This window comes from Sebastes umbrosus, chromosome 10 (assembly GCF_015220745.1).
Source record: "Sebastes umbrosus isolate fSebUmb1 chromosome 10, fSebUmb1.pri, whole genome shotgun sequence".
Lineage (NCBI taxonomy): Eukaryota > Metazoa > Chordata > Actinopteri > Perciformes > Sebastidae > Sebastes > Sebastes umbrosus.
In genome coordinates, this window is record NC_051278.1 from 14,050,964 (window position 1) to 14,294,756 (window position 243,793).

Consider the following 243,793-nt stretch of genomic DNA (forward strand, 5'->3'; position numbering starts at 1 on the left):
GAGCATGGGGTTGGAAATATGCAGTGTGCTGCAAAGGTGATGAGTGGGGCGACTCTCTCTGTCTCTTTCATCTAAATCCCCTCTCTGCTCTCTCCCAATCTCAGCCACTTTTATTTTAACACATTCACTCTCTCACAGCGTGTCCGCCTTAAAGGAGCCGCACAAACAATCTGCATTGTAGACACATGCCACGCGTCTCCAGGGACTCACTCTGCCTCTAAACAGCACAAATCTGAAGCATACAGATCCCTAAAAAATCCTGCAGCAGCTCCATTTCTGTTGGCAGCACTTCAGCAGAGGAAGGTGGGAACTTCACACGGGATAATGATAGAGCCTCGTGTTTGAGGGCTTACCACAGACACAGCCAGACTGACCCTCTTTACTAATTAAAGTTAGGCTCAAAAGAGGGGGCCTTGTTAAATTTGATTTAGACTTGGTCTCCCTGGGAAAGAAACGAAACAATCCCTTAGAGATTTTCTGTGTAGAATTGTGACCCGCTCGACAAGAACAAAAGATGTTTTATGGCGCATTTAACTGCCAACAAATCTTTCACTGAGATCACAATAAATCAGCCTAGAGAAAAGCCTTCCAGCCAGTCAGTATTTGTCATTACAGCACGTTCAAAACCCAAATAAAATTGATTCTGTGCTATGTCACTATCCTTTCTTCTGTGTAGAAAGACTGGATAGTAACTGGCTTTAACATGGACCTCATGAATTTAACATGATCACTTATCTGAGACACAAATTGCCAAATAGCAAACATCAAACTGGCAACCAGCTGCACTTTTAACTCCTTTTAAATCGGCATCCACTGCCTGCTTAAAAAGCAAAAAAAGAGTTCATCAGATGAAGATATAGCTATAATATCCATAATTGGTTTTGCTTCAGGTCCCAACTCTCCACTGAGCTGCAGCTAAACGATAGAAGTACAGTATACTATGCTGACCCCAATGACAGGGTGCAGGATTTTCCTAGCTACTCGTACAGTATATCTTAACATCTTCCACATTCTGCAGATGTCTCTCTGTGTAACTGGTCATTGTCCGGATCCTGGTGTGTTATTTTTCTTTGGCACTGGAAATGATGTCCAACCATAGACTGTATATAAGAAGTGGACATATTCACCGTGGCGTTACCCATTGGTTTGTGGACTGCCGTTTTGAAGCCTCAAGTTTGGCGTTTTGGCTGTCGCCATCTTAGTATTTTGCAACCAGAAGTGACACAAGAGGGTGGAGCTAAGTAAAACCGAACGCTGAATAAGACATTTTCAGGTGACCAAAATGTTACAGTTAACTTTCATGATCTAAAAACACACTGTGAAAGGGTTAAAGTTCTAAGATAAAAACACGGACAACACCCAGACCGGACAACACCGTGGTAGCAACCTGTCAATCACAAGGTTGCCCCGCCCTAAAGCATCCCCTGCTTTATGGTCAATTTGACTCTAAATGGGACCATAATTTACTAAATGAACTTCATGCTGTATTGAAGAAGACTTGAAACTAGCGGTTGAGACCAAAAATTCATGTTTACAATGTTTACTGAGGTAATAAATCAAGTGAGAAGTAGGCTCATTTTCTCAGAGATTTGATTGGAATTTGATTGGATAGAAATTTAATCAAGTTTACAAAGTCACTTTGTGTTATCACTTTTATGTATTTATGTTTATGTTATTTTTTTTAACCTTTAAGGAGCCACTGAACCACTCAGGAACAGTTTTTTTTTTTAAATACATTTTTTTAAACCAGTCAATACATATTACATTTATTTATTGTACATACTACATTTATTTATTGACGGACTGCACACACTATGTTCAGCCATTCACTCTGTATCTTTTATATCTCTATTATTGTTTTTATAATTTTTGTATACCTTTACCTCTCCTGTGTTTCACTCTGTTTGCTGATGTTGCTGCTTTGACATCTGAATTTCCCTCCGGGGATTAATAAATGTTAATCTTATCTTATTTTATCTTAGGAGCAGGTAGCGGTAACTTGTTGGAGATCCCTGAAATAACCAGTCCACTCAGCCTCTCTGTCCCACTGTGTATCTGCTCAACGTTTATTTTTAACTCTAAGAGCTGAATGAGGCTCTGCAGTCACATCAGTGATTATTGTCACAAACACCTCACTGGGGGAGAAAAGTTCCTCCATGTATGCAGAAGTCACAGCTGGAATATCCTCATGCATGTTAGCATTTAGCATGTTAACTAGATCAAGCATGCACCTGTTGATCATCTTAGGTGTGTTTGATTTGGGTCACTTAGCGTGCTTGCCAGGTGGTACATTAAATGAGTGATTAATTAAGGCAGATGCAACCTTTCTTTTTTTTTAACTATGCCGAGGTACAAGAATAATGCTAACCATATCCCATAATGACATCATCATTAATTTGTTTGCATTGTGCAACCACTGTTCAATACTTCTGATAAAAAGTAGCATACAAAAAAATAAAATGACAAAGTTTTAAAACTACTCAAAAAAAGTACACAAAAAATGACTTTGTTCCAGTAACAAGAATGAATGTAATGCGTTACTTCCACCCCTGAGCCCAGCTTTGCAAATGAAGTCAGTACTAAACATCTTTGCATCAGCTGCTTCAGTGATTCCTGTGATTTTGCAGCTGAAACCACACACCTCTCTTGGGAGTGTCTAACATTTCTGTTGCCATCAAGTACACCACTCAGAACAATGTGTATCATCAGGAACGAGAACGTGACTTTTGGCTGGGCAGGCTTCTCTGAGCCATACAGCCACTCTTCAGCTTTGCCAAAGTATGACCCTGGCGGGCACCGTTGATTTAGGTGATAATAATTAAGTAAAATAAACGACTGGCTGTGAGACTGAGTTAAGTCTGCGACCCTGGACATATCAGTCAGACTGAGCCCATAGCAGAGGCATACATCATCAGCCATCACCACCGCTGTATCCTGCAGCAGCAGACTCGGGGTACAGGAGGTCGATTCACGCATGGGAAATCTACAGTGAATCTTAAACAGTTATTGACAGCCCTCCAGTTGGTAAACCTCTCTCGGAGCCCGGAATTGATTGTAGGTCTTGTGCTGATGCAAATAGCTTCGCAGCTATGAATGTTTGATAAATGTTGGGTCAGTGCTGAATGCAGGGTGAAGAAGAGTTCAGACAGAGGTTTAATTTGCAGCGATCTTCGGGGATCTTGTTGATACGGCAGCCGTGGCCAAAGGGTTTCGTCTGTCTGCGCTCATCGATTGGCAACAACATACTAATGTGTTTATTGATGTGCCAAAGTAGGTAAAGATAGATATAAACAGATGATAAAATAGCCGTCAGTGACTGATAACTCCTTGCTTCCTTTTGATTACAAATAAGATGCCACTTCTGCTGCTCTTATGTGACCATGTTGGAAGCTTAGAGTTAACCATATCTTTTATTTTTGTAATATGTCCATCCACTTCCTTCAACCTGGTATATGATGTATACCATAATATCAATCCTGCATACTTCAATATTGGCAGGGCTTCTAAGCCAAGCGTATTTGATCAAGGAGATAGCCTTTTTAATATTCAAAAAGAGCTTCTGGCACTATGACGGATTGAGAGTAGCCCTCCTAAATCCTCTGCTGTCCAGTTCACTACATGAAGATAAATGCTGTGTGCATGACACTGTTGAGAGGTACAATAAAGAGGAAAAGACAACTCAGATCCGCCCAGGGGTTTGGTTTTTAGTCCCCTGGCTAGAGAAAAAAGTTTGGTGTTTAAGTGGCCTGTCAAATAAGGCTGAAAATGCTAGTTTATCATGAGACTTAAATACAGGAAGCATCCTTCATTTAATATTATTTTTTAAAGATCTGTCCTTAAAGCGAACTTGTCTGTGAATTATTTTTGACTTGCTTTATGTCGCCTGTTTGTTGGTGAAGATGATAGCGGGATGATTCAGCTGCTAAGTGCAATCAGCCGCATTTTAAAACCTGAAGACATGCAAATTACAAGGTTATATTCCCTCTCATTATTCATTTCACTATCCATTGAAGCTCAATTTTCACACTCTTGTACCAAAGCGGATGTGAAGACACTTCATAAATGCTATCATTAATTAATATTTTTACTGACTTCGCTGCTATGATTAATTAGATGTGAAGGAGAATGGAGGTCAACTTAAGACAAATTGTAACCTTTATTAGTGGGAAAAAACAGAGCGTACTTTTCCTGCTCTTCTTTTGCAGCTCATCTGAGGATGCCATGGAAATCAATTAGAGACACATCAGCGCTGTCTGAGCCACCGGAGGGAGCCAGTCGAAACAAATTACAATGCTCCCCCTTCTGTTTCACACTTTCTTTCCCATGCTAAGAGGGGAAATTACAAGCCAATCTACCCATTGATCAACGGGTGAAATGTGCTGTTAACACCAGGACAGGCCATCATTAACGCTTTATCTACTCCAAATTCGGAGAAGTGCCATATTAAAGATGGAGAAGGAAATACTGAGCTACGCAGTGCCAGTTGCCTTTGAGGTAAGTTACAAGTGCAGCGACCCGAGAGAAAGAAATCCTGGTCGTCTAAGTGGGGAATCGTGTTTGCTGTGGAATGAAACCCCAGAAGAGATTAGTGCTAGATGAGAAACTGTGGGCAGAGATGATTGATGTGGACACAAGATGTCAGAGAGTGTGCCTGTGCTCACCTACAGACTGGTTTAATTAACACAAGGTGGGATTACCTGGAAGATTACCAGTATGGTAATAAGTTCATGTGTTCAAAATGTTCATGTGTTAACTCGATTTTAAATCCAAGGCTTGTAGCTAATATTCTTTTAGACACTATTGAGCCCTGAAGAGGAAATGTTCTTACTTCCTTACTGCATGGAGGACAAAGGTGAAGGTCACCTGGAGGTGGAAGAGAATCAGTGTTTTGCTCAAGGTAGTGAGCAAATGCTGTCCACCTGAGAAGCTTAAACCCACATTATAAAGCAACCCTGTCTCCTAGAATCCATCGAAATGGAATTGCTGTCGGTCGGTGAGCATACAGTATGCTTTAGTTACTGAAAGTGTGTTGGAACAGGAGTCTATAAAGCAATGTGAGCAGCTCTGTGAGGCTGTATTAAAGGAACGGTGTGTAACATTTCGGGGATCTATTAGCAGAAATGGAATATAATATTCATAACTATGTTTTCATTAGTGTATAATCACCTGAAACTAAGAATCGTTGTGTTTTCGTTAGTTTAGAATGAGCCCTTCATATCTACAGAGGGAGCGGGTCCTCTTCACGGAGTCCGCCGTGTTTCTACAGTAGCCCAGAACGGACAAACCAAACACTGGCTTTAGAGAGAGCCTTTTGCGTTTTTACGTTACCTGAAGGCCACCGTAGTTCTCCAACACGCTTGTGAAACTGCGGTAACGTGAGCCGCAGAGTGCAAAACTGTGGTACAGCAAGCCGCCGCCTGACTTCCATTGCTCCTAAAGTAGTGCTATTATGGTAAGAAGCGAGGTGAACGGCGTTACCATGGTTTTCCACTTAGTGGCTCACGTTACCGCAGTCTTGGAAAGGGAGGAGTGAGCGGAGGAGTACTCAGTTGGTTGCAATCGGCAACCACACCACTGATGTTTATCAGGTGTAATGTTCACCTGGTGCCTTCAAATGGGGTCGTGTTTACCATGTTTCAGAGAAGAGTCCATATGAACGAAGTGGAAAGTTTATGAAAGCTCTGAGTTCACTAGTTGTGACGTGTTTGTTGACGTTGTCAGAAATGGCGGAGGCCTTGGAAGTTCATTTTTCGGCACATAATAAGTTGATATATTGTAATTTTAGTCGTATATTGTATTGCATATTGTTTTTATTCGTAATTTTATAATATGTCTGAGGAAAGTATTGATATTCCCAACAGCCTCATCTTTTTCCTCTGTCATTATGTCTTTGCATTTCCTACATTATGTTACCCACTGGCTAGTTTGCTAACTTGTTGGCCTCTGTGGCTTCTAGACACCGACAGCAACATTAATATTTCCGTTGCTAGCAGCAGCGTTCTCACGACTTAACCACTTGAACGCCAAGCATATTGTGTACATGACTTCCCGTGTTGTAAACACAAGCTCATGAGCTTCATATGAAGGCACCAACCATCTTTGTTTAGTGTGTTAGTATGCTAACACTTGCTGATTCGTACTAACACAAAGTGCAGCTGAGGCTGATGGGAATGTCATTGGTTTTGTTTTGCAGGTATTTATAATCTCCCCCCATTTTTGACCACCTGCATCATGAAGAAATCTGTGGGATACATTTAGAATATTTACCACACACACATGTCCCCAACGTCGAGAATGAATCTCCATTCTCTTACCACGTTATTTTAAATTATATTGTAGTCCTAATATTTTTGAAGATACAACAATCAGGTTGAGGGTTCACCCGAAGGTGAGGACACAGAGATTGTCAACTGATCCAGTCAAAATTTCTGGCTGAAACTGTGTTAAACTTCCATCTGCAGGCTCTTGACATAAGTTTTCTGTGGGTGTTTTTTTTTTGTCAACCCTTGGTTGTCACATCCAAAACCTGTAGTGGGAGGCTTTATTCTACCGAAGCAGGAAAAAAAGGTGAAAAACTTGCAAATACAATATGTATTGTGTTTGAGCATGCTGGTCGTTGTTTGAAAGGTCACTGATTCTAATGACATTTCTGAGAGGTTTTGTAATGGGGCCAACTGATGCATGGCGAGCGCTCCACCACACTCTATAAAAACACGGCGACACGCAGAGCTGAACATGTCTGCTAATTGATGCCACCCCCCTTTCCATCTGTATCGCGTGTCTGTGTGTGTGTGTGTGTGTGTTTGTTCTGCACCTCACTCACTTTGTTCTTGTCACACACCTCATTTCCCAAACATTTCAGGCAGAATGTAAAAGAGACACTTGTTGACACGCCATCAGGTCTGAACAATGTGTTTTACTCCACTTAATTACTGTCTTTGCTTTTCTCTGCTGTGCAGACAAATTTGGTGAGATTGCAGTCGTAATTGTTTATAATTGATTTAGTTTAGTGGATCTTCTGATCGTGTTTTAATATAACAGGGTCGTAGTTTTGGATAGTGGACTGTAAGCCAATGCTTCCACATTTGTCAGCAGCTGTTACATGGCTCTATTTGCACAGATACTGTTCACATAATCACATCTCTTTCTGTCACAGACTTAAACGGATAGTTTGAGTGTTTTGAAGTGGGGTTGTATGAGGTACTTATCCATAGTCAGTGTATTATACAGTAGATGATGGTCGGCACGCCCCCCAGATTGGAGAAACAAACAGGAGCACTGACACCAGAGCAAAGCAATGTACTGCTTTGGATGGGGAAGGCAGAAAATCGATTTTAGACACCTAAAACAAAGGCTGACCTAAAAAAAAATCAGTGATAAGATACTGAAAGTGAAACTTATCTATTCTATTTTGTCAACGGAGTCTGCTGGCTTTGGAGAGAGCATAGATATGTATATGTATGTATATATATATTTTACTTTCAGTTCAGTTCCCCGTCGGAAAAGGCTTTTTTATGGCAAGATAAAGCTGTGAAAATATTCTAAATAGTGTACAATTAAACTGATATTGAATTTTTTAAGGTGAGCTTTTCTTTTAAGTGGCTAAAACATGTTTTGCTGCCGGCCCCGTCCACAACAGTACATTGCTTCGCTCCGATGTCGGTACTCCTGTCTGTGTCTCCAAACTGGAGGCGTGCCGACCGTCATCTACTGTAGGTAATGCACTGACTATGGATAAGTACCTCATACAACCCCACTTCAAAACACCTGAACTATTCCTTTAACACCAGACATGTACATAGCAAGCCTGACTAAATACACCATGTTCACCATCTTAGCATGTGTCATTAGTTATATGGTCATAAACCAAATTAAAAGTTTGACCTGATGATGATGCTAGATGTTAAGCCACTAGCATGGCTGAAAATCTAAACATTTCAATGATAATGACATGAAAAGTGCCCAAAAAAGGAGCTTTTATAAAATGTCAGACCTAGCTCGGCCATGTAGCATGTAGAGAAATAACATTTTTGTATAAAACATTTAAGGAGAACTATTTAGACAACAGATTCTAAATACTTAATAGAGACATAATAGTTAAGTTGGCATCTTTTGTGTAGAGGAAAGTGATTTATGCACCTGACGCTGCATGTTTTCACAATTACAAAATCATCCCTGTAAAATCAATAAAGACATGAATAAAGATGACCCATCCCCGATGAGCCAGCAATGATCATTAAATGGTCATCCTCATCAGGAGAGCCTCACATTAATGGGAATCCCCAGGTGGTTTTCCGATAAATAACACGTCTTTATGACCCGTGGCATTCAGTTTCATGACTAGACACTTAAAGATAACTCTGGATGGACTTTTGACATGTACGTGTTAGACCGCCGCTTAAGGACGCAGAGGCCGTTTCACCTTACGCATGAATGAACACATCATTATTATCCCATGAGCGGCTGAGCGATGCGCTCCTTGTCACCTAACGGCTCTCTCACCTCGTTTGCATTCCAAGAGCAGGATTTTCCTATTAGGGGAAGTTAATAACTTGCTAATACTCTGAAATTTCAACCTCAGCAAAAGGCCGCTCAGCACTTTAAACGCACCAACATGCCTTGAATGAAGCCAGAGAGCACTTGGAGTGCACTCGTCCCAACGTTTGACCCTTTCCACATTCCTCTATAATCTGCAAAGTTTGATTAACTGTAATTAATACTTGATACTTGCTGCCAAGCGAAGGGGACAGAGTAATTTCATCAACTTTAGCACAGGGCAGGGATAAAATGAACTCTGTATTTCCTTCCTCAATGGAGCTTTTTATAAGTCACTATTGGGTGAGATACGTGAGGTGATTCAAAGCCCTTCCGCTCTGTCCCTCAGGTGGCCTATAAAGTGCTGTGGTTGAACATCCAGAGCATTACAGCCTCCCCACAGGCTGTTATATATGTACGCGGCTCCTAGTGTCCACAGTGTCACTGGAAGCATAAAAAGAGCCGGTGACCTTTCATATGGACAGACATGGCGTAACTGCTGATCGATGGGAGAGGAAAAGACACAGAGCGGCGAGGACTGCTGCACTTCTCGCTCCGGGGAAACACACACATCTTTACCGCCCACTAAAGCTGTCAGTCACAGCCTGCTCTCCTCCAGTAATGGCACTGTGACTGAAAGGCCACAGACACCACAGGGGAGCACAGCCTAGTTTAGATAGATACAGTGTGTGATGTCTAAATTAGGATCACAGGCCGACTTAAATTACATGCACATGAGCATTTTTTCAAAGTTAAATACTTCTAACACAGTGATTTATTGCTTTATTACAATTAGGTAATTGGTCATCACTTCTGCAGAAAAGATTTCAAATATGTTCTTGCTTTTGGTGGTTTTTGTTCAAAGAGAAACCACAAATAACAAGTATTTCCCCCCGTGAAGAATGACCTGAGGATCACAGCTAAAGAGGATATGAGAAGGAAATTATTCAAATGGCGCCTCGCATTGTTATTAGACACATAAATTTCAATTTACATACTCATTTTGACTTCACAAAGGTTTTTTCATAGCAGGGAGCTGGTTTATTATTAGGACAGGATTTATTAGAAACAACGAAGGGGGGGGGGGGAAATAGTCCAGGTTTGAATGATTAAACCTCAAGCTGCTTCTCGCTTCTTGTCGCCCACATCTATGTGGTGAGTAGGAGGGAACGTAGTTCTGGCCAGCGGTGGTCCTCAGATCACAGTTCCTCCATCACCTGCTTCCTCCAGCTTGTCCGTCACTCCTCTCTTGGATGAGGTATTTAAGCACATCTTACTTGGAAGATAAACAATCAGCCCAAAGACCGTAGTAATTATGACAGGAGCAATGGAAGTCATGCGGTTTTCACCCAGGAGGCTGGGATTCGCATTCTGTGTGAAACCATCAACGTGTTGTCTTCGTCTTCACAAGCGTTAAGCTTCGCTTTTACTTTTGAAACGTTATTTTAAGCCAAAATATGATGTTTTCCCCTAAACTTAACTAAGTGGTTTTGTTGCCTAAATCTAAAGAAGCCTTTTTGTGTTCAAAACATAACGTTTCACAACGTAGTAGGCCCCTAATGACCCACATCTATGGCGCTTATTACTTATAGTGAACGATAACGCCTATTTAATGGCCTGATAACAGTCAAATTGGCAATATGTCATCATACACCAAGTTTGACCCTACTTCTAAATTAATTCCCATCAAATAAACTTTAATGAGCAATTCCGGGAATGATTCAATTACATATTTCCATTATAAGCTCATCATAACGTTTTATTTTACAGAAGAAAAGACCTTAATTGATCCCAAGGACCCCAGGAGATCCTGCTCCTCGTAGTGCGAGGAAGGGGAGGAGATCAGGTCTGCTGCAAAGACCTTCGGGTTCTGGTTGTTAGTCATGGTGGAAGATGAATGTTGTTGATTTCTCACACCTGAGAGGAGTATAAAGAAATCATTCATTGTATTCATGTTCCCATCCCTGCTCATCTTCAGACTTGAAATACAGATTTTACAGTTATTAATAAGCTGAAAAAAAGTAACTGGTGACGGATGAGATTCAATTCATTTCTCAAAGTATCTATTCATGCTTATATCTGCTTATCTGTATTATGTCTGTTTTTATTGTAACTCTTTAAAAAACTGCTAATCTACATTAGTTGTGAACCAAATGGAGTCAAGTACGAGGTTAACAAGTGGCTTTTTGGCAAATTGAATCAACTTACCAGACTTCACAAAGGCACTTGAAGTCAGTGATGTTTTGTATTGAATCTCAGTGTGCAATAAATGTTAAGAGCTGAAAAATGTTCAAGGTTGTTTTCGAGTTAACAAGACAAAAAAACAAGTTTGAAATGACTGAAATGAATCAGATCTTTTACATAAAACTAGCTATACTACAGTGTAGAAATACTATGTTACAAGTAAAAGTCCTGTGTTCAAAATCTTTAAATCTTTCTTTAGTAAAAGTACACAAGTATTGGCATCAAAATATATCGAAAGTACTCATCAGGCAGAATAGCCCTTTCCAGGATATATTATATTATATGTTTGGATTATAATTATTGATGCATTAAGGTGGAGCTAATTTAACTAGTTTTTATACCATCAGGTGGCTAAATCCTGAACAATACATCATCATTTATTAGTTGATTTATATTTTGTATTAATAATCTGAATCTGCAAAGTAACCAGTAACTGGTGTATTCAAATAAATGTGGAGTACAATATTTGCTTCCAAAATGTAGTGCAGTTGAAGTATAAAGTAGCAGAAAATGGAAATACTCAAGTAAACCACAAGTACCTGAAAGTGTACTTAAGTACAGTACTTGAATAAATGTCCTTATACTTTCCACTGCTGGTCCTGGTAGTATTGGCAAATATGTGTATCATGATACACAACTTAAAGATTTAGAAATGTATATGTTGGATTTTTAATCAAAATAGTATTGCATTAAAGTAATAAGATGTCCTTTTATATGCTAGAAGTCATACTATCCATGTATATCTTTTATTTTTCTGCATTTTGTTTTTAAAAAACATTATCATCGCAACAATAGCATTTATTATTTCATAGTAAGTGTGCACATGCCTCAAAACATTATATATATAAAACATTCATATAAAGATAATGGAAGGTGCATCGATGTTTAAAACTCAAGATTTAGGGAAAAAATTTGTTTGAGAAAAAAAGAAAAAATGACAGGCTTCTTTGAATGGGGAACATGTACTGTTAAAGGATTTCTCCACCGCTGGTGTGGGAACAATATTTCATGTCTTCTTCATCTCTCAGTCTGTCATGTCCACAGCTCACTGACTCCACTGAGCTCACTTCAGACGGTACAGTGTTTTCATTCTCTGCTGCATGTATCAAATAAACTGCTTTTCCAAAGTAAAAAACAAAACAAAACTGTAGGCTACCAAATACTTGAATGTCGCAGCCATCTACCAGCACATAAGCATAAAATACATTATGGAACAGAGGCAAGGGAAAAAAGATTTTACTGGAAAATGCGACCAAATCCATTCATGTCGGGATGAATTTAAAGTCCTTGGGAGGCAGAAATCACAATTACCGCTTTGGATTCAGCACCTGGACAAGAAAAACGTGCATGTGATTTGCACACTGATCGCAGTCTACACATTAGCCATCATTTGTACAACATTTTAGACAAAAGCATCTTTCAAATCAATAAACATAATGTAAATGTACCATCTAAATATGGGTACAGCAGTTTTTTTCTATTGGAACAGGCCTTTGCAATTCTTGTGAAAGTATGTAGGGACATTATCACACCTATTACATGGCTACTTTCTAAAGAAATCAATAATTTTACAGAAAATATTGATTTAAAAATGATTTGATTGCTTCCGCTAAGAAAAATAGTCCATTATATTATATTAGATTGGGGGCGGGGGGCAAATTTGTATTGATATTCAAGATATGCATTGGAAATTAATAATAAAAATTAGATATGTATAAACAAAATGTCAATTAAAAAATAAAAGAATAATTGTAAAGCAAAATATAATTATAAACAAAACATTAATTTTGATAAATAGAAAAATAATTGTAAAGTTAAATATAATTATAAACAAGACATTCATTTTAAAAAATAATATAATAATGTAAAATAAAATATAATCATAGACAAAATATTGATTTAAAAAAGAAAAAAATAAGTGTAAAGTCAAGTATAATTATAAACAAAGCATTAAAAAAAGAAAGAAATGCTAGGTTAAAATATAATTATAAACAAAACAAAACATTAATTTAAAAAAGGAAAAAATAATTTTAAAGTAAAATATAATTATAAATAAAACATTAATAAGAAATAATCGCAAAGTAAAATATAATTAGAAACAAAATATTTTCTTTGGGAATATTGATGTTCACAATTCTGTCCTCAGTCATCTCTATGTGTCCTTCTTGCCGGGGCTTTGTAGTTGGAAACACAACTGTTACTAATGCAAATGACTAAATGCATTTAACCAATTTACCGCCACCAGGAGTCTGAACTTTAGTGCATATTGGGTGAAAGGTGGCAGGGTTGAATTATTATAAATTGTCACATGGAAAGTCACTGTCTTTGATTGAAACAAAAAGGTGTGATGGATGTAGTGACATGTAGTGTACACGTGGTACATCAAAATATGACATTTAGACGCTTTTAGGGCAACTGTATGATTTCATGTAAAAGTACCAGTCAGAATACTCAATTTGAGTATAAACTGCGAGGTGTTGTACTGAACCGTCCTGACATCCTCCTCCATGTACAGACTCTGGTGAGGAGTCGCGTTCGCAGTGAAGATTAAAACACGAGTGTAACTGTGAGCCGAGCGCTCTCCTGTCCTGTGGGGGCCTCATTAGTGGTGTGAGTCACCGTCGGCACAGAAATCGAGTGAATGCAAATGAGATGTGATGGAAGGCATCTCCCAGGGTGGCACAGCCTGAGCACACTTCCACTGACTACTGTACTATAAATCATCCGTGTGTCAATGCCTCAGCGTTCATCATCATCAAAACTCCCGTTAGACACCCAAACCCGTGCAGCCAGAGTCAGAAAACCTCGGATTAGAACAGGAGAGTAACATTGGGTAAGATACGGGGTAAAATACGTTTACATTACCAAGCAACTGTGAATTAAAAACGAAAATCTGGTCCTCTCTCAAAGTTCCATGGTGGAGAGGAGGTCGTGTTGCTCTGGCCCTATCTATCTGGCGTGGAGAGGAAGTTGTGTTGCTCTGGCTCTTTCTATTTGGCATGGAGAGGAGGTCGTGTTGCTCTGGCCCTATCTATCTGGCGTGGAGAGGAGGTTGTGTTGCTCTGGTTCTGTCTATCTGGCATGGAGAGGAGGTCGTGTTGCTCTGGCCCTATCTATCTGGCGTGGAGAGGAGGTTGTGTTGCTCTGGTTCTGTCTATCTGGCGTGGAGAGGAGGTCGTGTTGTTCTGGCCCTATCTATCTGGCGTGGAGAGGAGGTTGTGTTGCTCTGGCTCTTTCTATTTTGCATGGAGAGGAGGTCGTGTTGCTCTGGCCCTATCTATCTGGCATGGAGAGGAGGTTGTGTTGCTCTGGCCCTATCTATCTGGCGTGGAGAGGAGGTTGTGTTGCTCTGGCTCTTTCTATTTGGCATGGAGAGGAGGTCGTGTTGCTCTGGCCCTATCTATCTGGCATGGAGAGGAGGTCGTGTTGCTCTGGCCCTATCTATCTGACGTGGAGAGGAGGTCGTGTTGCTCTGGCTCTATCTGTTTGGCGACGCCGGGAAGCTGCTTGACATCCTCCTGGATCTACCTTTTCACATACTGTATGTTCACATTATTAGGGTTCAAGTAGGTTCTCAGTTTTTGGCAGGTGAAAACTGTATTTAATGGGTTGCAATGGTCCTTTAAAGAAATTTCAGCAGGTAAAAATGACTAAGTGGGCTATAGTCTGTCAGATATAATCCTCATGAATGAAATCAAACCATTCTGAGGCAGAGAAAACCTTTCAATCACAAGGTAGGAGCTGCAATCAGTTTCTGGTAGGTAAAAATTGTATTTTATGGGTTGTAATGGTCCTTTAAAGGAATTTAAGCAGTTAAAAAGGACTGAGTGGGCTATGATCAGTTAAATATCATCCTCATAATTGAAATCAAACCATTCTGAGACAGAAAAAAAAACTTACAGTCACAAGGTAGGAGCTGCAATCAGTTTTTGGCAGGTGAAAACTGCCGCTTGCGTCCGCTTGTATTAATTTTTGTCATATGGATTGTCTATGTTGTATTTTCATTATGTTGTTACTCTGTACACATGACATCTCTTGCACATCTGTCCATCCTTGAAGGGGGATCCCTCCTCTGTTGCTCTTCCTGAGGTTTCTTCCATTTTTAATTTTTTCGCTGTTAAAAGTTTTTCTTTAGGGGATTTTTTCCTTATCAGATGAGAGGGTCGCACGGTAAAGGACAGAGGGTGTCGTATCCTGTACAGATTGTAAAGCCCCCTGAGGCAAATTTGTGATTTGAGATTTTGGGCTATACAAATAAAATTTACTTGACTTGAGAGTATCATGTGGCAACAAAACACACCGCAGAGTCAAGTTTTGTAGGCCGTGTTGTTCTGGCTCTGGCGCTATGAGTATGTTAAGTAAGTACCCATGAGGAGATCTATTCAATAAAACTAGACCCGCTGAGAGGGCAAAGCTGAACAGGGTTTATTCAATTCAAATCAACTGCTTTCCTGTCCAAAATCCAAAGAGAGCGTGTTTGATTAGCTTTGTGAAATCATTATTGATTTTTGTTTGTTGGAGCACAAAGCCATTTCTGTGTGCGAGTACTGTATGTGTGGCTGCGTGCGCTCTGGGAATGCACAATAAAATATGTGTACAGTAGCAAATCTATGTTCATTTGACTTTGTAATTACATCTTTATTTTCCATTTGGCAGCCAGCCCGAGCTACATTATCATTATGTCTATTTTATTCCAAATAGCCTCTTGTTTCAGCAGTATGGTCTGTATAGTAGGAGGTGTGCATGACCTGAGCACGTGAGGTCCCTGCAAACCAGAGGTCACCAAGATCACAGTCAGCACATTTATCTGAGTGTAAAATGGATAGATTAATGAGCGGGTAATGCCAAATTGTCACCCGGGCAGCGCTGTCTTCAATTATCATCATTAGCGAGGGCTGGAATGAGCTAAATAGTGATCAGCAAAATGGATAGGTCTTGTCTCCTCTTGTCTTTTAAAATGGCTTCTACATATAACATGATTGAGTTACAGTGTGAAATAGAAGATGGATAAAAGGTGCCAATAACAGGGGGAAAGCAAGACAGGATTCACAAATCAGAGGACATATCCCAGCCTCAAGGATGTTTAACTGTGACAGAAACCTCTCAAATCTCGCTTTTTATTAAGATTGTTCCCTATAATCCATACCAATTCCATGCTAATGAGAAGTCAAGAGATGACCTTGATGGTGCAGAAGCAAGAACAATCATGGAAGTCTCTTTTATTCTGTGCAAGGTTTCCAGTTTCTGCATTGTATTATGTGGAATATAATGAACCTGCATGCACATCTGGTCACAGAGGGTTAATAAAAGCATATTCTGTTTATATAATCACAAATAAACTGGTATTATGACATTATTATTATCATTAACGTAAGTGGTGTGGGCACTGTATCATCTCCATGGTAATATTCTGCAATGTTCTTTGTGCTTGCATGCAGGAACACTTGTGACTGCAATAGGAAGATGAAATACCTCCTCATGAATAAATCTTGTTGTACAATGATCTTTTTATCTGGAACACTTTGTACATTTACAAAGGCACTTAGAGTCTGTCATCCACCGCTACCCGGCATGCTTTTCACACAAACAAACATAAAGAAAACAAAGTTAAAACCCCCTTAAGATAACACATGAATGCATGAAGTGTTGCTCAGTGGCGCGCTCTGTTTTTACGCAAAGGTTGAGTGATAAAAAATGAAAGAGTGTCATTGAGGTGTGCTCGGTAGCTGCTCATCTTCTCCACATGGTTCATTTTATTTCTTCATCCTTCAAGCAGCGTCTCGAGATAACCCACACACTGACCCCCGCCGGGCTGAGTATATTTTGCGCAGCAGTGAAACACCTAGAGTTTTGTCTCGTCCCTGGCATTGCTCTGAGTTTTTCTCGGGGTTGGTTTGAATTCAGAAAGTATTAATATCTACACAACACATATGTTAATAATGAGATCCTCCAGGTATCCCGTGGAGAATGTTTTATTCAGAAATGCAGCTGAAATCTTCTTTACTTGACAGTGACTTTCACTCTGCTGCTGATGATGAGGATGTGAAAGACTTTAGAGATTATAAAAAAATCTGAATGTGAGGATCAAACGTTTTTCCTGAGAGTCAAAAGAAAAGATTGAGAGGATTTGAACAATAATGATTAAAAAAAATCCCTTTTAAAATAAGAACAAAGGAGTGGAACATTTGACTTGAATATTGTCTCTGTCATGCACGGGCTGAGGCCTCGTTCCCTCTGAGTGAGTTGCATTGTCAGAATTATCAATGAGGGCTAAACCCAAGTAAACTGAGCGTTGAAAGGGTCTGATGATAGGCTATGTGATGAATTTTAAACAACCATCCACTCGCCCACACACACCCACACACACACACACACACACACACACACACACACACACACTCAGTCACACAGAAGAAGAAAAAAGGCAATATAAATTTACACTCCTGTCAGTCAAGTCATATAAGTCTAGTAACAAAGACTCATAGAATGCTTTGAAACTCAAACCAATGACAGAGATAACAGTCGTATGAAATGTTACAGCAGACTACACAGTGAAAAAAGTGCAAAATAGATGCCATAAAAATTCACTTTTGACGACTTGAAGTTGTGAACATCACATTGACATATAGAGTAGGTGGTGGAGTAGGTGGACCCAAACACAGAAGACTACAGGCAACAGGGAAATGAAGAAATAATGTTATCTCAAGGTTTGGTGCAGGCAAATCAGAACTGAACATCTCATAACAAAATCAGGATTTAAATACAAACTAACCTGACGGGAGGATGAAGAGCAGGTGGAGAGACGGACGGAGCAGCTCAGGTGAGAGGAATGAGGTGATTAGAGAGCACTGGGAACAGGAAGCAGCTGATTGGTTGGGAAGAACTAACAAGGCTGATTCAGAGCAGGTGTGAAGACGGGTAAAGGAGGGAAAGGCAGTACAGAGAAAAAAAACAGAACAGAAAGCCCAAAACACAGGAAACAACTCAGTCCAATCTACAAAGAGTCTGAGGGTGTCTGGACACGGTGCCAGACTGTCTCTGCTTTCCAAATCACATACTTTTTCTTTTTACTTTTAGGAGCCTACGTACTGCAGCTGCCCTTACAAAGTAGGCTATGTCCTGTACCATAGGATAGGATAGGATAGGATAGCACTTAATTTATCCCCGTTGGAAAATTGCAGTTGCACAGCAGCACAGATTCTAACAGAAGAAGTAAATACATAAAATAAGACAGGGCATACAATAAATAAATAAAATACCCAAGTGATAAGCATGCAGTATGCATACAACTGGTACATATTCTATTTCTCATAACATTGCGCCTTGAACTTTGAGCCTCTTCCTCATGTGGGGCCTTCAAATGAAACTCGTGAGCTCGTATTTACAACATGGGGAGTAGTGTTAACAATATGCTTGACGTTCAAATGGTTACAGTTACTGTAGTACTATAAGTCGTGAGAACACCGCTGCTAAGCAACGATAATATTAACGTTACTGTCAGCATATAGAAGGCACAATAATCTAGCAAGCCAGCAAGTGGGTAACATAATGCAGTAAATGCAAAGGCATAATGACAGAGGAAAAAGATTTGGCCGTTGAGAATATCAATAATTTCCTCAGACATATTGTAAAATTATGAAGAAGAACAACATACGACTAAAATTACAATATATTCACTTATTATGCACCGAAAAATGAACTTCCATGGCCTCCGCCATTTCTGACAACGTCAACAAACACGTCACAAGTTGTGAACTCAGAGCTTTCAGAAACTTTCCACTTACGAGGTCGTGAATACGACATGAGGGGGGCGTTCATATGGACTCTTCTCGTGAACACGGTAAACACGACCCCATTTGAAGGCACCAATATATCCGCTACTGCAAAATGCGACCGACTGTAGTAGGACATCTGGTATTTTTGGCATACTGCATTTGACATACTATGTATTGGGACATACTAAATCTTTAATAGCCAACAAAACTTTGTAGCCAGCGTTAACTGACATGTTTAGAGAATTCTTCTTCTTCCACTTACACTCCATTCTTGAATGGATGGTTTGGGGGGCTAAGAGGGACATTTCTTTTTTACAATTAACACTTGAAATTATGAGGGCACTAGCAAATGACATGGTAGTACAAAATGTAAACCATACTTTAGTGTTTAATTTTTACCTCTTTACTTCAAAAAATATTCAGCCATTTATTTTCCAATTAGAAACTGGGTCATCAAATTGATTTAACACATTCCACCATTTAATTAGGTATTAATACCAATTTCTAATTCAGCTATACATCAATTATTTTGTGATTTATGAATCCTTTTTTATTTTATACTATTTCTTGATGAATTAATTTACAATTGCATCTCACTTAATTGCTTTCTAATCATTTCCAAGCCTCTTTGAGCCGTCCACGAGATACAGTCTTGTTTATTAATGTTGGCCCCTGGGATTCTGCCGAAGCGGAGAGATAAACATGTTTACGATGCATGGCCACGTATATATGGACGGTATATATGTAATGCACCCCTGGCTGTACCACCACATGCGGGTAATCACTAGCAATCACTGCCACTTTCATCAATTACTCTAAATACCCGCATTACTCCACGAACAACAGCGGCGCTTGAAAAATCAAACTGTATCTTGCAGAGATCCACCTATGTGCTGCGGTGTATTGGAATTCCTGCACAGAGCATTGATTTTCCTGAATGCTGAGCCTGTGGAGGGTAAATACACACTATATTGAGAGACTTTCCCTCCCGAAAACCAGCAGCAGGCAATTGCATCTAGAGAAAAAAAGAACATAAACCCATGACAATCTGTTTGGGATTGCTGTAAAGCACAATACTACATCCAGGCACGTATTCGAAAGTCTTTAATGGAAATTCTTATAGTTTTTTCAATACACAAGAATTTCCATCAACAAAACATAATGTGTTTAGCAAATCTTGACACAGTGGGAGGCTTATGTCTCCTCTGCGGACAGGTGCTTCGGCGGCAAACTCCTCCCTGAGAGAGAACGGTAGAACATAAATTCATATGTAAGTAGGCTCCGTTGTTATGGCTGTTTGTGTTCTTCCCCCTGGTTGGCCGGCCTTTCTCTCGTGAATATCAAAAGGGATGTGTTGACACTGCATGACTGGGATCCAGTGTTTAAACAGAGCTGTGGTTTCACACATGGCAACAGGAGGAACAGAAGAGGTCCTGAAGGAACAGGCTGCAGTCTATTTTTGTAGTCTTTTTGTTTAACCCAATTACAGTGTCAGCGTGTGCTGACTGAGCCAACACCAGTCAGGTGCCTCCTTTGAAAAGTGGGACATTATACACATAGAAATATGATGCAGCCAAAACAATTGTGGGCCGTCTTATACGTTGAGACAGGGAGGAAATGAATTACACACTGAGCACTGGAGGGTGGACAATGAAAAGGCAGATTCAGGTTAACATACAATAACAGCTCCCTCATGACAGCATGTGACATCTTTCCGTGACCTTGGCGGCTATCGCCTGTGCCAAATCAGCCTGGAGGAAAAATAGACAAATCACATTCTGTCTTTCCACATCTTCGTGTGTTTCAAAACGTATACCCCGAGATAAGCTTTCAATGAAGCCCTCAAGCCCGGTTGCAGTGACAATAAAAGCATAAAGCCGGTAAATAAACGAAGACATGGCAGCGCCACCTGAGGCCCTGCTGTCTGAAATCAGCGCGAGTTTCAATTTGGAGGTTTCTTTTCTTAGCAAGCAAATGAGGTAATCATTCTGTGAGAAGGCACCGGTGAGGCAGGATATGAAAACCCCGGCTGCTTGTGGGAGGCACGGCTTTGAAAAAGAATCTCATCCATGAGCTGCTCTGTTTAACTGCACTGATGCGCTTTTCCCTCAGCATCCGCCCTCCAGCCATCCACCTGAGAAAGCACTTTAGAAGCCACTGAAGTAGGGCGGATGACAGTTTTGCCTGTGTTTCTCTTTTGTCAGTTCTACTGTGTGGTATCATCTTCAGCCCCAGTGCTGCGCTCAGATCCCAGTTATGAATCATCTGAACTGCATTTCATCACTCACTTCTTCCACTGGCAGACTCCTAAAGTTCCTCATTATTCCTGTGAGGCTTAGCTTTTGTTAATTCAATCTATCATCATCTTAATTTAATATCAGGGAGGCAGCTGTCTGTGATATTTTACATCACTGTCACACACAAACAGCCATTAATCTAAATACTATTTTCTTTGATTTCTAAGTCACCTAACACCACCACTTCAACACAGAGCCATGCCTGCTCTAATAATAATCATCCACAGCTACAGAAAACTCTCTTTTGCTGTTCAGTAATGTGTAGAGACGTGGCGTTATTGGGATGGGATGATGCCGGTGAAGTGAAAAGGTGGATTTTTTGCTGTCTCCCTGGTGTGGACAAATGCGTCGATGCCACGGTCTCGGTGTCACCGGTGCCTCTGGGAAATCATTATCATTCCAGGTAACGCTGGAGCGCAGACAGCAGATGTGGGGACTTGTTAGGAACTTTGTCTGTCATTGTACCCTTCAACAGACATCACTCTTAATTAGGTCTCCATGGATAAGACGAGGCATCTGGGCTGTTTGCTCATGAACGGACCGAATGATGTCCTTTGTGCTCTCATGGCCACACACACACACACACACACACACACACACATGCTCCTCCTCCACTTTTTTCAATGCTTTTTAAGTAATATTCCACTAATGGTATGATATCTGTGTTACTGGGAGGCTGTTGGAGCTATCACTCCATCTAGTGGCTGTTTTAACCCGCATGAGACGACCACAGGGGCTCTGCAGTGCACCAGCAGCTCGGCTGTAGTGCCCCCTGTGAGCTTTCTGCTCCACATTGGTGCTTCTCTGGAGCAGCGTCTCTGTTTAATGACGGTGATCCATCAATCACTTCTTTGTCTAACTATTCATTTATGCATTGACTCTGCTCTGACATAATTGATTTCCCCTGTATACAGCTGATATACTCTCATTGGTATGACCAACCACAAGATGTAAAAATCAATGGAGCATTGAACAGCTCAGTTGTTTAGACATCTGCAATGTGATCAGATGAAGAGAGAGTGCTCATAAAAAAATAGTCTTTGTTATGAATAAATGTTCCTACAGGGTGTATAATTAAAGCTGGACTAATCAATATTTCTATATTAACTAATGCTCACGTTATTAAAGGTAGGGTTGGTAAAGATTTTAACAAAATTGTTTGTTAGTTGAAATTATCAATACATCCCGACAGCAATCAAAAAAACAAATGCTCCGACAAAAAAAAGGAACAAATCCGGTATCTGTGGCTGTTGCACGACTGTAACGCGGAATTCACACCAGAGTTGAAGTGTGAAGTGTGGCCTGTGGCAAGCTGCCATGCAATGTCTATGTAAAGCTGCGGCGGACGCTCCCGAGCTCGGCGATTCTCGTTTTCATTTCGTTTGAAATGCGGACAAACAAAAGTTGGGAGTTTAACTTTTAGCGGTGAAGTGAAGACCAGAGAAGACCCACAGCTGATCAGTAAACAGATCCTGTGACTCCTGTTACACTGTTCGATGTTGACCTGTGTTACAAAGAATTTCTTCCCGCCTGAAACACATGGACACGCCTCCCGGCTGCAGGAAAATGTAATTATTGCGGCGAGCCGCACTTTGCCGCTGCCTGGTTTGAATTCGGCATAATAAGCCTGCGAGTCTTCAACAAGCTGCTGTAGCTTGACAGCTGTGAGTATCAACAATAGACATGTTCATCATTCAAGTTCATTATTATATATCTATATGATAACAGTGGGGGAGTGGCTTTGGAGGGAGGTCTGAAGCGACTTTCTCACTAGATTTAGGGACTTTTGGATCTAGTGCTGCTTTCATTGGAAAAGAGTTGGCAACACTGGGCTGGGTCTTTCGGTGGGATCATTTTTAAAATCTAGTGTAAAAGGAGTGGAATGGAGATGGCAAGTATATACTTGCTGGTTTCTCAAGATCACCCACCCTGCTTTTAAGAGTAATGTAAAAGGTGTCTTTCTCCTCAAATCTAAGTAGCTTTTTGGCATCTTTCAGGTTTCATTGTTTTGGTTTTACAGCCTGCAGCTAAAACTGTTTTGGTTCACTATCGCCTCACCAGCATTGTTCCCAGATGTAGCAAATAAACCCACTGTATGCTACCTGCTCACCACCAAACTGCAGACACACAGTTAGTAACTAGCAGGTGAGCTCAGTTTCAGAAAGTGAATATTGATCTTACATTCATCAGGTGGACAGGAATATGCCTCTGAATGAATACTAATATTGCTCCAGATCTGCTGGAGGTGTTAACAGGCAACTGTTTGCTATCATGTTTTCCATAACAACCTTGTAAGGCGGTAGTACTACCTGTTGGTGTGTTTACAACTTGTTGCACCGCCCCCAAGTGGTTAAACAAAACCAGTTAATCCATGTTTAATTCAGGTAGAAAATGTAGCTTGGAGCATAGCTCCAGATTGACCGAATTTCACTCCATTTCTTGGGACTAATGGTATGAAAGTTTAATGGTGTTTTGATTGTGTTTTAAGGTATTAAAGACTCCAATAACAGAGTGGAGAGTCATGTGTATTTGACACATGCAATACGTTTTTGTGGAAGAAGATACGTTGAATACCCTCGTCATCATATCAACAAGACCCAATGCATTTTTCCATTAGTTTTATTTACATTTCAAACATTGCAGGAATAACACAATAACATTGAACATTCAGTACCATGAAAAAAATAAACAAATGTGGAATTAATAAAATTTACTTTAGGATTCACATTGCAGTAAATAAAAACATTTTTAAGACTATTAAGTGAGAGTAAGGAGTCAAAATAAATACAATGAATGAATGAAATTCAGACTTGGAATGTATTTAGATGTACCAATGAGGTAGGTAGGTGTTTAAGTCACAATCATCATTATCTCACTGACTTATTTATTTATTCATAACAGCATGAAAACATGTGCACTGAGGAAAAAAAGACATTTAAGGAGTGGAAATATTATTTTTAGCAGTCTGATAAGTGTCTTCCCTTCATGTTTTTAAGGCACCTAAAAGCAAACATTTACAAATGGCTCTTTGTTATAAGGAATGATTTATGTGTTAAAGCTCATCCAGGTAGCTTTGAAATCTATAATATTCCTTTATATCATCACGCCTTCTCGCTTATAAACTCCTGTGGCAATGACATTGATAAAGTGCTCAATAGTAAACTGTAGTCACTCAGCGTTAGAAGAAAAATAGACCTCCATTTCAGTGTGTAAGTGTAAAGACAAATCTTTTAAAAAAAGTACCTCATATCATAAAATATAAGACGTCAGCGAAACATAAAACCCCGATGACAGCGGTGGTGAGAAATGAAGACAAAGCTGCAGTCTTGAAGAGCAAATGATCTACTTTAGATGCTTTTCTACATTCAGAAATAAGTCATTTGAAGAAACAGTGTCTCAGCAAAGATGTCCTTTAAACGTCTTTGCTCGCATTCGTCTTTGAATCGCCCATATTTGACAATATGTCATACACGTCGTAGTACATTAAGTCACAGACTTATTTCAGTACAGGTTTTCTTCAGCAAGACCATCTGAAAGGAGACAGAAAACAACATTAGTGGACTGTAACTTTAATATCTGTGAATATATGAAAGGAAAATCATTAGATCAGTGTCTGTGTCGTTACCTTGCTGAAGGCCACTCTGCATATAGTGATTGAGTTGATGCAACCCAGTGTTTTGGTGGCGTCCCAACTGCAAACCGAAGGGATCCGTGACAGTGAACTGCTCTGCAGGCAGCGGGTCCTCTACGATGAGACCGAGGGACTCCGGATCCAACTGATGGGGGTCACATAAGCTGCTTTTCCTTGCCACCATGTCCAGGTCTTTCAGGATGCTGTCGAACACGCCGTCGTCGAGGACCAGCTCACGCTTCAGAGGAAGGGCTGATGGGAGAGGAGGCCAGTCGCAGGCTGAGGGCAGGGTGTTGGTGGTTGCATTTTGGGCCACGTTGTGAAGCGGGTTAAAGGTGTGATACATGGAGAAGCTGCTGGCAAGGGAGGAGATCTGCTGAGCCAGAATACTGATCTCTGCCTGCTCCCTCTCGTCGTAATGGTTCGACTCTGTGGATGTGGGAGACTGGTTGGGGGTGAGAAGATGTATGGGCAACAAATGGTGAGGAACGTGATGCACCTGGACGAGACTGCCCCCCTGTGGCTGCTGGAGGAGGCTGAAGTCATCTTGATGCAGAGCACAGTCCACCGGGCTCTCACACGTGTCCGACACAGACAGGCAGTCTGGAACTAATCGAGCATCAGCCGTACAAGCTGGGAAATCATAGGTGGGAGATGAGGAGGAGAGTGGAGAGCGAGCGCTGAGGAAGGCTGCCTGGTCAAATGTTTGTTCGGCGGCGGCTGCAGGGAGGGAGTCGGAGGGTGATTGGTGACAGGTGAGCCCTGCCTCTGGGTAGGAGTAATAGGAGGGAGAGCACTCAGGGGAGGACAGCAGCTGATCGGTGTATCCATGCACATCCATCAGGAGGTCATGGCTGAGCTCCTCCTGCTGCAGAGGGGAGCCGGAGGAGGCCGGGCTGTAGGGAGGGGTGAAGAGAGCGCCGCTGTCGCCCGAGGGAACAGGTGAGCTATCGCCACGGGAGGAGGCGCACGCCACATAGTATACATCTTGCTCCGACTCCCTCCTGGCTTTGGCAACCGGCTCCTCGCTTTGGCTGTTAGACGTCCTCTGTCTTTTACAGCATTTAGTGTTGCTATAGTTCTGAGAGTGATGAGGCGACTGTTGACCTGCAAAGTGGCAGGTATTTGCCAGAGATGATGGCTTGAAAGCATCGCTGCTGATTTTCTTCTGCAGAAATCTGGCCTCTGTTTCACTGCAAGAGCAAAACAATGAATTAAGTTTGTGACTTGAAAAAAACATTTCTTACACCGTCAGCTCAGGAAAAGTGAAGTTGGTTTTACCTGATGATGAAGTTAGTGCAGCTCACGCTCTTGCACTCAGAGTCCTTGTTAGCTCGAATGTAGATCCAGGTCCAGGACAGATCCTTGCACTGGAGTCTGAGCACCATCTCCACCTGGAAGCCCTCATCTGCCTGCACTGGACGGGACAGGGGAGAAACATTCAGGGTTATTATCATGCACACAATAAAACCAGCGCTCCATCACTAAATGTTCTACTTTAAGCCTGCAAATCCAAAACAAAACTAAAGAAACTAAAATGAAGTAAAACGGTCTTTCTTGTTCTCACATTTTAGAGATTAATGATGCAATTTTCAGCATCCCTGAGCTCTTTCAAACCTTCTCAGACTTTGTTTTAGAGTAAGAGAGGAGTTGAAAATTGACCCTTAAAGTTGCACGCGGCTTGCTTGCTGTAGTTGGTGGTATTTAATGTTCTAAAAAATACTTTAAATATGTTTTTAGTTTTGTGTTCGGACCCTTAACTTGTTTCTCATTGCAAAAGGCTGTTGTCGTAAGTATTCAATCAGTGTAAAACAAGTTTTCCTTCAACAGATCGTACACTTACTTAAACTTCTATGAGAATCTGCACTCAGTGAAAGATCTTCAGGGTGAACGAGACTGTACCACGATCGGTCGGTCATTTCTTCTGACGAATACCCCAAAAAATATAAAACACTGAAAAAGAATGAAACATTTGTCAGTAACCAGCGTGAGAACATTTTTGATTACATCTGTTTTAAAGGAGGATTTATGAATTTACCTGTCTGACAGCTGAGTGAAGGTCATATCGAATCTGTGGACACTGCTGAAGCTGAGACAGCAGTTGGAGTCAGAGCTCGGCAGGCTGTTGACCGTGGGGGTGCAGAGAGCCACAAACACAGGCTGGTTGGTGGAATGGACTGAAGAGGAGGAAGACTGGAAGCTCCCTCTGACCAGCATGGAACAGCAGCTGCCGTGTTGCAGTTTGAAGGCCTTGGTGGTTTGCATACAGCATATAAAGCTCCTCTCTGAAGAAAGATAACAGTTTAGTCTGTCAGTAGCACGAATAGGATAGCAATTCTTCAGAAACTATGAATTAAACGATTTTATGGTGATCAATCTCTTAAATTTGTGATAGTAACTAATCACATTTTAAAATGCTTCACAAAGAAGTGATATCTAAGTCTTTAAAGTTACCTGATGATGAGTTCTTTTCAATATCCAGGTTTGATTTAACAATATCAACGTCAGAGCGTTCCACCATGTCGTAGAAAGTGTCTCCTTGAAGCACATCTATCTGGAAAAATTAGGTTTTTACCATTAGATACAACACATGAAAAGCCAATTGAGAACATTAAAGCACCAAAAGATGTCCCGAGTTGACTCACCATGGAAAGGCCGAGATATTCAGCTACATTTTCGGACACGTAGACCAGCTTCCCCTGTGCCGTAGTGACCAGGATGAAGCCGTGCAGGGCTGGAAGAAAGGCCTCGTACGGCAGAGAGCAGTGAGATCTCACCCCAGCTGGGAGTCCTGAGGGAGGAAAGAGGGAGTTCAGCCTTAGTTACACTCGATGCATCTCTGCAGGTTGTCTTTGATATAGTCCCTGTGGTGCTGCAAACTTACTCCCATTTTGTTAAACAGGGACGCAGGCTGAATGTAGATTCGTAGTTCAAAGATATTAAAGAATGACTGTGAGAGGACTCACCCTGGAAGAGAACAGACTTTCTGATGTAGGCACAGATGGCGGCCATGGAGTGCAGGTAGGAGAGACGCTCCTGGTCCTCCTGGGTGATGGGCAACAGAGCACGCATGTCCCTGATCTCATGATTGATGTGGTCCCGTCGGGCTTTGGACGCTCCTTTGGTGGATCTGTGAGAGACCATGGTCACGGAGGTCAGAGGTGGGAAGAAAACTGAGGGAAGTTTGGTCCACTGCCACACTTGCATTTAAAAAAAAACTCTGTCCTCCTCCAAGAGACAAGTGTGGAGGAAAAAAAGAAATCAAATGAAGACAAAAGGAGTAATTGGCCTGAACCAATTTCACAATTCAGCCTGGTGTGCCTCTTCCTCAAGGGTTCCTATGGAAACTGCTGATATGAGAGGCTGTCGTGTCAGCGGCAGACACGAGGGCTCTCAGCAGACTTTGTCTGTGTGATCAGTATCTGTCTGGGCCCATCCACCGAGAGCCGGGGGTTTTTATAGCTGCCAAGGCTTCAGCGTGGGCGTCACACACAAAGGGGAGGCTGGGCTACTGCTGCTCCCTTCATTGCCTTATAAAGTGGGTGTCCTCGGAGCGGGGCGCCCCACGTCACAGGGACACACAAAGTGCCACAAAAGGAGAAATCTATCAGTTTGTATCGCAGCGCCTTAACGACAAAGATCCACTCAAATTATGTAACTGATAGGATGTGTTTGAGGATTATTTTTAGAGATACTCGACCAAGATTTTAAGCCACAATTAAATTCACAAAAACATTATAAATTGCCACTAGTAGACTATTATTCTATTATTTCAAAGTAATTTATTAATGATTCTGCACCAAAGCATCCTGGTATTGACTAATCTGAACCAGCTTGATATGTTTTAATGCAGTAGGGTGAATAAGCCTAATGTGGGACATTTTTTTGCATTTCAGATTTCTGGAATATATTGTGATATGAAGCCAATACATTAAATCCAAACCCCAGTACTACATCAGAAATCCCCAGGATGTGTCCTAATCAGATATCACTCATAAAATAAAGTTTTCTCAGAAAAATGTTGATTTTCTAATGTGGGACAGTCATGTCCAAAATGCGGGACACTGAAAAGTCTGTTAAAAATCACCTTAATTAATGTAGGAAACATTCAAATTAAATGTAGCAAATGTGCAATCCCATGTTCAGTAATTTTAACACTCAATGTTATTGCTGTTACAAAACCGAGGCTTATGCGTGGATGTTACATGGAGAATCGAGCAACATCGAACAAACAATAAGACTATAAATGATAATAAATAAATAAAGAATAATGACTATAATAGCTTTCAAGCATTTAGGCATATAAGAAAGCCATAAAATATCAATAGTTTTGTTGACTTGTATTTGTTTGAGGAAGACCTACACCCACTGGAGCTTATAGGTGTCCCACATAAAGGCAGTGTCCCACTTTAGCAGCACCATTGTGGCTGGATTAGTCCACATCACACATACAGTAACAGGCTGCAGACAGGAGAAAACTGGATTAAGTGCTCCCTGTGGTGCATTCACTGCAGGGTTGCAGAGTTAATTTTCTAAAACAGCCATGTGTTGATTCAGCCACTAGAGGACATGGAGCAGAGAGGAAGAGGAGGAGGAGGAGGAGAAGAGTCACTGACCTGAACCTCCTGCAGAAGGAGCTGCGGTGATCCTCAGGCAGATGATGGGAGGTGCACGGAGCACTCACATGACATCTGCAGGAGTTGCACCAGATAGTCATTTTGATGCTGATGTAGCCACCTAGGAGGTAAAACATACACATTTAATAAGTGTAAAAAATATATATATATATATTAGATTTTCCTTTAAAAACACACATTTTTGAGATATAAACTAATGTTGTCCCTTGGTTAAAGATGTCCTACCTACCAGTCCTCTACTGCTCCTGGCCTGGATGAGGAGTGTCCAGCCTTTGTGAGCGTCCCTCCTTTTATAGCCCCAAAATAACCTCTCCTCCATCTCAACAAGAGGAAAAAACAAAAAAGGGAAAATGTTGCCTGTTGCTTATTGTGACGTGATGACAGATGATCGAGGCGGGTTATATTTAGTGAAGTGAGTCCTATAAATAACTCATCAGATCAGACGCATTCTAGTGGTAAAGATGTGAGATATGATGTCATTATTTCATATAGAAGAAATGTGTGTGCGTGTGTTTAATATGTGATGTTTCACGAGAGTAATCATGCAGTGTGAGCAAATATTGTGTTAATTAGATAATAAGAAAATATTGATTTAGTGGCCAATCAGCAGCACCTGATGCTCAGAATAAAAGATGCTGCGTTTATTGAGGACAGTTGAAGTTCACATATATAGTCACTTTGATTCATATAAAGAGAAAGCTTTAAGTGTTGTGTGACTATTAATTATTAATTAAGAGTTCATTCTCATCGCAACAGCTTAGATTAAAATGTCATTAGCCAACAAACACACACAGTGACACAGAGGGACTATTTCCCAGGCGGAGGGATATTGGTTGACCACGTGTTTAAAAATGGATTTTTCACTCATATAACATCCATATTGGATAAACAGACCAACCTTTCTTACTTTTATATTTGTAATGGTATAGAGACACCAAACCAGTTTTAACTCGTGTAACCCACTGTAAAAAAAATACTCCATTACAAGTGAAAGTTCTGAATGTAAAATCCTAAAGTAAAAGTATAGCAGTATTACCACTTAAATGTACTTAAAGTATCAAAAGTGAAAGTTCTTTTGCATAAAATGCCCCCCTGTGAATGATATGTTATAATAAATTACATTTCAACACTGATGCATCAATGTGTAAGCAGCTCAAGGACTTTATATACAGCTAGGGAGGTTAATGCACTGGTTCCCAACCTAGGGGTCGGGCTCCTCCAAAGGGTCACAAGATAAATCTGAGAGGTTGTGAGATGATTAATGGGAGAGAAAAGAGGAAAAAACTAATTTCTGATACACAAATATGTTTTAATTTTTTTTTAAATATGTATATACAGTATATATGTGTATATTGTATACATACATATGTACACTAGAGCTGTCAAAGTTAACGCGATAATAACGCATTAGAACAAATTTTAATTTGTCGTTTTAACGCCACTATAATTTCTTCATTAACACAATTGATCTTTCAGTTTTAAAGTTAGAGTGAAGATACTGGTATCATATGAAACTAGAAAACCTAAAGAATCCATTGTCATACTAGCTTGTCGGGAACGAGGCTAAATAACGCTCCTTGCGTTAAATGTTGGCGAAGAAAAACTGGCATGGCCATTTTCAAAGAAGTCTCTCGATCTCTGACCTCAAAATATGTGAATGAAAACGGGTTCTATGGGTACCCACGAGTCTCCCCTTTACAGACATGCCCACTTTATGATAATCACATGCAGCTTGGGGTAAGTCATAGTCAAGTCAGCACACTGACACACTGACAGCTGTTGTTGCCTGTTGGGCTGCAGTTTGCCATGTTATGATTTGAGCATATTTTTTATACTAAATGCAGTACCTGTGAGGGTTTCTGGACAATATTTGTCATTGTTTAGTGTTGTTAATTGATTTCCAATAATAAACATATACATACATTTGCATAAAGCAAGCATATTTGTCCACTCACATGTTGATAAGAGTATTAAATACTTGACAAATCTCCCTTTAAGGTACATTTAGAACAGAAAAAAAATTTGATTAATTTGTGATTAATCGCGATTAACTATGTACAATCATGCAATTAATCGCGATAAAATATTTTAATCAATTGACAGCCCTAATATACACACACATATACTGTATATACATACATATGCATACATACAGTATGTGTATGAAGGCATTACCAGAATGGAGGCATATTATAAGAATATAACCGCTGAGTTATTTTTCATGATGCACTTAGAAGTTAAACACAACAGCCTGAGCACAGCATCAGAGTTTGACTGCAATGTCATTATCATTCATATCTCAGCAGAAAACCAGCTTGATGCATCATTGTTTAATTTCTCAACAGATTTCGGAGGCAGTCGGCGATAGCAGTTTGTATTCACAGGGCTTTAACTGCGTGTGTGTTACTCACTCAATTAAACCCCTGTTGGAAGGGAATTAAGCTACAGGTCTGCGAATGTGACGCACTGAGAGGCAGAGCGGCTCGTTCACTCACACAGCATTAGTTCCTTTAGCAGATGAATAGATTATGGGCGTCACAAAACATGACCGAGGCATATTAGAAAACCTCGCATTTTATTAAAGGCTGCAACTCATCTCACAGGAGTTACTACGGATTAAAGTTTCCCTGTGAAATGGTGACTTGTTGCTTTCTTTTACGTCAGTTTTGCAGGACTTTAAGCTACAGCTTTTATCCTCTAAGGGCTCGTCCTCTGTTAATGCCTCTTTTCTCAAATCCCCAATTTAGTGGCCCCAACAACGCCGGGAGGCAGAGAACTAGAACTTGAGTGAGGGAATTGCACAGGGAGAGGGTGGACAAGACAAAACAAATCACTCCGAACAAATCCTCGGTCTGATTCTCAAGGGCCAGAGGGATCGTCTGAGTCCTGAGGGGAAATTAGAGAGTCATTTGGCCGAGTGTCTCCTCGCATTAGCGCCTGCGTAGCTGGCCACGGCTCCGGGGCCAGACAGAGGGACCCGGCGCAGCCCTGCTTCCTGTGTGCGGCGGGGCCAGGCGGGACAGGGTGTCTCTGCTGCTTCACTTTAAGCTGACCCTCCGTCTGTGGCCTGCACTTAACACTGAAGATAACACTGGCTTTATAGCACGGGGCTGGTGACAGACAGGAACAAACTGCCAGGCCGCTGCTGGTAGCAGAGGCAAAGATTGGAGCTGGGGTTCAGGGTGAGACACTTTCTAATGATGGGGACCCCCCAAAGCAGCCGCACGCGTCCCATTAGGTAGTCTGACAGCCAGTGGGGAGGGGGTGTTGGGGGGGGGGGGGGGGGGGGTTGGGTGGCACCATGGCTTCAGAGTACCCACTGAAGTAGACAATGAGGGCTATCAGACAGGCCGGCTGGGGCAGATCCAGCTCTCTGGATTTCAGCAGGAAGCAGAAACTGCAGGGTTCAAAGAACTGGTGACTATTAAACTCCACATACAGTAGCGCCAAGAAGAGACCGAAACCCATAGATTAAGAGGTGGAAATCTGGACGCATCTGGCTTGTTCTTTAAACATCATATTGAGGTCTTCCACTGGGTGGAAATGAAATAACTAACTGCAAGTTTCATTCATGATTTTAGTGGGCCTTTTTATTTTGAATTCCAAAAGTCCAACTGTGTGAATTAAATCAAATTTTTAGGCGTCTGATTTTGCAGCTTTGCTCTAAAATAAAAGAAATTAATTTGCATGCGTCATTTAACAATAAATGCTAAACATGTAGGAGACCATTTAATTGTTTCTTTAGCCAAATCTGACCCAGTTTCACACCCCATGATGTGTAGAGCAGCGATTCTCAAAGTGGGGTCTGTGGCACTCTGTCAGGGGGTCTGCGAAGTAATTTGCTATAAATTATAAAAATGTGCTGTATCATTAAAAAGTACATATCTACAGCGACGGGAGACTAAAATTCGTCATGTGTCTTCGGGTGCTGGCGATCAAAGCCATGAAGCCGGAAAAAGCTAAAGCGACATTTGATAACAAAGCACCCGGAACATAAGAGCAAAACAAACTGGTATTAACATGATTCAAATTGAAATGTGTTTCTGTTTATCACTACCAAACAGGTCTGAAGTATTTAGAATATAAATAGTTCCTATGTCATCTAAGAGGACAAATGGTAGTAAGCATTAGGCTTAATCAGTGTTTCGATTACTAGGGGTCGTTTCTCCCCTTTAGGGGGTCCCTGAGCCCATAAAGTTTGAGAACCCCTGGTGTAGAGAGTCTATTTGCACTGGCGAAATATTATATATTATATATATATATATAAGACTGACATGTTCAGGTCAGTCTTCAGTCCAAATCCGTACAGCTTTTAAAAAATCATCATCCAGTGCAACAAGTTCTGATGACGGAATAAGTAACGAAACCGAATGTAAAATAGATACAAATGTTAGCAACTCAAATTGTCTCAGATTTATTATTGATACAGTAATAAAGTATATTGCACAGGAAGTCCTGACCAACCTCGACAGTCCCCTCTGAAAAATGTGTCAAATATAAAATTAAAATAAAAACAATGAGCATAGGGAGCCTTCACAAAATTTATCCAAATACACTGCATACTTTGTTCTGTTTTTCCTCCAGGCATTCTTTGTTGTTTATGAATTATTCAACCATACTGTACACTACAAGCCCTAAAGATAGAATACACTTCTTGGCATGAAATCAGTTCTGTCACGTACTTCTGCTTGGCAAATAATTACTGCTGAATAACTTAATAATGAGTGTACGCTATAATTTAATGATGCACTTTTTCTTGAGAGAAGCGGGTTTTTCTAGGTTGGCTGTCACCCTGCCAAGTTTGATCAACTATTTGCTCACAGAGTTAAATGAGAAATAACAGGAAACTGTTTTACATCACTGCTTTTTAAAACGTAATGCCAATCACTAACCTGTGAGTGACCATCACTGAGGAAATTTGTTGTGCAGGTATTTTATTTTTTTACCATAGTGTCTATTGTCATTTGCTTAATATTTATTCAATGTGATATTCCTGAAAAGTTCTTGACTGAAAATACCATCACCTCTGATCTTCACACGCAACAAGGACCAACATCCTGAAATAAAAATGACTTCCACACCACACATTAGAAAAAAAAAAAGAAACATCAGTTTGCCATTTGGTGTCACATAAACAGTTTGATTTGTTCACCAGTAGTTTGTTTTTTGTGTGAACACATGATTAGCTTCCCTGTGGTTTCACTGCATTAGCTGTTGTATAGTCCAAGTATAACTGGGGTACTGAGGAATATCAAGAGTGTGATATGTCCATGTGCAGTGTACAGGGCATAAGACTGAGTCACATTGGCACCACCGGTCTAGAAATAAAATTCAGAATTGGTTCGGGCAGACAAAACGTCTCAAACTCTGGAACTCTACGGAGGCAAAAAGCAGCATCGACATGTCTCCTCTCTGTAAGGCCTGACATGCCACGGTTGGCTTTAGTGCAGTTATCTGGTGACTTCGACCTGCGTTTAAGATTGTTTACACTGCTTTACATGACATACACAGATCTGTAAACATTTACCATGTAGGTCAGTGTTATCCAATCCTGATGTTTGGGACCCGGAGCCATGCAGCTAATCAGAGACCGATTGATACAGATTTCAATTTAACTGTCTGGTCGGACAGAAAACAACAGCATTCATAGTACCAAAGACCAGGACTGAAGAGCATTGATGCAGCTCACAAGTGCGTGGTAACACAGTTCCTATTCACATCAAAATAAATAGGCAGTATAAATAAAACTCTTTTGCCTGTATATTCATCCTCACCAAGTCACTCATTTCAATGTCATGCCGTATTACTTATTGTTTATTAAGATTTAAAGGATGTCTGGTGATATTCTGTATTTTTTTTGTCAACAAATCCCATAAAAGACGGGAGACATTTTTCTTCTAGGGCTGCAACTAATGATTGTTTTCACTGTGGATTATTTTTCTTGATTAATCGATTAGTTGTTTGGTCTATAAAGTGTTAAAAACGAACTGGTAAAAAATGACGATCAGTGTTTCCCAAAGCTCAAGATGACGTCCTCAAATGTCCTGTTTTGTCCACAACTCAAAGATATTCAGTTTACCGTCATAGAGGAGTAAATAAACCAGAAAATATTCACATTTAAGAAGCTGGAATCAGAGAATTTTAACTTTTTTTCTTAAAAACTGATTGATCGATTATCTAAATAGTTTATGATTAATATAATAGTTGACAACTAATCGATTCATTGTTGCAGCTCTAGTTTCTTCATAACAATGAACGTGGCCACTTTAGTTTACTTTGAGTCAATCCTAAATACACACAGTTCTGACTGTTCAGACTGAAAAAAGTCCCCAAAAATGTTTAACTGTTGCTACAGTGCCCAGCTGTTTTTGGCAATGATTCAACCTTGGTTGGTACCGTTCAGTAGGAACAAATGTGAGCCACAGACAGCGTAGGGAAGTGCTGAGAGATGGACTAACACACTGTAGGTTTTGGTCTTTTTATGAGATTTGTTGACTATATCAAAACTATAGAATATCACCAACCTTTATCCTTTAACTGAAGTGGATGGAGATGAAAGCTTTACAATAAAAACACGTCCACCACTGCTGTGTTTTCAAAGTTTTGTTCTGAAATTTGTAAATTAGAATAAAAACACACAACCTGAATAAACACCCCCAATTTGAGCTATTCCAAGTCATCTTCCAGCTGTGGTCGGTGTGTATTCTAATAACAGCCCTTATGCGTTAATAACATCTGCTCAGGTTCAGCTTTGCTCGCAGTCGCACACAAACACACTGGTTTCTCACCGATAAGCAGGTCGCGAGGAGAGTCTCTGATCGCTGTAGGATTGTCTATAAGAGGAACAACTACATTATGCATATTAGTGATCATCTCCCCCACAATAACAGGCAAACTGAAGCAGATGGGCTAGGATCATGTGTAGACGGGACCATGAGCTTACACACATACACAGTATATATTTGCATCATGATTCCCTTCTACATTTGGCACTGAAAAACAAACAATGGGGTGAGGGGGTGAGGGGGCGAGGCGGCGTGGCAGGTGAGTCGCAGTCTTCCAGTGACATTTCTTGGAAGAATACGACAGACAACCACAAATACGAACTTCCCTGTGAGGGGAGAGTAGATGTCTAATGTATGGGTAGTCTTATTAAAGACTCGATGATACATGCTATGGAGGGAGGTAGATGGATTTGATTATTTTACAAGGCGGACAAACTGCTCACCTCAGTCGCCCTGCAAATCACCTTTGAGATGGAAAGATGCTCGCCAAGTTATGATGAAGTAGGGTAAAAGGTAAGCATTGAAAGTCAGTCAAACAGAGCCTTTCACAAGCATCACACCACATACCCAATACTCTCTCTCCTTGCATTTAACACCAAAGTAATAAGTTAGCCTCGTCCACGCCATACACGGTGTACATAACTTCATTTCTCGCAACATTTACAAGGTTTTATGACCTAGTTAGAGCTGCAAGATATACAAACTCCATGACCATCTCAGTCTCTTTATATCTGGAACAGAAGGATCAAAATTGTCTCTTAGGGGAGATCTGTTGAGTGAGACATCAGGATGACATCCTCAACAAAGAGGTTAGCTCTCAAGACCTTTGGCTGAAGTTCTTGTCTCTTCCTGTGCTTAAGATTAGAAGTCTATGATTATCATAGGCTGATTGGATTTCTAGAGAAGCTAGAAAGAAGACAAAAAGGTGTCAACAATTTCTGTCGCGTGGAACCAGTTTCTCGAGGTTTAAAATATCCTTAGGCATGAGAGCGCTCATGGTGTCCAAGGAAGTCATACGCAGGATCTTTTGGTCAGTAATGAGTTTTCACTTGAAGAATGTGGGGAAATTAATCCCATACAGATCCAAACTCTACAAAAACAGTCCGTCGGAGCTCAGTTGATTAGAAAGAGAAAGAGCTCAGGGTGCTGAAACAGAGCGAGGAGTCCTGGTTCTGCTTCACATTCAGCGGTGTCAGCCGTGGGAGGAGAAGATGGGCCTGCTGATGTTGCTGTTGGTTGTCATGGCTGCCAGTTCCCACCTGGACGGGAAGAATCAGAGGCAAGCGTCTTAGGATACCTTCACATGTTTGGTCCAGATCATAGACTGTATATAAAGCTGGACGACATGACAGCTCCCCAAAAGTGAAGCCAGATCATCTCGATCGCCCCCTGGTGGAGTATCTCACTGATATCATTGAAAAACGCCATATTGACATGCCAGGCGCGAAAGCTTGACAGGCCTAGCAACAGTAACCAAGGGGGCTTAGCGAAGGGGTGAATTATTAGTCCAGACTGTAACTGGGGGAACTGCTACAATAGACGGGGTACGACACAAACGCATAACACCTCTGGTTTAAGTCCTTTTCACTTTCTGATGGATCAGGGGATAGTCTCGCACTTGTGCTGAAGTGCATACTTGTTACCATGGTTACCAAATGATCCTGCATAAATACAGGCTATATTTATTCAGATTGAGAGACTGCAGGTTAAGTGTGAAAGCACCCCTTAATCTTCAGGAAGACTAAAGGCTCCAGTATACTCCAAACTGACTAAATAAAATCTAATTTTTCCGATATCCATTCAGTATTTATTTCTTTGCACTATTTGTATTGTCTACAGCCAACAGAACACTTAACTTGCATATAGACGTTTTATTTTATTTCTCATTTTGTTGTTGGTCATTGGTGCTCTTTATATATATTTATATATACACCTATCTTACCACCACTTGTGTACATGACAGTTCTATAAATAAAGCTAATTCTGATTCATTGGGATTGCTGTCGAATATGGCACTGTGGGCATATACAGTTTTCATTTTTTTTGGGTAACATACTGCTGTCTGATTTCTTTACCTCACAATCCCGATGCTCTTAATTAACTTCAACTAGAAAACAGACCTTTATGGTTTGAAATATCCAAGATGCTCAAAATCTACTACAATGACAGTCAATCAAGCAATTGCGTGACATTTGCCACCCCTTCCACGCCACCCCCTTTGTCCGAGCGAAGGGCTACGACGTGGACGAGGATGAGGGAAGGCCCCGCTGTAACACGAGAACCAGGAGCAGGGGCTGACAACAGGGTCTAGTGCTGACCTGCTGACAGGTCAGAGGTTGAGCTCCAGATTGTTATCACTGGCTCTGGTTTCACACTCACTCCCTCTCAATCGCTTTGTTCGTTTTTTTGTTTTGTTGTGCGCGTGTGTGTTTAAGAGGGGAGATTGGCACTGGAGCTGGAGATGCCAGTGAGGGGCGAAGGGAGTTAACCACAGTCTTGTGACCCCACCGAAAACCCTCTGAGGGTTAGAAACACAACTGCAAAGTGGGGAGTGTGCAAGGTGGCAGCGACAGTGCGAGAGAGATGAGAGGCTAAGAGGAGTAATTAGTATCAAGTTCCATGGGGTCCATGTTCCTAATGAGTATTCATTAACGCTATTTGAGAAATGGATATATGCTTGGAATGGAATGATTGTGTGAATATTATTCCCTATGAAGCAAATTATTATCTTCTATATTACTGGGAAAAATAAAGGAGGTTGGCAGACAGTAATTGCAGTAACGTATTTTGCCTTTACATGTTTTAAAAATCGAGCTTTAACACAGTTATTATAATTTCCCTACCCTGTGATTACAACGTCACAACAAATGAAAGTGGTGCTCTCAAGCTTTTGAGTCTCTCTTGCAACTTTAAGTGTCAGAAAATGTCCAAACTGTCAATGAGAGGGGAAATAGATGTAGTATTAAATTATCACAATTGTTTCTTTAGGCAGCAATGTTGGCCTTACACTTGCATTACAGTATCTTTAAAAATCTCAAAAGGTGCTACATGTTCATTTCCTACCAGCTTGCAACGGAGAAGGATATTTTTTTGCATTTATTTATTTGATTTAATATTTAATTGTATTATTATTTCACACTATTTCACTAGCTTCATAGAAAGCAAGTTGTTTTGTGGCTGACTGTGTAGGTATTTTATTTGAAGTAGAAGCAAAAAAAGAAATAAAGCAGGTAAAACTGAAATTCATATTTTAGTCATATCTAAGATCTCCATTTTTATCATGACCTTAGAATATTAAGTGTGTCTGTATCTAGCCACAGATAAAGCAGATATCTTCTGCACACTCGCAGCTCAAGCAGCCAATGCGAGGAAGTGCTGAGTAAAGACGGCAGAAAACAATTTCTAAGAGTAAGCTACTGAGCCAGTGACTAAGATTGTTACATCCTGTCTAGCTGAAACAGAACCATTAACTAAACTACAAAACAAGGGTAATAGATAATTCAATAATAAATGTCTCAAGTAGCAGCTTGTCTGAGAAATAAGGATCTACTGGTAGTTTTTCCTCATTGAAAGAATAACAAAGAACGGCACTGAAGGCTTTTCTAGATTGAAAATATGTTTTCGCTCTTATTCCGAGTGGCTTCGGAAAGAGTTTGATTGACAGATGATTCATCCAATCACCTGCCAAGTATTTTTTTGTAAGTGCCTGCACTTTTCCAAACAGTTTCTAATGACGGCTTCTCAGATGGTTCTGTGTAAACAAACCATCTGGCATGTCAGGTTCGTCAAATATTGAGAAGCTGTTAATTCACTTTGTGTGCTACGGTTTGGGAAAGGTGGTTTAGAACCTTTACGGCTTTGTTTAATAATTTTATGAACAAAATCAGGGCATCATAAAGCCGAAACATGCCGAGAGAAATATTTTTTCCAATGACACCAAATGAATCAAGAACCAAATTGAGATGGTACTCAGTGATCCTCACTTGGCTGGTGTTAGGTAAGTTTTTGGCTTTGTTTCATCATTATTGTCTGTATGATATAATTACATACAAATTTTACATGTAGGGACTTCAGGTAAAGTCGGACAAAAGCCTGAGTAAAACCTACCACTGGTTAAATGAAGGATAATGAGTCATAATTTGCCTCTTTGAAAAACAGCCTCATTACTGAGAGAGACATAGCGGCGGCAGCAATGACGAGCACAATACATACAGCATGAACAACAATGTCAATTTTATGACCAAATAGCGCTAATGTTTGAGAAGAGGATGCTTGTCTGACCTGATATCATGTGGGAGTCCTGACGTTTCCAGACTGTACTGAATAACAGCTAGTTTGCATAACGTCTTCAAATTAGGGCCTGAAAAGAAGAGAAAGTGCAATGAGTCATAGACTGATCAGAGACACTAATCATATTCAGAATATCCATTTCAGCTGTGGGAATTCAAAATGGATCCAGATCTAAGAATCTGGAGATGAAAGGGGTTTTTATTTCCTCTCCGTGGTGTGAAAATCACCATGTTCCTGTTTTTACCAGACCCAAGAAAAAACAGCTGAAACAAACAACAGAGGGCATGCAGAACATTATAATGGCAGTGTTAAATCATCTTAGTACACAAATCATCTTATTCCAAACTCCCCTCTCAATTATTATCACCGTCATGGCTGCTCCACCATATGTTCAGTGACAAACAGTGTGAAGGCACACGCGACTGGCACGTGGAGGCGAATGCCCCAGGGGATGCCACCGGGTACTGCCAGTCCCATACGGTCTCTGTGTAAACCCACCTACACAAACTGTGACCTGACAGCATTACAGGCTACCCCAGTGCAGGCAGGAAATGGCTATATTTGGTAGTCCATGAGACGGAAGTATCCCATGTGATAACAAAAAGCAGGGCCAAGGCCAGGCATACTGTACGTACTAGGCCAGGTGAGAGATGAAGCAGTGGTGTAAGGAAGGTATCTAGGTTCTATAAAAATGTATTAAGGAGACCACCGTATAGCTTATTTAACCTTATTTAAAGGGATTGTTTGGGTATTTTGAAGTGGGTTTGTATGAAGTACTTATCCATAGTCAGTGTATTACCTACAGTAGATGTCGGTCGGCATGCCCTCAGCTTGGAGAAGAAGACAGGAGTTACCGCACGAGCCAAAGCAATGTACTGCTGTGGACGGTTCCGGTAGCAAAACTTATTTTATCCACTTAAACAAATCATTAACAGTTTAAGTGTACGCTATATTTAGAATATTTTGGCCGGTTTACCTTGCCGTGAGACAGCTATACAGTCTATGTTTCCGACGGAGAACTGAAGCCGTTATCTTTTGCAACCAGACTCCATTGAAAAAAAATGTAATTTTACCTCACAGAACACAGGGGGTTGCTGGTCTACCGCTGCCTCGATCGGTTAGTTTGTTTGTGTTATTGTGCGACTTTGGTTAGTTCGGATTCACCAAAGTCACACAATAACACAAACAGACTAACCGATCAAGGCAGAGGTAGACCAGCAGCCTCCATGTTCTGCGAGGTAAAATTACAGTTTTTTTCCAATGGAGTCTGGTTGCTTTGGTGAGAGCACAGATGGATCCAACGGCTTCAGTTCCCCATCGGAAAGGACTGTCTGACTGCAAGGTAAAGCGAGAAAATATTCTAAATATAGCATACACTTAAACTGATATTGATTTTTTTTACTGTAGGTGGGCTTTTCTTTTAGGTGGATAAAATACATTTCTCTACCAGCCCCGTCCACAGCAGTACATTGCTTTGCTCCCGGACCGGTAACTCCTGCCTGCTTCTCCAAGCTGGCGGCATGCTGAACGCCATCTACTGTAGGTAATACACCGACTATGGATAAGTACCTTATACAACCGCACATCAAAACACCCGAACAATCCCTTTAAGGTGGCTGAAAATGCTTTCTTATTTACATTTGCAACCTGGGGTGGTATATGGGGATTTATGAATCTGATTGAATATCTGCATTACACACCTTCTTAAGCTAGCAAGAGAGAGAGACACGGATAGTGACAAGGATACTTACTGAAGTCTAAGATATACAGGTCTGAATGATCCATGAGGTTAAATTCATCACCCATTCCTTGCTCTGGACAGGGGCTGTAAAAAGAATAAAAACAGTGTTTTTTAACTTACAAATGATCAAAGCTTCAAACCTATCCAGGAGGACAACAGTAACTCCTTAAACTTCCTGCCTGTTATCATGAGCATGAGCCACACAACTTGCCAAGGTTGTATTCGCTACTCATCTGTTTAATGGGGCAACTTTATTGTTTCATGTCATTCCTAGAATTCCCAACAATTATTGGCCAACAGACTCACAGTTATTGACCTTGTCATGCACCCTCTCACCATCCTTCTTTAATCGCTGAGGGTTCATAATCAGGAAGCCACAGATTATTCTCAAAAAGAGCAGTGCTCTGCTCTGTTTATCATGGGCTGGCATGATTTAAGCCCACAGGAAGTGGAGCGCAGCAGTGAGACGGCAGGCTGGCCCGTGCTGATAGTCTGCCAGACCTGTGCAGCCGTTGATATCACTGCACATCTGTTTCCTGCCACGGCTAAACACACAAACACCTGTGACACACCTGGTGCACCACAGCTTAAAAAAGCCTAGCTGTATCTCTTCAGTCACCATCTTTGTATCAATTAATCAATCAATATAAAATGCATAACACGGCTGCTTGGAAGGATATTGTATAAAACAAACAACTCAAAGTAACAAGTGGGAGTTTAACTATAATCTTAAGGAAGATTTATTCCCACAGACAGTGAGTATATTCCTGTAAATGTACTAGATGCACATCATTGCTTTATGTCCACAGTGCACCAGGAGACCTGTCCAGATTAGTGGATAAAAATGCACTTCACAGTTTTACACTACCCAGAGGACAGTTTCAGCCAGACAGGTACATTCACCAAGCAGTTTAGTGTCTATAAATATCTATCATGGAGAATAAGTGAGGGATTGGGTTGCCAGGTTTGGTCCTTAAGAATAGCTTTGCAAGATGCTTTACGCTACGCATGGACTGGCCAGTGACTGGCAAGTGTCCAAACAAAGACTCCGTCAGACACCACTACAGTACTGTTGAAGCAATCTCACAAAAACACTTGGTTTGAATTGCTTGGAATTACATGTATTATACCTCCCTTTTCCTTCAGTCTCTTTTGCTTTCATTCTTCCCCCAAACCTCCTGCTGAACACAAATACTCTCTCCTCCGCCCATCAATCTCTATTCCTCTTTCCCGCTGTCCTCTCCATCGCGTCTCCCTTTGCTGCGTGTTCAGGATGTTGTAAGGGTTTTACGTTGCTAATCTTCCCTAAACAAACATGGTAGTGGCTTAAAGCGGCCAGGAGAGGTGCAGAGCACGAGCGCAGTCGTCCCAGGGGGCCAGCTGGGGAAGTCATTACGCCCCCCTGCCCCCCAGGAGGTGATCCACCCGGGCTTATAGCACGGGCCTTAATCAGAATACCCTCAACCACCCAAGCCCTCCGTCATCATTAGACTGTCCACTCTACTGGACCTGCCGTTCATTGATGGCTGTAACATTACAGTGGTGATTAAAAATGGTAGTTTTCAATTCTGGCTCATTTCAAAATCAAGAGAATGAACACTAATAGGGACTTTGTAATTTAAAAAAAAGAAAGACGCAACTATGAGACTACTGCTGAAAAGGAGTTGTGCGACAATGAGTCCTAAAACCTGGAAATGAGTTAAAGTTTTAGCACTTCCGGTTCCCTCGTCTGGAAGTCAATGGGTTTTCAGTTAGATGCCTGAAATAAAGTCTGTGATTATCACAAGCTTAAGAGATTTTAACGTTTTGTTCTATGATATAAAATACGTCAGTAAATATCCCACTTGCAAATTTTTAAACTTTTACGTGTCTTAAAAAAGACGGTTTCTAACAAGTGGCTGAGACTACAAAACATCATCACTCCGACTGGTCCGCCTTTACAGCATCGTTGTGTATACTCGCGCTCATGTGACTGTGCTGTAGTTCGTTTACAGTCTAACGTTGGCGTTTGCATTCACACTTCAAAAATCATAGAAGTGTTCATTTGTGAAAATTACCTTGCAGAACAAAACGTGTAAGTATCATAAACGTTTGTTTGCCACAGAGATTATTTTCTGCAATAGTCCAAAACCCAACCGAAAAATCCCATTGGTCCTGGTTGGCCTACAAAAATACGTAATTCCTGGAGCACTCTCTTGATAAATTGCTACAAATGCCACATTTGTATCAAACTTAATTAAACCATATAATAATAAAGCAATCACAAAAGCACCTTATATAAACCGCATGAACACTGGTCAGAGACTTTCATGATGACACTGAACCTTATTTGCGGAGAGGATATTTTCAGTCTGAAATGTCCTGACACACAGTCGGCTGTTGGATGCCAGAGGGCCATCATTAAGCATCCATGGCCAACAATTGCCTGTAGCTTTAGCAAGGTGCCTGCCATTATTGGCTCTAGTTGGTCCTTATCAATTGCTGGTCACGAATTCAGCTTGTTGAATATTACGACCTTTATTATCTTTCATGAAATTGGTTTTACATCCCCTGCGCATGTTTATTATTCACTACCTATGATCATTGTGCAAAGACAAAAACTGCTGTGTCACTTTATGAATAGAAAAAAATTCAAATCTTTATTGGTTGTATTAGATACTGTGTGTGTGCAAGTGACACTACCATCAGTTGTCTGTGTCCATAACAGAAGTAATGAAAAGTAGCAGCTCTATCCAGAGAGCACACTGCAGTAGCTGTCAACTACTGTGCGAGCTCACATGGAGAGAGGCCTTGGATGCTGACGCGTTAAAGGGTGCAGATAAGAGGTTGCTTTAACAGAGAGCAACAAGAGAGATGAAGATTGCATCCCCTGGGACGAGGCTTTCTCGCATGCTCGTGGACTATGTCGGCCTGGGTGTGAAATCCAGCAGAACATTAGGGAATGGTAATGCTTTATTGGTCACCGCAAAAAGGAAGAGCCTGAAGAGGATCATAGAAGCAGGGGAAGAAAAAACAGAGGTGGTTGAGAGGTGTCTGATGGACTGGCAGTAGTTGGAAGCGGGAAAGTCACGGTGTGCGACTTTATGTGGCATCCTGGAGCTTGATGGGTCACTTTGTTACTCGATCAGCAAAGTATCACTATGTGTGAAAGTGCTCCTCCCCCTACAGCAACAGTGGTTCCCAGTCTGAATGAGGCCTGAGTGATGCCGCTCCCCCACTAACAAAAACACTGGTTGCTATTTCAAACAACACTCAATGAGGGTGTCTAATCACCCAATTGCCAGTCCTTTCTAGCAATGCACTGCCTGCTCCACCTCATTATCTTCCAAACCTGGGTCTAAAACCAGAAGAAGAAAGAGCTGAAGTACAGTCCTAAAACTAATGATGGAACAACACAGAGCCTGGGAACACTCCAAATTGTCTTGAGTGTCCAAGGATTTAACTGCAAAGAAAATCTGCAAAAGGACTTTCAGAAACGGCCACATTGCCACAAATGAAGTGACGAGAAAAAGATTGAGCTTTGGAAAAAACTCAAGTAACACCTCTGCTTTCTAAGCACAAACACCAATGTTCACAATATATCAGTGGCTTCATTGACCATATCCTCATTCTTGGAGTGATACGATCTGCATCCTTTTCCTTTCTCCACTTCCTATTGAACTTTGGAACTTCAGAACCATCTCACAGGAACTCATCGTGCACTACAACTTCCTGCAGAGCACCTTATCAGGATGGCCAGACATGAAATCAAATTATTTCAGTACCACTTTGGAGTGAAAACATTGGGAACAGGTAGTGATAACACAACAAACAAAAAACAGACAGCAATTTCTAAATTACTTGTAGATTAATGGGCAACATTATTTAAAAAATAACAATTTAAAGAATACATAAGACTGTGGCTGGACCGTGGCAAGACTATTCAATTGGTTTTGACCATTGTAGGAGGAAAACCTTTCCCCTTTCAGAGGATTATAGCATTCATTTGAGATTTAGCTGCACGCATAATGACACACAGTCAAAAAAAAACATTAAAGGGACTATTTGCAATAATTTTTTTATTGCCAACGTGTGAACAGGTTGTGCCTTTATTTTCAGCTCCGCTACAGGGCTAGCAGTGTGCAACGATAGCTAACATTCGGTTAGAAATGAGGTCCGCTAACGGCAACAGACGACCAGCCCCCACCACAACTCAGACTCCAACACAAACTCCACGGAAGCAAAAAAAACCAAAGTAATATCTAGTGAAGCCCGTCTTGCAAAACAGAAATGTGACCGACGTCGGGGGGGAAACTAGGATCAAAATCATCCGGGCCTTCGATTCATGGAGGGACCTTTGTTTGGTAAGCATGTGAAATATATAGTGATATTGTGCTTTTAGCTGTCCATCACATTCAGTCTTGTGTGTGTCACTTCACTGTTTTGATCGATGCTCGCTCGCATCTACATAGTGCGAGCAACAAGACACTGACTGTTGTTGACTTAACGGCCACGGCTGTCACTGTGCCTTTAAGTAACTTACTGCAAGTAGCCACAATTATTTGATGATAACATTCATTCTTTTGCCCTTTATTTTTACTGTCACTTTTAAGTAAAAACATTTTTATTAAATGACAAAGCCTACAGATAAGATCTGATGGTACAGTTGGTGTGTTTACTAGTCTGTTAAGAATACAGCAACAGTTTTGGAGCTCAACTTTCTTAAACAAATCCAATAGACTTGGTTATCACAGATCGATAGATTCCCGTTCATTTATCTCAACTGTCTCACCTCGTCTTACCGAGCTATCTGTGTCCCCTCCTGGGCAGTGGCTGGACAGTGGATTAAGACCTGTAGTTGCCCAGACCTAAGCCCCATGCAGAGGGTGAGACACAAACTACAGCTGGCTCCCAGAGAGAGACGCCTGGCTTCAGATTAGACAGAGGAGATGCCAGCCTCATGCATCTCAAATTGCAACCCCTGTGGACAAAATGTAGTTGGACTTGGTGGTGGTATTGGAGAGGAAAAATGGTCCTATAAATCTCAAGCATACACAAATTTAGTCCCCTTTATCAGGACAGGTTGTTATCAGCCTAGCCGCCTATAAAAATGAGTTAGAGAACATTAAATAGTGTTTCAGGACCTTGAACACAGCTGGTTAATATACAGGGGAAAGTCTAAAGGGTTGTCAAATGCTCCTCTGTAGCTGGCGGATTCGTGTTGGAAAAATAAGGTACTTCCTCTATAGACCCAATCTTTGCCTGCAGCTGAAGACTAGCGTCAAGGTCAGCCACCAAATAGGAGACACTCACAATAAAAAATACTGACCAACATACAGTACAGTGGCTACAGACTTAAGTTTTAGTAGATGTATGGTTAAGGTTCATGCCTTCTTCTTGCATTTCAACCTTTGTATGTGCGTATAAATTGTACCCTGCACAGATGTTATACATTCCAACTAGAGCTGCAACGATTAATCGATTAGTTGTCAACTACTAAATTAATCGACAACTATTTTTATAATCTATTAATTGGTTTGAGTCATTTTTAAAGAAAGAAAAGTAAAAATTCATTCTCTGATTCCAGCTTCCTAAATGTGAATATTTTCTGCTTTCTTTACTCCTCTATGACAGTAAACTGAATATCTTTGAGTTGTGGACAAAACAAGACATTTGAGGACGTCATCTTGGGCTTTGGGAAACACTGATCGACATTTTTCACCATTTTATAGAACAACTAATCGATTAAATCGAGAAAATAAATCGACAGATTAATCAACAATGAAAATGAAAAAGTCCCAGCAAATACATATGTTCTACTAATAATAGATATTTTTATTTTTATGTATTTGTATTACTGTTTGATATGTGTGAATGCACTGTCAGGATTGCTACTTCATTTCATTGTACTTTGTCTAATGACAATAGAGGAATTCTACTCTATTTCTTCTATCAGAGTAGCTCATTAGTAAAGTAGCCACTTTTGCAGGCCAAGGGATTGTGTCTTCATATCCTGCTCTTTTACTATTGCTACAAGTATTTCCTGTCATGCTAGTTGGATCTAGGGCTGAACAATTAATCAAAACTTTATCAAAATTGCAATATAGCCTACTGCAATTTTCAAATCGCAGGAGGCGCAATATTTGTTAAAGGTGAAATGGCAGTCAAAATATCATTTTAAATGAAATGATGTCATGCTACAGAGATGTCCTGGCCCACACACCACATCTTTGTTTGGTACAGATCCCAGCAAAAAATCCCAGTTTTTCAATGAAATTGAGAATAATGATGTAAAAATGATCATTCCCTCTAGTATTGCAAATCATATCACAATTGCAATACCAGTCAAAATAATTGCAATTACATATTTTTCAAAAACATTCAGCCCTAGTTGGATCATTCTCTCTCACTAACTAATAAAAAACCTTGTTGTGTTTCAGAAAAGCGTATTTCAATGCCAAGAAGGGTTGTTTGAACATGAACGAATAGACTCCTACTCAGTTAAATCAGTAGGCTGGTTTTGGTCTACATAGCGTGGCATTGTTCCACAGACAGCACCTAAAACCACCAAGAGGTGTTTTGTTTGTGATGACTAGTAAATCACAAGTCAAACTACAACTATTTAGACATGTGAATTTATGTGGACAACAGCATCACAAAGCGTCGCCTATGCAGGCTGTTTATTTGAGCTGCTGTGCAACACTCAACCCTGTGACACCTTAATGTATACAGCCTGTTAGTGGGTTAAAGAGGGTTAAGATGCAGATGAAATACTATCATGAGCTTGTCTTTGAAGAGTAAATCACAGTGTCGCTGCGCTGCCCCAAGGTCCTGTCCCGACACGTGCGGGATGCCCCGTATCCTGTTGGGGTCACCTCCACTGTTTGACAGGTTTTATCTCGGGCATACGAAGCGCACACACACACACACGCATACAGACAATTAATAAAGGAAACTTCTGCAGCCTACCCTTTGACACTGAAGGCCAAACGGCAACATGTGTGTGGCATCATAATCTATGGTGTGTTGATAGGCGTGTTTCCATGGAGCCATGTTCCACTGTGGCAGATCTGAAGACATTATAGGGCCCAGGAAGTGCAGCCAGAATGATATTTAGAGTCAAGAATAAATGACAATTAAAACAGAAAGCAGGGGTTTTCGTGCAATGTCTGGCAAGAAAATAAAGTGTAGTTCTGCCTCAGTCCCATGTTGTGTTTAGTCTAACATTTGAACTGTCAGGTTCAACAATGATAACAAGCCACACTTTAACCGGCTGGACTATCATAACAGCAGCCCTTTCAGTCATTGATAAGGTGCAAAATGCCCTTATAGGTGATATCGAGGCACCAGGCTTTTGACCTTCCTGATCTACTAAACAAAATCACTGGACTCTGCAAAAGCTCTCTGGCTCAACAACTTGCTGTTTTGAAATGACCAGTTGAATTCCACACAGATTAAATATCACAGTGAGATTCTGGTGGATTAAACAAGAGGTTTTGGGGGTGGGATGTTTTGGCTACCAGTGAGATTACCTGCTATGTGGTCTCCCTCTTGCTCAGAGTATATAGCAGCCACACACTTTTCCTATCTGAAAACTCTATGGTGGCAGGACAACTGACAAATAAATATATTTACATTCCTTATAAACAAACGCAATGATTCAGAAATAGAAACATTAAAAAAAGAAGGATAAATGTGTCTGCGTCTAATGTTAGAAAATGACGTCAGCATGCTTCCCATCTTCACTAAATGCACCAAGCGACTGTGCATATTGTGTGAGCATATTGCCAATTGGATCACATGCGTTAAGGCTGGCAGAGCCAAGCAGCCATGTGCGTGTGTATGTGCACTGCTCTGACGTCAGCTCAACGAGAGGAGCTCTGAGTCATTAAGTCATGTGAATACATCGAGACACATGCAGAGTAGACAAACACAAATGGCACACTGCACCGGAAGTAAGAAATCTCAGCAGTGACCTACAATTCATCCAATTCATCCAGTGGAAGTGAATGACAGGATATTTTAAGGCTTTAAAAATAAAACAAAGTTTCTTGTTTTGGAAAGACACAGTGCACTGGGACGAACATGAGAGAAAGCAGTCATTTAAGATGATGAGTGCAGCTGTGCCTGAACTGAAAAGATATAAGGACATTAAGTGTTATTGATGAAAAGCACCTAAAAATAGGGCCGGACAATATCGTACAACTGTGGAGCCACAGTGCCTGGGGTCTGAGAAGTGAAGCCAATGCTGAAGTGCCTTAAACTTGCATTCTTTCTAATGGCCAGCAGGGGGCGACTCCTCTGGTTGCAAAAAAAAATCTGATCGTAAAGAAGTCAATGAAAAAATTAGCCTTCTTCTCACTTAATTTTGTCATCTGAGACTGCTGGCTTTGCAGAGAGCATAGATACTGTAAGTTTCACTTTCAGTTCAGTTACTCGTCGGAAAGGATATTGATTTTATTAGATGAGCCTTTCTTTTAGGCGTCTAAAATATGTTTTGCTGCCGGCCCCGTCCACAGCAGTACATTGCTTTGGTTCTGTGTGGTAACTCCTGTCCGCTTCTCCAAGCTGGGGGCGTGCCGGCCGTCATCTACTGTAGGTAACTCGCTGACTACGGATAAGTACCTCATACAACCCCACTTCAAAAACACATATACTATCCCTTTAAGGCCCCTGTGGCATTGTTAGACCTAAACTCACAGCCACTGGTCGCTGCTTCTCACAGTAAAAGGCAATTAAAACCTCTTTGAAGGACACTCATTATCAGCAGTCCACATGAAGGTGCCAAAGGGCTTAAAAGGCACAAAATCTTCTACAGACTGGAATATTTCCAAACATTTACCAAACGACAAAAAAGAAAGCCTTCAATCATAGAGCAACAACTGAACACAAAGAGATGATTTGAATCAGTCATCGGCCATCACAAGGGCATGAATACCTGTCACGGTATAAATATATTAGGAAAATATAATGGAATGAATGCACGTCGTCATGTCCAAGTAGTTCAAGGGGCAGTGCCAGATTCGCCTTCACAGATTCCAAGCTGTCTGCTCCCAGCATGCCAATCTGTCATGTCCTTGTTCACATCCTGCCCCTCATAGGATGCCCTGTTCCCAAGCTTTAAATGCCTCCAGATTTAGCCCAACCTGGGCTTGTCGTAGGCAATCATACACAGAGTGTGACCAATGCCAACAATGACAACATACACTCAGCAGGAGATCCATAATCTCTGTGTCTTCATGTGCAACTCAATTTTAGCCGCGTTCAATTCCTCGGAAGGTGAGAGAAAAGTTAGAAATGTACAGGGTTTAGCAGAGTACACTGCTGTTTGCCTGTGAGCGTAGGTGAAGGTCAGTGCAGGTGGAGTTAGTCATGCACGGGTCGTCCTTCGTGGGGCAGTGAGCAGGTCTCAGTAAATGAGTGTAGCAGAGGTGCTGGGGGTATATCAAATGGCACCCTGTGCGAAAGAATGCTCCCTAAGGTCATAAATCAGTGATGGGGCAGAATTTCGCGCCTTTCTGCAGCTCAGCAGGCCTGTTTACACTGATGTAAGTGGCACTCAATAGACTAATGCCCAGACTGTCATTGACACATGCAAATGCTGCTCATTTACCATAAAAGAAGTGCAAGTGTTTACCTAAAAACACAACAAAACAAAGGACATCATGCATCCCAAATCCTGTTTAATGGCAACCAACTAAACAGCACCAAAATAGAGAAATCCAAAGTAAACATCATCAAGGCTCATTCAATCGAAATCCAAGCAACACTGAACACTTGGAGAGTTGCACTTATATTCTCATGTTTTGCTTTTTTTTCATTATCAAGTTGTTGATGTTTGTCTAACAAATGTATTTAGTGTTAACGCACGTCAGTGTTATGTCCAGTCTAAAATGTAACCCCTTTGAAAGCAGAGGGCTCTTGGACTTAATAGTTTTAGTGTCCTTCACTAAAGTAATAAATTATTCCTGAACAAATTCCTGCAGGTAAAATAAATATCATAAACCGAGAATAAGTATCAACAGAGGGGTTCTGTTTAAGATCAATATGAAAGGACAACTAACCCAGGAAAACAAGATGTGGTCCATAAATTTGAACACAATTTCCTTGGCAGACCAACCAAAATGAGAAGCCCCACAAAAAACACAAGCAAGGTGTCCAGCAAATAATTCATTGTGGCATGTGCAAGCATTTGTCAACATTAGGTCATGCAAAAATAAACACAGGGAGACACGACAATGGCTGGTTTTAAACCCACTAAATTAGAGGTGTATAATGAAAAAATACTTTCTTAGTCTAATCTAAATCATTGCAAATCATGACAGAAATTAAACAACCAAGTGAACCTTAATAGGAGAACTTTCTTAGTAAAGAAAAGAAAACAAACAAAATGACTGGAATCTGTTTGTGTGTTTAGTATGTGTGTGCACGTGCTTATGGGAGTTCCTGTGTGTAAGAGGCTTAAGTGTGCTCATGTAAACAACAAACGTGCGACGCTGGTCAAGAGAACTTGTGTGGCCGGCTTGCTTAGAGCCTGCAAGGATCATGCTCTCATTTGTACAGTAACAGGAAACAACATCTCGGCAGACTTAGAACAACCGAACAACAAAATCCTCCACTTTACAAATAACACAAACAAACCAAAGTTCTCCCTTAATAAAGATACTTGGTGTGCATTCATGAATATATGATAGCAGCTTAAAAGTTGAATTTTCAAGTTTCCTGAGAAAGAAAAAAAAAATCTGCCGTGATCTTTTTAAACAGGATGTTGGATGTGGAGTTTGATTTCTCCCTCTGCTCAGCCAGCAGCACCCTCCATCATTCCAGTGGCCCCAAAGACACTCCCTTCCCAACACCAGCCCTATCTGCTCACAACAGGAAATCATGACTCCTTAAAACCCATCCTGGACTAATCTCAGCAAGAAACCAAACAATGCATAACAATCTTCAAAAATAAGCATCTTCTAAAGCTCTTGATCTCTTATAAACATTTTTTTCCTTCCTCAGTTCCATATCAATAACTGACTTTTAATGATATATATATATACATATATATATATATACACACACAAAACCCGGGACAGCCTTCGCTCCCCACGTGCATCAATGAGCCTCGGGTCTGACCGTCGCCGGTTCACCGGTTTTCCTTCCTTGGACCACTTTTGGTAGGTCCTGACCACTGCAGACCGGGAACATCCCACAAGAACTGCAGTTTTGGAAATGCTCTGACCCAGTCGTCTAGTCATCACGATTTGGCCCTTGTCAAAGTCGCTCACATCCTTACACTTTCCCATTTTTTCTGCTTCCAACACAAAGTTCAAAATGTTCACTTGTTGTCTAATATATCCCACCGACTTCCAGGTGCCATTGTAATGAGATAACACATGTTATTCACTTCACCTGTCAGTGGTCTTAATGTTATGGCTGATCGGTGTATATATACAGTATATGTATGTATATATGGTAACAGTTGAAAAATAATTATTTTAATAAGGACTATAATGCTGTTGCATAATGGATGAATCAAGATTACACTTGTGTATTAGGGTGTGTTGCTCCCCATGACGTGGGGGCCACTGGAGCAGTAGAAAACAAGTCCAGCAGCAGCAGCCAGAGGCCTTCAGGACTTGAGGGCCTGTAGACGTAGTGGGGCTGAGAGGACTCTTATCCACTGCCTCCCGATCCCCACTATCAGGTTATCCCAGTGGGGTTTGCCTGATAACACAGCCTTGCTGATAACAGTAGCCCAGGTCCCGGACTACTCTGGACCATGCTAATGCCGTTAGCTACCTCATTACTCTACTGGCTACTGGCCTATCACAAGCCCGTCACCAGCCCAGCCAGTGGCACCTCATCAGCTACGAACCCCCCGACAATCACTACTGTCTTACGGCCAACAAGGGAATCATCACAGACTACTGCTGTCTACAGCAGCCAGACCCTCCATTTGGCATATGGAAAAGAGAGGCAAGTTTTTCCTCCACAAACACAGAGAGCCTGTGCTTCATAAAGATTATGACAAACAATGAAGAGTCAAGAGTGCAAGAGTTTAAGTGTTAGTAAAAAAAGGAGTTGGTAACATTTCCCATCTTGAGCCAACCTCCACCAGGCCGTTTTTCTTTCTTTATTGCAAACATTTGAGCTATTCCTTTATCTACCAGAGATAGTTTATCTTAATAGAATGACCACTTCACCTTCTTTTAATAATTTTGTACATCTTTGGAAATAGATTGTCACTGAAAAACTAGTAGCTTGGTATTTAATATGGTGGCTCCAGCGTCTATATCATATCTCAGAATCTGTCATTTTCTACGAAGCAGTAAGAGTGTGAATCCATGCAAATCCATCTTGTAAAAAATATGATCATGGCCAGAGGTATTGTCACCAAATATACAGTCAAACAAGTACTGTAAGGGTTAGCAGTAGTTGCTGCAGCTTCAATGCTGATGGAAATGCTGTGTCACCTTAATAAGTGGTTCAAAACATTAGTATTGTTCATATAGTAATTCATTCCAGCTTCGCAACATTAGTTTCCAGCTACTTCTTGAAGAAATAATCTAAAATATATAGATAAATCCTAATTCTAAACCTGCATGTATGTTTTCCTAAAGCATACAATAGGTTTTAATAACGATTAATGTCTTCGTACAAGTACCTGGATGCACCAACAAGCAAAAGTTTTCAATACAGTCCCTATTTCAACTGTGATACCAAGCGCCAATGACTTTGACAAAAATAAATCATACGTTTATGCAAATTGTTTTTCATATCCTTCTGAAAGTAATGAAAACCAATGGTGTCTGGAGCCGATGACAAATACATTCTTCTATCTAAAAAAAAGAAGCATGTTTTAGAAAACAAACGCGCCTTTAAGTCAACATGCCTCCAAACTTTTGATATTTTGGATGTTTTCTACACAAGACTTGTGCAACTAAGAAGCTGAAAGTACATAATGAGTGGTGTCAGCCACATTCATCATTTAGCTGTGTGGCACTGCTCTCTTTATAAGAAAACAATGGCTCAGCTGGCACACAGTGGTTTATTACCATGTGTTGTCAGCTTAAGCTTTTATTATGCACTCCTCTGTGGGAGATGAATACAAGGGGAACAAAAAAACAACAAAAAGAAACAAGTACATATTTCAACAGTGAACAATTCAACAGAGGGATCTATGATTGCTTATCCAAATTAAAGTTGTTTTCCCCTATAAATTATTAGGGAGTATTTGCATGTGTATCTGTATATGCATATTAAAATATACTGTAGTATTTGTAGGTGTGTATGTGCGTGCATGCGTGTCTAGTCAATATTCGTATTTTATTATTTAATTTTTTCTCTACAGTATGTAAAGTGTCTTTGTGAACTTTGAAAAGCCCTACATAAATGTGATGTATTATTAGGATTATTATTATTAAATATGAAGCTAATTTAGAAAGAAGAATTTGACCACTATCCACCTAACAGAGAAAATATTTGGGAGTATCTTGAATTACAGAGTACATATAAACCCTTTAGATACAAAAATATATAAAATAAGTTTTATGGTGTAGCGAAGAATGAAAGTTCAAGTAGTAATATTTTGTGCCTCACCTGGTTCCTCCAAAGAGGATGATTCGATCTCCAACCATACAACAGCACTGTCGTCTCCGCGGACATGGGCCTTTCCCCTTCGGTTCTACCTTCTCCCAGGAAAAGGCTTCTGTAGTGTGTACACACAAGACAACAATAAAGGTGAGATAACAATATTTGGACATAATGATGGAAAAAAGAAGACTGACTCTTTTGAGATGGAAGACTCTCAATAAAACTTCGGGTTACATCTTTGCTCTAAATAGCTCAAAAGAGTGATGATCTGCGTGGGCGACCTCAGCGCATCTATAGAAACCCTCAGCCACTTAAAAGTTACATAAACCTACTAGTGCTTCCCATTGTGCTGGCAGTTCATTCAGCTTCTTTCTATATTTAACCACAAACAAAAGGCCCCAAGGATAAGAGAATGAAAAGCAGTGATTAAAGCAAGAAAACAAAACTTAACCTTCATTTGAACATAAAATTGTACATTTCAGAAATAGAAAGAAATCCCCTCGCCTGCTCTGCAGAAGTGCAATATGAGTGACGATGTTGAAGCTCTCTCAGTGGTTCCATATAAGGATGAAATGTGTAGTCTCCCACTCTCAGACCCAACAGCATCATTGCATCTCTATGGCAACAGGCCATTCAGACTTTGTTGAATAATTAGGACTATTATTGAGGTGCTGCCATCTAGTGGACTGCAAAATACAGGTTTAAATGGTTAATGAGACACTAGCTGGACACAAAAGATCATACCCAGCACTTTCTTTATCCATAAATATCATGTGATGTGCTAAAACTGGAAAGGTTAAAAGGTCATTAGAGCTAGGCTAACTGCTATGATACACATTCCATATATGCTCACTTCTGTGGCTATATCAATGCAAAATCATTGCAAATCATGACAGAAATTAAACCACCAAGTGAACCTTAATAGGAGAACTTTCTTAGTGACTTCAAGCTACTGTCAGGCACTGTATTAAAAAAACTTTCATTTATTCCGTTATACAAAGGTAATCATAAGATAATGCGTGCATAGTGCTACTTAAACACCATATAGATCACAATATTGACACCGAATATACCCCAGATGTGGCGCTTCAACTGTAACAATAATGCTTTGTTTGGAACAAGAGCACAAGGTTTCTTCTGAAAAACTTGAGAATCGATCTGGCAACGTTTGTAAGAGCAAGAAAAGACTTCAGAGACTGAATTATTGTCGATTTTCCATCTGCGTGTTTCTGGCAAAAAGGCATGATATCTGTGTTTCACACTCGGCATAATGGAAAGGGAACAGCCAGCCACTATCACGACACGAGACTGACAATGATGCAATGAGGGAGGAGAGGATTGTCTTTATGACTCTCTACGGAAGGAGGAGGAAAGTGGGTCAACATGAGCTAGCACTGACAGTGCTGCTTTTCCTCTACAGAGGTAAACAGTCATCGATGCAGTTAGAAAACAAATTTACTTTGCACTAAGCAAAGAAATGCTACCAGGAATGACATAATTAACAGCAGTGCTTGACAGCAACTTCACAAGTTTTCCCAATCTGACATAAAAATGGTGAATCACCTGGATTGAATTTCCAGAGGTCGTTGAAGTGCTGGTCCAGACGGGCATTGTATCCACCAAATATATACAGCTCCCCTTTGTAGGAAACTAAACACAGAAAGGAAAACAAAAAAATTACCAATTTGTATGGTCTATCATGCAGGTCAATGACATTTGCAGCAGAGTAAATGGAAGCATGTGAATCAGTTAAATTAGCTGGATTTGTTAAATCAATGTGGGCAAAAAACGCAATCTTATGCTAAATAAATGAAAATGAACTATGAATACTGTTTATACTCTCACTGCACAATCAATAAAAAAAGCAAATCATGCTTGAGAATTAAACAGAGAAAGGTCACACTGGAGAATGACTGCAATTTGTACACAAATTAATCATCACAGGAAGAAAACTTATTCTATAAGTTCCAAGTTCTTCCTCTTAAAAACATATTATTTCAGACTATTCAAACTAACCATATGTTTAATGATGTGTGCCAGATCATTAACCTCGCTAAGTTAAAAGGATGAGAAATTTCCTAATAACTGGAAGTTATTTAGAAAGGGGAAAAACTGAACAAAGATCCTCAATTGGTTTGTTTTGCGATTTTTAGGTTGTAGCGGCAGGGTTGGAAATTAGCACCAACCACCAGCCAACTGCTGGTAAAATATACAAGTGGCTGCTAGAGTTGCTTCACTCACCAGCCAAAAAATAATGGTAATCTATTGAGTGGCAGGTGAACAAAAAAGTCAATTTCCAACCCTGTTTAGTGGGCTCCATTGGAATCAATTGGTATCAACCTTGTCATACTAGTTTGTTGCCAAGGAGGCTAAATAACGCTCCAAACTTGAGCTAAATTTTTTCATGGAAAAACTGGCATGGCCATTTTAAAAGGGGTCCCTTGACCCTTGAATATTTGAATCGATTGACAGCACTACTCTAAATGCCTTATGGGTTAAATCCTTATTTAGAAGACAGAATAAAAGTAATTTAGGATACTGGTCTGCTAAAATATGATGTAAGCAATTACATGATGATGATCATAAATGTGTTCATCATATTGATTTTATGTGTGTTTGTTTGTGTCTTACATGCTGAATGACTCCTGCGGCCGTCTGGCAAAGGCTGTGTTGAAGGGGTGCTCAGCCAGCTGTTGGTGTCTGTGTCAAACACTTTGATCTTGTTGCAGTAGATCTCGTTGTTGGAGTGGAAAGGACCAAAGCGGTCGGCTCGCCCTCCAAACACAAACATCTTTGTCCCGATGATGGTGGCTGAGTGGAAGTCCCTCCAGCGTGCCGGAGTGCCCTGTAAAGAGAAGACCAGCAGATGAAGCCGTGACTGTAATAATTTAACTTTTTTACTTACTGCATTCTGGCATAACCTGACCTTAACCACATAAACCAGCTTTAGTTAAAAACTCTCCGATTGTAAAACTTTCACTGCTCATCATAACCCTGGGTATAAAGCTTCATCTTCACACTGGCAAAGATGAGGCTTCCTGAACAGCAACTTTAGGTAAACAGCGCTATCTAGTGGATCAAGTCACCAACTACAAAGCCGCACTAAAGCCAAACTACTTTTTAGGAACCACCAGCCTTTCAAAAATAATGTACAGTAATAGGGACATTGTATAAGATTTAGTGGAAACTCCAATCTCAGAATAATAATGCAGCTGATACTATCTTTGGTTACTAGAGAACTATGAATAACAAACAAATATACTATCGTGAAATGTGACCTGTTTCCACTGAATGAAACTGCCTAACAAAGGCAAGCCTCTACTCCCTATGCATTTATCTGGCCTATAGATATGGTTAAGCTTTTCACATGCCTTCCTTTCAAGAATGAGCTGCCATTGTTTTCCACAAATGCTGTGCAGGCCAGCAGGCTCTTTAACCTGTTTTACAAATACAGCAGTGGGAGATAATAATAATAAAATCTTGTAAAACAGAATATACAAATAATGTTCAAATTAAAAATGAATAATAATAAAACTGGATGTAGGTAAAACAAGACTCGAGAGAATACCAGGCCTGGTGAATAAATATAAATGAGTGGAAAAACAAACAAAATGTATTTAAAACAGAGTACATTTTAAAGATAACAGGTTAAGTGAGAGCACAGTTTTGTTTTCCAAAAGGAATGCAAGGCTGAGAACATGCGGGAAAAAAATTTATTATTCAGTCACATGCGCAACTAAATCTATAAGCACCAAACTGTAATCTCCTTGATGACAAAATGTTATCAGTTAGGAACTAAAACAAGGGACTGTTGGAGTAAATACCTTCACCAGTTCCTAGCGTACCCTAGGCACTGGTGCTTTTGATGTCTAAAATATAATTTACACAAGTTTATCACATGAGCAGGTTGACTGCATACAAACACAAATGGCATTTCCTAAAAGGGGAGTGTATATAATCCCTCGGGAGGCTTTTTGTACTAGGCCACCTACCAGGGAGCTGCATTACATTTCAGTGCCTTTGTATCCAGCCAATCTGACCACTGAGTGCTTGTGTAGCAGTACTGCCAATGCCTGTAATAACCAATGGTTTGTTGATTTCCACCAGTGCTTTTGAGTGTAACTGAGACAGTCCATTTTAGTTTCTTTGAGTGAGTGCTTTGTGCCCATCTTTATTTGGACTTGAACATTCAATGCATAACAGGAAGAACTAAAAAAATATAATTTTAACTCACTTTGGCATTAATTAATGACCAAAACATGGCAGTGGTGTCCAGCTTGTGAATGTCATTGGAGAAGCAGTCGGCCTAAAAAACAAAGCGGAGGAGATTCATTTAATCGTGTTTTAATGTTCAGATTCAGTGCAAGTTGAAACAGTGAAGAGTGATGAAGACTCACCAGCTGCTCGTATCCACCAAATATATACATTTTCTTCCCCAGGACGCAGGCCGAGTGGCCATCCCTTGCTCCTGGAACAGTCCCCGAAATCTTGGGTGTGAACCATCTGTGGGTGTCTATGAAGCAGGAACAGTTTAAATTAACTCTAAGCACTCTTGCCTGTTATTTTACAATACTGACATAACACTTGAGTCATATGCAAAGGAAAACCATCACACATATATAAGCAGGTGCTATAGCTCCCTGATTCAATAACAGTTTTCTCTCCCTTTTGCTATCACGACCTCCATATCAAACAGGTGCATCTCAAATGCACTCAAACTGTCACTTAACAGTGTGAGTTACATGCTGCAGGTGTACTTACTGACATCGAAGGCATAAAGCACATTGCAGGCCCCCTCTGTGTCGTTACGCCCACCCCAGAGGTAGATAATTTCATCCAGCAGCACAGCTGTGTGGCCATAACGCATATATGGCACTTCACGGGCACATTCATGTCCTCCCGTCCTCACTGGAGGTAACTTCATCCAGCGCAAAGACACTGAAGTACAAAACAGTCAAGAAAGGTATATTCATTGTGGATGTTTTATGAATGACAACCTTAAAATGTAGGAACATTTCGTCAGAAGAAATTCTAAGAAAATATACTGACAATATTAACTCAAGACAAGCCGCAATGCCAAAGTCACTACAATAACATACTGCAGTACAATGGTAACCTAGTTTTCAGATAGCCAAGTTCAAGATACATTTTAAAGGAATTTTAAAAAAAATGTAAAGCAGCAATAACAATCAGTGAAACAATTGAGAGATACATATGCAAGAGTCAAATGAAGGTCAGTAGGTGACGTTTCACCAAGCTCTTACTATGTTACTTTTAACCTTCTGTATAGTATGACAAGATGTAACATAGTGTGAAACATCTTGATATCCAAACTGCTTATTTAACAGTTCACTTTTTACTTATTTTGAGAGAAAAACAGAAGGTGCAAAGTAAAATGTCTTAAAAAACAGACAAGTAAAGAAAAAAAAATCAAAGGACTTTAGAAGACAGCAGGCTCTGCTGTAAAATAGACATCAAAGAAAAGGAGTACAAAGCAAGTGACAAGATAAAATACTGAAACAATAGCTAAGGTGGTCCCGTTTCCATTTCAATCAACCAAAGGCATCTTTATCAAGGTTTGGTGCCACAGATCTTTTCATGGTATAGCAACGGCAGGTGGCTCAAGCTACTTTAGGAAGTTGTAAAACCTTAAAGCAGGTGGCTGACCACACAGAGGAAAAAAAATACTCATAAAATGGGTTACGAAGAAGAAAATGGTGCAGTTTTATAAAAGTTAGAGCAGCACATTTAAAGAAAACACCTGTTTGTGAGATTGCAACGGAAAAACAGCTAACAGAGAAAATGTCACAAACCGCAATGGAAGGCTTGGGTTTTAATTGCCAGCTGTAATGGGTTACCGTTAAAGTGGTGAAAGTTCAACAAACTCTGAAACACTGGTCTATTTCATAATCTGAAAGACAAATATTTTCCTGCTTCATTACAGATAAGAGATAGGGTATTAAAGGAGAATACTTTTTCACCTACTTAGGATACAAACAGAAACCAACAGCAGATAAGTATGAATTTAGACCATTTCACGTAAATATGTATACTGGGGTTCCAGTGTGGTCTTGATGTAATATTCCAACACTTTTCATTAACAGGTCAGAGTGCTCTTTAGACCTTCAAATTGTTTTCTTTTTTGATTTACTGATGTTGTTTTTCAGGTCATAAAACTGCAAAGAGATGGACAACCGAGTTCCCCAAATAGCTGCACTCACTGTCAAGAAAAACAGCTGAAAACATGAGATTATTTTTAAGAATTCATGTGCCTAATTCTAAGATTTTCCCAATGGAAACCCCTAAATATTACTGTATATATGTATCACCACCTACCTGTGTTGAAGACATGCACATCAATCTGACGGAGTGTCTCGTAGTCCTCCCCGGAGCAGTAGCCTCCAAAGGAATACACCTTGTGCCCCACCGCCACAGCAGCATGGTTGACTCTCCGCGGCCCTCCTTCTAGGTGCACCGACCAGCGCAACATTCCCCGCGCAAGCACCTCTGTGACTGCCAGTCCTTAGACCATCACTTTGTCACCCGCTTGGATCCCATCAAGCCAACACCATTGAAACCTGTGACCACAACAACAAGAAAAGTGGCATTCTGCTTAGGAGAACGGTGGGGGAAAACTAGGAGGGTCAATCAAGGAGAACACAAAGGGCAACTGTTTGTCCGCTTGTGCTAAGAGTTGCTCAGCTCTGCTGTTGCTGACAGGCTCACAAGCCCCTGTATTATCTAAACTGGGAGGGTATTTTAAGAAGTGATTAGACCTACACCTACCACTCCTCTTTCTTTCTGTTCACATGCATCCCTGTAACCTCCCACTGCACTACAAATGTTTTAAAAATAGAATCATATCAACAAATATGAAACCCTTTTGGGCTACACCATATCAAGTAAAATTCAATATCATTACACACAAATGGCTTCAGTAATCTTTTAACATTAGTGAGGTTCTATTAGGTTACTGAAGTGTTATAAAGTGTGTTTCTAATCTATTGAAAAGAGAGCAACAATGAAACTGTCATTTGCTACCTGGGCAGTCGTGCAAATCAAAAATGTTTGATGAAGACTAAGGACACCAACGGAAAGCATTTATCTGCAGTTCAATGGCAGCTTGTACTTCCAGAGACACTTTCCAACTCTATTATAACAAAACACATTATCAGCAAAAACGTCTACATTAACAGGTTAATATTCACTCACTACCCGTATGTCTTGCAGAAAGCAAAAGTGAACCCGTCTCTTGCTAAACCCCATGTACCCCCTGCTTATTCTGTCTCAATGACTCACTTACTCACTGACCTCCAACCTTTGTTTGCTCTTATAAATAAACCCCCAGAAGACCATTCAGCATAACATGAGGAGCAACACAGGCCAGATCTAGGCAACAGGCAAGTTTTAGTAGAGTAATTGTTTTGTGTCCCAATTTGTAATTGTTTTGGAGCTGTAAAAGCTGCCATGTAACATGTCCTCACAACATGCAAGGAAATAAAAAACCTTGGTCATTTTCTCACTGATGATTGGAATGATGACAGAGATATCTATCGACAGTGCTGTAAACTATATGCTCTGGCAAATACGTTGCTTCTTAAGTTCAGTATGTGTTCTGTAAATGTAAAATTCTCATTATTTAGAGCTTTCTGCACGCCTTTGTACACAGCTCATCTTTGGTTTAGCTACAAGAAAAGTAGTATGCGAAGGCTCATAGTGGCTTACAATGATACAATGAGGTTGTTGCTTCGGGTTCCCAGAGGGCATAGTGCCAGTCAACTGTTTGTGTCCTCTGGTATTCCTACATGTGAGGCACTTTTAAGACATTTGACGTATAATTTTATTTGTCGTTTGGATGAGACAGAGAACAGCATCATAGAGGCTTTAACCAGCCCGAGCAAGAGCTGCACTCTGTACTCATCCAGGCTCAGAAAACACTGGTGAGATAGCCTACATATGAATTGAATGATGAACTGCTGTGGTCTTCTCTTGTATGGTTTTTGTTTATTTTTCTTTTCTTTTATTGCTATGGACCCTCCTGTGTGTCTGAAATAAAGTTTGAATGAATTAAACTCCCCACATGAGGGTAAAGTGATATCTCAAAATGCAAACAGCGTGAATGCAACATTGCCTCATCTTTAACACAGTTTCCAGTAGTTTTTTTCCTGCACGCATTAAAACAGCATTTGCAGTTCTCATTATGAGAGGGACATGTTTGTGAGGGTGGAAAGCAGTTTCTACACCCTCCTCCTAACCCACTGGACAGGATATAGTTGTGTTGATATCAGATGACTAGCCATGGCACTACATGACAACTTGACCACAGTAGCTTGGCAGAAAAAAATGTGACTAGGTTACACACACAGGAAAAATCGATGTACACCACTTCACAGGTCTGGGTTGTCCATGTATATTGTGGAAGCACAGATAGTTGTTTGATAAAAGGCAACACAGGCAAGATCTAGGCAACAGGCAAGTTTTAGTAGAGTAATTGTTTTGGAGCTGTAAAAAGCTGCCATGTCAACTCAAGACCCCACATGGGGTAAAGTGACATTGTAATTCTCATTATGAGTGTTCATCAAGTAAATCTTGAGAAGAGGGACATGTTTGTGAGGGTGGAAAGCAGTTTCTACACCCTCCTAACCCACTGGACAGGCTATAGTTGTGTTGATATCAGATGACTAGCCATGGCACTACATGACAACTTGACCACAGTGGCTTTGGCAAGAAAATGTGACTAGGGTTAACATACAGGAAAAATGGATGTACACAGGTCTGGGTTGTCAATGTATAATATGGAAGCACAGATAGTTGTTTGATAAAGCTAAACTAGACCTGGTGACATTGAGCTTTTAACACGGTTAACTACAGTCCCAGTCATCGCCTCTATATACACTACAGCTAGCCGACGTTAGCTCGTATAACAGATAATAACAGACACCTGTGAGCCACTGACAAGCGACTGACCACGCTTGTCTCACCAGATCAACTTTAACAACAACCCGTGTATAATAATAGTCTTCCTGTGTGCTGCTCTTTGATTAAGCAACAGTCCAGGAGGAGAAGCTGTTAGCTAGCTAGGCTAAAGCTAAAGCTAACGTGTAGTTAGCTGTTAGCTAGCTAACGTCAACTGCATAGCAACGGTCCGTTAAGAGTTCAACACAACGGCGTTTATGTATAACATTTGCAAAGTTACGAACAGACAACAGAGGGATATGGTTTATCTACCTTCAGGTGGAGTCGGTTGTTGGTTTAGAGGAGCTGTGCTATCCACTGGGAGCCTCTACCGACTCCCTCGTGACGTGTTGGGAACCAGGAGAAGCGTCCGATAGCTTAGCACCCTCTGTCGGCTGCTCTCATACTCCACCAAACCGGTCAGGACTAGAAGGTAACCCGTAAACTCCGAAATCTGGCAACAGCTATCGCGAGATCTGCGACCAGACGACATATTCTCTTTAACTATCTCGCGAGAGTTCCGTAGCTCCAGGGTTACCTTCTAGACACGACCGAGAACACTCTCGCAGAAACCTCTGTATGTGAACTTGTGAATTTTTACAACCACTGTTTACTTGATATACTAATATTTTTAAATCTAAAATGAAGGCTTTAGAAGCAGACTCTATGGCATGCCAATGTTTTACCCTTGTTTGTGCAGCTGACTCCCAGAAAAGTTATTTTTTTTGTTCCCCCCATTTGTCTTTAGATAGTTCTCTTTTAATGCAAATTTCAGTACTTTTAGTGTTTGTGAATTGTATTTTATATCTCTATTTGTGTCTGTGTCTGCAACTTTGTGTTCTTGCTGCCAGGTCTCCCTTGGAAAAGAGGTTCTTAATCTCAATGGGATTAACCTGGTTAAATAAAGGTTAAATAAAATAAAATTAAAAAATATATATATATATATATATATATATACAGGTAAAGTGTTCATGTCCACACATTTTTCGTCGAGGTGAAAACATTGTCCAAGGGGAATGTTAAGTGTTTTCAAGCTGCATGACTGGATTAACCTGTTTTAAAGGGGTTTGGGGTTGGGCCACCTCCCACAATCTGTGTATTTTTATTTTTTTTATTGAAGATAATTCATTTAAAAACATTAAGGCATTGTAATCTAAACTCAATACTTCTAACATACAAGGTACAATTGGATAGGAAATATAACTTAAATTATAAAAAATAATATAATAACAAAAATAAAAGAGGGTGGAAAATGTTTAAAGGAACAACAAAAGAAATGCATAAATAAATAAATAATAATAAGACTGCACTCTTCCATAGTAGCTCTAGGGGTCATCATCATATATGTTCAGTTCTTCATAAGCTCTGAGGAGAGACTTTGCATGTTGTCCTTTAATTAGTCTTAAAGCAATGATGATTGACCACAAGGTCCCTTTGGAAACGGAAAATAGGGGTTTAATTTTCCTCCATTTGGATGCATGGATGAACTATCAGATTGTTCAATATCAAGTCACTCTTAATGAACAATCTGTGTATTGTATATGTAAGCAAACCCCATTGTCTCCAAATCTCCATTAAAGCAGTAGTGGGTATAATTATATGGAGGACCACAAGCGTCACGTAAATAGTAATAGAGCATTTAATTGATTAATAACTAATTGTACAATAAAAATAGGCATTTATAAATGTGTTTACAAATTAATTTATCAATCTATGAATTAATGGACCTAATTACAAAGTCTTTCATTATTTGATATTTTAATGGATAATAAATATGAAAAGAATTTACAAATTAAATATTAATCCCTCAATAAATAGTTCAAATTAAAAAGGGATTTACAAAAACACCATAAAACGCTCAATAAGTACATCATTTAAATATACATTAATGAATTCATAAATAAATAATGGAATTTAAAATTCTATTTGAAAATGCAGTTTAAAAAGATAAATAAATAACTGGATTCACAAATTGAATTAAGAATACAGGTTTGAATCAGGTATTTAAAAGGGCATCTTCTTTTCCCATTTGTATTAGCATCACCCTGCTGCTTTACTAAACGAATTAGCTATTGGATTTATTCGTCATTTAGCTTCAAGCTAGAGCAAATATGATTTAAAAAAAGTTATTTTTATAAAACGGTCACTATATCCTGACAGTAGTGCATGAGACAGGTAATCTGAAAAGAATCCTCCGGCATCTTCAAGATTTCACTGACCGGAGGAAAACAACCAATCAGAGCCGAGCTGGAGACTGCCGTCTCTGAGCAGCTGTCAATCACTTGCAAACTCCGCTCAAACGCTCAAACTAGGCAGCGCTGATCAAATATGAATCAATATTATTTTACTGTAATGCCTATTTCTCACCTTAAATGTTTTCAGAAACATCTTGTAGTGTACTGTTTAACTGTAGGTTTGTGATGTTGAGATAAATTGAGGAATTACCAATCACCGCCCTCCAGCTGAGCAAACTTTACAGCTAAACAGTACATTACAAGATGTTTCTGAAAACATTTGAGGCAAGAAATAGGCATTTATGTAACAATGTAACCTCTAAAAAACATTCAAATGAAACAATATTATATGAATAATTTTTTTTGTTATACTGTTTATAACTCACATCCACATTATGGCCATAATCTGTGGTCACAAGTCCAAAAGGTTGGGAACCACTGTTATAATAGACTAGTAAAGAAAGATGGAGCGAGCTGATGAAACCTCCGTCCCCATTGTTTACTTCTGTCCCACACAATCACATAATTGCAGCAGTAGATGGCGCTGTCACACACACTTTGACCTGCACATGAGGTAGACATAGTAGACTCCTGCACGAAATGTCTTCAAGAATATAATCCATACCCTATATTATTGGTCAATTGGTCTGGTTCAGGTGCACTTCTTGGACAATGCATTTAATAATATGATACTCCGTGTTGGCTGCTTGCATGCCTGCCACTCATGAGGACTTGCATATCAAGCAGCATCCCTGGAGATGTCAGTGTTTTAGTGTCAAGTTGTTCTTCAGCATGGTAAGCATACGGACACAGGCTGGAACACATCTTACCTGGTGCAAGGCCAGTGTATTTCACTATTAAATAAGCCTAACAACCTCAGTTTATTCCAGTGTAAGGTTGAGGTCAAATTCTTAGCTATGAATTTATGTTTGATATAAACAAAAGTCCCCCATCTTGTGAGCACTTCCAGTTCAATGCTGTCAATAAATAAGAATGTGTGCTTGGGCAGCTTGCCTGGGTTGGAGAACAAAACTCATCTGAACTAATCCTACTGTAACTGTGGGATCAATGTGAACAGCTCTGGTGGAACTTGCTATTTTGTAGTATGTGAAGCCTAGTATCCCGTATTTTACTGGAGCCCCTTAAACCGTCCATTTCACACGTCTAGACTGTAAATGTGACACATGATGCAACCGGATTTTGCTCTTTCATTTTTAAAAGCATTGCATTACAAAGGAATGGGTTTAGCGTTGTTCCAAATGGTCGGGCTGAAGTGAAAGTAGAGCCTTGTAAACGGATTATGGCACGAGGAGCCATGTTACAGCTGCCATGGATCTGCTGGTATCACTGCCCAGGTCTGGTGTACTGTAGGAGGGGCTTTGATTGATTAATTGTGTGTGTAGGCATTCCGACACCATGCCAGCTGCATGTCATGCACAATGGTGAGATTGTGGCTGGGGCTGCCCGAACGACAGCTGTCCAGGACTGCCCCCTTGGAGCTCAGATACGTGTTTACAGACCATAGATGGACACACACTGACAAACAGGTTACAGTTTGCAGTAGATTCTAAAATTATAATAATAATTAAAATAATTATAATTAATAATTATAATTAATAATAAATATTAATATATATAATATATATCATAATATTATTTTATTATTATTATTATTAAAAAGGAAAAATAGAGAAATAAAAATTTTAGACAAAACATCAAAATGAATGGACCATGAAACATCATAAGCCAACCCTGCCATGAAAACAATATTTATTCCTCCCTCTCTCTTTTTTTTCTCTTCCTCCCTTTTCTTTCTCCAAAACACTCCCCTCTATTGCTCCTCTACATTAAACACACACACACACACACACACACACAGTAATGCATCAGTAATTATAATATATCTTATTATGAAATGGGTCATAATAAGTACTTTTACTTTTGATACTTTTACTCAAGGAATAGATTTTGAATGCAATACTTTAACTTGTAACAGAGTAATTCTCCACTGTGGTATTACTACTTTTACTTAAGTCAAGATTCTGAGTATTTCTTCCACAACTAGCTAAGGTTCATTAAAACTGCAGTTCTGCAGCTTGTTCTTCTCTTTGGGAGTTGTTAGACATTAGACAGACCCAGGAGCAGTTTGTTTTTAGTGTTTGTGGTGATTTTTGTTTGTTGTTTGTGGCTCTCTCACGTCCACTAATAGACCAAATTAAGGGTAGGAAATGTCCCCTTAAGCCCACAGGGGCTCCTCTACATTAAACACACAAACACACACACACAAACACACACACACACACACACTCACAGGAACCTTACACAACAGACTGCCCTGCACCGTCGCTAATACACATATCCCACACCACAACACCAAACATGTGTTATTTGTCCCTGTTAGCTTTGTCCTGTCGCGTTAACCCAGTCATGTTACCCAATGTATTAAGTTTTGTCTTGTCTAACATCACACGTCATGGTTTCTTGCTTCACTAAATTATATACAGTATATACGGTATATATATAACCACTCAAAAAGTGAAGCTTTGTAGTTTCTTGGTTTTGTATAATCACGTCAGTTCAATAAAAAGACACAAGTCTTGTGTTTCTTCATCTTGACCAGTTAGATGCAGACAAAAAATCTTAAATGAGTTGCGACAGTCTGAACTGTAGACCCCAAAAGCTGTCTACTTAGCAGTCCTTTCTTGCACTATTACACAATTGCAGTTAGATGATGTTATTGTCTGGATGTGGACCCAAGAATTTCTGGAAATGGCTTGGGGAAGTTTATTTAAATGATCACATGTCTGGGACACAGGATGCTATTTGGGGTAATTGTTTTGTTTTGGAGCTTGTATATGCAAACCTCATGTTGTATAATGATATGGGATATAATACACTAATATTATACTGAGGCACACACACCTTCTCCTAGTAGATTTTGTGCCTGGCCTCAGGCATATTCTGCCTATTCACTAACCAGGAGAAAGGACTAGAGCTGGCTTGTTTGTTACACTTACAACCATTATTTAGTTATTCCAGTAGTTGCTATCCTAATAAACATTTGGAGATTTTTCTCTTGCCTCATCTCTTTACAGAGGTGATATTGTGTAAATAGTAGTTGCAAAAAATGAGTTTCTCATCACATACCCAGTGAAAGTAATCTCTTGCAGTGACGCCCAGTCTGTTCGTCAAAAAAAAAAAAAAATCTGGCCTGCCATCCCACCTGTCAGCACTCGCACAGATTGCGTCACCCATCTGACCCCGCTGAGCCACGCTTTGACACATTTGCTTAGTGGTGTGTTTTACACTTTATAGCCAACACATGTGGTGTCTGTCTGTTGTTATGCCCTGACTTAGAGAACAGGAGTTGCCCAACTGCAGCATAGCTCTGCAAGTCAACAACAACTGGTGAAACCAACTGTTGTTCTATATTCTCGGGCAAACCCAGTGATGGAAGAGCTCTGCAATGCTTTGTGGCAGAGAAAAAGCACAGCCTCTACTTAGAAATGGCTCATTTGGTTAACCTTTTTCTTTACCATGGCTCATAAAAATCCTGAGTGTGCTGTTATTATGAACAGTAAAAGAGCAACTCCATGCAAAATAAACCAATAAATGAAAAGAAAGGGAAAGAAATGTTTGCTGATGTTGACATGAAAACAACTGTAATAGCAATTGCAGCATTATTTTCACCTGTTTCCCTTTTATCTTTAAGAAGGCTTACTGTATGGAACTTCCCTGAAAATGTCTGTATCATGTTTTACACTATAATGGACACACTCTTGAGGTTCTTTCATAGTTTCCACTATGTATTTCAATTTCATAAGGTAAAGCAGTGTTGCTGGAAAGCACAGTGTTGTGGCAATTGCCTCAAAAATGGTAAAAATCATAATATAAAATACCACTACAAAAAAGTGCATTTACCAGCTAAGATCAGTGCATTACTACATCATGCAGAGATATTCTCCGGATGTTTAACGTACTGATTTGACTTCCGCTATAGCTGGATTAGGTCAACAGCGTTAAGCGGTCCAGAATGATGTCATAGAGCATGATCTAACTCTGTGGCCAGATGATTGAATCATACATTTTCCTTTAATTTGGGGGTTATTAAACGAACAGAGCTCCTCTCTGTGTGTTTCTAAAGAAGACGCTTGGTATTTGCCTTAGGTCATTTTCTCGCTTATGGTTCATTTGAATTAGGACTTAAATTAGTGCTTTGTAGCAGCTTTTTATTGGTTAGGCCATGTTTCCGATTAGCAATTAACCAACAGGCCGTACTCTATAAACAAATGTGGCCATGCAGGGAGGCCGGTTATTGGACAAAGCTTCAAATCCTAAACAGATGAGTGATTTAATGGAGTATTATCATTTCCACTCTGGTCATAAAAAACATGCAGAGATGCTCAGCAGTTAGGATTGATGAGAGAAGCTACAAACCCTTTTGACAGTTCTATACTTCACCTCTGACCTGTGTTTGCTAAACTCAATGATGTAATGTAAGTATATTTACTCAAGGACTGTACTTAAGTACAATGTTCAGGTACTTATACTTCCATTTTCAGCTACTTTATACTTCTACTCCACTACATCTCAGAGGGAAATGCACTTTTTACTGCACAACATTTATCTGACAGCTTTAGTTACAGATTTATATATTGTATTAATAATCTGAATCAACTAATAAATTATGTTATATTATAGTATATTAAGCGGCCCAAGTATTTAAAATTCGCCACATCATAACCAGCTGAAATATGAATGTGACATTTACAGTAATGCATCAATAATTATAATATTTATTATTCTGAAATGGGCCATTTTGCATAATAATAAGTACTTTTACTTTTGATACTTTAAGCATACTTTGATTTTAATACTTTTACTCAAGTAATAATTTCTTGAATGCACAACTTTTACTTGTAACAGAGTATTTTTCCACTGTGGTATTGCTACTTTTACTTAAACCTGCAGTCATCATTTTGGCATCTTTGGGCAAAAATGTCATAATAACCTTTCAGCTTATTGTAATTCAAGTGTTCTGAGAGATAACTAGACTTCTGAGAGAGAGAGCATTACTATTGGCATTATAGTAACATAATATTGATTCATATTTGATCAGCGCTGCCTAGTTTGACCGTTTGATCGGAGTTCGCCACTGATTGACAGCTGCTCATAGACGGCAGGCTCCAGATCAGCTCTGATTGGTTGTTTTCCTCTGGTCTGTGAAATCTTGCAGATGCCGTTAGGAGCACCGGAGGACACAGAGGTACAAACATTTTTCAGATTATCTGTCTCATGCACTACTGTCAGGATATAGTGACCGTTTTATAAAATAACTTTTTTTAATCACATTTGCTCCATTTCTACCCACTACAGCTTTAAGTAAAGGTTCTGAGTATACTTACACAACTAGCTACGGTTCATTAAAACTGCAGTTCTGTGGCTTGTTTTTCTCTTTGGAAGTTGTTGAGAGTACTCCCAGTAGACAGACCCAGGAGCAGTTTGTTTTTAGTGTTTGTGGTGATTTTTGTTTGTTTGTTTGTGGCTCTCTCGCGTCCACAAATAAACCAAATTAAGGGTAGGAAATGCTCCCCTTAAGCCCATAATCTCACTGTGAGGCTAAAAAGGTTTGTTTTCCCTGCATGTTTGCTGTCTGCATCATTACACAACATTCAACAGTTCCATGCTGTTGGATTTTTGTGATATTGTGTTATTGACGCAGTTTAGCCTCTTTTTTTGTTTGCATGATAGTGATATTTATGTACAGTGGGATATAATAATTACCATTCCACAGGGTCTTTCAGACTGCAACCGGCAGCAACAAATATTTTCATCTGAACCACTTTAATTATGTGGCTCAATTTCTATTTTTGCCCAATGACCTCACCCCTCTTTCCCCCACACAGTTGGGACAGTTGCTTCGTAGATTGCACAGCACCTGTTCTAGACCCAATTGTTATCCCACGCCCTATCTTAAGACACCTGCTCCTATCATCCCCACATGATGCTTGAAAAGTAAAGTGACATACGTGGATGAACACATATTTAACCTGGAATGTGCAAAGCATTGTTTAGTCACTTGTTGTCTCTTTAGAGCAACAGTTTGGCCTAAAAAAATCATGTGCTTTCCACATTCCAGACTAGTGTGTGCAACAATCTAGAGACAGCAGTCTGGGTTATTCTACCACTGAATAGGACTTTGTGAGCACCAATACCCAGCCACGGGAACAGTTTCTGCTTTGTCACTGGTTCTGCAGTGAGGTAAAGGTTATTTAAAAGTAAAATGTCCATGAGTACTTTATGAAACCACAAAGTAAATGAGCCTCCAAGTTTTGTCTTTTGACTCAACTTTCCAAAATTATATAATGTCTGCTTAAAAATCCAATTTCCTTTTTTAGGTGTTGCAAATTGTCATTCCCACTCTGGAGGCAAATATCGTTCTAACGTTCGGTTCTATTTGTAAAAGTAAACCATATGTGTTAATCTGTTTGTCGTAGTGTCAGCTGCATTTTAGCATCAACAAGCCATGCATAGCTCAGACTGGTGTCAGCAATGAGCTCATCCATTCCACTAACAGGAGGTGACACGAGCGAGGCAAACAATAACGCAGAGCTTTCAGGTGGGTCCAGCTTGTTATGTAAAGCCCTGGAGGCCACCTTGTATGATAAAGCAGGGGAGAAAAAAAAATCCCATTGGCCTGTCCTGTATTGAATCCAGACTCTTCGAGGTGAAGCATAATGATGTCCTCATAGTGAGATAAAATGAGTGTCGACCCCATCGCTTTTCAGCAAAGGTTTAAGAACATCTGTGAAAGCTTTTCCAAGTTGTCTGTGTACTTATTGGTATTTTCTTATTTACATCCAATTAGAAAATGTCAGAGAAGAATTACCTCAACCAAAACATTAAACTAATCTGTAACGCTGTTCAGAAATGACTCAAGATGTACTTTGGCTTGCCTATATTTTTCCATTTGCCTGAAGCACTCAGATGAAACACTTTTCTTTTTCTTCTGCTGTTTCTTTTGTGAAGTCTCGAGGTACATCGTGATGATTACAGAGCAGATCCATCAAACGTCTGGACGTGTAAATGTTGAAATGTAAATATGCAGGTTCACCTCTTTCTTGATTCTATGTTTCTTCGTTCAAAATGTTTAACAAGCCTTTCCACTTGGCAACACTTGGTGATTCATATGTCAAGCACACAGGCAAGCAATATATACTGCAGGCAGGCTGCAGCACATGATTAAAGTTCCTGTATGTGATTAATAAATCACACCGCCGGGTCAACAGAGCTTCCAAATAAAGGCTTGAAGGCACCCAACCTGCCGCTGGAATGACATCAGAGGTCAAATGTTAAGCCTCCCTCTCAAGGTGATTGATACTGTTGGAGAGGGCAAAAATAAGGTACAGCTTTTTTCTGTTATTCAACCTTTGATATGGGAAAATTGCTTCCTTCTGCCGGAGCATGTGAACCTATGATGTCACATGATGGAGTGACCTCATCCCGCCTTTCAGCCTGACTGCCACCTGAGGGTGGCTTCAAATTGCACTCAGACAAAAGTACAATAAAGGCCTGTATGACACAGTGTGTGTGTCTGCTGTGCTTCCCACACTGGAACACTGATCTGCAGCATCGAGGAGCTGCACTGCTTTCTAGACTCCATTTTAATTATAGATTTAAAAGGTACAGTGTGTAGGATGTGGCGGCATCTAGTGGTCTGGTTGCAGATTGCAAAGATCGCCGAGTGCAAAACTGTGGTAACGCCACTCAGAGGCCATCCTATCCTACCATAATAACACTACTTTAGGAGCAATGGAAGTCAGACGGCGGCTGGCGGTACCACGGTTTTGCACAGCGGCTCACGTTACCGCAGTTTCACAGGCCTGTCAGAGAACTACAGTGGCTTTCAGGTAATGTCAAAACGTGAAAGACTCTTCCTAGAGCCAGTGTTTGGTTTGAGCAACATGGCGGACTACATGAAGAGGACCGCTCCCTATGTAGATATGAAGAGCTCATTCTAATCTAACGAAAACACAACAATTCTTATTTTGAGGTGATTATACACTAATGAAAACATAGTTATTGATATTATATTCCATTTCTGCTAATAGATTCTCCAAAATGTTACACACTGGTCCTTTAAATAACTTTGAGCTTTTAGTTAAATGCTAACGTCAGCATGCTCACAATGACAATGCCAACATGCTGATATTTAGCAGGTATAATGTTTACCATTTTAGTTTAGCGTGTAACCAACATTAAACACAGAGTACAGCTGAGGATGATGGTATAGTATTGGGTCATTTGGTCATAAGACAAAGTATTGAAAAATTAAGTTTTTGACCTAATGATAAAGCTAGATGAAAAGTTAAGGCATCCCAAAGGTACTACAATTTACATGAATTTCTGCACCAAATTTCATGGCAATCCGTCCAATTGTTGTCATTTCACTACGTACCCAAAATGTCAACCTCATAGTGGTACTATAGGAAAGGTCAGGGGATCACCAAAGTTGATAGGATTCACCCACTGAGGAACATGATTGTCTGTACAAAATTTCATGGCAATCCATCCAAGAGTTATTGAGATATATTGGTCTGGACCGAAGTGGTGGACAGACCGTCATTGCCATCCCTGAAAGCATGCCGCTAGCGTGGCTAAACATTAAATATATTCTTCAAATTCCAAACCGTTGCTAGTACAGCCAAGAAAAATCAGCTCACTGCCAGTGACCCTTATACTCGTTGAGAACAAACGATCCCACGGATGCCAATCTGTCATCGACTGGCCTCCAGTCCAGAAGCAGAAACACAAACTAACTGTGAAGTGGATACATTTGATCATCAACAAATTTCCTTGCTGACCTGTTCATTGACTTGCGTAACAAGCCTGAATGTTGACTTTAAATTATCAGCTGTTTTAAGAGCCAGTGAACGCCTCTTTTGATCTTTAACATTCTCCAAAATCTCGGCCTGATGTATTTTTCTAATGTCGTGGCCAATTGTTATGGTAGGACAAGAAACCCATTTAGGAGGTCAAAACAAAGGCCCCCTTTACTTGGAGCCAGGTCTGACTTCTGCCTTTATATTTGAACATATTTACTGGCATGATAACACCCTGATGCCAAAGTTGGAGGCTGAATAGAACAAATATTACAGGTTGCATGTTTACATGGAGGAATGAGGTCAGAGGTCACGATTTTAATGATGTCAGTGCAGCAGTTCTCTTTAAACAAGCCACCCTGCATTTGTTTTTTGGAACAAAGCCACTACAGTTTAAAAGATGAGAAATACAAAATGTGTCATCGTGGCAGACGGTTGAGATTCATTGTCTCTGCTTGCCTTTTTCTGCTGGGTGACAAACTTGGCACCCTGTCTCTCTGAACAATGAGTACTGATTGACTAAGATGTCAGTTTATTGCACATGATGTCATGGTTCTTTATGGTTGCGATAAGAGCGGGCATGTTCAGGAGAAACGTGTGAAACAGGACTCCCAGTACGAAGCACCGCAGGTGTGTGTGAGCGTCAGCTAATAAGCATGCAGCCTCATTAGGTCAAATAGCCTCAGGTGAGTGTCAAAACTATAGGTGCTACAATTATGTTAGTATTAAACCGTTGATTAAAGGGTCTGTAGTTGAAAAGCTTCAAGGCTGCAGCTTTATATTTTTAAGTTAGTTATGTCAAAAACTATGCTGCGACCTGCTCTATACTCCAGCTGAATAGATTCGGGTGGGTGAAACTTCAAGAAATCCATGTGGACATCATGTAGTAAATGCTGAAAATGTGGCTTTCGTAATGTATTTATATTTCCCGTTGTCCATAAACTGCAGCTGTCATGTTGTTCTGTTCAAGCACAAATCATTTCATTGTTAATGCTGTGTATTAGCTCCAGTGGCTGGAGTACAAAAGCCCACAGGCGAGCCATCTGAGAGAGGCTAGGTCATTGTCAAGATGTGGGTTCAGACTTGTGAGCTAAGAGCAAAGGAATTTAAAGCTATTTAGATCAACAGATAAGCATTAATACAAATGTATGACTTCACAATTTCACTGGCACCATGCCGTCACTGCCTTGAAGCTTGTGTATCTTGTGTCCTGCTTGTAAAAACTTAAAAACAGGGTATCGGGCCACAGGACATTACATTTTGGTGGTGATCCAGGTCTGGCATCCAACATTAAACAATACAGTTTTAGACATAACTATAAAAGTAATAAGACTAAGTTTTAGTAAAAAAATGTATTGATAGAGGATGTTTTTTGTGTAATGTTAAGCTGGAGAAGTGTCTAGTGTTGGGGTTAAATCTCTATGGGTGGCGTCTACTTACTACAAAGCTCAGGCCAAGCATGCCTGACAAAACACATGTGAAGTAAGTATTTTCATTTTTCTATTCCTTTCATATCAACCATTTTTAAAACTTCAAATCTTTTCTTTTTTGATCATGATCCAGAGCGAAAACTCAATCTTATCTGCACTGAAACTTGACCAAGAGGCCGATCATGCCTTTGTGATGACATACACCGAGTGGAAAAGTACAGACCCCCTCTAGCTTCCATGCATATTCTCTCCACCGCCACAGCTATCACCCTGCTTTCATGCGGGCTGCCTCGGTGACATCACCCCCTTGAACAAGTCTTCCAAGTCGTATTTACTGACTCTAATAAAATGGAAGATATCTAACAAGGGTGATCACCAACCAGACCCTGTGGTGAGGAAGCATCAGGATTTTATTATCATCTTGGGAGGCAATGATATCAGCCATCAGGCCAGAACCAGCTTGTCTTTAATCCTCAAAGATGCACATAAAGGAAGATGGCACAAATGAAGAGCTTTCAGATGAAGGCTGAGGTTTGCATGATTTGTAACGGATGTGGGCAGCACAGTTGAACATTACGCACAACAAGATGTGGATGAGCGCTGTGGGGAGGGAGGGGGGACTTCCAGGGTAAACAACATAAGGAAGGTGTTACAGTAGCCTAATCTGACTGGGTTGGTAGAGATGGGACACCTGGTTCAAATCTAATCAGATAGGGACTCTGTGAGCAAACAACTTTCCATCCTTTATAAATGTTTATGGGCTATGTGGAAAAAACAGGCGATACACACAAAGCAAAGTTGAAAGGAGTAGTTTGATATTTTGGGAAATATGTTATTAGTGAGAGTTTGACAAGAAAATCAATACCACTCTCATCCAGTGCGTTAAGTACTGAACTTGAGCCAGGTGGCGATTAGCTTAGATATTTTATCACTTATTTTACTGTATTTAATTTATATAATTTGATTATATTTTATTGTTATTTTATTAATCTGGTTTTTACTTGACACTGTTTTACTACTATTACTGTTATTATAGCTTTTTTTCATTTTTGCAAGTGAATGGTCTTTTACCTTCTCAGCCTCACTTGACTGGAACACACCTGTTCAGGTACGTAGAGCTAAACCAAACAAGCATCCAAATTCACACCATTAATACAAGATCTGTAAGTTACTGCTGACATCTCAATCTATCTATGGGACCCATCCATACCAATGAGCACACCAACTATAACAGAATATAACTTAATGCAGAACTATCTAACCTATGTTACATCTTAACAGAGCCCGGTCTCTCCCTGCTAAGAGGACATACAGAGGCGAAACTGTTTGCACTTTCCTTGATTGAGCTGCTGAGCAGCTGATCCATCCCAACATCCCAGGCAGAACAATAAAATCCTATAAATCCATAAAACAAACAAACTAAACAAGCTTGTTTCATTTATACACCTTAATTGATAATGTATGAAATAAACTGAAACATTGTACCGATATTAATAATCAAGCAGACACAAAAACACCGTTAATTTTGGGGAATAGGGCCTAGTGAAAAGGGAGCAAGGCAACCTTAATGTTTTGGTGTCAATGTTACACAGTCGGGTTAGAAAAGTTGTGTAATCATGATCATGGGGTAAATCAATGTTATGTATTTTTGATTACTTGCTTCAAGTTGTATTTTAGGTTAAGCTGAGGATTGCAGTATTCAGTGGACTGATTTGCCTTTACACAGCATGACTTGCATATATTTCTTTCCTGACAAATAATGATCCAACATTAAAAATAACCCACATTACCAAATGTTCCACTTGACCACAACCAATAACGTTTCAGCATGTGGTGGTGTCATAGTCACACAGTGTACCCGCTGCTCACATAAATCGCACACTTTTAGAGCCACTCACCCAGCAGCACTATGAGGAAATGGCATTTTAAAGTCAGCCAAACCCCTTGAACTCCACCCATCCAGCCTTCCGTGAACACCACCCAGCCTGCGCATGAATTTATCTCTGATTTCAAGCTGCAACACATTAAAACTCTTCCTTAGATGACTTCACCATGAAACCAGAGCTGTTTTAAAAGCATCATTAACCGTGTCGACTCCGGGGCTACCTCTGTCATATGGAGCCCTGCTGGGTGACTGTTGTCCCGCTGCTGCCTGTTTTAGCCCCAAACAACACAGTAACACTGGCAACTTTTAGAGCACTTGAATGAATATATTTCTTTCATGTTTCCATTTCTAAATGTAATTCTACTACATGGGTTGATATTTTGGAATTCCAAAAGTTGTAAAATGAGGCATGCATTTAGTTCAGTTTCATTACACTGACTGGGTTTTGTTGCGAGTGGCTGAGCGGCTACTACTGCTAGCCATTCAACCAGGTGCTGGGGTCAAGTCAGAGGGCAGCTGAGTGAAGAGTGAGAGTTCCTTTTTTGGGGAAAGCTTTCACCAGTGGAAGCAGATTCTCCGCTCTGCAAATATTTTCTCTGCTGTCTGCTGCTCTCCTCAGTAATCCCTGCTCCCCTGACACACGCACGCCACCCCTGCCATTCCAATCAGTCAGCCCAACATGTGCTCTGTTGAACCCTCGCCACTATCAAGGAGTGGTAGGGGTCATCATCTGCTCTACTGTAATTTGCCCCCCCCTCCCCCCCCAACACTTGTCATGCCAGCAGCTCTGAGGTTTAAGGAGCAGAGCAACAGGGCTGGAACCTGTGTGACAACTGCTCCTCGCTGATCGGGGAAAGGCTCGGAGCTGAGGAAAGCATTCTCATTCCTGGACAGACAACGCTCATATGAGCCTCTGAAGCTTATCCTCTCCTCAGATTTGGATTTTTAAAAGCCTTTTTTTTGTCGGTTCCTCTGCATTGCAAGGTGGAAGTAAGGTGGAGGCAGTGTGGGTGTGTTAGTTTGTTTCAGCTGAGGATATTACCTCATAGAGGATAAGCTGTGATTGAGAGAAAGGTCCGACAAGGTCTCTCCCTCTGACTCCATTACTCGCCTCTTATCTGGACAGATTTTCTGTTCGGGTTCAGAGGGGAAGTTTTGACAGCCAGGCTTTACAGCCCCCTCTCCACTCTGTCGCTCCTGACAGAGAGAAAGAGAGAGAGAGAGAGAGAGAGAGAGAGAGAGAGAGAGAGTGGTGACTTCATCTCCTCTCTTAACCAACCCTCCTCTTTCCCCCTCCTTTTTTTCATTTTTTTTTTTTTCGCACAGCACAGTCAGGCAGCATGCCAGCAGTTTTCATCTTACTGCGGTCCCTGGTTATCAGGCTCCTCAGTAGCAGACTGGCAGGCTCAGTGGCACAGTTCCTCAGGAGAACCCTCTCTACGGGCGCTGCCCACCTTGGCACGGCGCTGCGCCACGTCTGGGACCGCATTCGATCCCAGGAGTCCAAGGAAGCCGTCCTGGGCTGTGTGCTGTGCATTCTCAACATGCACAAGAAGGTGGAGACCTGAGCTCTCCCTCCACTTTCTGTTCCAACCCTCCACTTGCCTGCTAAAGAGAGACTGGACAGAACAGAACTGAGTGAGTGAGGAAAGTGTACAAAGGGATGTGACAGACTTTTTTTCAATGCCCATTTGGACTTCAGCATATTTTGTTTTCTTATCTGGACACTGGCAATGTCTGAAAGCATTGTGAGGAAGGTCCAGCCCTTCACCATTGGGACCAGGCTGTCAGTCCCAGCTGTGCCAAAATGCCAGGAGTTTACACAGAGTTATCTGCAGAGCCAGAGTCTGGATAACTGCACTCTACAGCACAACCTGAACTCGCTCTACCTCAGTCGATCCCAGGTCTGCACACACGGCCCCTGTCTGGTCTCGCCCATCGTCAAGCAGGTAGCACCCGTGAAGCACAACCAGGAGGACATGGCAGCTGAAGACCACCTGAACCAGAACGTCGCCACTGCCTCCGCCGTCTCCAGGTCCATCAAGAAGATCACAATCTCTGGGAGTAAAGACAGATCAGAGGTGTCAGTGGAACCAGCACAGCTTTCAGTCACAGGGTCCACGTCTGAAAACAACAATAACAACAACAACGTAACCAGCACAGCAGATCCACATCTGCCCAGGATTGTGGGTGTGAGCTGTGAGAATAAGCCCAGTTCTCACTTCAAGGTACAGGACACAGTTTACTAATGCATAAATAATAAATAATACAAAAAAATAATAAATATCACACAGAGGTGGGAGTTCTTTCAACATTGTGGTATAATTAAAAGGCAATTTCACTCAATAAAGACAACAATTTTAGGCAGTTTATACATATTTTCAAAGATATGTGTAAAATGTTGTTTTAGTTGCATAAAGTTTATGTAACAAATCCTTTAATTGAAACAGTTTTAACAAAAATACTGGTGATGTATCTTTACACAAAGAAATTAAACTTAAATTCAGCATGGAAAGTAGACATTGTGTACTATTTTACAACATACTGTACATACCTGAAGACCCCACAGGTTGTTCACTGTGTTACTTAGTCATTTAATTATTGGGGATTTTTAGAGATTTCGGTTTTAAACTTCTTCATGACATATTTTTTGACAAATGTACCCCAACAGAACTTAAATATTGTAGTTGTTGTTACCGAAAATTGATGGAGATATTTGTTTTAAGAAGTCTAACAAGAAGTCTAACTTTACCTTTAATGTTGTCTAAATTGTTGTTTTTGCCTGCCACAATGTCCGTCGTCCTCTCCAGCTTGTTCCACTCATTTAAGGCTTATTTTGTCTCTTTATATTTTAGGTTTTACTCAGAAAAGACAGCAGTGATGAACTTCAGTCCCCGCAGGAACAAACCGGACTGAAACTGAACGGAGACAAATCTGTCCAACAGGTAACGGTTAAGATGCTGCTAGCTAACGTTAACTGTTAACTGTTAACTAACCTAGCTGTTAACTGTTAACTAACCTAACTGTTAACTGTAAACTAACCTAGCTGTTAACTGTTAACTAACCTAACTGTTAACTGTTAACTAACCTAACTGTTAACTGTTAGCTGTTAACTAACCTAACTGTTAGCTGTTAACTAACCTAACTGTTAACTGTTAACTAACCTAACTGTTAACTGTTAACTAACCTAGCTGTTAGCTGTTAACTAACCTAACTGTTAACTGTTAACTAACCTAGCTGTTAGCTGTTAACTAACCTAACTGTTAACTGTTAACTGTTAACTAACCTAACTGTTAACTGTTAACTAACCTAACTGTTAACTGTTAACTAACCTAGCTGTTAGCTGTTAACTAACCTAACTGTTAACTGTTAACTGTCAACTAACCTAACTGTTAACTGTTAACTAACCTAGCTGTTAACTGTTAACTAACCTAACTGTTAACTGTTAACTAACCTAGCTGTTAGCTGTTAACTAACCTAGCTGTTAACTGTTAACTAACCTAACCGTTAACTGTAAACTAACCTAACTGTTAACTGTTAACTAACCTAACTGTTAACTGACCTAACTGTTAACTAACCTAACTGTTAACTGTTAACTAACCTAACTGTTAACTAACCTAACTGTTGACTGTTAACTAACCTAACCGTTAACTGTTAACTAACCTAACTGTTAACTAACCTAGCTGTTAACTGTAAACTAACCTAACTGTTAACTGTAAACTAACCTAACTGTTAACTGACCTAACTAACCTAACTGTTAACTGACCTAACTGTTAACTAACCTAACTGTTAACTGTTAACTAACCTAACTGTTAACTGACCTAACTGTTAACTAACCTAGCTGTTAACTGTTAACTAACTTAGCTGTTAACTGTTAACTAACCTAGCTTTTAACTGTTAACTAACCTAGCTGTTAGCTGTTAACTGTTAACTAACCTAGCTGTTAACTAACCTAGCTGTTAGGTGTTAACTGTTAACTAACCTAGCTGTTAACTGTTAACTAACTTAGCTGTTAACTGTTAACTAACCTGGCTTTTAACTGTTAACTAACCTAGCTGTTAGCTGTTAACTGTTAACTAACCTAGCTGTTAACTTTTAACTGTTAACTAACCTAGCTGTTAGCTGTTAACTAACCAAGCTGCTAACTGTTAACTGCTAGCTAATGTTAACTGTTAACTGCTAGCTAACCAAACTGCTAAATTGAAAATTATACGTTAAGTGCTAGGTTAAGTTAGCAGTTAGGTTAGCTAACAGTTAACAGCTAGGTTAGCTAGCAGTTAGCTGTTAACTGCTAGCTAACCAAACTGTTAACTGTTAACTAACCTAACCGTTAACTGTTAACTAACCTAACTGTTAACTAACCTAGCTGTTAACTGTAAACTAACCTAGCTGTTAACTGTAAACTAACCTAACTGTTAACTGTAAACTAACCTAACTGTTAACTGACCTAACTAACCTAACTGTTAACTGACCTAACTGTTAACTAACCTAACTGTTAACTGACCTAACTGTTAACTGTTAACTAACCTAGCTATTAACTGTTAACTGTGAACTATCCTAACTGTAAACTGTAAACTAACCTAACTGTTAACTAACCTAGCTGTTAACTGTTAACTAACTTAGCTGTTAACTGTTAACTAACCTAGCTTTTAACTGTTAACTAACCTAGCTGTTAGCTGTTAACTGTTAACTAACCTAGCTGTTAACTAACCTAGCTGTTAGGTGTTAACTGTTAACTAACCTAGTTGTTAACTGTTAACTAACTTAGCTGTTAACTGTTAACTAACCTAGCTTTTAACTGTTAACTAACCTAGGTGTTAGCTGTTAACTGTTAACTAACCTAGCTGTTAACTAACCTAGCTGTTAACTTTTAACTGTTAACTAACCTAGCTGTTAGCTGTTAACTGTTAACTAACCAAGCTGCTAACTGTTAACTGCTAGCTAATGTTAACTGTTAACTGCTAGCTAACCAAACTGCTAAATTGAAAATTATACGTTAAGTGCTAGGTTAAGTTAGCAGTTAGGTTAGCTAACAGTTAACAGCTAGGTTAGCTAGCAGTTAGCTGTTAACTGCTAGCTAACAGTTAACAGCTAGGTTAGCTAGCAGTTAGGTGTTAACTGCTAGCTAACCAAACTGTTAACTGTTAACTAACCTAACCGTTAACTGTTAACTAACCTAACTGTTAACTAACCTAGCTGTTAACTGTAAACTAACCTAGCTGTTAACTGTAAACTAACCTAACTGTTAACTGTAAACTAACCTAACTGTTAACTGACCTAACTAACCTAACTGTTAACTGACCTAACTGTTAACTAACCTAACTGTTAACTGTTAACTAACCTAACTGTTAACTGACCTAACTGTTAACTGTTAACTAACCTAGCTATTAACTGTTAACTGTGAACTATCCTAACTGTAAACTGTAAACTAACCTAACTGTTAACTAACCTAGCTGTTAACTGTTAACTAACTTAGCTGTTAACTGTTAACTAACCTAGCTTTTAACTGTTAACTAACCTAGCTGTTAGCTGTTAACTGTTAACTAACCAAGCTGCTAACTGTTAACTGCTAGCTAATGTTAACTGTTAACTGCTAGCTGACCAAACTTCTAAATTGAAAATTATACGTTAAGTGCTAGGTTAAGTTAGCAGTTAGGTTAGCTAACAGTTAACAGCTAGTTTAGCTAGCAGTTAGCTGTTAACTGCTAGCTAACCAAACTGCTAACTGTTAACTAACCTAACTGCTAAATTAAAATGACAAACTAACGTTAGCTAGCTTGAGAAAAAATGACTTTGTTTTTATCTCAGTAAATGGAAGTTAAATTGGAGAAGCCTATGAGTATCATATTTAATCTTAAATATTGTATCTGATATTGAGTTTATTTGGTTGATAATGGGGCTTTTTTCACCACTTTATTCAGACTGCATTTGTTTTGCTGTGAGACAGTGGGGTCTTTATACAGCCAGCTGTGGAGTTGATGGATCTCTTGGAGTTTAGGAAGTGAAGTCATGTTGCTATGTTCAGCCAAACTTAACCAGTTTATTATATTATACATTTGGTGCAAAGTTACACAGAGGTGGAAAACCAGTTAAGTTATGGGAGCAACGTGTCTTTGAACGCCACACAAATAGCCTGTTGTGCCCCCTTGTTTAACTGTAATTTATTAAAGAAACAGTCTACGGGAGGGAAAAACAGTAAATGTATATTGTAGGATATTGTTTAAAGTCAATGGGCTGTTGGATTTGGCCTGTTTCTTGTTGAAGTCATCGGTGTGTGTGTTGTGGATGAAGTGCTCTGTTACAGCAGGGCTCACTGGAAAACATGAGGTCAGGGAAGATGTTAACAAAAGAAAAAGGCTCGCTGAAGTCCTCATTGAGGCTGCTTATAATAACACGCTGACACAGCCATGGCCTCATTTCCCCTTTTAGGACAAAAAAACTATAGCACTCATCTGCATCACCTTATTCTGTAACCACAACAATACTTTGCTTTTCCTCCTCTCATATATTATTCATGCAAAAGCCCCAAAAATGCTTATAATTGTGGTTCTTTTACCTGTTCAGGTATGAAAGAGTGAACATGATCTACAAAAGTCCTTTTAAAGGTGATATGTTTACATGTAAGGCTGACAGTAAAAAACATTCAGACATCCGAGGATCTGTCCGTTCCTGCTTCCTTCATGTGCCCAGATGTTTCCTGATTGGAGAGAAGCAGGAATGCTCGATTAGTGAGGTTGTGCCGGTCCAGTTTCATTTCATCTCATGTAGTGCTGACAGTGGGTTTTTGTTAAGAGGGACCTTGGGGTCACAGAAGTTTATAATGTCTCTGGATAGTAACAAAAAAAAAGGTGTTACCAACATGAATGGACACTTAAACATCCCCTCATTGAGAGCTGTACCTCCTTCTTATAGGTTTTTATCAGCATCACCTGTTGTTCAGGTTTTATCTAATTAATATTGCATGTATTCAACACTTTGTCGTCTGTTGTGTGCTCACAGATGTCAGTACCCGAATCGCAGAAGAAAGAGCCTCAGAGGAAAGAAAGTCATCTACACCCACAGAACGAAGCGTCGGCAGCTGTTGCGTCCCAGAGTGACTGCTTCACTCAGCGCAACTCGCTCTTCAACAAGGAAGCACTGCAGGTAAAATGTTGCATGCGTACACAGCATCATCATCAACAGTTGGTCATGGTCCGTCAGCGGGTTTATCATATGCTGCATCAGTTTGAACTCATGAAAAGCTGCACTTTTCTTTTCTGTGTTCCCTCGTATAATTGGAAACTAATAAAATGTTCGAGGAGGGTTTGCTTTTTCCACACCACTTTTACCAGAATATGCAGATGGAGTTGTAAAATTAAACCACAGTAACTTATCTGTCTTCTCCTCTGATGTAAAAATGCTAAATGAAAAGAAGATGGATTGGGTTTACTGTAGCTCAAAAAGTGTTGAGATGAAATCAGAATGGAAGCCGCCTGTCGCATGACCCTGCGAGGAGAACAAAATATGTACTGGTTCTTATTTGGTCCCGAGAACTGTATGAGCTGTGTTCGGCTGAGGAAAAGAGAGGGAGGGGAAACCGCCACAAGTGAAGCAATTATTTAGGGATGAGATCATTGTTTGGCTCCATCTCTTCACGCCTATGGCCCAGAGAGACTCGGCCAAGCAGCACAACTGGCTGTGTTATCTCATCGCTGCGTCCACCCCAGCGTACAAGGACATTTTTCTGCGAGTTCGGCTGAGGGACATTTTGTCCGACAGTTGGCTTTTGTCATCAACCATCCAAGTGATAGGCTGTTTACTTCCAGCAATAAGAAATTCATTTTGAATGTGTCAGCTGAAGGATGATGTATGTGTATGTGTTGAGAACAGCTCTGTAGCACATCGTTAATGTTAACAAGCTAAGCAGCCCCTTTGCTCTGAAGTGGAGCCTTGGTTTCTGTTGCTTTTGGAGGAAACAGCCTTTTGTATTTTAACTTTATTTAAGTGTACTTAAAATAACCAGTTTTGGTACCTGGGGACCTGCTTGTTTAACAGGGATTTGGTTGACTGCTATCGCTGATGAATATGTGTTATTTCAGTATTACATCGCTGTGGAAGTGGAAGTGAGTTTTCCAGGGAGAGACTTTTTAAAGGCCCCTAATGTTTCAAGCTAGGAGAGCAAAGCAGGTCACCACATGGAGAAGCACAGCAGCGCCCGCTGAGGGCCATCTGTCTCCGAGGCTGCTCTGCAAAACATCTCGCCTTTCACCGTCTCATTTCCATGACAGAGAAAGTCGAGAAACGTCCACTCCCACTGTCTTCCCGGGGCCGAGTTGCATTACGAGAGGGGCTAGAAATGTGGCTTGTTGGTAAACATTTAATAACGTGTAAAGATGTGCACACTTTTCCAGTTAAAATGCTAAAATTGGGTTCCTTTGAAGTTTGTAGAAATGAAAAGCAGCCTGAAAAATGGTGGTTTAAAATCACCAAACATGGAATTTATTTTAAAATCTGGTCTGTGTTGACTGCGGCGATGTTTTCCTGTGTGGCCACAGATTTTTTCACAAAAGAATCAGAAGCAGTGATACGATCTGAACTGCATGCATTAACAGTCTATTCTTCGTGGCTAGACTAAGGCCTCACTGTATATTTTGATAAACAGACAATTGTTGTGGAGAGCGGACAGGAAAAAACAAGGGAATCATAGACTTCCTGTATGAGGTCATTATAATGCCATGGGAGGCAGTGAGAGGAGATAGGGGCAGGCCTGTTTTGTCAAGCTCTTTTCCTTCTGTTCAGCACAGAAATACCTCCGCTGCACCGGGGGGCCTTGTAAAGTTAATGACCTGCCTCTCTAAGGAGAAGTGACATCACATTTTAATCTTGAGCAAAGAATTGTTTAGTGGCTGTGTCATGTGTGGTCTTGATGTTTTATTGATCCAAAAGAAGGGTTACTGTACTGTAGAGACTATTATTCATTGTCAGTTGTACTAAATTCCTTGGGAAATAATGCTTTGATCTCATGTTATAATGACTTACTTGTGTGCTTAACTGTTATTTGACATTCTACACAAATAGCAACACTGAAAAATAAAGTCTTGCCGATTTTATCAATTGTATGACTCACTCAGGATCAGGCTGAGAGGCGGAAGAACCGGAGTTGATTTATTAATCCATTCAATTATTGTGACTTCATTTGGGTGGGTCACTCACTTCCACACCGGGTTCTTTGCAGAAAACAAACACGTTGTACTTTCCAACACTTTCTGACTTTGGCCACCTGGTTTGCAGTTACTCACTCCATACAAATGTTGCCAGAAAAGGCAGCTCTGCAAGAAACAAAGCCTTATGCAATGGAGCCCAGGCACTCGCCAAGAGAAACTTCTGCTCTGCATAACATGACATCTGAGAACAAAGAGCTGTTCTTGATGTGTCTGAGGCTCCGTGTTACTCTGAGGCAGGGAAGAAAACGTGGCCTGTGTGCTCTCCTCATGAGCAGAAATAAGACCGTTGACTACCGCTTTGTTTAGTGTACTGTCACTCAGCAGATATCTCACAACTAATAAGTTGTAGATGAGCCTCAGGTATGAAAGCTCTAGATATACATTTCATAGAAAACACTGCAAAAGAAATCTAATTTTGTCATGTTTCCATGAGTAATACTACAGTACTACAAATATGACATTTATACATAAAGACTTAAGCCAACTTCAGCCATGTTCTATTACATCAGGTCTCTCAAGCTGATACATCAGATTTCACTTTAAAATAAAAGGGCTATATCATCAAACAGCTGAATCAGGTCTATAAACAGACGTGAATGGTTTACTATGATGTGCACAAACATATCTAAACATGTTTGTCTCGTTGTGATGAAGGCAGAGGCGTGGATCAAAGGCAAGCTGCAGGACCTGAAGGATGGATGCAATATTCAGCGCTGCCCCCTGCAGGACTGGGAGGAAGCTTCGCAGACGCTCCAGAGAGACCTCAAAGACTTCGAGAACACCCTGATTCAACTCAACCAGGTAACAACACGCGGCCAGACTCTCACTGAAATATTACCAAGTTACCAGAGCGAGCACATCACAGCAACCCACATCCAAATTGAAATGTTTATTTTAACTTTTTAACAGGTAATGGGGATCTGAATGCAAACATTAATCACGGTCTTTGGTGCTAAAAGAGTCTGTCAGATCACGTAACACATAACATAATGGCCTCGTAGGCATTTCCAGTCAACCAGAGAGAAAAGCAGACCCTCAGCGTTCCAGACGGCTCTGTCAAGCCAGTTTATACTTTCTCCCTCAGGAGAAAATGTTTGGAAATGGTACATTGCTGATAATTAACCTCCCCTGACACTCAGACGGCTCAGGAAGGGCAGCGACAGAACCAAGGGGTCTATCCAAGAAATAAATGGCAGTTTTCCAACATCTGTGAAGCCGGCTGGCACATAAGCAATGATTCTAACAAAGTTGAGGTGTCAAATGTACTCGGCCACTGTTCTATGTCAGTCTGGCGGCGCCATCTGCGCTGCACCTAAAATGAACAGCGACTTTCTGTTTCAAAAGATGGGTGAGCAGTTGATCTGCAAGCTGAACCCCACCTCTGATCTGGTGAAGAAGCAGCTCGGCCAGCTCAGGGACCAGTGGCAGACCCTGAAACAGACGGCTGCAAATCAGACGAGGGCCCTGGGTGGAGCCAAGAACCTGCAGGAGTTCAACAAAAAAGTGGACAAGCTGGAGTCATGGATTAAGGAGAAAGTAAAAAAAAACATTCCTCTCTTTCTCTGTTGTGTAGATGTGGATTGAATTGCAGATGTAGGGCTATTTTTACCCCTTTTGTCATGCTTTTCAGAGACAATTTTACCTAACTATTGAGTAAAAGCATTGCATTTTTTAATGATATTGGTTGTTTTTCAGGAATTTGTGCAGTTTGTGATTTCAATTTATTGCTGACTGCATGAAGCTAGCATTTTCTACTGATTCATTCATGTTCATGTTCTCATTTACAAATTTAACACTAATGCACCTTCATTTACATAAATTTCACAGACATTTCACTCTTTTTCATTTCTCACTTTCATAATTCTGATCTTGTTCACATCACCTTCCAAATTTCTTCACGCCCTTTTCCCATTTATGTTCTGACTGTAACAATTAAAACCAAAAGCAGTCAGCCCAGAGGCAGATAGGAGTGGACAGGAAGCTCTGATCAACAGTTGTCAAGATAATTGGCACAAAAACAGCACTTCCTAATACAGGAAATTAGCTCAGTATCCTGAAAACATCTCTTGTTTGTGTATATTCACCGGTGTAAAACATCTGCCTGTCATTATCAAAAAGCAATCTGCGTTTTAGGCCTGTGTTTATCTTTCTGTTCATGTCTGGCACAAGGGAACTGGTGATTGATAATGGACCAGTGGGAATGTAATGGAGGATGTTGCTTATGAAGTCTATAAAACATCCAGACTGCATTCTCCATCTAGTTCCTCTCATCCTTTCCTCCTGTGCATTAGTATCAAGTTCTCACCTAATGCTGAGGGCTGTTTCTGTTCAGCATCTTCCTTGGTAGCACGGGCAATGTGGTTTAATCCTGGTGCCTCTGAAAAGAAATAATGGTTGGGTTCCTAACAAATGGGGGCTATAAACACTTTGACTTTTATGTGTGCCAGCAGGAAGAGGAGCAGTCTCTGCTGAATGTCTTGGGGGAAAATGTTGACAAAATGCAGCTGACCAGGAGGATTTTAGATCTGAAACAGGTGAGTGTCGTAAAGGAGCAAGCAAAGGAGCTATTAATAATTAACAGAACATTGATTAAAACATGCTAAACAACATTCTTGAGGAAGAAATATACACATTCCCATATGTTAATAGTTTATCATACAATTCTGCAGAGGTTTCCCAGTCGTTTATCTATGGCTGACTGTAATTTGTCTCCCAGGGTGTATGGTAAAGACAGCTGAGGTCATAGTTGGATTGTGTTCTCCTGTTTCCCTGCAGGATGAGCAGCTATACAGAAACCTCCACGAGGAGATCAACCACTTGGCCCTAAAGCTGGAGAAACAAGGGAAGACAGATGGCAAAAACATCTCCAGCAAGAGGAAACACATCAATAAAATGTACATGTTGTCTCTTAACTTGAATACCTATGCTGCATGAAATGCCTTCAATCTAGAGAGAAGGCTGACGTGTGTGTCATCTGTGTAGGTGGCTGAAGGTCCAGTCTCATCTGAAAAACTACCATGAAAATCTTCAGCTGGCACTGGAGGTGTCCTCGTTCTACCAGCAAGCCGATAATACGCTGTTTGCTATTAATAACATGGTACAATTCTCCTTGTTTCTTTTCATCTGAGATACAAGATTCATATTTTGCTCACATTTACTGATACGTATCTTCTCTTTCAGAGGACAAGCATATCTGCATCGAAAGAGCTGGACAGCTTCGGAGATAGAGAAATACGCGACATCGGCAGTCAAATCATGGTAGGAAACTCTTTCTTATTTTTCACTTAAAGCAGCACTGCGTGATCAGATCTGTGTTGCAGAAGGCTTCTCTACCTAACCTGCAGGCCTGTGTGTGGTAGATGCTAGATGTGAGCGTGTCCCAGGTGTCTAATCTCCATCCTGCCCTGGCTGCCGGCGTCACACGGAAGCAGAGCGAGGTGAAGGACTGCTGGGCGCTTCTTCAGAAGGTTTTCAGGTGAGACAGCAGGCCAAAGATACTGCCGACAACTTTGGTGGCCCCGTGAGTAAATGCACCATTTCACCCAGTAATTGGTCCTCCGCAGGTTTCCACTGAGCTGGAACTGTATTCTTCTGTTATTACTCTCAACATTTAAAGTCTTTTCCATTTGACGTTTGTGTAAAGATTTCTCTCTCTCGCTCTCTTGATTAGCCTTGTTGAATTTGGGTTTGAATCAGTGAAAAATTATAAGCAAAGTGAAGGACAGGTCTGTCTGGATGTCTGGAGACCAACTACCACACAAAGCATCACTCACCACCCACTGGTTTATTTCTAATATTCAGTTTTCTGCACTGCTCTGGACTTTGACCATGTGTTTGATTACTGAACTAGATGAATAATGTCTTGGCTCACTGAGTCAGCTGGCAACACGGTGTGTTCTCTTCTCACTATTAAAATCCTGCCGTCACCTTGAATAGTCTGCTGAATCTGAGATATAACACGTTTACAAGAATATTTTGTAATGTTTATGGCATTTGTAAAACAAATTTATTGTTACTTTAATAGCCTTCAGTAAGAGTCCAGACTTTTACATCATTAGACTTTTTTAGAACCAATATCTACTTAATGAGTACACATTTAAATGCTGTGGTGATGTGGGAACCGAGCTACACTGTAGTCCACACTGAACTGCTGACATTGGTTGCAACCTTTCAGCATGCATAGAGAAACTTCTTTGGATTAATGTCCAAAATATAAAGGGTCATCTTATGGGAAGCGAATCTGTAAATTTTAGATTTTTCTGATGTTTCTTGTATAAAAGCGGGAACTTTGAGGTGATGGTGTTGTTAGAGAGAATGTCAGAGGTCATCAAACTTAAAAATCTGTTCTGAAAGTGCTGTATAACTGAAATTTATTATTATTAAAGTCACTTGGATCCATCGGCTGGGGACCATGAATATTTATGCAAAATTTAATTTCAATCTGGCCCGTTTACATGTTATCTTGTACTGGACCAAAATGTTGGACTGGCCATTGGATAACATTGCGTTCCTTATACTTTACCTGGGCAAAAAAGATTTCCATTTTCATAATAAGAAATAGAGTCAGGAGTAACCCAAGTCCACAGTTCTGACATCCATCTCCAACATCTCCTGCTTTCCAAATGTTTCTCAGGCCGAGAGCCTCTCAGCTATCTTTAGATCCAAATATGACATCATCTCGTCTGTCTTATCAGCTGCGTTTCATAGCTATTTAAACCAAATAACACAAACACTGGTTGAAAACGTAACAACAGAGCCATAATTGGAGTTCACAGCGGGGCCTCTGAGGCTCTGCTGTCAGCACTACAGTAACCTCCTGCTCTGCTCCTCCTGCAGGAGTGACAGGACCACACTCTCTCCCACTGGCTCCGCTTTCACCAGGGAAGATGCTGACCCCCTGACACCGGCCCGAGAACCCCAGTGCAACGTGGGAACGGAGACGCAAAGGATCATGGGAAAGGAGGTGAAGGAGGAGCAGAATCGTCTGAAAGGCTGCGTGGTAAGTAGCTTCGGCATTTCATTCTATTACTGGAGAAACCGCGCTGTGGCTCTCTACTAGGAGAGAACAGCGCCATCAGCCTCTTCCAGTCCTACGACATCTGTGGCTACAGAAAGTGACGCACTTTGTCCTTTGGTTTGGAAAATGCCTGATTTACGATTTAAGCAGTTTTTTTCCTAAATAACAGTGCTTTTGGAGTCTGTCAGATGTGCTGTAGAGCAGTTGCTTCCAACATACTGTTGGTTTTCCATCCTACCAGCTAGTTAGTTATGCTTAATAACACCATCTGATGAGTTGTGGCTTTAAAACCCACACACCAGTGAATAGAGCAATATGTATCCAATCAGTCTTCTCTATCTCCTGACTATAACCCCAGTCTGTAAATGTTATGAACATTGCCCTGTAGGAGTCACAGGAAAGAGCTTTTAGAGGTGTTATTTACCCTGGCATAAGAATTCCACAAGTTTCCATGAAAAATGTCAAGCCGTGACTGTACAACATGGCTGAACGGTGGGCCAGAGCAAATAAGCCTTCCCCTCCGACCCAAGATTTCACTTCATGGCAGAATAGTATCTTGGCTTTCAACCGCTCTAACAAAAGTACACAGTCATTGGATTAATACTATATTAATAGATGGCCTGTGGGTCAGTTCGGGGTGAGTGGATAATCTGCAGAGCATGTGGATTCCTCAAACATGACATTCCTCATTTTGGAGGTTTATCAGCACTTTATTGAACACGTGGGTGCTCCTATAGTAACCCCACTGCCCATAAACCTACAAGGAAATACTGTTAGCGTCTCTTAGAAGAGGTATCCAGAAACGTAAGTGTGTGGTATGTTAAAAGCCAGTAATTATGTGTATATTTAGTCTTTTAAGTTAGCACATTAAATCTCTTTACAAGTGAATGCACAGTGGCTATTTGTATTCAGCCCAGAGGCATCCCATAATGCAATGCTCCTCTCGTGTTATTGACCCTGAGCTCCCGTGAAGTCCCCGCTGAGCCTCTGGCCTCGTTTTGCCCAGTGAGAAAGTGCCCAGATGCCCGAGGAGAGAAAACTTTCACTCTTTCCATTCTCCCTGTGTTTCTGGTTCAGATTATTTCCCTGCTCATGTTTTTTAGGCTCTAACTGGCCCCGCGGCCTCGCCACCTGTGACAGGAACCTATCAGGCCAGCAAGCAGGCGCTGAGCTCGTTTGCATGGCCGTCCCTCCCGAGCCATTTCACTGCGCTGTTAGTTGCCTTTATTGCACTGGGAGCTGGGAGTTACCTGGGTGCGCTGTACGTGGGAGCCTCACTTGTTACTCTTTATGGAAGAACTAATAAGACGCTCTGAACAAAAACCCAAAGGCCAACTCAGTTTTACTGTTCAACCACCAGTTGAACAGTAAAAGTAATTTGTCACATACTTTAGCGCTTTAACTCCAGCTCCTGAGCGTGCTGAATTGATTACAGTATTTTTAAGGGTGCAAGATGCAGCTGCACAGGTCTGTGGGCTGATTGTGACTCTGAAGCATTTGCGTACTGTATGTGCTGGTAGACAGCACTTCCAAGTGTAACACGCACACTTTCTTTTTCATAGTCTCTCCCTCCCTTGTGCAATTTGACTCAGTCGATTAAGAGGTAACTGTAAAGGTTTAGTGTCTGTATGTGTATGGGTACATGCATTATAATCTATATGTCCATGTCTGTGTCAGCAGTAGTGTGGCCTCTTGTCGCTGGAGGTAAACATGGCTATCGTCTGTTTCTCTGGCTAATTGTAGCCAGATGCTGGGGCTGCAGACCAGATGGGCTTGGTGCTAAGTGATAGTTCTTGGCTGACATCACTTCATAGCACATTGCAGAAAGACACACGGGGGAAGAGGAGATCAGTAGAAAACAGATAAGAATCAGCAGCACCAAGGCAGGGAGAAGTATGCTGAAATAGGAGATGACTAGATGAGGCCTAAAAACACAGAATACCATTAAATATGACATCGCAAATCATTAAACAGCAATTTTTAGCTGTGGCTGACATAATTCTTTTTCATATGGCAGAATGGGATGTTGAGTGCACCACAGGAGTTGTTTACAGTGGAAGCCACTGTGAAGGATGAAGGACGGAAGCAAATATCTGGGGAGGAGACGTCATTGATGGTTATCAACCCTGTCAAATGAATCACAGTAGTTTGTTAGTTCTGCAGCTTTAGCACAGAAATGGGCCGATAATGTGCCTCTATGAAACTCAGACTGGCCTATAAAATGACTGGCATGTTAGTAAATGATGTTAGACCCCTTTAATTTACTGCATCTCTCGCATAATTTTTGTAGGCGACACTTTTCTCCAACTCTCTGACTCACTTCTTCTATGAGCCCAGTCAGAAAATAACATGGTGAAATTAAAGCTTCTCCATAAAACACCATTATTAATGGCTGTTTTGTGCTTTTTGGCCGTCATGTAAATTCTGATTTTTTTATGTGAGAGCATTGACAGATGCATATTTGCCTTGCTGATTGTTACAGAGACCTCACTTGTTTCGGCACTATTTTTACTGGCATATGTAAAAGACATTATGTTATATAGAAAAATGAACACAGCGTTGTCTGCATTATTCATACAGTAAGACAGAGAAATGTCAGCATAAGAGAATGTTTTACTAACTTCACAGTAATTGTTTCATATCAATGGCAATTTTAGACTCTTTTTACAGGTGCTCAAGCACACCTAAATTTCCTCTCAGACATGCCCATTTTATGCTAATCACATGCAGTTTTGAGAAAAAAAAACGTGCAGTTTTTTGCTACCCCAAAATTGCTGCAACAACTTACAAGACATAATAGAGCGATATTTGAACAGGTTTAATGTCCAGAAGCCTATTCCTTATAAAGTCATGATGTTACACACTCCGGTACTGTAGGTGGCGGCATGCACCTTTAACGTTGGTACTCCGCCAGTAAAACTAAAGGAGAAGTAGGTAGTGACTTTCATGATGGCGCTGCGCAGATTAAAAACAAGTTAACATTAGTTAGTTGAAACATTAACACGTTGGGTCAAATTGGTTATTACCATACATACAGTATAGGTTATAAAGGGCTAACATTAAATGAGAAAGGTTTATCTATAGGACAATAGAAATCTGAAGGTAATACAGAATGACTGAAAGCCTTAGGCTACTGCATTATATTCCATTATATTTTGAATTGTCACCTTGCGCCTGAATTTTGTGTTTTCCTTTACACAAATAAAGACATTTCCACCATAACTTGATGCAAAAAGGGCAGAAATTGGTGCATAAAAAATCCCCAGAATAAAGGAAATTAAGTGTTTGATGTTCAACATTTCCAAAAAAAAAGCAGCGAAAACAACCAAAAACAATAGACTTTTGAATAGATAACAGCTCTAAGTATTGTACCTGCACTCTTGTGTTGGTTCTGTTGGATCCTGTTGCAGTACAGGGTTTGAGATGTTTGCAGTGGACTGCAGTTGGTAACAAGACCAACCGTCAGGATATCCCACTGTGTTCTCTGTAATGGTCCAGATCCATGTAGCTCTCATTGGAAACCCTGCTGCAGAGTCCTTTGGCCAACCTTTAAAGCACTCAGATGGTTGTAAAATAGGCTTAGTGGCTGTTGACGTCTTTAATATATTTCTGCACATAGACAAGGTCTATAGCTCTGGCATTGACCTTGCTAAAAAACTCCACTGCATAGTTCTAAACAGAGTCAGAGAGGACGGCCATGGAAATCAGTATCTAAGGCTGAAAAAACACTGCTGCTATTTAATGAGAGATATATTTCCAACTGCAATGGCTCTTTTTAGTCATCAGAGTGGTATAGCACATGTTGGCAACCTTGTTAGACTTAATGTGTTCATTCATAAAGCAATTATAATATATTTAAACTTTTGCTGCCGTCTTTAGTATTTTTATTCCAAACTTCGATGCTGTCAAACAGAAACGGCTTGTATCTTTAGTCTGGTCTGGGTTATTCCACCGAGAAGAGCCAACCTTTGTGAGACAGTATGCTTTGTGTCATTTACAGGAGAGGCTTTGCTTTACTCTAGGCAGCTGTCCATGTTGTCCGGCCTCCAGCCGCAGTCTAACATTCACATTAGCAGTGAGCTACAGCAACGCCTCATTGTCTGGAGGAGTATAAAATCCTCCATTTGAGATGTTTATGCATACAGTCAACATTTATTCGATGGATAGCTGACAGAAAAAGCAAAACATTACTCACATGTCGTGCTGCTGATCTTTTGGATTTTCCTACATGACTCTTTTGTCCACAGAGTACTGTTGAATGTGGGATCGGTAGGAGCAACCAAAGCCAGGAACAGCCATCAGTGAACCACACCTCTTCACCCACGGGAGACGGCCCTGCTTGTGCAAATGATGTCATCGTCAGACATCAACTGAAGGCAGAAAGGTGACATTTCAGCCCGGCTTCTCCCTCCCTCCCTCCCTCTCCCTCTCTCTCTGTGACTTACATAATGAGAGGTCTTTATGTAAGTCATAATTGGAGTCACATGTCTGTGTTTTCTTTGCAGCAGGAAGCCCAGAGCAGAGCCCAAGCTTGCCACCGCCCCGCGGGGCCACCCACAGATCCACATGCAGCTCCAGAAGTTCACCGTGTCTGCCGACAAGGTGACTCGACCCCTGCCTGGCACACCTGCATTTCCCCTTTACACCAGAAATCACCTTTCAAAACTGTCTGTTGAAACGAAAATGGTTCATCTCGAGTAAAATCCTGTGATCTCAACCTCAGAATTCATTGCTGTGAATTGTCAGCACAGCAGTTGTACTCATCAACTATAACACCCTTCTCTTGTAACCAGCCACAGACATTATGTCACATTTTTAAATGAGACAAAGCTGCATTCAAGTGTGACTGTGCACTGACCGGTGCACTACTGTGTTCTTATTACCAGTAATTATCTTGATCACTTGGATCCTGGTCACTGTGCTTCCTGTGGCATCTAAATATCATCTCCCTTGTTCTCCTGTTCAGATATTTCCTCTTTTAAACTGTTCCAATCTTTCCCCGTTTGCTCTCCTTTCATCTCAGACTTTGTCCTGGCTGAAAGACAATGTGTCCATGGCCACACAGGTGTGTTCAATAGCCAGCTTCGAGGGGCTGGAGGCGGCCAGGAGGTGTCAACACGCTCTGGAACAAGAGATTCTCACCAACAGGGCCAGGATAGAGGTGGTCAAACGGGTAAGCCAAGGCACGCTGTCATATTCACAGTTTGTCTTAAAACATAAGCACTGGCCGAATGCCTTGAATGAAAATATCCCCCTCATTTTGCAAACTGGGCACCTTGACAGGCCTGGTTTGTGTATTAATCAAATAAGAAGCTGACATTTCATCTGAAGCAGCTTCAGTTACCCAAAGCTTCAGATTAGGTATATATTTCGCAACGTAAATCCCAGTCCTCAGTCATCACATGCTCTCATCAGTTTAACGCTCCGTCCTCAGGAGGGCCACGGGCTGGTCCGTGCACAGCACCCGGGCAGCGCCAAGATAGAGGAGTTCCTCAGCCAGCTGGAAGTCCTGTGGGAAGAGCTGCGGAGGAGGCACCAGAGGAACGCCGTGTTTCTGCAGGCCTCAGAGGAGCTGGGTTTTAGGGTAAGATTCATAAAATATCTCACAACAGGCACTCCTCTTGAGTCATACCGTGGCTCTTACTTCTTACCTCTGAAGTTATTGGGGAAATTTATGGTTATGACGGATGATTCTGGATCAGTTCTCCCATTGGGAGAAGCTTTCTGCTGGCCGAGAGCCTGGGCTGTTCACATACACTCATGGTTAGAAGCTCATTTACTTTCATCTTTACCATCTTAATTGAAAGCGTCTGCAAGGTATATTCCCCAAAATTTATGAAGGGTAATCCAAAGGATATAAATTGTGCTGCCATATAATTCGATTATGGGATGGAAAGAGGCTGCAAATCCTCCCAGATTGATGACTTAGTTGGAAAGCGTGAGTCTTTTATTACAAAGATGTGGGTCAGAGCATGGTCTACTTCCATTAGGTAAACCTATTATTGTCTACTTCGTACAGTACATCACCTCTGCTTGTTTTCGCTGTTCACTAAATCACTTTGCAGTAAACATTCTTCATCATTAGCCTCTCTGCTTCTGTACTGTGCAGGTTGTAAAAGTGCTCCAGGCCCTGGGCAGCCTGGAGGCCTGGTTAGAGTCCGTGGAGCTTTCCATGAAGGAATCTGCTCTCGCCGGTGACCCTGAAACAATGAGCATGGCCGAGAAGGAGAGCTGTCTGCTGGAGAAAGAGGTGGCAGCGCGCAGCCTGGAGCTCAGCGCTCTGAGGCAGGAGGTGGAGCGCCTCCACAGCCACAGTCACCCACACACACAATGTCTACCAGCACGCATGGAGGAGGTGGAAAGAAAGTGAGTTTGTCAGAGGAGGAGAGGGAGAGGTCAGGGGGTAGCCCCCCGATGTCTGTCATCACGGAAGACTCGTGTTATGGACCTGAACAATCATACTCTGGTGGTTTCGCTCGTCACTGTGGTCAGGAAATAAAGTCAGTGTTTCCAAAAGGTCACAGATTTGGGCTTGCCATGTCTGCAATCCAACATGGAAGAGTTTATTCATAAAATCCCCAGATTTATTTAAGACAAACAATTTCACCCCATAAACCACAAAAATATATATCCATAGATCTCATACGACTCCAAAAAAAATACTCTCCATGTGCTCATTTATTGCAAGGCTCGAGTTTATTCATTTGTGATTCATGCAGCACTTAGCGAGGTCTGCCCCACAGTCCTGACATGCACTTCACCCACAACTTGTCAGTGTGTGTCAGAGTCACCCGCTCCATGTTTGCAAGATGACTCGTCTCACTGTGGTTGGCCCTCTAAAGACAGGTTGTTGCCACAGACTCTCAGTAAAACCTTATGATGTTGGCGGGTTTACTGGACGTACCTACCTGTGTCCATAAACACAAGTTCAGATTCTGTAAAGAACACAGAGTTGACCAACGAAAATAAAGAAACGGAAAGGGCTCAGTTTAAGTGTTTCCAGGGTGGGAGTGTGAGATGGGGCAGGGATGGACACATTGATGCAGGTACAGGCTCTCACTGAGCAGCTGCAAGACACTTGGGATGATGTCATTATTTAATGCTACATACAAGCAACTTAAGGCTCATTTATCCTGGAAAAAATACCCTTTGAAATGTCTCCTTTTACCATCTCAAATATAAACTCTGCACGGACAGGGTACCTTCATGCCCTGAAGTACAGGAAATGTTTATTTGACACATGATATATGATTACATAAACAGAGCACAGTATGCTGCTTGCGGTCTCTGTAATGTGGTTCTGCTGAAGGACACAGGCTTGTACTGTATATGTGAATGTGGATTGCAGTTAAGGTGTAGCTGGTCATTAAAACTGGTGTGTGTGTGTGTGTGTGTGTCTCCCAGGTACCATCGCGTCCAAAGTGCCCTGACCCAGCAGAACTCAGAGCTGCAGGACACACGAATGCTGACGGAGTTCCTGGAGCGCGTGGAGCTGGAGGAGAGCCAGGAGATCAGCGGTAGTCCGTACAGCCTGGGCCAGGTGAGACACTTTGCATCAAAAGTGGCATTTAAGGGTCATTTCACCAAAAATAAAATAAAGTGCTGAGATGTCTGCCACTAATCCAATACAATGAAGGTGAATGGAATTTAATTTGTGACTCAAAGTATTATAAAAACATGTTCTTTAAATTCGACTGTGTCATGTCTTTGCAATCCACCAACCTCACCCCTTTTGTTTTGTGGTAGGAGCGATGAATATCCCAAAACATAAACACACAAAAACACGAACTCTCTGTATGGCAAGTGAGGAAATATGAAAATGTTACGTGAACAGATCCTTTTCAATGATATTGGATCCATCTGATAATCAATCAGGCTGCAACTTTATTTGTACAGCACCTTTCATACAAGTTAGTGCAGTTCAACGTGCTTCACAGATGACTGACAAGCTGAAAATAAGACAAGTGTGAATTGTGAAAACAAAAGAAATGACAAAAAGAAATGCAGCAATTTAACAATTTGATCATTTGAGACCAATGCATGCGAGGCAATAAAATGGTAAAAATGTAATAAAATATAATTAAAATCTACAATAACAGTAATAGTAGTAAAACAGTGTGAAGTAAAAACTACATTAGTAAAATAACAGTAAAGTAGAATAAAACGATAACCATTCTTAATCAAAGGCCTGGTTGAATAGGTAGGTTTTAAGTTTACATTTAAAGATTTCAACTCTCCCTCTCTCTCTCTGTAACCAACAGCCTCTTCACAGTGAGATTTCCTCAGCTCCTACAATGCTGGGACTCCAAAGCAGTGGCAGTGGAGAGCCCCTGATAGAAAGCATGGGGGACCCTGTGGAGGAACTACGAGAGGCCGTAGAGATGCTGAATGACACTGTTCGGGAAAGAGGTCGATCGCAGAGCCACGATCAGGCCATCCAGGAGCTGCTGAGCAAGGTAAGGAGAGAAGAGTCAGTTTATATGGAACAGAGAGCTCTAGTTCTAGTTCATTAGATCTAATGGTCGCTGCAATGTTTGTTAAGTTACTGTTTAATGATCGTAGATGATGCTGAAGAGTTTTTAAGGCCTTCCACTTCTGTCACAAACAGCTGCACAAACCAATAGAGCCACATCTGCTTTCCTTTTGTCCGTGGCTATATACTTTAATAGGCCCCAAACGAGCCACCACTCCCCCTCGCATGAGTGTTTTCGCGTTAATTCGATTTATTCCTGGTATGAAAGCAGCACTCATGTCAAAATAGCACATACACGCCCGGAAGGGACTCCATTTGAAACACTAACTTGCAATGTGGCTCTCATTGGAAAACAAATAATTCACAATGAAGCATAATGACTTAATGACATCCTACGAGTACTCATGATGACTTTGCGCCCTCTCCAGCACGCCAGCCTGGCGGTGCACGTGGAGGAGTGCCTGTGCTGCAGCAAGGAGCTGAGCCTGGACATCCTGGAGAAGGAGACAGACATGGCCGTCCAGTGCGAGCCAGACCGCTGCGGCCTCGAGGCTCTGCAGGAGAAGCAGGACCACCTGGAGGTGAGAGGAAGATGGTGTAAACATTCAAAACGATTCACTGGTGCTAGTACGATCCATTGACTTTGGATTATTGACCTTTGCTTGGTGTAATGAAAAAGGGGAAGCCCCCCTCTCTTTCTCGCACTCGCCTCCGACACATTGTTCCACAGTCTGTTTCCTGTTGTGCCAGATTTTCTCACATCTAAAAAAAAAGGGCCGCGCTTTGTGCCGTGTTTAATTTATTATATAAACTGCACCGTGCAATCACACACATACACACGTAGAGCGTGCAAAAGTTTATTATTCAAACGGGATATTTATTTATGCTCGTGTGAGTCATTGTTCTGTTAGCTCTCAAAGTGTGTGTGTGTGTGTTTGTGAGTAAATCTGGTGGGGTGCGTTCTGTTCTATGCGTCCGGGGGTTACCGGGTTGGAGATGTGAGGCTGGTAAAGTCCTGTGTGACTCATTTTTGGGCAGTGTTATGTTTATCACAGGCACACACAGCTGTCTGGACTCGATACCATTGAAGAACAGAAATGACCTAATCTCCCAAACCGAAATAACTGTGCCGTCAGCAGACAGGCATCCACAACGCAGTTTTCTTGAGGCTTTCTGTAGCTGAGAAACGTTATGAAGCATTACTCCCAGAGAACCCTCGACGCTATTAATTACCGCCTCGTCAAAAGGAGAAAAAAGTGGTCAACATTGCTAGCTTGCTAAAAGCGTGGCAGCCCATATGCAGACCATATGGGTCTCTAGCTGAATGATATGCATAAAGCTATGTGGATGAGGTCATCCAGAGATACAATTGGTACAGGCTGTTTGAGTGATACTGAGGATGATGGGAGATGATAGATCTTTACTGTGATTCTCCACAGATTGACTATGAAGTCATCAGGGAGGAGGTAAAGGAGATGGAGAAGCAGACCTCTCGCTTGGAGGAGCTGTGCCCGGAGAGAGTGCACGTACTCGGGTCAAAGATCCAAGCCATGCTGGAGGGCTGGACGGAGCTGGGGAAGAGTGTGACGGAGAACAAGTCACGTCTGCGAGAGTTTGTGCAGCTCCAGGACTTCTTCAGGAGCTACCTCGCCATGATGTAAGCAGGGCGTGGGGATGTTGTGACCCCCTTTCTGCCAGACGCTCTTTCATAATCCTCTTTGTGAGAACATCGGCCCATTACAATATCTTTTCAAGGGAAGAACAGGATGTTCTCGTTGTCGAGCACAGGTCCCTGGTGAAATGTTTAATTTAAGACGTGCCGAGGAGGTCAGCACACGTTTCCTGGGCCGAGTGTGACAAGGCGATGAATGTCTGTCCTATCAGGGAGAGTCTGGTCATTCTCATGTTTTTCAAATGTATGGCTTTTCTCACAGTCCTGTTCCTTGTCTCCTCCACCACCTCCTCTCCCTCCCCTCCCCCGCTCCTCTGAGTAGCTCATGGACAGAAGACACCAGGTCGTGCATTTTCTCAGATACCGCTTTGCATCTTGGGAAAGACGGCCAGAGGCCACTCGCTGCGGAGCTGGACATGCAGATTGAGAATAAGTTTGAGGAGTTTGATGAGCTGGCGGACACGGGGAGGAACCTATTACACAAAGAACACCACCTCGCGCAGATGGTGAGCATGACTTATGAGTCACTGCGACAAATTGTTGGTTTTATTTGTTCCCGCTTTTACAAACCCTGAGTAATATCTTACAGGTAAGAGAGCGCATGGAGGAACTGAGGAGCATGCTTGGGTGGATCTCAGTGCACTGGAGGGCTCAGAAACAACAGTGGCTTCACAAGAAGAGCAGACAGGAGCTTTCACAAGATAACATTTACTCTGAGGCCACAATGTGTTCTCCATTGACAGAGGTAAATAAGCAGAGAGGTGTTTATTGTAGGGAATGGCAAAATAAAACCCTTGAAAATCATGTACCTTTTTTGTACAATGTCATCTCACATAAAAGAAATACAAGTTTTTGTTTATATCCCAGACAAGATTTTGGCATCCACAAAAAATGAAACAGGCATAAAACCATAATAATCAAAAATAATCATCACAATAAGTCAAAAAAACTCAACAAGAGTGGGGAAAACAAAACCAGTGCCATGCCTAACATATGTTTCCTGCTATTGGAAATATGAGTGGTACTGTACATATTCAGTATTTATATACCGAAAGAAATATTTGTTAATTTTTCTTTTCATTCTTCCTACACAGAGTTCAGCTTCTGAGCTAGAGGCCCACCAGACCCACCCGTCCCCGGTTGTCCCCTCTGATGAAGACAAATTAAAGGCAGCAGGAGACGGAGACAGACAGCCCTCATCACTGCCGCCCAGACAAGCTGAGCAGCAGGAGGAGAAGCAGTTAGAGGATGGGTACGAGGTCATGAACAGTATTGGACCGCGGGGCTCTCCAGAGTCTCCCAAACCCTCCATCGTGGTCCTCAAGGAGCCCAGCAGCCCTGCTTTAGGGGGCACGGTCAACCTCATCCTTAGCTTTGGGGGACAGGGGGACAGCCAGGTTCAGGTGCTTGACCCGCCTGGGACGGACGAGGTAGTGGAGGAGACCTCTGAGCCTGTGCACAGGGTGAGAAACACACTTCACACTAAAAGTCACCATAATGGGATGCCACTGTTATTGGCTTCATACATTTCTCCCTCAAAAGCACTGAAGCAAATGATTCTCGTTCCTGAAGGCCGACACAGTAACATTCATTCCCTGTAATGACACTGCATGGGATCTCCCTCCTTGACTATCTGCTGCTGTTCATTCCTCCCTCTCCTTTGGCCTTCATGTCTTCCTTTTTCCCCGTTTTCTCCCTCAGCCCGCTGTGCCTCAATCTTCTGCCTGTAAAAACTTTTGGAGGCGCTGCCAGGGGCTTTTGGAAAATACTTTGGGTAGTTTAAAGCGAAAGAGAAAGATTTATCGGCAGAGTGCAAACGAGGTAAATTGCGCGGTGTGAAATGGCATTGCATGCTGCGTCTCAAAGTGTGCTGGGACTGCATGCTGTGTGTAGTTGTTTTCTGGGCGAAGCATGCTCTACTAACCGCTGTTACAAGATACAGCCCGTCCTCAGCCTCTGTAAGTCAGGCATGAGCGTAAAAGGAAACAAGTCACGCCAAAGTGCTATCTCACACCATCTCCGAAGTCACTGCGGCTGGAAAATGTAAAGTTTATGTGAGAAAAGTGAGAAAAGATAACAAACCATTTTACTGTCAAAACTCACAATTTCCTACTTAACTGCCGTCATAAATGCGAATCCAAAACCAAATAAATTCTATTTTTAATGAAGAACAGTGTGTCGTAATGGGATGGGAAAACAGAGGTGCTGATTTTACAATCCATTTGTGAAAATATAAACGTAATGAAGGAAGTGTAGTAATACACATGAACTCCAATTAGTGTTCTGTTTTCATAATTAAATACTGTATATTGACTTTATGTAACTGTTACCAGATTATTAAAAGTTACTATAATCATTATAGTATAGTATTTATATATATATATATAGTATAATGTATACAATTAATTTATATTAAATAAACAGTATTATGCCAACCCAAAAAGTGAGTTCTAGTAAAATTGTATATAAAATATTTTTTTATTGATTACTTTTCTGAAAATGAAAGTGTCTTTAGAAACTGGATTGTAAATTGTAGATGTATCTAGTGCATTTCATCTAAAAATAGACAGTAAATAATCTTTGCAGTATTTATATTTAAAAGTCATGTAACCCATCATACATTATAGCCTTAAAAACAAGGAATTATCTGAGTAAGCCTGAGGCACTGAAAACAAATGTGTATATTCTGGATTGTGAATGTGAATCCATCTGTCAGAAGTCATTTGGCCCTTTCAGTTTGTCTTGTGTAAACTTGGATAAATGGTTAAATTCCCAACTGAAAATCAGACAATGAATCAGTATGTTTACACTCCAACTTTCCTTCAACATTAAAACTTTTCTTTGGAGCTCATCTTCAATGAGCCAGGCTCTAAAGCTGGAGATAGCAGAGACAGAATGAGGGTGATGAGTAAGAAAAGCACAACACAGTCTTCTCCCTGCTGTGAATGTTGACAGAAGCTCTCTCTTCTCCTTCTGTCATTTCACCACAAGCCTGACGCAAACCCGGCGTTGTTTGCCTCTCTGCGGCTGTGCCTCCTCGGCTGTGTAAAATAAGTGACCTCACCTTCACTTCCTATGAAACGTGTTCTCCAAAACGGCTCCCAGCAGGAGTGCGTCCCAAACGCCAACACAGGCGCAGTCATTAGACAAAGAACTGGTGCTGAACTTTTCGAGAAAGGCCCCCAGACTGCACACCATGATTTATAGTCTGGGGCTTCCACAGAAACAAGAGATTAGTCACAGAGTTGAAAGGTCAAGCCATTACAGCTGCATATGACGGCATGTGCAGCCACATATGATTTTGATTAAGTCCTGCAAGTGTGCGATTGCAATCATGTCCATGTTCTTTTGTCCTTTCATCTAATTTGTATGTGTTTTTTGTGTGTTTTTTTTATACATTTGCATTACTGTGTGAGGCTTGTACATTCCTGAATCCATTGTTTTCTTGGATGTGTGGGATGTAGAGGAAAAGAGGTCTCTGAAAAGTAGCTGATTGTCTTGGTCAGGTTCGCTCTCATGTCATCATTCATCTGTAACACATAAAACAGCTCTTGTTCACGCAGAGGGCTCGCATGAGTCTCTCTGGGGTTAACCATTTGCGATAATGCATTTACAGTCTCAATGATACAAGAGCTCACACACGCCTAACCTCCTTTTCTTTTTCTAGGTAAGTACCTACTTGCATGTCAAGGATAGCAACGTGGCTGTGGCCCCTGTGTATGAGAGTATCACCCTGCCCCGCCAAAAGAGCCGCTCTGCAGCCTCAGCCTCCCCTACTTTCTCGCTGTCCTCCTCCTCCGACTCGCCATCTTCCTCGGCGTCTGCACCTCAGACGGCCAACGTGACTTTCCACCCTTTGGCGGCGAGCGGCGGCAGCAGCTCCATCTTCAGCAGCCTCAAGAGAATGGGCAAGAAGAGAAAGAGGAAGAGAGATGCTCGCAGGCATACTATCCAGAAAATCATGGGAGTGGAGGAGCAAGCAGAAGGGATGCCTCGTTATGACTGCGAGGCAATCGCGTACGACACGCATACATGGCCACTGAAGGAAGGCAGGAGGAAGAAGAGTTTTCCAAAGAGTGGGGATGGAGTAGAAGCTATGGCCTATATGAAGAATCCCCTGCTGAAGGACATTGATACAGAGTGTTCAGGAGAATACAGCACTATTCCATACGCTGTATCAGAGGAGCCGACCACAAATCATGCGAGAAGCCACTGCAGGTTCCTCTCTTTGGGCTCTGTCCTGAGCTTCGACCTACCTAAGGATATGACCCTTATCCCCAGCATCCAGGACATCATTACCATCGCCCCTCCGGAGTCCAAAAAAGGAGCAGGGACTGATCCGGACCCCCACTCCCAGAGACACACAGCCCTGAGCTCTTTCAAACAGACTCGACCCACTCCGGCCGTCACACACAGCTCAGCAGATATCAGTTTTCTTGAAACACGGACTGTTGTGGTGAAAGATCTGCCTGATGTGGACAAGAGCTTCAAACCACCACTTCCTCTTTCCCCGGAAGAAGAAGAGGATCAGACTGTACCTTGTAACGACCTGTCTAAAACCCAGTTCAGCCTGCACGAGGATGCAGAGCGGGAGTGGGACAAAATCTCAGCAGAGGTTAAAACCAGTACAGCTGAAAGGGATGGGACCAACCAGCCGTCCCAGCCCCCTATTTATGTGAACCATGCCCAAAATACAGCTGCACATAAACACGAATGCCCTAGTGTCCACACGCTCATCCGAGATCTAAATGGACACAAGTATCATAAAAGTGTGCGACCCCAGAGTGTGCGTGAAGAGAGTCCTAGACTTCAGTGTCTGAGCCAAGCTTGTCATATGGTCGTGAATCTAAAGTCAACAGTCAGTGTGAGTGTTCGTCAGGACTCGGTCGACTCTGGGATCTCCACCTCCAGCAGTATCAAGCTTTGCACTGATGCTCCGTGTCCAGATAACCCGCAGCCCAAGGGCGTAGTGGGGAGGCTCATATCCCTTGAGGTGGGAGGACTAGACTGCGCTACAAGGGAGAACACTGTAACATCATCAACAGACTCAGCAGAGCTAGAGGCAGAGCCGGTCCACCTTGACCACCAGCAGTTTGAGGAGGAAGAAGAAGAACTGGAGGACATCTGGAACCGGACTACGAACTACAGACAGAGCATCTGCTCAGACATCATGTACCAGCCCAACCAGGGACCCTCAGACCAATCTAGAGAGCCCCCTTCCCGCTCTCCTTCACCCAAGACCCCCGCTGTGCTCTACAGGAACCTGGTCACAGCCTCAGCACCCAACCTCCTCGTGGCAGAGTTTAAACTGCCCCCCTACCTTCAGAGCTTGCTGGGTTACGACAAGGAGCCCAAAGGTCACCTCCCTCCACTGGCCGTAGGAGACAGGAGGTCCTGGGCGGCGTTTCCTAACAGGGAACCGGCCGGCAAGACCTCAGTGACAGTGAACGAGACGGCATCTGATCCAGTGAAGCTGCCAGATGTGGGGGACAATCAGAGATATATTTATCAATACAGAGAGGAGGAGGAGGAGGTGCAGGAGGCAAAGGTGGGGGAGGAGGATGAGCACGCAGGTTGTTCGAAGGTGAGGTCAGCAGTTTGATATACTGTGATGTGGAAACCTAAGAGACTGGATCAGTTCACCAGAATTACAAAAAAACATATTCCTGCTAGGGATGCAAAACCGAACGGTAAAAAAAAAAAAACGTACAATGATGTACAAAACAAGCCGTGGGCTTGTTGAACCGTTGCACCATTATTAAATACAGGCCTGCTAATTATTTGCTGAGTTGCCAGAGACATAGAAGAGACAATTATCTGAACAAAGGCCTGCTTGACCATTAAGTAGCCTGCGTTATTTCATGTATAAAAGTTGTTATGGCTTCATATAATATAGAAATATCATTCATTACTATCAATCAATCATTCAGTCAATCTATTTATATATTCTGGAGTTCAAACACATAGGAAATGGTTACGTTTTTCTTCTCCCTAATGTGCAAAACAAACCGAACCGTGCGCTTGTTGAACAGTTGCACCACTAATTCCTACTGGTATATAGGCATGGGGATGAGTTTGGTTTTATTTGCCCAGGTTTTGAGATTTGGAAGGGATTAGAATTCTGTTTGTGATGCTCACAGCATTGAAAAATGACAATTAAATAGACAGTTGTTAGTTCCTATAAAGAGGTTGATGCTGTGTTATGTGTAAAGACACTTTAAAATGTAATTTTTCATTGCTGTAAGCGCCACAAATAGAGTTTCTATTCTCCTCTATTCACCCTCTCCTTACACATATCTAAAACCTGACCAAAACCCAAACTATCTTCATGTCTAGATAGCACCAGAAGAAAGAAAAAGTTAGTGACTAAGTGTTTTTATGTCATTTTGGTGAACTGAAACTTTAACCCAGCCTGCCTCTTTTAATAGAAAACTAATTAATGTAGTAGTAATACATTTAAATGTTTATACAATAACAAGTATGTCAATTATGTGTATATAGTGAATACAGACTATAGTCATTTTGCCCTCAACCTGTAGTCTGTCAGTAGCATTTATCACTGTTCTGGTGTTGATATTAAAGGCAACACAACTGCATGAGCAACTCATATAGTGTCATCAGTGATCACTGTGGACTCTCCTCTTTCTGAACAGGACCAGTCGATGAGTCTACTGTCGGTTCATATGGGTTTGGATGGTGTCTGTCAGCAAAGAAAAGCCTCTCTCAGCCTGGACAACATGGAGAAGCAGGAAGAATCAACGGCCACAGGAGGGCGCTGTATCACCCTGGTAAGAGTCAATCTGTGAAGCTTTTATTATAGAAATACATCTCTTATGATTAACCACAGAGAGGAGCTTTTTTCTTTTTGTCTAAACGTTGCTAATTTCTCTCAGAGTGGAAAGCCTGAGCTGCAGTCTATGGAGGGAACGCTTGAGAGAAAGCACAAGCTGCAGCTGGGAGGAAAGAAAGTAAGACAGGCTCCGTCTTATGTTAAAGCCAGCACGGTCAGCAAATGTAAAGCCCACAGTCAGCAGCACACACTCTCTTATCTTATTTTCACAGGCTGCCTCCAGAGGCTGGAGCTCCTACCATGCCGTCCTATATAGACACACCTTGTGCTTCTACCAGGATAGAAAGGACACACTGAGGGTAAGCAGAAAAATTACAACAATAAGAGCCCCGGAGAACAGAAAGGATAAATAATTGAATTGGATAGTATGATGATTAATGTGTGTTATGCTGCAGAGCTCTGTATGTGGCCTGCCGCTGAACCTCATGGGAGCCGAGTGTTCACCTGCACCAGAGTACACCAAGAAACCCAACTGCTTTAGACTCCGGTAAGACTGTAATAACCACTCAATCACCGTGATGATGTTTTATACATGATACAGTGCTTTTGAGCATTCTGGCATCTGGAGGTTGTAATAGTTGTCTTTTCTGTCCCTCAGGCTCCGCGATGGGTCTGAATATCTGCTCAATGCCTCCTCACGCTTTATGATGAAGAAATGGATGATGAAAATACAAGCAAGCACAGGTAAACATTTTATTTCAAAGCTAATGAATGCTAATCTGAGCTAATTTGTAAATGATGCAAATCTTTTATGTTTTTTCTTTTTTTCTTAAAAGGTCGGAGTGAGTCTGTGTCTTCATTATCAAGTGTCCCAGTTGATCAAGACCTCCCCATTTCCTTGTAAGATACGACGCTTTAACAACCTCCCACTCTTGATTTCAAGGATGCTTCCAATCTTTACAATAATGTTTTTTCCCCTCCCACCTACCAGAAAGCCCTTCCTGTGCTCCGGATGTCATGGCCTCGCCAAATGCCACTGCCCCTCCCGCCATGATGTCACCTCCACGTTCCCCAGACGCAAACCGCCAGGCGCCGCCCAAACCAAAGAGATTGTTGTCCTCACCAGAGAGTTCAGTCACATGCCGCAGAGTCATTTAAGGAGTGTGGATGAGCAGTCGACCATCTCATCCACAGATGGAGGTTGTTGTGGTAAGGCCTTCTGCTGCACATTCACACTTAGCAACACAATCCCCGCCCTCCATTGTTGGCTACTGAATAGCCCCACTGAACCACTGCTGGTTAGAGGATACACTCTGCCACGGTGGTTATTTATTGAACAGGATTTTTTTTTCATTTTCCCAACAATGATTTTATCAAACAAGCTCTTGAGGCTACTGTTGAGCTCAAAAAGGAGTTTCATTTAGCTTTGTATTGCTTCATACTGCTATGATAAGTCCTCTAACCAAGGAAGAGAATAGTGAATGACTGTTGCAGGTGTAGTATGATCCACTAGGGGGAGCTACGGTATTGTCTTACTACACATTAAACAACTGGAATATCACAGGACTGCATGGAGGCAGCTCACATCTGTTACAGTAAAAGTTTGCTCTTCTGTTCTTCTGTTTTTAATAATGTTTTGTCCCTTTCTATAAGATGATGAAGACACTTTAAAGCAGACACTGACTCACAGACTGTCCGGAGCATCCAGAGACAACTCCTCTCCCTCCCCTCACTCCCCCGTTTCCAGTCAGGACTGGCTCAGCAACAAGCGGCGCTCCCACTCCTTCACATCAGGTTAGCTTAACCTAAACCTATAATGTGTCTGTGAATCACAAACAGATGATTTCGGTCTCCTAATGTTCTCTCGATTGTTTTTCTCTCAGCAACGTTTCAGAAGATCAAACCCGTGTTGCACACCCCTGGAGGCGGAGGATCCAACTACTGTGTGACTCTTGTAGTTGGAGACAAGTCATCATCATCAGACTTTACGTCCAAAAGCAGAAGCTCTGAGCCGCCGCTGATGGCCGCTGCTGGATGGCAGCAGGAGGCCTGTCAGGACTCCGCTCTGAGGAGCTACGCCAGCCTGCCACGGCCACGCAACAAGTCAGTCTTCAAAAAGTTCTTCGGGAAAAGGGACCTCTGAGTTTTTAAAATGATTCCAATAAAAGGTTTTACAAATAGTTTCTAATGTGCGGTGCACATATTTGTTGAAAAGCAAAAAAAACGCTACTACTGACTATATTTATCGGAAGAGCTACCACGGTTTTATTTTTCATGTGTTTTATACAAATCACTTCAAGTCCTTATGAGTGTTTGTATTGTTCCTTTTCACTTTTCTTGTGAAAGGAACAATACTGTGTGAGTGTGCACTATGTAGTGGTAGATTTGATTCATTGAAAAACACGTTTTCACGGCAGTCTTCATATTTTCTTTTATATATTTTTTTTTATCGTTGAGTGATTGAGTTAACAGTCTCTGTATAAATAAACCTGCTCAGTAGAGAATCAGTTTAGAAACCACATTTAGAGAATAATCAATCCCAGTGATATCATCTTGACTCAGTTAGTATTAACAATATCCTGAACTCATGACACTTATGTCACATGTACAGCGTTTGGTGCACCAAAGCATTTTCTTCCTTGTACTAAAATCAGCAGTTTGATACTGCTTGAGCTTGTTTGATATTAACACTTTTTAAATACAAACTGTAGCAAGGACTATTCATAATAAAACATGCAAAACCAATGATTTGCTTCGGCTGTGATTAACGGATGGGGGTATTTATTTTTAATAGAGTTGTGGTGAAAAGGTCTTTTATTCAAGCTTTTTTTTCTCATCTCTGGAGGCTTTGAAGAGAAAAGGGGATTTGATGAATAGAGAGATTAAAGGCCAGGTCAGGCTAGGAACATCTTCACATCATTAGCCTGCTTTTTGCATATTAAAAACCATTCAAAGACATGATTCAAACAAATCCATAATCAACAGCATTTATGCTGAGGAACCAAACATTCTCTGCCGACATCACGGCTGCATAATGAGTCCTATGCATAAAGAGTTTGCCAAGTACTACTGTTTAGCATGACAAAATATTCAGCGATTCCCTTCAAGATGTGTGAGGGACAGATTAGTTACAGCAGAGAGGGAAAGAAATGGGTCACTTGGGGCAAATTTAAAAACATTTTTGGAAGATTTTGGAATACATGAAGAACTTTAAATGGTTAAAGTTGAAATCAATTGAGGAGTAATCGCTGAAAGCACTTGAAATTTTAATGTCAGGTTTACATTAGACAGTTGAAAGCATTGAAAGTTGTTGAACTGTCAGAATCAGAAATACTTTATTGATCTCCGGGGGGAAATTGGGAGGTTACAGTTGCTCTTATATAAACATAAAGAAATGTAAGAAAATAGAAATAGAAGAGAAAGTGTGTAAATGATGTGCATAATAATAATGCTACAATATATAACACAATATATGTAGAGAAATATAAGTAAATAATAAGAATAAGAAATGAGGAAATAAGAAATATGTACAAATATGTGCATTAAAGACATACTTAATATAAATATGAATTAAATAAGAATATTTCTTGAAATGTACAGTATAAATGCAGTATTGAATTATTACACAAATTATTTTAAGGTTGAGTTAAGTCAGTAAAGTTGAGGTTGAGGTGAGGTGAAAGATAAAAGCAGTTGAAGTGTCATTTAAAGGTGCTAAATGCAAGACTGGGAGCATTTCTATTGCCTCCGCATGGCTCTCAACATTGCGACAGCTGAGCTGGTGGCTCGTAGCTAAGGGTGCTAACAGCGAAAACAACGGCAAACAGTGCTGACAGAGCTAACACTGTTAACCTGGGGGGAACCTGAGGGTGGGTGCTACGCTTCCGCGACGACACCGTTGATCGGGATGGCGTTATCAGCTGTGACCGCTGTGTGAACGCAGTGCAGAGTGGCGGTCGTGAGCTAGCCAGTGGGGCACGCACGAACATGCATTAAAAGCCTGCAAAGAACGGAGAATCTATGATTACAACACACACAGGGAGAGAGCGACTTCATTCTCTGCTCAGGTAGACATTACTACTTTATATCAATACATAGCTAATACTGTAGTTGTTTGATGCTATATTAATGATCTGGATGTTGTATAGAGAACCTTGAAAGAGTGTTGGTTGAACTGTAAAAGGTGAAAGCGATTGAAATTTCCATTTCCATTCCACGCTGAAGCGCCAGCGATAGTTGAAGCATGTGCACTGTTAGTAGTTGAAGTGACAGCAGTTGACTGATGGAATGATAATATGTACCATGCAACACACCTTTAGATGATAATGCTGATCTGCAACAGGACTTCATGAAAGAAGTACACCTTTCTCCCATTAACCACCAGCTCAACGTAGAAACAAACTTTTGCAGAGCAGCACTCAAATGTTGTACAAAACAAAGGAAGACGAATCGAGTTTTGGCACAAGCACCGCACCACCTCTCAGTTCATCCAGCGCTGCCAAAAGTCACAGCGTAGTCTTGGCACGCATATACGCATACACACATGCACACGGCAGCTACGGTAGCGTATGGAATGGAAACAGCTCGAAAAAGCTCTGCTTTTGTGGTGCAAATTTGTCAGATGCATCCAGCAGAGGCATTAATCATGGCAGGTCAGCAATCTGTGAATCATTATCCAGACTATAGAGCTGAATGACTCAGCCTCTCACAGAACTGTAAAATATACCCCAAGTTTGTTCACTTTATACACAAAATCCCCACATAAGCCATGTCCATGTACCACTGCATTGATCTGTGTGTTATTAGCGTAGACAAGTTAATAATCCACAACGACATTCGGGATATGATTGGCAAATTCACATAGTTGCTGCATGCACATGTGGCACCTATTTTCTTGATATGCATGGACTGCAAACATTTGGGTTTTTTTCCCTTCACAATAAAGATTGTGTGTTTTTCCTCTCTGTCATGTTTGGAATGACAGCCACATCCTTCGCGGCCCTGAGGGACGCAGCGCCAGCCAATCGATTGATCACCATGCCCCCTGATCTTTGTGTCCGCTCTGTGCCCTTTGACCTCCATATCAACCGCTGACAGCTCCTGACTGCTTCCCTCACAGCTGTGGGGGTTTCAACTCTTCCCCTGCAGAGACAGTGGACTCACTCTGCTTGTGTGTCACCACACTACGGAGGCAAGTGTGGGATTATATGGCAGGGCAATGGATACACCCACGCACTTCTCCACACTTGGGTTGTTGCATTTCCCCCTGTCTAACCACTAACAACCACCCACATGACATATCCTACCAAAAGGTGAGGTAAAGTCCAGGTTTTGTTATGGAGCCGTGTTAAGGAGTGACTCACCGGGCTTACCGCAGTCATTCAAAGAGATCCGGAGATCACAGGGAACCATTAAGGTGGTGTAACAGGAGAGGGAAGTCCTCAGGCCGCGACTCCTCCCCTGCTGTTGATGGAAAACGGTCCTCTGGAAGGATGCATGACTCTTTACACATCACAGATTTCTACAGGGAATATGATAATTACTGCTTTTTAGTATCATAGCTTACCCATTTGATCAAAGTGTTTTTGGTTCATAATATTTTATGAATAACAAAAGAAGAAATTTGTTGACATCATACAAAGATTTTCCGTCTTTGAGCTTTGATCAGAGGCTCAAAAGGTAAGGGTACAGAGGGGTGTGCTAGTGGCCCAGATTCAGGCTTTGAAACCCGACACTGTCTGCCTCCAGCAGCCCCGCTGAGCCCATGAAAGTGATGTAATGGGAAGAGTGGTTTAGGAATCATCGGTGGTGGGCAGCGGTGTGGAATAGCGGTCAGGAGACCAGATCAAGTGGCTTGATTTCCACAGCCTTCGGATCACATTTGACATTAACTGCCCACCTGTTGACACTGGCGCACCTTAGTTATGCCCATTATTGCACAATGAGGTGAATTAGAGCTCAATTATAGCTTTTCTGGGAATACATTTGAAATACCTGTGGGCCATGCAAAGCCTTGTGGCACAAACTGTGAGAACTCGCAGCACATGCTGAGAAATTACCTTGATTTAATGCTAAGTGCTTACCATGCGCAAGCGTTGGCACCGAGAAAATCTGACATCACAGATGCTATGAAGCTTTAGCTCCACACATCTCTCAATAAATCACACGATCATCTGGGGAAATAAACTGTGAATTTGAAGTCCGGCTTTGGGAAAGCTGGAGCAGGCTATTGTGTGTCTCCCACATGGTTCTTTGAACAACATGTCAGATTTTCATCGGCTGTGTTTGGCATTTTGGCCGAGGGCTTCTCGGACAATATATCATAATATGCCCCCCCTCCTCTACAGCTGTCATTGTGCCTCCTGGGCTGGTACCACAAAGTGCAATAACTGGAGAGAGAAATGTCCTCATCTAAAGCTCCAGCTCCCCACCATCCACCCCACCATCCCTCCCTTCCTCCCACCAGCTCCCTTTTGTCCTGGATTGTTGGTAAGCTCTTTGCATTTCTGTGTCCTCCGTGTGCGAAGGGATAAAGGGTATCATCTGTCCCGCAGATACGGTGCGAATGCATCTCTGCGATATGGATATTAATTCACTCCTTATTCATTCAAGCTTTTCTATATGGCTTATTCCTGCGTCAATACATTCAGGTCCCCTGACAGTGTGTCCAATTGTTACAGTTGCACAATGGTTATGTATGAACAAGCCCCCATGGTGTTTACCATGTAAAATAGCATGCGTGATGACCATATGTCTGGACGTTACCATAACATATAGAAGTGCAATGCAGATGTATGGAAGGGGTTTCTTCTGTGCAAAAAAAGGAAAAATAATTATCTTTATGGATCTGAATTATTTGCTATTGTATCAAATATTGGTGTTATGATGACATTAGGGCTGTCAATCAATTAAAATATTCATTCGCATGAATGAATCACACATTTTTTTATCTGTTCAAAATGTATCTTAAAGGGAGATTTGTCAAGTAGTTAATACTCTTATCAACATGGGAGTGGGCAAATATGCTTCCTTTATGCAAATGTATGTATATATTTATATTGGAAATCAATTAACAACACAAAACAATGACAGATATTGTCCAGAAACCCTCACAGGTACTGCATTTAGCATAAAAAATATGCTCAAACCATAACATGGCAAGCTGCAGCCCAACAGGCAACAACAGCTGTCAGAGTGTCAGTGTGCTGACTTAACTATGACTTGCCCCAGACTGCATGTGATTATTATAAAGTGGGCATGTCTGTAAAGGGGAGACTTGTGGGTACCCATAGAACCCATTTTCATTCACATATTTTGAGATCAGAGGTCAAGGGACCCCTTTGAAAATGGCCATGCAAGTTTTTCCTTGCCAAAATTTTGCGTATTTGGAGCGTTATTTAGCCTCCTTCCCGACATGTTTGGTACCGGCGGATTCATTAGGTTTTTTAGTTTCATATGATGCCAGTATCTTCACTCTAGCTTTAAAACCCGCTACAACCTCCGGAAGATCAATTGCGTTAAAGAAATCAGTAGCATTAAAATGCGTTATTATCATTTTAACTTTGACAGCCCTGGATGATAGAGAACATTTCATACACATTGTATACTGTAAATCAGTGGTTCTCGCCATTTTTTTGACAGATGTACCCCCACACAGCCCGGTCAGATGAGCTCATATACCCCTTCATGAACAATATTTCAACCATTTATCCATTCCTTTTTAGCTATTTTAACTGCTGACTCAATATGAGGACATTTATTCAAATAAAAAAACTTTAAAATACAAGAAACCAAATGTTTTTGTTTTTCAAATTGGCTGAGCTACTCCACAAGCTTTCCATGAACCCTCTGGCAACTGCAGAAGTATCCCGGGCTGGGAATCACTGCTCTAAATGATATGCCCATAATATCCCAATATGGTTGCTAATCACATCAAATGCATCCACGCACACACTTCACTTGGTAAAATTGGCAAAGTCTTTGTCACTGTTACATAACCCATCTGCTACTCTGCTGCAGGGTGCTGCTGAGGATCACCTTCCTTCGTTCAGCATCATGATCCATACCATCCACGCTCTAATTGCCTGTTAAGCCTGCGCCTACAATAACAACGTGATGCCAGATTTCCACGTCAGTTCAAAAATACCACCATAGCGATGTTGACTCTGAAGCCAATTCAGCGACTGTCTGTCAGTGCCAGTCTATCCAGAGGCACGTCAGCGGTGGCCGCAGAACAGATGCTGGCACAGCAGCACGTCTGACGCAGATCACAGCTGGCAGCTCTCTCTGCAGCCAGCCTGACAGGTTACATCAGTTACAGAGGCAGCATTAAGAAACAAGCCAAAGAAGCCTTCCATGTATTTTCACTTTGAAACGACCTGAAGATGCTTTAGTGTTGAAACAGATATTATTTGACGGAGGGGTTTCTGTTAAAAACTGTGATACAACTGCCAGATTTTGGAGCTCAGGCAGAGTCTAAGTCTGATCTGAACTATCCACAGATCTTGAATGTTCTTGAGCTGCTTTAGTTTCTAAAAACCTACTTCACCTATTCCTTATAAACCTACATTTATTAAGAATATAGCAACTTTGTCAGGCAAATAGTTTTAATGTGCCATATTTCATTCGCAGCCGTTTGTTGACAGTCACAGAGAGCCTAACAACCTGTCTCGTTCTATGTCTGTAAAACCCGTCAGACAAAGGCCTCTTTTGAGCTTTTCTATTGGAATAAATCCTTCATAAATGCACTCTGTTTTCACTGACACTATTTATCCTCTACAGTAATCTGAGTGGACGTGGACAGAAATGCCATTAACGAGAATCAAATCCCTGAAACAAAAGTGAAGCATATTTATTTGTACTTCTGTTTATGGGAAACAGAATTGAAGCTCATCATCAGTATGAAAACACAACCTCTGCTTGTAACTGCTGAACAAAACAAACAGTTTCCATCTTTAAATATAAGAAATGAATATCACAGAAAAACAATCTCGTTGTTGAAAGAAAATAACTGTTTATTTTTTTTCTCCATGCTAGTGGATGAATAAACCATGAAAGGATTGGACATAGTTGCACAGTTAAATATTGATTGATTTTCAATGAGCGCATCCTCAGGTTGACTAGACAAACACAAGGGGGGGGTTCACATAGCAAAGAGCTAAATTAATAAATAGCGCCACTGCCTTGTTTGCCTTTTTATACAAACAAACAGCACCTCTTGTCCTCGTTTACAAATTAATATTACACACTAATAAATGAGAAATGCCTGCTGGACTCTCTATAAGGCCAAATAAAAAGGACTAGCGGTCTTTGACTCTGAGAGCACGAGATATTTACACACTAACTGAACAATTCCCCCGCTGTGTTCCATCTCACAATCAATTATTCAGCATGCAATCCATTTTGAGGCTGTATGAGAATGAAAAAAATGAATTGTGTACATAAATACATGCATGTGACACGGTGTGCCCCTCAGGTTAGGTCAAAAACTTGTTATGAAGCGTGCGTAGATTCACTCAACAGCCTGGCTGTGTGTACTGTATATGCACTGACACAAATAAAACTGGTTGTCAGCACAAAAAGTGCAGCATCTTTCCCTTTTAGTGGCTCGGAATCTCCATATTAGGTTGTATGTTTAAGGCAGTTTTGTAGTGTTGCTAGAATGTCTTGCAGAAGGGCATTTCTGTTTTCCTTCGACACCTAAGTGGGAAAAGAAACAAGCAAAAATAAATAACAATGGCAAGTAGGTAGTCTACAGATAATGTAAAAATATACAACCAACATGACAACTGTGACACATGTCAAGCCCTATAGCATCAGAATACACAGTGTCCACTTTGAGATTATCAACCACATGTTGTAATCTCTGACCCTACTGTTTTAGAAGTGAAATGCCAAAAATGTTTATACTGCCACATAACCTTGTTTGATATAATAACTACTTCAGCTTAGTGAGTATTTTGCATGACAATATCCATAACTGAGTCTTCCGTGATAAATCATTTTGGCGTTCGAGACAACCCTTTGTTGTTGAATCAGTCATGCATGATTTAGAGTTAATCCCACTATAGGAGAGGGATAATGCAGGGCATGCCCCTTGTGCATTAGTGGGCGGACTGACTGCCCTCCTAAGACCAAGTGGATACAGTGTAAACACTGTCCTAAAGCTGTGGGACTTAAAAGCTCCTAAACTGACCTAAATATCTTCAGAGAGTGAGCTGATGTTTGTACTCACAGTGAAGACATTGACATCTCTCCTGCTCCGCACCTCTTCCACGACAGCCAGTGGTTTACCCTTGGGGATGGGGATGGTGCCCAGGACGGTGAAGGAGGAGCTATCTAAAGTCTGTCTCACCGCCCTAACGAACGGCTGGCTGAAGAGCTCCATTTTGCCGATCTCGTCGATGACGAACACCTTCCTGCTGCCCCCATCTGCTGCCCCCACCTGGAGATGAGGGATGTTAGCATTAAGCATGAGCAAACATAAGTGTTTGCTTGATAGGGGTGGGAATCACCAGAGGTCCCACGATACGATATTATCACGATACTTAAGTCACGATACGATCTTATTGCGATTTTAAACAGTTATTACGATAAGATATATTGCGATATATTGCAAATTTTTCAACTGCAAATAATGCAGTTTGTCAACATCTGTTTTATCTAATAAGATTCAGTTTCACTCTGTTCATCTCAGAGTTTTCATTCACATATCTTGAGGTCAGAGGTCAAGGGATCCCTTTGAAAATGACCATACTGGTTTTCATCGCCACTGTTAACGTGCCATGTTGTTTTGTGTGTTTCTGCTCTCTCTCCTGTGTCTCTTCAGGGACCAGGAGAGAGGAACAGTCAGTGCCAGTCAAGGCCTATACTATTGAAAGAGGCTGGGACACGGTTGTGAGCTCTGGGGTATGACACATGCACAGTGTAACTGGTGCTGCAGCTGTGCGTTGCTATTGGCTCAATTTCAGCGAGTGCAGATCAGATTTTACTGCGCATGTGTTGTACCGCAAAGATATGAAGCGTTGATGACGTGTGACATCTCCTCTTTTCACCCTCCTTAGTACCAGTGGGCCAGATTACACAGTGTTGCGAGCTGTGTGTGTGTGTGTGGTGGTTACGTCGGTGGTGGACGTGTGTGTGCCGGGGTCGGCAGTGGCTTCCTTGTAGGAGGAGTGTTTGTCTGTGGGCTGTGGTCTTCTGAATTAAGACTTGAAGCGTAGTTCATACTTCCACATACTTCACTCTAGCTTTAAGACTGACCCCACTACAACCTCTGAAAGACAGAATAGACAGATTGTTAAGAGGCTAATAGGTTACATGATAAAACTTTGATACTTGACGTCCGTGTATCGATACAATATTGCCACGCAAAATATCGCGATAATATGCTGTACCGATTTTTCCCTCCACTCCTAATACAATCCTAATACAATTTATAAATAAAAAGAAACCAGTTCAGTTTAGACATTTATTGATAAAAAAGATTAAATAGATTTCATGTGGCCAATCTAACATGTGGAAAAAGCTCACCATGTTAATGTCTCGTGTATACCCGTGACGGTGTTTATATGTTACACGCAACGGGTGATCAGCAGTGATTACAGAGACGCTTCAAGTGAGATGAAAGTGGAATATGTGCCGCCAAGGCACAGACACCTTCCTTTACAGCACATGTGTAGGCGTCACTCCAGGCTAGCTTTACATGCCGGATTAATCACGGTCAGTGACAGCCAGACGGCACCACCGACACTAAAAATGTCGCTCTGGAATTTATGTGTTTGCAAGCTTCCAATTATTCCATCAATTCTGAAGAAAATCAAAGGTTTGATGAGTTGTTAAGTGGAGGAAAAAAGGGAGTGTTTTGCTTGCTGTGATCTATTGATGAGTTTAAAAAAGCATGTGTTGCAGTCTTACGTTTCTGAAGAGGGGGAGAGCCAGGTTTTCAAATGAAGGCAAGTCGACCACATACTGCCCCACTGTGTATTCCCGTCGGCCGTGAGATGAGCCGGCAACATCTCTGGAGATTAAAATAAGGTGAAGGTTACTCAAAAACAGCACACTAATAAAAGAGAGCAGGTAGTTTTGATAGGATGACAACCCTGCTACCTGATTCTGGACAGGTGGCCCCTCTCTCCTGTCACTGTGACTACATCAAAGCCGACTCTCCGGCCTCCCTCCCTGACCTCCTCGGTGTAAAACCCTTCAACTCCCACTCCTGATGACACTAAAGCCTCACAGGCTTTCTGGACCAGAGTGGTTTTACCCACACCTGGAAGTAAAAACAAGAGACATTGTAAAACAACATCACAACTTAAAATTGGGGTACTGTAAAAATGTTAGGATATGTTGAGTACATGCATTAGTAATGCTAGCATCCTTTTTCCATCATTAATAGGGAGTCTACTAAATTTACATAACATTAAAAGGGACTGTTTGTAACTTCTTACACGTATAAGTCAATCCGGGTCGGTGTCCCATGCGCGCTCGCGTGTGGCTACGCTGTTCAGACAAGACTCCAACACAAACTACACGGAAGCACCAAAACCGCAAAGTTATATCTAGTGAAGCCCGTCTTGCAAAACAGTGTTGGCCGCGGTCGGAGGACGCGGGGGAGACCGTAGCTTTGGTCTTTAGGGCCAGAGTCTCTGCTCCTCTGCCTGCCTGCTTGCCTTCACTCACACACCGCACCCGTTCTCGCTATTTTGCTCCACACTTGCGTGCATGCGCGCACACGACACACTGCAGAAGAGTTAGTTTAGCTCTGAGAATATCTAGTGAATGTACAGTGGACGTTTGTGCAGAAATAAATGCTGCAGCTCCTCCAGACCAACAGAGGTTTCCCGTGTCTTGGGAAGTGACGGGGCTCCGCAGTGAGTTATGTTATCATCTCCGACCAAAACTCTGGTGTCTGCCCTGTTCCCTCCGGCCGCGGTCGGGAGGCAGAGGCAGGAAAACCAACACTAGGATCAGCATTGATTCATGGAGAGACCTTCGTCTGGTCAGCTAACATTACTGCCAAGCAGCTGAAATATAGAGTGATGTTGTGGTTTTAGCTGACGTGGGTCGCTTCACTGTTTTGAGCGATGCTCGTTCATGTCTATTTAGAGCGAGCACAAGCGCGAGCCCGACGCTGGCTTTCGTTGACTTAATGGCCACAGGTGTCGCTGTTAACAAGCATTTCTGATTCTTACAAACAGTCCCTTTAAAGTATACCCATATATCTTAGAATAGGGATTAGTGAGTCATTTTCAGATTCAGAATCTGGATCAAGGAATTTGACTCCGTCTTTTATGCATCTCTCTAAACGTACTAGTAGGGACAAGCACAACAAAGCTGGACAAATAATGGTGAGGAATAGACAGGACTATTATGTACACGAGTAGTGGAAAAATATGTGTGTATATATAAAGCATCAATGACCAACAATAAAATAAGAAATACATTTTTTTTAACAATGCATCTATATACAAGTTCAAGTGTAGACAATACAAATAGTGCAAAAAATAAATACTGACATGGGCTGGAGTATGTCCAGTATGTACATGTATACATGTCTATACACTCTATGTACAGTGTAAATAGTATTTTAAAATGTAATTGTTTGTATGAACGTCTCTTAAATGTGTGGAAGGACTTAAATGAATACCTACCTAGTTACCATAAAACATTACCAGTATAAAATGCCATATAATCCAGATAAAACTAGCTATAACCAGCTACCTGTCATCAGAACCAGGTTTACTGGTTTACTGACTGACTGCTCTGTATTTACAGCCACTGTAACTTCAGCAGTACCGGACTCGCTGGGTGTTGAGTTTTACCTGGAGGTCCTGTCAGAAACACGTGTTTGATCATGTCAGTTTGCTCCCTTCAGCCCTTCATCAACATGCTGCTGCTCTTCCGTACACACCGAGTTGACGCATGCGCAGTAGGCACTGAACCTCACAACTTGATTTAGTTTATTTAACAAGCAAATTCAACATCAGTGTTTCATGTAAAACACTAGTTAAACAAGGGGGGGTTTATAACCTTCACATATTTCGGTAAAAAGAGACATTATTTAGTTTTGTATGTTACTTTTCAGAGATTAAACCTGCAGTAGGCAGTATATATTTTTGGCATCATTGGGCAAAAATTCCATAATAACCTTTGAGCATATTGTAATTCAAGTGTTCTGAGAGAAAACTAGACTTCTGCTCCTCACAGCTCTGTTTTCAGGCTTTAAAAAACCTAGCCCGTAATGGGAGACTTTGACCAATCACAGGTCGTTTCAGAGAGAGAGCGTTCCTATTGGCTGTGCTCCGGTCATGTGACCAGAACTTGACATTCCTTCACCAGATTTCACAATGGCGGCGGCGTCACAAAACTTTCTCATTTTACAGCTAAACCTTACACTACGAGAAGATTGTGAAAACATTTGAGGTGAGAAATAGGCATTAACGTAACATAATATTGATTCATATTTGATCAGTGCTGCCTAGTTTGACCGTTTGGTCGGAGTTCACGAGTGATTGACAGCCGGCTCTCATAGACAGCAGATGGACAACAGACCTCAGATCAGCTCTGACTGCTTGTTTTCCTCCGGTATGTGAAATCTTGCAGATGCCGTTAGGAGCACTGGAGGACACCGGAAGACACAGAGGCACATGATTTTTTTCAGGTTACCTGTTTCATGTACTACTGTCACGATATAGCGAACGTTTTATAAAAATAACTTTTTTTAATCATATTTGCTCCGATGTCGCCTACTTCAGCTTTAATAATACAAAATATAATCAACTAATAAATTATTTTACATCATTATACTGTAGGTTAAGCTACCCAGCAATATATAAACTAAATATTTACTTTTAAATTAGCTCCACCTTTACCAGCTGTAACATTAAAATGATTTACATATTAATGCATCACAGATTATAATCCATTATTATAACATACTGTAGATGTGATGTGATGTGATTCTGAAATTGTCCATTCTGCAAAATTAGTACCTTTGCTTTTTGTATTTTGGAAGGTCCCATATTGTGAAAAGTGAGATGTTCATGTCTTTTTTTATTTTTTTTTATTATAAAGCAGGTTTAAGTGCTATATAAATGATGAGCATGATATGGGACCTTTAAGTATGATTTGATGCTGACACTTTTATACTTTTACTTAAGTAATATTTTGAATGCAGGACATTTACTTGTAAAAGGGTATTTTTACACTGTAGTATTGCTTTTACTTAAGTAAAAGATCTGGAAACACTAGTGCAAATGAGTAAGGTTCAGTTGCCACAGAAATCCTAAACACAACTGCGTCACGCAAAACACACCACACTGGTTTCAAAATGAAAGAATTAGCCGTGTCGGTTTTGCTTATCAAATAATACAGAGGGATAAATGCAAAGTAGCAGGTGGTATTTAAAGGAAATAGCCTGAACTCAGGCGTGGCCCTCGGAGCTCTGGGAGATTTTCAGCTGGCAACAACTCGACTGGAAACGAGAGCTTATTGAGTTGAATGATTTGCATAAACGGTTGCACAGAGAGGTTTTCCATCCTCTTACTGTATATGACACTAAAAGGTCCAACAATTTATGCAAATGCCCAGTAGCCTAGTATTAGCCTATATTTGATTAAGGCACAAAATGATCATTTCCATAGCTTGTCTTTATTCAAAGAAGTTGTCAGACATCATAACTGAACGGAAAACACATATACAAACTTACACATTTGCTAGATATGTACACTACAATACTACTAGCTGTTTCATTCATGATGTGACCATAATGTGGATTTCTATATTTTCTCTTTACATAGTGTAGCCAGGGAGTTTGTTGGCCACTAGCTCAGAGATATGCCGATACTCCTTTTTGAAATCCAGAGATCCAAGCTCATCCTCCAGTTCCTCTACCTCTAGCGGTTCAAAGGAGGATACTGATTCAGCAGAAAATCCTCGAACAGGACCGGTGTTCTTGGTCGACCCGCTCCTTTGACCTCTCGATGACATGAAACTCTCAGTGCCAGAGCTCCTCTCCACTCTACTACTCTCCGTCATCTGTTTTCTGGAGCGTATGGTTATTAAGGAGGACGACCCGTCTGCATCATCGGAGGAGAAGCTGAGGGCCGAGGCGTGGGTTCGAGGTCGGATGATGTGTGTACCCCTCAGAGCACGCTGTGGAGAGCTGGGGGCTTTGACGGGCACCGGGAGGGCAGTTCTCTTCTGGAAACCTTCAGAGTCTGAGTTGCAGAAGTCGACGCGGACGGGAGATTTGGGAGTCTTGGCTCTAGAGGTCTCGGGGCTACTCGCAGGTTCAGGGGAGTAGGCGTCGCTGGGCTCGAGGCTGTTAAAGTCATCGGCGTAGTCCTCCTCCTCGTTTACTTCGCCGCTGGTGTCTGAAAATGAAGATTTTGGGCTGCTGCGTCTGCTGCTTCCTGAAGATTCAGTTTTCTCTCTGTGCCTGTCAGATTCAGACTGTGATTTGACTTGAGTTGATTCACTGTGATGCTCCTTCTCGTCTTTGTTTTGGGAAACATTGTCATTATCCACACTGGGGATGTAAATAGATTTCAAGTCTCTTTCAGAAAGGGAAGATTTTGAAATTCTCGGAGAGTCTCTGTCTTGTTTCACACGCAGGGTTTTCTGTTTTAGCGTGACTGTTCCTTGTAGTGCAGAGTCCGCCGTGATGCTTTGCATCATTGTCTCAACATTTTCATTTAGACTGGAGCTCTGATTTAATGCTGATTTTCGTTTGCTGGACTTCACAATCTTATTACTTGACTTTGTCTTTCCTTTGGCCATACTTGACTGTGTTTTATTCTGTAATAAGTCCATGCATTCACGACGGTTGACTTTAAGAGGAGAAATTTGCTTCAGCCTCAGATCGAATGTCTTAGTTGTGCCATATACAAGCTTCTTCTGAGGAGATTTACTGGAGCTTTTACTCTCAATCACAGCCTCTTCTTGTTTGTCTTTCACTTTTACAGATGCAGGCCTAACTACAGGTGTAGAGCAGTATCTGGGGGAATGGAAAAGTTTGTGTGGACTAGTCCCCGGTCTTGTTTGCGCCTTTCGTGGTGTGTTTCCAGCTGAAGGCTCAGTGGAAGCGGACCTGTAAATCCAAGACAGATTGGGATGAATAGACAAGGGCTGGTGCTGGTTCTGTCCGTTCAACTGTGACAGCTCAACAAGAAGAGCATTCAGTAGCGGCAACTGTCGCAAGGTTTCCCCGAGGACGTTTGGAGCACTTGTTTCTTGTTTTCTCGAAGTTGTTTCACGTCTCTGATCCATCATTGGAGAACTTGTACCTTCAATTTTATGTTCACCTATCTCTTCTTCTGAGTATGTGTCCTCAAATTTAAAAGCCTCTGAGTCCAGATTCAGTAATTTGCAATCCACTCCTTCATCATTTTTGCTTTTTCCCTCTGCAGAATTATTGTAGAAGAGATGTGGCGGACAAAAAATAGTTAAATCTTCTGTAAAATCGTTTTCTTTGAGTGTCATTTGCCTTCTTGGCTGGTGTTCAGTCTGCATAGCAACACAAACACCATGTTTATCCTCATTTATCAAGGTACTCTCATCTGATAGTTTGTTAACATCAGACGTGTCCGGTGTGTCAAGAAGAGGCGGTGATTCTGTGATGTTTTTCATGATGCTTTGTTGTACATGTCTGTGTACACCCTTCCTCTCTGTGATATGTGGCAGTAAACTAGATCCCAGACTTAACAGTTTATAGCTCAGGAGAATTGATCCAATTGTCTCCCCCATGAGGTTGCATATACCAACAGCCCCTCTTTCACCGTGAGACGAGGGAGTAGAAACACCATGTTCAGTCACATCCTGCCTGATTCTCTCCATCACTTTGGCCAGTGGGATGAGAGAGGTACCAACTAGTTTAGGGATCTCTTCTTTCACATCCAGCACCATGGCATAGAGAGGGCTGTTACATAGATTGGTGTGCAGTGAGTTCAGGTTCATCTTGAAGAAACAAGACTTGCCTCTCTTAAAGGTGTATTCTCCCTGCTGATCCTCTCCATGGTGTTGTTGTTGGCTCTGCTGAGGCTGATGAATGAGCAGCGTTGGGAAATCCAGTAGTCGCACTGCAAGAGCCAGCTGGTCGGACACTTTACTGTCTTTCTCGACTCGGATAAACTCCACCAAAAGCTCAAATGAAAACAGAGTCTCGAGATTATCTCTGTTTTTTCGTCCTGACATCCTGAAAGCCGTGTAACAACCACAAAAACAGCCCCGAACTAGTTGATTATAAGGTCAGCTAGTTAATCCGCAGCTTTGCAGCTTCTATCGGCTCCATGGAAACAAACAAACTGTCGCGAGCATTCCGCGTCACACAATGCCTCGGGGATACCTGGGAAATGTAGTTCAACGTATAGCACTGATTTAAAAGTATATTAAAGGTCCCATATCATGCTCATTTTCAGGTTCATACTTATATTTTGTGTTTCTACTAGAACATGTTTACATGCTGTAATGTTAAAAAAAAACATTACAGCATTGAAAAGTTGAATAATACCAATAATGTATCAAAGATGTAGAATATCTATTGGTAGTATTCAACTTTCAATGATATTCATACAAATTAAACTCATTAGGACTTTTTCAACTATTCCTACTTCTTCTTCTCCTTCATACAGATTAAAGCCAGCAGTGCAGTGTAGCGTCAGCTATTAAAAAAACCTTAAAATGTTCCACATCTTTGATTAATTATTGGTATTATTCAACTTTTCAATGAAATTCATACAAATTCAACCCATTCCCACTTTTCCAACTATTCCTACTACTTCACCTTCTTCTCACAACATTTAAGGCAGCATTACAGTGTAGCGTCAGCTCTTCAGCATCCAGCATTCACACAGCAATTTCTTCAGAAATTGCTTTTCCGGGATACCTGGGAAATGTAGTTCCACGTATAGCACTGATTTAAATGTATATTAAAGGTCCCATATCATGCTCATTTTCAGGTTCATACTTGCATTTTGGGTTTCTACTAGAACATGTTTACATGCTGTAATGTTAAAAAAAAACTTTATTTTCCTCATACTGTCTGCTTGAATATACCTGTATTTACCCTCTGTCTGAAACGCTCCGTTTTAGTGCAAAGGAGGACGGTCTGCAGGACAGATAATAATGCACACAGTGCACTTTCATAGACTAAGTTACTGGAGTTACCCTGCTCTAAACTCATTTTTAACAGTCTCTTCTGCACTTTTTAATAGTTGTGTATCACAGCTGTTACCCTGCACCATATTCGGTTTTAACAGTTTACTTCATCTCCTTGTATTTTTATATCTGGTATATTTTTTTGTACTTTGTACTTTACTTGCCTTTTTACTAACATGTTTTGCACTATGGAACTGCGATGCTGGAAACTTGAATATCCCTCAGGATCAATAAAGTTACTATTTATCTATCTATCTATCTATCTACCCATCTATCCATCTATCCATCTATCCATCTTATAAGCAAAAGTCGAAGGGATATGAAGATGATAATGTATTCAGATATGAGTGAGCAATTTTTCTGCAGTTCACCAGATGGTGCCACTGTAGGGTTTACTGGGCTTATAGACTAAAATAGTCATGCAGAATATAGCAACAAGGCCACCTAGTTTACATGCCAGGCTCATTACCTCTAGCCTGCTCTGTAGTGCATATACTAGTCTGTTAGTGTCCCTTATACATCAACCAACCAACCTATGATAATGATATATCTGTATAGTAGTGAACAGTAGTACAGTTCCTGCAGAGCACCGAGGTGGGCGGAGTCTCTATCCGTGCTGCGTGTTGTCATCTCGGGCAGAGCTGCTGGTGGAGTCTCGCTTCAGTCTGGAGGCTGACACCGACACGGAGAGATGCGAGACTGACTACCACAGCTTACACTGGGGTGTTTTTATAGCCTTTAAAGGATAACTAGCAACGTTAACAACCTTCGCAGCTTGGAACAGGACACTGTTCACATTATTACGGTAAGAGACTCTAATGTAATTCTTCTCTAAACTAAACTAAACTAAAAAGCTGCAGCTGAAAGTGAGGAGCGCTTCACACACAGTGGGAGAGAAACTCACTTGCATATCTCTGGTAGGTGAACACACAAAGGATAAAGTTACTTTCAGGCACTGAAGCATGTAATGTGAGCCACACATATAAATATATCTATAGCTTATACTTGTGTTTATTCATTAATTGACTTACTTGACTCATTGTTTATTTACCTAGGAGCCTCTCCTATAGACCAAACTCAATGCAAAAAACATACAATTTTGCTTTCATATTCCTGTAATCAGACATTATGGATTTATTAAATTATTATTTCTATTGTTAATGATAATACACGTTGTTGTCGTGTTTTCGGCAAGGGTGATAGTTATGACTCATTGTTTATTTACCTAGGAGCCTCTCTTATACACCAAACTCAATGCAAAAAAAACATCAAATTTAACTTTCATATTCCTGAAGGCAGACAATATGGATTTTTTAAATTATTATTTCTATTGTTAATGATATTACACGTTGTCGTGGTGTATTCGGCTAGGGTGATGTTGGTGTGTGCATGGGTTTTATAAGAAATATTTTTGAATGAATTTGTTTTAGTGGAGTGCTCACATGAAAACAGTGGGGGGCGATAAAGGCATCATTGTCCAACTGGTCATGGTGTAATAAAAGCCTGGGTAATAAAGGTGAGGCCCACAGATAGTCTTACAGGACATTTTAATTGCTTTGGGAAGCCCAGAGTGGATTTTTAAGTAGTGGTCAACAGTAATGACACACTGTACTGTATTGTGTTCTTATTTGGGGTGCTTTTTGCAGCAGTATGTCCAGACAAAGAACAATTTCCCCTAACATCAGAGTTGTTTTGATTATCTATACACAATATCTGGCAGTCTGCTTGTACACAGCATGTACAATCATGTTTCATTACTGTGGCCTATTCAACATACTGTAAACTCCACTGGGAGAGTAAACAAGTGAAATGTTGTTTGTCTTCCAGCATCATATCCTTTGCTGTCTTCCTGCAGGAAGCTTAGCCTCCACGATAACTAACTTCCCAATAAAAGGGAAACAAATAGAGCCCATTCCTATGCTGTTGTTGGCTAGCTGCAGACACAACAACTAGATCTCTCTTAATCTAAGTTTCCATTGTTTCATTTCCAAGTGCTCTGTCCTCCTGGCTTCACAGCTCCCATCTGAACAGATCAAGCATAAAGAGTTCTTTTCTCTCCCGGAGCGTTAAAATCAATAAGACACCATTATTTTTCACAGGGTTTTTATGTCTGGGAAAGATTAGTTTTCCGCGGGGCTGTGCTGAACTAAGTAGGCACAGGAGTGCTTTAAGATGACTCCAGTATGTTCATTCATGGCCTAGCTGGTATAACATTTAACATATTTTCCTTTAACACCAAAAATGTTTGGCTTTAACTGGAGCTGTCAGGTCTGCAAATCAGGGACTGACCACTCTCCTGAATGATGGCATCTGTAGTGATGTGTGATTAATTTGCTATTATTGTGCACAGAAGCAAAAAATCAACCTCATTAATCTGCTCATTCTCGCTGTCATCATGCAAATGTCTATATTAGTTGTTGTCTTTTGATGGTCTGTTTTCCAGTTTGGATTCTTTCCTCATTATGTGGTTGCACCCAATACTATAACTTATATGATCTTTGATTTTGAGTGATTTCTACCTTGTTGAATTTTCTGTTGGAAATTCAGTGTTTTTGATATATTACAGAAGGGAACACATACTTTTTTTCCCAGACAGATGTAAGATAGATTAAAGACGAGATGTAGATGAAAATGAGACTGCCTATAGGTACCCCATCTCACCTGCTGCCAGCAGCGCACTCCTAGAGGGAGACCTATTAAGCAGCCATGATAATAATGACAGTGCCAGAGAAAAGTCTTTCAATCTTAGTTTGAATAGAGATCTGTTGCATTCTGCCATCAATAGGGAGCAGCAGACAGGGCCCTGAAGAAGAAATCTGTTCTCATCTATTTCTAATGGTGCCTTCTGCATGGCTAACCAGACAAAGGGTAATTGAGCCGGATAGATATGTCTTTCAAAATAAAGTTATGAGCACAATGTGTGCTCAGCTGAACAATAAGGTACCTGTCACGATTGGCAGACGAACGGCTTCCCGTGACATGCCCACAGGCCATATCCAGTTGTTATCATTCCAGGTTAGGATGTCTTCTGGCCTAGTGGGCTTGGAGACGCCCTGCTAGAGTTACAGCCGTTGTGTTTTGTTTGCCTGTAAAGACATTAGCATAACAGAACTGTTTGGGAAATTACTTAACAGTAGTGGCTGATCCTACACTCCCCCTGTGTGCCTTTCACTGTCTTTCCCCTTGTTTGTCTCTGCTCCCACGGTGCTTTGCTACCGGTGCGCTGACTGGTCACGATTTGGAGAACAGTAGAAGGGAACAAAAACTGCTAAAGGACTTACAGACCACGTTTGTTAGGAGTGATGCATTTCTCCTCGTTGTACCATGCCAAACCATGTGGCGCACCCCTTTCCAACAGATCCCACACTGCATGCATGTGATGAGGATCAGGAAGCCTGGTCTGGTCTGTGCGGGCTGACCGGCTGGCTGGGATTCACAATAGGCCTCCCAACCAAATCCTGTTGCTTCAAAACCAACCAACCAGCAGACAGGGGATCACATGCTGCCTGCTCCTGTTGTGAGAGCCAGACTCTCTCTCTCCGTCTTTTTGTCAGCCTTTGTTTTGATTGCAGTCTGGATTTATGGAAGGATTTAAGCCCACTCATCACTGTCAGGGAAAGCACAGATGCCGTCATTAGGTTGATGTTTTTTTATGAATTGATCTCCTGTTCCACTAGGGGTCTGTTTGTGATGGATGTGGGTGGTTTACTAAGCATAATGTGTACAGTACAGGTTTTTGATTTGGGGTATCAGTTAGATTTGTAACATTGATGATCACTTTAAGAGCTCCTGACACAACAAACCCTCCGTATGAGTCTCTGACGGTGCATGAAACGTGGTTACCAAAGTGACTTTAACTGCTCCAAAGTCAGCGTGTTGGGTTCTCTCCGGGTCATTCATCATTTTTGTCTGCGCTGCACATTATACGACTTCTCTCATGCGTAATCAGTGTAATAGCCTTAAGACGGCGTGTTTAACAGCTTGCTCGGGCGCTGGCGTATGTCAGCACGCATTCCGGGGAACCACAGGAAGACGCCAACAGCCCTTCACAGCGCCATATTTTTACTCTTTATGTGATATGCACAAATGAGATGTTAAAGCCTGTGGCGTGCTTCTTGAGGACATATGTGGACTGTCGCCCTCCTGTACCGCTTTGCTTATTTATTTTGGTACTGATGTGTCGTTGTTGGTTAATCTTACAGTAGTGGATAGAGTAGATTAGACACAGATGGACGCTGCGGTAATGGACAGATGTAATGCCTGCCATTACAAAGCGTGTTATTAAGGGATTTCTGCGTTGTACCTTATGTGGTTTTAAAAGAGAAATGGATCCAATGAATAATTTCATGGTTATCTTGTTCAGAAGTAGATGTTAATGCAGGGCTCAACAATAAGGATTGACTGCTTGCTCAGGGTAAGTAAAATGCAACATCGGGCTAGTAAATCTATTAAACACGTTGTTTTTTTCCAGAGCTGATAATAGAAGCAGCTAAAGAGTGAGACATCTTGATTCCTTCTCATCTCTGTTGAGAGTTGCACATGCGCAAAGAAACGCTTATTACATTTATAACGTTTTATTGTTCAACACAGGCCATTTTGGTAGAATATGACAATAGAAAAGATATAATTTTGTTTTACTTGTGCGGCACTTTTTAGGCGGACGTTTTACTGGCGTCCGATAGTCGCTTTCAGTCCAAAATTGCGGAAGAGTGGCTTTGCTGTTGGGCGCTGATGTTGCAATGGAATGATCAGTTAGCTTTCACTTCTTATGGATATACTGCACGTTCTTTAGCAGTACTGAACGGGCAATCGCGAGACAATGGTGGTGGGTAAAGACAAAGTTTATGAGCTGAAGCGTGAGCAAGCAATTCAATTATCCTGGAAACAGGAGTTTAGTTGAGTAGCGTTAGAGGATGTGGGCAAAACTCCAGATTAATTTACTTAAATAAATATTAAACATGACACTTAACTTTGGTCTGTTTTGTTATTTGATAACCGGTAATAAATTAAACAATTTGTATAGGGGCTAGTAAAAATTGACTTTGTGCAAGTGAAAAAACATTGAGGTTGAACCCTGTAATGGTATTAGTAAATGCTATCATCTCAGTAAAAGTGGCTAAAATTGCTGCTACACCAGCTCTTCCCTCGTGTCTTGTACATCTTGTATCTTGCCACTCATCCAATGGCTTGCTGTCGTGCCAGGCGCATTTGAGCGAAAAAGCAGTGCTATGGCTGGAGGGGAAGCTGCTGGATGGAGCAGATGGTATAGTGACAGAAGTCAACTGCTGATCGCGCCGTCGCTGGTGAAGTCCCTGTCAACCTCTGGTGACACACAGCCGAGTGTCTGAACGTCTGAGGAAGAGGTGTTATGTGAGGGTAGAATAACGGTTTGAGCCCTCAGATGACCACCACTGCTGGGTCATGTGACCATTTTATGGAAAAGAAACTCATAACTTCAGCCGGGGCAATTGACGATATACAATATCCTTATTACAGCTGTTGAGAAGCCTTTTTGTTGCAGTGCAGATGGTGAATAATCAATGATATCCTGCATTATATCCACACATTAGATACTATTACTGCTTCTTTTCATGAAAAGAAAATCACATGACCCCATTAGACCAGCCTTACTGTTCAACGATGACCTTTTGAAAACTCGCATGATATTCAGGACTAAGCTCCATCCTACACATGACATGACAGACGGAGCTACATATGATCTCAAATTATGGCGGTGGCTTACAGATGTTCGCCCCGAGAGCCAACACAGATGTAGCTATAAGATATTTCTCCGTCTGAAAGAAAATCATTAATCCTCCTGATAATCTCTTTGATGTTCAGACACACAATGGTGAAATGTGGGTCATCTCAGTTTATAGAGGAGGAGCGTTATTGTCATATTTACCAAAGATTTTAACAATGAAGATCTTTTGCTGTTCACTCACCTCACCCCACTGGTTGTCCATACTGGGATAATGGTGCATTTATACCTTTGGCTTGATCGTAACAGCAAAATGGAGGCAAACCACAATCTTCCGGCTTTGCACTAAATCCATTAGTCTTGTTCCTGGTGTGAACGCACAATAATTCTGTTCAGGCATTTCTACCCAGTGGACGGCAATGCAAATACCACTCAGGGGAGGGTCACTCTTTGTTTCACCAAGCCAATCCTTTAACCATGTCACTCCAAAAAACACCATGTTCATGCATTATGGATTTGCAATAGTCGAGCATATAGGAAAATGTGTCTTGCCAAGATGAATTATGTCTGCGACTCCTGTTCCCTTGGGGACTCATTAGTGTCCATATCAGGAATGTTTGGGAAAAAGCCACCGAAAGTTGCTGACCCGCCATACATGTTTTGTCTACGTGCCTGTCACCGGGCCACAATGGAGAGAATGAGTGCTGGCCAGTCATTAACCCGATTGCCACTGAGTCCAAGGACCAGTCGTGACCCGGGGGGTTAACTCGGCCTGTGTCCCCCTCAGCGGGCCCAGACAATCGGGACAGCTGACCTCTGTGGTCGCGGCCAGCCTCCAATGGGAGATAAGAAGGGATTTGGTTTAGTGCCGATGTGCATACCTCCTTCCTACTGTAGCGAAAAAGAATGGGCCTGTCTGAATAGGCAGACAGGACTGGGTGTGGGTGACACGGCCAGAGACCTGACTGCATGCCATTACGGCTTCTGTAGACTCTGTCTATTCACTCATTGGTAAATGTGTCCGGTATGGAACTTTAAAATGACCAAAATTGAAACAAAAAGAGGTATAAAATAAATAAACATGTGCATAAATAGTTAAATACAGGAAAATATGTAAATGAACCAATAAGTACCCACCCTGCCCCCCTCAACCAATCACCTCCAGAATGATTTATATAATGAGTAAATAGAGTTGCGTTTTATGGTTGGATGGGATAGATGGATGGAATTATTACACACTTAAATCCTTTACACAGCGGGGTTGTGACGAATAAACGACACAAAAAAATACAAAAGTCTTGAATATTATATGTCATGGGCTTTTATTGTGAAAGGGAATGGAACAAGTGGATCTGGACTGCGCTTCCTTTGTCAAGGTTGAAAGGAGTAATAAAGTTTGCCGTCTTGGTTTGGGCTACGGAGCCTCTGTGTTGATTGTTTCATAAATATAGGCGCAACTCAACCTGTTTCGCACATCTTGATTGGTTGATGCCTTTATTCACGGTGCGAAAGCTCAGAAAATCGCCCATGTCCGTTTTTTTGCTGCATAATATTTGTGTTGTGTGAAAGTACTCATGACAAAACCAAGAAAAAAAGACAGAAAAAATATATTGATTTGTCAATTAATCGCACAAAAAAACACCCCCCGGTGTGTAAAGGCCTTTAATTGGTTTATTTATGTATTATTCATTGGATTATTTATTTCATGTCTATTTATGTAATATTATTATCCATTTTGGAGTCCTCGAAGGTACAGTACATTAAACCTGTAGTCATAAAATGTAGGCCAATACTGCACGAAACCCCCCTCCTGCAAACATCTGCGCCCTTGACTGTCAAATTGACCCTGGGTGATCCAAGGAGCAAACGGCCATCGCATGAGTTGTTTTAAGGCGTAAAAGCACGCTGACTTGTTTCTGATAGAGGTTGATTGTAATTAACAAGTCAAATGAAGCAGAGCCGTGACAGATGTGCCATAAAGTGCTCAGCTTTGGGGTGTTGCATGCATGTGTGTGAGCCGATGAGGCGTTGCTGCTGGAGCCAGTATCCTTCACTTAACCTCACCGGGGCTCTGCAGCAGTGCTCCCACACTCTCTGTTGATACATGAACTATTGCATCAATAGAAAGTACACTGTACGCTGTTAGGCAGTTTCCTCAAGCATTAGTTCCTTAAAGTATAAAGAACAAAATGGAGCTATATGCTGTTTAACAGAGGCTGCTTTGTGTTGTTGTGAGACCGTGTATTCTGCTTTGTGTGCAGCACTGACGGGAATGTACAAGTTTTTCTGGGTATCAGCCCTTTTTACAGGAAGGAACTTTGTCCTAAACAACCCTTTATCAATTGTGAGAAAGTGTCTGTTTTTTTGTTGGTTCCCTTCATGTTGCCAGCTCACTGACATGAGACAAATTAGAAAGTCTGGTCATGGTCTGTAGTCTGTCATTGTGTTTTTAAAAGCGCTGACGAAACATGTTGGGAGGAGGATGTTATTCTTGTTTGTGTCCATAAATCAGATGATAATGAGTTTAGTTTACTGAATACATGTGGTTTATACTGGGAATCGCAGAGCTATAACAAAACTTTGGCCATTTGCATTTTTTTTTTTTTTTTTAGTGTTTATTTCAAAGTGGTGCGATGCGATGTATTACTCTGATTTTGTTATTCTTTCATTTGACAGCAGCAGCAAAGTGTTGGCTGGAATAAATAATTTCTCTAGAGCTTCATTTGTTTCAAATACACATTATACTTCCTTTCAGTATCCTTGACACAGAACTATTTTGTCTCTTAGTTCAGTTCAGATTGTACTTTTGAATTATGCACACCATTAAACCAGGACGTTACAATGCAGCCCCTTGTATCCACTTACTGAAGCACAAAAATGTCTGTACATGATGTTGCCTTTGGCCTATTCTTGTAGCTTGCTGTTAGCAGAGACATAGTTATCTGTGACTATTTTAGACGAGGCTGGGATACTGGAGTTACTGGTGTGTATGGGAAACCCTTTTACACAAAGTGGAAGGGAAGGCTGAAGCGGAGAGGAGCTGAACTGTGCAGGGCTGGCAGTCGGCCTGGCCTTTCCTTGTACTCTGGGCTGCAGCAGCAGCGGCGGTATGATGTGTTTAAGGAGCACCGGCCCAGCCAAGCAGAGCTAATTCGAAGCTAGAGTAGTATATTCCATCTCACTTGTTTTTTCTTTCCTCTTTCTATGCAACATCATTTTGACTAGCCTTCCTTTTATGCGATTTGTAAAGGCTGTTGACGGAGGATAATGATCTGGAGTGACAGTGGCCTGATTTTTTTCCTCTTTTCTCTTGCTTCTGTAATCGCACGTCTGTCAATGTGAAGGAGATCAACCGCTCCCCTCCTCCGCTGAAGTGTATTGAAGGCTTCTGTGGACGTTTGGAGGTTAGCCACAGGGGATCCAGAGCTAGGGGGGCAGCACATTTGACACTGAATGCTAGTCTTTATATGGGTCTACTGCCTTAAAAGAAGAAGGAGCAAAGGAAAGGGAGATTGCATAACACAGCCAAGCAAACAGTGTCCCAGACACTATCCTAACAAGAGGTCTGTAATTCTTACAATGCCTAGCAGCTCCACTGTGTGTTCATTCACTGCTTACCTTCCCCAGGCTATGTTTACTGGAACCTCTCTGAAATGTAAACAGGACTGTAGGGCCACATACAGTTCAGCGCTGAGCTGCATGGGCTCGAGCCAAAACACAACGACGAGCACACACAACTGCTGGATACACAGCCAGGTGCTGCGTATCTGACCACAGGAGCAGCTGTATAATTACACTGTTCTCATCTGTCTCCAGATAATCTGTGTTTAGGTGGAGGAGCACACAAACATCAAAGGTCAGAGGTCAAAGTAAGCGTCCAACTTGTTGATGGATTTACTTTGTAATATATTTACTCTCTTAGGGTTAGTTCTTTTCTTTCCTCCACAGTTTGCAGGGCTGAGGTCTTTCCCATACACATATAAGGGCGCTTTCACAAGCCATAGTCCGATTGGTTAGTCCGAATCAGAGTGAAATTGATACTTTTGGTTAGTTTTTCAATTTAGTGTGGTTCGGTTTCACAGTGCACAAATTATATTGGACCAAATAAAAAGACTAATTTGCTGAGGGGCGGGTACGTCGGAGGGAATTTATCTTTTTCGTCTCGAGAGCTGCCACTTTTATGCAGAGAATTGCTGACTTTAATGCTGTCAAAGTTGTTTCACTTTGACACTGATCTACTGTGCACACAAATCCCTTCTCCTGCAATTTATCTCAAATTACTTTATAAACGTCACTATATTTGTGGACTGTATTTAACATACTCTGTATGTTCTCATCAGCCCAGATGTCAAGCAAACATCGGACTTCTGCAGAAATCCAGGTCACTCTCCTACTCATCGTAACCTGTCGTTTACAAGCAGTCTGCGTTTTGGTTCGCTTGGATGGTTACGTATATATATGCCAAGAATTCAGCTTCTTCCAGCAGAAATCTTGCTGAGTTAACCAGATTTGTCCCGATCCGCTACCCCCATTAAGGAAACAGTTTGCTATTTACATGACTCCAAAGAGACTGCAGAAAGCCAAAAATAATCAGGTTAGTTAAGTGCATGTAAACACACAGATTCTCTTCGGGTTACGCACGAAGATCCGTTCTCTCAGGTGGTGACATTTGACATTTTCTGGGGGAGTGTAAAGAGAGAAATGAGTGTAGGTTAATTGTTTCCTGTCATTTTGTTTAATTTTCACTGAAAGGCGGTCTGGGTCCGGGGTCCCCGAGGACACTCCTTGCATTTCCCTCACAGACTCTACTCAAACATGCTTCTCTGTTTGTTGACTTCATGGATTGCTGCTGCTGCGCCATTGCTTTGTCACCTCGGGGTTTTTTGTTGTTGCGCTGCAGAATCAACAACATGCCCACGGCTACGGTTTACAATTTAGAATATGATGATGGGTTTGCAAACATTTTGCCGTAGATGCTGAAAAACACCTATCTAGCTATGAGTCTGCTTTGATAGGATTTTGCCCCAGGGAGTCCCATACTGGAAGACTGTGGTTGTTATTGCTTTAATATTACTGTCTGTGCTTTCTCAGGCACGATAGTAATGGTGGAAATCCAAATATTTCATATTTCTGGGATGGTATTTCAAGGTCAGACTCCAACAAAATGCTAAAAGACTCTTTGTCTTTCTTATTAGGCAGACTGACTAAGATCTTATTTATAGCTACGGCCTGTGGGAGTCATCCGTCCTACCAAACCCTGCTGGATATAACGCCGCGTTTGCAATCTACTTCAATGAAAGCAAGATATTCCTCTTGATTCTGCGGGGTTGGTGACCCTGAGTGCATGTTTTACATCTGCCAGTGCCTGGTGCTTTCTCCGAACGCTGCCATCTTGATGACATTCTTCAGAGCCTGCTGCAGTTTAGAGATAAGGAAGTGAGGAGTAAGGAAATCGGTGCTTATTTGGGATTCTGTTGTAAAAGTCTGGCCAGCTCTGTGATTGAGGACAGACACCTTCCTCACACATTTTTCATTTTGCGCTTGATCTCAGCTTGAGGGGGGTGGAAATACATTTAAAGATGCTCTTTTTATGTCACTCTGAATTGCATAAATATTAATGTAGATGGACATCCGTGTGGATTCCCCAGAGAGGTCTCTGAGGCTACATCCACACTAACACGTTTTCATTTTAAAATTGTGTTTTTAAACGATCTCCATCCAGACGAGCGTTTTACGGCCGTTTCAGAATGAATCCCTGTCCGTACTACCACGCCTGAAAACGCATATAACATGGCCATTCACGTACAATAGCTTGCCTCCTGCGTATGTAGGCAGTAGTTGGGTTATAAAATGCAGAATTGAACAGCTGCTAGGATAGACAACAAGGTCAGCAACGCTTGTAACTCGTTATCCATGTTGACATTAACCTCTGGTGGTCGAGGCTGATGCTGTTGATGTTTTCTTTCGGAGAAGGTTCACGTGATAGAGGCGTGATGAATCAGGGTAGGACGCTTTGTGACTGACAAGACCCAATCAAGAAGCGAACATGTCAGCATCATCATCTTCAAAGGTCTCAGTTTTTTTGTCCATCCAGACTAAAACGCAACCCTGGGGTTTTAAAACTAAAACGGGGTCAGCAGCGTTTTCAAACGTGTCCGTTTTAGGAGCTTGAAAACGACGGAGTAGTGTAGGCATAAACGTAGCGCATTTTAAAATGAAAACATATTAGTGTGGATGAAGCCTGAGGAAATGCTACAGTGTGCAATACAGCCTCCTTATGACTGTTAGGACATTTATTCTTCATCTACCGCTCATTCTTTATACACTCCCTTCCCCCCTTCATAAGAGCACATCATCAGATCGTTGGCCTCGATCAGTCCTGAAGGTCAAAGGTCACCCGATCACCGGGGGCCCTCACGTCAGGTCGGATCAGTGCACTTGGCTCCCGGTGTTGAATTCATCCACACTCGTCTCCCTGGACACTTTTTTTCCCCATTTGGCATTCAGGGAGGGGGATGGTAAGATGGTGGTGTAACGAGGTGGGGAGCACTCATATCCCTTCCTCCTCTCGACGCACTTTGTTCACGTACAGTATGTGTGCATGTGTGCATAGATATTTCGCAGCAGATGACCAGTCGACTGGAGGAATGGGATATGTGTATGTACTGTATGCGTTTTGTTTACGACAGCTGACTCCTCTCTAAATCAGTGAGATTTTAGAGCGCAGCGTTTCCCCCGATGCTTCGGTACGTCATTAACATTATTAATCTGTACATGGAGACAAAAGCACACCCTGTGATTGTGAACGCGTGGCCGGCGTCTGTGCACGTAACGTCGTGTGCATTTGTGTGTGTTTATGCTTAGGTGCGCGTGTGTGGGTGGCTCTCAGTGGGAGGTTAGTCTTCTGACACCCTTTCAGCCGCCACACCTCCCTTAAACCCACCCACCACATGCCATGCCAGCTGCAGCTGTTGTGCCTCAATGCTAGAGATGTAGAAAATTCCTCTCGCTCTGCAATTAGAGCTGCAGATTGCTGAATAGCGCACATTGCGATGTCCTAAAATTGCACTTGGTCCCCTTTCTACACTGAGTAAATAGAAACTGATGAGGGCGAATGGTGAATAAACCGGCCCCCGTCTGTCTCCAAGTTGACAGATTGTGTTTTGTGCGAGCTGCTCCTTGTGATGTGCTGTTACCCCGGCTAAAGAAACCAAAGGGTGGAAAAAGGCCTCATTGATGGGGTGGGTTTCTCACGCCTGACTGAGAATGTTCGCTTTCCATCGAGTCAAGTGGTGCATTGTGATTCAACCAAAGAAATGCAAATATATAGAACAGATGTACTATTTCTTTTTGCCCGTTTGTCGACAGCAGTAATCCCTCACGGCACTCTGGGTGCAAGACTAAAGTGTTAACAAGGGAAAAGCCGTGTCACCCTGGCACATGTGATGGCTGCCTGGCCTTTCAGAGCCTCCTCTCAAAAAGGATAGATGCTCAGGAGAGATAAATGGAGGCTTTTGTGGCCTTTGCCAGAGGGACAACCGCACAATGAAGGACACACACGGAGCAAGGTCTTTTCCAGAGAAAACAGCTAAAAACAGCATTTCTCCAGTCCCTCCTCCTTTTTTCTCTTTCACTCCCTCCTTCACTTTCTCCTGTCCCTCACTCTTACTCGCTTCCTGAATCTTTTCCTCCTCCGTGAGAACTGAACCTTGCTCCAATAATGTTTCCATAAACGGGCTGAGGGAATGGAAATAACTCGGACCATTTCCCATCGCCTCCCTCTATCCACTCTCCCCCCGCGAGTAGTCGCTTTACAGGGCCGTGGACACTACTTAAGCACACATCCCTTAATGATGCACAGTGTTTTACACTGCTCTGAGCACTGGCAGAGTGCACATTTAAGGCATCTCATATGCCCCGGACACAGCAGCCTTAATATAGCTGTGCTAGTGCTACTTCATCAGGCATTACCAGGCCTCTCCACTAACAGGATGGACGTCAAATTGGTCTTCTGCCTGTACATCTTCCAATATGGCCAGGAGGCTCAGAATTACTAGTCTTTGTACTCCTTCACTATAACCTATCATCTCTTGTTATTCAGGTTTTCTCCCTCCTTTCATTATTCTTTTGAGTCATTTTTCCTTTCAGTGCAGCCCATTACTTCTCGGTCCTTATCTTTCCCATCTCTATTCGTCTTTTCTTCTCCTTTCCCCTTTGTGAGTTCTGGCATATTGTTGTCTTAACTGTCACAACGTGGCCGTCTGAGGTTTTGCATGTACATTTGCATGTTGGTTGTTGCTTACATCTGCAGGCCATACTCCTGCCAGGACCGGGCAATCTCTCATGTGGGTGGCTGCGCTGCTCTGCTCTGGGAACAGATGTTTTTGATGCCACTTGTAGGGGAATAGCTTTGAAAGTGACTCCATATAAAAAGAGATGCCAGCTGCATGACAAACCAGGGCCGCCTAGTTCTCAGGAATGCTATCGGAGCCCATTTCTCTCGGAGTAACTCTGGTAACACAGCCTGTGGAGAATAAGAAGAGTTTTCACTTAATCAGACTGTTCCCTTTGGAGAACTTCATTAATTACCGGAGGAAGTTGCTGCACTGGAACATGTGCTCCAGATGGCCACGGACTGCACTTTGGAAAAAAATGCTCTATCTTGTTGTTGTTGTTTTGGTATCTAGATCCTGCACAATGTTCTGAGTACAGTCTTTCTCTCACTAGCCACAGCTACAGGATGGAAACAGGTCGATACGTTTATGAACGTAACCGCTACATCCACACTAATATGGTTTCGTTTTAAAACGCATAACTTTTGCTACATTACTGCCTAGCGTCCACACCACTTCAGCGTTTTTGAGCCCCTAAAATAAAAACATTTGAAAATGCTGCTGACCCCGTTTTAGATTTAAAACTTTGGGGTTGCGTTTTAGTCTGGGCGAACAGAAACTGAGACCTGACGATGACGCAGACACCCACGTTCGCTTCTTGATTGGCTCTTATCAGTCATGACTTGTCCTTCCCTGATTCATCACGCCCCTATCACGTGAACCTTTTCCAGAAGAAAGCTTCAACCAACACAGGTTAATTTCAACATGGATAATGAGTTACAAGCGTTGCCGACCTTGTTGTCAATGCTAGCAGCTGTTCTGCAGTTAAAATCTGCATTTTGCATCAATTCCAGTGTCCGGTGCTGCTTCCCGTATACACCGGCACGTGCATGCCCAGTGTACATGAATGGACAAAGATTAATTCTGAAACGGTCCTAAAATGCTTGTCTGGACGAAGATAGTTTTTGTTTTAAAACACAGTTTTAAACACAGTTTTAAAACAAAAGCATATAAGTGTGGATGTAGCCTTAGACTGCTTGTTTGTCTGTAGTGATGCTTCTCGCGCCAGTTGTGGTGCATGCATCTGGCATCCTCCACGGTGATCTAAAAGCACTGGTAACTTTGCTCATATGGCTGCTAACAATATGGTTTCCAGTGTCAACTTTCCTTTGCTTCCTGCCTGCCTGCTCCCTCTGCACACATCCGTACAGCAGCACCCCTGATCTGGCATCCAGCGTGCTCTCCGCTGCCAAACTTCCAATGAAAAGCAGCTCTCTCTCTCTGGCCAGTGATTATTATTCACGTGCTAATTTTAGCCCCTGCAATCGTCAAAAAACCCTCATTATGTGCCCTATGGATGAAGCACGTCATCTGCGCCGCACACAAAATGCGCTGAGCCGGAACTATTGGTGTCTGCCAACTTTTGCCAAAGTATAGTTTGTAGGTTGTGGTGGTAAAAGCTGGTACTCTGCCTCTGGAGTTTCTTACAGATCTTAATCATATGTTCATCAGAAATGAAAGAGAACCGCAAAATATAAACAAGACTTGGATAAGCACTTAACTACTGAAGACATCCTCAACGTGCCAGTGGCGATGTTTTAGTGTTCAAAAATTAATCCATTAGTTTGCCCTGCAGTGTGATTACAGCAACAGAAAATTAAGTTTGCTTTATCTGGTAGAAACCGAGATAAAGTTGTTTTGGACAGAATGTTTTTAAAAATTACTGTTTTGAAACTCTGGTTCCCAACCTTTTAGGCTTGCAATCCCTTGAAACGATGCAATATCCACCATCACCAGTTGCATCTGGCTATGTGTAGTGACGAGAGAGTAGTTTCCTTGTTTAATTTGAATATTTTTTTAGAGGAAAACCACCTAAATGAGAAGCACACGTGTTTTTCTGCTTTTTTAATCTGTTAATTATGTTGTGATGCCTCAGATATATCTTTATCCGTGGTGGGTCCTGACCCCAAGATTGGAAACGACTGTTCTGAGATCATCTTGAGCCCCGTTTCCACCGCAGGATCTTTTCCCCGGAACCAAGGAGGGTGGAAAGAGGAGATCTCACGCGTCATCATTGCGTCATATCATTGGGGTACAACTCATGCGCAGTGAAATCTGGTCACACTCGCCGAAATTGAGCCAATAGCAACGCACAACCGCCGCTCCGGTTACACAGCGCATGCCATACCCCAGAACTTAAGACCAAAAGGACCCCATGTCCCAGCCTTTTTCAATAAACCTTGCCCGGAACTAGGAACCTTTTTGAGGAACTCATTGCTTTTTGACCGCAGGGACGAGGGTCTAAATTAAGTTCCGGGGACATTTTCCGGGGCTTTTTTACCCACAAAAATAGGCCCTGGTCGGGGGGATGACTGTCGCTGATTAGTCAAAACACACATACAGCGCCACTGCTTCAACACCTTCAACTTGTGTACCGCTTCATTCATAAACAAGGAAACAAGGAAGTACTCTAGTATCGATTTAGGACCATTTTAGGACGAGCATTTCTCTTTGTTTCATAATATTAAAAGTAAAGTTAGGCTATGCTGTCGACTTTCTGACTCATTTAAAAAAAAAAGACAAAGAGAGAGATTGCAAGGACGAGCGGTAACATTAGAAGAGACAGCGCGGCGGTGCCGTGCACGAGAGAAAGAATAGTTATTTTCTGGTTGTTTCATGGCAGTTACGTTCTAAAGCACAAATAAATAACCATCACACACTCAACAGATGATTTACTGTGGAGACGGACGCTCTTAGTTTCATTTTTCTCCTCTGCATTTCATTCATTACATCCAACGTGCAGCAGTAAATATATGCAGCAGTAAATGTCGTCGCAGTGAGACAAGACCTAATATTTTTTTTTTTCAACGTGTAGTTTAGATGAAACAGGCGGACACACTAAACGATAGGTTGCAGAGTGTGTTTACCGCTGCGACCACCTGCAGTCCTCGTCACGTCGTGTTGCTTTTTCATACGTCAGCGGAGTAATTTGCCTGATCTTCGCAGGTCTTTAGACCGCGGTGGAAACACAGACGACAGTGGGCTGAAGGAACCTTTTAGTTCCTTGAAAAGTAGTCCTCTGACTAAAATGACCAGGAACTTCTTGGTGGAAACGGGGCTTTAGTTCACCTTTTCGTAAACCGTTTATGTTGTCCAAATGTTTCATTATGTTGCTTTCAACTCAGCAACAATGAGTCTGTCCCTGTATTCACCAGATCACCACTCATCTCTGCGCTGCTCTCTGCTCCTCTCCTTTCCCGCCCTCAACTTTCTGTCTTTGTTCCTGAGGGAGGTCTGCTGTCACTCAAGGCTGTCATATGCAGAAAAAGTTGCCTAGCAACAACATAGAGGGATGCGAAGCCGCTGTTTACTCTCCACCCCCTCACCTCGTGTGCCCACTACCCCCTTCCCGTTCCCTGCCTCTGTCGTTGAGATGGGGGGGATAGTGGAGGCAGCTCAGCCTCCTGCTCCCTGATGAATTCAGACAACAGATAGAGAACAAACTGAGAGGAGGAGAGGAGGTGGAGAGAGGAGGAGGGGGGCGGATCGAGGAGAAGTGACATTCAGAGATGCTGTGTCTGCCTGTTGCCTGCCAGCTGCTTTTCCTCTCTTCCTCTCTGCAGGAGGAACAGGCCATTTCCCTAAACAGCTCCTCTCCCACTCTGCATAACTAAGGAGAAACTTGCCTCAACACAGCATGCCGTTATCAGCAGGGATAAAAATACTGGACAGCAAATGCATCACATGCCCGCCGACCGTCAAGCCCTCACGAATGAGAGCTTAATCTAAGCGGATACAGGTGCCTTTTGTTCTTGGTGGATTATTAAATGTCCCCTGGTGGAAGCCCTAGTTCCTTATCACATTATGCTGTTTTGACTTGTTTAGTACTGTAATTATGAAGCACGCCTCAATGGCTCCCGTACTACCATGCAGGGTTTGGCTGTCAATTCAGATTGACCGCAGATTGACAGGATTTGCCCTCAGGGTAGTTTTTTTGAGAAAGAATAGGCTCCACTACAGAGATAATATGTGATTTAACACCAGGCTAGAATCTCCTAGACAATGTTGGGTGTATGTGTATAGTTATCAGTCTGATCAGATTGTGCACAAGTAAGGAATTACATTGATCACATGTTGATCTTGCCCAATATGATGAAAAAATGGCACCAAAGTCATCTTTTTCATGCATCTCCAGTTGAAAGTTCTGGCTGACGCTAATGTTTAAAGGTATAGTTTGACATTTTGGGAAATACACACATATATTCCCTTTCTTGAAGAGAGTTGGATGAAAAGATTGAGACATTTCTGATGTCGGTACAATGAAGAGGAAGCTGCAGCCGGTTATCTTAAATCTTGATACCACCTGAGTCTATTGCCCTAGTTTTTGCGGTGTGTCCCGCACAGTCAGCTGTTGTCTGCCCACATTGGAGGCTTTTTGGCCGATTCAACATGTTGAATTGGCGGCGAAGCCTGTCGGTGAGAGAAATCACTCGGATTGGCGGTTCAGCTTAAATGAATCGGTGCTCGAGAAGAGAATCGGAAGTGATCATCTTCCTCTCTTCTGATCATTCCAATACACAGATATTTTCACAACGACATGGCCATCTGGAATAAAGCTAAATGGTGAAGCTTGTTTATCTGCCGTACCTGATCTTACAGTTTTCCTTTTTGAATGACAAATATAGAAAACCACTAGCTGCTGGTGTGGAGAGTTATTTCATCTCATGCAGGCGCAGAACATATGTGGTAGTTGGCCGTCGGCTGTAGTCTTTGTGGTGTGTTCGAGTGCAACTTTTTGGCCAAGACAAAGGAGATGTTAGGCGATGCAACAGGCAGCCTTCGTCGCCGCTAGTTGTCTGATGTCGGGTTGGTGTGTCTGGGCCTTTAAGTTAGCATAAGAACTGAAAAAAGCTACCATGACTCTGTTCTGCCTAGTAGGACCTCTAAAGCTCACTAATTAACATGTTTAACACTAATTAACACGTCTCTGTTGTTTAATTCATACAACATCAGAGGTGTAAAAATGACTTGTTGTGCTGCACTGTTTTTCGACCGGGTGCAGTAATTTCCTAGAGTCAGCCCGGCCGTGAAATACATGCCATCAACCCTCCTTTATTCTTGTATTTGTATTTTGTATGGTATTTTAATGTGTTTGTATGTGGTTAATGTGGACCCCAGGAAGATTAGCTGGTTGATATGGCACCAACTAATGGGGATCCTTAATAAAATCAAATAACATGTCATCTAAATCTCAGTAAGAAAGCAAATGAGCATATTTTCAAAACTGTCAAACTATTCCTTTATCATGCAGTATGTTAAGACAGCTAATTTGCACTAAACAACTCAAGTATAAAGCGAAACCTTTCCCTAATCCAAATTAGATATGTTTCAAGTCTTGTCATGACAGGGAAATCAACAAAAAGTTAGTGTCTGGCTAAATATTCCCATTTTCTATGTGAATAAAACAAACTACAGCTTAAGTGTCATAAGAAAAACAATCTTCTGCTGTTCTTTTTGTTATATTTCAGCCTGTTTTTATCAAATTGAGTTAGATGACAGTGTATATTTCTTTAAATCAGTCAAAACATTTGAAAGATGAGCTGTCAAAGTTGTTTTTTAGTGTTTGTGAATGTAGGTCGTTCTGCGTGTGTATCCGTTTGTGTAATGACTACCCTTGGTATGTAAATTACCCATCAGGCCCGGACGTCCATGTGCAAACGAGCCGTGTTTGTGGGATTGTGTGTTTCTCCACAGGCCCCTGCTGCACATGTGTGTAGGCTGATGAATAGTTTGTCTGTTTGCTGGGATGCAGTGACAAGAACGCTTAAGTGTTACCTCCTGGGGCTTCCCACTCTTTAAATAAAACCCTCTCCTTCCCCTCAACTCAAATCAAAGCTGAGGACCTGCCTGCAGAGGCTAGATCAAAGCACAATGTGGCACAAAGACCTGTACTTGCTGCCATTCATTCAGCTTGATTAAAGTCTGTCATTTCCTGCCATTAACATGCTCCCACCTCCAACCAGAAACAGACAGAGCAAAGCAGTCATCAGGAAGTGGTTACAATGACACTCTTTTAGTGTTCTTCCAATTAGGTTCCCTGAAACTCAATTATGTCGCACTATAAGAGGAGAAATATATCATCACAACTCATTTACCTCAAAGAGTTGTTCTTTATTTAGCCTTTATGTGTCTTAGGAAGCCTCGGAAATAACTGGCTTCACATACTCACATTCATACCTAGTTATTGCAATGCTCAAGTAGTTAAAAGTGCCTTGCTCAGAGCTTTTATTAGTCTCCACACCCACATGTCCCCCCCCGGTTCACAGATCTTGACCATAAACCCCTCAGAGATTTGCTCTTCACTCACAGCGAGGTAGGGCGCAGAGACTTGCAAAAGCAGCAGGTAAAATATGTCACCAAGAAGAGCGCAAGGAACGGCATTCACTGTTTCTAGGCAACAACAGCAGTTGCAGCTGTTCTCATTGGTTGTGCTTTTGAAAGGTCAGCAGCAACCAAGGTCAAAGTTAAAATAATTTGAACTATGAGCGCAGCGCTCTGTGGCGATTTTGAGCGGTGCGCCACATCAAGGGTGGTTTTCCCCGTAGGAAAACAATGGCACAGCCAGCGCAGAGCAATTTTACCACTGATCACATGTGGGTGGCTTTAGGCAGAGTTGTGCAGCTCTGGATCGCCACTTACATGATTGGCCACGGCAGCGTGACGTCTGGTTGCATTTCTCCAAAAGTTGATTTATGTTTCAACTATTTTGCCGCAGGGCCGCTGCGTTGTTTTTTCTCGGCATCCCCTGCGGTCCTCACCACCGCAGCCTAAAGGCATTACCCACATTCAAATGAATGGGAGGGAACGCCTGATCTGGTGTGAATGCAGCCTTACGGTTGCACGTCTGCTTCAGTAACTCCACGTTAGGGCCATGACCCGCCAAGATGACCTCAAACAACTAGCGTCAACAAACAGCAACTGATTAAACACTTAATGACGGCTTTACCTAACGTTCCCTGATGTCTTGATGAATTTGAACGACACAAAGACTACAGCTTACAGCCAGCTGACCTGCGCCTGCATAAGAGGAAATCACTACTCAGAAGTCTGTAATTGGGGGAAAAGAAGTACTACCTAAATGTTTGAAAAACAAATTGAGAATGTGTCTGCTAAAAAGTTGAAACTGGCACTGTAAAGTTTGACCACTCAGTGGCTGTTAGCAAGTTGTTGTTTTCTCCAATTTCATATGGGTTCTCCTGATTTGTTATGCTTTTGCCTCTTCTTCTCCAGGCAATGCATAGCAAGTACAGCAAGCCTTTACAATGCCAGATGCAACTTACTTATTATTTCCCGTCATGCAAGCGCAGAACGTACATGACTGTTAGCAGTCAGCTTGCTGTCAGCTGTAGTCTCTGATGCGTTGCCTCACATCTTCTGATAAAAGCTGCACTTGAACACGCCGCAGTCAGCCTTTGTTGGTGCTCGCTCTTTGGCTTGGTGTGTGTGTGCAGGCCCTTAAACCCACAGCTGTTTGCAGTGAAGCACCAGAGAGTAGCGCTCAGCAGAGATGAACTCCTTTTTCATATATTTTCCTTCCATCACAGCTTCTCCCCTCCCTACATCCCTCCTGTCTGCTGAAGGTAAAGATATGCAGGCTCAGCGTATGGCATGTGGCTGGAGGGATTATCAGTTTTGAAAGAAGGGCAATTTCCCTCTTTGGTCGTGTCTTTCTCTCCTTATCTTAGTGTGTTTAAAAGGTGGTCATGGTTGCCTTTGCACCAAGCTGTAGTTCATAGGACGGGGAACAGATAAGTGGATCCCTCCATCTCCCGTTGCTCCAAATGTCAGCCATCGCTAGAAACTTGGAAGGTCACAGGCTTGACCTGGGCATCTTTTCCTGGGAACAATAGCTTTTCCCCCTCTTTTTTCTTGTCCTTCCTGTCAGCCAGAGAAGCTCTGAATGTCACGGCCCACCCCTTCCCCCCAACCACCAACACCCAACAGTCTTCCCCCCAACTCAGCACAGCCACCTACTTTCCTTTACATATGCTAATGTTGCAGGCCCATTCATTCTGTTGGTGGCTTTGTCACAGGGGGAGGGAGCAAGTTGTGTGTGCATTAAGCGGCAGCTGTATGCATTTCACTAAAATGACTCCCCGATGGCTGCCAGACTCGTCCTTATTTTACTCTTTTCTTCCATCTTTCTCCATTTTCTCCCCAAACTAGTTACTAGATAAAGGAGCAGAGTGAAGGTTTGCTGTTGTTTATTTTAGAGCCTTTCTGCTGTGAAGTGTGGCGGACTTCTCTCAACAAGTGGCTGACGGATTTAATGCACTCGGATAGCATCTCCACAGTGGGCTCATTACCACAGTGGCTCACAGGGCTTTGAGTCATCTGCTCTTAGGATTTATGGCTCTGACAAAAAAAGGACTCTCTTAATCAGGTAAGCATGGCAGCAGTTGATACCTAATGTTTGTGTAAAGGCTAAATAATGCATGTTGACCTCAGTTTTACATGTGCATAAGAAGCATTATATTAAGTGAGGAAAGTCTTGTTTTTAGACAATGGTATTGAGGTTTGAGTGGTCTAGCCTGTGGGGTGTATCACAGGAGGAATTTGTGAGTGTATGTCTCTGGCAGACGCAGCACAAAAAGTTATTGCGGGGTGAATAAACCAGTGATTCATCTGTGTATCAGTGCTTACTCCTGTCCTCCCTACCCCTTCGCATCCTCCGGTTGACTAAACCCCCAGCTGCTGCTCAGGAGTCAAAATTGTCTCTCTTACGCCAGATTTCTGTCAGCAACACCAAACCAAGTGTGAAAAACAAACTTTGTAAAAGACAACGAGCGCCGTTGAAGTGAGTAAAAATGAGGGAGAGATGCTCCGTGGCATCGACGCGCTCTGAGGTTGCCCTGCCGGTCAGGGTTTTATAAATGCCGCTCCCTGAGTGATGTGTGTGTGAATGTGTTTGTGCGTTAGTGTGTCGGCTCTCAATCTTAACAGTGTCACACAGCTCACCTACTCCGCTGCGCTGTTTCTCAGTGATAATGTGACGAGGTGGACTCTGACTGACCTCAGCGGAGGAGCGGAAGCACGCATGTTCTCAGAGCTTTCGATCTGAACTCCTCGCAACTCTTTTAACAGTTTCCCTTTTGCGAGATGAGAGCGTTCTTCTCACCATATCTCCCCTCCTTGTTTGCTTTCCCTCCTCTCCCTGAGAGAGTGCACTCTGCTGACAGGCTGTCATTGGTACGGAGGTTGCAGTTGAAGCAGCAGCAGGCTGCTGGGAGGCGGCAGAGGGAGGGATGTGTACTGATGGAAATAGGTGGTGGTTTATTCTGGAGGCCTGCTGGGCCACATCAACCCTGCACGTCCCTTTCTGTCTCACCATAGCAGTGGAGGCCGGCCGGCGTGGCAAGGCCAAGTTCGGGGGACAGATGGTCCCTTTTGGAGAGGGGCCACAGAACAGTGCTCTCTGTTGGTGGGGCTCCACTGGAGCAGCCAAGAACAAACACGGTCTCCTTCTGTTGGGAACATACAGGAGCTTCAGTCTGCGAGGACTGAATAGGCCCCGGGACTGCCATCTGAAACTATGCATGTGATGCTAATGCTGGTTGTTGCATAATGTTACCTGACATACAAACTAAGTGCTTCGTGCTAGCCACATTTCTAATAACACGGTACGGAAACACCATTAGTCATATTAGTCATTAATTTTGTATCAGAATGGGGACTCTCTACGTGATCCGCCGCCAAGTTAACAACCTCGCTTAAATCTTTTAACTCGGTGCATCGTTGGTCTCTGTTTGCCGCAGTGCTTGTTCTTCATTCTCATGTGTATAAAGTGGGAAAATCTGTTGTCCTGTCTATTTTAATTCTCAGATCACCCTGAAACAACTAAAGGACAATGGCAGTGTGCTGCCTGGCAGGCGCTGGGCAGATAGCCAGCTGGCAGGGCAGCAGGGCAGGAGACTCCCAGTTTCAGTGGAGCCAGGAGGAGGTCTGCATACAGCTAGCACTAGCACTATTGTGCTGTTTTTATATGAGTCCAACTCAAGAACAGGGGTTCTTTTCTTTTCATAGCTCCGCTCTCCACCTTGTCAGTGTGATTATTTGAAGCTCCCATCAGCGCTGTGACTGTGGTTAAGCTCCCACTTGATGGATTGCTGTTAGTAATTATGTTAATCTTGGCACGTAAAGGTCGTCATTCCAGAGCTGCAGTGGTAATTTTATTTTTATCAACGGCTGTCATCTTAATGCATTAACTGACATTGGAATTTAGAAACTGTAGAACCGGCGCATAAAGTGTATTTTATGTTTGTACTATACATACTGTCACAAATGACTTGATGAATGACGTATCTGCTTAGTTGCAACCAACTGATAAGAGTCAGGTCTCTTAAGGCCCAGGCACAAAAAAAAAAACTAAATCAAGGAACGCCTCACGATGCCTTTGTCTTGGCCAAAACGTTGCATTTGAACACACCGCAAAGATAACGGCCAACGGCCAACTACCACGTACGTCCTGCACCTGGGTGAGATGAAATAACTCTCCACACCAGCAGGTAGTGGTAGTCTGTATTCATCATTCAAAAAGGGAAACCAGAAGACCGCGGATATACTGTACAAGCCGTTGTTATGATACGTACATGAAATATAGCAGCATTTCCTGACCATTTTCTGACCACTCTCACTCACCACTCAGCTTCATTCCAGATGGCCGTGTCGTTGTGAAAATATCCGTGTATTGGAATTATCAGATGAGACGAAGATGAAAAATGAGAAGAGCCTTCTGTGTTTTTCCTCTTGACTTTACTCGTCGGCTTGCTTTCCTCACTTTCATTTCTCTTCTCGTGCACGGATTTGTTTAAGCTGAACAGCCAATCGGAGTGATTTCTCTCAACGACGAGCTCCGCCGGTGATTCATCATGCTGAATTGGCCGAAAAACCTCCATCACGGGGAGATTAGATCCGTCGGTGCGGTACACACTGCAAAAACTAGGGCGACTAGGGCCTTTAAAGCACTTTAAGAACATCTGTGATGGATATTTTCTGAGCGTGTAGCATGCCAAAACACTACTGACACGCTGAATGTTTTAGAAGCAAAAATGTTGTGCTTGAACCCTTTCACATGCATCGCTTCAAAACATGCTGCGGTGCTTCACAATACGATCGATTCCTTTTGAAAGACTCAATTGACGTTTCCAGAGAAAACAGAGGTGAAAGATATGTGCCTTCATGTTTTGTGGATTAGTATACACGTAATTGGATTCCTTCTAGTGCCCTGTCTTCTATACACAATCATCAAACCACTCTCTACTGGCTGACCCCTTTTCTTTGTCTCTAACTAAGCATATGGTAGATATTATGAGATTTGAAATGTGTGCAGGAAATGAAAAGAATGTAACATTTTGCAGTTTCTGTTGGGTAAATACTTACTGCTCCCTGAACCAAGTGTAATAGAGTCGGATCACGGGTGACCCCTGCACTTTTAGACATTCCAGATGGAGCTACCGCTAGCACGAAGCAGAGCACACCCAGGGGTGCACTCAGCTGGTGTAGAAAAACAGACTCAGGTTCATGTAAGCTGCCTCCATGATAAGACTAGAACGGCTAGAAATAACCACCAGTCCAAACCGCAAAGTCTGGAGCCAAGCAAACAGCTATCTTTTGTTTAATTTTACACGTGAGAGCGCAACTGTTGACAGATGAGGTGTGGCGAGATGGCTGCTGGAGGGCAGTGACCTCGGGTTACCGCTGGAACCACAGGAGCAGATATCAGCAGACAGTGCAGCTCAGAGAATCGCTGCATCTCTGTAGCCTCTTTTAGTCCAGCAGCTGTCTTATATCTGTGGAAACGCTGCTATGGAGGTATTCAAGGCGTATTATGGTATGAATCAACTTCCTTTTTTGCAGAGATTCCTGTCTAGTCTTCTCAGCCCAGAAATGAAACAGCTTTTTTACTTGACTTTTCATATATAGATCAACATGCAGACAGAGTAGAAAGAGACTCTTTTGAAGTAGCGCTCATGCCAGAGGATAGAGTCCTGGATACACTGCTGTGCTTGTTTGATAAGTCTGTGCACCTGGGGCACTGACGGGGCATTAGTGAATTTGGGCATTTCCCACAGTGCATTGTGAGGCCCAGTGCCGAGGGACGATGAGACGATGAGTGTACATGTTTACTCTGTGCTGTCTGACCTCCTTTTTTATCTCTTCTACTGATTGTTCTTCTGCCGTTGGGTCAACTCGGGTCTGTGTGCTCTGAGATGTAAACAGAAAGCCTCTAATCGTCCCTTTGCTCCTGCAGAAGCTGCCTCTGTTCAGCTCCCCTCGCTCTACACACTCATATGTACACACACACTCGTCTCCTTTGTGGTATTTTTTGTGTTCTCTTGGTCTCCTCGGCTGCTGTCGTGCCCGTCGTCATGTTGGTCTGAGCTCTGTGTGTTTGTGTGGATCAGGTCCGAGTGGTCAGTGGTGATAATGTGACACTTTTGTGCTTTTTAAGCTTTTTTTAGTTTTAAAATACAGAGTGCACATATGCATATTGTCAGATTAGTAAAACATGGAGGGACTGATTGTGCATAGAAAAACAGAAATGTTCTTGCAGGCGATATGGCAGATTTGCAACATATAGAAAGCCCTGCACTGGGCTTTGATTGATGCAGTGTGTGTGGGCCTCTAGTTATAACCAATAGACTACCTCCGGGTCTGAAGAGTGAAGCCAATGCTGAAGTGCCTTAAACTTGGGTTGTTTCTAATAACCAGCAGGGGGCGACTCCTCTGGCTACATAAAGAAGTCTGATTGTATAGAAGTCAATGAGAAAATGACCCTACTTCTCACTTGATTTATTACCTCAGTAAACATTGTAAACATGAGTTTATGGTCTCAATCGCTAGTTTCAAGTCTTCTTCAATACAGCATGATGTTCATTTAGTAAATTATGGTCCCATTTAGAGTCAAATAGACCATAAAGCAGGGTAGGCTTTAGGGCATGACTACCTTGTGATTCAAAGAATCTCCATGTGGTTTAATAATGTCATGTGTTCAGTTACACATTTTAGGCGTTGGCTTTGGGGCGCAGGTTCCTTGATAAGCTATTGTTTACATTATTTCCAAACCAGGTAAATAGACCAAATTTGGCACCAAGATGAATAATTTCCAGACAGCTTTGAAAGAAATCCATCCTGTGAATATGTTCCATGAATACAAGGACCTACTAAGACTGTTTTACTATGAAAACTAGTAGAAAGGAGCTGGTCCTTGGCTGTACTTGTCACTTTTCATGTTGCCTAGATTAGACAAGAAGAACTTGTGAAGTAACTTGCTATTATCTTATCTGGTCCTAAATTGTGGCACATATATAAAATACAAATGTCCAAATGTAGCATTTGAATATTTTCTCCTGCAATGAGTTAAATGACATTAAGTTGACTTACTTAATTAACTTAAATGTTAATTGCTTTCCTGCCTTTTGAACAGGATAGATAGGAGAAGACTTCTAATGAAACGGGAAACTCATTTTGGCCCATCAGAAAAGCGGCTGGCACACATTCCCCTCCTCCTTTGAACTCTCCTCTGTTGTCAGGAAAGAGTAATCTCTCCACCCGGTCCACTTGTTTGGTTTAGGGTACAAACATACCAGCTCTTAGTCTGCTTTCTGTCATTGTAAAGCAGTGCCAGGGTCAGTTCTAAATCGTCCTGTAACATAAACTTTTAGCTGCAGCCGGAGCTTGTGCATCTATTCATTTCAACTTTCTCTCACGATCAGGATACACACCCTTTTGCGTGGAGGGACAGACCTCCAGTCACACCCGGAGCTGTAATCAAACGCCTTTGAGGACATGCCAAATTTGATTTCAAATTGAGTATACTGGAGCTCACTATGATAGAAATAGAGTGACGTGAAGGAGTTTGGTTACTGATGGTCCCTATATCCTCTCTAATGGATGATGCTGTCACTAGTGAAGTATTTTTAATTCTGCAGCTTATGCAACCTCGCTTAACCTAAATAAATATTGTCATCTGCGGTTGTTAAATTCCCATCCATGTAAATATCTGTAAAGAATAACTAGGCTGCATATGTTTTGCTGTTAGTTTCCACATATCGGGCTCGATAAGGCAGCCGGCAACTCATTTCATTGGTTTCCTTACCTCCCACTGAGGGTGTGACCCTCCATTCACACTGCCCATTAAAATCTCAGCATTACTCCCTGCAGGCAATATTGGCACATCGGGGTGTTCAGTTGGAGGTCTGACCACAATAAGAGAGGGTGGAGTTGGATGATTGGGTTCTTACCGGCTCAGATATAGGGGAGTTATCGCCGTGTACAGGAAGGGGCGGGCTCGGCCGTTAATGGCAGGGCTTTAGCATCGGTGCTAATTTGAGGGTCAGCTGGTGGGAGATTCCTCCCCGTTGTGTGGTTGAATTAAGCGAGCAGCAGATGAAAGCGGAAGATGTTGAATGGTTTTCTTTGCTCCATACTTTCATCACACAGCCTTAACAAGTGTCCTTTCTGGTTATGGAGGCACTTGGGGAAGATGGTATTCCTGGTTTCCCAGGCCCCGGTAATGAACTCTCAAGGATAACATCGCCCAATTAATTGGTTCTGTGGTTTAATTGCACAAATCTCTTTGAGCAAGGTTTGGCAAAACTCCCATTCCTTTCTTTTTTTCATTTCTTCCCCCTCCACCACATTCATTCCTCTTCTTAACCTCCCATTCTCCTTTGCTTTAACCCAGTTAAGGTAAAAGAATCGCTCCAGTGAAGCAGAAACGCGAGTGTTTTCATCAGATTGGAGATGCCCGTGTCTGGTTGCAGTCCTCCTTCCCTGCCTGAAAAGTGTGATGAATTTAATATCGTTCCTGCCCAAAACCCTCGCATACTCACCTCCAATTCCCACCGCAAGGTTGGAACAGCTGCTCTCAATAGCGGATTGAAAACAGAGCTCCCACGTTGTTTTAAATCAACTCCTCGGAGGACGAAGCACTAAAACCGCGTGCGGCGTAAATTTGATCGCATTTGAATGTGATGTGACATGGAATGTGATTCATTGTTTTTACTGCGAGTTTATTGAGGAATCAAATGACGGGCAGTGAAGCATATGCAACATGCCTTCAGGTTTGTCGGCTTTCCGCTTGGATTTCTTTCCTTCCTCTGTGTTGATGATGAATACGGTGTGACACATCCAAATGTTTGACTGGCTGCAGCCTGTCAACACAAAACAGTAAAAGGCAGGTAACAAGGAGCTAAAATAAACGGGGTTGTGAATGCACTGAGAGGGACTAGTAAATTTGCTTCACATAGTAATACCGCCTGACTCACTATATGATGAAGTCCATGAGCTGGAAAATTGGTGTAATCATCTTGGCCTCTAACCTACGTTGCACCCCAATTTGGCTGCGGGAGGAGAGGAAGACTGCATCGCAGCTTGGCCTCGGCTCTGGAGGTCGCGGCGTCTTGGGGACGAGGCCAGCTACTACTTCCTGCTTGCTGAGAACAGAGGAGCATTAATATGGCTCAATTACGCCGGTCTTTATTAAAGATAATTGGCCATAATCAGGGGTCTGTGATCACCCCAGGGCCCGGCATCGTGGTAGGGGCTGAATAAACAAGTTTGACACGAGGTGCAATAGGCTGGACACCGTGGAGGAGATTTTAGAGGAATGTGAAAAGCCTCATTTGAGAGCCTTCTTTTGCCTACAAAATGCTCTTGCTTCAGCTTAGCAAGTGTATTTAATAATATAATAACACAATGGTGTGTTATGATATTCTGTGATCATGCACAATGAGTGTACTTGCAGAAACATACAGCTGAATTGTGCCTTTGATGGCCAAACATATGCAAATCTTGATATTTTGCTGGCATAAGTGACTTCTAGGTGACTTTTTTTCAGTTTTCGACATACAATTTACTAAACCTTTGAAACATGAACTAGTTTATGCTGCACTAGATATTTTGAAAGGTAACCTTAGGTCTAAGACAAGTGACAAGTTTGGCTTTTCAGAGAATCGCGGCTACCTGAAATGGGTTGTGCTGCCAACAAATGAGGCGCGCAGAGGACTTGGCATTCCTCTCAAGAATGTTTTTAAAAGGGCTTATGACACAGCCGTGCTTTTTGAGCGTGAATATGCACCTAATTTCCTTAAGTGCTGTCAGCTCTGAGTGGAGTAAGCTTAATAATGTTGTGCATAAAATGTGTTTGCAACTGGCATCAAATAGAGCTTCAGTGTTAATATATGCAGTGCTGTTTTGTAGAACATCCTTTGCATTGTGACTCAATTTACATAAATCTCTTTTTTTCACTCTCAAGTCGCTGAGGAGTATTTCTCAATGTGCCATACTACCTAGTTTGATCAATCCGATACTGTAAACGACGTTGGAGGTGGGAATCACCAGAAGCTTCATGATGCAATATTATCACAATATAAGTCACGATATGTTCTTATTGCGATTTTAAACATTTTGGGATATGCTGAGTATTTTGATAAGATATATTTTGATATATTACCTTTTTTTAACTGCAAATTATGCAGTCTGTTATTTGTTTTATCTAATAAGATACAGTCTTCACTCTGTTCATCTCAGAGTTTTCACGCCTGGGTATCGATACAATATTACCATGCAAAATATCGTGATACTACGCTGTATTGATTTTTTTTCCCTCATCCCTAGTAAACGTGGATGATTTGGAAAGCTGCAACCAAAACCCCATAAAAAGACAGTGCACGGCTTTGTCCAGAGGGACTTGCTCTCTCTGAGCACAGAGACCGTTGTGTAGGAGTCGTAGAAGTGACTAATGAGAAGTCAGTCAGGCTGGTGAGTCTGTCAGAGTTGGCTGACACCGAGCCGTGTGTCCTGCTCGGGTGAAATATCAGTGATAGTGGACTATTAATCTCAGGACGATGGACAGAACGTGCTCACTTTTCTGACAGCATATTAATATCTGCCGGGCCTTTAATCAGGCCACAATGTCAGAGGATTATTTTAAGACCTGGCAGAACCGCTGGGCTGCTCCTCTCTGGATGAACCAAGATGAAAGACAGACTATCCAACATCAGAGACAGAAAATGAGTTCATTACTGTAATTAGGCCTCTCTTTCTCTCCCCATCTTTCCTTCGCCATCCCCCTCTCCCCCTGTTCACCAGGCCTTGTGTCTTAAACACCCATAATGGCGATGCATTACTCCGGTAATAAAGGGCTGTTAGCACAGCAGACCGCCCACCCTACATCTGCTGCTCTCCCCTGCACACACAGCCACAAAGGCAAGGACAGAAAACAGCCTCCTTCAGGTCACACCCAAGATAGATTCTGCTGACCAAGTGGCCTATGGCACTCTCTATTGGTTGGGGGGATGGATGTGGAGTGAGACATGGTACAACTGTGTTCATTAATCACTGTCGCAGGGAGAGTAGCTAATAAGAGGCAGGAAAAGGAAACACAGACCACCATGTTCACTGGTTTATCCCGTCCTGTCCACAACGTGAAATAAAGGCCGGCTAACCCTCTCCTGACCCCGTGTTGCAGCACAAACAGAGAGAGGCTAGACAGTATGAACATAAACACGCTAGTCTCCTGTTTCTGTTTTTTTTTTTACTATAAATTCACTCCCAGGGGGAAACAGATTGGAGGTGAAACAAGGACGCTATATAACACTGATGATGTATTTACTTTTCTTTTTATTGCTGAGTTTATATCTTGATGTTTGTGCTTTTTTTATTTTACGTGATGACACAAACCTGTTTTCTCCCAACAGTGATAATAAACGCTAAGCCTTGATTTAGGGCTGGGCTTCCATAGCCAAAATATTCTATTTCCGATATAGATAATTTCATATCTCAATATATATCACGATATAGCATGTTTTCTGGTAATTCAATAAATAAATAGTCTATATGAAATAACCACATGGTAAAGCCTATTTTCTGTGTGAATTAAATACTTGACAAATTAAAAGAATTTTCTCATTTGATTAAGAACTTTATTAAAATATGAACACAACAGTGTCAAGTAAAATTATAGAGAATAAAAGAATATTTCCAGCTATACACTGTTTACATGCATGCACACAAATACAGAGTAATCAGATTAAGACAATAGTTTGAATTAACTGAGTTTGATGAGATTTTCTGAGAGTTAGTATTTGTTATTATCAATTTAGACGACGTGATTGTGTATCAGGATATCTCGATATATGATTTCATCACGATACAATTCCATTGAAAGACGATAAATTATCGTATTGAATAATCGCTCAGCCCTACTTTGGTTTCTTTTTTGGTTTGTCTGTGCTGACAGCATTACAGCCCTCTATTTTGTTTTGTTTCTAGCTGCTCGACTGCTGTGAGTCATTCATGCTGTTTTGTTGTCATGCGTTGAGATTACAGTATGTCAGTTTCTTTGTTCTTCTTGTTCTCAGTCATCCGTTAAAGCCTCTGTTGGAGTGTCCCCATTGATAAAGCTGTTTGCACAGGTGGCACATTTTGCTGTCACTAGCTCTAATTGTGTGAAAGGACTGTGTTCAGTCAACGTGTGACATTTGGGTGTTGGTCAGCAGACGGCCATATAGTCACCTCTGCTCCCTGTCTGGGAAAGAGACCTGAGATAGATTTTAGTTGACATAAGTAGAGCTTCAACGATTAGTTGACTAATCCATTAGTTGATCAACAGAAAAATATTTCGCAACTTTTAATAAACAATTAATCGTTATCGTTATTTTTCATGCAAAAATGCGGAAAAAGATTTTTTTAAGCCTCTCAAATATGGAAATTTCCTTCTTTGGTCTGTTTTATATAATAGTAAACTGAATATATTTGAGTTCTGGACTGACAAAACAAGACATTTAAAGACATCACCTTGAACTTTGAGAAACTGGGATGGATATTTTTCACTATTTTCTGACATTTTGTAGACCAAACAATTAATCTATGAAATAATCAGCAGATTAATCAATAATTAAAATAATCGTTAGTTGCAGCATTAGACATAAGCCTCGGGCGAGGTGCTGTTTTTGTCAATGTTCTTGTAATGTATTTAATATTCAACAAGTTTGTGAGACAAGTAATGTTTTAGTTATCAAATCAAAGCATCGGCGTAAATGCTAAACTGAATAAGTCGAGGATTCAAATGCGTCATCAGCGGAGTCTTGTGATTGGGTTGCTCGCACCACGTGAAAGCATCTTTTATCAGAGCTTACTATGTCTTGAGTGGGGAAATTTTGCATGGTGTCTTGGGGTGATAAGTGTTTTAAAGCAGTGGATTTGGCAGAGGTTACTTTTCTTCTCTTTATTTTTTTGTCATGTCGAGAATTAAGATTCACAAATATTTCAGAAACATCTATCATTCTTAAAGTATTACCAAATACACTACACCACATCTACACATTTAGACTTCATATAGTGGTCATTATGGGGGACACTGGTATACATGAGTATGATTCAGAAATTAGACCATGTCCGTTATGGGTGTACCAAATTTTGAATGGGAGAATTCACTTTTGTAATTTATTGCTTTATGTTGAAATAATAAAACCAAAACCAACTTCATACCCAAATCTAACACTTTAGCCTTTTCAGACAAAGATGTTGTCTGCACTGGAAATGAGGCTTTGACATAGTTCTCTACACTACAACCCAGCATATATTCCATTATTCATCATTCGCCAACTCTAACGGACAAACATGTTTCCCAGTAGTGTACGGCGCTACATTATGCATTCACATGACACAACACACTATCTTGCTGTCCTCTCTAAGCCTTGTGTTAAATACAGTGGCACTACAGTTCCCTGCCTGTGAATGAAGCTGTGTTCATAACCAGACCAGTCCGTAATGGGAGAGAGAGGATTGTGGATAGTTTGGCAGTAGACCTAACTGAGAAGGGTATCATTATCAATCTATTTCTACACATTTGGGTCATGCATGTATTAACCTGTATTTGGCCCAGGCTGAAGCGCATACTTTATTATTCCGATGTTTCCGAATCATCCCGAGTGTATTTGGTCTAGTCTGGTCTGTAGCTAATCTTGATGTGACCCACATTTTCATCCTGAAATAGTTTACCCTCCTAAATGAGAAATGTAAACAGTTGTCTGGGAACAGAAGATATCATGTTAGAGGCCAGTGGACGGAGCTGAAGCCAAGCTTGGGACGCCAGGCCCAACTTCATCTATCAAGTTCACAGTGAAACCTCACAAAGAGAATAGCTTTAATGTTGGGTTGGTAATCTTGACAAGCTAGCAAGAGTACGCTAGATTTTAAAAATGATCCAACTGAAAAACCCAGTGTTGCCAATGAAAGTAGCCAACAGCACTAGCTTCAAAAGTCCCTAAATCTAGAGTGAAAGGGTCGGCAACACTGACAGTCCGTCGCGTCAGGGCGACCAAAAGAAATTCGTAATCGACTAACACTCATATGATTTTGTCGACTTATCAATTAGTTGATTTAATTGTCAGATCCGTGAAACTGAGTTCCTCCACGAAGAATTACACTAAAGCACCACTTTAGATCTCTTGTTTACCAGAGATGTGCTCATAAGTTTCTTGGAAATAAGCTATTCAGCATGAAACAAGCATAAAAAACAACTAATCGACCTTAGAAATCTTGGTCGACTAGGCTCAAAACGGCCGACAAGTCGACTAAGAGGGGGCAGCCCTAGTCGTGATGTTAAAAGAATTTCAACAAATATAACAAAAAACGTTTTTGAATATTACCAACCTTAGCTTTAACAGGGTTTCTCATCTTCATTGAAGCAAAAAGAACAACTAGCAATCCAGTGCCCCTGTTCTCTGTGATATGGAGGGTTTACTTGATAACTCACAGGGTTTTCACATGATTGCAGTAACGGGAGGAATGAGGCACACCAGCAGCCCCAAAGAACACGAAAAAAGCATTTAGGTCAATGTAGGAAGACTTGTAGTCTCTATTGTGACATGGTGTGGTGTGATCTTCCATGCAGAAGTCAGTGTTTGAGGAGATGAATCCAGTGTAACACCTCAGTCACTTAACCCCCTCTGGACCATACGACATATCTGATAGCATGGGATGGGATTGATGAGACACTCACTTCCTCAGCATCAGTATACAGTACAGTCTTTGTTTGTTAGCGTCTTTATTACATTGTCCATGTCGAATCGTTTCCCGCAGTTGAACGAGGCTATATGACCAACCCGGCGCCTATTTAAGAGCACACGGCTGATATACAGAAACATTACTCATGGATAAAAATGGAAACCATGTGAGTTTGCAACACGAGTGTATCTGACATCTGGAATCCCCAAGAGGGAACGAAGCTGCTTCTCAAGGACAAGCTGACTTTCCTTCCCTCTGTCCTCAGACGTTCAGGTTAATGAGTAAAACTGCTGATATCAGCTTTTTTGTCTGTTTATTATTCCCCCAGCTGAACAAAACTGAACAAGGGGAAAGAGTAAACTTGCAAACGTTCTTGTGGTTGTTATTGTAGTGGAGTGGACCACAACCTTATATTTCAGTGAATTTGTGGCTATTATATATATATATATATTAGGGCTGTCAATTGATTAAAAATATTTAATCGCGATTAATCGTATGATTATCCATGATTAATTGCTATTAATTGCAAATTAATCACACATTTATCTGTTCAAAATGTACCTTTTAAAGGGAGATTTGTCAAGTATTTAATACTCTTATCATCATGGGAGTGGGCAAATATGCTGCTTTATGCAAACATATGTATGTATTTATTATTGGAAATTAATGAACAACACAAAACAATGACAAATATTGTCCAGAAACCCTCACAGGTACTGCATTTAGCATAAAACATATGCTCAAATCATAACATGGCAAACTGCAGCCCAACAGGCAACAACAGCTGTCAGTGTGTCAGTGTGCTGACTTGACTATGACTTGCCCCAAACTGCATGTGATCATCATATAGTGGGCATGTCTGTAAAGGGGAGACTCGTGGGTACCCATAGAACCCATTTTCATTCATATATCTTGAGGTCAGAGGTCAAGGGACCCCTTTAAAAATGGCCATGACAGTTTTTCCTCACCAAACTTTTGTGTTATTCAGCCTCCTTTGCGAAAGCTATTATGACATGGTACCAATGGTTTCACTCTAGCTTTATTTATTTGCGTTAAAGCGTTATTATTGCGTTAACTTTGACAGCCCTAATATATATATGACTTTTTATTTGTCATAGCCAATTAATTTTCCTCCTAACCAACTACATCCAATAAAAAGGCGAAGTGGCATTGGCGTTGAATATGCAAAACTATCCCTCCTGTATAATTTGCAGGCTCGATGAGGCTGCGAGCGGTTGGATCAGATATTGGTACATGTGAACATTTAGCTGAACATCTGCCTCTTGTTGCTGTAATTTGCTTCACCGCCATCTGTTAGGCATTGGCTGGAAGCACCAACAAAGATATACATCTATCTTGTTATAAACCCATAATGGCACCAGCTCCTCTCAAATACACTAATTAGCCGTATTCGATGATATGCTCTGCATAGTTCCTGAGCTAATACAGCCCTACATACCCCTGAGTGGGAGTTTATTACAAGATAACAGGGTGCAGACAATTTAGGTCAGCAGTGTGATCATTTTTATAGCTGAACTGAATGTGCCGTGTTTCGGGGTCATTTTGAGGAAGCGTTTCCCTGCGTTTTAAATGAAAATGTCTCAGTTGCAGCGTTCTCTTCCTCTTGCCGTGTGCTAACATTTTCTTCTGTGTTTTTGTTTCTGTGCCATAGATCCAACTCTCCCAGCTGTCGTTCTGCATTGGCGGCACGCTGTGAGAAAAGACTCCACTCCGCTGTGCCTCAGCGCCCCTCAGACACTTGTCCTTGACATCCAAATGCTGTGTTGATCGCCGTGCCAGCCGCCTTCTGTGAGTTATGACGACGGCTGCTTCATTGACTCAGGAACGAGGCTCCTCCTCCTCCTCCGCCGCCGATCACCAGTGAGCAAATCACATGATGTAATGAAGAAGGGTCCTGAAAGTCTGCTCTTCGAGGAGTCTGCCAGCAGGATATGAGTATTTTGAGTCCTGTGACGGATAACAAATCAAACCTCGTGGGAACTGTGGGAGGCCCAGAAGAATACTCCAGAGCGATGCAGTCAGAGGAGCTATTCAACAGGAAACTCAAAGCTCTGAATGGTAGCATGGGACCACCAGCCCCCAGCATGCAGGGGAAACCTGACGGCAAAACAAATGGTAATCCAGCCATGCCTAAAATGGGCGTCAGGGCCAGGGTGACAGACTGGCCACCAAGGAAAGATGGATGGGACGGACGGCCTTCACCGAACTATCAGAGTGTGATACCAGTATTTCAGAACGGCCAGCAGGAGCACACTGTGGAAATACTGGAGCAAGGCGAAGCAGTCTGCCTGGAGGTTGACTACACTGACAAATACACACTGAGTGACCTCCTCAGCCACTCCCCACTGAAGGGCCTCCACCCTATCCGCCAACGCAGTAACAGCGATGTCACCATTAGTGACATTGACTCTGAGGACATAATGGACCAGAACGCTGTCAATCCAAACACCGGGGCGTCGCTGCACCGCGAATACGGCAGCACATCCTCTATTGACCGCCAGGGCCTGAGCGCAGACGGCTTCTTTACCATGCTTAGGGGCTACCGAGTGGACACCCTGGACCACCGTAGCATACCGCCTATGGGTTTCCCAGAGTTGTTGCGCTGTGACGCCGCCCTCTCCCCCAGCCTGCAGACAGCAGCCCAGATCGCCAGGGGTGAGATAGTCCACATCCCGGGCTATGACTATGTAGACAACTCTTTCATCTACAGCCGGGAGCCGGAGAAGTCCTTCATGAGGCGCCTTAAATCTGAATCGTCTGAAACATCTCTCTTCAGGAAACTGCGGACCATAAAGAGTGAGAGTGATGCTTTGCGGCTCTCACTAGAAGACGACCGGCGACCACTCAGCTTCCAGAAATGCTTTGCGCACTATGATGTCCAGAGCGTTCTTTTCAACATCAGTGAGGCGGTGGCGAGCAGAGCTACCCTGAGCCAGAGGAAGAACACCACTACCGGGGCTTCAGCTGCCTCAGCTGGACTCGTGCCTGGAGCTGTGCTGCCCGGAGGTGGAGCTGTGGCCGGACCCGGACCCGGACCAGGGATGGATGGCGGAGCAGCAGGATGTAGCAGTGGAAATACACCCATGTTTGAGTCTCCACTGGGCAGCAGGGAGGACTTGAACCCAAAGGAGAACCTGGATGTCGATGAGGGGGACGGGAAGAGCAACAGCTTAGTGCTGACCTGTCCTCACTTTCGCAATGAGATCGGCGGCGAGGGCGAGAGGAGGATCTCCCTCTCCAGAGCCAACAGTGCCAACTACAGCGGTATGTCCGAGAGCTGCTCTTTCGAATCATCTTTAAGTTCCCACTGCACCAACGCAGGAGTCTCTGTGCTGGAGGTGCCTCGAGAAAACCAGCCTATCCACCGGGAGAAGGTCAAGCGCTACATCATTGAGCACATCGACCTTGGAGCATACTACTACCACAAGTACTTCTATGGGAGAGGTAAGGAATGATGATGATGATGATGATGATGATGATGTGTGAGTTTAAATAGATTAAATGGTGGGTTCATTATTATTGTTTTTGCATGATGAGGCTACTACGTATTCAGTATATATACATCCTTATAGTCAGTGTATTAACGTTAAATACAGTCACTCAGATGGCGGTCGGCACGCTCCCAGTTTGGAGAAGCAGACAGGAGTACCGGCACAGAAGCTAAGCAATGTAATGCTGTGTGGACACCACATTAGTTCAGGTCCGATATACACACAAAAACACAAAAAAACTAACCCATCGATGCAGCGGTAAACCAGCAACTGCTGTGTTCTGCGAGGTAAAATTACTGTTTTTGTTAAGGGAGTCTGGTGGCTTTGAAGAGAGCATAGATGACGGCTTCAGTTCCACGTCTAAAAGGGCTGTCTGATTGCGAGCGTTCACATTATTCATAACCTTCTTGATTAGCCTACTTTGGTAACCTACGTCACTGCTTTTTGCTGACGGCTGAGTGGGCGTTTCCATTTGAGAAACCCAGAAAGGACGGCAGATGGACCTGCCCTTTAAACAGTGATGATACAGGAAGATTTAAATGACTCAGTGTTGAGGATTATTAAACTTTCCAGGCCAAATCCATTTCCTTGAAACAAAACTATTTGCACAATGCCGTGTGAGAGTGAGTTCCCAAATGGAACAGCCTCTGCTCATTGGGTCAGATATCTTGTATCCAGTTATTATTGTAGGACCAGATGAAATGAGGGCCAGAACAATAGCAGGCTTGTGTTTGGTGCGAGGGTGTGTGTTTCACTTCCTCGGGAGAGGAACGGTCATGTCCTCCCTGTGATATTGCCCTGAACCCCGCGGAGAAGCTGTGATTAGTCATGTGAGAAGAGAGAGGTGAGCGAGAGGGTGCGCTGCAGCTGTTCCCCATGGGGGCCGCAAGGGTGTGAGGACCCCTCCTATGAAACTTTAGGGTCAGTAAAACTATTCCATGGCCCCGGGTCCCCTCATTAAAACACCTATGTGACTGGAAATACCATGCAGACCCCGACCCATCACCGCATTATACATATCTGTTTTTCCCCACTGTCTGTGTCCGTCGCTCTCAGCAGATTGAATTACCCATTCTTGAGCCTCTCCAGAAAACAGCTGCTTCACCTTTTACACTGAGAGATGCCTGACCTTCTTCTAAAAGATACTCTGTGTTCAAATATTCTTCAGTGTCACAGTGTGTAAACTCAATCGTCTCCAGTTAACGAGACCATTACGGAGCTGCTCTACTTACAGTGTGTTTGAATGTACCGTTGAGCTCCCTCTGATAATCATTTACAGCGACTCACGTAGTGTTCACGGACAGTGAACGCATCCCTGATGTAGTTGCGGTATGATTTTAGCCTATTTCTATGGCAGGCCAATGTATAATTGAAATGCTCCGTGTTGTTGCTGTCAGTTTCATTTTGATTATAGCTTTTACAGAAGACGCCTTTTCACAGTGTGTGCCTATGTGGTGGTAGCCCTTGCCCTTTTTTCATGAGGTGTTTTATCGGAGAGACAAGTCTGTCGTCACCTCTGCTTCACCATAAACACACACACACTCACACTATCGCACAAACATGGCCGTGTGTCACCTCTTTAGGGCAAGCTTTTATCAACCTGGGCTGAACATTGATCCTATTGATTGCCTAAAGCCCTCCTTCCCTTAGCAACAGGAGTGTTTCTCCCCAGGCTGCACTAATGGACAACGTTTCATCCACACCCACAGGCCAAGACTTGTCACACACAGGTCATGGCTACATATATAGACCCTTTTACAGCCAACGTCATCAAAAACATGTGCGCGCATGTTGGCAACGGAAGTAGCGTTTTGCCCCAGACATCAAGACGAGTTAGCAAGCTTTAAAAATTTAATTAAAACTGTTGCCAGCATCAAAATGTCTGGTTGTTGTGTGTTCACTTGTCAGAATCGAGATTCCAACAGCGGACTCAAGTTCTACTGAATTTCAACAGGATCGCCGCCGTTTCAGAGCAACAGGTGTTTCGGTTTAAGGAGTGACCGTGTTAATTGGTGATGTTCAGAAGATTGGTTGGTCTTTCGGTGTACTTCCGTTACCAAACTGCGTGTGCACACTTACGTACGTCATCATTGTTTGCAAACTGTAAAAGGGTCTGTATGTGGGTAGACATTGAGATAAACAATAGAGGGTGAACCAGGGGTTATCAGCCTTTTTGGATGTGGATGGATGATTGTTTTTTCTCGGATCACGCCCCGTCGTTGAGAGACTCTGATGTGAACTCTGCCATATATGGAAATACGTGACCTGAAATAAAGTTTTAGAGCTACAAATGTAAGAAGTAAGGACATAAAGATTAAAGATTTTGAAGGCAGTGTGGAGTGACAGGAAGATGGAGAAGAGGCATTATTTGACATCACAATCAAAGTTATACATTCTGCAACCCTTGGCAAATTGTCAGCGCCATGTGATGAGTAACAGTGACATGTTACTGAAATGTGTTGACAAAGAGCTTTCCTACACAGTCGACACCGTCTCCCTCGCTGTGCCGTCAGTATTTTGATGCCTGTTGGCTCGTATACAGAGGCCACTAGGCCTCCTGCCATCATTTGACCTTATGCCTCACAGAGCATTTCCCCTCACTCCCCTGTCCCTGACAAGCCATGCATTCCTCAGGCGGTTAACCCCGCGTTGCCTCCATACAATCAATTTATTATTCATGCTGATATGTGCTTTGCCCCGACGTTAATGCCACAGTGACGAGAATCAGCGTATTTACGTTGCGTGCTCTACATGGCATGTATGCAATGTCAAAAATCTCTGCAGAAATCTCTTAGCGAGTGTCAGTGCTTTGAGTCCCTGCTGAGGTTTTTCTTTTGTTGTCTGCTGAATCCTGGTCTTTCTCTCCGGCTTTAGTCTGGATTAGGGGGTGTTTGCTCAAGGCACCGCTTTTTGTGTGTGCAAAGCTCTGTTCTTGTCCATGTACTCATAACACACACACATACTTCGACCTTTATTGGACTGACACTTAAGATATGTTTTGCAATGATACTATATCTTTACAATATTCTCAATAAGTACACTGTATTCTGAGTGTATTATTGAGGCAGTTACTTTCTACGTCAACACAGAACTTAGTACTGGTTCTTACAATGCTTAAATCTAGTAAGACTAAAAGTCTAAATCCCTGCTAGTCACCCCCGTAGTGTTCATTACTTTTTTCATTAAACCCCACAATACAAAACTGCTGGAAAGAATGACCAAAACATTGGAAACATTGCTATTCTTGAAGCCCTGCCAGAAATGAGGCTAAAATGTTCAGTTTGCAAGCATAATTTCCATTAGATTATTATACATTTACTGCACAAATTAACATCTCGACCTGAGGGTGACAAAAGAGGAAAGCTCACTGAGTGTCCACAAATTAGCAAGTATGCATCCTGGCAGGGGAATTTAACGAGAATCTGCCCCTTATAGTTTGTCATTTTTGTGTACACTGGAGAGGTGAGGGGGTTATAAAAACAAAAACATCAGGAGACTTTGTCTGAGCGCCATGAATATCCCCAGGAAGTTTCCTGAAAATCTTATCATCAATGTTTGAGAATCAAAGTGTTGGACAAGGGACAAATGTTGTCCCTGTATGACAAAATTAAGAGTCATCCTTCGGGGATAATTAATATTCATACCATATTTGATGCCAATCTGGTGTGTGACTAACTTAATTTCGATCATCATATACATGAAATTTGACCTCTGTATTCAACCCATCCGAAGCATTTAGAAACAGTGGGCTGCTGTTAAGCGCTATTCTTGATTGAATTGTCCAAAAATGTCAAAAACTGTTCCTCTAAAGGACATAAATACTCTGAGCCTGACCGGAGGGGACATCCTGGTGGCCTGGTGGTTTAAGGCACATACCATGTAACCACTGGGTTTAAATGTAGCCAGGAAACTTTGCCTTGTCCGTCTCTCACCACATATTCTTCCTCCCTGCTCGGTCAATTATTGAATGAAAGCAATATGCCATGAAAACAAAAGCATTGAGTGATGTGTCCCTTAACTTTAGCATAGTTTGTCAAGCCTGCTCTTTGTTGCGGTGGCAGACTCTCTATCTGTAGTGGGGTGAGTCATAGTCCAGATACAAAAAGCCCCCCAAAAATCCCTTTTGTTCCCTGGTAGGTCTGCGAGTCAGCATTATAAAGGTGTGCGTGTTGTGGGATCATAAATGCAACAATGAATAATCTAAAGCATTATTATTATTTTTTAATCAGAGTCCCTAATTCATATTTAATACTGAATCATGCTGAACAAAAGCGTGCCTATATAAAAACACTTTGCTCTACATGTGTTCATATTGTGAGCAGCACGACGCTGTGTGGAGTATCTGGGTCGGAGTGGGTCAAACTGTCCAGCGTTCTATTTTTATTTGTTTGTTTGCTTTTTAAATCCCAGCGCTGCTACCACTACACGCCAGGCTCTAATCCAAAATGAATCAATTTCAAATCTCCGCTGGACCCCCGCTGCTTTCTGTAATCAGTGTCACCGCTCGCCCACAACCAATCCACACAGAGATTTTTACACAAATAAATAAATATATGGGCTCAATAATGTAAATTGATATTCCTTGAAAGCAAAAGCGGTGATTTGATAAAGACGTGAACAAGGTTATAGATTATTCTTCTGAAAAGTCTGTCTCAGAGTCAGAAATACTTTATTGATCCCCGGTGGGAAATTGGGATGTTACAGTTGCTCTAATATAAAAAGCATAAAGAAATACAAGAAAAATTGAAATAAAGGAATATGTAACATGTAAATTATGTACATAACGACACAATATATAACACAATATATGTAGAGAAATATAAATAGATAATAAAGAGAAGTGAAGAAATATGTACAAATATGTGCATCTACCACACACAATATACTGTATAACCACAGTGTAAATAAGTCAATACAATGCACAGTCATTTTCTCAATTTGCAAGACTTCTTGGAACTAGAGGTTTTTCAATTCAGTGAAGCTGTTGTCAACTCAGAGCACTTAAAGGGACAGTGTGTAGGATTTGACGGCATCTAGTGGTGTGGTTACAGATTGCAACCAACTGAGTACCCCTCCGCTCACTCCTCCCTTTCCAAGACTGCGGTAACGTGAGCCGGCGAGTGAAAAAATGTGTTAATCTATACCATAATAACTCTACTTTAGGAGCAACGGCTGTCAGACGGCAGCTGGCGGTAACCACGGTTTTGCACTCTGCGTCTCACGTTACCACAGTTTCACAAGCGTGTAGGAGAACTACGGTGGCCTTCAGGTAACGTCAAAACGTGAAAGGCTCTCGCTAGAGCCAGAGTTTGGTTTGTCCATTCTGGGCTACTGTAGAAACATGGAGGAGCAACATTGTGGACTCTGTGAAGAGGACCCGCTCCCTATGGAAATATGAAGGGCTCATTCTAAGCTAACAAAAACACAATGATTATTAGTTCCAGGTGATTATACACTAATGAAAACATAGTTATGAATATTATATTCCATTTCTGCTAATAGATCCCCTGAAATGTTGCACACTGTTCCTTTAATGTGTGTTTTAATTCCTCCAGAGCATCAAAACTACTTCGGGGTCGATGACAATCTGGGGCCTGTGGCGGTCAGCGTCCGCAGGGAGAGGCTGGACGATGGGAAGGAGAAAGATGGAATGCAGTCCAACTACCGAGTCACCTTCAGGACCAGTCAGGTAACTATAATACACACAATGTGCACTTTTTCTGCACCGCTTGTTGTCTTAAATCACTATGAGGGGTGCTCTATTAAAGAACCGACTAGAAGCCAGGACATGCTTTTAAAGCATATTTCTCAGATATTGAATTCTCAGCTCAGGACTCATTGAAGCAGTACAGGAGTGCAGGAACGCTTCAGTACCCCTGAAAACTGAGGAGGTTTCTCGCAGCTCTCCGTTCCTAAATCTGCTCCCAGCGAGTCGGTGCCAGTTGTGACTCAGTTGGCCAGTCATGCAAACACTGATGCAGTCTATCGGAGTCAGCGTGATCACCCTCGCTCTCTCGCACACACCCGTGCACGCGCATCTACACACAACATGATTCATCCACAGACTGAGATGCACAGTCCCTGGTGGTACAGAAACCTCTCCTTGATTGATGCTGGGTGGTCTCATCCTCTGAATAATTCAGGTGCAACAGATGTGTCAGGCAGGGAAATGTCACTGATATCCAGAGCCATTCTTGGTGTAAAGCACCACTCCCACGATAAAACAATGTATCTGGGTCACTGTAGCCCTGCAAGTAGCACGCAGACAATGTTCTAACTCCCCAACCACTGGAGCGTCTATTTGCCTGTGCTCCTATCATTTAGCCCCGCTGCTCTCTGCCTCCCTGTCCCACTCCTACTCGCTCTTCCTCTCTAAGTCTCTTAAGTAATCTGCTTTTTAGAAAGCCTCTCTCTCTCTCTCTCTCGGACAGCTGCTGACTGCTGACAGTCGTGTCCGCAGGCTGTGCGGGTGGAAATGGGATTTATGGGCGTAAATGTGTCTGTGATGTTCCAAACAACAACACAAGGTTACAGAGTGGGTGTTTTGAAGCCGTTTGGGTCACGATTTACTGGCACATTAATGATCTTACGAGTAAAATACCACTTAACATCTAGTGCTCAGTTAGCTTATCTTAATTATTTAGAATGAGAGTTCCTAATGCCTTCCAATGGAGCCGTAATGGAGCTCTTGCCCTAAATAATATGGCATAACATAAAAGATATTATGACTGGCTCACACAGCAGCGAGCTTATAAGCCTGGTTTTCATTTCCAACATTTTGAAATAAAATATAATGGCTCAGTGAGATCTAAATGAATGAAATCACATATTGATTGTGCACACAGACCTAACCTCAACACATTGTACGAAGGGACATCAAGGCCTCATAAGACTCTTGCAGCTTCACTGGATAAAGCTTCATCATCTGTCTTTTCTGCCAGCTGACCACACTGCGTGGAGCCATCCTGGAGGACGCCATTCCATCCACTGCGAGACACGGGACTGCCCGCGGCCTGCCTCTGAAAGAAGTGCTGGAATACGTCATCCCTGAGATTAATATCCAGTGTCTGAGGCTGGCCCTCAACTCCCCCAAGGTCCCGGAGCAGCTACTCAAGCTGGACGAGCAAGGGGTGAGTACGAGTATGGAGGTGTCCTCAGTGTTTTGAGCGCCACCACAGACTTATGATGATGATGATAAAGCAGCACTGGAGCAGTCTCTGGTTAGGTTCCTTGATCAGGGGCATTTGTTTCTAGGGAAATACGTCTATTGGCTCTTTGTACAAAAGCTGCAGTGTAAAAATTACAAATTGTGGTTTTATGGGGTGTTACTTACTATTACTTGTCAAGTGGCAGTGGCTTTAGTCACGTTTCCACCAAGCAGTCCAGTTCAGTCCAGTTCCTTACACATTAGAACCGTTATTTTTGCGTTTCCATTTTCAAAAGTTGTGGATGGTACCAACAGAACTCCGGTCTTGGTACCACTTCAGTCGAGGTTCCAAGCGAGCTGAGACCACCGATTGGTCAGAGAGAATCATCACTAGTGCGAAAAAATATTTTGTTTACTAATTGATTAGTTGATTTATTTGACAGATCTGTAAAACTGAGTTTCTCCACAAAGAATCACACTAAAGCACCACTTTAAATCTTGTGTTAACCAGAGATGTGCTCATTAGTTTCTTGGAAATAAGTCATTCAGCATGGAAAAATCATAAAAAATAACGAATCGACTAAAGAATTCTTAGTCGAGCTAATTGACTAAGAGGGTGCAGCCCTACTCCTGATGGAGCCAGGCTAGCTGTTTGCCCTTATTTCCAGTCTTTATGCCAAGCTAAGCTAACCAGCTTCTGGCTGTAGCTTCATATTTAACGGGCGGATATGATAGTGGTATCGATCTTCTCCTTTAACTCTTGGCAAATAAACACATTTCCCAAAATGTTGAAAGGAAGGTAAAGCCATTCACTCTCATCCACACATATTTTCCAGTTGTTTAATTTTGAAGCCATCACTGCCACATATCAGTATTATATGAATAACATCTTGGAACTAGAGAATGATTGACTGTATTGAGATATAGATCTAAGGTATATCTGTCTCTGTTTCTGACATTTGCGTCAGCTATAGAAGGAATCGGGAGGGATTAACTTCAAACAGCAGGAACCTTTTGTCCTATATGTGGGCTGCTTATTATAGATGAACACCGGCTCCCGCGTGGAGGCTTAAGACAGCCAATATCACACTTAATTAGAATCAATATGAATCTCACCACACTCTCTGTAGCCGGCATCGACTACTTTGACACCCATTTTCTGCTGATAGGACACTCAAGCTAGAGTAACTCACTTTTGACGACTTACTTCATCTGAGAGCAGGTGATTTGGTATTCTGCCCGCACGGCGGAGGATGTCATCTTGCATTATCTCTGTTTGAATAAAATAGCTATTAGCGATATGGGCTCTCTATAGTCACAGGTGTCAGAGATGGATTCATTGTGTGATCTTAGGGCCTTTAATTTCTCATGTAATGAAACTGCAAGATGGAAAGGAGTGAGGGGGGGGATTAGCTAGTGCTGTACAGCTCGTCTTACTATCAGAGAATTGGCTGCTTATTAGTGTAATTACATTTATTAGCATGAGCCCATCCTTCCAATTGACAGGGGAAAGGCTCTTATAATAGAAAGTGTCAGCCATGTCCCTCTCGTATATTAAGATTTTGTTACCCACACGTAAACAGGAGCAGTGTAGTGTCCTCTCCAAAGCAAGTTAAACGCACTTGAGATGATGACAGACTTTGTGTGTCCAATTATGGCAAAGTAACTTCTCTAGGAGGTGCTTCCTGCCAGATCTCAAGGAGCTGATACGGGGGTTTGTTCACCTGCTGCACACCTCCCCATGCCTTTGGTATGAGAGACTGTCTGCAGATACAGACTTTGATATAAACTGACACATGAAAAAAACAATAAAGTAATATAAGAAAGTACTTTCAGAGGAGGAGAGAGGCTAAGTGGGGCTCGTAGCTCTTCCAACTGGCACTCCACCTCACAGACCTCAAACCAAACGCCCAGCGGAGGCCAGCTTTATATTTGGACATCAGTATTTTTGTGCACTCCTGTTTTAATCATTAATGTTATGCTTGCCGTGCAAATGTTTAATACGTCCAAGCACCCCGTAATCTTTTTTTTAACCAAGCTGGACTTTCACCGCCCCTCTAATGTGTTTATGTGAGGAAGCTAATATTGGACAGGAACACTGGAGTGGTCTGCCAGGCCTGTTTTTGTTTATTTGAGTGCATAATCTCCTTCTACCGCATGTAGAAAGCTTTATGCACACTGCTGAGGAGATGTTCGTCCTCTGTTTTTTGTGTCGGGAGTGTGTGAAAAGGCTCCTTTTTCTTGCTGTGAACAGAAAGCACGTCGTCAGCCTCAGACAGCCTTCTCACAATAACCTCATGATCAGTTCCGCAGAGAGAGAAAATCCCTGAAAGCAGCGCTGTAATGGCCCTGGATGTAAGAAGAGAACAGAGCATATGTGAATGTATTTTAGATCACATTGTAGATCACAGTGAGCTGAGCTGTGTGTGCGGATGGACTGGGAAAAGCATTAGGCTGTTAATCAGATTTTTGTGATTTTAGCAGATAGAAATCACAAATGATAAATTTTTTTCTTAGAAAGCCGTTGATGTAAATGTGTATCTGTTGTTTCCATCTAAAGACTAAAATCTGGGAGTTCTTGTTTAATAGAAACGGTTTATCAGCTGCATCGCTTTTAGAATTAAAAATGCAATTTTAAGCTTTAATTTATAATTCCTGATAATAAAAGCAAGCAGGGATATGAACAAGATAAAGGCTCTGCCTGCAGGTGTCTGCGTATAACTTCACATAATAGTGTTTGGTGATAGTAAAGACAACATCGCAGAGGTCAGAGAGAGGTTACTAATCTTTCCTTCTCAATTATGCTGAACAAATTACCTTCTTCCTAAAACCATTCTCACTGCAGAGCTCTGTATCAATACGTGAACAAAGAATAAATGCATGACACCGCCCAATTCCCAACACTACCTATCAAGTTTACTTACACTATTACAGTTATAGTCAATATTTTATTGTGGTTTTCCAATTATAACAAACATTACATATTAATAAAATGGTCTTGGCAGCAAATACAGTATACCATCGAAAGATTATGCAAGTAAATAAAAACATAGGATTTAAAACAGAGGTGATATACAGATGTTACAGTAATTACAATATTTAGACATTTTTAAAGGTCACTTGGCCTATTCACTATTTCACTTTTTTTACCTTCGTTGGATTACGGTGATCTGCACCCGCCCAGTGCCTAAAGAAGTTGGATACTATTGTGCTTTACGTTTTACAGTAGTACTCGCTGTGGAAATCTCGTACACCACTGTGCCTTGTATGCTGCTGCTAAATGGCCGTCTCTGTTTATCCGCAGACTTTCGCATTGGTTGACTCTTATATATAAGTCCCTCCTTGGACTGGTTCCTTCTTATCTGTGTACATACATGTGTAAAAACCAAAATCAATATGGCCTGCGCTCTCGCAATATTCTACCGATGTTGGTCCCCAAGGTTTGAACAGAACTGGAAAAAGCTTTTAAATACGCTGGAATGCTGTACAGATGACCTGAATTTGTCAGAGCTGATTGGGGAATTGAAGTCCATTTTTTAAATAGGAGTGGGGGGAAAAATCAATACAGCTCAGTATCACCATATTTTGTGTGGCAATATTGTATCGATACACAGACGTCAAGTATTGATCTTTTATAATGTAAACTATTAACCTCTTAACAATCCGCCGCTATTCAGTCTTATTGCTAGAGTTAAGATAATTGTATCATATGAAACTAGAAAACCTGAGAAATCGATTGGTACCAACCATGTCATGCTAGCTTGTTGGGAAGAACGCTAAATAACGCTCCAAATATACGCTAAATTTTGGCGGGGAAAAACTGCCATTTTCAAAGGGGTCCCTTGAACTCTGACCTCAAGATATGTGAATAAAAACTCAGAGATGAACAGCATGGAAACTTTATCTTATTAGATAAAACAGATGTTGACAAACTGCATAATTTAAAAGGTAATAAATCGCAATATATCACAATATAATATATACTCAGCCTATCGCAAAATGTTTAAAATGGCAATAAGATCGTATCATGACTTAAGTATCGTGATAATATCGTATCGTGATAATATCGTATCGTGATAATATCGTATCGTGATAATATCGTATCGTGATAATATCGTATCGTGGCGCCTCTGGTGATTCCCACCCCTAATTTTAAATGATCGAGAAAATAGCATGTGATTGCTTTTAAATTTTCCCTGAAATCATTTTAAAATTGACCTGTTTTATGCATTATGAAAGTTTTTTTGTATTATACATTAACTAGATATTGTGCTCACTCATTTGTAGTGTGTGACAGTTGTATTTGTCTGCTTGTATTGTTTGTCTTTATTGTTGTAACAATGTTTATGCTATTCAGGTCACATACATACTAGTCAACAGGACCATAAACCACTCCTGATGCCCACAGTGACAGCTCAACTCTGAAGTATAATTCAGGCTTAAGTGAGATTTGTTCCACAACTTAAATAAAGTAATCTACCACCTACTGAGGCTGTTATTGCAATGCCAAAAAAAATCACCTCTCCCTTATGTAAATCAATCCCCTTCATGACTTTGAAACTTGAGGATTAACTTGGTGAAAGTATGTAGTGCCCAGAATGTTTCCCCCTCATTTTCCTCCACATCTACATTCCCCTTTTTACATCTTGTTGCTGCGCCCCAAAAACAGTACAAATTGCAACAGCGATGTTTGTGTAATGATGCATGCTGATTGTAGCCAGGTTTTTGGGAGCCATGATTTGGATTTTTTGTTTTTGCTGCAGTGCAGACAGATGTCACGGTGATGTTGTGTGTTGTGTTAGGGCACTGCTGAATCCCTCAGGTGCGTCTCAGAGCTCTCCGAGGGGAACGTTGTCCTCATTTCTCTCTCCACTCATTAAGCATCTTCCTATCTTTGCATTTTATATGTTGTTTTGTTAAAGAGAAGGAGAGGAGGCCCTCCAGCCCTGGACAGATAGAGGGAGAGGGGGAAAAAGATATATAAGACAGAATATTACTGCTGTCTAGCAGCTTATGCTCAGATTTTTAGCAAGTGGAATATTTTAGCTAATCACAGAGGCGTTAAATGGGATAAAGCTTTTTTTATGTCTGCTCTACCTTATCAGAAGCTGATGCCACCAAAAACACATCAAAGGCGGTTACACAATGAGCTTTACCTCGGAGCATTACTCATCTCTATATGTGTCCTGATGTGTTTGCACTTTTCAGGAAGAGACAAATTTTGCACCAAAGGGCAATGCGATTGTCCTTGCCGACGGCCGGTCTGTTAAGAGGAGCAGGAGGTTAAGTGAGCCCGTATAATGCAGGATGAAAAATAGAAGACCACATCATTGCACATCAGGCCATTTCCACTGGGCTTGATAGCGTAATAGCTTTCCATCCACCGCAGGAGCTTTAGTGCAGAGCAGATAGAGGAAGTCATCATGACAGCAGTGTCAGGAGCACACCGGGAACGGATAACCTGTGACGGAGGGAAAAGACAATTCCAATTTGTTGGCTCTCGCATTCAGAGAAACCTTTTCGTTTTGCCGTATTGACACATTCACCCTGGGTCAAGATCACGCCGTCCTCAGCTGTGAATTGTTGGGTAACAGGTGCCAAACGCAGGGGGCTATTTTTCATTTATTCCTTCCCCTTTGACTCTCTTTCTTGGCCAGCGTCAGGGAGCTGTAAGCCATGAAAGATTCATGTTGGTGGTGGAGAGGGCTCTCACTCGCACCGTGCAAGGAGGATGTTTTATGTCTTCCTGCCTCTTCGCGAGACAAGTTCATATCAGATCTGTCATTTCTGGATAATAATAATGCTTTCAGTGAATACCTGTGAGATTTTTAGGTTTATAAATATTCCTCTTTGTGATTTATCCTTGTCGAGGCGCTCTTTGTTGGCTAAATCAAGAAGAGGGGTGTTGGAGAGATCAGTGTTGTCATTCAATGCTTCTTATGTTTACCAAACATAAGTGTTGCTTAAGGAAGTCTTTCTTTAGAAAAAGATTAAAAAGCTATTGCTGGCAGCTTACAGAGTTTTCTGCCATAAACCAAAGCTATCCCGCTATATGTGTGTAATTCACTCCCTCGTTGCTCCACAGCTGCTCTTAAGTAGCAGCTATTAGCCCGGCTTGATTTATGCTCCGCTCAGAGCTCCTGAGAGTTCACAGCCCAGCTTCACAAAAGGGGATTTCAGCTCTCTCCTGGAAGGGTTATGAAGGCCTTCGCATTAGCTGTGACATGATGGAAAGTGGGCACTCGCATGCTCTGAGTGCATAATGTACAGCATGTATATGAGTGTGGTGTGAGTGATACACAACAGCGGCAGGAAATGATACTTGAGTGTCTGTGTGTGTGTGCTCCTCGTTCCCAGCTGAGCTTCCAGCATAAGGTGGGAGTGTTGTACTGTAAAGCGGGCCAGAGCACAGAGGAAGAGATGTACAACAACGAGAGTGCCGGACCGGCGCTGGAGGAGTTCTTGGATCTGCTCGGTCAGAGGGTGCGCCTCAAAGGCTTCACCAAGTACAGAGCTCAGCTGGATAACAAGAGTAAGATAAAAGACGCACCAAACTAAACATTCACAGAGTGAAATCCCACACACTTCTAACCCTGCTGAGTGCAGATGTTCTGTTTCATGTTGCTCTTCTGCAGGGCTACAATGTTATTCTTAAGTCTATATATCTTTAATCACGATTTTGGTAATACTTTATAATAACCATCATTAATGAATGGTTAATTAAACGTTAGTTAATAGTTATTTTACTGTTAAAACAAACAATGAAATTATAATTAATAATGTTTACTAGGTATTAGCAATGCAATAAATTCTGTTATTTTATCATTAGTTTGTGTAATAATTAGTTTATAAATTATATATTATGTCACAACTGATAAGAGATGATAACAACTACATTCTGATTACATTAGTAAACTATTTATTAACAGTTTATTGTTGCACACATTATAACATTTTATATACTATATTAAGTATTTGTTAATAGTTACCAAATGATTTGTAAACATTACATAGATACCAGACCGGAAACCAATTATTAGTCATAGACAAACTATTAACTATCTATTTAAATAACGTTTATAGACGGTTTACAAACCAATTATTAACCATTAGCAAAGTGTTAAAAATATCTATCTGTGTAATGTTTATTTATGTTTTATAAATTATTTCATAAAGGTTTTAAATCATTTGGTAATAATTAACAAATACTTAATATAATATATAAAATAGCATCACTTATAGCATCACTAATAATTAGTGTACATAATTAATTATAATTTCATTGTTTGTTAACCGTCTATTAAGTAAGAAATAATGTACAGCGAGCCGGTCATTGTTCAAGTCGGGGTCTTACATCGCCACTAAGGGGTTTATTTCACAGCAATGACCTCCTAGCTGTACATTATCCCACTTATTACACAGCTACGTACTTAAGAAATCAATAATTTGACACAAAAATGGTCCTCCAGAGTCCGACATCGGAACTGTGCCCATAGCGATGGTCTGTTATACATAGCAACGGTCTGCTATAAAGAAATAACCGACCGCAGAACGCCGTGATTAACCAATCAGCATTGAGTATTCAACAGAGCTGTGTAATAAAAAGTGTTACCTTGATTTCTATTTAATTACATCATCGGCTTATCTAACACAATGGCCTTTGTCCTGTTTTACAGCGGACTCCACCGGCACGCACTCCCTCTACACCACCTATAAGGACTACGAGCTGATGTTTCACGTGTCCACCATGCTCCCCTACACGCCCAACAACAGACAGCAGGTCAGTAAACCCTACACTCCTGGCTCTATCCCCTTCAGCAGCAGACCACCCTGTTCGCTTTACTGTGCGGTGAGCCGCTTGTCTAATGGAGGTAATAAGTCCCCGAGCAGCTTCCTTTTAGGATATCTTCAATCCCGGCTCCTGCCAATCTTCCCCAGAGGCTCATTTTGCCGCGGTAATGACCTATCAGTTGAAAGCATGAGCGTTGCCATGGTAACGGTACCCCCACAGTAGGATTTTAATCAATGCATCCCCAGGGGCTGGACCCGACTTGGTATTAGATGGGCCTCTGTGTCTGTCTGCGCTAACAAGTGGAATTAAGTGGATGTAGCGGTGGACTGGCGAGCGATGGCCCGATAAAGCCACGATTACAGAGGTTCACCATTTTAGTCTCTGCGCTGCTTGTATGGAAGTGCTTTTTGAGCCCATAATAAAACCTGTGGGTACAACCCTGCAGAGATATTAAGACACTGAAGGAGGAAGTCAGTGAGTCAGGGGCAGGATCTACAGAGAAACACTGCAGGGACCTAATCCATCATCTAAAATGTCTGATTGGCAGGATTAAGGTGGGGTGCTTTCTCTTTTTGTTTTCTCCTCCTCCAATTGTATTTCATGGAGTGGGATGGTTTCCTTTAATCCCTGGTGGTAATCTTCCAGTAGGCCCAAGCAGAGCTCACCCCACTCATCGCTTCATCCTTTCCAATTCACCTCTAAACCTTCTAATCCTGCTTGTTTCGGCCTCTTGTTGACCCTCACTGACAACTTTATTCCAGGAGGTTAACTATCTGCACAATCCAATAATACAAGCAGTCTAAATTGGGTTTGGAGGGGAATGTGTCTCCTTCACCCAAAAAAGCCGAAATTGTGTTAGCAGGAAACATCTCCCTCGTCCAAAAAGCTCTTTATCTTGATTTGACACAAGATTTCAGAATCAAAAACATGAAGCGTAAATGTACAAACTGTTTTTTACAGTAAATGGTTTGTTGTTCTGCTTGTGGTGCTTCTGATGCCACAGACATTACATTCAGTTTGTCATTTGAAATATTATGGGCACTTTATTTTTCTTTTTTCTTTTTCCTTGACTTGTCCACTCAAATGATTTCAAATGATCTGATGGTGTTCTCCTGTGGATTTTTCTCCAAAACTACATTGTTTGGTTTAAAAAATTACCTAGCCAAGCCTTAAAGCAACACTATTTATCTTTTGAAAAAATAAATAACACATTTCTTCTCTTTACAAATTCAAAAATGTAGTCATAAGCAATAAAACTTTCCTCCCTTGCTCAATTCAGTATACTTTGATTTTCTGCCACTACACGTTACTTCAGCTTGTTTGCACAAAAAGGCGTATGAATAACACGATAATGCACAAGGCATTTAGCGCGCAATAAGAACACCTTTCTTGCTTTTTGCTTGTCATTTGTGCACCATGTAGTCTGTACTAACTGCAATGTAAACGCATCTGTAAATATGCTCCGCTCAGAGTTTGTGACGTAGAATAAAAAGCGAGAAAGACCGCTTATGCTGGGAGGTGATCAACTAACCTTTAACCAGGTGGTCAAGACCGGTGTTTTGTTTTTGTGAGTTACGTTACGTGTTTTCTGTACTTATGTTACGTTGTTTCCGTACCTATTTACTTAGTTTACGTACTTATTTTAAGTCCAACCATGATGTTTTTCCTAAACTTAACATAGGTGGTTTGGTTTCCTAAACCTAACTGCAGACGTTACCGTAGTTCTGTTGCGTGGCGTACAAATGACGCAAAAGCATGAGACCGGCTTGGTTGGTGTGTTGTGACCAGGTGACTCATGTTAGCTAATGTAAGAAAACTAGATAGATTTTGCTGTTTAACTGACTATAAGTCAGTTATACTTAACGCTTTATCATTTACACTGTTCAACAAAACCTATATAATCTCGCTTTAAAACTTCTAAGATTCTTTGTTTTCATGCTAAACTTAATCTTAAAGAATGAATGTTTATAAATCGGTGTACTCTTTAATTATATTCACCTTTTATGCGATGCCTTTTCTCCTTGTTCTGTATTTGACTCCATGTTTCCCTCCTTTTTTTAGTTATTAAGGAAGAGGCACATCGGCAATGATATCGTCACCATAGTATTCCAGGAGCCCGGAGCCCTTCCTTTCACTCCGAAACACATCCGCTCTCATTTCCAACATGTGTTTGTCATCGTCAAAGTCCACAACCCCTGCACTGATAACGTCTGCTACAGGTAAACAGAACGAGCGTGCACCACGCCTGCGAGGCTCTCTCAAAGCTGTTTCACTGAGGCTGATGAAAAAGGAGCGGCTAACAATCTGAATTTGGTGGCATTGAGTCAAAACTACCAAACATTAGAGCGCCTCACCGTGGGATGAGAAGCAAACTAATATTCTCAAGACAATTTAGGGGAATGTGTTTATCTTTTGATGTGCTTTTCATAAATGTCTTCATGCCAAATGGCTCTACATGAACTTTTAAGAGCACTTAATTTGAAAGAATAATAATAATAGCCTGCTGAGTGCTTTCTGTGGTTTCTGTCATGACTTTATAGTAATGTGCGGGAATCACAAGGCTCTTTTGATCTGCTCAGTGATGATACAGTTATTATCTTCAGAGACACCTTGAAATTATGACTTACGACTCTCTCCTCGAGTGTTTCTGAAGTCAAGACAACTCTTGTTAATAACATAGCATTGAACAGAGCGAGATTAGTCTGAGCTCCTCTCAAATAATTTCCCTGAAAGCTGTATAATTTCAACACTCTTTAAATTGCTGCTCATTATACGCACAATTCAACCCTCGTTCAGTCCTTTTACTTTCTCCTAACTGTCGCCGCTGCTTGTGATTTATTGTTTCCATCCTGTCTTCCAGCGTGGCCGTGTCCAGATCTAAAGACGTGCCTCCGTTCGGCCCTCCTATTCCCAAGTCTGTAACTTTCCCGAAGTCGGCGGTTTTCAGGGACTTCCTGCTCGCCAAGGTCATCAACGGAGAGAACGCCGCGCACAAGTCGGAGAAGTTCCGAGCCATGGCGACTCGCACGCGGCAGGAGTACCTGAAGGACCTGGCTGAGAACTTTGTTAGCACGGCTACTATTGACTCTGCTGTCAAATTCAGCTTTATCACCCTCGGAGCCAAGAAGAAGGAGAAGGTGAAACCCAGGAAGGACGCACATCTGCTCAGCGTGGGCGCCATCACCTGGAGCGTCCGCGCCCGGGACTTTGGCCAGTCGATGGACGTGGACTGCTTGCTCGGCATATCCAACGAGTTTATCGTGCTCATCGAGGAGCATTCAAGAAACGTGGTGTTCAACTGCTCTTGTCGTGACGTCATTGGATGGACCTCAGGGATTATGAGCATTAAGATCTTCTACGAGCGCGGGGAGTGTATCATGCTGTCGGCCCACGACAACTGCGGAGAGGACATCAGGGAGATGGTGCAAAGACTAGAGGTAAGATCCTTAAAGACTCAGCTGTAATAATCTCTGTTATTTTAGGTCTTATTGTCTTCTGGATTAGACCATACGAGAGTATCAGTCTCAAATCATACCATGAGAGATCTGAAAACACTGCAGTCACCTCTCAGAGGGAGTAATTCATTCTCTGTGGCTAATTGAGGGTTTAGTTTTAGTTTGGCATGCAGTTTATTTTTGATATAATGAGCATATTAAAGTAAAATTAAGTTGTCATACCAGTGATGTGTCAAAACGGTTTTAATTAATGGATCGGCCAAGGTGCAGCCCAGGTTGGCAATAATACACGAACATGCACCGACAGATTAAAAAAATACTTTGGCATCAACATTAGCCAAATATTCATGACACCTTTTCTTGTTCACCCACAAGGCAGCTTTTGACAACAGATTAGACTGTTATCAGTTTATTAAATAGGCATTATTTATGGTTATTACACGGCTTTGTTGAATACTCGATTCTGATCGTTTTAATGTATGTTATTTCTTTAAAGCAGACCGTTGCTATGTATAACAGACCGTTGCTATGGACGCAGTTCTGCATCGCCTGCATCAGGGTTTATTTTGCAACAATGACCGCCTCGCTGTACATTATCCCTTACCTACAAGCCCATAGATGTGGGTCAAAAGGGGCCCGCCACACCCAGTAGTAGGTTTTATCATCTATTCACATGGTCACCGAAAGACGGAACAAAAGAAGACTATGGCGACCTTTAGCGACCGTAGTAATTATGACAGGAGCAGAAGCGGAAGTCAGGCATTGTAGTATAGACAATGTGAAACTCCATATGGGGTGGAGGTCAGGGGCGATGGTAGGCTGGGGTTCGCATCCAGCGTGAAACCAGTGGTTTTATTTCATAAACCTAAAGAAGCCGCTTTGTTTGTGTTAAAAACATAACGTTTCATTCAGTTTTAGGCTGTATCTCACTATACCTGCTCCATTCATCTTCACCTGTTGCTCAGCTTGGTCACTCCTTTGGAAATGACGGGGACATTTTGCGTTGGTCTTCTTTTTGCTCTACATTGCTTATGAAAACCTCCTTGTAGTAGTTTTACTCCCAATATCGAATGAAAAAGCCCTTCTTTGTATTGAAAAGGAGTTCACCAGTACATCCTGCCGACAAAGAGACCTATAAGTAACTTCCATGAAACTCTGAGTAGTAGTAGTCTGTCATCAGAATTGCCCAGTAAATCTATTATGACTGTGATTCACACACAAGCTGCATAGCATGTGAAGGGAAATGGCTGCCTTTAGTTTAAATGGTGCAGTGAGGCATTTTACTTTGGGATAGTTGTGGTAGCTCTGCGGTGAAACAATGCATTCTGCAAATATTGCTCTCACCATTGTAGCTTTACTACTCACCACAAACCTTGTTATTCTATTTTCATCATCATGTCAGCAGAACGGTTGCTTGCTTAACCTATATCTATCCTGTCAAGTCTCATGTGTTGCAACTCTACGCCGAGCTTCTGGTATTTTATTTTCCTTCCTCCTGACTTCCCCCTCGTCTGTCTGCCCGGTCCACTTTGGAAGTTGTCCGGAGACGGGAGTGTCACTTGAATGTGAAACTGTAAAGTGAAATCAATGGAGTCCAGAGAGGATTATAGACCTCATGTTGATAGCTTTCTTTGGCACGCAGAATCAGCAGAGGTGTACAGTTAAACGTCCAGGTCACACAAAGTACAGATGTTGTCCTGCGCTTGATCAGTATAAACCGTTATGAAACATCACAGCATTTCCATCAGCCAGAGCCACTCCCTGCGGCAGACGGCTCATTTAACGGGAGTGGGAGATTAGCGATGATGTGATTTTGGCCCATTGTTGATTTCGCGGATGTCTGGGCGCAGGTACAGGAGGAGGGAGCTTAAACAGGACACCAACCCAGTTTTGAAGGGGAGGAGAGGAAACACACTTTCTTTTGGGTCTGACAGACTAAGAATAGAGGACACTTGGCCTCACTACTTCACTCCTATTGAGAGCTGCTATCCACTTCGTCCAATTTCTCTCAACCCCATCTGTGCTCTGTGGCCCTGGTTATATTGTGGGATTTTTTTTTAAGTCTGCAAGTTTAAAATAAAAAAAAAAAATAGATGAAAACACCTGGTTCCTCAGCCTGGACGCTGGCATCCGATGCATTGTTTCCGCTCCTCGTGCGTAGGCTTGTTTTTCCTATTCTAGTTTCCATGATTTGTTTACTGAACCTCTAATCAGGCAGCCCTTTGTTTCCTTTCAAAAAACATTGAGGTTGAATCCCAAAAAATCCAAACCTGAGCCGTCCATGACCTTATTTCTGCATGCCTGCCTGAATACTCTCCTCCACTTATCCCTCCTTTGGCAACCTCATCAACGGCCTTGAAATTTCCAGCCAGCATATCATTGGTTCAGACAGCAACATGGGAGTAACAATCCATTTCCTGCACAAAAAAACCCACCAAAGAACCTCATTCCTCTGAGGATTACCATAGGTGAAGATAATTACACCTTTTTTGATATCACTTTTTGCAGTGAACTATTTTCAGAAGAAATTGGAACGAGCAAAAATAAATGTGCACAAAGATTTTGCATATCCCAACCAAGAAGTATTTACCATAATTAATCTTAAAAGGACACATGTGCCATTCAGTGTCTACTCAACTCATCCTAAGAAAGGACAGAGCAGGATATATTAGCATTTGTGATTAGCCAAAGGACATCGCTTCCTCATTCACTATGTTAATATCCTCTCACATTTACTGTCCACTTACCCACGGGATTTGTGAGGGATATTTCACAGGAAAGGCTCAGAATAAGTATTAATAAGTGGCTAATTGTGTTACAGCGGAGCAGCAGCAGCAGCAGCAGTGTGCACATTTTGGGTATGAGCTGACCGTGCACACTTTGTCCCAAAGGTGTCTGTAACGTCCCAGAGGTTGACTCGAGTCGTGTTTCATTGGTAGGATTTACAGGCTGCCGGACCTGTGATGTAATGCAAACCAGAGTGAACAGATTGGCTGCTGTAACACACAGAGGAGCCCAGTGTGAGAGCAAAACTAAAAAGCTTTGTGATAACGTCCGGCTCTCCAGGGTGTTGCTGAGCTGGGTGGCCGCGTGTTCGGCATTTATGAGACAAGTCATCTTGGCTCGGTTGCCATATTTAGTTTGTTTCCTGAACAAAGTACAGACAGTCTGTCTTCATGTACTGTAGGCATCAGCAGGGCTACAGATCAAAGTGAATCACCGTATCTGATAGAGATTTGAGTGATAGAAGAGGCAAAGTAGCAAAAGGAAAAACGACGATGACAATAAATGCTTTAGAGCAACAACTATTTTGATAAGCCATTCATCATTTTACGTCATTTCTCTGCAATTATTCTCTGGTTGCAGCTTCTCAAATGTAATAATCTCATGCTCTTTTTTGTCATATATGCAAGTAAATGGAAATCTTTCTGTTTAAGACTGTGGGTCGGATAAATCAAAGTATTTGAATATGTCATGATTGGCTGTGATAAATTATTATGCCCGTTTTTCTCTATTTTTTGACATCTTATAAAATGGCTTATTAATTTATAGAGAAAAAATAGTCTGCAGATTATTGGATAATGACAATCATTTCTCATGGTACGTGTCCACAGGATCCGTCCTTTCCACGCTTCCTATTCATCGTCTATGTAAGCAGTCGTGCAATGCATTCTGGTAGCGCAGCTAGGTTGCGTTTAGAAGAACGGGGCGTCATGTTTGCCGCTCCTCATTTCTATAAAGTTTATGTCTAGGCTACTTTATGCAAATCAGTGGCGTCCGACGCGACTCGCCGCCTCTGGAAACTCCCAAGAAGCTTTTAAACTAACCGTTGTTGTTGATCTAAAATAAAGACATACACAACTGCATGGCTTATTTCTTGCATAAAATATTTTCAGAGACACATTTCGGTGAACTATTTTCGTTATATAAAAGAAATAAAGTTTCCAAACGAGTCGCCAAGTTGCTTTCAGTTTGAAAGCTGGGAGCCCAAAAAAAATAGTTGCCCAAGCTGATATCTTTACGTTGCTTCTTTTTTCAACCAACAGCCCAAAAACATTCAATTTAATATTATTTATAACAGAGAAAAGCAACAAAATCTAGATTAATGTTTACCATTTTTTGCCTAATCAGCAACTTAAATGATGGATAGATTGCCATGTTTGACAAAATATCCATCAACAACAATCAACTAATCGATTAATCAGTACTAATCAGCATCATTTTGAGGTTGTATTAGTAACTGCTGACATGAATCTCTTGCTACTACTCTTGCCCCATTAAGCTAAATTGTGCCATATCCCACTAGAAGCCACTGTCCTAGATTTAGAAATTGATTCACAAATATCCAGCCCAGAGGAAACGGGTGACCCACGTTTCACCAATCTGTACTTCAGTTCTTTGAAGTTCAGTGGGATGACGAGGTTTTATCACGTCTGTGAAACGAGCTACTGCAGGCGGTGTCGTCAGTGTCGGAGCTACTTCAGACTGTCAGACTTCTCACTGAGGATCAGCGCCAGCGACACTTTACTTGACGGCAGATTGGAGGCTGATGCTGTTTGTTTCTTTATGTCACACACACACGTCGTCCACGCTGCCAGACCTTATGTCACCATCCCTAATCCGAATAACTTCACAGGCCACAAATCCCTCCGGATGAGTGTCCTGTTATTATAGATTTGGGCCATTCAGAGGAGAACCTGGGCACATTAATTTTCTGGATGGACTGAATAAAGGGGGCGTTGATGAAGGCATTTAGAGAGCTATTATTTAGGCCTAATAAATTTCCGACAAAGGGCAGTTTGATTCATGGTCCCTAACGCCCAGGCCAATGTCTTCTTCATGCACAGGCCATTTACTTCCTGACTTTGCCCCCAGAGAGCTTTTGGACTTCACATTTCCAATTTCTTTTGCCCTTGATGTTTTATGCAGAGCGATTGTTTAGTCATGCTCCTATGGTTTCATCTCTCTTTGAAAAACTTTGAGCATGTATTTAACTCAAAACAGAGATTTCATCAACCGTGTGAGTCCTTTCCTAAGTAAATAAAGTTTTCAGATTGCGTCTCACTATGAGATCCATCATGGTTGTCTCGGGTCCCCTCTCACACAGCGGGGTAGGGTTTCTGCCAGTGTGAGAATCTGGTGGAGTGTTGACAGGCCGTAGTCTGAGTTAATGTGTCCCTGAAGCCAGCTGCCACTCTGCGGCAAATGGAGGCAGTCACCCACAACTGAACCAAGACTAATCTGATGGGTGATTAAAACTCATTGGATGCACTCTGAGTTTGTTTTCCAGTGGTTGTCACAAGAAAATCCCATTGTGTACCCACACTGCAGCAGTGTAGCCTACATATAAATTATATAAGCTCAGTCACTTCATTCCATCAAGTTGAACATAGATACAGTTGCATGTTTCCATCCCTGCTTAGTCTGCTGGTTCTGTGTTTAACTGGAATAATGCTGCTGAAGCTGAGTTTGCTGAAGGTTGATGCTGAGGGTTGCCTGAACTTCAGCTGAACCTGGATTGCATTAAAGCAGAGGCTTAGGCCAAGCCAAGACACCGCTGAGAAACTGAAGTGAGCAACTTCATTTGCATGCAAGTACATGATTGGACGAGAACCAACTTTAAGTTTCATCCAAGCACGCCACTGGATAAGCAGCGACTGTCCGCCAAGTATCCACGGGTGAAGTCTCTGGTCTCTGGCTGCAGTCTCAGTCAGTTAAGAGAAACAGGGTGAAGAGATCATTTTGTGTTCATCAGCGGCCAGATGATGCAGATTATGTGTTGGTGATGGTCTCATGCGATCGATATGAGACCATATCATATGTCTATTTAGCACAATCAGTTACAGTTCTCACAAAAAGCAACTAAAATAGGATTTGACAATTTTATTTCTGGGCTCAGTATGAAGGAAGTGCGCTTGGACGGAAATGGTGACACAGACGTACCATGGACGTACATAAATAAAGGCGTATCTTAAAGATGATGATATGTATCGATGTTTTCACTATGCATCGATGACATTGGATTGTTGATCATTGAATCCATAAATTGATCCAGATTGTTACAGAAGTTAGCTCTGGTTAATAGACTTAGTTCTACGCACAAGTCCGTGTCTCAGACGCCAAGTAGATCCTAATTCCCCACACAGCACCCACAGAGCCACTGAAGTGTCCACAGAGACATGTGTGTATTTGTGTGTTTTATCTGCCCCTATTCAGCTCTGAGGCTAAACCAGTTAGCTCTGTCATGTAGCCTCTTATTAACTTCCATTTTGAGAGGTTCTTTGAATTAGCCGAACAAACATGCTCTTGCACTTCTGCCTGAGGACAGATTTTACTCTACTCTAATAGTATTTGTCTTGTTTTTGCTCGTGTGTAATAAGATCCACTCACATCTATTGGAAAAGATGCAAGAATTGTGCATCATTGAAGGCTGCTCTTGAAATATATTGTGTTAGTTTAGAAAGCTCTTATTAGAGGATATTAACATCACTCAACTTCCAGTCGGCCTCTGTCCATCTCATGCTTGTTTTTTTGCATCCATTTCATGTGTTGGTCTTTGTTTTCTGCTCTCTCTCTCTCACTCTGCTGTTTATCTTTTCATAAAAATCAAAAAATAGTTTACCTCTATGTTGTGTCCATCTTCCTCTGTGGTATCGAAAATGATATTGTATCGAAGTTAGAAATTCCAGTATTCTGACATCACTGATTTAGACAAAGTACATGTACTTTTATTGTAGATAATGAACGAATCAATTTTGCTTCTGGTTCCAGATCACCACCAGAGGCTGCGAGACGTCAGAGATGACGTTGCGCCGGAACGGCCTCGGCCAGCTCGGTTTCCACGTCAACTTCGAGGGCATCGTGGCCGACGTGGAGCCCTTCGGCTTCGCCTGGAAGGCGGGGCTGAGGCAGGGCAGCCGGCTGGTGGAGATCTGCAAGGTGGCCGTCGCCACTCTCACCCACGAGCAAATGATCGACCTGCTGCGCACATCCGTCAGCGTCAAAGTGGTTATAATCCAGCCTCATGAGGACGGCGCACCCCGAAGGTAACTCCTCACCTATTGCTTTCTAACAACACTACAGACAAAAGCTGCTTACAAAACACATACAGACTTCCTATTGTCTTTGAGTTTTGGCTTCTGTGTTGTGGTTAGTGAAACAGAAACAGGTGCTCCTCAAAAATGAATGAAGTCATAACAGAAGAGTGGTTTCTTTTCTCATTTTTCCATGCAGCTGGGCTGAATTAACTTGACATTTTGCTCTCATGTTTGAGATGATTAGCATAAAGAAATGCTTACATACTGTTTTTGTTGCCGGGTTGATGTTCTCCGCTGATTTCTCTGGAGAGGGGACTCTTTGTATTGATGTGGCTTTGTTGCAGGAGAAAGCTCCAGCAGGGCTGTAGAGTCACGCAGACACGGACGGTCAACGTTTCTCACTAATGATAATGAGAGGAGCATTTTGATTAATGGCTCAACTCGCGCTGCCATTGTCTGACAGCTCACATTTGCAGATTGCTTTCTTTTTTTCTAACCTCGCCCAATCTTCTATTCAGCAATTAGGAGGGGAGTGTTTGGCTTTTTAGGGACACACACCCGTAATAAAAAGAGAGAAGCATATTTCAAACGATCTTTTGTGACGAGGAGAAATGAAGGTCTGTCTGTAAGACGCTTGTTCTGAAAGCACATCTGCTTGTTTTGTCTGTGAGAGACAGACAGTGAAATCGTATCCATCACTCTTTCACACTCACATTTTTTGACATCTTTGTTTTGGTGGTGCTTCAGGCTGACAGATTTGTGTACCAGCGAAAGCTTTTCCCACTTTGTCACAGATGACCAAAGCAGAATGACTTGTCAGTGTGCAGAGAGACACTTAATCCTATTTTCTGTTTGTGATCTGACAGGTAATGCTAACGTTGTTTGCTAATAATTCTAATTAAAAGCCTGTAGGCGACTGCAATTAAATAATCACAAGGTGCATTTACTCTGTGTGCATTTCTAAACAGAAGTCTTGATGATGAAGAAGTTTTATAAATCGCCGGTGGATGAGGGATTTTAGTAGGGCTGTGAAAGTTAACGTGATAATAATGCGTTAACACAAATTAGTTTTAATGCCATTTCTTTAACTTAAGCTAAAGTGAAGATACTGATATAATATGAAACTAGAAAAACCTGAGGAATCCATTGGTACCAACCATGTCATACCAACCATGTCAGGAAGGAGGATAAATAACACTCCAAACTTAAGCTAAATTTTGGTGAGGAAAAACTGTCATGGCCATTTTCAAAGAGGTCCCTTGACCTTTGACCTTAAGATATGTGAATGAAAATGGGTTCTATGGGTACCCACGAGTCTCCCCTTCACAGACATGCCCACTTTATGATAATCACATGCAGTTTGGGGCAAGTCATAGTCAAGTCAGCACACTGACACTCTGACAGCTGTTGTTGCCTGTTGGGCTGCAGTTTGCCATGTTATGATTTGAGCATATTTTTTATGCTAAATGCAGTACCTGTGAGGATTTCTGGACAATATTTTTACATTGTTTTGTGTTGTTAAATGATTTCCAATAATAAATATATACATACATTTGCATAAAGCAGCATATTTGCCCACTCCCACGATGATAAGAGTTTTAAATACTTGACAAATCTCCCTTTAAGGTACATTTTGAACAGATAAAAAATGTGATTCATTTGCGATTAATCACGATTCATTATCTCAACTGATTGACCGCCCTAGATTTTAGATGACATCTGTTTATAGAAGATTAAATGCATATTTTTGGAAAATTATATTCATGGCACCCCTACTAAAATTCCTGTGTGAATAAACCTTGAAACAGCTGTGTGTCTATATATATATATATATATATACTGTATATGTGTCATTATGTCAAAGACTGCATGCTAGGCACATGTTTAACTGTGTTTCAACTTTTTGTTCTGGTCTGGCAAGAGAGCAGTAACATATTTGTTCCCCCAGATGGTGGGCGAACATGCCCGTCGTCTGCGAATCCAAAACAGCCGCCTCTCTGGCAGAACCGACGTCTAATCCTCTTACCACGAGCTGTGATGATACATGATGATACAATCATAATCGCAGTTCAGGGAAGCAGAAAGCAAACAAAACAAACATCTTCCAAATACTGGTTCTTGTGTCGATAAAGGCGTGTCCGGCTCTGTGGAGATGTGGTGTTTACAGGATGGAGGATTCTGTAAAGGAAGTTTTTGACACAGTATTTTTGACCCATGAAGGTACGTTAGACAGCCAATAAAAGATGGTTTTAAAAATACACATGCTACATAGCACTGTTATATGAGTAGTATGCGTCATGCTGTATGTCCATAATGGGTGGTATGATGCATAATTCAGTGAGCTTGACCCATATCTGGCGTCGCTAACAGATGCATCTGGCAGATTAGTAGGTATTACGGTAGAAGGCTATACTGGTCAGAGCTGTTGAGCTATACTGGGAGATTTCCCCGTCTTACTGAAACACACTTTGTCATCATCGTCTCATGAGAACCGAAAGGCTCCGTCTCGGCCGGGTCCTGTGAATTTTCTCCCAAGACTCCCACAACTCAGGAGGTGAGAGGTCAGGTGAAGAATCTCGAGGGCCCTCGACTCTTTTCGCTGCTGCGTCTTTGAGTTGCTAAAGTGTTGCAGTCAACAATAAGCACTCCAGTTTCTCCATTATTATCTCAAAGGAAAGGAATTCAGCGGGGGCCCAAAGGCCCCAGTCAGTCCCCTGTGGCCAGAGAGATGGGGGTTAGTCTAACAACAATGGACAAGAGTCTCATGACCTCCAGACAATGTGCCCTGGCTCCACACTGCGACCATGACAAGGAGAAATGTTTTCATAAGCACATGTTGGGGCTGGAAGATGTGTGTCTCCTCTTTACTGTCAGAATATCATTCTATTATTTTATGATTCCTCTAGACTCAGTGAGGATTGAGGGGGTCATCTGGTTGCTAAGATTATATTGAATGACATTTGTGTATCACTGTTTTGTGGTAAACCTCCTAAAGCTGCCCTAAACGGTTTTACCCGGCTCAGCCTGAAGCCGGCCAGTGGAGATACGGCTCTAATATTAGCCGTACCTAGTACTGTATTTATTTACACTGGAGGAAGGATGTGGTTTTAGCCCAGTGCAATACCAGAGGCTTTTCCATCATCACTCTGGAAGGTTTTAAACAAGTTCAACATGTTAGCCTTGGATCAAACTAATGAGGAAAAGATGAAAAAAATTAGCTCTTTGAAACAGGAATGCAACGTACAGAACATGGCAGTGATTGTATGTTTTGGTCTACGGTCATCAGAGATGGAAGAGTAAACAAGAGGATCAGTCCAATATGGACTCAAATGGATGATTACTACAAGACATACTAACAGAAACAAGAGTATCTGCCTTTTATATTTTTTGTCAGAACAAAATGTACATTTTTGCTTTTAATCACAAAGATTTATGTTTAAAATGGAAGTAACCCGAATTTAAGTGGGTTCAACCTGCAGCAGCCCCCTGCTGATAATGAGTATTGCCTGTGACATTCAGATGGCCACTTGTGACCTTTCTTTTGAAGTGTCATCGGACTTGTCATCATGGATTTTCATCTGGACTGAAGTTAAGCCGGATTTCTCACTTCCCATGCCGACACCCTGTGAAAGAGAGCGCCTTTAAACCAAAACTCAGAGAACCTGCATCACAAATTGCTCGGCTTAATCCCCTCACATTCTTCACAGGAGGCGTCCTTTCCTTTTAGATCGGTTTGCAAAGAAATCATTGAAAAGGGCTTTTCCCCTTCTTTTTTTTTGCAATCCAATGCACTTTTCCGCACACCTTATTTAATAAACCTCCTGTTCTGCAAAGGGCTGCTGGAGGTCACAACCTCTGTGGCTCTTTGCTGTGACATGGACTCTGACTGTGGGAATGGATTAGCACGTCCCTCAGTCGCCGGCCATGTCATCAGAGCGACAGCTCTCTGACTGAGGTCTAAGGTCCCGTTGTCACACTGATCTATTGTAATTCATTAACAGCCAATGGTTGAAGGAGCTGATTGTTCACCTCCAATTGGCTACAGACTCTTTCTTTTCTTTTTCAAATGAGCAAATGATGTTATTTTAGTAATGTCACGTCAAGTTGTTGTAACTGTGTTGTCAAATTATTTCCTCCAATAAGTCAGTAGCTGTATTTTTGTTGACTGGATGTTCATTTTAAAGGGTAACTTCTGTATTTCTATTTCTGGAGTCTATTTTCCAACAACGCTTTCTGAAATTGGTCCAGTATTGAGGGAGAACGCTGCAGCCGTCAGTCCCTAAATGAGCTGTAATGTAATCATTTGGGGCAACCTGGCACCGACAGTTTACATCCACTAAAAAATTGTTATTATATCGTTTGACCACATTATGGACAAGATCCTGCAGAGAAATAAAATGTTTTTTCTTACCTTTTGCTTGATCTGGTCTGTTTGTTATTGTGTGTCTCGCTCAGAGAAGCCTTGTTGGGAAATCTCACGTCGCATCCTCATTGTTAAAATCCGCTAAATATTCTGCCATGACATTGAAAATCTTTTAGATAACACTAAGCTTTGCTTTCTGTACTGACAACACTGGTGTCCCTTGGCCCTCCTCTCTCCACTCTCACTCACGTTTCCACCGCAACAAGTCATACGACACAATGACAAACGGAAAGCGAAAGGTAAGAAAAAGGTTTAATTTCTCAGTAGGGTTCTTTCTATAAGGTTGTCAGATACTAATAATAACAATCTGAGCCTGTCAGTGGCAAAAACGATCACTTTTAGTGGATGTAAACTGACGGTGCCAGGTTACCCCAAATGATTACATTACAGCCCGTTTAGCAGCTGGCGGAAGCAGCGTTCTCCTTCAATACTGGATTCATTTCAAAAAGTGTTGTCCCTTTTAGTCACCTAGAGACAAAAAACAAGGGAAAATAGGGTTCAGGTTGAAAAAATATCTAAGTTACCCTTTAAGTTGTAGATGTTCTCCTTCTCTAAAAGCTCATGTAGGCCACTGTGGTATAATTTATAGCCGCTCATGTTTAGCTGGATGAGTGCAGCAGCAGTTCTTGGTGGAATCAGGAGGAAGCAGACAGTATTATTCCTCCTCTCCTCCATCACCAGCAGCCTCCAGCTCAGGTTTAACTGTTGACCAAACACCCGTTTCCTGCTGTTTCTCCATGATTTATACACAGCCGGTCCGAATCCCCCTATACGTTACAAACAAGACGTGCCAGTGCGTTGGGTATTTCCACTTCCTGAGGGAGCTGAGGGAGAATATTGGGATCATAAGAGAAATGTACCTTGTCAGTTCTTGCTCATTCTGGTGCAAAAAGCAGAGCAAGAGACAACGGCTGAGACCTTTCCTGTTGACAAGCTGTTAGCTAGGTTTAGTCTGTTCAGAGGGTAATGATGTTTGGCAGCCTGGCATGGTCTCACACACACACACACGCCCACACATAGTTAATCAAGGTAATAAGCAGACCTGTTAAAAATGACCAACAGTCAAGATTTGACACTCGTCAGCATCCTGTTTTTCTGACATTAACAAAAAGTGATTAACGGACCTCAGGTTTCTCAACAAAAGTAAGTAGGATAATGATTACGGGCTGTATATCGATATAATATCGATATTGTGATATGCGACTACATATCATCGTAGATTTTGTTAAATAATAATAATAATAACTATATATATATTTTTTATAACGCTGGTATCGGATCGGTATCGGCAGATACTGCAAGTTCATGTATCGGGATGGAGAAAACGGTATTGGAACATCTCTAATTATATCTGATAACTCACTATTCTATACAGTAGCTTCACCCAACAAGATACTGTAAATTCCCTGATCTTCCGATGCCGTAATGCCACTCATTACTCTCACTGTCCCACATATCAGACCAGTGATGCATGCTACATACATGCAGTAAATAAATAATGTAAACTATGTAGGATGTAGAGCACACCATTGACAGTCTTTCATCATGGATGAGGCCAGCCTGCTGACGACATTGACCAGATGTGAGAAACATGTTGTGGACGAAGGAGGAAGCAATGGATGATCTTCTAGTTAGATCTTATAACACCCACCGCTCCAGTGGGAGGCCAGCTGTAAACAGCCCAGCCACCCATGGCCCAGTTTGATGAAAAGGTCTCTCTGAGAGGGATTACTCGCCCCCTCCACCGCAGCCTTTGCAATCAGCCGGCGCACCCCTCCTCGAGCGCCGCTGTGTGTACATGTATGACCACAGCAAAGTATACACAGCGTTCCATCCCCCAATGGATTCTGGGAAATGGACTTTGGAGGGGGAGGGCGTTGTAATCATTAGGGTCATGCTCAAAATGCTTTTGGAGAGCTAACAGAGCACCCAGGCTGTTTAACCCCCAACCCAGCACCCTGTAACCCCCCCGCCCATCCAAACATACACACCAAACCCCAAGGATTAATGTTGCATGAAATGGCATCACAGGCCATGTCCATCCCAGAGATCCACAGTGTTGTTAGCAGTAATGGGATGGAGATGGAGATAGAGATGGAGGGAGGAGAAAGCCTCCTGAGTGGAGCCACTCAGGGGAGACCTACAGTACATCTGATTAAGTGGCAAGCGGAGATTTTCTCTCTATTAAAACAGGCAAAGTGTTTTAAAAATGTTTTCTATGTGTCTCCGATGTGCCCGTAAGCCCCCGGAGTGCACATGCAACTATGTGTGTGTGTGTGTCTATAGTTGGTACACACATGCCCGCACATACACATACAGTATATATAGACGTCTGCCTCTGGTTAAATCTTTTTGACATTAGCATTAGTGTGTTTTGGTGTAGTCATGGTAACGGATGACTGATTCCCCTCCCCTCATTTTACAGAGGGCATCAGGGTCAGTTGTGTTTTACAGTAAAGTACTGTAACAACTGGAAATGTTCAACCTGTCGGATAATGAAAAATGTTATTAAATTCTCAACTTAAAACACATAGTAAATCATGTAACGTTATTATATTACTAATAATCAATATTAGGAGTGGGAATCAGCAGAGCCTCCACGATACGAAATTATCACGATACTGCTGAGTATTGTGATAAGATGTATTGCGATATATTACCTTTTCTCAACTGCAAGTGATGCAGTTTGTCAACATGTGTTTTATCTAAAAAGATCCAGTTTCCACTCTGTTCATCTCAGAGTTTTCATTCACATATCTTGAGGTAAGAGGTCAAGGGACCCCTTTGAAAATGACCATGCCAGTTTCTCCTTGCCAAAATTCAATGTTACTTTGGAGTGTTATTTAGCGTTCTTCCCGACAAGTTAGTATGATGGTTGGTACCAATCGATTCCTTAGGTTCTAGTTTCATATGATACCAGTAGCTTCACTCTAGCTTTAAGACTGAGCCTGCTACAACCTCCGAAAGACAGAATAGCGTCCGTTGGATTGTTAAGAGGTTAATAGTTTATATAATAAAAGATCGCAATACTATGCTATATTGACTTTCTTTCCCACACCTAATTATTATAAAATTGTAATGTGGATTAATTGGCTGATGCAATCATCATAATGACTAATAATGCATGTAATATGAGCTATTAAATTCTTCTTATTCTTATGATTCATTACGTCCTCAATAATGAATTGTAATTGTAGATCTATGCACACTGCTAAAGTTATAAAAAAAAATGACCAGCTTACTTTTAAAGGAAGTTCTTCGTATTAGATGGCATAGCAGCCTGTAAAACATCCGAGGCGCTCTTGATTATATTCAAAATCCTTTATTAAATCATGGATAAACATCAACACATTTCAACAAGTCTTCATCAGGGTGTGAAATTGTAATGAGGACAGGTGTTCAAATTTGAAAAAAACTCATTGAGTCATGTGAGTCAGTGCTGCCCACTTAAATCACTAATAAGACATATAAGACATATCAAAATGTATGTAAACATGTAGTGAAACTGACTCACACACATACTAGCTAATAAACAAGAAAAGATAAAGCACAAGATAAGGTCAATAACTGAAAATAACAGTGTAAAAAGACAAATAACTATAATACTCACACAAATAAAGGCAAGAAAGAGATTCATGTGAAGCAAATAAATAAATTAAGGACAAAAATAATGAATAAACAAAAGTATAAACAGACAACAAGCTTATGTGGCTCTAGAGTGTGAATAAATAGTACACGTCCAAAGTCTTAAGGACACAGATAAAAATGTTTGTAGTAAAGTATAATGATGTGATTTATTACTTTGAAATAGTTTGTTCCATGATTAATCTACTGTATTCTCCATCTATAAGTATTACTGGAACTTCTCAGGCATCAGATTAAAGCAGCAATGATCAATATTTTTACGTTATTAAAGGAAACAAATGAAATGTGTAGTGTGATAGAGGTCACTTGTAGTGACGAACTATAAGGAACCTGCAGTGCAACTCAGATGTTACGTTATCCTTTTCATCCCGGCCTCATTGCTGACCTTCTTCGTTTCTTTCCTCATCCTCCTTCCCACTCAGGGGCTGCTCCGAGCTCTACCGCATACCCATGGTGGAGTACAAGGTCGACAGCGAGGGTACACCCTGCGAGTACAAGACACCCTTTAGGAGAAACACCACCTGGCATCGGGTGCCCACGGCTGCTGGGCCGCCGCTCTCCCGGGGCTCGCCCACGCAGGGCCCCGATCGCCTGCAGTGCCAGCAGATCCTCCAGCAGCACCAGGCGGCGATCCCACGAAGCACCTCCTTTGATAGGAAGCTGCCAGATGGGTCCAGGTAACGCTAGACTATAAAAGACTATGAATTTGTTTTGATTGCTGCTTCATTTTGATCCACACACAATGAAAGAGCCTAAACAAGATTTCCATAATCTACCTGTCAGAGAACACAATATTTATGGGTCACTACATGATCAATTTCTATGAATGTAATTTCCAAAAAAGAGGTTTTGACCATTAGCTAACAACTTTAATCAGTCGTATCTTATTCAGCAGGAAGCTTTTACCGCATATACATAGTATGTACAATAAGACCACAATTAAAATGGGAGAGTTGTGAGAGTGAACGTAACTAAAAAAGTAGAAAATAAAAATATATTAAAATCAAGTCACGGCGACATTACTTACAGTGTTGCAAAATAAAGTGAGTGAATGCAAAAATTGAACCGAACAAATGAACAAAATTATGCTTTTAAGACATTTTTTGGAAGTCAAGCTTTCTACTCAAGGTTTTTCACGCTTGCGATCAAACATGGTGACGCTCAAAAGATCCGATCCTTTGAGATTAAATCTTTGAACTCTGAGCCTCTCTCATTTAGTGAAGAGCCGCAGTAACACTTTGAGGGGCTGTTATTGTGTTCAGCTATTTGCATACAGATAAATGGAGCATTTTATTCCGATGAATTCACGGCTTTGCTTTCATCTCCCTTTTAGATGATAAGGCCACACTCAGACTTTGTTCCTGTCCTAGACGGTGTCTCTTTTGGACATCTCCATTGAGCCATGTAAAGCAGTGATTTGTTCATCCTAATGAAACCCCTACAGTCATGATAACCTTTCCAGTGTGTCACACCGACCCCCCCCCCCCGGTGTTGCCTGTTCTGACTATACTGGGATAATGGCTGCCTTCTCTGCCTAATCAGAGTCCCTGGCAGCGGGAGTGCTCCGTTCTCCCTCGCTCCTTTCTCCCTCCCTCCTCCTCCGACTCCCCGCTCCCTCCCTCTTCCTGCACCCTGCTGAGGAGGAGGTGATGGGGACACTGACACAGCTCAGCTCATCTCATCCAATTACTGCTGAAACAAAGAGAGTGCTCTTCCCTGGACCACGATATGTAGCACCCCAGAGGGAGTGGGAGTCGAGGAGGGGGATGAAGGAGTCAGAGACTGAAGAGGGAGGGAGGGAGGAGGGAGATATTATACAGTAGCATATTCTACAAAACAACAACATATAGAATAATTGATCATGTTTTGGTTTTTAGGATTTAGATCTGTGGTCTATAGCAGTATTTCCAACCAGGCACACTTGTACCGCAGAGGGTTTGTGGAACGATGTGGTGTAGCTCAACTAATTTGAAAAAATAGAAACGCCAATATGAGTAATTATTTTAAAGGAACAGTGTGTAACATTCAGGGGGATCTATTGGCAGAAATGGAATATAATATTAATAAGTATGTTTTCTTTAGTGTGTGATAACCTGAAAACAAGAATTGTGTTTTCGTTAGCTTAGAATGAGCCGTTTATACCTAAATAGGAGCAGGTCCGCCATGTTGCACCGCCATGTTTCTACTGTAGCCCAAAAGGGACAAACCAAACACTGTTAACTTTTCCTACATTGATAGTTGAATTATGGATAAACAGGTGGAAAAGTTTGTTAAAACGAATGGATACATTGTTGAAATGTCCAGTTGTGCCACTCTAAGTGGTAGTAGAGTGAATGAAAACTGATCTAAAAATTGACGGTTCAATTGTATTAAAACATTATCGTAACAATATCCACTTTTATAGAATATTAGTGTTAAATAACATCCAGTTTAAATTCAAATAAACATGTCTGGAATAGGACTGGTGGTGCCAATGAAACGATACTTGAGTTTATCTGGGAACCACTGATCTGACTGATATGAATCTCGATAGCTCAGATAAAGCATCATCCCATCCACACATTTAGCTGAATCCAGACTTGGCACTGTAAAATATGACACCTACTACACAGCCAACTGGGACCGGACGCTAATCTCTGTAGCCTCCAATATTATTGCAGCGCAGAGAGACTTTTTCTTTTTTTTTTTTTTTCAATATTCCCCCCAGAACTTTACATTATGTCAAGAGAGGAAGAGACGGAGAACAAAAAGCAGCTGCTGCTGTTTCACATTAAAGTGCCTGGACCCGGCTGAGGAGACTAACACTTCAGCCGCGGAGGAAATGCGTCGATCCGGCCAAAGCGTTGGATGATGTGTGCTGCGACTGAGTTACTGACAGTTTACTGATTTTCCCACGGAGGTGTAGACAAAGGAAACCTGATTACAAAGCAGAAAGAGAAAGAATTTGTCGCCTTCTAGATGAACGTTCGTATTGTGAACTATGAGATTCTACTGGATTAATTTTATGACCTTTATATTTCTAATCTTTGAATATTCCTTTATGCTTGTAAATATTTAAAGATAAAGGAAGAAAAAACACACATTTCGTCATCAGGTTCATTCAGACCCAATCCTAAACTCATTATATAAACAAATACATAAGAAGAAAGACACAGAGATGAAAGAGTATGCAGCTAGACCTGGCTGGAGACTTAATGTGAAAGCCATCCTGCCTGTGTTATTGCAGTCTTATTCCCGTCCGGCCATTTAACCTACTTTGGAGTGTTGGTTAAAAGGAAGGCCTCTAGGCAGCAGACATAACTCCAATCCAGTGTTTATTTTTCACTCTAGACCGTAGTCCGCAAGTTTCTCCTGACCAGGCGAAAGTAAGCAAAGAAACCTCCTCTTAAGTCTGGTCAGAGCTTATTGCAACACGGTGAAATACACTTTGTACAGGTTGAGCCAAAGTCCAAGAAGTTAACAGGTCACGTGTGAAAAGGTAGTTCAAGAGCAGTCAAGTTTGTTTCAAAATAGAAATCCTCTTACATTCATAAGCTACTTCTGTCATAAGCTACTCAAATGTCTTGTTTTGTCCACAACTCAAAGATATTCAGTTTACCGTCATAGAGGAGTAAAGAAACCAGAAAATATTCACAATTAAGAAGCTGGAATCACAGAATTTTTACTTTTTCTTTTCTTAAATTACTCAAACGGATTAATTGATTATTAAAATAGTTGGCGATTAATTTGATAGTTGACAACTAATCGATTAATTGTTGCAGCTCTAATTTGCAGACTCCCATCATATCGAAAGAATTCACTACTTTTCTTTGTTATATATTATTGTAAATTGAATATTCTCTGGTTTTGGACTGTTGGTTCAACAAAACTAACAATTTGAAGATGTCACCCTGGGCATTTTTCACTATTTTCTGACATTTTATAAACGATTAAGCAATTAGTTGCAGCCCAAAATTGAGTATATATAATAAGTAAGGGATAATGTATTACAACAAGTTGGTCAGCTGTATATTATCCCACTTATTACACGGCTACTTACTTAAGAAATCAATGATTTTCACAAAAACGGTCCTCCAGAGTCCGACATCAGAACTGCGCCCATAGCAACAGTCTGCTATACATAGCAACGGTCTGCTATAAAGAAATAACGGACCGCAGAACGCCGTGATTGACCAATCAGAATCAAGTATTCAACAAAGCTGTGTAATAATGTCATATACAGCCCAGGTTTTGACCATCTATGGCAGTGTGTTTTACACTTTTGCCCCCTCTGTTTCTGCAGGACGATGCAGGATATGGAGAACCCCCAGGTCACCTCATGTAACAAGGGAGACCAGCACTACCGCAGCTCCCCCAGTAACCAGTCCTCCTCTAGTGATCCAGGACCCGGCGGCAGCAGCACCTGGTCCCAGCAGCCTGGATTCGATGGGTACGGGACCATGGCAGTGTTACTTCTTTTGAAACGGCCTCAAAGTCCAGGAATATGCGGTTTTGCAGTAATGAATACAGCTACAATCAGCCCCAGCACTATTTCTGAGAACTTGCAATTTTGCAAAATGACAGCAATTTTTCCACATGAAATGACCAAATCATCAGCGCACTCTTGGCCGGTCGTCACTCTTTTTTTTTTCCCAGGAAGTGATTTAACAAAAAATATAAAATGATGCCTGCAATGGTCTAATACCACATCCAGAGCTTAAAATTAGGGAAGAGGATGGAGGATGATTGGTTTCATGTATGATATTTATTTTCATTTAACATGATGTATTATAGTTTCCATTCTGTCAATCCAAAGCCTTAAATACAGAAGAACATAAATGCTACCTTAAACATAAAAGGCCACGTTTAAATTAAGCCGTTCCGTTTCACAGCCATTCAAAATCCATGCCTTGTACAGTATTTTTCATTATTGTAACTTTGAGAAAATCTTCCTCCCTCTGTTCAGAATATTTGAAAAGGATGAGCACTTAAGTTGTGATGGGAGGTGATTATAAAGAATTCTTCCAGTATAACCTACTGCAGCTGAAGTGCCACTTTAGCAAACTACACTGTAATTTTGGAGAAAGCAATTGAAAAGACATCTTTTATAAGAAAAAAGAGAGCAGGAGAAAGAGGCTTCAGAGACCTTTTAGCTTCTGTCAACAACCACAATTTCTTTCTGTCATCAATGTTTTCCAGTTCATGTGTTCTCTCCCCTTAACAGCAAATATCAATATAGATCTCTTTTCAATATTCAGCTCTATTTCCCTGCTTTCGATGATATAATTGTATGCAGGGCTTCAGACTGCACATGCGTAACATCTGTCAGAGTCTTGTACATGAGCAGAATCCATCAGAGACCAGCGTCTGTCTGTAAGTGGTTACAGACCATGACAAGAGGCTTAGCTGCACGCTGCTGCCTTTCTGTCAGAGGCCTCAAAAGTGCAGTGAACTCTCAGGAATCACTGTGGCCTGTCAGAGCAGCAGACATGTTGACTAGCCGATTGATCTCCGGTTAGAGTCTCAGCGAAAGATCACGAGACACTGTGGCCTCTGTTGTAACCTTTATTAGCTCTTTAAGGTTTAATTAAGACCCGCATTGAAAAATTTGCAGCTCTTTCTCCCTTTTGTCAAGAGCGAGAGTGCCTGGCATGCCAAGTCGAATGAAAGGAGGTCTCTTGTCGGCGTTGTCTGGCAGCTTCTTTATTCTATTATAAGCTCAAGTGATTCGACCTTAAATGATCTTGAGCTAATTGCTGTACATCGGTGGTAAATCTATTGAAGCCTTTCTTTTACTAGAATACAGAGTTCACTCTATAGACGGAACATAATTTACAGCCACTTTCTTTCTCCAGGTGCCCCTCCCCTACCCTCCATGAGCGGGCAGGTGACATCCAAGGGGGTGACGGAGAGATCCACAGGGAGCGGGAGCCCACCCTGGAGAGGACCAGGTCTGCAGGTGAGTCGGACGTTCTTTCAGCAGTGATTCATGCTGCCTATTCACACCTGGTACTCCTACACACTCAGCTTTTTCTTCTCGTCCCACAGAGGCCAAATGGCACATCCCCTCTACCAAGATCCTGAATCCTCTCAAGCAAAGAGAAGGAGGGAAAGACTCGCCCAACAAGCTGTCCAGGGTAAATGTCTAGCTGCCTACTTTGATTTCAGTTTGACCAAAGCTGCCCACATGACATTTAAGGGAAGTGTTTAGAAAATTCATTGTTTGGAAGGGCACAATGTTCGAAAGCGTTTAAAGGCATACAAATGTGATAGGGTAGCACATCCCAGAATAAAATCAAGGAGGACAAAATGCTAGCATTTCACTTGTTTAATTGTCTCACATCACAATAGACATACACTTATGCGTTTCGGCACAGAGCCTTCTTCAGAGCGTTTAAAGGGATAGTTCGGATGTTTTGAAGTGGGGTTGTATGAGGTACTTATCCGTAGTCAGTGTATTACCTACAGTAGATGAAGGTCGGCACGTCCCCAGTTTGGAGAAACAGACAGGAGTTACCGCATGGAACCAAAGCAATGTACTGCTTTGGACGGGGCCAGCTGCAAAATGTATTTTAGCCAACTAAAATAAAGGCTCACCTAAAAAAAACACATATTTTCGCTGGTTTCCGTGAGACAGCTATGCAATCTGTTTCCGATGAGGAACTGGAGCCGGTATCTATGCTCTCTTCAAAGCAACCAGACGCCTTTGAAAAGAACAGTAATTTTACCTTGCAGAACATGTGGTTAGTTCACCAAAGTCACACAAGAGCACAAACAAACTAACCGATGGAGGCAGCGGTAGACCAGCAACTTTAAATTTACTTAAAATTACAGTTTTTTTCAATGGAGTCTACTGACTTCAGCGAGAGCATAGATGGATACAACGGCTCAGTTCCCTGTTGGAAAGGGCTGTCTGAAGGCAACGTAAAGCAGTGAAAATATTCTAAATATAGCGTACACTTACACTGATATTGATTATTTTTAGGTGAGTCTTTCTTTTAGGTGTCTGAAATACATTTTGCTGCCAGCCCCGTCTACAGCAGTACATTGCTTTGGTTCCGTGGAGTAACTCCTGTCTGCTTCTCAAAGCTAGGGGCATGCCAACCGCCGTCTACCGTAGGTGATACACTGACTATCGATAAGTACCTCATACAACCCCACTTCAAAACACCCAAACTATCCCTTTAATGCAGCCTATACAGTCCATGTGCTGTGTTTGCAGTAGATGCTCAACTCTGCACTGTCAGACCTGGTTTACCCCACATCAGTGTTTAAATCAGAGTGAGGTCAGATTGCCCTTGTTTATGTGCTTTGCAGCAACCAGCAGCTCAATTGGGGTATTCAACCTCATGTCGTCCCCTCTAGCCGCTCTTTGCACTCATCACTTTCCTTTTCATCAGCATGCAAACGGGCGTCTCATCTCATCACCGTTTCGGGTTGTCTCACACTTTTCTAGGACACATTTTCCTAGAAGGTTGAATATATTAAGTGCTCGAGTCTCTCATTTTCTCCTTTCTCTATCTCCCCCTTTCGTTTATCTTCTTTTTTTGGCCCATTCACCGTCTCTCCTTGTATCTCTTCTTTCTCCTTTGATGCTGGAGGCTGACGCACACAGCTAACAGCATCTTTCAGTGCTTTCAGCCACTGTTGCATTAACCCAGGCCAGTGGATGAAAAATTTAAACCATTCCCTTGGCGTTCTCTTATCCTAATGCACAGAGCCTGTTTTTATTCAAATCAGAGTGGCTGTTTTTGATGTGACGTGAGTCAAGTTGCTTTCATGATTTAGCATAATGAAGAAAACATGACATGAAGTCTACAGTATATTATCTATTTAAGCATTACTGTTAACAGAGGCTTGTTTTTGACTCAATACATTTAACCATTAGGCTGCTGATCTACATTGTGAATACACTGAAGTCAAGTTGGCATGACTTTGCATATCTTTATTTATTTATTTATTTATTTGTTTTCAGCTTGATGATGAACAGCTGTGGCTTTCTGTTCAGAACGGAGAAGAATAGTTTATGAAAATATTGAGAGCTGCCAAGATTTATCGATTAATCGATTAATTGTCCACTATTAAATGAATCGGAAACTATTTTGATAGTCGATTAATTGGTTTGAGTAATTTTTTAAGCTTCTTAAATGTCATCTTGGGCTTTGGGAAACACTGATCGACATTTTTCACAATTTTCTGAGATTTAATAGACCAAACAGTTAATCAATTAATCAAGAAAATAATCAACAGATTAATCCACAATAAAAATAATCGTTAGTTGCAGTCAGTTAAACTGATTTAGGGGCCAGATCATGTGGATTTTTCACACAAGTAGGTCACAAACAAAGTATGTGACATTCAGCATATTCTGTATTTCTTCATGTGACTGTCAACTAGCCCAACAGTATCATGGGCCTCAAGAAGACAAGCAGTCGCCTCAGTCAGGGACACAAGAACATGTGATGTAGCCTGATGGGTAAACCCATCCCCCTGTGGCGCGCCAAGCATGTTAAAGCGACCGTAAGAATTATTTGCAGCTGCTGTTTGACCTCGTCTGATTTACTGTGTTTCTATCTCCTCTAACCCTCTTGCTCTCTCTTTTTCTACCAGTCGGGCGATAAAACCTCAAGCCACTCGAGCAGCAACACCCTCTCAAGCAACGCCTCCAGCAACAGCGACGATAAGCACTTTGGCTCCGGAGATCTGATGGACCCGGAGATGCTGGGCCTCACTTACATCAAAGGGGCGTCAACAGACAGCGGCATCGACACTAATCCCTGCGTGGCCCCCGGGGCCCGGGTGCTGCTGCAGGGCAGGGTGGGGGAGCAGGGACACGCCTGGGTGTCGGAGCACCATGAGGACGGGGCGTCAGAGGAGGATCATGGGAAACTGTACATGCCGCAGGGCTACGCTTCTGCCATTATGTCTAGTCATGTGACGGAAGGAAGCATCGGGGACCTGAGCGAGATCTCATCACACTCAAGGTACAGTGCAGAGACAGGATGTTTGTTTTATTTAAAAGTCCCATATTGTAGAAAGTGAGATTTCCATGTCTTTGTTGATTATAAAGCAGGTCAAGGTGCTATTTCAATGCTGCGAAAGTATCAAAACGCTCAATCCACGGAGAATTGCACACAGCCCGTATTCAGAAACTGTGCCTTTAAATGAGCTGACAGGACCTCCGTAAAGTTGTGATGTCTCATCTGTACAGTCAGCGTTAGAAGTGCCGCTAAACTCTGTGTAGGGGACACACGCAGTGAGTCGCCGGTTGCAGTGACGCGGCGAAGACGGCGACAGTGCAGAGGCAGAAGACCAGAAAACGCTGACCAATCAGAGCTTTTTCGTGAGGGGGATTTAAAGAGACAGGCACTAAAACGGAGCGTTTCAGATAAAGGAATGAATACAGGTATATTCAGACAGACAGTATGCGAATAATAAAGTATTTTTGAACATTAAATCATGTAAACATGTTCTAGTAGAAACCCAAAATACAAGTATGAACCTGAAAATGAGCATGATACGTCCACTTTAACTTTTTCCCCTAAAAGACAGTTTAGATGTGCAGTTTCCAGTTGTTTTAGCTGCATATATCTGCTGTTTTGCAGCTGAAAGTGTGTTTGGGGTCGGTCAATACGGAGATGAATGACTTGTTGAAGCTGCACTGAAGGCCCAACACTTTATTAGGACACTTTATGTTGTTTTTTTCTTTTTATTTGTCACCGCGCTGTATACTCCAGCTAATGCCATAGGTGGCTGTGATGTTCTTTCTTCCCTAAGTGCAATTAACTTCATCCTATTGTGGCGTAAGGCTAGCGTGTTGGGTCATTGATTTGCCCGCTGAGAAAAATCACACCCTTTTCATGTTAGCTATATGTCTTGGAGCACTGTGTTCCAACATGTGGATGTACATTCACACATACACCACCGCCGGAGATCTATTCAGACCATTATCTGTTCTATTAAGCACACACACAGACAAACACATGAACAAAAGGATGGTTGCTGACCTTTTCACCCAACCGTTTCTCCCTCACTCCTGACCCGCCGCCTCACTCATCCAGCTGTGCTGCTGATGCTGGTGGGTGGGGCTGCTGTCAGGTCGGAGCAACACGGGGGGTTTCATCACACCGTCGTCCAAGTCCTCCTCACCAGACTGGGGCCCATCTGGGGAAAGAGGAGGGGTGTCAGAGAGGGTTGGCCCTGCAGCCACTCACAGTCTGTCTCTATGAGATAGAATGGCTATCTATTTGTTTACGCCGTACTGGATTATATTAGCACAGTCTGTTGAGATCATTGACCTGTTTGGGAGGCGTCAGAGCTGTCCACTCCAGGACATCATTCAGAGATGAGTAAAGAGCCCATGCCATCACCTTGAATACTCCGATGCTTCCCACCTTTTATGTAATGGTCTTTGACACCCGAGTGTCATCTGAGCAAACAGTGAAGCAGCAGGAGCACGTTTTGCAGGGTGTGGCCCAGATGGTCATGAATATGGAAACAGAGTGCCTCCAGCTTAAGCCAGCTCTGGTGTCTCAGGGTATTTTAGAAGAATGTCTTGTGTTTGCTGAAAGTTTTCCAACAAACAGCAAGACATTAAGGCCAACACCTGACACCTTCATGGACCTGTGCTGTTTCTCTAGAGTCCAGCTGAGCAGATAACAGATGAGTCCTAACCAGGCAGGTGACATGAAACACAAACCCTCATTTTAATGATGGGATGAATAGGAAACCACAGTAGATGTGTTGTTCTGGATGCAATGTAAGCAATGCAATTTTAAAAGAAGCCAAGACAGATAAAGCGCTCATTTTCTCATCACTTCTTTGATTCATTCATCCTGCATAAATCTACCGTCATTTGAATGAGGATGTAGAATAAGGAGATGGAGTTATTCTAAGTATTTTCACAAAGCTGAAACAGTGGGCGTTATGCAGCAACACTAAATTTCTCCTATATTTTCTGTTAAGAGAAAAAATAAAAGAAGTCGCAACAAACGCTGTTAACCCTCCAAATCTGCTCTTATCCAGGTGAATGATTAATACCACTTTGTTATAAATTGGAGGCGTGTGGCCAATGCTTATTATTAGCATAGGTAACGACCCCTAAACAGGGCAGGTGTTGTGCCGTGTGCAAATACTCTGGTGGCACATGCCCAAGAATTGGAGAGATGCCACCAAAAAAAGACTAAAAAGAAGAACTTCAGTAGTATTGAAATTGAGGTAATGTTAAATAAACTTAAACAAAGTAAACATGATTTTCCAGAGCATCAGTACTGGTTTTACAAGAAAATCAAAAAGCGTCGTCTGTAAGCCATTCAGAAGCTGAACGCACTCAGAATCATTTAAGGGGTTTTTATAGTCTTAATTGGGATTAATGGACCAATAGTATTTTTTTAATAATCCAATCATTATAATTACTCTAAATCATGTAATAATCTAAATTTGATTAAATGATATTTATGCTTTTTTTTTTTATTTCAAATTTGCGTTTCCTTGTGTTGGACAAACAATTTGCGGATTGTGAAAACAAGATGTTTTTTTCTTATCTTGGTCAAATGTTCTCTTACCAAAGAGAAAAGCAAAAATACGAAAACATTGGTGAATCCCAGAAATCAAAGGGTACTAGCAAAGAACAAATCGTGGATACAAACAAAAATAAGAGGAAATTTGTTTGTATATCGCTTCCTGCATAAGTCCCAATAATCATAAACAAAGAAATGGTGCAAAGCCATGTTTAAATCAAATGGATTTTATGATGCACTGTATGAAAAATTAGCCAGAAACAAACAGCATTTTAGTAACTTTAGCTGAAATATCACTAAAAATATTAAGAATTGTTTTAATAAACGTCCTTTTTTCTCTACAAATAAAGTATTTATTTGACCATAAGTTCTTTATTTTTTTTAAAGTGATTTATTTTGTACTTTGAGAATCAGAAATGAGCCGAAGTCATCGTGGTGAAAATCTCAAAACCCCCACAAATATAACTGTCTAGATACCACTGGGAGTTAGAGAGAAAATACGCTTATTTCTGATTCAAATGCACTGACCCTTTAATCCGGTTTGTCAGTTGATATTTAACTAAATATTTAAAGGACAAAGTTCAGCGGGAATATGCACATGATAGACTGGATGTGAGTCATCTCCCAATGTAGGTCAGAGGTGAACTAGCTAGACTCTACTCCATGTGGAAGTGATGATGTCATCCTGTCGGAGCCAACAGCATTTAATAATCATTTTAAGTTGAAAATACAATTATTTCTCAACATCCGAGCTAGTTGCCTTTCTCATCTTTTCATTGTTGATGTTTGTTTATGTTTTTTAAATTCATTCATTTTGGTCACTTTTGAGTTACATTATGCTTTTATTTGTTTTGCTGTTTGGTCAGTGGCTCACACCACTCTGGCAGTCCCCTGGCCCGCGGTGCCCGATACTGTATGTCCGCTGACTCCTCCAAGGTGTACACCATCCCCCAGACCAGCAGCTCAGGGCCAGCAGAGCCAGAGCCGGGTCCGGAGCCCAGCTCAGAGGCCTGTGGACAGACACGGCCACTCCCAGTGGGCGTGAAGACGACTGATGATGATGATGATGCCCACAGCACTGAGGGACCTCCCAACATTTCAGAGTGTGGGTGAGTGTGTGTGACAGAGAGAGAGCATGTATGAGAACATCACCAAATATGCTCTTATACCACAAAAACAAAAAAGTTATTACAGTTTGGTGCCAGTTGACATTAAGTTCAACTATCTGTATCATGCAAAGCTAGATGACACACTTTTTAATCACGCTAACTGGCCTCGTCAGCACTGTTTCTCTCACCGTGGAGCTGTTTACTGCCAGACTCACTGTTGCACGAGAGCCAGACTCATTCCAATACAAGTGTCCCCCCTACACTCAGCCCACCCAGTGTGCATAAACCAGCCCTGATTGAAGCCGACAGCCACAAAATAAATAAGCTCAATGAAGCCGCGGACATAATACACTTGGCACATGTCACTTGCGGTTATTGATTGTTCCCGTGAAGCCGCATCCCCGTGGACTGCCAGGCTGAGCTTCCACTAGATCAGCATCTCTGCTGGGAGCCAAGCAACGATCAACACACACACAACAACAACAGCAACACACTGCTGTCACACATGCAGCCCAAGGACACACCCGCAACAGAATAGCCTCTCGAAATACCGCAGAGGAAGAGGAATGTACGCTCAGCCAGGTTGAGAACGTACACTCCCCTCAGACTTTATACGAGCAGTGACGACTGACTGTATCTGTCTGATGATTAAATGGTTTTCTGTAGAGAACAGAGAGCCATTGATGGTGAAATTGAAACAGAGCTTTGATGGTGTGTGTGTGTGTGTGTGTGTGCTTGTTTGAAGGTGTTTGCGTGCCGGCTGTGGGCATATTTTGGAGGAGAGAATGTGAGATTTGCCCTGGAAGAAACCCCCTGCTCTATCTCCCGAGTAATTTCATTTAGCCTGTGAAATTTGCCACTTAAGGACTGTGTGATTGATCGCATGCAGTGAAGTCATCTCCTGCCGACTTATGAAAAAGCTCTGTAATTCAGTTACCCTCCCCATTGTTTGTTTATATATTCCTACAGTTTTATTTCATCTTACATAACAGCGCCTCGTGATGAATGGCCTAATATTACTCACAGATATTGTTCTAACATAATGAAGTTTCTCTTCCCCCCCTTCATAAAAAGTTTTCTCATTTGCTCTAAAACTGTATGTAATGCAGGATGTGTTTCAGTGCTCCTAACCCCGGGCTGTTTCTCTCTTGCTTCTGCTTCTTGTTCCAGAGGAGCGGAGAGCTTGTTAGCGTTCCTTCTCTCAATGCTGTCTGAGCGTTCAAGGTACACAGCTAGTGAAAGTGGACCCCCCGTGGCCCAGCCTGCTCCCCGCCCCACACACACCTCCCCAGCACCCCCCACCCTTTGTCCCAGACCACCGCCCTACTTGTGACTCATGGCAGGTCTTAAGTGCTAGTCCTGCCATGTGGCACATGCTGAGGGTGGAGGACAACCAGCTGTGCATCCGTGGCTGTGACATTTCTGCAATACAGAATCCTACTGCTGTGTAACTGTCCACAATGCTTCGTCCTTTTTTTATCAGCTGCTTTAGTGATAGAGAGACATGCAACTAGGGGTGTAAGAAATTATCTATACACATGAGTATGGTGATATTATGTTTTGCGATACTCCAAAACACTCTATCGCCTTCGGGCCTGGACACTATTCGATCTTCCAGAAGTTGTAGCGGGCTCAGCAGGATTTTAAAGCCAGAGTGATGATACTGGTATCATATGAAACTAGAAAACCTAAGGAATCCATTGGTACTTAACATGTTATACTAGTTTGTCACAAAGGAGGCTAAATAATGCCCCAAAGTTACACTAAATTTTGGCAAGGAAAAACTGGCATGGCTATTTTCAAAGTGGTCTCTTGACCGTTTAGGGCAGTTTTGGTTATTTTTGCCTATTCTAAAACGGTGTATTTCTGGTGTGTTCTTAATATATGACAGTTTTCCTGAAATTAAATTTAAAAAATCGTAATATATCTTGCTTACAGTATCGCAGTATATTGAATCCTTACCCGTGTATCATCATACGTATCGAATCATCAGATTCTTGCAAATACACAACCCTACTAAACAAGCAACCCAGTCTGCACCCAAACCAGGAATGTTGTTTTTGCATGCGCCCCGACACCCTCACTCTTTTTCTTCTCTATGTTTTGGCCTTTCTGGTGGATTGGAGGTCTGTAACAGCGAGTGGCACCATGACATTAATGCCTTGTCTACAGTAGAAGAAGCAGACATCAAGGTGCAATCAAAAAAATCTGTTTCCATCAACCTTTACTGCATTTTCTCTTTTTGATTTGCCAACTTACCACCTCAGCCAAGCCTAAAAACATTTTATCAATTTATTTTGTCTTTTTTTTTCTTCAAATTTCTGGCATTAAAAATGTGTATTTATAACAGGTGGATGAAAACGTACCTTCTTTCTTTTACATTCATAGTCAAGACCTGCTGTGCAAGAAAACATTTATTACACATTGTAGGCATTTAACAGACGCTCTGGCACAGTAGAATAACCTTTAATTACAAAGGTCGGGGCTTTAGCGTTGTTCCAATCTTCCTGTAATTATGGATTGATCATGTAAGAACAAATTGGACAAGTCAGTACACAGAGGGGGAAAGAAGGGGGTTGTTCCCGACCGTTTTAGCACCAAACCAGCTCAATTAATTGCATTTTTTTCCCTGGATGCAGCCTTCAGAATAGAGCAATTGTTTTTGAACCAGAGATCTCATGGACCAGTCAGAATGCATCTGGCAATCACACAGCAATACCCGTCTATGTATTTAGGGCTCGGTTGCCATGGTGCCGATAGCTTAAAACAGGGCAACTCTCAGCAATAGTGTCTGGTTAACCATCGCCGCCGTGTAGCATATCCCCCCGCGGCTTTCTAGCACCCTGCCAACAGCATTCAGTGCTTCATGCTCACAGGCTGCTCACTTAAAGCAGAGGTCTCACAGCCACACAACTTCACCGGCCAGGTCAGCCACATCCTCCCTACATTGTATCCCCTCCTCTAAACACCCTCAAAATCATTTAAATGACAAACACCGCCACCAAAACAAAACATGTCACCTCTTGTGGGTCCTTTTCCAATCCTGTCTAACAGCTCTCATGTCCTCTGTTGTTGTCTGAACACTCCTCTAGAGTCCGTGGTTTGCACTTGTCTCTGGATGTAATTTCTGTTCTCTTTTTTCCCTTCCTTTCTTCCTCTCACAGTGCTTGGCTGCATTCTTCACACTGTCTTTAATCATTGGTTTGGCAGAGTGAGATGGGAAAGGGTGGGTTTGGTAATAAATTCCCCTCCTGCCTTCCCTCTCCAACCCCGTTACCCCACGCTCACCTGACTAGCATGGAGGCACCTGACGTTGGCATGCTAAGACAGATGAACCCTTTGTGTGATACTGACATTATTTCCTAAATAGCTGGACCCAAGCTGCGATGGCCCGCGGCCTCCCTTTGCAGGATGTGACTCTCATAACACTTCTGATGAGCTCTGCTCTTCTGTGCCCCTCTGTTTGGGTCTACAGGCAGCTGTACGCACAGGAGGCCGCCTGCCGGCTCCAGGCTGCCGAGCGGGACGGAAAATCACTGCAGAGGCTTTCGAAAGAAGAATACCTTAAAATGATGCTGCCCGACAGCCCTCCGGGTGAAGACAGGAGTCGGAAGGTGAGGTCATTGTGGCTGAACTAACCTCTATATTAAACGATGATTGTGATGATGACTGATAAAACCTGTTGAAACTGTGAAGTTATGATTGATAGCATGATGACATTGTTAGGATCAACTGCAAACCTTGAGGCTATTTTATGACTAACAAGGCCACAACCAGAGCAGATAACCTCTTGCTGGGAACCAAGTAAAAGCAGGACAAACATCTGCTGCCCATCAGCTGGTCCCACCGCTGAGCACCACAGCTGATGGGGCTCGTCTCTCCCGACAAAAGACCCTTTCAGTCCCCATTGACTGGCACAGAGTGTTTGGATAATTCAATTTATACCGGGGCCTGGGTTTGCTCAGTCGGGATGTCATGGATTAAAGGCAGGGAGTTGCAGAGAGTGCATCGATGTTTGATGTTCCTGGCTCCTGCAGACTCTATTAATTGCATCTCCAGTCCACCATCCCCCATCCATTATCTACCAGGAAGCGACCCTGGAGACATACAAATGGGTTATTTTTGGATGCTGCTCAATTCTAATAGAAATGCATTTCATCCCTACAGACGACGGGCTTGTCCTCTGGCACAGGAAGGCCTTGTCCCTCACACGAAGCAGCTCAGTGTGTTACAGTATATAAAACGGGATGCCTACAAGAGAACCAGGCTAAAATGAAAGCAGGTGCATCAGGCGATTTCCCTTTATTTGATTCTATTTTGTTTCCCGCAGAGAAAGAAAACACAGTAACCAGTACAAAGGTGCACACAGTGCTGTTTGGTGGATTCAAAGAGCAGCATAGTCTTTGTTGTAATCTCCAGTCTGATTCAGTGTGATAATACAATGTGTGGAAAAGCAGTGTGGGAGACAGATGCATAGAGAGCCAGAAACTCCGACCATATACACATCTGATCCCAATAAACACATACCGTTCTCCTCTGGGGACTGCATGTTTTCAATCATCAGCTGGCACGGAAAGGATTCAAAATACAGTAATGACAGTGTTGGATTTATTTTAAATTACAGCCTGACTTGTTCAATCACCTAAAGGTTAATTCGTGTGTCACTTCCAGTAGTCACCCGATGCCAGTGTTTGTGTTGTGAGCAGGTGCAGAGAGATTTTCCTTGCCAGCCGCGGTGTCCGCTGAGACGCCCTTCCACAGACAGGCACGCTATTGTGTGGCTGACGTAAAGGAAAGGCCGTTCACAGCTTACTCTCCCACAACGGTCCTCTTTAGAACCTCCTGTGGGAAAGCAAAAAGCATCTGAATAGGTGGTTGTCCGACACATCCTCCCAAGTGGCACGTCAAAGGGTTTCGGCGCTGGTTGTTGTCTTTGTTCTGTGTGAGCGGCGAGGAAAAGAAGTCAGGGAAATCAGGAAAGAAAATCTATGTGGATGTGTCACTTCTGCTTCAACTGATAAGAGCATTGCTGTTGTGCAAAAGAATTCAGCCCAAATCAGGGTGTGGACCGTTGCCAGCTGAGATTTAGACTCTGAAATAGTCGATAATCTTGCAGGTTTGATTAATACAATATTTTCTGCATGATGAGCACAGCAGGTTCAGTTAACCGGTGCCAAGATGTGTTCAGAGAGTCTGGTTTGATGCTGCGGATGTAATAAATAGACGGCTTCTGAAAAAACATTAAGCCCTATTGCAAATGGTTTCATTTGCCGTGACTCCATTTATTGGAGCTCTAAATCTGAGCTATTTTTGCTTTATAGGAGAGAGCAGCAAATCCTGTTTAAAGTTGTTTTGATGAGCGAGAACCTTATGGGGTCTAATCTTGTAAAGTTGGGTGGGAAAAACTCGCAATAAGAGACAACCTTGTTAAGTTAAAGCCTCTGAGATGTTCTTTGGAGGCAGTATGTATGTACACTGCTTTGAATTCCAGCGTATATCTCCGCTCTAAAGACGTACTAGATGTTTGTTAAATTGTCACGGTGGGATTTGTGGGGGATCAGTCTTTGAAATGGAGATGGCTGGGTGTTGGCTTGCGGGGATACGCGTCTAGAGTTGGTTACAGCTGCAGCCGAAGGCAGACATTCACCCATCTGGCCGACTGCCCCACATATCATTTGTGGTTACTTTTGATGTCACTCCTGCAGTATTTATGTAAGCTAAAAGGGACAGTGATGGATTGGATTGGCCTTTGTGGTTTTGTGTGTTTAAACAGGAGATCCTCTGTCAAAATGTTGGCCACAGTCATGAAACTCGATTATCTGCAGTGGTATTCTGTGTATTTCTTCTGTGTGCACATGACTTTGCCTCAGGACGATGCTGCTTTCCAAACACTCACAGCTTTTGTGATTGTTCATCCTGACCTTTTGTTGCCTTTTGACCTCTGCATTGGCCTTTATACGTCTGGAGAGTACACACAAAGCCGCAAAACATACTTTATATAAGTACATTATAGCCACTGAACTGTGTTCTTTGGCTCTTTGTCTGGTTTGTAAACAAGCAAACAAAAGAAAATGTGTTCTGAGTTTATTCACAAATATGATGAGTTGTTAAAGGTTAACTTGAGTATTTTTCAACCCTATTTTCCCATGTTTTTGTTTCTAAGTGACTAATGGGGACAACACTTTTTGAAATTGATCCAGTATTGAGGCAGAGCGCTGCAGCTGCCAGCCGCTAAACGGGCTGTCATGTAATCATTTGGGGCAACCTGGCACCGTGAAACATTTTTTCTTACCTTTCGCTTGATCCGGTCTGTTTGTTATTGTGTGTCTCGCTCGGGGAAGCCTCGTTCTGTAATCTTGCGTCAAATCCACATTGTCGAGATCATCTAAATATTCAGCCATGACATTTAAAATCTTTTAGATGACGCTAAGCTAAGCTTTCTGTTGTCCAACACAACAAACTCTGACAACACCGGGGTCCCGTGGCACTCCTCTCTCCGCTCTTACTCACGTTTCCACCGTTGTCTTCCGGCACATGACACAATAACACACAGATAGCACAAGGTAAGAAAAAGGTTTTATTTCTCTTTAGGGTTCTTTCCATAATGTTGTCAGACACTTATAATAACAATCAGAGCCTTGTCAGTGGCAAAAACAAGCCCTTTTAGTGGACGTAAACGGTGCCAGGTTGCCCCAAATGATCACATTACTGCTAATTTACCAGCTGGCGGCTACAGCGTTCTCCCCCAATACTGGACCAATTTCAAGTGTTGTCCCCATTAGACACTTAGACACAAAAACATGGGGAAATGGGCTCAAGGTTGAGAAATACCAAAGTTATCCTTTAATACTGCATTAAATTGACTTCTACATGAGTTCCACTGTGCTTTATTTATCTGTAGCGACAATCCCTTGATAATAGCACATGCTGGAGTTTAGTTTCAGGAAAATTGCGGTACTTTTCAACCTGGCGTATTTCCCATAAATGAGGCCATTGGTCATGACTCAATGGTTCATGCTAAGCACCCCCGTCGTAGATATTCTGGGAAATGAGGACTCATGCAAAACAACATATATCAGCGGAAGTATCAAGCACTGACTCTGGTATCCTTTGTGCTGGCATGACTTTATCTCTGGCTTTCCTATCAGCTCATATTTATCTTTTCCATCTCGTATTGTGGCATTCAGTCTTCTCTGCCTTCTGTAGTTTCTCACATTAAGCTCAGTGACTTTTGGCTGCCTCAGCGCTCTGACCTCTGTCACCACCTCCACAAGCCCTGTCCCCTGTTTTTCCCACTCTGCCAGACGCTCTCCAGCTGTGCTCGATCCATCTGCATTTTCCTGAGAGCAAAGACTGTAATTGATTCCTGACACTGCTCCCTGATGTTCCCTCCTTACTCACACAGCTGCCCGCTCATGTAAACCTGCTGTGTCGAGGAAAGGCAAAGCACGGGGAATATGCAGACGCTGGAGGTCACTCAGCTCCATCATTTGCATTGTTGTTGACAAATTGTCCTCTCTTCTCTCAGGTGTCGGCAGTGGGCAGTCTGTCGCCGAGACGCTCCCTATACCGGACGCTATCAGACGAGAGTGTGTGCAGTAACCGCAAGGGTTCGTCCTACGCCAGCTCGCACAGCTCCATGCTGGACCAAGCCATGCCCAACGACATCCTATTCAGCACCACCCCTCCTTACCACAGCACGCTGCCTCCTCGCATGGTCCACAATCAGGGAGCGTCCAACCTAAGGAGTGAGTACAGACAGAGAAACTGAAAAAGAAATGTGTACATTTGGTTTCCACAAGGACACAGTAGAGATGCTGCTTTAGAGAAAATAAACTAAAATACCTCTTAGAGACAGATTGCATGTCGCTCTTGGATTATCATTGCTCTTCTCTGGCACCAGATAAAAGCCAGGATATAGATACTTGTTTGAAGAGCCACTTGTGTCCGACCAATATCATCAGCACAACTGGTACACACTCCAGCAACACTCCTCGATATAGCCAACTAATTGGAACTGGGCGAGGCGGCGTGCAACTTGCACGGGGCCTGCCGCTCCGTCTGCATTAAGCAGACACCTGTCACTGTTGGCTAGTATTCCCCTCTCTACTGTTCTCCCAGCATACGCTGAATATGTATTAGTGATGAGAGGTGATGTGTCCTGCCTGCACTACTGCAGGTCTTGAAGCTCTGTGACATGAATGTGCCTATTTTTCCATCAGGAGTGTCACAATGTGTCATGCGTTATGTTTCATTCACTCATGAGTCCCTGCCTGCCTCCCCTCTCTGTCCCTCCTGTCTCATTTCCATACCGTTCCTCACCCGTCTCCGGCTGCCGTCGTTGGATAGAAAATGGCTTTTGGAAAGATGTTTCTCTCTTTGGCCTCTTCTGGCTGTCAACCTGATGGATTCCTGATTGTTTTGAAGGGTAGTTGAGAACACAGGCTCTCTCTTTCGCTTACTGAAACAGCCCAATTTGGTAAACAGCGAATCACTCAAGCTCCAAGACGCTGGGTAAATTGAAAGGAGAGTGTCAGCATCACCTCAAGCTCTCTCTCTCACTCTCTGTCTCTTCTCTGCTTCTCCACTCGTGCTTTTCTAAATGCCTCTCTGCAGAATGGGAGCTTGTTTATTGCATTCCTCGTCTTTCAAGGCTGACAGGGAGGGAGGGAGGGAGCGGGGGGGTGGAGGGGCGCGGAGCAAAGGAGATATTGATTGAAACATGAAGACATTCACTTAGACAAGTCATTTATCGCCCCTCAGACAGTGCCTTATGCGGAGAAGGTGGTTTAATGTGAGCCCATGGTGCTGTCACAGAAATACAGAACTTTTCTTTTCAAAGTTAAATTGTTTGCAACGTTTCAGGAAGATTTGTTATTTCGGCACATCCGGATTAGAATTGGACTCAGGTGAAGGTATGATTGGATAGGAGCTACTTTACTTAGCATAGACTCAAGCTAGGTGTTTTGATGTGCAGGTCTGGAGTCAGGTAAATATCATCCCTTTAAGCAGCAACGACCAGTTTGAATAAACCCCCTGCCTCCCCCCCTCTACGCCCCTCCATTCCTCTCCCAACCCCTCTCGACTCAGAGGCCCTGTTCAGACCTGGTATTAACATGCGTACTGAGTGATCAGATCACAAGTGGACAGCTTTAAGTACCTCTGTTCACACCTGGCATTAGAAAGCGTCTCCATGTGCGTCTTGAGTGACCAATTATGATCGGATCTCACTTCCCCGCTCTATATGCAAATAAACACGTAGTAAACACACGGCTAATACAGCAGACGTTCTGACGTAATATTACAGGAATGTCAGTAGTAATATCCTACATATTTGGGAATTTGGGTACATTTTATTAACGTCAAAATATAAGGTTATTGTCTTGACCGTCCCCGCTTGGATACAGAGCTTCAGAGCCGAGGGACAGAGCACCGGAACAAAAACAACGACAGTATGATGATAATGCCTATTCGTATAGTCTGTAGATATGTAGCCTAGATATATTTTAATCAAATACAGTTATACCAACAGAATACAGTAGAGCACAAAAGTCGTTTCCATGCTGCGAGGCAGACCAGCGCTCGCGTCTGCCTGTCTATTCACATGAGGAGTGCAGAGACCAGCGGATCCCAGCGCGACATTAGTTGAGTAGGCGGTCCTTAATGTGGGCCAGGACACATTCGCGTACACACTGCAAAAAGAATGTGGCCACATGTGGCCCAGACCACCTCTGAATGTGGTCTGAGCGATCGGATCTCAATGCGTTCTCTTGAGTGCGTTCACACCTGTAGTTAGAGTTGTCGACTTGTGATCGGATCACCCAGGACGCATGTTAATACCGGGTCTGAACAGGGCCAAAGAGTAGCCCTAAACTCAGGCCAGGCCTAGACACTGATCGGAGTGCCTGCCTGTCTCTGCAGATGAGTTTTGGTTCTCTGACGGCTCCTTGGCGGACAGGTCCAAGTTCAGCGACCCGGGCCTCATGCCCCTCCCAGACACTGCCTCGGGCCTGGACTGGTCTCACCTGGTTGACGCAGCACGAGCCTTTGAAGGTAACCAGCCTGGCTGAAGCTGCTGGCACCTTGTGTAACCTCCCCCCCCCTCCTCTTGGCTGCTTAGCGTGTGCGTATGTGTGTGTGTGTGTGTGTGTGTTTGTGTGTCTGCAAGTGCTAGCTCGCTTGCATGTGCAGGTTTGTGTGCGCTTTGTGTTTGTGTCTCCTATAAGGTGCTGTAGGAGGTGACTTGTGGGAATCCTTTTTTTTTGCTTTTTGCACCTCTGCTCTGAGCCCCGTTGTGATTCCCATCGAGCACTGTAGCTTGGAAAAATGAGCCGTCATTTGTCAGCACAGACACGGAGCCAATTTTCACACCATAAAGCCAGCAAGTGGCCACTCAGGGAGAGTTCTTACAGCGATGCCTTTTACTATTAAGCTCTTGGGGTTGATAGTTTGAGGTAATTTCAGATCCTCTCTTGGCCTTTTGTCCGTTAAATCTGAATATGGTTCTGGAAGATGTTGGATTTTTTTTCTTCTACGAAATGATGACAGACGTCTCGTCTGGCCCACAGCAGCAGATTATCGCCTTAGAAATAGAAAGGTGGTTTCTTCTAAGCTGTCTGAATGGCTGCTTTAGAGTATTTGTGGTTTTTGTGGACTCTGGAAGAAGTGATTTAGGGTTTACAGTATGTTGTCTTTCTAGACAACTTGAGTGATATGTTGCTGTCAAAACTAAAATCTCTTTTCACTCTATTTTCAGTTAGTAAGCACTGGCACGCCTCAGCCACTTCATGATCAGCATCATCACTTTTTTGCGACCACTCTCATGCCTCTCAGTGTGTTTCCCATATATCACGGAAACGCTTGCATGCCATGAGTATTTTTTTTCCACTTGAACTCCATCTGACCCCGGGACCGGCGGACGGGCAGCGTAGCATGTGACCATTCATTTGTCATAATTAATGAATCCTCTGTGGCGTTTCTTCTCTGATACGTTTCCTGCTGCACAGCCCGCAGCATATTATTTAACTAGAGTGGAGTCAGTGGAGATGATGCAGAGTCTGACTGGCAGCTAGAAGGCAGTTGTCACGGCAGCCGTGCTGGCCCAGAAAAGCGCTGTGTAAACTGGAGCCTTGTTGCCGAGCAGAAAGCTGCTCCAGGCTGCCATGTATGTTTAACCAGCTCTGTTTAGAGGCAGGGCAGAGAGAGGTAAAGCATTTATAGCACTCATAACCTTGGTCATGTGGATCCTGAGAGACTGCTCAGATTCAGTTTGCAGCATCCACAAAAACACCACTCCCTCCTGACATTTGAAAGCAGAAGGCATTTTTAAAAAATGGGCTAAATTTGAGCAACAAAAGGCTTTTGGTGCAATCACTGAAAGCTCCTTTTGTCAATATGTTCTTAATATTCCCTCACAAGTAAGTACAGCACAGCATGTTCACTCACACAGATTGTTGTGTTTTCTCTTCGGTAATCTGTTTTCGTTTGATTTTTCAGCCGTTTGTCCAGTAAATCTGGACACCAGGTCACGCAAAAAATGACAAGCTGCTTTTCTGCAGCCCGTCGCTGCTCTCCGAGAAGTCTTTAATCTTTCTGATGCAGCCATCGCATACGAGGAAAAATGTTCATTCATATGTAAATTAAAGCTCGGTCTCCCTTTCCTACCTCGTCTGAACAACCGACTCCAGGCTCGATCAGCTTTTGTCTTGGAGTGGATTAGCTTTCATTTGGGGGCTAAATTAATGGAAGGGTTTCCTTAATCTTTTCTATGAATATGCTGATCCTCCTATCTTTAGTCTCAGACCAAGGGCTTGAGAGAGAGAGAGCGGTGTCTGAAGAAAAGAGCATTACGCCTCAAAACTGAGCAGTCCCCGAGCATAACATGCCAAGTTTGGGTTTTCCATGGGGCTTTGAGCAAGCTTAAGGGCCTGATATGGTAAAACAAGCATGACTGGTGGTGCCTTACAGCTCTCTGGGATCCAGCCCATTATGAGCCAAACAGCTGTCGGAGGAAGCTCAGAGGGGCGAGGGCACAGGAGCAACACCCAAGGGACTTCCTCTATCTGTGATAGTCTAGAAATGCTCTGTTTCCCACCTTGTTCCTTATTGTCTGGTTGTGGATCTCTCCGTATGGAAGGACTGTTGCAGCAGCGCTTATATCAGAACCACTCATTCATACAAAGCATGAATGAATCCATCCTGTCAGGAATGTGTGCATGCGAGTGTGTTGTTCTGCTCTATTTTAGTTGCATGTTTGTTGACACAATGAAATGCGTTGCTGAACACATTTCCTGTTTTGCTGTTAAGGACAGATTATGACCTGTTACGTCACCTGTTCTGTCCCCAGACCAGCGCGTGGCGTCTTTCTGCACCATGACGGATATGCAGCGGGCGGAGGCTCTGCAGATCTCCAGAGAGCTGACCAGACGGGTGGCGGAGGCGGAGGGAGCAGCACTGGAAGCAGAGTAGGCTTTACCCACAAACACACAAGCACCAACGCTCCGGTCGCAAGTGAATAATGGACTGTTCGCTAAAATCCGCCCCCGAACAGTGATTGTCCAGTCAGAGCTTAGCAACCATAACTAGGAACGGCAGGCCTGTCGTGCTTCTCCACATGATGAAGTGGTGTGCATGTACCTCTAATAACAGCAATACTCAGTATCTCAAGATATTGGAGGGTGGTGTCTTTTTTATAAACTTTACAGAACCAAAAAAAAGAGTGAAAGTGTGCGGACTGGATTAACCACTGCTCTAATGTAAGCTGCATGCCCGGCTACCTTACTGACTACAACAGTAAGAGAGTGTTATTTGCAAAGGCAAGGGGCATGTCATCACAAGTAATGTTCACCCAGATCTGCATTAGATAGTTACGTTTGCCAAACTCATTGCTTATTCCTCTTCCTCAAATCCTTTTCTCTGGTGACAGTGAAACAACCTGTTTGAAAACACATGAAAGCATAAGTCTAACTGCAGTGTTGCTCGTCCAAATACGTTCTGAATAGTAAACATCTAAACCATTCAAGGATGATGTTAGAACAAGTAACATTTTAATTACATTTTTATTTTATCATACTGTACAACAATACTATGGCTAAATAGCTCTTCATTGAAATACATGAACAATGCTGCTCTTTAGCCTCAGTCGGTTAGAATAATATCAAGTATGTTTCTATTGTGTGCTTACTTAAGACGTTTTTACAGGTTTGTCATTTAAAAACTGACAAACCTATAAAACTGTCAAAGTCAACGTGATAATAACACGTTAACGCAAATTTGTTTTGACGGCACTGATTTCTTTAATGCATTAAAGCAACTTGCGATTTTTAATTAACCTATTACAAATCCGACGAGCCGCCGTCGACCGCTATTCGATCTTTCGGAGGTTGTAGCGGGAATTTCTGTAGCGGGGTATCATATGTAACCAGAAAACCCAAGGAATCCATTGGTACCAACCATGTCATACTAACTTGTCAGGAAGGAGGTTAAATAACGATTGACACCCCTATTAAAAACAAATCAACAAATTGGCAACAGAGTTTTCAGCAGACTCCGGGTGTTTTAGCGTTAGACATGGGAAGACAGAAAGCTTGAGGTCATGTTTAGAAGGTGACCCGCAATTTACAAAACTCTTGCGAGATGGTTAAGGTTAAGTATTGACCTTGAATGGTTGAGTTTAGGCATTGACCTTGTAGTTAAGGTTAGGATAGGTCGTCAGGCAGCGAGTCTCGTGAGAGTTTTTGCAAGTTTTCCCAATTTGTGGGTTACCTTCTCGACACAACCAAAGCTTGACAGGCGTAGCAACAGAAACTAAAGTGTGCGGGGTTTAGCTAACGGACCATTATCAGCTTCTGTATCGCTGTAGAAGCGGTCATTGTGTTTTATTTATGTGATAAATGAGTCATTCTTGAGTTTTAACAACATCCTCTCTCGCGTTCCCCAACAGCGGCCCTCCCTCCACACTAACTGGCAAAGTCAACCAGTTGGAGGTGATCCTCAGGCAGCTGCAGCACGACCTCAGAAAGGTGAGTCACATATTTCAAAATAATTTCTTGATTCTGTTGTCGACACCTTTTCTTGCTCTCTTTTTCCACGTCAGCAAACAGTGCATGTCTGTGTCACACCGATCAGGAGAATAGACACTGAGTAATGGGTGCCCTGCGGTCTGTGTAATACAAACTCGTCCACTTAATTCAATATCCTGCTTCCTTCCCGCATTGTGTCCCAGCCCAACGTTTCCCCACCTCAACTAATGTGCTTAAAATGGAGAGAGGAAGTGCACTTTTTATCGGAGCAGAGAAAAGGCTCCTTTGCCATGTTAATGCCTCCCATTAACACGGCGCTGACGACAGACGGATGTTCTTGTAATAGCGGGGCTTTTATCAACCTCCTTTTGTATGCATTTATTTTTGCCTCATGTCCCGGTGTTTGATTGTGTGTTCAGGAGAAAGAGGATAAGGCGATGTTGCAGGAGGAGGTGCAACACCTGAGACAGGACAACATGCGACTGCAGGAGGAGAGCCAGACGGCGGCGGCTCAGCTCAGGAAGTTCACAGAGTGGTTCTTTCACACCATTGACAAGAAACCCTGAGAGTGACCTGCAGAAAGAGAGAGGGAGATGGCCTTCACTCCTCCTGGGAAACTCCTACTTAAGACTCCCACAAACTCTAAAACAAACCATTACCGGCCCCAGAGTAATCTTTAAAAAGCCCCTGCTTAGGAGACTGTAGTGCAGCCCTGCGTGGAGAGACCTGAAACCCTGATCTGGACCTTAGTTTTGGGATCCTCCTCCTGTCTGAAGTGCGGGGCTGTTTCTGACGTTAGCGGATTCTTTATCCTGGCAAAAGAGACTCTTGGGAAAGCTCCTCATCTCCAGCGCTGGAGAGGAATTGAGAAAGGCAACCCGCCCGAGTCCCCGGGATCATCTTACAGTAGTGGAATGTAAAGCTCATTTGCTGTAGTCAACATATAATCTACCTACGTCTGTCACGTCAGTCCACTGTACTGTATACTCAGCTGTACTGTATCGTACTGCGCACACTGTCACACAGCTGTTTCTGTGCCGGCCTTCACGGACGCAGGAGAGTAGAGAGGGCGAGGCGAGGAGGGGAGGAATGTACTGGACATAATGAAGTGGTACTTACTGTCTGCTTGCACCAAGAGGAATCCACATGTGGCGGTCTTGAAACACACAGCGGGGAGGGAAAAATGAATGTAGCTCAACTGAGACCCTCATTTTCTGGAATGGTTCCCAAAGTCCCAAAAGTTTCTATGTTTTTGGGCCATTTTTTTCTTTCATTGAATTCCACTTTTTCTTTCCCTCAGTGTTGTAATGTAGGGTCACATGGCAGTAATTTTGATGTTTTTAAAGGTGCTTTCCCTACACACATGTTCGTCAGTAGTTTCCATTCACTGTCACAATGTCCTAGCAATAATGAAGTGGTAGTTACGAAACTGTGTTTTAAAATAAAAAAAAGAAAAAAGAAGTTAGCACAAACGTGAAGAGTTCCTGTCGAGAAGCAGTTGTACTTGACATGTATTTATAAAACAGGAAGAGACTGTGCCTAAAACTCTCGGTTGTAAATGGATTGTTTCTCTTTGCTTTTAATTCTCTTTTATAAACACATGCCTTGTCTGTGGCTCACTGATATAAATGTATGAATGCGTGTGCGTGTATGTGAGAGAGTGTGTAGTTTATCACAGCAAAATGTGTTCTTATGCAGTGGTTTCTAGAGCATTAGAGCAAGCGCCAGTGAACCACACTTACAATGCCAAATGTGTTTATTTCTGTACATATCTGCCACAGAAGTGTCTTGTATTTAACACTATTATTTAAGCTTATTTAACCTAAAGTTGTTTATTTTATTAAGGTTTTTTTTTTTCTGCACTAAGGAGAGATAAAGCTCTGTGTATGTTGTAAAGTGTGTAGCTTGCCAGGGCAAAAAAAAACCTATATATTTAAATATATAAATGATGATTTTGGAGATTCCAACATTTGGATGCTGCTAGATTACAGTTTGCTGGTTTGTATGCTTTTAAAAATGTCTCTCTCCGTAAACTGTCTCATCCCTGGTGGGACACTGGTTGCTTTTTTTTGGGTTTTGTTCTATTTTTGGTTTTGTTTTTTTAATAAATGTAGTTGTAAAAATAAGTGATTTTCTTTGTATTTTTTTATGTTTCTATTTCTAGCAGTGATTTTAAATTTTACCAAAAGATGATTGGCTCACGTCTAGTAAATTAAAACCCAGCGGTGCTAAAGGATAGATTCATGTTTTTTGTGGTTTTGTGGTAAATGAGAGGATCGATACCACTCACATCTGTTAAAGGTGCTCTATATAATATCCAGAGCATTAATATAGCAGCAAGCAACTATTAACTATGTAAAGATATAGAGGAGTAATGTCTACCTGAGCAGAGAATGAAGTCGCTCTTCCTCTCTGTGTGTTGTAATCCGAGCTTTTCCTTGCTTTGTTGACATCGCCGGGCCGGCCGCATGTGCCTTTTAGTACATGTTCATGTTCAACACTGTTAGCTCTGTCAGCACTTTCGCCGTTGTTTTCACTGTTAACTTTGTTAGCACCGTTAGCTACGAGCCGCCAGGTCAGCTGTCGCCATGTTGAGAGCCGTGCAGAGGCAACAGAAATGCTCCCAATCTTGCATTTAGCACCTATAAATATGAAACTAGAGCCAGGAGATGGTTAGCTTAGCTTCGCATAAAGACTGGAAGCACGGGGAAACCGCTAGACTGGCTCTGTTCAAAGAAATAGTTCCAGCAAATGACCCCCGTAAAACCACAACTTGACGTTTTTACACTATTTTATTTTATACAAATTAAACAAACGAGTGAGTTTTGAAGATGCTGTTACCTTTGCACAGAGCTAGATGAACTGCCAATTGTTTGCTTAAGCTTTATACTTTTCATGCAGACATGAGGATGGTATCAAACGTCTCATTTAACTCTCGGTAAAAAAGCAAATAAGCACATTTCTCATGTCAAACTATTCATTTAACACAACACTTGCATGCCAATATGTACATTGATAGAGTTGCCGCTATAACTTCATCTATGAAGCTATGAAGTGATCCTTTCCCAACACATTTGTAATGTAAGAGATCCACAGTCTTCATACAAAAATGCATTCCTTTAATTAGTCAAATGAAGTGGGAATCTTCCACAGTTACAATCCCTACGCCAAAGCTTAGTAAGAACCACGGTCTAGGGAGACTCAAAGAGGAAGTTTTGCACTAAAAAAGACTTGTGAAGTTTGGAAGATAGCCGCTTGATATGTGACTCTGTCCTTACACGGTCTAGTGTGCACATTTCAACTCATTCCTTCATCTACCTTTCAAGTGAAAACTCTATGATAAAAGTCGCAGATATTTTGACAGAAAGTCCTCAAGCTTTGGACTCCCATCAAAAGCATTATAAATGTAATACATCCACATGTAAGGGACCTTAGATGTATTGGAAAGATTCACCAAAGGAATATAAGTAAAAAAGTTTGTGCACCTATTGGTAGGAATGATATGGAAAATAAGATGGCCTCATGTCCTCATCAGACATCTGATGCTTGTTCTTCAGGTTTAGACAAAACACAAAGAGCTCATTTTGGACCGTTCATTTGTCGATCATCCAGCAGGAGAAGATTACAACCTTTTTCATCCTCTGTTTTGTAAACAGCAGGTGTGCTAAGACTTTCGAAATGGAAACATGAAGCCATAATGTGTTTGTGACTTGATTCCCTGTGAGTTGGTGGTGTGTTTTAAATAAATGACAGATGTTGCTCTCACCGCAGGGACGGCAAAAGGACTCGCTGAATAATTAATCATAAGCCTTTTTGGGTGCGGAGAGAAAAAACAATTAAATTTGTTTGCTACTTCCTGCATAAACCTTCAGCCCAGCTGCTGGAGTGTGGTCCAATCTATCACGTCCTCCAGGGGCTGCTGGGTATGCAGGTGCATTGAACTGTGGGTAAAGCTGGTTTGTCTTTTTTGTGTCTTACATTTGGATCACCTTTGAGGGAGTTGGAGTCAATTGCAGTCAGCTTGTTTGACTGCAACTTTTTTTTATTTTTGCACCCCCTCTGAGTGTCTAAGGATTCAATGAAGGCTTCATCCAAGTCTGACCACTTCATGAATGACCCAGTTCAGTCCGCTCCACACAAGAACTGCCTATAAAAATGCCTTGACGGCCATTTGTGTGAGTGGATGAGCTCTGGGTTTGGCGAGGAGCAGCGTTCAGTGAGATGAGGTAGTTAATCTACATGTGTGTGCGCGCTGCCAGGACAGCAGATGGGAGCTCACACTGGCACAAGGCGAAAGTGTTGCCTGTTTCAGATGGAGGAGGATTCCAGGGCGTTGTTGTGGAGGGTGCGATCAGGAGCTCAACCAGTGACTAAAGAGAGGTACCAAATGACTTTGGCATCAGGGGAAATCTGGAGAAAGATCCGAGGCCGGTTCAGCAGCAGTGAAAATGAAAGACAAGCTGCAGCAGAAAGATGCATGGGACCAATTAAATACTACAATGACATACTGGGATTTTATCAGCTTTGCGAAATATGCTGAGAAGCAGAAACCCAATCCAATAGGTGGAAAAAATATACTCTAACCAGATGGGAGAGCTTACAGTCAAACCATATTGATTTCTAATATTTGACTGTGTCAGCAGTTAAAGGAATGAACGTTAGCGTACCAGGAGCGACGGTCATCCATCTACACAGATTTGGTGCTCATCACACATAATAGCATGTGACTGGGACACAGTTGTCCTGTTTCCACAGTCCCACAGCAGATGCTCCCCTGCTGTGAGTGCCACCCAAGTCAGGATCACGTTACCCAGAATAGGGTTGAGTGTGCCCAAAGCACAGCTGGCACGGCGCGGAGGGAGTGGGGGGGGGACACTATCGACTGTGTGTGTGGGTCAGCCTGTAGTTACTGCTTGCAAAATATCAAATATCAGTATCAGCTTTCCTGAAAACAATGGATTAGATTTTGTGTTTGGATTAGTCTCTACTAGGATTGCAGGGAATTATTCATAGATATCAGAAATTCTATACATGCATTATTCAGAGTGGCTGTACAGTAATCCTTGGTTCAATATCTTGATACCACATTTTTACCAGAAAGTTGGACGTATGAATTATGAGCTATTGAGCGTTGAGGACGATGAAAAGAGGACAATTCAACAGGCTCGCCTTTGGTCTTTTCAGATAGTTGCAATTGTGTTGTGTGCCTGCGAGGCGTAACAGCAGGATTAGCTCTCTCTCACCTGGTCTGCTTATTATTATCTGTGCAGCTCATCTCTCCTCTGCAGGCGCTTTTGAAATTCCCTCTCGCTCACTGAAGAGCACACACTCACACACATACAACACACAAGAAAGGAAAAGGAGAAAAGGGAAGATCCTCCAAACCAGCAGAGAGTCATCTCTGTCCCCCATCTGCCTCCCGGGTCCCCACGGGCCGCCACTATCTGTCAGTCAAGTCACAGGTGACCACCCTCTTAGCTCAACCTAGTCAGTGAAGGGCGACATTTTATAAGCCACTTGCCTGCCTGCCTGGCCTCGATAGGAATCAGAAAGGGTAAGAAAGAAAAAAAAAATTCAGAAAGGTCATTGCTGGCAGGAAAACTTGAAATCTCACACATCCATCCAGCGGAGAAAAAAAACCTCAGCCAACATCTTGTGTTGTAGGTGTGTGGGAATAAAAGGACGGCTCATGTCGTGTGTGTTGTTTTACTGCCAAATTAGATAAAGAAGACAGGAACAAACAGATAAGACAAGGCTGCTGAATTATCTTCATTTGCCAAGATGTCCTTGTCTGTTGTCCTTTTCAGCCTCCGAGCAACAGCCAGTTCTGCTATCGATTGTCAATCGGCTGCTTCCAGTGCAAACAGACATTCAAGACAGTTATGTGAGTGGGTGGTGGTTAGGAGGCGTTCACGCCCAGATCTCTACGCCGACTTCTCCCTTTTCTTTATTGAAGGTATTGATTATGTAAAGTTGCATTGGTCTGGTCTGGCCTGTGTGGCTGAGTGGAGGGGTTGTTTCGTAGGGTCATGGGAATATTGATGTCTGGAGGGTGAATGGTAAGTGTAAAAGTGGGGGCGTATAGTAGCGAATAGCAAACAACCCCCACCGACCCATCATCAGCAATGAAAGCTTAACTGGAGAGGCAATCGATCCTCTGTGTGAGAGAGGAGACACAGAGACACTGGAAGGTCAAACGCAAAATGTATCTGAGCCAGGAAAGGAATTACCTTCAACCTGGCGTGCTCGCATCAAACTGTAAAACAGAGAGCACGCTGTGTCCATGTGCAAGTAATAAGAGCAGACCTGTCATTATCTTTACGGGCTGCGACCGCGATGCTGGTTTTCACCTTGTGTGTCTGAGGACAGATTTTTGTGACGGCGATAGCGTCGCAACCGTGAAAGGTGCAGTCACGAACCTCACAGATGTGTAGTTGAGATCAAAATGAAGGTCAAGTTCAAAAATGGGCGTGGTCCGAGCAAGGAGGGCGTGTCTGTGGAGAGATTGTTGTGACTGCGATAGCATCCCAAACCTGCAGAGTGCCGTCACAAAACTTTCCAGATGTGTTGAGATCAAAATGAAAGATGAGTTCTAAGATGGGTGTGGTCCGATCAAGTGGGGAAGGGGCCATTGCCTCCCCAACACTTCAAGCCCCTGCCCTGATTGAGATAGTATGATTCCTACTATAGCGAAGGCCTGACCTGCCCTACTCTCAACACATCTGGAAAGTTTTTCTTTATAGAAAAACATGTACAAGCTTTTGAAATGTGACTACAAATTTGGGTCAGGAGCACAAGACTATTCGTTTATGTAGTTCAGTCTTCCTGGCTGTCCCATACCTCGATGCACACACAGTTTTTTCCATCTTATTCTCATGGTTGTTATATATCCGAAAGAGCAGATGTCTCCATTTTGAACTGTGAAGCAGATGTGAAAATGTAATAAAATGGCATATCAGGAGGTCACTTCCTTACAGTAAATCCGTAATCTCCTTTTCCATACAAGACTTAAGAGTATAGAGATAGCATGCTGTGTCTATATGAGGCTGATAACAGGCTGATAGTTAGCAGGTGTACACCAATTTATTAGGTACACCCAGCTAAAACTAATGTTATCTAATGCAAAAGGTACTATCTTTATATAGGTCATAGAGATGTGTTGAACTGTAAAATCATTTAGGAGGCTGTAGTTTGTAATATGTATTTTGTAATATTTTGTGTACCCTTGTTGATTTAAGTAGGATAGATAAAATATTGAAGACACCTCTCAGTGTAATAAATTCAACAGCAGCAGAAACAGCCTTCAAAATTATCATAAAAATGAATCAGCACCTCTAAAACTGTTTATTAAATCAATAATTAAATCTGAATAGTATAACCTTCACAAAGGGAGGATGTACTGCACAGCTGTTGGCTTTGGTTAGGTGCGTCACAGTCTGGCACCGTGTCCAGACGCCTTCAGACTTTTTGTAGACTGGACTGAGTTGTTTTCTGTGTTTTGGGTTTTCTGTGCTGTTTTTTTCCCTGTACTAGCTTTCCCTTCTTTACCCATCTACACACCTGCTCTGAATCAGCCTTGTTAGTTCTTCCCAACCAATCAGCTGCTTCCTGTTCCCAGTGCTCTCTAATCACCTCATTCCCATCACCTGAGCTTCTCCGCCCGTCTCTCCACCTGCTCTTCATCCTCTCATCAGGTTAGTTTGTATTTAAATCCTGTGTTTCACTTCAGTCTTTGTTGATTTTGTTATGATGCCTGTTGCTTGTAGTCTCCTGCGTTTGGGTTCCCCTGCTCCACTCCCCATGACAAGGGTTACCTAATAAACTGGCAACTAGGTATAATGTTTACCATGTTCACCATCTTACTGTAGCATGTTAGCATTTTAGTATTTGCTGATTAGCACTAAGCACAAAGTACAGTTGAGGCTGAGGCAAATACTGTTGTTTTTGGAGTGTTATTTAGCCTCCTTCCTTGACAAGCTAACAGGACATGACATGTTTGGTACCAATGGATTCCTTAGGTTTTCTAGTTTCAGAGTTTCTAAATCTAAACCTGAGCCTGCTACAGCTTCTGAAAGACAGTAAAGTCGGGCAGGATCGCTGGCAATCCCGCAGGCCTTTTAATTTGAAAGAAAAAATTGCTATCATCTGGCGGGCCAAATTGTACCTGATAGCGGGCCAACTATGGCCCGCAAGCCTCACTTTGGGCAGCCCTGATCTAGACGTCAAGATACTGGATAATGGAGAACTCTGACCGGCTGGTGGCACTAGAGGAAAAGTCAGCGGGTCACCAAAGTAATTAGATTCCATTCTCCAAAGACCATCAATGCCTGGACACAATTTCATGATAATCCAATAATGGTTGAAATATTTTTGATTGACCAACCAAAATTGCCATCCTCAGAGCCACGGTGCTAGCATATATTCATATAACTTTAGTACCAGATAATCAGCAGTGTTTCGTATCTGAAATCTTCTTGCATCATTTATATCTCTCCTCATCTTACACCTGAGGGATTTCTGTCTCACATTCTCTCTCACAGAGATGTGAATCGGGGATGAGTGTCTCCAGATGGTGACATTTATGTCTTTACTCAGCATATCAACAAAAGTAATAAACGCTAATCTATGAACCTAATAAAACATAAAAACCAGAAGATTTTGATTTGTGATTTTAATTAGCCCGCTTGATGGCAGGACTTTATGTTCACCAGGAGCAATGAAGCAAACGCTGAATATTGGTATTTTGCTGAATAGTTCATTAACCGGTTCAATAAGTACAAATTAATGTTCACTTCTTCCTGAGCCAGTGACAGCTCCGTGTTTATGACGTGGGAGCAAAGCTCCACTATTACACCCTATTGTGATGACGGATCAGTTCGGCTTAGATTACTCAACTGAATATTGCCATTAAAATAACATGTGGTCATAGAGTTTTTCATATGGCTCCCATTCTCTTAAACAAAGTGTGTAATCACAATGTTTATAACTTTAATATCTGCATTACATCAACTTGTTCAACTGCTAATATCTGCATTACATCAACCTGTTCAACTGCAGAACACTTATTTGTACATTTAGCCCCTTAATACTGAAATAATGAGACAATATTTCACATTTGATTTATTGTAAAGCCTATAGCCTGCACAATGAGCTAAAGACAAGAGCTCAATACACACATCTGAGGACATCATGTTAAGGTTGACCTCTGACTCCAGCCATTATTTTGGATCGACTGCTTACACAATCAATAATGTACAACACAATAAGGTAAAATGCATTTGCATAAAACAGCCATCTCAAGATGAACAACCTTTAATCACATGAAAATAAACTCACACCGCTCCAATCCTCAGACGTGCTGTTCCGTGTTATTTACTTACTTACTTATTTGTCTCTGTTCCCCGGAGCGACATAACACTTTGACAAGTGCTCACCACGCAGCCTGTGTAATTTATGTGTGCAATAACAAAAGTGCAAAGCTCCGGTGGTCTATACGTCAAAGACGAGCTAGTCAGCTTTCAGTCTGCCAGCTTCAAGAGGTACAAGAGAGTCTCGCCTCCCGTCAATGGTACTATGCCTCCATTTAACATGCCGCCCACCTCCTCCATCCAGCTTCTCTGTGCTGTACAGTAGTACGCTTTTCTCTTTTTAATACGTTTTTCTTCCTCACTGCAGATCAATTTGCTTCATAAAATGTGTCAAACCTTGCAGGTCATTTTGATAATGATTCTGCATTGTTTTGCCTCTTTTAAAACTAAAATCTAAATATTTCATGTGCAAATGATTACTCAGCTTTTCTGAAGGCCAGATTTATGGCAATTTTAATTTTTCAAATACTTTGGTTTCTTACCAAAACTGATGACATTCCCATCAGCCTCAACTGTACTTTGTGTTTAGTGCTAATTAGCAAATGTTACCAAGCTAACATGCTAAACTAAGATGGTGAACATCCAGGTTGCAAAAAAAAAGTCTGATGGTATAGAAGTCTATCAGAAAATTATCCTACTTCTCACTTGATTTATTACCTCGGTAAACATTGTAAAGAGTTTATGGTCTCAATCGCTAGTTTCAAGTCTTCTTCAATACAACATAATGTTAATTTAGTAATATTATGGTCCCATTTAGAGTCAAATAGACCATAAAGCAGGGTATGCTTTAGGGCGGGGTTACGTTGTTATCGACAGGTTAGCTTGTGGCTGAAGACTCTTGTTTCAATACAAGTTTCTACCTCACTGTAGGTCATATTATTACATGAATGTGTCAAACTTTGGAGAACATTTGGAGAATGTTTCTGTTTTATTTGTATGTCCTATTAGTCATAATATAGAAAATAACTTTCGAGCTGGATTGGCTTGTGACCAATGTGTTGGCCCTTTCATTTTGACAAGGTACAGAAAGAAACTTGTAAAATGTCAAATCTCAAAACAGAGCATTTGATATTTCGGTGGTTGTAGGACAAACCTTTTATACAAAGATGTGACGCCTCTGAGATAACATGACGCATGGTTCAGAGGAGAATGAACGGCACAGAGAGGGTTTGAGGATGGAGACAGAGGATCTTTTGTTCTTCTCTTTCTCCTAATGCTCAGCTTATCGACAAAGCCAGGTACCAATCTGCCTCCCTTCCACTGCAGTACATTCCTCAGTGAAAAGCCATCCAGCCTGGATATTCTGCAGCTGAATGTTTCGCGGTCTTCAGCCAAGAACACTCTGATTTTAGTGGCACCTGCTTTACCCCAGCTCGCGGTTCCTGTAATTGTGCCCTTTCTCCTGCAGTCTCTAATCATCAACCTCTATCTGCACACCATGTGACAATGCAAATGGGCCGGAGAGAGGAGACATTAAGTGCAAGCCTTGCGGCAGCCTGTGTATGTCTGCGAGCAGCTGGAGGAGCTCTAACCACAACATCTGCGAGGAGCGAGGTCAGGTTTCTATCACACCACCCACAATGCATGTTGTTAGAGTCATGGAGGGCCAAAGGCTGAAATATGACAGGCCGGTGGGGCAGTGAGCCAAAATGATATAGTTTATGTCCATCCTAATCTAGACCAAACTGTTGCTGCATATGTTTCCTAAGATTTGCATGTTTGATATGTTTTGCTGAATGTTTGAGATGATTCGCCTGGGCTGACAGCCAGAAACGTCAGTGTTTGTGTGTGTGTGTGTGTGTGTGCGTGCGCGCAACTCATCACGCTGTTTGTCATCAACCATCCTCCTGTCAGACTCCTCTGGTGTATCGTACAGCTACAGCAAACACAGGCAATGAACAAACAGCCCAGACATGCACCTTACCAGTACTTAATACGGGTTTTACCCTGTTCAGAGACTTTTTCTGATGTAGTGGCTATAATTATTGTTATTTTATGCCAGTTTCTATATATATATATAGTTAGTGTGTACTATGGCTCCATAAAGATGGCTCTGGTTAAGCCGGGAACACTCTGTCACCTCAATTTATTCCAAGATTTCTGTAAACATTTTCACTTTGGGAGCATTGGCAGTCGTGTTTTCCATATCTTCTCCTTTAATATTGGAAAACAACTTTAAAGGACTTGGATATATAGTTAAAAATTGCATGCTTATTATTAAAAAGTAAATGTCAGCTGTTCAATAATATATCTTATTTCACCTCCTTCTTTGTCCTTTGCATCTGAAATGTGAGGATCATGTTCTTTCCATTCATCTTTGCAGTTGGTGATGTTCATTACTTTGCATTTCTGGGTCCAATTAGTTTTGTGGTGTATTCCTCAAGAAGAACTGGAGTTTGATAGAGGAAAACATTCCAGCGATGTAAAACATCAGCCTCAATAGACCAGAGTGCACTGCAGCGAAATACTTGTGTGTTTGTAGTTAAAACCACGACTCACTCAGCTGTCCACCAAACTACTCCAGTGCTGCTACTGATAACACTATCTGTTGTTATTGCTCTTTTCACCCACACATGGACACTAATCCACCGATGAGTGAAGAAACAGTCGACGTTTTGAGGGGTTGTTGAAAGGCACTCTGGAAAATGGAGGAATCTACTGAGGTCAAAGTGGGTTCATCAACAAAATGTACCATGATTTGAACATGACAGGTTGATGATACAGTATACAACAGTGAAAGATAAGGTTATTCATGTTCACGTTTAAGTTCAAGTCAATAACATGAACACCCGAACAATGGGCAACACAATACAGAAGATCTACCTTCAAACACTACTATAGCTTAGGTTTAACTGCTCAACTTGTGATCGTCAGAGAGGTGTGCGTCCACTAGTCATTTTTAAAACTGTAGTTTGTAGCTGTAGACAACCCGATCTCACAGGAAGGCGTATAAATAGCATGACATTACACAGACATTCCGCAAGTCACGAGGACGCATTTTAGGCTTTTGTACCCCATGCAACAAAACTACGGTAACGTCAGCAGTTAGTTTTAGGCAACAAAAACACTTAGTTAGGTTTAAGAAAACGCAATCATAGTTGGGCTTAAAATAAGTACTTAAACTAGGTAAAATACGTATGGAAACAATGTAACATAAGTACAGAAAAAAACGTCACTAATGTCACTAACGTCACAAACACCAGTCTCGAACACTGGTCTCCTGGTTGAAAGTTGTGTTTGTTGGACCCATCCAACTCCCCTCAGGCCCACCATAAGCGGTCTTTCTCGCTTTTTATTCTCCATACATCACTAGCGTAGCATATTTATGTGGATGCCTTTACATTAAAGTCAATGCAGGCTACATGGTGTACAAATGACACGCAAAAAGCAAGAAAGGCGTTCTGCCTTGCGATTATCATGTCATTCATACGCCTTTTCGTTCAAACGGGCTGCTGTAGATGTTGTACTGGTTACATTATATTGTTAAGTGTTCCGATGTTTTCCTCACCCGTTGCATATTTAAACTGAAATGCTTAGACATTTTTCCTCTTTAAGTGAGCAAGCACACGACTTAAAGCGAGAACAAAACAAAAGGCGACGAATCTTCCCATCACACTCTAGTATCACTTTGCTTGCCAGGCACTCAGGCACTCTGAGGCATGGAAGCATTATAAAGGGATGAAGCCAGACTTAAAGTCTGGCTGTTGATGGGAACAAACATCCGCCCTGCTCCTCCTACGCTTCACACCAAATACACAACACACAGGATCTAATGAACCACCATCTGGCGCTACAGCAGACCTGGGAGTCTGCCCTGCACGGGCAACTCACAGAAACAAGTTCCCAAGTGGCTTCACCACCAAAACACAAATTCAAAACGCCAATGTGGGTCAGGCTAAACGTTGGCACCCAGGACAGGTTGAAAGAGATACATTCAATATTGTTATACTGTATGAATTGGTTATTTGTCTGGGAGCTACAACATCAGCCATGTTTGTTAGCTGCAAAACAGGAGTGTTTCTAATCAAGAGCTTGTGTTTGTCCATGTGTCAGCTTTGTGTTAACATATTTATGGTGCTACTAAAAGCTCATTTATTCAATTCGGCTGTGTAAAAAAAGGCAGGTAATGGTAATGTGTGCTTGTGCTGTAATAAAAGAACTGAAATGAATTTCTCTGTGTGCATAAAAGCAACGCGATGAGAGATCACGATACGGGCGGCTGAAGGTTTGCACACACAATAGGTCTAATTCAGCACACAAAGGCAGCACATTGTGTGGAGGAGATGTGAGCGATAGCAGAAATGAATAGCAATTGAAAGGTGTGAATGGCATCTCTCATTGAAAGCAAACACGCAGAGAGGCAAATAATCTTCTGATCCAGACTGTTCTTGCTTGTTTTAGTTGGACTTTCACACTGCGTCCATGTGAGAGAGAGAGAGAGCTGTCAGCTGCAGAATTACGGCAGTGGGAGTTTTTTTTGTCACGGCAGAGAGAAAAGGTCTCTTTCTGTCTACCTACTCTGCTGCCAAGGCGCAAACGAACTCTCTCCTCCGATATGGGGTTTGTTGTCACCCTCCAGGCTCAGCCGATGCTGGGTTTCCACGGCGACGGAGGCGTGAAATGTAGCCGGTAGCCAGGCTGTACAGTATGAGTGGCCGTTCTGTCTCATTTCTTTGTCTTCTGTCCATTCAGGGAGGCATGTCTGGCTAGCAGCACCATACAAATCAATACTGCCTGGCACACACACACATACATAGTGTAAATTCCTACGAGCTGCAGCGCAGCCTCCAGAGCTCCTCAGGCCTTTTTGAGTTTTTCCAAAGTAGAGATGGAGAGGTGAAGGGGTCAACAGCAGCGAGGATCAAAAAATTTGGTGCAACCATTCAGAATTCAAGCTTGAAGGTTTCTCTATACGACATTCAGAGCATCAATGTAGCAGCAAACAACTACTGTCTATGAAACGAAATAGAGGAGTGATGTCTACCTGAGCAGAGAGTGAAATCACTCTCCCTCTATGTGTGTGATCATAATATGAGTTTCTCTGTGCTTTGTTGACAGTGGTTACAGCTAATAACACCGTCCCAACCGACGGCCCAACCACCCTTCAGTTCCCCCTCAGGAAAAGACTGTTAGCTCTGTCAGCACTGTTGCCGTTGTGTGCACCGTTAGCTGCGAGCATAGACTGTATATAAAGATGGATGACATGACAGCTCCCCAAAAGTGAAGCCAAAACATCTTGATTGCCCCCTGGTGGCTGGTTGCAGTATAGGTCATAAATCCTGCCTCCTCCATGTTAGCGGATGGAACATGGGTCAAACAAAAAAATCAAAGTACACCTCAAATACATTTTTTCCAAAGATAGTTTCTGTCATTTTAGATCATTCTTATCACACTGATGTATGTTCAAGGGATTTTTTCTGATAATTTTGGTTTTAATTAGTTATTTGATGCTATAAAAACGGGGTGAGACGTTATATATAGAGATATTTTGGCTTCACTTCTGTACAGTGGGAGGAAGTGGAGACGCGTCGTCCATCTTTATATACAGTCTGCGAGCCACTGGCTCAGTCATCAACAATGTTGAGAGCCATTGAGAGGCAATAGATATGCTTTCAATTTTGCATTTAGCACCTTTAAAAAGACAGATTTTTAATATATTGTATAGTTCAAATGTAGCCTGTTATTGTTATGGATTTGTAGATTGTTCTGATTTTCACTTCATTGTTGGCTCTGAAGCACTGAAAGCTTTGTATGCCTGTCTCTATCTGTCTGTGTCTTCATCTTAACATCAGCTAAATATAGAAGACCTGTTTGACAGCAAATCAACTGTGAAACCAAGAGCGCAACAAACAGAAGTCTCTTGTTGTTGACTTTCCGTTGCCTGGGTGTGTGACTGTTTTCCTTTGCAAACCTCAGCAGTGACTCTAATGAACTGCTCATTGTCTTTGTGTACGAGCCTGCTGCTGATTAAATGTGGTCATGGTTACATGAGTTGTCTTGACTTCTTGGTCTTTGCCAGATGCTTTTCACTGAGTCTGAGTCCTTCCACACAGACCTATTAGCAAATTCTTCCGTGGGCTTAACGTCACTTCTGAGCAGTGGGTGTGGACGTAATCGCTCATATTTGGGCATTTTTCCAAATACTTCGGTAAAATATTACTGTGTAAGCTATACAGCTTTGCCAGGATAATCCTGATTTAATTTTGGTTGTCTGATTAACATTATATCTTGCTATCTATTTGCTAAAGGTTTCTCATGGGGGCTTTGTTACATTTTAAGCATGGTGAAGGTAAGAGAATTAGCCTGCATTACTGTGTAACTGATCTGATTTCAACTGGGAAACTCTCTCTCTCCCTCAAACCCTTCAGATCAAGGCAAATGGAGGAATCTGAGAGCACTGTGGTCACTGCTTTATTGTACTTATCACTACAGTTCACTGTGATGAGATAAAGCAGATTAAAGTTAGAGGGAAAGTTAAGT

The 243,793-nt window shown here is 42.0% G+C and overlaps 6 protein-coding genes and 1 long non-coding RNA gene across 19 annotated transcripts; 3 read left to right on the plus strand and 4 right to left on the minus strand.

Moving 5' to 3' along the window:
- Positions 1 to 23,466: 23,466 nt before the first annotated feature.
- On the minus strand, positions 23,467 to 30,315 carry npas4l (neuronal PAS domain protein 4 like). The gene is made up of 10 exons (XM_037781574.1): positions 29,345 to 30,315; positions 29,099 to 29,219; positions 27,449 to 27,612; positions 27,128 to 27,273; positions 26,937 to 27,036; positions 26,521 to 26,767; positions 26,326 to 26,435; positions 25,764 to 25,899; positions 24,477 to 25,675; positions 23,467 to 24,381 (listed from the first exon to the last, which is right to left on the minus strand). The coding sequence occupies exons 1-10, from the start codon at positions 29,436 to 29,438 to the stop codon at positions 24,353 to 24,355; spliced, it is 2,346 nt and encodes a 781-aa protein (XP_037637502.1). The 5' UTR covers positions 29,439 to 30,315; the 3' UTR covers positions 23,467 to 24,352.
- Positions 30,316 to 36,612: 6,297 nt separating this feature from the next.
- Positions 36,613 to 64,892, minus strand: klhdc3 (kelch domain containing 3). Of its 3 annotated transcripts, XM_037781605.1 has the most exons (12): positions 64,727 to 64,892; positions 61,835 to 62,076; positions 60,260 to 60,436; positions 59,896 to 60,011; positions 59,733 to 59,804; positions 58,870 to 58,935; positions 58,130 to 58,343; positions 57,062 to 57,148; positions 55,505 to 55,613; positions 41,946 to 42,019; positions 40,186 to 40,264; positions 36,613 to 37,163 (listed from the first exon to the last, which is right to left on the minus strand). In XM_037781605.1, exons 2-12 carry the CDS (start codon positions 61,986 to 61,988, stop codon positions 37,097 to 37,099), a joined length of 1,215 nt encoding a protein of 404 aa, XP_037637533.1. In that variant the 5' UTR covers positions 61,989 to 62,076; positions 64,727 to 64,892; the 3' UTR covers positions 36,613 to 37,096. The 3 variants fall into 3 exon arrangements, with proteins under 3 accessions (XP_037637533.1, XP_037637534.1, XP_037637535.1); XM_037781606.1 differs by lacking the exon at positions 58,870 to 58,935; XM_037781607.1 differs by lacking the exons at positions 36,613 to 37,163; positions 40,186 to 40,264; positions 41,946 to 42,019; positions 55,505 to 55,613 and adding an exon at positions 56,228 to 56,852.
- Positions 64,893 to 80,453: 15,561 nt separating this feature from the next.
- On the plus strand, positions 80,454 to 112,803 carry LOC119495375 (spectrin beta chain, non-erythrocytic 5). Of its 6 annotated transcripts, none has more exons than XM_037781750.1 (34): positions 80,454 to 81,112; positions 81,740 to 81,829; positions 85,884 to 86,027; positions 88,742 to 88,888; positions 89,432 to 89,623; positions 90,535 to 90,621; positions 90,863 to 90,981; positions 91,070 to 91,184; positions 91,268 to 91,345; positions 91,447 to 91,562; positions 92,924 to 93,086; positions 97,352 to 97,488; positions 97,610 to 97,706; positions 98,128 to 98,277; positions 98,539 to 98,688; positions 99,214 to 99,470; positions 100,509 to 100,644; positions 101,366 to 101,560; positions 102,006 to 102,158; positions 103,017 to 103,234; positions 103,572 to 103,755; positions 103,839 to 103,994; positions 104,344 to 104,712; positions 104,951 to 105,070; positions 106,917 to 108,833; positions 109,903 to 110,037; positions 110,143 to 110,217; positions 110,312 to 110,398; positions 110,495 to 110,586; positions 110,698 to 110,783; positions 110,876 to 110,939; positions 111,031 to 111,248; positions 111,693 to 111,833; positions 111,923 to 112,803. In XM_037781750.1, exons 1-34 carry the CDS (start codon positions 80,618 to 80,620, stop codon positions 112,180 to 112,182), a joined length of 7,143 nt encoding a protein of 2,380 aa, XP_037637678.1. In that variant the 5' UTR covers positions 80,454 to 80,617; the 3' UTR covers positions 112,183 to 112,803. The 6 variants fall into 6 exon arrangements, with proteins under 6 accessions (XP_037637678.1, XP_037637681.1, XP_037637679.1 ...); XM_037781753.1 differs by having other exon boundaries at positions 97,613 to 97,706; XM_037781751.1 differs by having other exon boundaries at positions 90,538 to 90,621.
- Positions 112,804 to 119,027: 6,224 nt separating this feature from the next.
- On the minus strand, positions 119,028 to 124,003 carry ntpcr (nucleoside-triphosphatase, cancer-related). Its single transcript, XM_037783411.1, has 5 exons — positions 123,863 to 124,003; positions 122,148 to 122,310; positions 121,956 to 122,058; positions 120,274 to 120,483; positions 119,028 to 119,738 (listed from the first exon to the last, which is right to left on the minus strand). The coding sequence occupies exons 1-5, from the start codon at positions 123,894 to 123,896 to the stop codon at positions 119,661 to 119,663; spliced, it is 588 nt and encodes a 195-aa protein (XP_037639339.1). The 5' UTR covers positions 123,897 to 124,003; the 3' UTR covers positions 119,028 to 119,660.
- A 1,671-nt stretch (positions 124,004 to 125,674) lies between these two features.
- On the minus strand, positions 125,675 to 128,353 carry map10 (microtubule associated protein 10). The gene has a single exon (XM_037781338.1). The coding sequence runs from the start codon at positions 128,232 to 128,234 to the stop codon at positions 125,832 to 125,834; it is 2,403 nt and encodes an 800-aa protein (XP_037637266.1). The 5' UTR covers positions 128,235 to 128,353; the 3' UTR covers positions 125,675 to 125,831.
- A 1,483-nt stretch (positions 128,354 to 129,836) lies between these two features.
- On the plus strand, positions 129,837 to 230,071 carry LOC119495378 (signal-induced proliferation-associated 1-like protein 2). Of its 6 annotated transcripts, none has more exons than XM_037781763.1 (22): positions 129,837 to 130,002; positions 165,979 to 167,771; positions 173,374 to 173,507; positions 174,760 to 174,948; positions 181,323 to 181,497; positions 182,642 to 182,745; positions 184,819 to 184,976; positions 185,618 to 186,194; positions 192,984 to 193,258; positions 201,740 to 201,994; positions 205,600 to 205,746; positions 207,152 to 207,255; positions 207,345 to 207,433; positions 209,907 to 210,280; positions 213,682 to 213,924; positions 215,095 to 215,148; positions 217,400 to 217,538; positions 221,453 to 221,672; positions 223,846 to 223,977; positions 226,271 to 226,388; positions 227,867 to 227,945; positions 228,365 to 230,071. In XM_037781763.1, the coding sequence occupies exons 2-22, from the start codon at positions 166,259 to 166,261 to the stop codon at positions 228,509 to 228,511; spliced, it is 5,226 nt and encodes a 1,741-aa protein (XP_037637691.1). In that variant the 5' UTR covers positions 129,837 to 130,002; positions 165,979 to 166,258; the 3' UTR covers positions 228,512 to 230,071. The 6 variants fall into 6 exon arrangements, with proteins under 6 accessions (XP_037637691.1, XP_037637694.1, XP_037637693.1 ...); XM_037781764.1 differs by lacking the exon at positions 129,837 to 130,002 and adding an exon at positions 151,410 to 151,674; XM_037781766.1 differs by lacking the exon at positions 223,846 to 223,977.
- A 5,428-nt stretch (positions 230,072 to 235,499) lies between these two features.
- LOC119495966 lies at positions 235,500 to 242,564 on the plus strand. The gene is made up of 3 exons (XR_005208602.1): positions 235,500 to 235,639; positions 238,722 to 238,867; positions 242,372 to 242,564. It is a non-coding gene; the product is annotated as an uncharacterized LOC119495966 (long non-coding RNA).
- Positions 242,565 to 243,793: the final 1,229 nt, after the last annotated feature.

Coding starts and splice junctions, on each gene's coding strand:
- npas4l (XM_037781574.1), bottom strand. CDS start 29,438: ATGGAGGAGAGGTTATTTTGGGGCTATAAAAGGAGGGACGCTCACAAA. Junction 29,220..29,344: donor GAGCAGTAGAGGACTGGTAG/GTAGGACATCTT, acceptor TTTACCTCCTAG/GTGGCTACATCAGCATCAAA. Junction 27,274..27,448: donor AAAGTCTGTTCTCTTCCAGG/GTGAGTCCTCTC, acceptor TTCCTCCCTCAG/GACTCCCAGCTGGGGTGAGA.
- klhdc3 (XM_037781605.1), bottom strand. CDS start 61,988: ATGTTGCGCTGGTCGGTGCACCTAGAAGGAGGGCCGCGGAGAGTCAAC. Junction 60,012..60,259: donor GCTTTATGCCTTCGATGTCA/GTAAGTACACCT, acceptor CCTGCTTCATAG/ACACCCACAGATGGTTCACA. Junction 58,344..58,869: donor AGCTCATTCTTGAAAGGAAG/GCATGTGAAAAG, acceptor TTCTCTTTACAG/GGCACTCCGGCACGCTGGAG.
- LOC119495375 (XM_037781750.1), top strand. CDS start 80,618: ATGTCTGAAAGCATTGTGAGGAAGGTCCAGCCCTTCACCATTGGGACC. Junction 93,087..97,351: donor ATCGTCTGAAAGGCTGCGTG/GTAAGTAGCTTC, acceptor TTTTGTCCACAG/AGTACTGTTGAATGTGGGAT. Junction 108,834..109,902: donor AGCACGCAGGTTGTTCGAAG/GTGAGGTCAGCA, acceptor CTTTCTGAACAG/GACCAGTCGATGAGTCTACT.
- ntpcr (XM_037783411.1), bottom strand. CDS start 123,896: ATGATCAAACACGTGTTTCTGACAGGACCTCCAG. Junction 120,484..121,955: donor CTCTCCCCCTCTTCAGAAAC/GTAAGACTGCAA, acceptor CCTCATCTCCAG/GTGGGGGCAGCAGATGGGGG. Junction 119,739..120,273: donor GAGATGTCAATGTCTTCACT/GTGAGTACAAAC, acceptor TTTCCCACTTAG/GTGTCGAAGGAAAACAGAAA.
- map10 (XM_037781338.1), bottom strand. CDS start 128,234: ATGTCAGGACGAAAAAACAGAGATAATCTCGAGACTCTGTTTTCATTT.
- LOC119495378 (XM_037781763.1), top strand. CDS start 166,259: ATGAGTATTTTGAGTCCTGTGACGGATAACAAATCAAACCTCGTGGGA. Junction 173,508..174,759: donor TCACCTTCAGGACCAGTCAG/GTAACTATAATA, acceptor CTTTTCTGCCAG/CTGACCACACTGCGTGGAGC. Junction 174,949..181,322: donor TCAAGCTGGACGAGCAAGGG/GTGAGTACGAGT, acceptor CCTCGTTCCCAG/CTGAGCTTCCAGCATAAGGT.